The sequence below is a fragment of the Lontra canadensis genome, unplaced genomic scaffold, assembly GCF_010015895.1.
Source record: "Lontra canadensis isolate GAN:19392208 unplaced genomic scaffold, GSC_riverotter_1.0 scaffold108, whole genome shotgun sequence".
Taxonomy (NCBI): Eukaryota; Metazoa; Chordata; class Mammalia; order Carnivora; family Mustelidae; genus Lontra; species Lontra canadensis.
The window spans coordinates 5,554,662-5,843,019 of NW_022631102.1; the positions used below are offsets into that span (position 1 = coordinate 5,554,662).

Sequence of the window (288,358 nt, forward strand, 5' to 3'; positions counted from 1 at the left end):
AAGATGGAATCTTATCTACTCTGACCATTTATTATTTTATTTTATGATGATTACTGTTATAGTTATTAATAATTAGTAATGCAATTATTATTTTAGGTATCAACAATTTATTACATATTCTTTCTGTTAGTTTTAGCAACTTCTACTGTCACACAGCAGAAGAAATAATGACCTATTTTGTAACAACTACACTCAGACCAAGATTAAAAAGGTACTTCTTGTTCATAATCTTGAATCACTGTCTTTATATCTGTGCTTTATGAGGGTGGCTAATGTCTTTGTAGAGTAATGGCAAAAGACAAAGCTCATGAGAGGACATTAAAATGAAAATATAAAACACACACAGAGACTGCATTAGGTATGAAATAAACATTCATAGTTAGTTGTCGTAACAATACTACAAGGTCAATGCCATTATTATACCTATTTTATTGATGATAACACAGAGGTGTAAAGATAGATGGCTTGGAAGTTCAAAAAGAAATAAGGGCAAAAAACAGAAGCCTGCTTTATCTGTCAGCTTTCCTGAAACTGAGTTAAACTTGGCATCATAAACTTGGAAAACCTCCCTGCCCTAGCCCATGAGGTTACATAATGGGACTAAAACAATTTCCAACTGGGTTAACACATTCTTCCACAAACCAGTAAAATAATACTTGGCTTCTCTGACAAAGTCTTAGCCTTTCAGCCCGACGGCCGACCCTCCGATTTACACTGGCTCGTGGCCACGGGGGCTCACCTTTCTCTGACCTGATGACCTGCCAAAGAGCCATCCCACTCACTAAAGGAAATTCTGGAGCCCAGGTTTTACTATTGAACTGATTTGAATTGTCAGGGCTGACTTATCCCTGATGATGGGATAAATGGATGATGATAAAGTAAAAATCCTCTTTCCTTATCTTCCTGCTCCACTCTCTCTACCCCCATGATCCCTGCCCCTCCCCCTCAGCTCTGCTTAATTAGTCTGGAAGCACATCCTCTCCGTGTCTCCTTTTCTTCCTTCAGCTGGCCTTCAAATTGTTTGTCTTTCCTTCAAAACCTTCTCTTTCTAACTCTTGCCTCCTAACCTGTCCTGTTCAATATAGCAGCCACTATTTAAATTAATTTAAATTAATTTAAATTAATTTAAATGAAGTAGATTTCAATACTTAGTTCCTCAGTCACACTGGCCACATTTCAAGTGCTCAATGGCCACATGTGTCTCATGGCTACCATATTGGATGGTGAAAATACAGAACATCTCATCATTTCATCACTACAGAGAGTTCTATGGTGCTGTCCTAAGCCCTACTTATATGTTTCCAACTTCTAAAGAGTGGGAGCCTTCCAAACGGTATTTAGAGCGATCTTTGGCATTTACAATCGAAAGTTCAGTTTGCTTAACATGGCAGTGGACACTTTTCTATTGGCTTCCAAATTACCTTGCTAGTCTCATTTGGGTTAAAATTATAGACTTTGGAGGGGGCTGCTTTGGGCACAGGGTGGAAGGAGTGGGGGTTCCCTATGAGCTGTTGTTGCTCATTGTTTTGGTGTCCCCTGCCAGCTGGAACCCTTCACATGTCCTCAGCTGTGTGCCTGATTCCAAAGTTATTTTGAAACCTGGTTAAACTGCATCACCTTCGTGCAGAGGCAAGGGAACAAATTTTGTGTGATACACTCTTGATTTTGCTTTTCCTCTCGAATCTTCCATCCCTCTCCCTCAGCCACTCACCTCCTTTTCCCAGTCTCTCCTTAACATTTCTTTTTCTCAGATGAACCCCTTTGTACACATACACCTGTGTATTCCCTTTCTGATGGGGCCACGTTGTGTCTTCATGAAATTATGCCCACTTATAGATGCCAGACAGTTGTTTCACCTCCTATTAACATCATCTATTCTTTTATGCCTGCATTCATCCATCCATCCATCCATCCATCCATCCATCCATCCATCCATTTGGTAAGTATTTATGGGCATCTAGTATGTGCCAGACCTGGTGACACCAACTAGCAACATCTGTGCGGTTTTCTGTGTTTCTGCATTCACCAAATTTATCCTCCAGGGAAGAGAGTGATAGCTGCTGAATACTTCAAAAAAAAAAAAAACTAGTATAGCTAGTCAAGTGTGGTGAGTGCTAAGAATAAGTACAAGGAGTTAAACATGGAACAGGAGAAGCTAACCAGGGCACTGAGGAAGTTTTACCACGGGGACTGCTTGTGAGTCAGGCAAGCATCTGGAAACGGTGGGTGGGGAGGCACATCACACTTCAGATGAGGAAGCAACACCTGTGTCAGGAAGGAGCATACAATTTTCCAAGCATTTCCAGGGGACCAGAGAGTCTCCAGGACAGAGCTCTGTAAGGCAGAGAGCAAGCAGGGAGGCTGGAGGGATGTGCCGCAGCGAGGATATTGGACACAAACTAGGATGGTCCTAACATTTCTCATTTGAACAAGGGCACCTGAGGTAGTAAAAGTGGGTGTTGTTAATGTCTATGCTGGGACAACAGGCATAACCTGAGACTATACTGGGCAAACTGGGATAACTGGCCACTGAACTTTATCCTGAGAACAACAGGAAGAGGTAGAAAGGGAAGTCTACACATTCAGCATGTGACGGGTAGGGGTGGAGGAGAAGAAACACATCCAGGAGACCTGTGCTGACGCCATCCGGAGCATCAACCATGCTGATGGATAACCAAGAAGAAGGAGTTCGGGATGGATATTTGAGACATCACTGACCCTTGCACCTCCAACTCTATGTCCTTGGCTTTCTGTACCTCCTTCACTTGAGCCATTCCCAGCCTGTGTCTCCAACATAAGATTTGCTCTCTGACTAGTTCACATAGCACTGACTGCCTTCCACATACATAGTTAAGATTAGCAAGATATCTTATTTATTATTTTTTAAAAGATTTTATTTATTTATTTATTTGAGAGAGAGAGAGAAAAAAAAACAAGCAGGGGGAGGGACAGAGGGAGAGAGAGAAGCAGACTCCCTGCTGAGTGGGGAGCCCATCACGGGGCCTCGATCCCAGAACCCTGAGAACATGAGCTGAACTGAAGTCAGACACTCAACCAACTGAGCCACCCAGGTGCCCCAAGATTAACATGATAGTCTAAAAATGCAACCCATACCTGAGACATTTAATAGACTGAACATCTGTTAAATTTTTTTCAAAATAGAAAACAATCAATAATAAATTGATGGAAGCATAGCTGCTTTTTCTGCTGGACAGAGGATTAGGTAGCGTTAGAGTGGGCAGAATTAGCATGCTAGGGATAGCATCTTGAATTAAAGAGTACTTAGGAGCCCATGCCGCGGTACCTTGTAATTTAGAGTTCTTTATATTTCAGTATCGGGTTTGGTCCTGGCTTCTAGTTTTCTTTTATTCCGAGTTAGTCATCAGGTTTACTGTCTTTGCTGGCATTGTTTATAATGGCTGCAGCTCTCCACTCCCAAGCAGATTCAGACAGTGTGCTATATTTGGGTTTTAAATCAATCACAGGCTGAGAAACTGCACATTATTCCAAGCAATTTATTTAATATTTTATCAAGAAAATGTAATTAGGACTTTCTGAAAACAAGGTTCTAGACAATCACGGGAAACAGCCACAGCTAATTTACAAGATTGGTTGTGGGTACAGGTCGTCGGGTAGCTGGGCCAAGACCTTCCACTTTTATCAGGATGCCGTTCTCGGCGCCACAGGCAGGTGAATGTGATCTCCGACAGGTGCAGAGGAGAAATGAGAGGTAACATGCCCACGGAAAGGGGTGCTTTACCTGTCCCCCTTTAATTAAATTCAAGTTATAAAGCAATCTTATTTTGAGACTTGCTAGTGTATTTTGCTGAGTGGTGGCCTGATGGGCATTCAGTGAGATAAATGAAGGCGTATGGCTCCTTTCCAAGCACACACAGCCCCAAGGTTGAGGCGTGAGGGCACCAAGTCAAAGGGACAGCAAGAGAACCGGGGAGCCAGGGATTCATTCTCACCTGCCGCCCCCAGGTAAACCTCGGGCGAGAGTGCCCTGGGAGCTTCATCGTCCGGTCGGCAGGTGAAGTGCACATTGTTGTGCACTGATCAGAAGGTGCCTACCTGGGGGTGTGCGCCTAGTGTGGGTACGGAGAGCACTACGTGTTGGCGGACACCCACTCCCACTCTGTTCTCAGCACGCACCTACCCTCACTCTTTTCCTGCCCTCCCTGCAGGTAGGGGACCCCGTGACCCGTTCCAGCTAGTGGAAGGAGAGCGGGATCCTGGGGCCACCTCCAGGCCTGGCCCCTTGAAACCTTCCTTCTCTGCAGCAGGGGTTAGCAACCTGCGGCTCCAGGGCCAACCCCAACCCACCGCCTGGTGGGTCGGACACCAAGAGTGGCCTCTAAGTTTTCTCGTGGGTGAAGACAAATTTTTAAAAAGGATATTTTGTCGTATAGGAAAATTATATGAAATGCGAAGTTTAGCATCCATAAACAAAGTTTTATTGGAACACAGCCATGCTGATCCCTTTAGGATTGTCTACAGCTGTTTTCCCACTGCAATGACAGAGTTGAGTGGTTGTGCCAGAGGGAAGTCCCTTCCTCCATAAAACTATATATATACACACACACACACACACACATACATATACATATATACATATAATTACATATAATTATAATACTATATATGAATGTATATTATACGTTAAGATAGTATTTATTGTAAGATATATATTATTTAAAATTACTACAAAATCATAAATTATAAATTTGAATAATAAATGATACATACTAATAATACTTTATAAGTTAGTTATATTGTTATTTACATATACTATATATGTATTAAAGATTTTATTTATTTAAGGAAGAGAAAGAGAGCATGAAGGGGAGGGGAAATGGACAGAGGGAGGAGGAGAGGGAAAATCTTAAGCTTAAAATCCACACCCAACTGGGAGCCCCACATGGGGCTCCATCTTTTGTGAGAGAGCAGAAATCAGAAGTCAAGAGTCAGTTGCTTAACTGACTGAGCCACCCAGGTACCCCTGTGTATTTCTACATAGAGCATACTATATAATAGATAAATACATAACTGTGTATTTTATATCTGAAATATACATTATTCACATATATTATATAAACATGTTTTATATAAAGTTTATTATACTTTGTTACATTTAATTTATTGTATTTAATATTATATTTTATTATTATAATAAATTTATAATTATATTTTATTATATTATAGTTTATATATTGTATATATTAATATCTTACATATAACTATATATCTATATAAAATGCATTATATATTTTATTATATTAAACATTTAATGTATAAGAATATAGAAGTATATTTCATATATATTTTTATTCTTTTTTTTTTCAAATTTTTATTTAAATTCCAGTTAGTTAAAATATAGTGTAATATTGGTTTCAGGAGTAGTAATTTAGTGATTCATCGCTTACATACGACACCCAGGGCTCATCATAATGATACTCATCCACACATTTATACTTCATGTATGTTTATATTCTTGATATTTTATATATTTTTATAACACAATGTATTACATATGCAATAACATATAATACATATGTAAAATAGATCTATAAATATATTATATATATGTGTGTGTGTCTGTGTGTGTGTGTGTGTACATGATATTTTCATGGGGGAAGGGGCCCATGAAGACAAAAGTGCCTAGGGCCCACAGAAGTCCTAATACAGTCCTGTGCGTGTGCAACATAATTTTAAGTGATTACAGTATGGTTATCACATACTTTATTCAACCAATTCCTAATTGTTGGACACTTGGGTTACTTCACAGTTGGGGATGAAGTAAAAATAATAAGCTGAACATACTTTGCTCTGAGTTTCTGGATATCACCATGCTGATTTTTCTAGAGTTCCTCATGTAAGTACACCTTGTCTTCTACAGGTGTGTGCTCCCCCGGCCCCTGAAAGTATGACACGGTGCCTGCTGCGTGTAAGGAGAGGCTGGGCCTGGTTGTAGAGTCCTTACACACATACAAACAAGTGAAGAGTCAGACTTCCAATGGTGGGACTTTGGATGAATATTCTCTTGTTTACCTTTTCTTTTATTTTCACAAGTCATCAACACTAGCAATGTATGATGATTAGGAAGAACATAGACGTCCGCTTTGTTCCTTTGTTAAGATGCAGTTGTGATTGTGAGACCTCCCTGCTCCCGCCCTTCCCCGAGTTCTTTTTCCTGTAGCTGTGTCTCATCATGCATGCTATACAGATGCTTGGCATCACGGGTTATGCTTAAGTCTTTAACAATTTTGAGTCGATTTTTTTTTTTTAGTGGCATAGGATAGTAGTCCAGCTTCATTTTTCTGTGTATAAATATACTTCAAAATTGCTAAGAAAGTAGAACGTAAGTGTTCCACCATACCAAAGAAATAATAATTATGTGACGTTACAGGTAGGGGTGTTAGCTAAAGCTGTGGTGGTGATCGGTTGCAATGTGTAGATGTATCAAGACAATGCTCTGTACACCTTAAACTTAAACAATGTTACCTGCCAACCGTGTCTCAATAGGAAAAAAGGACACCTGGCAGACCGGTGGCAGTCCTACTCCATCCCAGTCTCTGGAGTCCAGGCCCAGGAGTCTGCATTTAGAAGTCCTTGGCTGTTCTTGTACAGAGAAGATTGGAGAACTGCTGGCCTTTGGGACAAAGCCTGCAGAGAGCATTTGACTTAAAGTACTTAAAACACTGGCCCTGTGCACTTCTACAGCCCACGTCCTGTGTTCCCCTAACAATGGTCTTCCTCCAATCACTCCTCCCCAATCCCTTTTCTCCCTGTCATCTCCAGCAAACAACCAAGGAGGAGAGAACAGAGACTTTCTGCGTACCATTCATACATCCCCTGGTGGTAACTTACTTAACTAAGTTTGGTTCAATGATCAGAACCAAGAAATTGACAGTGGTACAATAGTAGGTAAACTACAGAGCTTATTCCTTTTTTTTTTTTTTAAACAAATTTTTGCATGCACTCATTTTTTTATTCTTGGTGTTTTGTTCTTTGAGATTTTGTCCCCCCTACAGATCTGTGTACCTGCCTTCACAATCAGGGTAGAGAACTACTCCATCATCCTGAAGAAACTCCTTTGTTCTATTATCATTATTAATTCACTTTAAGATATTCTTTTAGCTCAATAAATATTTGTTTAGTGGATTAATAAGATAATGAATTGAAATAGAGAGAATGCCTAATTTCCTGGATCATTGAAAGAGTTGATTTAATGACCTCATAGCCTGAATGAGAAGTATGTAAAGATAGAGCCCGTTTTTTAAGATGATATTGACCCAGTAGTGGAAGTCAGGTGTTCCGTCAGGACAATCACTCCCTCATACAACATACATAGCTCCTCAATGTCAGTTCGGAGTCAAATCAATTTAATTAACTAACAAGGGTAGTTGTTATGGCAACAATGTTACTAATCTACTTCAGCAAATACTCGGTGTAATTGACCTGTTGCTAGGCAACAGCCAATAGGTTGGACAAGAGATGATGACATATTTCATCTGGTACAGATGTTGGTATCTGGTCACAAATTAGGCCTCTGGTCAAGGAGAAGTTTCTCAGAGAACACCCGTGGGATATCCATAGGGTATTTGTAAAGGTCTACCATCGAAGTGACACTCATAAACACATATACTTTTATAGGCTGAAGGTCTAGCAAAATAGGTATTATGAAACTTAGGACAAGTATCTGTATATCTAATATGTTTCATTCAAAATGATTAGAATTTTTTTAAATTTTATAGGACTGCTTAATATCTCCAGAAAAATATTCCCTTTATTCCCTGTGTGAAACTGAAACAGACACTTAGAGAGAGATACACCTCGCATATGGGGAATACATCGGTATAGGCAGAATTGTTGATTGTTGAGCATAATGCAAATACAACTATTTCACTCAGCAATTCCACACCCTTGGAAAGCCCCCCACCTCTGCCTGGGGGATCTCATCCAAGATGGCCCATACTTTCATAGTTTAAAACCTTATGTGCTTTACATTGGGGTAGCTTGTTAATTATCTCCCAGATTGCTAAGTAAGAGAGACATTAGCTTTCATCCTCTGCCTCCTTCAAGCAGGACGTGTATGTGGTGTATTCAAATGAGCTCCAAAGGAAATACAAGAGTAAGGGAAATTTTTGTAAACAACACATTGCCCTTTTACCAATCTATATCCCTCAAAGCTGTTGAAGTGGTACTTCTCGTCAGTCAGATTGACCCCTGATAGGGACGCCGGGGGTTTGACTCTAAGGTAAAGCTGTGTTTTATAGCATGAAGCCCTGTGGCACTGTAGGGGACACACAGGGCTCAGATTCTGAAGGTCAGGCCATGCCTGCATCTGAGGCCCTTAGATGTCTGGCCATGGGTGAGTGAGTCACATCTTCATCCAGACTCTGGTGGGATCTAAGAAGCCCTTTCCTACCCTTGGGAATTAACAGCATGTTTCCCATGAGACCTCTTGTGGCCCTGGTCATGGGGACTTTGTGGAAGATTTTGAGAGCAATTCCACTTCGCTCATTTCTGTCTCCTTTATCAGGGGTCAATCTGACCGACGAGAAGTCCCTCAAGGAAGGAGGCCCGGGGAGGCCTGCCTTACTTCTTGAGAACACTGGTGAGCTGCATGATAGTCCTGTCCCTGTGAATGCCAAGCAGTTACTGAAATGAAAGGTTTCATGACGGTGGCTCTCGTAGACGTCTGTCTGGAGGATCAGATTTTCCTCTGATTCAGTAAGGGAGACGTTGAGATGGTATTGTGATTAAGTAAGCTCCTGGAGTTGCCCAGGAGCACGTGGAGGAAGAGGAATGAAGAGAATAAAAAGAGGAAGGGAGGGAGGGAAGGAGAAGGAGGAGAACAGAAGAGAGAGAAGAAGAAACTTTGTTATTCGTAAAGACCATAAGTCAGACATAGTTGAGACATGTATCGAGGTGTCATCTTCTGACAATGTACACTCAGGCTATGTGTCCAGCATTTGATCATTTGAAGATTTTATATTTATATATATATGTAGTTTCTTTGCAGCAATTCAATGCCATCAACTAAAAATTATTGCATAAGGGGAAGCTAATTTGGGAGGAGCAATTTTCTCAGAACTGATTGCAGAAGCAGCCATACAATTATCTCCACAGAACGCTTAGAACAGTGCTGGTAAGGGCCGTGCTGTCTGATTTACCTCCCCCTCCCTCTGCATTGTGGCTTCCTTTCCTGTACCCAGTGACTCCTGGAATGAGGCAGACTGAAGCTTTGCCTCCTGAAAATGTCCACGACTGGGGAATGCCCGAGGGCTGGAGACTGAGTTCTTTCTTTTTGTCCTTCATATTCTCCTTGGTCTTTACAGACGAGTTTCTGAAGCGGGCCCCTGGACAACGGAGACCCGGTATCACAGAGCTTGCTTTTGTGTAGAAGGAAGGAGCCTTTGGCCAAACTCTCTGACTTCTCTGACTCCGGTGATTTGATGTTTCTGGTGGGAAATATTTGCAAGCATGCTTTGTAAAATGCTCTACAAATAGACCGTAGTAGAAGTCACAGTAGAAATAACTAGAAACGTATTCCCACATGTTTTTCTTTGACTTGAACTTCAGAAATCAGGAGAGTGTGTGCTTCTATGCGCCAAGCGCTCGAGTTTAGGCAAGACGGAATAAGAGCTAAGAGTGTGTGCTCTGGATGCAGCTGCCAAGGTATGAATGCCTACCTGGCCAGTTCCTGGCTGGGAGAACATGGATGGCCAAGGTACTTAATCTCCCTCAACTTCAGTGCAGACGCTTCTGTAAATTGAGGACCTAAAAGGTGCTTCCTTAGAGGTCAACATCAGGATTCAGCGCCGCAATCTGAAGGAGGCGCCTGGACGTAGTTTCCCTCCCAGAACTGTTGTCCATTATTATTGCTAATATCATTATTTCTCCCCACAATAATTCCACAAGGCTGGCGTCCTCCCCATTTTCCCAGATGGGGAGAATAAGGCTGTGGGAAGTGAGGCAGCTTGCCTAGTGTCGACCCCTGATAAGGACGGGCGGGGGCTCGAACCCGGCTGCTTCCAAAGCCACCCTCCATCTACGCGGCTTAATGAGGGTTTCAGCTTCACGCTTCTCTCCCCTTGATTAGGTGTTAAATATTTACCATCTTGCCTTTCTTCCTCTCTACCCTCTTTAAAAACGGTTTAATTAAAATCATTCGTTGAGCTCATGATAAAAATATGCAAATGTGATGATTTTTGTGAAATGAATCTTTTGTTTCCCTTTCATTCCCGCAGGACCGTGGATGAGAGAGGATAGATAGCCGGCGCCTCCGATGAATTTGCACAAGCATTTGATAATACGTCGTGTAACCGATTTCAAGGTCTGGTGGCCACAGGACCCAGCAATTCATGTATGTGAAGCACGGCCAGACTCACAGGCAGAGATGGGGTGTAGGGAGGATGTTTCCTCAGTACTCCTGGGAAAACCAAATGAAATCAGTCTGAACAGGCGAACTGAGAGGAAACCCTGTTCTACTTTCCCACTTCTGTCCGGCTGTCCTCCCTTCACCACCACATGGAGTCCAGCCCTGTGTTCGCAAGAAAGAGGGGCGTGCGGGCTGCTATTGATGTCACATATGTATTTTTGGATTCCTTTACAGTGTGAAATCTTTAAGGACAAGGGCTATGACATCCAGTGTGCTGACGCCTTGCTCAGGGCCTGGTGCTGTTACGTAAATAGTAAATATGCACTGGGAAAAACAAAAACAAAACAAAGCAACGAATGAGTGAACAGAAGAATGAACAACCTATAGCCATCATGTACTGGTCAATGACTAAGTTAACCGAAACTATTCATACAACTGTTGAATTTCCACCGTTGTTTTTCTCTACATGCTGCGTTGGACCAGGCAGAAGGGGAGTGACACATAACCCGCATGTTTCAGATGCCTTCTCCAAGTCTGTGATATCTCTAGGGGAGTTTCCCTCATCTCAGACAAAGGCTTGGGGGTGGGAGGCTCAGCTCTGTGAGTGACGTTCTCCCTGCGGTCTCCTTTCATCCAACTTACCCCAGTTTCCCTGAACCTCGTCAAAGTTTTATTTCCTGACCTAGTCGCGCAGCAGATGACCCAAAGCCATATCCCACGCCACTGTCTACCATATAGTAAATGTCTAGACTCAGAATTTTGACCATTGTCCTTGATACAGAAACAAGCACTATTTTTTGTTGTTGTTGTTGTTAATTCATGAAATCCCTTTTTACCTAGAAAAAAAATACATACATTCAAGACCATTGCTTTTCTTTAGAGGCAAAATGTCTACTTGGAACCTCAAGGAAGAGTCTTCTGTTCTTCCTGCTCTCTTTCCTCTCTGTGAATGTCCAGTGGTGGACAGCTCACGGCAGTGGGATTCACAGGCATGAACACCACACTGCTTTGATAATTCAAAATAGTGCTGTTCTTACCCCAGTTCTGTTAGGACAAATGTTGAAGAGTAGCCTTATGCTTTTGTCTTCCACCCGTTCCCCCCTTTCACACCCAGATCCCACAACATAGCGTCTCAAGGGTATCCCAAAAGAATCATTCCTATGATGGATAATTTTATGTATCAAGTTGGCTGGGGCACAGTGCCCAGATATTTGGTCAAACATTATTTTGGATGATTCTGTGAGAATGTTTTTAGGTGAGATTAACATTTACACGGGTAGACTTTGAGTAAAACAGATAGCTTTCCATCATGTACATGGGGCAGGTCTTAAGAGGAAAAGACATTGAAATCCCCCTAAAAGAAGAAATGGGGGGGGGAATCTCTAGTCTTCAAAGTCAAGACTACAGCAACAGCTCTTCCTTCTGTCTCCAACCTACTGACCTATCCTGCAAAATTTAGATTTGCCATCCCCCGTAATCTCATGAGCCAATTCCTTAAAATCTGTCTTTATGTATGTGTATATGTGTGTGTATGTGTATATATATGTATAAATATGTGTACACATACATACACATGTGTAATACATACACATACTTATATCTTATTTATGTATATGTATATATGTACATGTATATATGTATATATCCATATTTGTATATCTATATATACAGACAAACATCTAATAAAATGTTAACTCCTGATACCCCCTTTTTCCCAATGAGGAGATCCAAATAAAAAGTTTCAGTAAACTTGAAATATAAAATTTTCAGAATTAAGATGCAATAGTCAAATATGTACTTACGTTTATTTCATTAATTGATTTACACGTGTCTAGCTAAAATACCTGAAAAACACAGTACTTACATTAATATTGTGAATTAAATAAATCTTAAAAATAAATAAATTAAATAGACTACTTGAAGCTTACCAATTACTTTATCAATTTACATTTTTTGGGTTTTAATTTGTTTGTTTTGAATTTTATAAAGTCAAGAATTTTTTAAAAGGTATCACATCAGTAGTACTTACCTTAGCAGTTCAGCTCAAGAATTATCTCCTTGAGAATTCTTAAAGAAAATGAGTATTTTGAAAATCTTAAGAATTCCTCTCTACTCCCTCTGATTTTAAGACACAACAACTTTTTGGATAATGGAAGCAATCATTTAAGAAACTTGAGAATTCCTGATTTCTACTTATGCTATGAAAATGATTTTCAAAAGGAGAAACTTCCATATCCTGCATAATTGTACTTAAAAACACCTCTTCTGTTTCAGAAAATTCACAGTGACTTTGAAAGTTAACTGACCACACTCTGAAGAAGCAAGAAGTAAAGAAAGAACAAAGAAAGAACCCATTAGGATAATCAAGTGAGGTAAAACATGGGCAAAGTACCTAAAAATTGGCTGAAACTAAGTTTTTTTGTTTTTTGTTTTTGTTCTGCACTAAATAATTGAGAGATTTTTCCAGATACCCCAAAATCCATATGTAGAGCAATTCCTTCCTCTCTGAAAGTCACTTTTGGAAAAAAAAAATACATAATTTTCCACTCAGTCTATAGGAAAGACCAGAGAATTTTCTGCCCAGATGTGGGTGGATTGCAGGGAGAGGGGCTCCCCTGGGGACTACTTCAGAACATTGTTCCCTTCTCCTCCCACAGATAGTCTGGATCCAATGAATCCAGTGTAATAGAAACGCAGGAACAAGTCATTCTAGACTCTTTAGACATGACACACTCTCTGTGGAGCAGCAGTGCCCAGTAGATACATGGGAGATACATACGCAGTTAGTGGTTGTCTGGTAGCACTTTAGAAAAGTAAAAGGAACAGGTGACATTAGCTTTAATCATGTATTGAACACAAAATAATTACCATTTTGACTTGCAATCAAAATAAAAAGCATTCGTGAAATATTTTACATTCACTATTTCTTAATAAGCCTCAGAAATCTGGTGTGGATTTTATGGGCGCAGTACATCTCAGTTTGGACCCAGCACATTTCAATGGCCGGCAGGTGGTTGTGGCTAGTGGCTGCCATATTGGAGAGTAAAGCACTAGATCTGAGGCTCTCTCTCCATATATCCATATATCTACATAAATACATATCTACATAAACCTAGATACAAGTATAGATTTTTGGGGGGGTCTACCACAGAGGAATCAGAATTCTAAAACTTGCCTGTGATGGAGGACATATCATTAAGGGGTGATTTGGGGCTGTTGAACATTTCGTTACTTATTTCCACGTACTGTAGTGTCATTTCAGAAGTAGCTTCTTCCTCAACTGGGATCCTACTTGTGGCGTTTTCTCCGCCAGTGACCTAGAGCAAGCTCACCTCAGTCTCTCCATCTCTGCATTCCAGATCATTCCTTTTCTGCAACTGCCCCAGGCTCAGGGTCCAAGGTTTGCCAAGAGCTCAGTTTTGGGAGACTGTCTTGCTACCATTTCTTTCAAATCTTCAAGCGTTTGATTAAAGAGAAAAAAAAATTGCTCAATAGACTTCAAGTTTTACTTATTAGACATTAGACAGGAGGAAATATTACTCCACTGGCTACTGATGATCTTAAACAATAATTAGTAGCAATAGCAAAACCAACCTTTATCGAGAGCCTGCTCTGCACTTTCACATTTTCAATATACTTTTAAATATGTGATGCTTTTATTTAATCCACAAAACAACACCACTGAGAGTGAAAATACCTGTTTTACAAGTAATGAACCGGGACCCCAGCGAAGTCCTTTGTTTGAGAACACAGAGCTGAAAGAGATAAACAAGGAACTAGACTTTAAGTGTTTCTCTTCTGGTTCAGGTGGGAATGTCTGTTTCCAAGACTCATGATTTGACACTGTTGTAAGAAATTCTTCCAAGTAGCATTCCTGAACTTTTAGGTTGTGGAACATGTTTGTGACCCTGAAGTGGAAATCTACATGTTTGAGTTCTGGCCCTCCTTTTACCACTTACTCTGTGGCTTTGGGAAAAATCAGATATTTGACTTTTATTTCTTGCTCTGAAAAATGGAATAATAAAGCCTACCTCATGTGGGGATTCATGCAGCTCAAGCATCAAAGTATACCAGAGCATTAATTAACACCATGAAAAATAGAAGTAGCTTAATTGTTAATTAATAGAGGGGTAACTTAAATAAAGGAGAAATATGTTGCATGTTATGGCCGAGACATTAGACACCAAATAGCCATTAAAAACCAAGTTTTCAAAATATTAAATGTCTAAACTCTGGATGCAAAGCTGAGTCAAATTCTTTTAAAAGTATGAAAAAAACAATACCTACCATATGATCTTAATTTGGTAATTCACAGAGGTATACATAAACACTTAGGAAAAAAAGGAAAAAAAATCCTTCCAGGAATCACACTTATTGTGGTTATTTTGGGGGGCATAAGTTACAAGGGTGTGTGTGTGTGTGTGTTTTTTTATTGAGTGCGCTTCTCTCAGTTCTAAAATTTCTATAATGATCAGATATTAATTTCTCTTTCTTAATAAGAAAAAAAATGTATTTTTAAGTGACACCTCTAGTTCCCAGGAAAAGTTCACTTTTAATGAAGACCATTTGATTCATCAAATAAAGTTTTCTACCTCCTACACTTAATGAACTATTTTAAGTCTCCTCTTCCCTTAGACACCTACTGTTTCTATTAATTCTAATACACGATCAGCTCTCATTATAACATCCCTGAGGGACTGTAGGAACAAGTGCATTTTCCGACAGGCATAAAGTGAGGTCATGGGGAAAATAAGGAAAATTGGTGACTTTCTAGTTCCCTGGTGACCCAAGTGTTTTTTTCCTAAGTAGGTAAGTTCCTGTGTATACGTCATAACAGTCCCAGATGAAGAAGTTGATCTTTTACGTAATAAAGATTTCCTGCTTTATTAGAAATGCCAATGCTTTGCAAAGAGGTGGTGGGATCCGGGTGCGGGGTGGGGGAGGTATTTACATGCCTAACAAAACCTAAAGTATCTCCAAAGGAGTGTGAATTGCAAATGTGCTTGTACAGAAAGGAACTGGAGGTTGCAGAAGGAATCCTGGAGGAGGTGGGTTTGGCTTTTTGCTGCTCCTGCCACTGTTCAACTTTGAGCTAGCTGCTGAGTATCCTGCAGGCCCCCGTCTTCGAAAAGGTGCTGGGATTTCTCCTCTCAAAGTGCACAGGTGAAAAGGAACATCTGCTAGCCCAAGATGCATTAGCGAGGGTGCTACATAGATTAGAAACTTTGCTCCTCAAATGCTGGTTCCTGACTATGAAGACTGTTGGGCAGCCCCGCCCCAAATTCTCCAATAAAAGCTAATATGACATTTCTCAAATTTGAACAAAGCATGAAGGTTTCTGGGTGCCTGTAGGGAGGCAGGAGTAGAGCAGAAAAAGATCATTAAGTCAGGAAAAATGACAGAGTGAAGCAAGAGTCTGGAGTTTGAGATTCACCGTGACTTGATTTTTTCTTTTTGGGTGTGACCTTTATTTGCATGTATGTGCTTGTGTGCTCCTGTTTGAGTGAATGATTGAGCTGAAAATCTATTCCTGATGCCTGCCATGCTTCTCTCAGAGTAGTCTATGGAGAAGGAGACAGGAGGTAGAGGATGAGCAGGGGATGTCAGCTCAGAACGAGGGGGTTCGATGTCCGTCTACTCCATGCCTGAGCTGGGGCACCTCTGTCAAGATCTTTCCATTCTCCAGACTTCAGGTGCTTTCCTGGAGAGAAGGGAAGAGACAGTCTTTCTCACAAAGGTATGACAGATAAACAGAGAGTGGGTACACTGCACAAACGCAGTGGTCATGGTTCTTATACTCCGGTTAGTAGACTTTTTGTTGACCTGATACAGCCAGATAACGTTACCTAATCATTCTCTGAATGCAGACTAGAGTTTTAAACAGCTCTCTTCTCTATGCTTTTTTTTATTTATGGTCACGGGTAGAATTCTTCTGGTGATAAAATATAAAACTGTGGAATGGATCAGCCTTAAAATCTTATCTGAGAGTCCCAGGGGCCTGTCTCTTGGGTCCTCCTTAACTCTCCTTGCCAGATACAGGGTAGACAGAACAGCAAGTTCAGATGTGACTTTCCCCTCAACTTTTTTTCTTAGGCTCTTGGTCCCCCACTGCGGTTGCCCAGAGGAAGATTTACAAGAGAATGGAGAAATTCTTCTCGTGTCTTAAGAAAGTTTTTTGTTGTTGTTGTGGGGGGGGGGCACTTTGTAGGCCAACATGAAATCCAAAAAAGGGGGGAAAAAAGATCCTTTTATGAAAGCTATCCATCAAATGTCAAGGATAATAATCAATTTTCTGTCACAATGAACTGATAAAAGCTTTCAGTAATAATGTCGTGGGGGGGTGGATTTGTGTTGGAACTCGAAACGCATAGCCCTGATATCAAACAAATTCATAAAAGCTCAGTGCCGCTGTAGCCCTCGGAGGCATGACAAAATACAATTTCTCATCCACAGGATATGGAATAATTCCTCTTTTTTATTTTTATATGGAGAGAAGCAAAAGGAAATCTGAATTTTTAAAAAAAATATTACACAATCCTGCTTTTGCAGGTGAACATTAGCGATCATTTTGGCCGCTGATATCAGAAACCGTTCTGGTGATTTCTCTCACATCATGCAAATGGCTGCATAATGCCTGCTCCTCTTGGAATGTAAAATCAAATCAGCATTCTAATGCTACAAGCCGGTGATGAGCTTGGGAATAAATATGCAGGAGCGCATAAAAAAAATCAAGGCAATCAAGAGGAGCCAGCGTCCTCGCTTGGACTATAAATCTTTGTCTATTTCAATCGTAGGGCTGGCCGAATCAGTGTAAAATTCCAGCGGGGATGTCATCAATTTCTGTTAACCTCTCTATTCCTCTTTGTGTTGGCTCTGGGGTGATGGATTGGTTTTGTCACTTCTGTTCCGTTCACAGTATGTTAACATGGAAGGGTGCAGGCAGGTTATGAGGAAAGGTTATTGCTGTCCCAGGCTTGACCCTCACTTAACTCTCTTCTGTAGGATCTCCAGTACCTTTCTGTCTGGGAAACATCGTGTCTCCTTTTGGTTGCGGGATGCTCAGCTCAAAGACCACAGGTTGGCTGGTCCAGTGTTGAATCTCAGGTCACCCTTTTGAAGTGACAATAGGCCTATTGATGCAGCTTCTGGAGGGAGAGCTGGCAGTGTGTTAAGACAGGGGAAGCAAAGATGAGGAAGGAGCCTGGGCCCCAAGAGAAACTCAGACTCCAAGTCACTATGGCCCAGTGCAAAGCTGTGTCTCTTTGGGTGTCACTTTTCCAAACTGTGACTGGCTTTTTCCAGCCATAGCTCTGTAGTTCTTTCTAACAATTCTAATGGAGTATTATTGGCTCGCACAGACTATGTGAGCATGGACCAGTAAGCCTAGTAGTTAACTTCTCATTCTCATGGCACACATAGGCTGTTACTTCAGGATGGCAGGATTGGTTGCATTTAATGTCTTTGCTGCTTTATTAACAACGTATCCTACAATGGCACTAGCCAATAGGGTAGCTGCTAGCTGCAAGCAGCGATTTAAATTTCAAATTTATTAAAATGAAATAAAATTTAAAAATCAGTTCTTTGGTTTTCTAGCCACATTTAAAAAATTTTTATTTACATTCAATTTAGTTGGCATATATGGTATAATTCATTTCAGAGGAAGAATTTAGTGATTCATCAATTGCTAACAACATCCAGTTCTCATCCCAACAAGTAGCCCTCCTTAATGCCCATCCCCCAATTGCACCATCCCCCCCCCTCAGCAACCCTCATTTTGTTTCCTAGAGTTGAGTCCTTTATGCTAGCCACATTTTAAGTTCTTATTATAGTCACCTGTGACTCATGGCTACTATACTGGACAACACAGACGTTGAACATTTCCATCATTATAGAAAATTCTATAGGACAGAGTTGGCTTAGATTGCATTTATCTAAATGGATCTGTGCCTTTTAAACTATTCTCCAAGGGAAGGCAGATACTTATTTCAATAAGGTTGCCATTGTTGGAACATGGGAGCTTAGTTATACAGCTATTAATCAAAGGTGAGGTATGCTCATAAGGTAATGGCTTGCTTGGAAATTGACTCTAAAGGAATTCCAAAGACATTTCAAGCTTGTTTTGAGTGATGGCAAAGTTACTGAAATAAGTATGATAGAAAGAGCCTATGGGTATTTGCTTCAGATGTATCTGAATTCCAGACAGGAATCTGACACTTCCTAGTGTCGGAACCTTGGAAATTTTATGTTACCTCCCCAAAGCTCAGTGTTCTTATGGATAGTATCATGTATACTTTATAAGCTTTTTTTGAAGTTTAAATGAGGTAATATTGCAAAGAAGGTTTAGGAATTGTGTATCAAGCAGAGTAGGAGCTTAAAACATACTTGCTCACATGACCTTAAAAATACTACACAGCTGATCTTTGAACAGGATGGAGGAACAGCATATAGTAAGGAAAGGAGCAATGCCAACTTTTCTTCACTGGAACATGCAGTGAAGTACTAACTATCCACCTTGGGGTAACGGTGGTCATTTGCTTAATTTTGGGTGGGCTGGACAGGCAGTTCATCCCCTGGTTCACATTTACACCCCATCTCCTGACAGCCCAGCCCTTCCTGGACTTCCTGCACCCTCTGCGGCAAGGCTGTTCTACACAAAATATGAGATCAGCCATCACTTAGCAGGACACACATTGGCTGCTCTCCATAAGAGTCAGGGACCAGGAAGCCATCAGTGGAGGGACACTCTGGAAGCCTGGAATCTCATAGGGCACAACCATCAGGTTGCCTGCGTCTCCAACTCCTGATATCCTTCACTTCCGATCAGAACTGGGGCACCAGGTGCAAAGTGTATGCTTTTGAGCAATGCCTTCTTTGATTATGGAGTGCCCTTTGGGTGTCCCAAGTCCCAAGACTTTGGTATGTCCTGGAGAAATTAGCAACTCTAGTTGAACAATCGTAGTTCCTAGGGAAGCGGAATGGTGTGCTATAAAGCCACCCAAACAAGAACACCTACAGGGAAGTCCTTTTGCTCCTGACCACACCCCTGACCTTGAGCAAGTTAATCAGCCTCTAGCGATTCTGGTGTCCTCATCTATAACAGGCGGATCTTGGTACCAACTTCAAGAGCTTGTCGCTAAGATTTTCATCCAAAAAATCATGTAAAGTGTGTGATGCAGTACATAATGGGGCTTGACCAATAGCTCCTCTTAATATTTCATGGTACCTGATGCTTTCATAATGCATTAGAGTGCACCCTGATCTTCCAGATGCAAAATTTCACTTGACCCTGCCTACCAGAGTTAGAAGTGGTACCAAGATTCCAACACCCATTTTATTGATGGGAAAACCACATTTTAGGGAGACCAAGTGACCAGCCCTGATAACCACAAAACCAGGAGGCTGCACCGTTTGGTTGTTTCAGGTCGACAACATTTAGGAAAAAAAAGTCATATAAATAAATAAATAAATAAATAAATAAATAAATAAATAAATTTAGACCAAATAAATTTGTCCTCAAAAGGAATGTTTGACATATACAGTGAAATAAGATATTAATGTTTCTCTGGGGCCAAATTAATAAGAAAATAATCTGGTCAGAACTCCACTTGGAGCTATGGGTGTACATGTGAGTGGATAACTGTACTTAGGAATTTAGACTAAGTTGATCTTGAGGTGGTGGTAGTGAGGGTGTGGGAAAAATCAAGCAATGGGACAAAGAGAAGTGAGAGACATATTGATCTGAGTGTCTGCTGAATTGTAAATTCCACAAACACAGGCAAGGACTTGTTCTGTTTGCTATCTCAAAAATAGCGTAGAATGCCTGGTATTCCATAAGATTTTGTGACTAGGGTGTAGACGAATAAATGAGAAAATGAGTGGAGAAATGAATGAATGAAGCCAGAAGGGTAATCACATCCTGACTAGTTCAGTGGTTCTCTACAGAATCACTTGTAGAGCCTTTTAAAAGATCCGATGTCTGGACACCATCCAGATTAATAAACCACAATCTCTGAACACAGGGCTAGAGCAAAACTATTTTGAGCAGTGCTCCAGGTGAGTCTAATGTTGAGCAAGGTGTGAGAACCACTGATCTAGTCTTATCCACCAATCATCCAGATGGGAAAATTGAGGACCCACTAGTAGAAAGGACTTGTCCAAAATTTTACATAAATCAATGGTGCTTCTGAAGCTAGGGGCTTCTGGCTTGATTGTGTGTGTGTGTGCGTGCGTGTGTGTGTGTAAATGTGTACCATAATTTTTCATGCCGTTGTTTCTTTATAAATGCATGCGAACCTTCTGTTCTCTGAAAGTCTTTCTCCACTGGTCTTCTTTCTATATATCTCTTCCCCTTGTGAGTTTTCTTCTTTTTTTTTTTAAAGGGTTTTTCCCTTTTAGAATCTTCTAGTGATCTCTTTCATCTACAGGCTGGGTGACCTTCTACTCCTGGATTCCTAAAAAGTCTTCCTGGCTTCCCCAAATCCCTGGGTTACATGTATTATTCCTCTGTATCCCTACACTTACAGCCTCAGTTGTATGGTGTGCTCATCAAGGGCAGAAAGGATATCTTTTTTAGCTACTTGTCTCTAGGGCTTGACACATGGGCTCAATTAATAGATAATGAATAAATGTGGCCCAGTTGCTTTACATACATAAAAGTGATTTGTATATACGTATACATTTCTGTATGAGTGTATATCATTTGTGTAGGACTTATCTAAAAATTTATCATTTTGAATGTACATATGATTAAATGTAAATGAGATAATTTAATTTAATTTGACAGAATTTATTGAGCACCTATTATATTTGTAAATACAGGAGATTAATAATGAGTAGGACACAGGGTGTGACCTCACTAGAGCTCACAGGCTCGAGGGTCAGGCTTACTCACTAATTAGAACACAGTTCATTCTTCAGAGTGTGTTAACAGTGGTGTCAGACCAACAGGCAAAGTGCTGTGGGAGCAAAAATGAGCTAAAAGCACGTGGTGAATGAGGCAAGAATCCAGCGGTTCTTAAACTTCCTTTGGAGGGCCTCCTTGAAAAACTGATGAAAAGTGCTATGAATACGTCCCAGAAAACATGTGCATGGCACATGATTTTGCAGACTCAATGAGGATTATCCATGGACACTCGACCACCACTGATGCAACTTATCAGATACTTGGCCCTCAACATGGGTCAATGCCATGAAACCCTTGATGTTTATGTGCCATCTACCCCATATGAGTTAAGAACCTGATACTAAATACATTTCTAGGGCTCCTCCCTCTGTCTTACAAGGTTGAGAAGACCAAGAAGGAGTTTCATTTACTGTGGAGCCCAAGATGTATGTATCCCAGTGAGTTTGCTCTTGATTTGGCTGTGTCTTGGCACATGATCTGGAGAAGAAAAACTTGGAATATCAATGGCCAGATCAGAGTTGCTGCTACACTGACCAGTGAAAGCAACACATTCCCATTTTTTGTGGTATGTAGTATCACTTCTCGAGGTGAATTCTGCATGTAAATGGATTCCCCAGTAAGCTGAAACAGAGAGTCCTCATCTCCTTGGTTGAAGCAACTCTTGGGATATTTCTATTTAATAATTTTATCCCTGATATTATTGAATACAGTAGTTTTTAAACTTTGGAATCTCACTTTACAATCTTAAAAATAATTAAGGACTTGAATAGCTTTGCTCATGTGGGTTATAGCTATCAGTATTTACCATATTAGAAATTAAAACAAATGCTTAGGATAACTATTTATTAATTCATTTTCAAATAACAATAACAAAGCCATTATTTGATAAAGGAAATGAGGAGTTTGTAATGAAAAAAATGAGGTTTCTCCCAAAAAATCACCAAGAAGAGTGACATTGTTTTATATTTTTGTAAATCTTCTAGATGCCTGGCTTAATAGAAGACAACTGGATTTTCATGTCTGCTTCTACATTCAATGTCTTGTGATAGGTTTTTTTGATTAAAGTACATGAAGAAAATCTATCTTCACATAGTTGTGTCATGGGAAAAGAGAAGAGTATTTTAATAGTTTTTCAGATAATTTGAGATATTTTTCTTTGATATTAGTCCAAAACTCAACAAGTGGTGGTTTCTTAAAGAGTTAGCCAATTATATCAATGAGCTTTTCATGCCCTGTTATATTAAAATCTATTGGTCTGTCTTGAACTTCAAATGTAGTCAGTGATAGATTTCATAAATGACTTTGAAACATCAAATATCTGTCATTTGGAAAATACTGGATCACTGAATTATGCACATCTTCCAGATACTGAACATTCATTTATGTATCACCCAAAAAAATCTTCATTAATATTACCACTGAGCTCATCAGAAAATTCTTTTATATTGGAAAAGGATCAGGTTCATGAAGGCACCTACAAGTTGTCCAAAGTTCTAATTTAATTTGATTAGAGAGAGATAGTGGGGGGAGGAGCAGAGGGAGGGGAAGAGAATCTGGAGTAGATTCCCCACTGAGCTTGGAGCATGGAGCCCAACATAGGACTTCATCTCAAGACCCTAAGAACATGACCTGAGCTGAAATTAAGAGTCAGATGAAGCATGAGAGACTGTGGACTCTGAGAAACAAACTGAGGGTTTTTGGAAGGGAGGGAGGTGGGGAGATGGGTGAGCTTGGTGGTGGATATTAAGGAAAGCATGTATTGCATAGAGCACTGGGTGTGGTGCATAAACAATGAATCTTGGAACACTGAAAAAAAAAAGAGTCAGACCCTTAACGAAGTGAACCCCCCAGGTACCCACAAAGCTCTATTTTTTTTATTTAAATTTTTTTTTAAATTTTCAGCATAACAGTATTCATTGTTTTTGCACCACACCCAGTGATCCATGTAATCCATGCCCTCTCCAATACCCACCACCTGGTTCCCCCAATCTCCCACTCCCCGCCCCTTCAAAACCCTCAGATTGTTTTTCAGAGTCCATAGTCTCTCATGGTTCACCTCCCCTTCCAATTTCTCCCAACTCCCTTCTCCTCTCTAACTCCCCTTGTCTTCCATGCTATTTGTTATGCTCCACAAATAGTGAAACCATATGATAATTGACTCTCTCTGCTTGACTTACTTCACTCAGCATAACCTCTTCCAGTCCTGCCTATGTTGCTACAAAAGTTGGGTATTCATCCTTTCTGATGGAGGCATAATACTCCATAGTGTATATGGATCACATCTTCCTTATCCATTCATCTGTTGAAGGGCATCTTGGTTCTTTCCGCAGTTTGGCAACCATGGCCATTGCTGCTATAAACATTGGGGTACAGATGGCCCTTCTTTTAACTACATCTGTATCTTTGGGGTAAATACTCAGTAGTGTAATGGCAGGGTCATAGGAAAGCTCTATTTTTAATTTCTTGAGGAATCTCCACACTGTTCTCCAAAGTGGCTGCACCAACTTGCATTCCCACCAACAGTGTAAGTGGGATCCCCTTTGTCCACATCCCCTCCAACACATGTTGTTTCCTGTCTTACTAATTTTGGCCATTCTAACTGGTGTAAGGTGGTATCTCCATGTGGTTTTAATTTGAATCTCCCTGATGGCTAGTGATGATGAACATTTTTTCATGTGTCTGATAGCCATTTGTATGTCTTCATTGGAGAAGTGTCTGCTCATATCTTCTGCCCATTTTTTGATATGATTGTCTGTTTTGTGTGTGTTGAGTTTGAGGAGTTCTTTATAGATCCTGGATATCAACCTTTTGTCTGTACTGTAGCATCAAGAACCGTAAGATACCTGGGAATAAACCTAACCAAAGAGGTAAAGGATCTGTACTCGAGGAACTACAGAACACTCAGGAAAGAAATTGAAGAAGACACAAAAAGATACAAGACCATTCCATGCTCTAGATCAGAAGAATAAACATTGTTACAATGTCTATACTGCCTAGAGCAATCTATACTTTTAATGCCATTCCGATCAAAATTCCACCGGTATTTTTCAAAGAGCTGGAGCAAATAATCCAAAAATTTGTATGGAATCAGAAGAGACCCCGAATCACTAAGGAAATGTTGAAAAACAAAAATAAAACTGGGGGCATCACGTTACCGGATTTCAAGCTTTACTACAAAGCTGTGATCACCAAGACGGCATGGTACTGGCATAAAAACAGACACATAGACCAGTGGAACAGAGTAGAGAGCCCAGATATGGACCCTCAACTCTATGGTCAAATAATCTTTGACAAAACAGGAAAAAATATACAGTGGAAAAAGGACAGTCTCTTCAATAAATGGTGCTGGGAAAACTGGACAGCTATATGTAGAAGAATGAAACTTGACCATTCTCTTACACCGTACACAAAGATAAACTCAAAATGGATAAAAGACCTCAATGTGAGACAGGAATCCATCAGAATCCTAGAGGAGAATATAGGCAGTAACCTCTTCGATATCAGCCACAGCAACTTCTTTCAAGATATGTCTCCAAAGGCAAAGGAAACAAAAGCGAAAATGAACTTTTGGGACTTCATCAAAATCAAAAGCTTCTGCACAGCAAAGGAAATAGTCAACAAAACAAAGAGGTAACCCACAGAATGGGAGAAGATATTTGCAAATGACAGTACACACAAAGTTCTAATTTTAAATTGAAAGCTCTAATTTTATTATTGGCAACAAATTTGTTGAAGTAAAACTTCAAGCTCATTTTGTTCATTTCCAAAAAGGTATGTCCATCAGACCCCAAGATCTGAATAATGATGGTTTGTAAGTTGTTGGTTCAAGTAAAAATGGTATTCCATGAGGAAAACACTGGTTTAGCTCACAGGTCAGTCACACAAGTGCCTTTCCTTGAGATAGCCATCATATTTCAGTATGTAGCAGAAGTGATTTCTGCATACTTGTGTCATCAATCAGAATATTATTTAAGGCTTTGTGCTAGATAGAATCATGGCCCCTCAGAATGTCCACATTCTAATCCCCATAAGCTGTGAGTGTTTTCATGAGCTTTCTGTGACAAAAGGGATTTGGCAGATGTGATTAAGGATCTTGAGATGGGGAGATTATCCTGGATATTTTGGGTAGACCCCATCTAAACACATCAGTCCTCTAAGTGGAGAGCTTCTCCTGGCTGTAGGCAGAGAGGGAGACATGGCCATGAAAGAGAGACAGAGAGAGAGAGAGAGAGAGAGAGAGAGAGAGTGCAGCTGACTTTGAACGTGGAGGAAGGAGGCTATGGGCGAAGGAATGCTGGCAGCCTCTAAAGTTGGGGAAAACCAGGAATCAGACTCTTCCATGCAGCTGCCAGGCAAGGAAACATCCTTGCTGAAACCTTGATTAAAATCACATGGAGGGACCCATGTTAGATTTCTGATCTACACAACTATAAGATAAATAAATTTGTGTGGCTTTGAAGCCAGGGTGGCAATTTGTATAGAAGCAGTAGAAAAGTAATAAATTCCTGTACTTCCAGGTCAGGAATAATGAATAACTGTTACGGTTTCTTGAAGGATATTCTTAAATAAACCTGGAAGCAAAATAATGACTACCAATGCTGTTTAGTGCCACTGTCTTGACAAAGGCTGAGGTACCAGGACTGTTACCCACTGTTGTTTTGCATCATCAATGCAAATGTAAATATAGAAAAAAACAAAAGAGCCACAAAGAACATCTTGGTATTATTTCAAACAGTCCTGACCGACATCACAGACCCACTGAAAGGGTTTCAAGGACCACCCCCCACCCCTGCTGGATCTGAAGACCAGATGTTAGAATCACTGATTTCAGTTTACAATCATTTTTCAAAGCATCCTGCAAATTTTTATCTGCCCGCCACCGTGTTCAATTTATAAAAATTCCAAGAATTAAATTAAACAGTTGTGGGTTTCAATGAGCTAAGGAGAGATGAAAGTTTGGAGTTCTTAAATCTCACTTTGAGATTTTCTTTTCCCCCATAATATTCAGATAAGGGCAACTATATTGCTGGGGAATTCTCAATGCAACTTTGGATTTTAACGCACCAATAACCTTCTGCACACAGGCATTTTTGTTGATTTAATTTTGGTTTCTCTACACCTATTATATTCCAACATTTATCAATTTAAGTAAAATAGCAACATAAATACATGTATCCTTCCATTTCCATAATATGTCCATCCATTTCAGTCAAGTCAATCACTTGCTTTCTTTTTCAGAGAACACATAGATGAAAGTCTCCCATGTGGGCAAATTTGTCTGGGGAATAAATTCCAGCCATCCAGACTGGAACACTTGGAGCTAAAAATGCACACTGTGGGCTTTCAGAACCCAAAGGTGTGCATTTAAATGTTTTAAAGTGCTCTCATTAAAAGACATGTTCTTTTTGATTGATTGGTTTTCAAAAAAAAAAAAAAAAGCTGTCAGTGAATGAATTGAGTGATAGTTGAAAGTTAAAAGCTGTAGACCTCAATGGACTGAGGAAACCAAACTCTCCCTGTGATGAGACCCAGGAGGGCATGCCGTGTCCAACCAACCCAACTCCATAACATGGAACTAGACAGAACAGACAGACCCTATAGTTCTGATTTCCAAAGCAAAGACCATATGATTTCGTTGAAGAAGAGATTTTAAAAAAAGGCATTTAGTTTGAGATTTACACTTGGGAGAATTATGACCTTGGTTCATATACCAAATCGCTCTGAATCCTGGCTCACCTCCATGCATGCAACATGGAGCAATTTTATTAACCACTCTGTGTCTTCTAAAGAGGGTAGATCATGGAGACTGGTGGGCCGCTCGTTGCCTACCGACTCTTAGGAAGGTATGGATATAGCAGTATCAAGACAGAGGCAGAGAAAAGGCTGAATTTTTCTTCATAAAGGCAGGTGGGCCAATTGGGATTCTCAAGGAGAAGGTACCAGCAGAAAGAGACAGGAAATATCAAAGCTGACTAATGAGGGAAGGGTAGGGATATGAATCCTTTTGACGATGTAGCGGAGAAGAGGGGATTTTGTCAAGTGGACATGTTTGATGGGATTTTTGAAGTGTATTGTTGGGTATGAAAGCTCTCGCAAAATCTGCAGTTCTCATTATACCTTTGGTGCAAATGGATTCGTTCTGGGGAACAGGAATGGCTATTTTAGTCCTGCTTCAAAATCGGCATGCACAACAACCAGGAGCAGCTGAAATCTGAGGGACGCGCAGAAGGCCGCCACAGGCAACTGGTATGAATACACTTGTTGAGTCAGGACTGTGGTGTATGAGTTCTGATTTGGAGCCAATGAAGTGCATTTGAGCACAAGGAGATAACTTGAATTCCCAGATCCAGGGGCAAGGGGTGGGGCTAGATGTAGCTCGATTCTGTGCCTGGCTGCTGGCAGAGTCAGGGACAGGCCTGACCCAGGAACTCAGTGTTCCAATGTACTTGAGTCCCTGACCCTACCAATGGGGGAAAGCGGGAGAGAAAGTGTTTTCCTTCTCCTGGTGTAGAAATAGAATCACAAAAACAATGATTTCATTTCTTAAGTGCTTATTATCTATCAGGCCAACTCCAGACACATTAGAATCCCTTTCTCTGATGGCAATTATGCTTTATAGATGAGGAAAATACAAATGGGAAATTAAGTTATTTGCTTAAGATCTCAAGACTCGTACTTGTTCCTAGTAAAAGTTTCTCCTGCCATTCTCTGACATGTGATGATGTTGCTAAATCCTCCCACTTGGGAGAACCAGAATACATCATTGGTGGTGGAAGGTTGACCAGATGATCCCACCTGTGTGGAAACCCCCTGCATCTCCCTCAGCACCTTCATAGGATAGTGCAAGAGCCCCTAGTGTAGAATCCGGGTTTGGGTTCAAGTCCTGATTTTTATAGACACTGGGCTGATTCTAAGTGGATGAGACTTTCTTGATGTTCACCAAACCCCTTTTTTTCTTTTTTCCAGATAACTCTACCACATTCCTTAGTCTCACTTGTGGTCAGGGATGACCATATAATTGAATTTTAGCCAATGGAATGGGAGTCAAAATGAAGAGTGCCACTTCCAGGACTGGCCCTTTCAAACCTCCCACACAATGTTCTTGCTCCGGAGTAACCTCGGAATCCTAGCTTATCTTTTATCTTAATAAAACTTGGAGTATCTCTTTGGATATTATATACTACGGCTGCTCTTGATAATAGCTATTATTCCCTACCTACTTACCATAAGCTGGACATTGTGCTGAGTGCTGGACATGCACTATCTCTTTTAAATTCCACCAGAACACTATGGGGGTGGATAATAACATGAACCTTGTTTTACAAATGGAGAAAGCCAACCTCACACAGTTACAGTGAATTTCTTGGCTCACACAGCTTCTTCCATCATATAGGTGGTAGAAGTTGTACTAGGAGCCGAGTCATTCTCATTAAAGTCCATCCTCTGGTACTCTGGGATGCTGTCTTGCCTTCCACGAGAGAACCTCCTTTCTATATCCTTTCTTCCGGGTAGATCTGAGGAAATGTTTTACTTTCCTCAGGAGGAGATATTAATTGAATTGACAATAAGCATTTATATATCTTTCAAATTAACAGTGTCTATCTCACGTCAAGCTCGGTTCTGACCATCTGAGGAACATGTGGGGAATCAAGTATGGTGCCCACCCTCACAACACATGTAGAGTGGCATCTCTCTTCTCGGCCACTGAGAAAGTGGGTGTTGAAGTGTTTTCCATAGGGCATGGGCTATGGCTGTAGTAGGATGAAGATGTTCCTTGTCTGTGGTCTAAACTGTTCTGGGCTACCAACAACTGAAGCCACATTGAATACCTTAAGCAAAAGGAAAGGAATAGGGGCTCCTGGGTGGCTCAGTGGGTTAAAGCCTCTGCTTTCGGCTCAGGTCATAATCCCAGGGTGCTGGGATAGAGCCCCGCCTCAGGCTCTCTGCTCAGCAGGGAGCCTGCTTCCTCCTCTCTCTCTGCCTGCCTCTCTGCCTACTTGTGATCTCTGTCGAATAAATAAATAAATCTTTAAAAGAAAGGAAAAAAGGAAAAGGATATTTCATGGGAGGCTGGAGGATGGGACCTCTAGGTGCCAGGGGCTCCTGAGAAAGAACCCCAGCTATTGGGTGCTTATATCACTTTCCTTGCCCTAGGACCTCCTGTTCCTGCCCCCACAGCAGGAAGGACCTGAAGCCCCAGCTTGAAGCCCCAGCCTGAAGCCCTAGCTCTCAGGGAGACTAGTGAGAAGGGGTTTGGGCTGGTAGACAGGAAGGGAAAGAGCATGAATAAATTAGTTGGCGAAATTCAGGGTTGGTTCTGGGAACAACAGAATTTTCCAGTTCAGTTCTTCTGTAGGATATTACAAAGGCCCACAGATCTGTATTGACATCCCAGTATGGCTGTCCCAAGTGGTGAAACATAGGTAAACTCAGGGACATTTAGGCTGGGCTTCCATTTCAGTGTAGGGTTAATGGCCGGTTTTTAAAGTGCTCAGCTGAGTATTTGATGTGCACAGGAATTGTCCAAGCCACAGTGGACCTTGATTTTGGGTGGCCGCCCCTCACCCCCTGTGGACAGCAAGCACTGAAACAGGGCTGAGAGTTGCCAGCACTAGAGGAGGCATGGAGCTGTGTGCACCAAGCCCACCCCTCTGTCTTCACTCCATGTCCTTCCCTTAGGGCCCTTGAGGTTTTCCCTTGCACATGACTGGAGAACCCACTTTCCCTGGCCTGACCCTTGCCAGTTTTTAAAGGTGAATTCTTACCTCTCCCCATGTGTCTTCCCCATTTCTAACTGCCTCTGGTTAACATGACCACCAGCCACCGTCTCTGGGACAGGGTCTTCACACCAGTCCCCCCAGGGTCACAGGGAAAGGAAATGAGGTAATGCCCTGTGGGTGAGACCCTTGACCCAGCTTGGCCACTGATCACAGGGCCTCTCTGGTTCATGCCGTGTCCCTCCACTTCTAGAACAATGCGTAGCACACCCTAAATGCTGCATGCTGTATAAGTAAGTGGAAGAAAGTGCATGGGTTGGAGTCTCCTCAAGAAGAGTGGAAACAAAAGAAAAGTTCAGGAGCCGGCTCTCAGTACAGTCCTCAGGTTGACAACTTGGTAACAGAGTGAAAACAAATTAAGCCAAAGAAATCCCTCCCCTGAGATGCTTCATTACTTTCCCCATCTAGGTGTGGATGCCATTAAGGCAAATTATTGCCTCTCAAATATTTTTAGCTCGATGCCCATTTCCGTCTGCATTTGCCTTAGAGGTACATGTTTTCAACTAAGTAATAGGACATACAAATTAAATGCAATTTCAAATTTAAACCTGTACAAGTGTCACTTACCAAGTCCCCCCTGATAGTCCCAGGGGGCTGCCCATAGCATTGTTGGAAAGTATATTACTGTACTTGGTTCCCATTATTTAGTCCAAGAGATTCTTATTAAAATAAAAGCCAGCAATAAGGTTAATATTTTATATACTGAACAGCCACAGTGGATGTTTGGGCCCTAACAAATAGATTTCTTTCTCCTATCTTTCTTCTCATTTGTGTTATTTTTTAATTTTATTGTGAACACACTGACAGATAAATAGAAACACCCACCTAGGACATTTCAAGATTAAAAGGTAGCATATACTATAAGCATTTTAAAAATTGAAAATGGTTTTAGAGAAAGGATGCCATATTCAGGAGTTCAGAATTCTGGCTGGGTGCTGGACCCCAAGAACTGGGTACCACAGCCTTAACCTTGACCTAGGCACCAGGCTGGAGCGCAAGGTGAGCAAAAAGGGGTCTCATCTGTTGATGCCGTTACTTGAGACTATCTTCTCTTGTCTTGCTTTACTCCCAATCCTGGCCAGCTGAGAGCCTGGCATGACCCTCAGTCTCTGGTTCTGGTCCTCAGAGACTTTGGGTTTACCTTCCATTTTACTTGGCACTACCAAGATGGGCCTGACTTGGTTGCTCTAGACCATGAATCCCTTCCTGGGGGTGGGGGGGGACTGTGCTGGCTCGCATCTACTTGCCCAGCGATAGTGTGGTAGGTGCAGTGTGGGTACCAAAGAAATGGGGCATTCTTGGAATCAATGTGGATTTAAGAACTCTGTTGCAGACCTGGATCCTGACTTTGCCATCAGCTGGTCCTTCTCCCTCTCTTTCTCCCCCATCACCCAGGAGCTCAGCCCACAGCCCCTGAGTGCTCTCGTGCCATTGTCTGTGCCTACCATTGGACACCTACTTTATTCCTCTGCTAACTGCAAAGTGCACCTTATTTTTAATTTTTTTTTTTTTTGGTCAAACAAACATTGCAAGAGGACTTTGGCCCTCTAAAAAGTAGGTATTCGAATGAATCACCAACATAATATGTTGCTGTAGATGAATCACTGAACATCTTCAGTCTATTTTCTCATCTGGAAAATGAAGGGACTGGATTAAGGAACAGAACTTGTGTCTTTCATGCCCTTGATTCTCTACTTCTGATTCTACAAGGGTCCAGGGCTCCATACCACTAAAGCAAACAAGATTAAAATAGGAGTCCATGTGGACTACCTATCTGACCTCTGTGGTTCTACATGGATGGAGACCTTTATGATCAGAAAAGGACTTCCTGGAAGAGGACCTGTTTTCCAGCTAGAGCAGATACACCAGCTTGGAAAGCAAAGCACCCACTGATTGAATCACTGAGAAAGTAAAAAAAAAAAATGTTTACAGGGAGATCAGAAAGCCTCTGGGTTCTAGGTTTACTAGGCAATGTAGCAAGAACATGACAGTTTAAAAAGATGGCGGGTGGGCAGGGGTGAGGGGAGGGGGGGAGCAAAGAACCCATTCATCCATTCTCTTGTTCCAAGTGCTTGCCGAGAACCTGCTCTGTGTTGTAGATGCTTGTGTTATCAAGCTCCATCCAGGACATTTAGAAAACATTTAAAAAGCTATTGGTATGTGTACGTGTGTGGGGAGGGTGGGTGGGGCTGTGATCCTTAAACTTTTTCTCTCTGTGTGTACAACTTTTTACACCCTTTCAAAGATGGTGGACACATAACGAGGCATTCTGCTCTTATTTTATGCAACGAACAAAAGCACTTTTCAGTTTTCACAATTATCATCCCACTCTACCAGAATTTAATTATTCTTTGGCTCTGCAATTGTTTGTATAGATTTTCCTTATTCCCTGTGTTTTATTAAAAATAATGGTTCCATGAAGATCACTATGAACTTAGATTATATTTATATTTAGATTATTTCCTTTGAATAGATCTCTCAAAATATTAAAATATTGGAACCATTTTTTCCATTTAACTATCAGTTGTACACAATATTGATTAATTCATCTCCATAGATGATACAATCAACCATCTTGAGGTTTCTCAGCAATTTTCCACCTTCCATAATTTCTTGTTCTGTACAGTGTAATTTTGCTTTGTTGAGGGTTTGTTGCCACGCATGCTGCTGTCACGACTTTTCCAGAAGTCTGGTGGAAGTTTCTGATTTAGATGGATTCAGTACTCACTTCCAGTAATTTTATTTAAGCTTCCTCTTTCCTGAATATATATTTCTGGCTTATTTTTGCCTCACTGGGTTTCATCATTGACTTTTTCAAAGGCACACTCCAATTCTATCTTCCCTAGAGTTTTTCACATTTGAGAACATTCTGCATTTTTAGTGCTGTGCATATGGCTATGGCTACTAGTAACTAATATAAATTGTTGCTGGATTCTAATTAACACATAATGTTAAGACGAGATAATAGAGAGGATGGCAATCAGGCATGACATCATGACGAAGTTCTCAGACGTGGGAGGCAAGGACACTTGACTCTGAACCCTGGAAGTGCCACTCAGCGAGCTCAGTGAATCCGGGCAAGCGATCTAGTATCTCTGAGCCTTGAAGTCCTCTTCTGGAAAATGGGGCTGATCATGGAACCTAGTTGGTAAGGAGGCCCTAGTGATTAGATAAGACAGTGTCCATGCAGCATTTAGCATGTGGCACATACCAGATAGATAGTAATAATGGTAATAACTCTTAACATTTCCAGATACATTTTCCTTAAACAGTTATTTAGTATCAGTAGTTTGTTGGTATTACTGCTGTCATCCATCTCAAACAGCATTCTTTGATCGTGTTCTATGTGCCAGTCAGTAGACTGGGTGCTGGGGAGTCCACGAAAAATACAATAGGGTCTCTGCCTCCTGCCCCAGGGGCTCATTATTCAGAGAAGATACACTATTGCTAAATTTGTACATTTGAGAATAGGAGGTATGGGAGTCATAGTAATACTAGCTTTTTTGTTTCTGAAGCTTTGGACAATGTGCTCTTTTCTTCTACTGACGGAAAAAGGAGAAATAATAGTTCCGTGTTCCCTGGCAAGGACATGGATCATGTCCGTCTCAGCATTATGGCACTGAGGTCAAATGGGAACTTGGAAGCAGACAAGGACTTCCCTCAATGGTCTCACACAATACCATAACACCAATTTAAAAAATAAATACTTCCTGAAGAATATTTGAGCCCTGATTCTGGCACAAACTCATGAATAAAGCTTTGGGGGACACTTGGAAGCAAAGCAGAAACCAGCTTGAGAAGCTTACACATCAACATTACTTTCTGGAGTAAGGGTACAGAGGGCTTACATTGCATTTCTGGGTTTCAAAACCCTAAGTTAGAGCCCCATTACAAGGGAAGTCATAAGAAAGTGACTTAAAGAAATCACAGCACTTAGAAGGTGTAAGTGACCTTCCCAATACTTAAAATCAGATCTTCAGTCCCTAGATGAATTGAGAGTCTGCTGGACAGGTGGGGTCGTGTTGTCATATGTGTTCCTTCTTTCTATCTGAAAGTACTAAGGATTAGTGGGTGAGCACCCAAAAATTTACCATCTGGCTGAGCTCTCAACTTCAAGAGAACAAGTTCCTAACCTCCAGGAGGAGGGCCAACATAGGGGGTTTGTGGCAGGACCAGGCTGGTGTTGAAGATTCACATAATTTCAAAGAAATTCTGTAGCTACCCTTATTAGCTTGCTACATGCAGCTGGTTAGGGGTCTTGGCAGTATTAGTGGGGTCTTCCAGCCCCAAATACAAAGCACAATCCATGTCCCAAGTCAGTTCATTAGTTTGATGTTCATTAGTCCGTTCAAGTCCTATAAGAGACTCTCTTTCCCACTTAGGCTTCGAGAAATGGCACACATTGACTTCTTCATCTTGTTGACAGTCTTGGAAGCCTGAGCGAATGAAGCCAGTAGAGACGAAAATCACTACCTTACTTCTCTACGTTGCAAATAAACCAGATACTCTGTATGGCGTTAGCAATGTGCCTGAAACGGTTAAGTATGACAAGTTTTTGCTAGATACAAAGGGGCCATTTGCAGATCTAGCTGGAATGTAATTGGCTGGCGTACATAGTCAAAACATGGGTGTGCTTCCATGACGTGCTGTCAATGGCTCATTTATCCAATGGGGCATATCAGAATCAAAGCATCATTCATTCTTGGAATGGCTTTCTCCCTAGCTGGTCCTCCCCCATTCACTCACTTGCTAGTTTCTGTCAGTTCCACACACTAAAACCTATTCTGCCTCCATCTGCTTTTCTCTGTCTTGCTAATGGTATGGTAGAACCAGCCATCCCTATGGTCATGAGGTCAACAGTGGTGATACTGGTCTTGTACATTGAGTTTTCTCCCCCGGGAATCTCCCCCTCTAATCTGTGATCCCTATATAGAACTCTTAAAACCTCTCAGTAGCGTCCCTTTAGTGAGATGCAAGTCCTTCTATGACCGGGCCACCTTCTGCCAGTCCAGCCTCAACTTGCTCCACTCCTCTCTCTGCTGCTCTCCTTCTGCTCCAGCCAGCCAGCCAGACTTCTTTCAATCCCTAGAGTTGAGTGTGTTCCTACTCACCTCAGGGTTTGGCCCATGGTCCTCTCTCTGCCCCAGATGCCTGACAAACCTGCTCTTCTACCTGCGTCTTCTACAAGTTAACTCTTACTCATGCTGAGATCTCAGCTGGACCATTATTTCTTCAAATCTTCCTTGAAAGTCAAACTAGATGAAGTCTCAGGAGACTTTCTTAGCAAACCCTATTTTTCCTTCCAGCTCTCATCACAGTGCATGCTTGTGAATTTGTGTGATTATTTTTTTTAAAGATTTTATTTATTTGTCAGAGAGAGAGAGGGAGAGAGAGCGAGCACAGGCAGACAGAATGGCAGGCAGAGGCAGAGGGAGAAGCAGGCTCCCTGCAGAGCAAGGAGCCCGATGTGGGACTCGATCCCAGGACACTGGGATCATGACCTGAGCCGAAGGCAGCTGCTTAACCAACTGAGCCACCCAGGCGTCCCGAATTCGTATGATTATTTAACGAATGTCTCTTTCTTCCACTGGGCAATGAACTTCCTGATGGCTAGGATGGCGTCTGCTTTGTTCACAGTGCTGTCCCCACCTCAGAATCTGGAAGACAGTGGTTCAGTGAGGATGGATTGAGGAAAAGGAAGAATAATTGGACTAATATGATACTTAAACATTTTGCTTTTAAATCCCACAGCCTAACTATCATAAAACAAGCTAACATTCCATGACTCTGCCATGGGTGCAATACCTGGGGCCAAACTAAAAAGACCAAGCGTGATCAGCTCACTCCGAGGACTGACAGGCCAGGAGGAGAGACAAAGCAGACAAATGTGCCCTCCGAGGGAGGATAGTCACTCTTTCCAATAACCATGGTCTCCACTAAAGCTAGTATTATGCTGTTCTGTAATGATCTCTTTCCATGTTTGTCTTCCCCATGAGGCTGATGATTCCTCAGTGGCCAGAACTATCCGGTATTAATATTTGTGGTGCCAACAATTTGTGGAGGGAGGACCTGCTATGCAATGAGTAGTCAATAAATATTTTACACACATGAATATAAATGAATGAATGAGGACCAAGTAATACTGAGCATTAGTTGGGGCATTCTTTTTCATTCTGCATATAGTTTTAATTTGGAGAGAAGCTACAAATTGCAAAGTTGTATAGGACATTTTCAGCTGTGAGCTTGTAAACTCTCACCTGCAATCAACGGAGTCCTGTAGATGGAATCCATCTTTCCTCCCCCAGTCAGAATGCAGATGGCCTAATATTAGCATATTAAAAATACACATTCCCATGGGCCATATTATATATATAAAATGGTAACTCTTATCTTCTAATTCAGAGCCACTCTCTTTGCTTCCAGATTTCCCCTTTAGGTGCTGTCCTTGAAACTGAGGCACAATCAAGATGCTTGATAAAGCCAAATTCTTCACTGATCTAAACAAAAGGCAGTTTGAAGACGTCTGGTTGGCACCAGGTAGGGGAGGGATCCTAGGAGAGATATGCCACATCCTTCCCTCCACTTTGTCTTTCTTTTCCCTTCCCTCCAACTTTCTTGACTAGGGGAACGGAGAGGTCTGTGCTGGTGAAGGGGAAGTTCTTTCTTAGAGATTTCTCTTTCTTTCTTTCTTTCTTTCTTTCTTTCTTTCTTTCTTTCTTTCTTTCTCTCTTTCTCTCTTTCTCTCTTTCTCTCTTTCTTTATTTTCTTTCTTTTCCCAAGGACTGGGGTCAGGAAGAATCCACCCCAAGGGTAGTTGGAGGGAAGAAAAATAACAAGGCACACGAGTGTCTGGGGACCACAACATTGCTCACATCCTTTATAATCATCAGTGCATGGCTTGGCTGTCTTGGTAATTTACATAATACCATCCTGACACCTTCACTTCAGTTATCCATCACAACCGCTCTGAGTCTTCCTTCTTGGCACACGCCTGCTGGCTCTCTCTCTCCCATTTGGTCTCTCTCTCTCCCTCTCCTTCTCTCTCCTATCTCCCTTGTTTTTCTTCTTCCCTTCCTCCTCTTGCCTTTTGCATGTTTATGTCTCTGTTTCTTCCTCTCTCCATTGGTGCTTATGTGGATTGGGCCAGGCAAAAGGAAGAAGGAGAAAAAAAAAAGATGGGTTTCGAATCACTTCTTGTTCAACTCACAGACATTTGGTAAATGATGAAGCACTGAGTCGATGAAGATGGGAAAAATGCAGAAGAGAGCTCCTTTTTGTGTGTGTGTAATAAATAGTATCACTGGGGTGGGGGGAAGGGAGTTATTTTAATGAATTTATACATGAACACTCTGGGGGAAATGAGGTCTTCAGTTTACACATTGTTTTGAACATAAATCAGTTTATACTTTGCATTGAACATAAATTTGAAAATAGAGAAAAATTGGACACTGAGTATTCAATTCATCTTTCCGCATAATTCAAAGAGCCCATAAATAAATAAATCTGAGAGTCACATGCACCTAGGAATATGATCAAGGCTCTGGGATGATAATTTTTTGATGTTTCAGTCGGTTCTATTGATATGGTTAGGCCACAAGAAAATGGAAAAATAATCAGAGCGATCGATAGTTTTTTCTCCTCATACTACATTTTAGGGAAAAATAAATGGTTGGAAAATTATATAAAAATATCCAGAGAACCTGTTGCATAGATACATATTTTGGTCTTATTAATATACAATGAAAGTTGTTATGAACTGTTTGACAAAGACTGAAGAATGCCAAGGTCACTGGGATGAAATGTTATAAAGTGGCAGTTTATACATATCTGAATTTTATTTTTTTAAATTTTTTTAAGATTTTATTTATTTATTTGACAGAGAGAGACCACAAGTAGGCAGAGAGGCAGACAGAAAGAGAGGGGGGAAAGCAGGCTCCCTGCCGAGCAGAGAGCCCAATGCGGGGCTCGATCCCAGGACCCTGGGACCATGACCTGAGCAGAAGGCAGAGGCTTTAACCCACTGAGCCACCCAGGCGCCCCTATATATCTGAATTTTAAACAAGAAAATGATTGCATTGAATTAGCTCTAAAGGTTTTTCATAAACTTTATTCTTTCCTTCTTTCCTTTTTTAATGCCTGTTTCACCCCACCACTCTCCCTTATGTTTTTTCCCTCTTTTATTTTATTCTAGAATAGACAGTACAGATAAACAGTACAGGCTTTCAACAATTGTTTCTTGAAAGGCAAGACCTGATGTTTTAGCCCTTTCTGTAAAGCCTTTTAAAAAGAAATACTGATGCTTAGACCCCCCATGGAGACAAATGGAATTGGAGTTTCCAAATGCAGAGCAGCCACTTATATGTCCTAATAACAAGCTTTCTGTATGTCTCCACTCTCCTCCATTTCAATTTTCCCCATGCCCTTCTGGAATTTTCCAGAAACTTCTCTGTTGATGGTGTGGTGCTAGTAAAGCAGTCTCTGATAGTTTTAGTTTTTTCAGTGCAAAAGATAAATCATTAATAGGGCCCTATCCTCATTTGTAGGCACTTGTGGCAACCTGTACCAGGCATCGTGCTAAGAATTTCACTTACATTATCTTGCATGTCTTCACAATTCTACCTGTTAGGAACTACTATTTCCTCCATAAGGGGTGGAGGAGATAGTAAGTTGCCCAAGTTCACTCAACCAGGAAGATGCAGATTAAGCATTGTAAGCAAGATAATAGACAAGGCACCTTGTAGGTATCAACAAATGATGTCTGTTTGATATAATAATTACTATTTTGGTCCCTGGGATCTTGCTATGAGACACTGTAGATAACAAAAGAAAACTGGGAGGTAGAAAGCACCAGGGAGTAAGTTTACCTGTGGTCAGTGGATGGATCAGCTCAGAAGCTTCCTGAGGTCATGCTAAATTTATTTCCTTTGTGTATCATCAGCCTGGAACCGAGTTTGATAACTTTACTGGAACTCAGCTGACACTTGCTACAGTGAATTCCATCCTGTGGGATGAGCCAGGCTGTGCTGGGTTTCCTGCAGGGACATCACACGATGCTCAGCCCATCAGCTCTGTGGACCTACCAGTCAGCTCTTGCATTTCTCCGTGTATAAATATCCTTGTTTCTTCCTCTTGCTTTTTTAAAAAATAATGACGGAAAAAGACCCACCCACGTCTGTTTCTCACTAGCCAACTTGACCACTTCTGATGAGAGGCAAACCAGAGATTGTGGCAAAAACTGTAGCCTTCTTGGTGTATTAAACTCAGATGCTAATGCCTCTGTCTCCATCATTGGACAGGACCCCTCTACAAGCACAGACTATGTTTCCATCCACTTAGCATCGGCCCTACTGAGCAGACTGTCTTCAAGAAGGCTGTCTTCAGGTTGCAGAATGATACTGGCCAAGGGAAGCAATCAACGGAGACCATCTGGTATTCCTAACCATGTAGCCCAGGATCTAGCAGAGCTTGACTCATAAGGGAAATACAATTATTACTTATGCAACCCATGGATAAATGAGCAGAGGCATGGAATGTGTTAATATTTCCAAGTGTGACCTCACTGGCAGAATTCCCACTGGTTAGGTCTCTCAAGAGCTCCTTCTGGAGCAAACTGTATGGGTCTCCAAAGAAGGTTAGTATCTAAATTCTCAATCCCTACCCTGCTTCACATTTCTGCTTATACCACCCAGATGACAGAGATCCCAAACAAAACACAGAGTTTGTAATGCAAGAAGGGAAAATTATGAACCAGAAAGGCTAGAAGAACCACAGCTTAGCTGAAGGGAAGTTTTTACCAAGCGTCTTGTGTATCAACACAATAGAATATTCCCATGCCTCATCATTTCCTCTAGAAGCTTCCATTTCCCCGACATCAGTTCATGTCCTCTTGCTATAAGCTCTCAGAGCATCCCATTTCTATATTGCATGTCATTGTCTGCTTGAGATGACTTTGTGTACATGTGTCCGTTTATTTTCACTTATTCACTCAGTAAGTACGTCTTGAGGGCCAACTAGATTTCAGGGTTTTGTGCCAGATATCCTGCTAGCTATGATGGGAGAGTCTGGTTATTCATTGTCTGTTGCTCTGAGCAGAATGCAGAGTCCATAAGATCAGGGATCATAACTATTCCTCAGTCACCACCTGGCATTCCTACCAGCACCTGCTACTTGGCAGGTCCTCAATAAACACTTTGCTGAAGGAACATAGGAGTGAGTGATCCAGGCTGGATGCAGAAATGATTCAGAAATGGCCTCTGCCTTGCCCTAAAGGAGCTCACACTCTAGGAAGTAACACTTCTACCTAAACCACAGCATGTAGAACTGCAGCAACTTACCAAGTGTCACTGTACAGATATGCCATCAATATGTAACTGCTGGTGTAGGCAAACACTTCCCCTCTGTGCTAATGAGCCCCTGGGAGTCAGGGATCATGTCAAATTCATCTCTGAATTCCCTACAGCACCTTCCACAGGGCCCTGCCCCAGTAGGCACCTTATAAGTGCTGGTGAATTTGACATTTGAATGGAGTCTTCCAGTCCACTCCAAGTCAGAACCCCCAGGGCTAAATGTAACAATGTAACAATGTTGACCAAAGATAGCAACAAGATAATAGAGTAAGAGTGGAGTTGCCATGTACTGGTTCTTACTCTGTACCAGGCACAAGCTAAACACTGTTCAGACGTGACATTTTATCCTGACAGTGTGCTGAGCGGCTACATTCTCGTGTATAGGATCTGACACTTGCCTGGGTTAAGGCATGTCTGCCCTGGTTACACAGCTGGGCAGTGGCAGACTCAGGATCCTGAACCCTGATGGATTATTTTCAGAGCGTGTGATCTGAACCCGGAAAAAAACGTTGATCCTCCCCACAAATGCCGACAGCCACTTACACGGGGGTGGGGTGATCCACTGTCATCCAGTTGCCTTTTCAGGCAGGACCAATCCACGTCCCCATACTTACAAGAGTTTCAACATTGTCCCATATCTTCTTCTCTATATGATATCTGGGTAGTGCTTTTTAAATGCCTTTATTTGCACAATTGTTTAGCATTTGCTATAAAACTCTCAGCTCCCTGCTGGAATGTTCATGATCTAATTGTACACTGAATATGTTATTTTTTTTTCATTCCTAATAAAACTACAAAGCTGGGCAGAATCCACCTGGAATTTACATGCAGCAAAGGATTCTCATCAAACAGGTAATATTGTGCTTCTGTCGGTGATAGTAGTACTGGATTCTATTAGCACTTAATTAAACAACATTGATAGAAATGCCCCCCACTTGGCAATATACACACAAAAAGAGGGAAAGAAAGAAAGAAAGAAGGAAAGGAAGGAAGGAAGGAAGGAAAGAAGGAAGGAAGGAAGAAGGAATATCAAAATTACGGGAGCACTTGTGACAGGTGCCTTCTGTTTCCATAAGGTTGTGTTTGGACATCGTTTTTCAAACATACAATCTGCAAATCCAGAAAAATTGGAGGCCCTTAACTCTCCCAGTGGCTTTTGTTGTTGTTGTTCTTATATCTGAAGTTATGAAGTTACTTGATTAAGATTGGAGTTTATGCTATAAATTGAATTAAGGCACAAATATATACAGTTCATTTTGTCTTTTAGCGCTGCCTCATTCTTACTTTCTCCTGTGATAAAGAAAACCATTAGCTCCTGTCAGAACCGCAAGGAAGGAGATCATTTTTATTGAAATAAGAAGGAAATGATAGTGTCAGGCACTGAGTCCGAGTGATAAAATATTACATCTAATAAACATGCTACATATGGGATTCGACAAGGGGTCCTTGAGTTACGGGACAACAGAAGCTTCAGAAAAACAATAACATTAATATTGAAAAATAATGGCTAGCACTTCCATCTTGGAGAAACGTGCATTTTAATGAACAGGAGGGAAATTCAGGGATCTCTGAGAAAGCATCTTAATGGTACCTAGCATACGGGAAGATTGTCGTAGGTGAACCAATGGGATGCCAAGCACGGATGTCCGAGATAATTGTGAATCCGGGGGGAGGGGAACAACAGCAACACACAGGAGACTTTACTGAGAGGCAGGCGGCGTTTAAAACACTGCAGAGTAGCAAATGGAGGCATAGACAGGGGAGTGCAGGTTAGGATGGGGAAGAGGATTCGAAGAAACAGATTCGTTGTGGCTGTCTGATGCACACGTGGTAAAATGTCTGGGTCTGCTCTCAGCGGCACAGGGCTGTGCCTAATGAATGATGTCTGTTTTAGGAATGGCCTGAAGACGGAGGGTGAAGGTTCACTGCCACCATCAGGGGCCCAAATCAGTTCCCATCTCTCCCAGGGCAACATTCAGCAATGTCTGGAGGCATGGGGCATTGAGGGTGTGGTGGTGGGGGACTACTGGCCTCAAGGGGCCAGGGCTGCTCTTGAACATCCTCGTAGGGTCCAACATCAATGAAGAGTTATCTGGCCCCAAATATCAATAGTGCAATGGTTAACAAAAATTGACTTTTTCCATTTCCCAACCAAAAGAGTCCCACCGACTTATAACCAACCCCCACCCAGGGTGCTTGTGAGCAAACTTTCCCTAGACAGTCTCTTTTTCTGCACACCCAGTTTCCGGGATAGGATGGCATGGTCCACCTGAGACCATTTTTGTTTCCTCCCAGGATCTAGCTCTCCACTTTGCTCACCAAGGATTTTATAACAAAAAGAAATCCAGGATTGTTATTCCAAATGTCAAACACTGCAGCAATCAATGAACAATGGTTAACAGTGTCCACTCGTTGGGTACCTCTGTGGGTCAGCCTCAGAGGTCAACACTTCGCCTTTGGATTATCTTCAATTAAGCAGATAGACCTGCAATCAAGGTGTCCTCCTCCCCAAACCATAGCGCAGACATTCACAGGAAGGTATAGAGCTGGTAAAGCACACAGCAGGGATTCGATATAATTCTGTCTGACCTCAAAGCTTGATCTGTTTTGAGCTAACTCAGAGGTTCTCAGCCTTGGTAGTAATAGCACATGGACTTCTGTAATATTTTGCTGGGGGTGGTGATGCTGTTTTATGCATTCTAAGATGTTCCCTGACCCCTACCCACCAGATGCCGGTAATGCCCCAGCCCCATCATGACAACTAAAAAATATCTCCAATCAAAAATGTCTTTTGGAATTGCCAAGTATCCCCTGGAGGTTCCAATTACCTCCGGTGTGTTTTAGGATTTCCTCATTGAAACACCACTAGACACTCCAGGGACAGTAAATGGTTAACGAGTCACTATAACATTAGTCAGCATTAAAAAGAAAAAAAAAATTCTTTGCAGCCGTCCTCATTCCCTGCGATTGAAAATGCATCTGCTTTATCTGTAACGTGCATGGACTTGAGGTGTTTTGCCATTGATTGCTTGTTTCCCAGAAAACATTGGGAAAATCCCACATGTGTCAGAGTCAGGCCTTTGTCCAGACTTGGCCTGAGTGATAATTTCTTGTCTGTCTTCTGGGCATGACTGCCTGATGTGTTTGAATACAGAAACCACAGCAAAACTGCAGCATTTACGTAGCAGCTGCTACGGGACCAGCTCTGGGCTTCCCTTGATTTGTCAGTGATCCCAGCGTGTGGATATCCACATCCACGTTTTGCTGGAGTGAAGTCTGGCCAGAAGTTAAGGAGCTGGCTCCCGCTCATGCACCCTGCAGAAGGGGAAGAGGGCTTAGACTCGGAAGCCCAGGGTTGCTTTGTCAACGCTGTTTTACCTCTGATCTCTGATACCCATGATGCATGCCTGTAGATACTGCCTGATTCTCTCTGATTAAAGAACAAAATGGGTTGAAAGTAAGTGATGGATGAATGAAGATTTTATCCTTTTTTCTCCACTTTTAGACATCTTTGAAGATTTCTGTAAGGAAACATGTTGAAAATTATCCTTTCCACATCCTTATAGAAAATAAAAATCCTGTATCTCATGCTTGATTTGAATCTAAGTGCCTGGGTATTGTTTTCCACTTGCCTGGTAGGTATTTATTTTAAATCCCAACTGATAAGTTTTCTTTCTTTCTTTATTCCTTCCTCTCTCCCTCCTTCTCTCTCTTTCTTCTTTCCTTCTTTTCTCCCTTCCTTCGTTCCTTCCCTCCTTTCTCTCTCTCTCTCTCCCTTTCTTCTTCCTTCCTTCCATTTTTCTTTCTTTCCTTCCTTCCTTCCTACCTTCCCTCCCTCCCTCCTTCCTTTCTTTCTTCCCTCCTTCTCTCTCCTTCTTCCTTCCTTCCTTCCTTCCTTCCTTCCTTCCTTCCTTCCTTCCTTCCTTTATTTTCTCTTTCTTTCTTTCCTCCCTCATTCCCTCCTTCTCCCTCCCTCCCTCTCTCTCACACTCTCTTCTTTCTCTCTTTCTTTCTTTTTTTCTTTCTTCCCTCCTCCTTCCCTCCTTCTTCCTTCCTTCCTTCCTCTCTCTCTTTCTCTTTCCCTCCTTCCCTTCCTTTCCTTTTTCATTTTTCTCTTCTGGAGAAATTTCAGTCTTGGAGGAAAGCTTGATGTAGATGACTCAATGAGCCATGAAATTCTTGAAGATGAAAGTCATCTCTAACCTTGGCCTTTATGGCCTGTTGTTTGTCTCCCCTGATCCAGGAGCAGCTGCTTGGCACCTGCTGCCCAAGATTCTGTCTTCCTCACTATTGATGGCTGAGCTGTCCACTGCACTGGTCTGTGGACTACAGACAAGATTTCAAAGGAGATTCGCAGACATGTTACCTCACATTCTGCTCATTATTTAAACTCTGAGAAAAAGAGACACGTGGTATGGAGGAGTAGGGGAGAGGCAGACATTGGCCCCTGAATATTTCACATATGTGTCTCTGTCCAGTGGCATGAAAAGAGGTAAGGGAATGAGAATTGTGACCTCCTTGAGTAACCAGACCCAGGAAATTGCCCATTTGTCCCCAAATGAAAGCAGGAGCATGGGCTGGGAATATTACATGCAAGTTCTGCTGTTAATCACATAAACATAATCTTCATCACCACAAGGGGCTAAAAATAGACATTTTGAGTATAAACAGCATTTTTCTAACCTGACAGCTATTTGGAAGATTAAAAATCATTGTTTGTTTTAACCCGACTTGAGAAGACAGCGCCCCTTCTTTCTCTGTTTCCACGCCACAGACCTTGCCCTGCCCTTGTAAATGAAGACTTACCACCTTTATGATGCCTTGATCCACAATCCTATTGAGAAGAAGTGTAGAAGTGTAGAAGAAGTGTAGCACTTAAACACTTCGTCCTGTCAGGTTCTCTGTCTGACTCCAGATGTGATCTTGTCTTCAGTGAATCTGAGGTTCTCTAGGGTAGGACATTATCTTGGTCCATTAGGGCTGCTACAACAGAAGGCCACAGACTGGGTGGCTTGGAAGTGATAAGAATGGATTTCTCACAGTTCTGGAGGGAGGCTGGGCCATCAGGGATCAAGGGATCAGCTTGGTTGGGTTCTGTGAGGCCCTCTTCCAGGTTACAGGCTACTTACTTTTCTCTATCCTCACATGGTGCAAAGAGGGCCAGGAAGCTCTCTGGGGTCTCTTGCATAAGGGCACTAGTCCCATTCATGAGATCTCTACCCTCATGACCTGATCACTTCCCAAAGGGTCCACCAACCATCATACTGGGGATTAGGCTGTCAGCATATGAAAATTTTGGGGTGGGACACAGACATTATTTTATTGCCGATGTGTTCTGGGGGAGCTCTCCAAATTATATTCTATAGGAACCACTGAACAGACAAGCTCAGTAGGTGTAGGTCTATACTGGGTGAGGTCTTTGTTTTTGACAACCTTATTGAAGTCTAATGTATATACAAACTGTCCATTTTTTAAAGTGTACAACGTGATAAATTTGGGCACACTCCATGAAGCCATCACCACAATCAACATAACTGCACCATAATTCCCCAAAACGGTCTCTCCCTCTCATCCCCCTGGGGCTCCACCTGCAGTTGAGAACACATGTACTTTCCATCACCAGACCAGTTTACTCTTCTGTATTTGTCTTCCACTCACCATATTTATTTCAAGATTCCTCCATGGTGTTAAGTAATTCATCTACGGGATCAGTAGTTCATCTCTTTGCATTTCTGAGTAGGAATACATTTCCATGGACATGCTATTTATCTGCTCACTGACTGATGGACATTGGAGTTGTTTCCAGGTTTTAACCATGATAAACAAAGTTGCTAAAGACACTGTTCAAGTCTCCATCTACATATGCTTTTCCTTCTCTTGAGTAAATAGGAATCTGAGTCCTATGATAGGGATGTATCTCACCTTTAAAGAGATTGCCCAACTATTTTCCAAAACATTTGCACCATTGCATAGTGCACTGGCAGTGTCTGGGAGGTCCAGTTGCTCCACATTTTCTTCAACACTTAGTATCATCCGTCTTGTACATTTCAGCTGCCTTGGAGTGTAGAAGATTTTCTCTGGCTGTTTTTAAGATTTCTTTTTTTTTTTTTTTATAACTGATTTTAAGCAATGTGTTTATGATGGACCTTGGTGTGGTTTTTGTCATATTCCTTGTGCTTGGGGTTTGTTGAGCCTTTTGGATCTGTGAATTTATAGTTTTATCAAATTTTGAAATTATTTGACCAATGTCTTTTCAAATATTTTTCTGAACCCTAATAGTAAGCAACCTCTGAGAACCTCCAACTGTCACCATCTCCCGATATTCACCTTCTTGCCACGGTCTCTCCCCATGCTCTGCCAGGGACAGCTACAATATGGCAGACACAATGTTACATCATTTCCAAGATTAACTGATAAAGTACCGTGTGAATTCTGTTTTACTCCCCCTTTCTCTGATCTGGGAGAAGTGAGGACACCCAAGTATCCCAAAGGGGAGGCCTGTGTGGAGAGGAACTGAGGCTGCCAACAACTGCATGAGTGAGCTTTCAGCAAATCCTGCCTCAGTGGAGGCTTCAGATGCCTTGGGCTCAAACGCAACCTCATGAGAGACCCTGGGCCTGAAACTTCATTAAGATGTGCCTGGATTCTTGACCCTTGGAAACTCCATGAGATAATGAATGTTATTTTAAGCTGAGTTTCAGAGTTACTGCTTATGCAACTATAACGTACTAATCCTGTGCCTCTCCCTTTCTTCCCACTCCCTGCACACGTGTCGGGCTGATGAAACCATCCTGCAGCTCATTGCTGTTTGCTGCATTACCTTCCTCATCCCCTATCTTGTTTCTCTGTGTTTTATTTTGGAAACTATCAATTACTTTGATTACAAATTCAGGAATATTTCCTTCTGCAATATCTAATCGTTGGCTAATCCCATTCACTGAATTTGCTAGTTTAGACAGTGTGGTTTCCATATCATCTTTGTAAAACTTAAAGCATTTAATGGAGGTATGATTGACATAGGAAAACCTATACCTAACTATGTAATCTAGACAAGTCTGGAGATAAGTAAGCATCTGTGAAGCCAGCACCACTGCCATAAACCTATCCATCACCTCCAAGAACCTCCTCTCGTCCTATTACTTATTTATTATTGTTTGTGATAAGGACACCTACCATAAGATCTACCCTCTTGGCATAGTTCTAGGTGTGCAATATGGTAGGTATTGTTATCTGTAGGGTAGGCACGTGCTGTCCTGGAGATCTAGGACATGCTCATCTGATAACAGAAATGTGTGCCATGAGTCAAAGGGCACAAAGATACTGGCTTTCATCTCCCAAATCCTGATTTGGTCTTTTATATTTCTATGTCTCTACTTAATTTTTTGAAGGTAAGAAATATATTGTTTTTAATACCCTTTTCTACCAATTTTGTTATGTATGTATAATGTATGTATACATAATTTCCAGGTCAATTTTGATTAATTTTTCTCCTCATTATCACTTATATTTTTCTTCTTCTTCTTCTTCTTCTTCTTTTTTTTTTTTTTTGCATGCCTGGTAATTTTTTATTGTGAATTTAGCCGTATTAGGCATTGAAAATTTTTGTATCTGAATAACTCTTTTTGGACTTTAATCTAGGATCTGGTTATGTGACTTGAAAAAAAGTATGGGTCTTTGCACCTTCTTAAAATGTTATTGGGGGGGGCACCTGGGTGGCTCAGTGGGTTAAGCCTCTGCCTTCGGCTCAGGTCATGATCTCAGGGTCCTTGGTTCGAGCCCCACATCGGGCTCCCTGCTTAGCAGGGGAGCCTGCTTCTCCATCTCTCTCTCTCTGCCTGACTCTCTGCCTACTTGTGATCTCTCTCTCTCTCTATTTCTGTCAAATAAATAAATAAATAAATCTTAGAAAAAATGTTATTAGGTGGGCAGAGCTGTATTCAGTCCAGAGCTAACTGCCCCACTGAAGTAAAACTGTACTGAATATTCTTTTTTTTTTTTTTTAAGATTTTACTTATTTATTTGACAGAGAGATAGAGAGCACAGTAGGCAGAGGAGCAGGCAGAGGAAGAGGGAGAAGCAGACTCCTAGTTGAGCAAGGAGCCTGATGTGGGACTTGATCCCAGGACCCTGGGAACATGACCTGAGCCCAAGGCAGAAGCTTAATAACTGAGCCACCCAGGCACCCCTGCTCTGAATATTCTGACACTCTGAATTATGAGTTTTCCACTCTGGCTGGTGGGAAGAAAAGCTGTATCTGGTAACCTCCAAGGACTGTTCCCTCCAATCCTTTCCAGTGGCCATTTCTCCAGCTTGGGTACAATGATCAGCTCTCTTCTCAAGACTAGTGGGACAACCTTCTCCGAATTTTTCTCTCTGCAGTTTTCTCCTTCCTATTTCCATGCCTTGCAAACTCTGGCAGTCGTGGCTCCCTGGGCACTCAGCTTCATTGCTACAACTGAGAGAGACTCCAGCCTCTGCCTCCATGTCCTCATTTTCTGAAAGTCTAAGTGGTGATCTGAGGAAATTGTGGGGTTCACTTCACTTACTGACCCTATTTCAGGGATGCCTGCTTTTTTGCCCCATGTCAATGTGCTTAAAACTTGTCTCATGTATTTTAACTGCTTTTTTCTTCGTTTTTCCCCAGTTTTTTCAGGTAAGTGTAGAAATATGATCCCTGTTACTCCTTGTTGAAAATGGTAGTGTTTCCATGTGCTTTTTGAAAGATCTCCAACTGCTGTATGTAGCAGGGTCTAGGATAGTCAAGTTGGAGGCTGCACATCCTTTTGGAGACCACTGAAATTTCTCCACAGGGATGCAAGCGTTTTCATTAGACTTGGAAAGTCAGAAAGGGGAAGGGGATGGAAATGTGGAAATATAAGGAAGTTAGAACTCCTTCTGTGATCGAAGGTAAACAGTGAGTGAAGAATAAAGAGTGAGTCTCAGTTTTCTGACCTGCTTGGCCTGCTTGGCCTGGTGAGTCATTTCCAGCTTATGTGCTGTTCTCAAGGAACTCTTCTGACTCCTTCTTGGGACAAGCCAGTTTCCCTGATCTGCTTTCTGATTATACCATAGCACATGGTAGGAAAATGTTTAAGAGAAATGCATTGGAGTGTGGAAAAGACATAATAAAGTCCTAAAAGGAATATGAAAATAAGTGAATATTATCTAAAGTGGGAAAAAATGCACTTCAACAATAGAGCTAATCAGTGCAGTCCCCTCTAAGAATTGAACAAGAATCTTTCTGTTTCTAGATAACCACTTCATCTCGACCATTGTTGGGAATTTTTTTTTATTACATAATTCATGTTCGTCTGCTATTATTTCTTCCAGAGACTTAATCTTGTTTAAATTAAAAAATCACACACCTTATTAATTAAAACACCAGTTGAGAGCAATTGATAATACATGTAAGGGAAAGCAAACATCTTTTCTGTAAATATTTCTCCTCTTGATTCTTTAGGTGCTTATTATTTAAGCTTTGGGAAACCACTTTATGCTCTAATCCAAACTGTAATTAATAATCACCACTTCCATGTGCACAACAGTTCATAGTATAGGAAGCACCACTCTTACCCGTTATTTAATTTCATCTTGTTAACCATCTTATGAAGTGGGAAGGGCAGGGATTAATCATCCCCACATTACCGAGGAGGAAACCAAGGCTGCAAGCAATGAGATGCTCTTCTCAGTGTCACACAACTGGCAACTGTCGGCATCTGACTCCAAATTCGGTGGTTGTGCCATTCCATCATGCCCCAGCTGAAGAGTAAGGAAATTTCTTTCCTTCTTTCTTTCTTTCTTTCTTTTTTTTTTTTTTTTTTTTCTGAGTGGGATCTAGCTCTTGACATGATTCTAAGCTGCTGAAACAGGCGAGTAGAATCACTAACAACAGGAGAGTTTAGGGAAGGAAAACACTGCTTCTTTCAGAGTCTGTGAATGACAGTTTGATGGCTCTATCAGTACAACTTCAAAACCAAAGAGAGGAGAGTCAAACCATCGTGTCTTACCAGTTATTTGGTGTCATGCAAGGCAAATAAGAAAGAATACATCTCAGTCGTTCTTGAAGTGAATTAATTCTTTTGGTAGAGAAGTCAGTCAATCTAGGTTTGAGTCTATAAAACAAGAGGCTTTTACTAAAAATCGCAGGGCAATGTCTTTCTCTTGCTTTTAACGTGTGTCATTGATGGCCTCTCTGCAGCAGGTTCCCAGACAGTCTCTGCAATCAGCCCGCCTGGATGGATATTTTGGGTTCAGACTGAGGCCCAGAGCAAGCTCTAGTTCTGCTCACAAGGCTCTTCCTTTCATGCCACAGAGATGTCTCCCTCTTCTGGACCACCTGACACCAAGTCCTCAAGATAGTGAGGAACTAAAGTCCATTTGAGTTTCCCCCCAAGCAGGTGCTCATGGCGTTGTCATCCCTTTGTTCTTTATCAGGGGTGCTGGAGGGCCCAGGGTCCAGACTGGGATGAACTTGGAGTCAAATCTTGAAATCAGTAGTTGTCAGCCAGATGACCTTGGCATGTTATTTAACCTCTCCAGGCCTCCGTCACTTTATCATTAAATGAGACGTTGTGTGGAGAACTCAAATCCCAGGGCCTCTTGTGATGTTGTCTTAGCACAGTGTTACATTCAGCAAATTTCAGCAACTAAAAGTAGATGGAAGTTCTTCACATCTTGTTTATCCTCTTAAGAAAAAGTCAAAGCAGGATCAATTCATAACCAATACACAACAGATACCTAAAAATTACACTTTTCCCATCAATATCACATTTTCAATTCCCAACCATTAAATCTCAACATTTTCACTCTTCTGGTTGCAATTCTAAACATCACCCACACATCACACCTGTTCCTCTTCTCCACCCATTCTCTTGGTTCTTTGTCACATGATAATTTCTGGCATTTTCCGTACATTCTCTTCTCTTTTTTTTTTTTTTTAAGATTTTATTTATTTATTTGACAGACAGAGATCACAGCAGGCAGAGAGGCAGGCAGAGAGAGAGGAAGGGAAGCAGGCTCCCTGCTGAGCAGCGAGCCTGATGCGGGGCTCGATCCCAGGTCCCTGGGATCATGACCTGAACCGAAGGCAGACGCTTTAACCCACTGAGCCACCCAGGCACCCCTGTACATTCTCTTCTTGTCTAATCCCCAAATTTTATATAACAGAGAAGAGCCCTTGATGTCACCTCACAGATGGGGATATTCTCCTTTATAAGTCAGGGGAGTGGGTAAGATCATTGTTAATCATTCATCAACCATTATTTTAAAAAATATACTAATTTTTGGGTGTACCCGATGTGATAAACACTTTGCCTAGCCCACAGGTAGAACTCAATATTGTACATGTCATTGTTTGAACAGCCTCAGATAGACTTGCCATGACTGTCCTCAGCATGTATATTCCCCATCTCCCCACATAGACAATAGGTCCCTGGGAATCTAGAACCATATTGAGAAGCTTCTTAAATTCTTAGAACAAGAACCTTTCTCTGATGAGTGTAGGTAGTCCAGAGATGGGATAGTCATTCAAAATAATACAGTATTCTTACTGAATTTCAAAAAAAAATAATTGGGTTGACTCTCAGGATTATATAAAGAAGAAACATTCACATTCAGCTGATCTACTTTCAAAGGTGTTAGAGGCTAATAAAAGGGATCCATGTAAAAACAACAACAACAACAACAAACAAACAAAAAAACCCCCCTTGCAGCATAGTTCTTAATAGACTATAGGTATGAATTCTACCAGACTGGTGTGGCCATACTCAGCTGCCATGAGTACTGGCTGCTAATGGCTCCCACTGTCATGCTTCTCCAGGAAATGATCATGGCCATGCTAATGAATAGATGATATAGGCATAAAAACCTAGTCCCTGACTTCACAGTGGGACAACTCATGCCCCAGAATTCCCCAAGGAATCGGCCCGAGGCTGGACTTCAGCTGAAACCACATCTTCCTAATAAAGAACTACCTTTTGAACCCCTTCCTTTAAAGGTTTTATCTGAGAGCTGTCCTTCAACAGATTATCTGCAAAAGAATCCCCCATCAGGCTTTGAAGTTCAGAAACCTGACACAGTATTATAATACAATACTCGATGCATGGTGGGCAGGGTGGAGAGAGGACTACTGCTTAAGACACCTGGGAAAACTTCACAGAGCAAGGCTACTTGCATTTTATTCTGAAGGACACATTGGAGTAAGGATGGTAGGCAAGGGCTGACACACGTTAAGTACCTACGAAGACCACACACGTCAATTTACATCCTTCTTTTCTCAATGTAAGCAAGTAAACTATAGCAACAAAGCCATCAGAATGCGAAGGAGCATGGCATTGTCAGAGAATGCTGAAAAGTTTCATTGCCTGGAGTTCAAGGAGCCTGGTGGGGACTTGAAGGAGAGTTGGGTCCCTAAGGAATCTATGCACAGTGCTTTTTCCTGTGTACATGGAGAGCCAGAAGAGGTATTAAATCAGGAGGATGATATTGGATATTGTTTGAAAGGATGCTTCTGGCAGCAGTGGGAGGATGGATTGGACTGTCATTGAAATAGTCAAGACAGAAGAAGCTTAAGAGATAGAGATGATCACTTATCAGAATCGAGGTTTTGGAGTCAGGGATATATTCAAGGGGTTTTGAAAAGAATAACTCCTCAACATGAAGTGACCAATAGAGAGGGAGCAAGGGGCCACTATAATAGTGAATGACAATATTCTGGCAGGTGGCATTGATAAAATATGAAACCTGAATGAGGAATATTCCATTAACTCTTTTGGTAAAAAGATAATTCTAATGAATGGTGCCACCCAAGTAAGACATATATTATCCTCTTCTTTGTAACCTCTGTGTAACTTAAGACATCACTGTTGTATTTAAAAGAATGCATTATTGGGCGCTCCAGCAGAAGGTCAACATTCATTAGCAACCCTACAATAATAGCCAACAAGTGTGAAGAGAGAGCCTGCGATGGAGGAAAACAATTTCAGTTAGAAAATAGACTCTCATTTTCTAGCATCACAAGGTTATTACAGCAACCAGAAAATGAAAACACTTTTATTTTTCAAAATTTATGAAAAAGCGCTCACCACCACCACCGCCGCCGACAGTCCAGCCGGGAAAGCACCTTCAGCTAATGTCACCTTCTCTTCTCTGAACTTAGACAAACCGCTAGCAAGCAACAAAGAGGATGGGGGTTTGGGGTGGATGCTGACGTTATCTTTGCAAAATGCAAATAAACAAATAAGCCGTCAGAGAAGACTGATTTTTTGAGATGGAAGTTGAATTAGACATACATTCATGCCATTGCTGTGCGTGAATGTGTGCGTCTGTGCTCCTTGAGCTGGGTGTGTTTGTGGTGTGAACTGTGTGTGTGTGTGTGTGTGTGTGTGTGTGTGTATCTGCCACGGCTGAGATTAAGCCTCATATTCAGATACATTGTACTTTGTTTTGAGCAGTTATTATCCTCTCAAGCACTTTTGTTTCCTTTGCCCTTGTAAGAACCCTGTTGGATAGGTATTTAGAAAGCCATTTTAAAGATGGGAAAAGTGAGCCTCAGAAATATTAAGTGATCCCTGAACTAACAATAGAGCAAACAGGAGTGGGGCTGGGTCAGGGTGGGAGACAGGCTTGGGAAAATCCAATGCCTTGTGAAGGCTCACATGCCTAGCAAGTGACACAGCCAGTGACCAAACTCTTCCTTCTCATATGCTGCATGATCTCATCTCCCACACTCAGGGACTGAGAGATACTGTCAGATGCTACAACATCCCCAACTTGTCTGTACTTTGGGATTACCTGGGGAGTTTCCCAAAACATTGATGCCTATATGCCACCCCCAGACATGGTGAATTAATTGGTCTGTGGTACAGCTGTCATTTTGGAAATTTTCCAAGCTTCCCTACATGATGCTCAGGGGAAGATAAGCTGAGGGACCACTCATCTAGTGGTAAAGAGTAAATCTCTGCAGCCATACAGACCTGTATTCAGATTCTAGGCTCTAGCGTACTAGAATCTTTGGGCCATCCTCATGTGAACCTTAGACAAGATGCTTGACTGCTCCATACCTCAGTTTCCCCACAGTACCTACTCTATAAAATTGTTGTGGAGATTAAATGAGTTAATAGATGCAAAGCACTTAGAATGGGTTCCTGGTTTCGATGTCTGGGTATCCAGGAGGAACAACCTGCCAAGAAAGACCTCTATTCAGAGGAATGCATCAAGGTCACCACCAGAACTTGAGGCTGGGAAGAATTCAATGGAATCTGAAGCCAACAGAACTGGAAGGGGCTTTAGACAGCATGTTTCCTCCCGACCCCGCCATGACAAAGAGGTCCAGAGAGGGCAAGTGATTTACTCAACACCACACAGCACTATTGGGAGTAGGACTTAGGATTCTTGGCTTGTTTTCTGGAGTAATCCTACTTTAAAGGCAGCTTCTTCTGGAGGGCTACAAGGTGAGGCTCAGGAGGGTGGTGGCTGTTGATTCAAAGGGGAAGGTCGCAGGCTTGGAACACTCCCTTTTGACCTGCCGTGACCCCAGTTCATACACTCTGGAGGGACAAAGCTGAATTGACCAGCCAGGTTGGCACTTGTCACTTCTTCTCCACTTGTCTCTTTGACATGCCCTGGCTGGTGGAAAGAAATTCGCTTTAAAGAGTCTCTGAATTGGAATCATCCCAAAAGGGTTTGATTTGCCTTTCAGCATTTTAAAGGGAGACATTTTCACTTGTGTACAAAGCAATCAGCTCAGCCCCTCTGTCTAGGAGGAGTCTGCTGGCTTTGTGCAGTCACAAACTCTAATCACAGTGACGGTACTTGACTCATTCTTTCTACGTTTGCATTTTCAAAGGTCGCTTAACTGGAACACATCTTTTCAAACAAAATCCTTGAGAAAATGTTGGCTTCTGTGTGGGTATGAGGTAGTGGGAGAAAGGTGCTTTTTAGAATGAAGCAGACACAGGTTGCAGATTGACATGCAGCACAAAGACGACTCTGGGCCTCTGCCCCTCAGTTTTCTTATCTTTAAAATGGGGATTATGCCTGCCTCATTATGAAGCTGTGCGATCAAATCTGGTAGTGTGTATATTTGATAATCTGTACAAAGATCCATGCCCGTCAGACAATTAGGAAATATGTTCTTCTCTGGCCTGAGAGTTCATGTGGAGGGAGGGAAATCAATTCATCAGAGCGCATCAGGAAGAATGTCCATAGCTCAGTTTTGTGGAAAGCAGCAGGCAGGCTGAGAAAGCTCTGTCAGGCTCATCCCTGCCCTCAAGGGGCTTAGGCTTGATTTAGAGTCAGGAAGGTAACAGAATAGGAGCTCACTGATAAGGTCGATCTGGTAGATTATTCAAGTGAGCCAGGGTGTTGGAGACGGCCACATATATTGTAAAGCAACTTACGATCTAGTAATTTTTAAGATGTTTCAAGCCTTTGGGCAACTTTTCTTTTTCTTTTTCTTTTTAATAAAGAAAAAATGGCCTATGAAAACAAAACCAAAAACACTTGAATTAGTTACCAAGGTTTTGGGCTTAGATTTCATTTAAAATCTTCATTGCCTGACTCTCTTTACAAGTGGGAAGATAGGGAAATCCTGAGATCATGATCCACTGGCTTTTTTTTTTTTTAATTTTTAAAAAATAGGGCACCTGGATGGCACAGTCAGTTAAGTGTCTACCTTTTGCTCAGGTCATGATCCCAGGATCCTGGGATGAAGCCCCGCACTGGGCTTTTTGCTCAGTAGGGCGTCTACTTTTCCCTCTCTTTCTGTCCATTTTCCCCACTCGCGCTCCATCTCTCTCAAATAAATAAAAATCTTAAAAAAAATAAAATAAATGAGATTAAAAAAATTTGAGAGAGAGAATGAGTGAATGGGGAGAGGCCAGGGGGAGAAAATCTTAAGAAAATTCCACACAGAGCAGCGGAACGCAGAGCCTGGTGTGGGGGTTGATCTCCTGACCCTGAGATCACAACCTGAGCCCAAACCAAGAGTCAGACACTTAACCAAATGGGAGCCACCCAGGCATCCTCCACTGGCTTTTAATCTCAGATATGCCATTTGAATAGGGCATTCTGTCTTTATTTTTCCGCAGTCCTCACCACTCCTTTCTGTCTTGCCAGCTCTGGTGGCCCTTCTACTCATATGTGCACTGCCATTCTACCAGCAGAGTTAAGGAGAAAGTGGAATATAACATGCACTAGCAGAGTATTTCAGAAAAAGTAGGAGAGAACATATGGCATAAAATGTAAGACCATTCTTACATGAATGATATACACACTGACAAAGATGTATGTGTTGCAAGTTTATTATGAAATAAAATATTGCAAGAACTACAACAAATATAAGGGAAAAATGTATAAAGAAAAGCGCAACTGGAAAATGATGGGAAAGTCCAACCCAGTGTAATTTATTGATTGACACTAGCCCCCAGACCCTGTGACTCTCACATGTATCTTGATAGAGAAACATAAGCATGGACTGGATGTCTGCCTTGCCGTGCTTTAGCTGCATGCTGTAAATCTTTCTGAGATTCACTTTTCTTTTGCTACATGAGGATGCCACATTCGCTGCCCTCCTCCTAGGATGTGGGGGAGGACTAAGTGAATCCCATGCAAAGAAGCGCTTGTGTGAGAGGCCCACGGCAATGACCAAAGCATGTCCACGGAATAGAAAGAGCAAGAGAGGAACTGTGAGGGCAATTGGGAGGGCTGGGGTACCTGGGAGACACCACTAAGGAAGCGGAACAACACTGGACCCACGCAGAGCAAGAGGGATGGGGAAAGGCAGGAAAAGGTCCAATGTCCATGGCATAGCACACAGTTTTGGACATGCGGTAGTGGCACGTTGGATGTTGAACCTGATCTTGCCAGGTTGAGGGTCCATGTTAAGCAGAGATGGAGAAGAAGTGTAAGGGGATGCCCAGAAGCCCAGCAGCCCAGCAGCCTGGCTGTGGAGTCCCTCAGCTTCTCACCCCTGTGCTAATGGAGTCCAATCCACCACGATTTGTTGATCTCTGTGTGCTAGGCATTGGGCTCGGTCCTGGCAGCAGACAGATGTCAAGACTTGGACTTTGAATTTATGCTGTCAGAAGTTAGACAACTTCTCTGTCACTTAGAAACTGTGTTACTCTGGGCACATCACTTAACCTGCCTCTACTAAAGGTTCCTCTTCAGAGAAAGTGGAGATTGTCACAGGAGGGCCTGATTGCATAGTATGGAGGGAGGATTGTTGGGCATCAGTGAGGGCATTTCAAAAAAGTGCTGGAAGCAGAGAGATAGCTTAATACATGTGAGCAACAGCTTTACTTAAGGGCTGGATTCCCACTCCAAATAGCTCTGCATGGGTCAGGGACATCGAGTGGCACATGTGCAGAGACTGGAGAGTCAATCTGGCAGGGTTGGCTCAGCCCAAGTGACTCAGGTCTAGACAGAGATAGTGGTCTGGAAGCAGAGCTGTTGATGGGGAAAGGTGAGAGAGGACAGACAGCAGGGATGGATGAAGGCAGCCGGGCATGCCTGGGAATCTCAGGGCGGCAAGTAGACTGGAGAAGGGGCAGGGAATAATGCTTAAGTTACTGAGAAGGCAAAATAAGAAGGAACTTGAATGTCACATTGAAGAGTTCTTATTTTTTCCTGTGGGTACTCCTATGGGGACCTTTGTGTGACTTAAAAATAGAGGGATGACACAGTTAGGCTTAAGGCAAAGATTTTAAGCATCCTCACTGGGGGGTTCAGCAAACAGGAGGGGGCAAAGCAGGCAGCTTGAAGTCGGATTTCCCTTGAGAGGCACCTGGCCTGTCCCCTCATCCCCACTCTGGGTTGTTTAGATGTTATTTAGGATTTTTTATGCATTTCACACTGAACATATTGCAAAATAGCTCCTTTCAGTGTTGCTTGAGTTTTGTAAAGAGGTAGTAGGTATTGTTTCAAGTGGAGATGGATTCAGGCATTTTGAACCATCTACCACGTTTCCACCATATTCTGTGGAAGGTGTCCTTTCAGTAACACGGTCCATGTGGATTAAGTGGTTTGGACTGGGTGTTTTTCAGAGGTGCTTTCAGGATGGGGTAATGGTCTTTCTGACAGGCAGGTATAAAGTGGCCTTGTGGAGTGCCCCTCCAGTACAAGGGACCCCAGAAACCAGGAGCATGGTGGGAAGTAGGTAAGCATTCATTGAATGAATGAATGAATGAATGATTCCATCCCTCCCCGAAAGTGATGTCTAGTATGTGGGGGAGAAAATTAAAGTCAAAACAAACCTATGCTGGGTAGTATTTTCTACCCCCGCTTTAGGAATCTTTATTGAAAACTCATTTGGGTGCAAAAATTTTATGAGTGCTCACAGATTCAGACATGCTTAATGAAATTCTAGATAAAATTTTTATTTTAAAATGTAAATATCTTAAAAATGTACAAATAAGTGTTACTGTATTTTTTATTTAAAATATTTATTTATTTAAGTAATCTCTCTACCCAATGTGGGGCTGGGACTTACCACCCCAAGAATAAGAGTCGTATGTTCTTCTGACTGAACCGGTCAGGCACCCCAAGTTACTGTCTTCTTTTTGTCATCAAGAAAGTGAAGACAAGGACAGTCTTCTCTGAAGGCCCCCTTGTCCAACATACATCTTCTCACCCTGATCACCCGTTTAAACCTGTTTCTCTGTGTTTTCTCAAGTGTAGCTCTGACTCTTTGTGGCCACCCATTTATAACCATATCTCCAGGTGCTTTTAGGGGATTAGATTATTTTCCTCATTGGAAATGAGAAAGACGAAGCTGAGAGAAGTTATGTTCCATGTGAAAGTTCACTAAGAGTCAAGGTTTGAAGCTCCGTTGGTGCTGTTTTTTTGGCATGCAGCATGCCTTCCCAATGGAGCACTCTTGGTGTGTTTCCCACATGCACTGTGTTCAGCTTTGAATGGACAGAAGAATAAATCCTGCCAATTTGGGAAGGGATGCTCTTAGGGTGAAGAGCTATAGGGTGACAGAGAAAATGAATGGACACACCAGCACCTCCAATATGGTGGCTGCCAGCCACATGGGAATCAATAAACTTAAGCTTAAATTGGTTAAAATTAAACAAAAACTGGAAATTCAGTTTTCTTATTGCACCAGCCACATTTCAAGTCCTCAATAACCACATGTGGTCGTGGCCAGATTGGACAGGGCAGGTAGAGAACATTTCCATCATCCCAAATGGTTCCATTGGACACTGTTGCAGGAAGACCATGAAACACTGAACCTTGCTAATACTATGCAGGAAAGGAGTATTTTCATCACTTTCCTTCTTAAGATTTTTTTTTTTTAATTTGGCAGAGAGAGATCACAAGTAGGCAAAGAAATACGCAGAGAGAGAGAGGGGAAACAGGCTTCCCGCCGAACAGAGACTCTGATGCGGGGCTTGATCCCAGGACCCCGAGACACAACCCGAGCCAAAGGCAGAGGCCCAACCCACTGAGCCACCCAGGCGCCCCTCATCACTTTCCTTCTTATATGCTGACCATGACATCCCAGAAGTCTCCTCCCCTTTCTTCCCAAACATGCTAAATTTCAGTTCTGCCATAAAGCTCTTGCATATTCCAGTGGTTCTATGCAGCACACCTATTGCATGAACTCTACAGACAAATTTGGGATTCACCTACGTTCAAGATCCAACCAGTGCAGGCTGTGGCTTTCGTCGCCTATAAAGGGACTTTAATGCAAGTAAACTTTGGTCTTGTGACCTCCACTTGGGATAGGGGTATTGACAAACAGGCTTGCTGTGGGACCGCCATTGGGGATACTGTCAGCACCACATGCAGTGTTCTCTTCATGAGGGCGTCCTGGAGGAAGTTACCTTAGGTTTGAGCTCTCCTGGGTGACTTGTCTTCTGTTCATCTTCTCTGGATACTACAGGTCTTATAACCATGTTTCCTTCTTTGCTTTCCCTTCTGAGAAGCTCAGAGCTAAATCTCCAAGTGCACCTTAACAATTGTAAAGGGCCACCTGGTGTACCTTGTTATGAACCGATTCCCCTCTACCTATTTTACTAATCTCTCAGCCTTCTCTCACTGTGATTTTGTTTTTTAATTTTTTTTAAAAAGATTTTGTTTATTTATTTGAGAGAGAGAGAGTGAGAGCATAGAAGCAGGGGGATTAGCAGGAAGAGGGATAGGGAGAAGCAGGCTCTCCGCTGAGCTGGGAGTCTGGTGTGGGACTCGATCCCAGGACCCTAAGATCATGACCTGAGCCAAAGGCAGACACTTAACCCACCGAGCCACCTAGGTGCCCCTCACTGTGATTTTATTTCACTCTTTGCCTTGTCTTCATTCTGGTATATTTTGAGTTTTGTCGTTTTGTTGCTTTGTTTATTTCAAATGCCTCCCTCAATACCTCTGGCCAACACACAGAAATGTGATGAACCACCACGTGTGAACGGCTCAGACAGTGGCAGCCCTGGGGAGTAGCCATGGAAGGCTGGGGCTGGGGCCGGCTCAGCCTGTCTCGGAGGGGTCACACCAAATGCAGGCCACTCCTTCAGAATCATGTTGTCTTGGCCCCTGAGGTTGGCCCTGACATGTGACCCAACTGCATCAGGAAAGGGAGGGCTCGGTGGCCTGTCTGGGCATATTCCGCCCTTTGGGCTCTGAGCTGGGATGGCCCCACCTGTCCCTACTCCTGATGGTAATCGGGAACATCAAATGTGAGTCACTTGAGCCTTTGGCCTCTCTCCTTGCTGGGAGAGGCTTTCCCAGAACTCTTGTGTCCCACCACCCTGACCCCTCCTTCCAGTGAGTGACAGCCCTAATTATGGGTCAGAGCTGGGTGTCACCCCTCTCTCTGACCTTCCCTATTTCGGGAGCTGATTTACTCCTGCGTCAATTCTTCACTTTCCTGAGGGAGGAGGCTTTTTACAAGACCTTGGTCAGCAGCACTGGGCGAGCTGGAGGGTGTGTCCTGCCTGCGAGCTGAGCCCGGCATCTCCCGGCTTCTGGAAAACAGCAAGTCCCAGCCTGATGGAGACAGCGCACTGCCACCTACATGTGCCTCTATCATGACTTGTATTAGAGTTTGATTTAATTTTTACCTGATGTTTCACCTATTACAATGAGACATAAAAAGGGAATTTGCAGCTGCCTGCTTATCAGAAAAGATCAACTGTTTCTGTAATTAATATGGAAGATAACAATTTAAAATAATGAAACACCCATAATATGCTTAGGGGAAGCAGCTTGTTGCTATAATTAGAATGAGAATCAAATTGTTCTGGTGGCAAACACATCATTTATTGAACTGAAGCTACTCTATGAATGGAAGTAAATAGCACAGCAGGAAAAAAAATGAGTAAGAGACACATTTCATGAAACACTGGGTCTGAGAAAGATTTCAGAAGCATCCAGGGGCAGAGAGGCGCAGGACTGGACGTTCCTGGGGCACCCAAGCTGCTGTGTGGCCCTTGCTCATGCCCTTTGAGGTCCTTGAGCATTCTCTGAAGTGCAGCTCTGATTTCGTCAGCCCCCTTCCTAAGCCTCCCCCGACGCAAAGTTAAACAGAAAGAGATTTCTATCTCAGTGCACGCACGCACACGGCCCTACGCACACATGTGTTCTGGGATACTTGCAAACATTTCTAGAAAGATGCACAGGAAGGACGGGGTGCTGGCAAGTTGGGCCCCACTTTTCACTCTCCTGTCCTAAAGGAAATTCCGTCCAGGTACATGATTTTTATAATGATTGCAAGAGTTGTTTCCCAAGGCTCTCCACTATGCAACGGCTCAAGTTCAAGCTCCTCTGGGTGTTTGACCAGCATAGTTCACCAGTCCCCAGTCCAGCTCCGACACTGGCTCTCTGAGCTTCAGCTTCTCGGGCAGGACTTGGATGCTTGGCTGCCCTACATGTTCAGAGCCTGATACCTTCGTTCCCGCTGCTCTCTTGGCTTGCAACCTTCTCTCCTTCCCTTTCTTGTCTGGAAGGCTGCTATGGATCTGCAAAGGCCTGGTGCGAACCCCACCTCCTCCTGGCAGCTTTCTGATTCCAGCTCCCTACCCTGGGGACACCGTTTGGGCTCTCCCCTCTGAAATTCCTTGACATTTCCCACAAACGTCTATCGATGCCTTAGAGTGCATTATATTTTTACTTGCATTCATGTCTTCTCTCAGTATGCACGCGCGCGTGTGTGTTTATATGCCTGGCACATAGTAGGTATAAATGTTTACTAGAATGGTGTTAGATTAATTTGGGTGAGCAAGGACACATTCTGGGTTCATTAGACATGTTAAGATATTTTTAAAGTTCTGTGGTTTGAGTAAAATTTGAGACGCGTTTTGCCAAATATGTTTCTCCCTATTTTGTAAAGCCCATATGTCTATTAAGGGGGGAAAAGCCATATGGTTCTGATTTCTTTACTCACAGATCAGCATTTCAGTTTTTGGGATATCTGATGTTCAAGATGCCGCCTGCCCTGTGTGAAGTGGTCCCTAGTTTTGAATATGTTTTTCTCTGAACTGAGGAGATGGACATTTCTACAGACAGAGACTTAACTCTTGGCAGGACAGAGGGGAATTGTCAGGGGCTTGGAACTCTGAGGCTCGGAAGGCAGCTTCTCAAACAGAAAACACCTCTTGCCTTTTCCAGAGAGAATGGTCACCTTAAAGCAGAATTCCTTGGGCTAAGGGGAGCCAAAGCAGGTGACAATTCACGAGAGGTCAGGTAGATTTATTCTTGGTGTGACCAGAGGGAATTCACGTGCATTGAGGGGATGTTAGTGTACTGAACTCCTGAATGGATAAACATGTAAATGAATGAAGGCAGTCTATGGAGAGGCGAGGTCATCAACGCCAGTTCTAACATTAGAAACCCTGGATTCAATCATTAGCGCCTTTGACTTTGTGTCTTTTTAAATTTAATTTAATTTAAATTTTTTTCAGTGTTCCAATTCATTGTTTATGCACCACACCCAGTGCTCCATGCAATATGTGCCCTCCTTAATATCCACTACCCGGTTCACCCAACCCCCTTTGTGTCTTAATACCCGAGAGTCTTGTGTGGTCTCTCACCCCTCCGAATAGGGTCCCCTTATCGAACTGGGGCTTTGTAACTTCTAAAGCTCACGTTCCCGTGAGGAGTTAATGAAGACCCTCTGAGCAGAGTTTGCCAGACTTTCAGTCAGCCCTCTACCACCTCTGCAGTCTTGGCCATATTGGTGTTCTTCACATGCTATCACTTTACACTTTTTTTAACACTGATGTTTCTTTATTGGGTAAAGTTACGTTAACGAAAATACTTACAAAGGAAACATTCTATCACTGTCGTCTAAGCAGAAATGAAGTCTGTTTGTCACCACAGCAAATTCTCTAGACCTTCATTGTAACCCTCATCACCACGAGCTTTCTTACCCTGACTCACGGGTTAATTGCAGCATCTCCATGGGGCAGGCATGGCCTTGACTAGGATTCCCATCATAAAAGTGGAGAAATCCTGGCTTCAAGGAGGTGATGTGCTATTCCCCCAGGCTTCAGGGATCATCAAAGGCTGAACCAGTTCTAGAAGATTCCGGGGCCTTAATTCCTGTGGGTCATGGCTACTTGTTTTTATGCCACTGAAGAGGCAACACGTAAGGTGCAAGCACGAGTCAGTGGAAAATAATGAGGTGAAACTTTGCCGAGAAGGTGTAAAATCCTCCAAAGATCTCCTCCCTTTGTTTCTCTGTCTGAGTGGAGGTCTGAACACAACCCAGAGGGCCTATCGGTGACAACGTGTGGCCGCCTTTTGAACTTGGGTAATTTAATAAATCTGTTACTAAAATAGAATGCATCAGGTCCTAGGATGGTTGCTGGATAAACAGAACTAATCCATTTCTATCTCTTTTTGTGAGTTCACGGTCTGGTTGGGTTGGAGAGACTAACTCATGAGGAGATGCACCATCAGGAAAACAAAACAAAAAACAAAAAACCAGCAGTAGCAAACAACCAACCACACAGAAGACAATGAAGCTGATAGAACCTTGTGACCAAAATGGAGGTGTGTGCAGTTGGAGCTCAGGGAAGAGAGAAGGTGCCAATCATTAATATCCAAAAACTTGACCACGATGCAGTTTCAACACGGGTTAAGTGCCCAAGTTCCATTTGCCTTTTGTCTTCAAAAGCAGCCCTTGTAAGGGCACCTGGGTGGCTCAGTCCATTAAGCATCGAACTCTTGATTTCAACTCAGGTCATGATCTCCAGGTCGTGGGATCGAGACCGGCATCGGGCTCTGTGCTCCATGGCGAGTCTGCTTGGGATTCTCTTCCTCTGCCCCTCACCCCTTTCTCTGTTTCTGTCTCTGTCTCTCTCAAAAATAAAACAAAAAACAAAAAACAAAAAAAAATAATCCTTATAAAGAATCATTTTGTTTTCTGTTAGTAATAGGCGGGTCATTGCCCAATCAAATTCTCTTTCAGTGAGTTTCAGAAGCTCTCAGAGCTCCTGTGCTAACATCTATCTCAAAGGGCAGCTTTGGCCCCAGATCACGCAGGCCACAGGTCCGTGGAGGCCCATCGTGCTTTTTAAGCAGGCATTGGAAAAGTCTCAACAATCAGAGCTACTGTGAAACAGAATCTCAAACTTGGCAATGAGAAGCAGAAGAATTCATTTTTAGATCTTAAAAATAAAAATGTCCATCATCAAGTCAACACATTTCCCCGTTTTGGCATCTCCAACCATCTTTAAAAGAAAAGAGAGAGAGAGGGAGAAATATTCAGCTTACCTTTGCGATCTAAAAAAGAGCTTTAAAAAATTTACATTACTAAACCCTCACATGATTTATTTCAGGAGACAAGGTTACGACTTCTGCATGCACGGCCATGATAGGGCTAAAGACTGGACAAGAACAGGGGGTATGGCTGATCTGAAGCCAGCACAGCTGGTTTGTATTTGTGCCGGCCCTCCTGAAGGAGCTGGGACCCTCGAGGAGGAAACCCCGAACACTTGACTGATGACCCGGAAAGGGTGCTGATGCACTGACTATCTCTATGAGCAGAAGTGGCTCTTTAAAATACTGCTTCAGTGTTGTCTCAGTTGGTTAAGTGTCTGACTCTTGATTTCAATTCAGGTCGTGAACTCATGGTCTTGGGATCCTGGCCTGATTGGGGCCAAACCCTCAGCATGGAGTCTGCTTGAGATTTTCTCCCTCCCTCGCCCTCTGCACGCCCCCCCATTGTGAGCATTCTCTCTCTCTCTTTTAAATAAATAAATAAATCTTAAAAAAAAAAAAAAGCTTCAAGCTTCTTATAAGTACAAATACTTGGTCTGGAATTCAAATTTCCATAAGCCTTATGTTTTCGTTCTTGGTTTGGTTTGGTTTCCCACACGCTGGTGAGTGTCTGCCGTTTTGTACAGAGCTATGTGTCATGAGTCCTATACCCCGGTGGTGTGCGGAGCCGCAGATGCTCTGTGCCTAGTTTCCTCATCCGTAAAGCTGGGTTGGAGGTGGCACTTCTTTTGCTGATCTGTAAGAGGATTCATGGCAGGAAACGTGCCTAAGATGAAGACTGGCACGTTTTAGGTATTCACAAAATATTGCCTATTATTATCTGGTAATAATGATGATGACCATCTATTTCTGCTAATCCTCCCCCCAAATTGTGTAAAACAGGTTTGATCAGATCCATTTTGCAGATGAGAATAACTGAGGGTAAAAAGTTAGGCAATCTTTTTTACAGCACTGCCAGAGATGTAGAATTGAGACGCGATCTGTAAGGATCTCAAAACGTAGTTTGACCACCATCTCATGCTCCTTAATGTGTGAATGACTCTTGGTTTCTTGGGCTGTTTGCAAGAGTCCAGCACTGTGGTTGAAGACTGTGAAACTCAGTCACTCCACCTGTTATTTTGATCACTCAAAGCCCAAATTTCAGGGTTTTTAGTGCTTGCCACTTACTGTACTTAGTATCACTGGCTATTTACAATTTGTCCAAACTCTTAAAGCAATGGATCCAGAAATCCTCTTCTCTCTCTCTCTAAAAAAAAAAAAAAAAGATTGTATTTGTTCATTTGACAAAAAGAGAGAGCAGAAGTAGGAGAAAGAGAGGGAGAAGGAGAAGCAGGCTCTCCACTGAGCAGGGAGCCCAGTGTGGGCTCCATCACAGGACCCTAGGATCATGACCTGAGCCGAAGGCAGATGTTAACTGACTCAGCCACCCAGGGGCCCAATAGAAATTCTCTTCTGTTTCTTTGGGGAGGATCTAGGATTCTGGAAAAAGGTTGGCAACATGTGGAGGAGAAAGAATTTTCATAATTTTGAATGCATCTCTTGGACAGTGAGAAATATCATCCATGCTACTGTCCTAGAATCTGATTACGTTGTAGAATGATGTAGGGAGTTTATTTCCCATTTTCCCAATCTTTGGGGCTAGCTATTGTTGATATTCCCTAGACATTATGAACTCTTCAGGGACAAAGATAAATTTATCTCTATTAAAATAATAAACAAATTTAGGCAAACTGATTTCAAAAAACTCCTGAAAATAAAACATAATGAAATGCATTTGGAAAACTAAAAAAAGAAATTGCAAGTAGAACTTCAGAAACTTGCAGAGTTCTCCTAAAGCAAATGGATAAAAACAGAGGAGTTATATGTAGTGAAAAATTCTGAAGTATAGATTCCTAAGTGCTAGGGCTGAGGGGTGCCGGTGTCTGAAATATTCATTCTCTTGCTCAGTTGGCACAGGTTCAACAGGAAGCTTGTAAATACGGCTCTTTATGTTCTTAAGCTAATTCTATTTGATAATTGGTAGATTCCTCCCATCTGAGGTATAATGAATTACTTCATAATTTAAGGAAAATTCTCAGCCATCGTGTCTGTATATGATGTCTATTCCCCTGGAGTCACAGTTGGATGGACTTTGGAATTTCTGGGTTTATTTCACATGAAACACTGTTTTCTGTTCAAATATCCACCTCTTTACAGTATGTTCTGGGGAAATTTCTCAAATTAAACTTCCAACTTTTGTTATTTAATCTTTATCCACCCTTGGTCTGCTTTATAACATTTCTGTTGTGTATTTTATTTCAATTATCAGAGATCTTATGTACAAAATCTCTTAATGATTTTTTTTCAAAACCGATTGAACTTAATGATTAAATTAGTTTTAGGACAGGATAAATAGAAGTTTAGAACCCTTTTCTGATGACTCCATCACGTCTGTTTCTGGGAGATACCATGGGCTGAGATTTGCATTTCTTTTACGATACATGCCAAAGGAGGATTTCTACTTTCCAGACATCATATTGCCCTTTGGATGTACCACTGACAGTCTGTTTGTCAGTGTAATGCAGAAAATCTGTCTTTTTCCTCTAGCTCCTTTTCAGACTTTCTCCTGTCTTTGGTGTCTACAATCTCACTGGGATGTAACTGGGTGTGAATTTTGGAGGTATAGTTTATACACTTTATATAGAATAGGATGATCTGAACAAATCATAAATATTCAGTGTGATGACCTTTGACTTTTTGTAACTATCCTTTTGTATCTCTCCTCCTCCCCACCACCCTGCCCCTCCACACACACACACATAATCACAGTGGACCACATTTCCTTTGCCCCAGAGACTTTACTCCTGCTTCAATATGCTTTCTGATTTTTAACACCATAGATTAATTTTGCCTGTTCATGGGCTTCATAGAAATGGAATTATACAGTACAAATGGTCTGTGTCCAATTTCTTTCACTCAATGTGACATTTCTGAGCTTCATTCCTGTTGTTGCATTAATCAGTAATGTGCTCTTTTGTTCAGTGGAGTGGAGTTCCAGTGTACTATTATTATATAACCATTTGTTAATATATTCAATTGTTGATAGGTGTTTGAACCATTTACAATTTTGTATATTATGAATGAGCTTGCTATGAACATTCTTGTATCAGAGTTTATATAAACATATATTTTATTTTGGTTTTGGATAAATTATTAGGAGTGGATATTATTGGTCATAGGGTAGGTATTTATTTAAGTTCCTAAGGAACTGGCAAAGGTAATTTTGGCTATTCTAGACCCTTTAGGTTTCTATGTAAATATTTATTTTAATCTTTCACTTTATAAAAAAGAAATAGCCTGCTAAGATTCCCACTGGAATTATATAGAGTCTATAAATCAGTTTCGGGACAACTACCATCTTAGCAATATTGAATCTCTTAATTCATAGAGTATAAATCCTCATTAATTCAATCTTCTTTAATTTTTCTCAACATTTTTTTTCAGTTTTCAATGTAGAGATGGTACACATCTTTTGTTAAACATATTCCCTATTTGATATTTTTGTAATAGTATAAATGGTAATACATTTTCAATTTCATTTTTCAATTAGTTTTGGTAGATTATAGAAATACAATTGAGTTTGCATATTAACCTTATATTTCTAGTAATATTTGTGTAAATGTCATAAGATTTTCCATGTACACAATCATGTTGTCTGTGAATAATGATGGTTTTATGTATTCCTTCCTAATATTTAAACCTTTCCAGTATTTTCTTGCCTTACTGTGCTACTGATGAGAGCAGACATATCCTAGCCTTGCTTTTGATCTTAGGAGAACAATGTTTAATATTCTGCCATGGAACAGCATAGCAGCTGTAGATTTTTCCTTAGTGTCCTTTTTTAGATTGAAGAACTTATTTTTTTACTCTTAGTTTTCTAAGAATTTTTACCATAAATGAAGGTTGAATTGTATCAAACATTTCTTCTGCATATATTGAAATAACCTTATTAGTTTTCTTCTCAGTTTTTATGTGGTGAATTATATTAATTGCTTCTCAAATGTAAATAGGAAAATATTAACCCAAACTAGGCTAAATCTTACAGTTACAACATGTTATTTTTTATATATCCCTAGGTTCAATTGGCTAATACTGTGTTAGAGAGTTTTGCATCTATGCTCATGAGAATGCAGGCTTATAATTTACGTTTCAGAAGTTGTATGGTCAAGTGTGGTATCAGAGTTATTCTGATCTCATAAATAAGATGGGAAGTCTTCCTCTCTTCCATATATTCTCTAAGAGGGTGAGGTATTTTTTTCTCAACTTTTTTCTCACATTTTTGGAATTCACCAATGAAACTGTCGTGGCTTGAAGTGTGTGTTTTTTGTTTTTGTTTTTGTTTGTTTGTTTGTTTATGCAGGTGTGTTAGGCAGAATAACATCCATCCCAGAACTGTGAGAAAATGACTTTGCTATTTAAACCATCTGGCCTGGTATTTTGTCATGGCAGCTCAAGTTAACTTATACAGCACTTTCTTCTTTTGTGTGTATTTTTAGTTTGTTTGTAATGTCTTCAACCCATTAAAATACAAAATGCACTGATTTTATAATCTCCACATTCTAGGTATTCTATTATCCAAATACCTAGGTGGTTAAACTAACTATTTCCGTTTGTTTTCTTCCACTCATGGTAAAGTGTTACGTTCCATGTTTTATAGTTGTGGACTGTGAATTCTTCCACGGGATTCACTGTAAGCCTTGCTTGGTTCGGGACGTGGGCGATTCTTCCAAAGAGGTTCCCACCTTGCTTCAGAGTATCTATTCCATAGTGTCATGCTTACACCCCTTTAAAACTGCCTTTTCCGTTATCTCTGATCCTCCTTTGAAATAGACAGAACTTTATTGTTGGCTCATTGTAGCTACAGGTGAATCTATTACTAATTATTCTTTGAGGAAACTAACTTCTTCTGGCATCTGAGTCTCCATTGCTCTAATTATAAAGGCTCAGTGTTTTCCTCCTAGTTCTACATGATTGTTCAGCAGGTGTATCTAATGTATAAAAATGGAATTTCATTGGTAGCTTAGAGTCAGCTTTTCTTACTGTTTGGACTTTTTTCTTTTCTTTTTTTTTTTTTTTTCATTGTTTTTTACATTATCGGCAGTTTATCTGTGCATTTAAGGAATGTTTGTTATATTGTATCCTTCATTTTTACATGCTTCTGTAATGGGCAGAGTTTTATTTTTTTAAATTTTTAAAGATTTTATTTGTTTATTTGACAGAGAGAAAGCACAAGCAGGGGAGCAGAGAAGCAGGAAGCCAGATGAGGGCCTTGATCCCAGGACCCCAAGATCATGACCTGAGTCGAAGGCAGATGCTTAACCAGCTGAGCCACCTATGCATCGGGAGGAGTTTTAGGTTACATATAGTCTAGTATATTTCCAGAGATGGGAGTCAAAACTCATTTTACAGAGCACCTGTATGGCTCAGTCATAGAGCATGTGATTCTTGATTTTAGGGCTGTGAGTTCAGGCTCTATGTTGGGTAGAGAGATTATTTAAAAATAAGATTTTTTTTTTAAAAAAAAACCTCATTTACAGTGTCACTATAACCTGATATCAAACACTGACATGGATAGTGATGTAATAGAAAACTATAGGTTAATATCGTTAATGACTATAAAAGGAAAAGTCCTAAAGAAAATTTAATAAAGAGATTCTAGCAATATATGAAAAGATACATCATAACCAGACAGGGTTTATTTGAAGAATGCATCATTCTTTGATGAAGATTTGTTGAAGAATTAATTAAAATTGAAAATCTGTTCACATAATCAGTATGTTAATAGCTAAGATATACAAGTCATCTTATCTCAATGGACAATGAAAATAATTTAACAACATATAGACTTAAATAAAAAGAAAAAAATGTTAATGTACTAGATATAATAGAAAACTTTCTCAAGTACCATTACCAGAAATCTCCATCGTATCAAACTTAATGATAAAACTATCAAACAAGGGACACATGGGTGGCTCAGTGGGTTAAAGCCTCTGCCTTCAGCTCAGGTCATGATCCCAGGGTCCTGGGATCGAGCCCCGCATCGGGCTCTCTGCTCAGTGGGGAGCCTGCTTCTCCCTCTCTCTCTGCCTGCCTCTCTGCCTACTTGTGATCTCTGTCAAATAAATAAATAAAAAATCTTAAAAAAAGGCCTATCAAACAATAACATTCTTTTTACCATCCTATAGTAAATATTAAATACCTACTAGTTATGGAGATATAACACAGGACATAACAAAGTCCTATACTTTAAGTTAAATGACAAAAATAAATGTTCATTACATTTATTTAAAAAGTAATAATACTGCTATAATTTGTGAGTGACAGTCTTAAAAAATCACTTGGCTAACTATGGGTGGGAGTGAAGGAGTTCATCAAGGCGATCAGAACCAGTTTAATATTGAAATATTACATTTTCCTGTAAAACCTCATTATCTGTTAGGAAAGATAACTGAAATATTTCCCAGTTTCCATAATATCTATAATGTGTCTAGTACCAAACTTAAGAAAGAAACAGTTGAAACTTTTTGAAGAAATTTATAACATTTTAAGAAGGAACATGAAAGGTTCTGACAAATTAAGAAAACAATATAGTTATGAGTGGGAAGAATCAATATCAACTATGTCCAAAATTAATCAATCATTTTTGATGCAATCCATTCAAATCCAAACAGGTTGGTTTTCCCCAAGGACCTTAACAAATAATCCTAGATTTCTTATGATAAATGTGTAAGATTTGCCAGAACGGTTTTCAAAAAAGGGAAATGTTTTTTTTTTTCCCAGAATGATTTTAGAAAAAAAAAATTTACAAAATAAAATATATTATAAACCTAACAAAGAGTAAAGAAACAGACTAGTATAGATAAGAGAATTTAGCATATCTTACAGGTATCATTTTAAATAATTGAGAGAAAGACAGTATTTCATCTATGGCATTGGGTCAACTGGTAATGTTTTGAAAGATATCATTGGTTCCTATCAGGCTTGTTACAAGCATATCTTTGAGAAGAATTTTTCTCATATTCTCATTTATGCTACAAGGAAATTTAGGTGAATGTGTTCTTGACCTTCATGTTGACATGTCTTTTTAACAAGACACAAAATCAAAAGCTATTAAAGGAAGATTGATCCACCTGAATATGTCAACATTTAAAAATGCTCATTAAAAAGTGTTAAAAGGCAAGTGATATTCTGGAGAATATACCTACATACTGCATACAGGTGTAACAAAATAAAAGGAAGTTATACTTAAATATATGTAGAACCCAGGCAAATAAATAATGCAACAACACAATGAAGAAGAGGAAGGTTATGAGCTGCCAACGAAGAGTAAATACAAAAGGTCAATGAACATGTGAAAATAGGTACTCCATATAAAATTAACAGAAAGCCAATTCAAGTTAAGATAACAATGGCACACCCCTTTTCAACCATCAGACTGGAAAAAACAAAGTTAAGAGGCTCTAACTTTAATGGCAGTATGGGGAAACATCTCCCTTTGAAAAACTGCTGGTAAGGTGTTAGACTGGAATCAGTGTTGAGCTACCTCATTGCCAATAAGAAGGAGCAGGTTTTATCTAACCAAAGTATATCCACATAATAGAATCATATGCATTGGATAAAGTTGGTGAGATTGCACCATGTGCAGATTGGGAAAGAGCTTTTACACATAATGGGAAAAGAACATCTTAGGTCACCATGTCACCTGATACTATTTATCTGAGGTTGTCATACGTGTGCCCTCTCTCACATGTACGAATGGATGCATTTGCATAGATGCCATATTACAAGTAAGCAAATGCATGAAAAATACCCAGGAAGATAAATGACAATTATAACAGTGGTTAACTTGGGGGCAGAGGGAGTTTGTTTACAGAGGACTTCAGAAGAAGAAACTAATCCCCTTATACCAAGTTGTATTATTTATTTATTCCAATAATTTTTCTTGCTCAGGCATCATTATCATGTCTGACTCATTCTCATAAGTAATATCTCTTATAAAAGCAGTTTTTACCTGTGCTTGTATAAATAAAATTCTCTAGAAATTTCTATGGAGCTTGGAAAGAACATTTCTCCACCAAAATTTTATAAATGCTCTCTTGAAGAGATATTATAAAGCAATTGAGAATAACTGTGGCAATTGCTCAAGAAATGATCATCATCCTAAGGATGAAGATAATGGTGATGGAGATGATGGTGATTATCATGATAGTGATGATAGTGATGGTGATGATGGTGATGATGATGGTGATGATGATGATTATGATGGTGATGATGGTGATGGTGATGGTGATGATGATGATGGTGATGGTGATGGTGATGATAGTGATGGTGATGGGATGATAATGATGGTGATGGGATGATAATGATGGTGATGATGGTGATGGTGGTGGTGATGATGGTGATGGTGGTGATGGTGACGGTGATGATGGTGATGGTGATGATGGTGATGGTGGTGGTGATGATGGTGATGGTGGTGATGGTGACGGTGATGATGGTGATGGTGCTGATGGTGATGGTGGTGATGGTGATGATGGTGATGATGATGGTGATGGTGATGATGGTGATGGTGATGATGACAGCAATTTCCAGAAGCTTGTTTGTTTTGGTTGAGTCAGGTCCTAATTATATCTATGTCCCATATCTGGTGACCTACCTTCTTTCACTTCCTTCCTTCCTTCCTTCCTCCCTTCCTCCCTTCCAGTTTTCTTAGTATCCATTATGCATCAGGCACAGAGCTTAATCTCAGTAACATGTGGATGAATAATACTTGCTTTCTGTCTTCAATCCCTCCCTCACACAATGTTGTACAGGTTTAGAAAACCAGGAAAAGTGGACCCTAGAAAATGGAAGTGATAGCCCCACAGAAATCCTCAGTAGGTATTTTCTTATATCTCAAGGACCAACTCTGTCATCAAGGAAGGGTGGAAAATGTAAGTTTTACATTTTCCAACTTCTCTGATAAGGGAAGATCAGCCAAAGGAATATGGGAATGTGTACTGAGTGAGACAACACTTTACAAGCCATGGACATGACAATTGTAATCACAATATTATTATTATTATTATTTTGTAAATGATAAAGAAGCCTACCTGGGACTTCTGCGGTAGGACTGACCAGCACATGGCAGTGTAAACATAGCAGTAATAATGATTGAGATCTTCATCATTATCATCAACACCATCTCCATGACCAACCTGCAGTGCCTGGAATAGTGGTTGGAACAGTCATATGGTGGGTGCAGAGTATGTGTTGAATGGATGAAGCAAGTCACCTGGATATCTTCATCATTATAGCTGCTAATTATTTGTTGCCTACTTTATGTCAGACTATGGCAGGTGACTTCACCCACACTATTTAACTTTAGTTTTTAATAGTGGATTTAGAACTATTTGTATAACTAGGTAAAGATCAAATAGGTACTAAGTTTGAGAACCAAAACTCAAATCCAGTTGCCTGAGATTTTCCTTTCCAACAGTGTTGATTCCATCCTTGTGGATATCATGTGTCTAAGAATTATTAATGTTCTGATGGCTGCATTTACCTTTGGTTAGTGTGGCTCCTAAGAAACCTATTTCTTTAAAAGAATTACCAAAAAAAGATGGAACTCTTTGAAGGCAGCAATCAACACAATTTTAGTAAATATAATATTTATAGAACTTTGCAATTAATTTACAATTTTTTTATATCAAAATTCACCCTGATGATCTTATTCTTTAGGGACAACAATTGTCTCCTCCGTGATGTTTTCCTACACTAAAGGCAATTATTGTTGCTTCTAGCTGTAATAAAAAAATAACCGAAACAGATAGAAGTGTCTTTGTTGAAATTGAGCTGAAACTCCCACTGTGGAAATAATCAGAAAATTAAAAGCTCTGCAATCTTGCAAATAACATTGCAACTTAATATTATTGGAACATAACATTATTATCTCTTTTTATAGGGAAAACAAACATAAATATATTTTCAAATGACACCGTGATATTAGTTTTATTTTATTGGATGGGGGGGCACAAAGAACAATAAGTTTTTAGGACTGAGCAAATGAAACAATGGGGATTTATGAAAAATGATCAACAGCAAAGGATATGCGGCAAGTCTCAATCTCACGCAGAACATTCCAGATACAATGGTGCACTACACCAGCTGTCTTGTGTGATTTTCTGGGGTGGCTTCCTATGCTATTCCTCACAGTGGCAACCAGGCACAAGGTCTGCAGTCAGTTAGGTCCTCACTCAATGTGGGTTTTTAACGGATATTGGAATAGATCAAAGTCAAATCCTTCCCTTTTCCTCCTTTCTTCCTTCTTCCCTCCCTCCCCTTCTCTTTTTTCCTTCTTTCTTTTCCTTCCCTTTTTCCCTCCCATCTTCCTCCCTCCCTCTCTCCCTCCCCCTCCCATTCCCTCTGGGTACTACTTTGGGTACAACAAAAATACTTTCCTTGGACAATGAAGTGGAAAGAGCATAGGCTTTGGACATGAGTTTGAATCCTAGATTTGCAATTCAGTTGCTCTAAGATGTCATTCAGTTAAATTATTTTCTCCTTGGCCTCTTCATCTGTAAAATGTAAACAAATCCAGGGTTAGGTGAATATGAAATAATAGTGCCTGGCCCAGGGGCTTAGTTTAGAAAACAGGTTATATATAGCCTATCCTAAGTGATCTGAGTTCTCTGTCCTTTATAGTTGTGGGTCTAAACTCAGGCACCAATCAAGTAGCACTTGCTTCCCTTTTATCATAATCCTTTGTGCATATTTCTCTCTGTCTAGAAACCTATAATCAAATATTCTTAGGTTCCTTGGCTGAATTTTTCCTAATGTCATCCATTCTGGATATAATGTCAAATATAATTTGACCAATTTATAACAAGGTCAAGACAAGGGCCAGCCCATCATCAATGACTTTGTTTCTGGGCTTCCTTGCCTCTGAAATAGACAAAAGGGATTTAGAAAGTGTAGGCTGTTCCTCCTTTTTGGAACCTAGCATGGCCTGAGGACCAGGCAATGACACAGCCCTGGGGCTTTCTTTTAGTTTTCTTTCCTGACTTGGTCTCTGTCCAGAGTTGAAACGGATAGGCTAGAAATGGAAGTTATACAAAGTACTGGCAGCTTCCTTTTGGGATTGCTTTGTTTAAAGAGCCTTTTTATGATCAATAAGTGCTGTGATATATATATTTATATGAGGGGTTTGAATATGATTTAGATCTGAACTTCCTGCAGAGTGAAAAAGAGTTGCTTCTCTTTTATCCAAAGTGCTTCATATTTAAATCATAAGTTAAAGACATGCTCAGCTTTGACTCTCTCAATCAAGGCATCTTTCTTAAATTTAATTCAATCCAGTGCATTCCAAATAAATTTTCACTTATTGATCACCTAATGTATATATGACACCATGCACGGTTCTGGGTATATAGAAACAAATAGGACTGTTCACCTGTATCTTCCAAATGTGCCCCAAACTTGTCCATTTCTCTCCACCCTCCTTACTGTTTCCTACTCAGACCCCCATCATCTCCTGGACTATGAATACAGTCATTTAGATGGCTTTCCTTAGTGAAGTGATCCTGTCTATATTTTATCCAACAAATTAAATAACATTTTTTTCTTTACTTGAAGTATAGTAGACCAAAACTATATATAGTAGAATAATATTCCATTGCACATATGTATCACATCTTCCTTATTTATTAGCCAAATAATTTTGTTTCAAATGTACAGCATAGTGGTTCAATATCTCTGTACTTTATGCTATGCTCACCATAGTATAACTACCATTTGCCTCCATGTTACACTATTACGATATCATTGGCCATATTCCCTATGCAGTACCTTTCATCCCCAGGACTTATTCATTTCATAACTGGAAGTCTCTACCCTTCATTCCCCTTCACCTATCTTGCTCATTCTGTTATTTCTCTGCCCTCTGGCAAACATGAGTTAGTTCTCTGTACTTAGGGTTTGTTTCTGCTTTTTTTTCTCTTTTAAACTATTTTTTTTTATTATGTTATCTTAGTCACCACACAATACATCCTTAGTTTTTGATGTAGTGTGCTTTTTTTAAAAGATTCTACATGTAAGAGAAATCATATGGCATTTGTCTTTCTCTGACTCACTATTTCACTTAGCATACTGCTCTGTAGCTCCATCCATGTCATTGCAAAGGGCAAGATCTCTTTCTCTTGGTGACTATGAATAATATTCCATTGCACATATGTATCACATCTTCCTTATTTATTAGCCAAATAATTTTGTTCCAATATAGTTCAGATCACAACATTCCCCTGCTTTAAGACTACCAGTGGCATCTAGAATAACAGCGGACACTGTATGGTCTTCATTCTCTTTGTTCTTCCCCACCATCAACTCTCTGAACCCTGCTTTGTCCCCTTAAATCAGGCCTCCCCTTGCCCACGAGTCTTCAGCCCACAGCTTCCTGCTCATCCTTGAGGCATCTGGTGCCTCAGGGCCCTACCCCTAGATGTTTTCTCTGCTAGATTGGTTCTCAAACTCATCTTATGGTACTTGACTCCTTTCTCTCATGTCATGAACACGGTCTTCTCAGAAAGGTGTTCCTTGTTTATCAGATGTACAGTAGCTTTCTTCAGTGATCACTCTCTGATACTGTTTGTGTTTACTTGTTTGTTTATTATTTATCTCCCTACCACTCCCCCCATATAAAACCCATAGAGATGGTGCTATGTCTGACTTCTTATGGTTCTTTCCTTGTACCTAGACAGCTCAATAGATATTTGTGAATGGAATAAATAAACACCTTCCAGATGTTCATAGGCTAATGAAGGAGGCAGATTGAAACCCAAAATGTTACAATCTGAGTGATACAAGGTAGGTCAAGCCTTCAAGGAAGGAGTCCACAATCACAGGACCACTGGGGAAGGCCGTGGACGGACGGACAGGTATGTCTTCACAAGATGACATTGCCTTGGTAAAACGTTCTGTCCTGCTGTCCTCGGAAATCTAATTTATAGGTATAGCAGATTCACTCTTCCAGAAACAAACTTGCTTGCGGGAAGGACCTGTAAACTTGGATGGAAATATATTAACTCTCAGTGAAACATACTGCTGCTAACGAGTGCATTAGATAACACAGTGCTCCAACCAGAACATTTTCACTCTCCATGTGGGCTGCTTGGGAGATAACTTATCTGCAGAAAGTTATTTGGTGAGCTTGAATCAGAGCATAAGGTTAGTAGTCAGTCTACAGTTTTAATAGAATCACCAAGTCAAAAGCTGGAGAAATCCCCAGTGGTTCAGTGTGTGGAGAGCAAACAGGTCAACATAAATGGCTCAGGGCCAAATCATGTGCGAAGTAGAAGTTGGGAGACCCTCTTTCTGGAGGGTCTGGAGCCTGCTGCAGTAGATGGTTGAAATGTGAATGCCAATGGAGCCAAGTTATGCCAGGTGGACCTCTGGCCTCCTCCTTGATATAGGTATGCGGGCACAGTTTCTTTGGAATTCATCAAATACCTGACTTCACAATGACATCCTCTCTACTGATGCTCACTGGGAAGTGTAATGTTCTTTGCAACTGAACTTTATCCTGCTTAGACAGAAAACAACAAAATTTTAAATGTAAAGCTCTGACTCTGCAACTTCTATAACCCACCTGGAAGAAAAGGAAAATGTCTTTCATGCCGTAGTTCTCCCATGATGCAAGGGCTGGAGCAGCTATGGTCTCTCAGAGACAGTTTGCTGAGTATCAAAGGCCCAGGGACATGACCAGAGAAAGGCAGATATTATCCCTTATTAAGCAATAGTCCTGGGGCTCTGATGCCATCCTGACTGAAAGAAAGTGATGAATTCTTCTCTACGAATACTGCTTCCTTGACGCAGTCTTTCTTGTTTTAGGCCAGGACCCTTTTGTTTTGGTCAACTCTGTCTTTACATCTGCAGAATCGAAGCTTGCATTCAAACCTCTCTCCTACCCCCAGTCTGACTCCATCTTCTCTTTCTTTTGTTTCCTCCATGTCAGTTCTAGAGCACCTGAGGTCCAGTCACTGCCAGCATGTTTCTTCCATTTAACTTCCATTTTGTCATTGGCCGTGATATGTCCTCCATCTAGTTGGGGGGTCTTTTCCTTAGTTCCTTGTCTCTTTAGTCTTGCTTATAAATACAAAGTCCCAACAAAAATCCCAAATCCTTCAAGCCCTTAAGCAGTTAGTAACTTCTTTTTTAGGACTCTTAAAGGCCTTGGTATCTCCAATTTCACACGTGATTTTCTTCTCCAATGGAGTCACGTAATAATAATTATCACATAATGAGTTCACTCTGTGTATGTGTGTATGTGTGTGTGTGTCTGTCGTCTCCCTGAGAGATGGAGTATACAAATGGTCAGTCATCAAACTATGTATGTCAAGAGAACTCTGCCCACGTCCTGTAGCCCAAACAGCCAAACCACAGCCTCTACAGCAACTGGTCCTGACCCTGGTCAGAACAATTGGCTAGAACTTGGTCAATGACTGTGAATTTTCCTACTTCTGCCCTCTACTTCCAAATCAGGACTAACCAGAGAAAGCCAAGTATGGTTTCCAAACAAGTCACATAAGATACCTGCTGCAAGTCAGCCACTTCCAGCATCCCCAGGCCAACAGCTTCCCTGCAGGGCATACCTGATGCTTTTGCTTAGAACATTTATCACACTTGTCCTTCCCTTTCCTGTCCTTAAGTCTCTGCCAAACATAAGTAAGTGATGGTAGCTGCTTCCCTTATAGCAGCTCTAAATTAACAGCCTTGTTGTTCTCAGTTGAGTGGTCTGTACTTATTTCCACATTCCCAAGACCCTAAACAACATATACTGCCATTCTTACTTTGCTTGGGGGGAAATTGAGGCTAAGAATAGTTATGTGCTTTGACCAAGTTCTCACAGTCAGATCAACAAAGCCAACATCTGAATTTACATCTCTCAAACCTACTACTGACTTCACTCTGCAGTGAGAATTCTTCAAGCTCCCACTGAACACTTTCAGAAGGCAAGGCCTGTGCCTTATGCCTCTCTGTCTCTCCTGTGCCCTGTCCAGGGACTGGCATACAGTATGTACTCATCAAGTAGTTGAGGGCTTGGGTTAATTCTAACATTCCTAGGAAATGAGTTTATACATTTCTAATAGTTTTGGTGCTTCTGGAAGCAGACAATGTAAGTAAGTTCTGGTGAGCATTTCTGTTCTCAGAATAAATGTGAACCATTATTTATTGCAAAAAATACCAAGACTCATTTTTTAATATACTGCTTAACATAATAATTCCTGGAAACGTTTCCCCTGTGGTGAAATAATGAAAAGTAAGTGAAAGGAGCTGCAAATGTCGCTTTTGAGCGAAAGATTAAAGTACTCCTCTCCTTAGGTTTGCCTCACATATTCGAGTAATAGAATTTGTTGGTTGGCCTCACATTATAAATTACAAACCCAACCATTGTGGCATTCCTGAGTGGGTGCCCTGGGCTGTGTGGCTTCGGTGTGTGTAGGCCACACGATCGGAGCAGGGCTCTCCTGGGAGAAACCCATTCCAAAGCAACCATTTTGCCGAGATCTGAGGTCCCTCACTCACTAATGAAGCTATTTATAAACTAGCCTTCTGAGCCTTTTCTTCTCTTGGCTTATTCTCATTGATGGACATTTGGTAGCTCTGGGAGAATTAAAAACTAGGAGCCTAGCACAGAGAAAACTTAAATCATGAAAAACATGCACACTGGTGGAAGTTTTTTCATCTATTTGCAAAGGTTGCTTAGACAATGATACTTCTATGGGATGTCTTAAAGGGGTGGGTTTTCTGACAGCAGCCCATGACTAGATATTGGAGCAATGCGGGTTCATTGATGGACTTGCTGTTTCAAGCAGGACAGCTCACATCACTTTCTGGAAGCCTCAGTTTTCTAACCTGTGAAATACATAAAAGAAATGTCTGCCCTATTTTGAGGATCAAATGTGATAATAACAAATGTGAAAGTACTTCGTGAATTCAGAAAGGCCAGACAGGTGCCGCCATTATCTCAAAGCAAGTTATCCTCACAAGTTCTCAGATGACAACCAGTTACCTACCTTCAGCTGAATAACCTAGCCAAAGGAAGTATTTGTGTTAGAGTGGTAAACTTGCCATCAGTTGTATAAAATGTAGATTCCTCAATATGCATCAGGAATCAGGGAATTGTATTTGTCAAGCCTTAAAAGATCAAAAGGTCATTGAGTTCACCCTCACTCTTTTGAATCCTAGAGAGGAATCAAAGCCCAGTGTCAAAGGTCGCTTCCAGGGGAAGATTAAATGGGAGAGCCTTGAGGGGATGGGTATGTATAAGAAGAGTCTGAGCCTTAATGAGCATGCTATTGTGTTTCTTCTGGGGCAGAATATCAGAGTTCAGTAGACTACCACTTTTGCAACCAGGAAGACAAGATGGCAGCTGGAAGCCACTGCGAAAGGGGTAAGCAAAGTGAAAAAGAGGATGCCAGCATTCTATCTGTGATACCAGCCTTTTGTAGCTGAAATATAGTCTTTTCAGCAGATAACTGGCCAACCATTTGTTTCATTATTTTTGTACACCTTACTGCATATACTATTGGTATCTTTGCGTTCACCTCATATCTTTAGCATGACATGATTGGGAGGTAGGGAGGGAAAAAAAATGAAACACGATGGGACTGGGGAGTGAGACAAACCATAAAAGACTCTTGATCTTAGCAAACAAACTGAGGGTTGCTGGGAGTGGTGGGGTGGGAGGGATGGGGTGGCTGGGTGATGGACCTGGGGGAAGGTATGTGCTATGGTGAGTGCTGTGAATTGTGTAAGACTGATGATTCACACATCTGTATCCTTGAAGCAAATAATACATTATATGTTAAAAAATAAATAAAAAATAAACCCTTTTGTGGGGGAGAAAAAGAAGAAAAAGAAAATGCTGGCACTAAAGGGGCTGAGGCAAGATGGTATGTCTGGTCAAGCTAAGAGTCCTTCTAATGAAGCTGTGTTCTCCCCTGAAAGGCTGCTCTTAAGGTGTGTATGAAAAACCATGGCCCAGGAGTGTGACTTCTTGATCCAGCTGCCCTGCTGCAGTGTGGAATTTTCTTCCAGTAGTTTTTTCTTGGTTAAACCACAGAGTCCTGTGCTTTGTTTGAGCAAGTGTTGGAGGGCAGGGTTGGGTCCATCGCTCTCAGTTAACTTTGGAGGGGTCTTTTCTGAGGGACCTGGCGCACATAATAACCTGTCCTTTGACTGACTGACGGGCTCTCTGATAAGGGCCACCTGATACATCTTAATGGATGCATGCTTCCTCTTGGGGGCAAGCACATTCCTCAGATGTCTGGCTCCAACCTGACAGCCTTTTGAACTTCCTATATTCTGAAAGCCCATTACTTGACTTAATAATTTGGGGGAGATTTGAAGGCTATTCTCACCATGGTTATTCAGACATGTCTAAAGTGGAAGACGTGGTTTGTAAAAAAGGGTTTTTAAAAATTATCTCTACAGATGATCAACATGCTCAGGTCTCTCCTTGACCCTGTGACCCAGCTTCCCACAACATTCTTGCCTCAAAAGAAGGGTTCTAACTAGCTGTCTCCTGTTTGTCATATCTTGATAACTTATCAAATATCTCTCCCAAAGCTTTCATATTTGTCTCACAAAACTGTGGCCTTCATGGGCCTTAAGAACTGATTGCCAGTCCCACCGAAACACTCCTGCCCTTATCTTGAACTTTCTGCTCTATTTGAAACTGATAACCACCCTCTTGGAACTCTCTCATGAACTTCTATTCTCATCTACTACTCTCTTTTTCTTTTTGTTTCTTTTCTCTCATGGGGTGAATTCTCCAGAAGCAGAGGCTAGCATGAAACCAGGGAACAAGATATTTACTAGAGATCAACACGTGTGAGGGGAAGGAGTACAAAAAAGGTGAACTTTGATGGGGATACATCAATGCCTCAGGTAACTCCTGTGTCTCTGGGGGGAATATTGCCTGTCAGAGTGTCCCACATCAAGGAGAATTGGGCAGGTCCTTATTTCCACCTGGCTTAGTCACAAGGTGCCATGTCCCTGGCAAGGACTTGACTTCAGGCAGGACAGTTCTCTGCAGTAGGGGTGAACCAAAGAAGCTGACAACTTGATCCTATTTATAGACCACAGCCCCTGCAGCTGGGTTGTAGGTCTGGGCTTTGAGGGGAGATGCAGCATTGGGACTACCATATTTTCCTTCACCAGGTGGTCGTATACACTCCTGAAGCAACAAGACCTTCCCCCAGAAGAAAAAAATTCATGTGTGCCCACTGATAAACACATTCCTCACAATGTGAAAGATTCATAAATGTTCCAAAACCCACCCAAGGGTCCCTATAGTGGATTAACCTAATTACAATCAACCTGCCTTTGACTTCGAGTGTTTAGATTCACATCCCACTGTATTCCAGTGAAAATTAAAAAGCAAAATGCTTCTGGGTCCTTTGTCCCACATGATTCCCTTAATCCTAACCACCCCCCTCTGTCTGGGTGCTGGGGATCCCACCCCCATACTAGGAAGTAGAGGTTCTAAAAGGATAAGTGATTTGCCCGAGATCACATTGGTATCATGAGGCTGAGGTGGGATTTACCTCAGCAGCTCATGTCTTTTCCACATTATCTCCCTTCTTCAAAGAGGCTCTCAACTGTCAAGGAGCTTGTAAATCAAAAGGGGTGTGGGAGGTGAGAAAAGCACACACGAAAAACACAGTGCAAGGACAAAGAGATAACTATTATAATATAGGCAGAAACAAAATTCATTTGAGAAGGAACATGCCATTAGGTGCCTTAAACATGTGATCATTTTCCTCATCAGAGTACATGTGAGAATGGTCGGCAGAGATAATTAAATGTTCTCTTGGCTTATACGCTGCTGGAGAAGGCACTTCTAGACTTTAGCTGGTTATTCTAGAAGATATTTATTAGGCATTAATTCAGACCCTATGACATCATAATTATCTTTATATAAGAATATATCCTGCCTTTTCATATACATATCCTCTGGGAACTTACAGATTTGAGAGGGGGCTATGATGAATGTAGCTTACTAGAGCACTGTAGAGAAGTAGGTGGTTGTTGTCACATAGAGGGGACCTGATGTTTTGTTGTTTCTCATTACCCCATGTGCAGGCTCATTTAAAATGGATTTAATAATGGGACGCCTGGGTGGCTCAGTGGGTTAAAGCCTCTGCCTTCGGCTCAGGCCATGATTCCAGGGTCCTGGGATCGAGCTCCACATCGGGCTCCCTGCTCAGCAGGGAGCCTGCTTCCTCCTCTCTCTCTGCCTGCCTCTCTGCCTACTTGTGATCGCTGTCTGTCAAATAAATAAATAATAAAATCTTTTAAAAAAATAAAATGGATTTGATAAATATATAACATGAAGGTAGGCACATGTGGTTGTTACACACTATATCATGTACATAAAGTTACATCTTCTTAATGACAGTCAACATTTCCTTTATTAACTTCCTGATCTACCAAATAAAGTCCCTGCTATGTGGCGGGGGACTGCAGTGCTAGTCCTACAAGAGGTATCCAGTACGTAGTTTAACTGAATTAGTAAGTGATTTGGTATACAAACGAGTGAGCAGACTCTTTATTGCCAAATCCTTGGACTTCCTCTAAGACCTCATCCCACTGGGTCTCTCTTCAACACTTGTAATTGTTGAAAAGCATGCAGATCCTTCTCGCTGCCTTTTCTTTCTTCCCAAACATGATACTCACAACCTAACAGACTATTGGGAATCCCTCTTTCTATGCCTGTCAAGCCCTCGAAACCTAACATGTGCAAAACCAAGCTTGGTATCAGGGATACCATGGTGACTAAGAGCATGACTTTGAAACTCCCACTGCCTGGGTTGGAATCCTAGCCACTTACTAGCTGTGAGGCCTTGGGCAAATTTATTTAACCCTTCCATTATTGTAAGTATGACAATTACAAACATGTGAATTATGTGGAGAAGGCTCCCGGCACGTAACAGGGCTCAGGACAGGTTAGCTCTCATCAACAGGATTGACTCTCAGATTTTCATCATAAGGCAGAGGCTCCTTAGACTCCCATCTGTATCTCATCGGTACTTGTCCGTACCTATTGTCCCTAGTTGCACTATAATCGGCACCTGGATTCCCTGCCTATTTTCATCCCTACATTCAAAGTCCCCTCAAAAACACCTCTCAAACCCACCCTCCTCTCCTTCCCCACCACCAGTGCCCTGGGTTAGGGCTTCCTCATCTATAGCCTTGACTACTGAAGTGTGCACCCACATACCTTCCTGGCAGCCAGACTAGCCTTCTTCCAGAACATGCCACTACATTCAAGACACAGACTCAGTCATGTTAACTCCTCCTTGCTCAAAAACCTTTCAGTGGCTCCCATCACGCTCAGATTCGATTTTGAACCCCTTCCCATCATGGCATCCGATGTCCTCTGTCACTTGGCACTCCAATTCCCAGACTCTTCTCTCCTCATTTCCCTTATACTGGCGCTCTTACCTCTAACTTATCTGCAGCTTTGAGTTTTCCAAATGTGGCTACCTCCCCTTTTCCTTTACACCACTGCCTGTGCATTCTCTCCTGCCTCTTTGGAGCACCCTGTGGCAACCCCACTTAACTCCCATACACACTCTTTTTCTGGAAGTTGTCCCTGACTCCACAAAAGTACACTGGTGATTCTCTATGCACACAAAGGAAGAAGGAACACAGACATGTGGGACTTGTGTGTGATCTAGGTAGAACAAGGAAGATGCATGTATAAATGGGGGCTTTCCAGAACAATTGTGTAGCTCACCTGGTCTTATTCTTCCTGGGGCTGGGAGTTTGTCTTTTTCCCTAGGGCATTGATGCAGACTCCTACAGCCCCTCTGCCAGGAAAGAGCCTCTTGATTCTCCTCTTTCTCCAGTTGCATCAATAAATTCCAAGATTGTATAAAATGCTAGAGATCACTGGTGCTTTTGGACCAACTGAGAGTAAAGCCTGTGTTTTCCTATTCCTTCCTGAGAGAACAAATAGGGTGGGGTGAAAGCCCCACACTAGGACCCAGCATCTCAGACATCTCCTGGGCCATCCTTCTGTGGCCCAGAATTCCTCTTCATCTCTCCCCATCTCTCTCAGAACTTTACACATACATCTAAATAAAGACATGGAAGAAACTGACCCTTATCCTGCGGAATGTAGGCAGATGTTGGAACCTGAGAGCTGAGCTCTGGTTCTTTATTGTAAAGGATGAGGGCCAGTGCCAAGGCAGACATGATGGTTAGCCTGCTTGGGTTCCCCTTCTTAGCTCTGAGGTCCTCAGAACCCAACCTCTCTGCGTTTCAATTTTTCTATTTTTATAGTAGGGAGACCAGTAGTGCCAATCTTCTATTATTTAGCAAGCGTTAAGTGAGTTAGCACACAGAGTGTTTATGAGAAATCCTGGCACAGAGTAACCATGAGCTTAGAGTTGGCTATTGGTTGAGGTTTTCGTTATCCAGGTGAAGAGAGAAAATCCACGCAAAGAGAGGCATTAGAAAACCAATCAGTTGGGAATTTGGGGGCTGGACTTGTTGGAAATCTGGTCCTGTCTTTTAAAGGGCACCCTCATGTTCACTTCTGAAACATGAATGATATAGTTGACAGAGGTGTGGAGGTTTAGAAATGATCATCATGCAAGAAAGGTGATACAGAACTCCTGCCTGGTCTATGTGAACCCTCGTCTCCTTGAGTTGCTGTTGTAAAGCTTGGGTGGCAACAATGAGCATTTTCTGTCAGAGGAGCTAGGAGATAAGCACTGAGTCACTGATCCAACTTGTGAAAGAGCAGCCAAGTCAGGGAGGAAACGACAAAACCCTGGCAAAGTCTCACATGGGGATGAATGGTAACGGGGAGCAGAGAGCCTTGGACAAACTCACACAGGGAGGAGAGACGGAAGTTTTTGTGGTGGGACTTCACAAAAGCAGGAGCCAGGGATTCAGGGAGCTGACCGAGGCTGCTTGCTGGGTGATACAAAGGGACCCTTCCGGAAGGTTCCCTGGGAGGCGCAGAGATTCGGCTGCCGTGGCAGACTCAGGCAGTACCAGCAGGAGCCACTGCCTGACACCTCTTCTGTTCCAGAAGGCGCTCCAAGCCAAGAGAGAATTAGGAGGATTCAAAGTACAAAAAGTAAAAAAAGCTGGGTTTTTTTAGACAATCGTTCTCAAAAACAGTGAGTAAAATTTATGTCACTTTAAATAAGGGATGTGTCAGCAGAAAAAATAAAGAGGAAGAGGAAAGCTCCCCGTGCCTTTTCTCATAGGACACAAGACCATGGGCCAGCGTGCCAGCCACAGCCACACCCAACACTCGCTTGGCCTGGAGCTGGGCTTCCTGCATTTTTTCTCTGATTCACTCCCACTGCCTGAAGTAGATGATTCTCCTCCTCAGAAGGTCTTGAGTTTCTGACTGCCCTGTCAGTCATTTCCCTCTATTAACGCAAATGCGGATGGCTCCACCAAAGTTCGTTGAGCGTCTATTTAAGTATCATACATGACACTCAAGAGAGAAGTGCAAAATTCTGTACAAAGGCTAACAGTTGATTTTTATTCTGGAAGAAAGCCTCATTTCTGGAATGGAAAAAGATTCCCAAAGAGCATTGGAGTATAAAAAACAATACCGCATAAAGTTTGCCCAGTCCCTCTTTGTAAAGAGTGTTTACATTCATTACTGCATTTAACAAGCCAACTCTACAAATGGGAAATGTGGTGTTAGTTAACCCTATTGCTAAGGGAGAGGGATAAGATTTAGAGAAGTGATGCGACTCATCCAGGATCACGCAAAATTTCAATGATAGACAAATTCATTGCCTGTGGTCACAGATGATGAAGGTCATCTTCAGAGCTGTTTGGCTGCACCGTCACTGTCTTCTTTGCAAGTCCCTGCCTCCATGGCCATCTCAGGAGGGGGCCCCTGGTACCATGGTTTTACCCTGTAGTCTGCTTTCTGGCCAGTGCTGTATGAACCAGGTGTGCACACCTGAGTGGATCTCTGCAGGTGTGTAGGGTCATAGTCAAGGATGAGAAGGGGCAGAAAGAGAACACTGACACTTCTGCTGCAGTTACGCTTACATTTTGAAATTACATCTTTGAACAAAGTTCAAAGCAACTCAGGATCTCTATTCTTCCTCCAAACAAGATGAAGAGTTTAAAATCTTTTAACTCACTGTGAATCCTACTCATTCCCCAAATCCCAGTTATTATCTAGTATTTCAGTTCTAACCCATTTTTATGCCCAAATGATTAACAGTAATAATATTATATATAATTATTATTATTATATTATTATTCATTTATAATTATAAATTATTATCATACAAAAGCAATTCTGATTTATCATTTCCAATAGGTGTTATCAAAGTGTTTGATAATCATTATTTCTTTCTTCCTATTTCTTGTGACTTAATTTTCTTACTAAGGTATCTCCTATAGTGACTCTTTTTTTTTTTAAGATTTTTATTTATTTATTTGACAGACAGACATCACAAGTAGGCAGAGAGGCAGGCAGCGAGAGAGGAGGAAGCAGGCTCCCCGCTGAACAGAGAGCCTGAGTCAGGGCTCGATCCCAGGACCTCGGGATCATGACCTGAGCTGAAGGCAGAGGCTTTAGCCCACTGAGTCACCCAGGTGCCCTCCTATAGTTACTCTTTCAATGAAGATCATGGCTAGAATTCTCTGAGTCTTAAAACATCTGAAAATCTATTTTCTGAATCTGATAAAAATAGTGCCAACTATGAGTAATAGAGTGTCCCTCAATACAGTGGCTTGGTCTAAACAGGGCTGAATTAATTTTCTCATTCAACAATAAATTCAGGATCAGGCAGACCATGGCTTGTGGGTTAGCTCCTATAACATACTCAGGGACCTAGCCTCCAGCTATGTTTCTGTTTCATTGGCATAAAAGTCACTTCAGAGTCACAAGATGGTGGTGGACCTCTGGGCTTCTCTTAAAGTCCAGGTAGAGTCAACGGAAAATATAAGAGGAAAATATGATGTACCTATTGACTCCAACCCTTCTAAATAAATTGTGGAAATAAATCATGGCTCATGTTCATTTCTAGATATACTCCAGAAATTGCTTTTCCACAGTTCTCTTTTCTTTCCACCTAGGTCTTCAAATAGAGGAGTTGATATCTTTGAATATATTAAATATTTTTATTATAAGTACCTTTTAGACTTTATAACTTTACATGGTTCCATAGGGCTAAATTCTTCCTTTTTATTTTTATTTTTATTTTTTTTTTAGTTTGTAGGCTGTTATTTGTGGTTTGTATATTTTGTAATTCTTGTATTCTAGGTCATTTCCAAGGGTATTATCTTCAGTGGACATTCTTTTCCCTGCATAGCCTGAGGTGTGGAGTTGTGTCTTTTGGGAAATTTGGGTTTGTCTATGATTGGACCTGCAGAGTTCACTGGCTATGAATCAATTTGGGGGACCCTGAGTTTGGTTTCTGTATTCCTTGGGTTGTTCTATTTGAATTCTGTACTCACTGGTGTGTATCTTTGGGGTTCTCATCTCTCATAAGTTGCTGTTTTCACCATGGCTTGGAATAGGCAGCAAGCTTTTGGCCAATGGGTTGAGATAGTCTACTGTCACTTTACAGAAGTGGCAATTCTTTGCTGTATATTGACTGTCTTCTGCTACTTTGGGGTTTGTATCTTATATTTTTGTATCTAGAGGTGCTGTGGTGTCCAGTAAGCTAGCTTGTATAGCTGAGTTCTGCTCCAGATTCTCCAGTTTAGACCATAATCTCAAGATTCTGGGTTTCTTCTTCATTTCTGTCCCCTGCATCATTTCCTTCTGTCTTTGGAGCTCAGAAAAACACTTGTCAAATAATGTATATGTGTCATCTAATATTTCAATGTATTTGGAGCATAGAGGATGGTATTGATGTGCTTTATAAACCATCTGCTTTGAAATCAGAGCCTACCGTCTACAGGCAAAGAGTGCTAAGTTGGGGGGATTGAGAAACACTGCTTAGGGCTGGTCGCTTAGATGGAAACATGTTGGAATGCCAGTCTGTTAAACATCCGACTCTTAATCTCAGCTCAGGTCTTGCTCTCAGGGTCGTGAGTACAAGCCCCATGTTGGGTTCCATACTGGGGTTAGAGACTAAGTAAATAAGAAACTTGTAGCTTGGGGGCTTCCCAGCTGTCCTGTGTGTCATGCACGTGCCTGAACGTTGAACTGAAGAGAAAGAGATGGATGGTCATATTCGTTTAGTGGAGCCAAGTCAGGAAGGGGAGCCTGCTGGGCTTCCAGCAATATCCCCACTTCTGTTTCCAGTCTCCCATACGGCCAGTCTATACTTTTTGTCCTTGATTCTCTAAGTGTCCATTATCCTGTATGTGTGTGTGTGTGTGTGTATGTGCATGTGTGCAGAAACTTGTAGAGGTAGTTTTCTCCTCCTTGTATTTGGTGAGAATGCAACCTAGGCATTCTCACCAAAATGTGGAATTCAAGTTCAGACCCACCAAAAGCCTGATTCAGATTTTGTGATTGCCGCTGAGAGTAAATTGGTTGGCTTGACCAATGATAGAGGCTAACCTGGTTCCTTTCAAAAAAACACATTGGAAATAAGAACATTTCAATAAGGCATAAAGCAAAGACCTCCCAGATACATTCTCTGTGCCATCACAGAGGGCCTGGTTGAATAGGTTTGGAAATGGACAGTGCTTCATTGTCCCTTAGTTGTTGTCTAGGCCTAAACTACTGAGTTAACCTTTCAAATTCTCAGATTTGTATTCTGTGAACAAATAGTTGGACTGTTTTGAAGGTTAAAAACATCAATGTGGTTGACTAGGATCAGACAGACTTTACATAAATGTCCTCTCATCTTGTCCTCATCCTATTATAAGCAGGTGCCTGGGTCGCTTAGATGGAAACATGTTGGAATGCCAGTCTATTAAACAAGGAAGAACCAGTGTTGCAGTGGTAGGAAACTCTCTTCGAGGACGGATCTGGTGTCAAATTTGGGCAGGTGGCCAAGGGGGCATGTGTGTACTTGGAGGAATGTCCATGTCCAATCTTCAGCTGTTCTTGGAAGAGCTCGTCATGGCTTGATTTTTAGAAGCTGAAGCCTGCTCTGTCTGATTAGTATCAGGAGTAGTAAATTGATACTGCATGTTTTTCTCCTTTGAGTTCCAAGGCCTTATGAGGGAGTCAGGCAAGTTCATACAAAGAAGTTCATTAGGTTTCTGTTGAGCGTGCTTCTGCATTTCCCTGGATCATCCTGTGACTTCACTAGTTGGTGTCCAGAGTCCACAAGCCAAGGACAGACATCATCATATAGATGTGATTTATGCATGGGCAGAATGAATGAGCCCTTGTCCTGGTCCTCCAGGGAAGCACTTGGCAATTTATACATATTCTGCCTATTTTTCCAAATATTCATTTTCAAAAGTCCCACTTTTTTCAGAGAAGGACTGAGAATAACTCTACATTAGGAGCAGGGAGAGAGGAGCTGAATTTACCTGCCGCGTGCTTGCCCCAGATGAGACTGGAATCATCTCTCTTCAGATAATGAAATGTGGGGCCACATCACTTCTGAAATACAGGAGCTATGCCTCCGTGTTCAAGAAGGGTCTGTGTCCCTGTGTGTTCAGCATCACGGTGAAGAGTTTGCATCTTCCCCAATAAGATCTGATTTAACTGTGTGTATGTGCAGGGTGTGTGTATGTGTGTGTGTGTGTGCGTGCACATATCATTGAAGAGAGGGTGAATAAAGCCTCCCTTGGAAGTACGGGCCCAGACTGTGTGTTCCCTGGCTTATTCCCCCAGTTTCCTACCCAGGTCATCTCCCTCTCCCCACGCTCACCCCATCCACTCCACACAGGGGCCAGTGCCATCTTTCTACAGGGTGCCTGTCACCATGCCTTACTTTCACTTGCTTTTCAGCTCTCAGTACAAGTACAGACTTTCAGTCCTAGAGTAGGGCCCCACACAACCAGTGCTGTCTACTCTCCTTCCTTCTGTGCTTACAGGGAAACATGTTCATAGGACAAACACAGTTTGGTTGGGTGGTGATCCTAGGAAACACCTGCAGGAGGATGGGGATGTGAGTCAGAGAACTGGGTGTCAACAAGTAGCTTACCACCGAGGCTGCAGCAGGGTCATAATCCAGCCAGGTTACCCCGCATGGGGTGAGGGAGCTGAACCATGGATTCGCCCCGGCCCAGTAAGGGCTGGCTGCATTCGATCTCTTCTGGCCTGGTGTCCACACGGGCAAGATGGGCTCTGATTGTTAGGGCGATCTTTCAGCAAAGATGTGGAAGTGCTGACAATTGGAGCAGGGTTGATGTGCACTAAAATGCTAAGGATTTTATCCTTATCACTTATCCATATTACTCGTCCTCATCTGCAGAAAGGGTGTAGTATGGACACGTGTGTAATGCGTGGTTAATGAAAACATTGTATTCTTCACCATGTCTCTTTTACCCAAGTCCATCCCTAATGTTGCTGAAACAGTTGAGCTCACCATGTACACCTGAGCTGATTCATTCATCCATTTATTCGATACAAAGTTGTAAGTTGCTTAGCTTTACCACATACACTGTGGAGATTCCTGGGGATGCCATCTTAAATATGGCACATGATTTTAGTCCTCAGTTGAGCCTAAAATTTCCTGATGGGCAGCTGAGCAGTATTACAGAGACTAGAAAACAGGGTATACTGTTACATTGTGCCAAGTCCCATGATGGGGTGTGGGGGCGGAGAACAGAGTGATACAGGAACATCTAAGACAGAGATGGAACCTAACTTCAGGAGCCAGTGAAGGCTTTCTAGTAGAAATTATATTTGAGCCTTGATTTAATGAGAGATGGGAAGGACCTTCTGATATAGACAATGTCACTTGACAAAGGACCCTCTGTCCTTCTTGTGACAAACAGTAAATAAGACTTCACACAGACACGCACACGCATACGCAATCTTTCTTAAGATGGGTGACTTGAGCAGGTGGTACTTTTGTCTGTGCTGCATCTGAATGCCACGTGTCTCCCCCTCTGGGACTTGAGCATCCATGAACTTTGAACAGCACTGCCTTGTTCCTCACATTGTGCCGGTGATATTGTTCAAGACATCTGTCTTTAAGAGAATTCTTGGGGTGCCTGGGTGGCTCAGTGGGTTAAGCATCTGCCTTTGACTCGTCATGATTTCAGGGTCCTGGGATCGAGTCCTGCATTGGGCTCTCTGCTAAGCAGGGAGCCTGCTTCCCGCCCCCCTCTCTGCCTACTTGTGATCTCTCTCTCTCTGTCAAATAAATAAATAAAATCTTAAAAAAAAAAAAAAAGGAGACTTCTTGAGAAAAGCATGGCTGCTCACGTTACTTGGAGCCAGAGAATATCTCCCTAGAAGGTTCTACATTATGGGGTCAAGAGTAAACTCTCCTTAGAGAAGAAAAGTTGTGTAGAGTTTTCCTTGTTCTTTCTTTCCTAATGTTTCTGAGAGCTGTGCCCTCCTCTCCCCGTCTCTGCACAGGGTATCACTGTTTGCAATTAGAAATCCCCATACCCCAAGACTTAATACAACTAATGCTTATTTTTAAGAATATTCTGATCCTTATCCCTCTACATACCTGTCACCTTTCATGTACCCGTTAAAGGATTCTACGAATTCCATCCAAAATATTACTTCCTAGTCTCCGTGTGTGTGTGTGTGTGTGTGTGTGTGTGCGCGCGCGCGCGCATGCTAATGGTAGAGTGGCAAGGACATGAACTTCCAAATCAAAGATTTAAGGTTTTGTTATACTGGGACTCATCAAGACAAGGCATTGCCTTTCTGAGCCCCAGTCTCCACATCTGTTAAAGGAAAGGACACTCTTTCTCCCAGAGGAGGTGTGGGGACTTTAGAAGTAATGAGGCACCAGTACTGGCGTTTGGAAATCACTCAAATATTATTGAATGCAAAGTCAAATGTTGTGAGGGAGCAAACAGCTAATTTAGAAATTTTAAAACTGAAAATACTTTTCAGTTTTATTGGGATACACTTCATATTTAAAAATTGCATGTATTTAATATAAACATTTTGAAGAGTTTGGACACATGCATACACCCATGATGTCATCACCACAATCAAGGTAATAAACATATCCATCACTTCCCAAAGATTTATTTTCCTTCCTCCCTTCCTTCCTTGCTTTTCTTCTTCCTCTCTCCCTCTGTCCCTCTGCCCTCCTTCCTTCTTTCCTTCCTTCCTTCCTTCCTTCCTTCCTTCCTTCCTTCCTTCCTTCCTCTTTCTTTCTCTTTCTCTCTCTCTCTTTTCTTCCTTCCTTTCCTCCTCTCTCTCTCTTTTTCTTTCTCTCCTTTCTTTCCTTCTTCCTTCTTTCCTTCCTGGTTGTAAAAACACTTAATGTGAGATCTATCCCCCTAACAAGTCTTTAAGTGCACAGCACTGTGTCCCTAACTACAGGCACTGTGCTGTACAACAGATCTCTGGAACTCGCTTGTCTGGTACAACTGTGACTTTCTGTGCGTTCAACAACAAGCTCCACTTCCCCTCCTTTCCCGTCTTCTGGCAACCCCCAGAAACAGGGAATCAACACTTTTTCATGATAGAATGTTTATTTAAAGTGAAATTTAAAAGGAGCACAAGAAGGTTGACTCGAGATGATGAGACACTTGGATTCCTATGGGAACAGATGATAAATTCAGTCATCCTGGGACTCAGCTCCCTGGGACAGAATCTCAGCTTCTCCAGGGAATATTTGGGCTGGAGAAGACACTTGCCTCTTCTGGGTTCTACCAGCTCCTGAGAGACTGAGATTATGCGTGCATCAGACTCACAACTAATGAAAACATTTCAGGCCTTGACACCAAAAATTGTGAGTGCTGAACTTTGGTCATCCATATGGAATGAACCTAAAAGCAGATTGGTGGGTGAACTGTTCAATCCTTGTGTTTTTGCAATTCCTAAATCAAATGTGCAAATGCAAAGATGGGTCAACTTCATAAATTTAATAAAGAACCCCCAAATTTATGTTGTATGTTTTACTATGCTCACTTTATTCTAACACGAAAACCCACCTAAGGTGCTTGCTCTCTGGAAAGACCGCCCAGCTCCCTTCAAGAGTAAACCTCTGCTTTGTCTCTGTTGACAAGCCCGATCCTCCAGAAGACGCTGAGATCCTTGAGAACCAAAACCTTGGAGGGCTCATTTGGTGCCTGGAATAACACCTGGTGTGGACCGGAGGGCCAGTGGACAAGAAATGGAATAATACTGAACCTCTGGATCTATAGTTGAACTTTTCAGGTGTTTCTGATCTTTCCCAGGGAGAAGAAAGACATCACATGCGATATGTCTCCACCTCTTCCATTGGATGGAGTCTATTGTCCTTGTGCCTCCCTCTGTGCCAGATAATTATTGCAACAGGCCAAGAGCAAGACAGCTCAGAAGAAGCCTCAGCTCTCTGGGTCCAGGGAAGGCTGCTGTGTGCTCTGTGGCATGACTTGAGGGCTGGAAATCACTCCTGAAGCTTACATTGGTTTGAATCCCATGCTTTGCAGTGGAAATATTTCTGTTGGAGCAGTAACACACTGTGCAGCGTGGGTCAGGGCACTTAGGAACTCTGGCCAGTAGAACAAAGGGTGGAGAGATCAGGGGATGTCAAATTTTTGTCTTTAATTTTATTATTACTATCATTATTATTATTATTGGTGGGGAATAGGTAGGCTTGTTTAAAAGACAGCAACCATGAGAGTCTAGCCCTGGGACCACAAAAGGGCAGGACTCTGCTCCTTGAAACACAGGACGTGCAGGTGGGGGCATGTCTTGGGCACTGTTGCTCAATGGCCCAACCCCCGACTTGGTTGCACTGCCACCATACTTACCCTTGGGATCCCTGAGGGCCTCCATGAAACCCTGATGGTTCAGAGCAGGACAGTTTGAGAGAACCAAAACTAAACAATGGATTAAGTTACTTCTAAGTCTCCTTCCAAGTCTAATATTTCATAAGCCTCTGGATTAAATCAAAGGCTGGTACTCCTCTATTAGAGAGAGCTCCTCTGGGAGAAGTTCCTGGCTGTCCGGCCAGTGAATGTTGGAGGCAAACATGACACGTGGGAGGCAGAGCCTGTTAACCCCACCACTGCTCAGCCGGTGGAGAGCTGTAAGGACATCAAAGGCCAGTGCGCTAGGTTGTGAGCACAACTAAGGTGGAGAGCTGAAAACCCCCTTACACCTAGAATTGCTGGCATGTAGTCCGTACCTATTAATGGGCATTGAATGTATGAATAAAGGATGCATTTTTTACCTCAGCCTTAACATTGGCTTTGTCTCTGAGCCTTGATTTTCTTACCTGTGGAATGGGGATGATAATGTCTTCTTTGTGGCATTGCTTAGGAGAATTTAATGTTATGTCATCTCTAAAATTCCCGGCTCATAGTAGGCTACCAATAAACAGAGCAATTATCATCTGTTAAGCAGGAGTAGATATTCTGGCACACTGTTTGGTTCTCATTGAGTAAGTCATGGGGTCTGAGAGGGCAGGGAGAGCAGCCCAAGGCCCAGCCCACTCTAAGCAGACAAAGGAAACTCTGAATGAAGGAGAGCAGGGAGTTGGGGAAGGGAGGGAGGTGTCTGGCAGTCGAGATGAGTAGCCTTGACCAGGTCTCCCTGCCCACAACCACAACTTTACGACACTCAGTGCGTGGTTTGGGATGTTCCATGTGCATTTTCCAATAAATCCTCACAGTGATTCTAAAAGTATTTATTAACCCCAGCCTTTCAGATGAGATCTGTCCTCAGAGAACACTGCTGTGTATGTAGGGAAGGGGGCACACCGTCCTCACTGTTTCCTTTGATTTGGGGCATTTGTCTTGGTGCCAGTGCTGCATTTCAGGTGGATTTCCCCTGCCACCTTGAGTTGCTGGAACAAGCGAGATTAGCTGTATCCTTCTTCACGTGGAATGGGGTGCCGGGAGATGCTGGTATCTCCATCAGTGGCACCCTCTCCCCACTGGGACCCCTCAGCCATCTCTGTTATATGGCAGGTGCCCACTTGTTTCTGCTCGAGGAGTCTATTGTGATGAGAACATGAATTTTTGCATGGACATGCGTCCACGTCATTTGAAGTAATAACACTCCACGGAAACAGGTGATGGCACTCTCCTCCGGTGTGTACCCTCCAAAGATGAGAGAGTTGATGTCACGATGCTCAGAAACCATGCAACATAGTCCCACGGCCATGGCCGGTTCATGGCAAACAAGGGTTGTTCGTGTCATTATTATTGTTTTTCCTCATATTCAAGCAGCCCTTTAAAGAAAGGAACACAGTCCCATCCTGTTACTCACCTAATCCACAAAGAATGTCACAGAGTGGAGACCAGATCCTCTGTGTGAGTCTTTGAGGAAGGATGGGAAGTCACCTGCCCAGAGTGAAGAATCTGGCACAAAGGTGAAACCAGAATTTGGACCCAGTAAGAAAGAATAGTGTCTGCCTGCTGACCTAAGTCCTTATATCTGAAAGTCCCACTTCTCACTGGACCAAAATCTTGAGGGACACATCCATTCTCTTTGAGATGCTCCTTTCGCTTGATGAATGAGGTCTAAGGAACAAGATATAGGAGAAAAGACTGTGATTTCATTTATGTACACGATGTAGAAAGAGGCATATTTAAATTATATGATTAACACAACAGTTTTCTTTAAGACACACAAAAAAGGCCCTGGATTTAAGGGGCCCCATGCATCCTGAGGTTATTTTGTTTCCTACAAAAACCAAGGTCACAGCATTCAGGGGACGTTTATATTGATCATTTTTAGCCTTAAAATAAAGAAATCTGTATTGTGGGAGGTAGTTTTCATTGGGTAAGCCAAGACAGAATGTGGGGGAATCTGACTAATGATGTTTATTTCCCTCATGTTCCAAGCATTAAATATCAGTAGAGTTCCTTAGATCCAAACATTAGTTACCATTTTATTGTGCATATATTATGTGCCAGGTTCTACTCACAGCACATTTTTCTACATTGTTTCTAGTAAATTCAATACCTAGGAAGAGGAAAGGTGTGATATGCGCTACCATTTAATTTTTGTTTTATTGATTTTTCTATGAAAATATTTGTGATATCCTTTGTTTTCTTCTACAGGTTGGTTTGGGGCCCCAGGAAGATTGAAGCCACTGAGTACAGTTTCCCAAGTCCCACGCCTTCCGACCTGAGGACATGGGGTGGGAAAGAACAAGCACACCTACCAGTGACTCCCTCTAAGAGCTACAAAGCAGACAGAGGTACCTGGATGAAATCAAGCCCATCAATTTCCCAGCCATGAGGCTTTGTGAAAGTTCCCTGACTTCTGCACACATCAGCTTCCTCATCCCTCAAATAGCTTCCTGCTATACTGTGATATACATGCTCTGGAAAAACTTTGCCTTCTGCAAAATCACACACCTTAAATACCAGGGCTTATGGCAGGAATAGCATGAAGAGCTAACAACTCAAAAGGTATGTAAGTTTGCAACCAGACCCCTAAAAATATACGAGTATCAGTGTTTATGTCCTTTACAAAAGGTGTGCTAAATTCTAATAGGTGAAAACATGCCATCAAAAAGCCCGTAACTCTTTACCTATAATAGAAGGTAGACGTTTCTGGAGGAAGAGGGAGTTGAGAATAAGGTTGAGGGCAAAATGTATCCAGACTGGGGGACCACAAAACAAGCACTTTCAAGAAAGGGCAGGTAGAGAATCTGAGCCAAGACAAAGAAGAGTGGGGAGAACAGATCTTGAGGATGCAGGCCTGTTTCCTTTGCCAGCTTGCTGTGATCCACTTAGTGGTGTGAAATTTAATATACAGGAGGGAAAAAAATCTAATATGAACCAGACCCCCGTTCTGCATTATAGATGCTTTTCCCTATTTACTTATAGGATGGGAGCAAGTTCCTGCTGCAGGAATGTGCTTGACAGCAGAGCAGACTGCCATATAGTCCCACAAGGTTGTTTTGTGCTGATAGGTAGGCAATGGGAAGGGTTTCACAGTGCCTGACACTTAGTAGGGCCTTCACGCTCTGGCATCGTCAGCTCTGGGACACATGGCTGTGGTTTTGCAAGAATGAGTCCTCTGACTTCTAGCTCAGTCATTTTCCCTGGTGCAGGGCTCCTCCTCCATTTTTTTTTTTTTTTTTACTATTAATCTGTGCAGTGGGGGCAGAGAAAGTAGCATCCGCCAACCTCAGGGAAGCTTGTGCAAGCTGATACTCTTGCTGAGGGTCGTCCTATCTGGAGAGAATGAACTGAGGGAGGGAGCCTGCCAGGAAATGCAAACACAAACTTTCAAATGTAAATCTCCTTCAAATAGCATCTTTTGGAAAAGTAAATTTAGGTCCTGTTGATTGATTCTGTGGTATTTGGCAAGGTTGTAAATAGAACCTCTGTTAGACATGACCAGGGGGTGAAAGCAACATAAATAAGATAGTAACCTAATTAAAGAATATCTTTTCTATCTTGATGTACCTTGTGAGGTCTGGTACGTAAGTGCAAAAAAACCACCAAAATAGTTGTCTGCGAGCGTGAAGGATTGAACTCTGGGGCCCAGGCTCCAGGGGAGGCTTTAGCAGGGAAAGCTGCAGCCCTCAGAGGTGATGGAGAGCACTGGAGGCCTCTGACATCCTATCATGGGATGATCAGGTCAACACAGGGCCTCCTTCAGCCTCAAGAAAGTAAACTCAGGCGCACCTATGTTATGTCCACCCATTGCACTTGTTTTAGAGCTTCTAGAACTTGCTGAAGGCTCACTGCACAGTGGAAGAGAGGTACAGGATGTCAGTGTACTTTGCGTGAATAAGGAACCCGGACAGAGGAATCTGCTCACATCGGAAGGCCACGTTGCCAGAAGTGAGGGTGCTGTCCCTCGAGGCCTTTACCAGAAAGGGGGTGACCACTCTGCTGGGTCCTGTTTCCCACTAACACTCACATCTGTGGTATGTTCTCAAACCGTGGAAGTACCTTCATGGGAAGAGCAGACAAAAGAAAAACCGGTGTGCACAGTGTCCGTGCTACCCACAGATGGTCTTCAGGACAGTCCCGTAAGCTGGGTGTCCATTAGTTCACTAGGGCTGCCCCTGGTAAAGCACTACAGATGGGGCAGCTTAAAGGACAGGAATTCCATTTCCTCACGGTCCTAGAGGCTGGAGGTCGGACATCAAGGTGTCAGCAGGGTTGGTTTCTCCCGAGGCCTCTCTCCTTGGCTTGTAGACGGCAGCCTCCTTCCTGTGTGCTCACAGGGCTGTCCCTTTGTGTGTGCCTGTGTCCTAATCTCTTCTTAGAAGCACACCTGCTATACTGCATTAACATTTTTTTTAACAGTTCAACAATATCTTTATTTTTTACTTTTTTTTAAATTTAATTTTTTTTCAGTGTTCTAAGATTCATTGTTTATGCACCCCAGCCAGTGCTCCATGCAATCCGTGTCCTCCTTAATGCCCACCACCAGGCTCACCCAACCTCCCACCCCCCATCCCCTCCAAAACCCTCAGTTTGTTTCTCAGAATCCACAGTCTCTCATGCTTCATCTCCCCCTCTGATTTCCCCCAACTCCCTTCTCCTCTCCATCTCCCTGATGTCCTCCGTGTTATTCCTTATGCTTTGCAAGTAAGTGAAACCATATTTCACTCATTATCATTTTTAACACTTTTTAAAAATGTTATATTTACTTATTTGAGAGAGAGAGAGAGAGCACAAGCAGCGGGAGAGGCAGAGGGAGAAGAAGACTTCCTGCTGAGCAGTGAACTGGATGTAGGGCTCAATCCCAGGACCCTGGGATCATGACCTGAGCCCAAGGCAGACGCTTAACTGACTGCACCACCCAGGCTCCCCTGTCCGTACTGAATCAGAGTCTGCTCTAATGGCCTCATTTTCATCCAGTAACCTCTTGAAAGGTCCTGTCTCCAGGACCTTATATTCTGAGGTTCTGGGGTTTAGGACTTTAACTTATAAATGTTTGAGGAGGATACAATTCCGTTCACATGAGGTGTCATCACTTCCATTCTGACTATGAGGAAACATGCACGAAGGCTCAGAGACTGGCCTCGAGGAGCACAGTGAGCCAGTGCAGAGCCTCAGTGCACACCTAGATCTGGCCAAAGCCCGAACTCCCGGCGGCAATCCCCAAACTGTTGCCCTGAGTAAGGCAGCATCACAGAGGCCACCCAGACTGGTGCCCTGGAGGGGAAGCTGAGATGGGCCCCACAGAAGACCTAAGGGCAGGAAGGAGAGGCTCCCTAGAGCTGGGAGCCAGCAGGGGCTGCGTGAAGTAGGAACAGGACACAGGACATGCATAACCCAGGCATGTCTGTGTACTCCTCTTACCTTTTCAGACCAGCTGGTGCACGGTGCAAGCGTGTGTCAGATTTCCTTCAACGTCCTGAGAGGAGACAGACGTAAATGAACTCTGCACCTCATGTATGCCCATGAGAGAAAGCTGCTTCCTCGCAAAGACAAGGGATAGTGTGAACAGAGAGTGAGAAGCGAGCCCATTTCCTTCTCCACATCAGAGATCCTACACTAATACCAACAATGGGAGGCCGGCCCACGGCTAATTGTTCTGGGAGAAGAAACAGTGATCATCACACGTGTGTGCAGGCACACCAGAGACATAATAAACACAGTCTAAAACATCCCCTGCTCTGGTACGGGGCTGATTTGCAATTGTGAATCCATTAGGAGCGTGCATGAATACTAAGGGAGGGACAAAGCTGAGCTGTGAATTTGCCAAGGAAACTGATGTGCTTTTCTGCAACAGAAGAAACACGGACCCTGTGGAAAATTATTTTCTTCCTTTGTAATGAGGTCTGTCTCTCACTTCAAATAATTTTTAATAATCTCCTGGTCAATGGTATATTTTTAAGTGTGAATAATATAACTCTTATGTTTACGTTAAACATGAGTCATTAGACAAAAAAGTGCTTCAGGAACGCCTGGGCGGCTCAGCCTGTTAAGCTTCAGACTCTTGATTTCCGCTCAGATCATGATCTCAGGGGCCTGGGATTGAGCCCTGTGTCAGGCTCCATGCTTCCTGAGGAGTCTGCTTGTCTCTCTCCCTCTGCCTCTGCTCCTCTTCCAGCCATCCTCTCTCTCTCCCTTTCTCTCTGAAATGAATAAATAAAACCTTTTAAAACAATGCTTCATTACTTTAAATGCCCCCCCCCACCAAATAAGGCTACAAACTAATGAATTCATGCACACAGGGCAGTTCAATAGAACTACTGTCCTTGGAGAGATGGGGACACATTGTTTAGCCCTACAAGTAGGGGCTGGCGAACTACAGCCTGTGGGCCAAGCCCAGCCTGCTGCTTGTATAAATAAAGTTTTATTGGAATACAGCGCTAGTCATTGTTACAGATTGTCTATAGCAGCTTTCAAATTGCAACAGTAGAACTGAATCTACCCACCACAGATACCGTATAGCCTTGGAGGTATAAAATATTTGCTAACTTTCCCTGAACGGAGAAAGCTAGCTAACCCCTGTCCTAGAGCCTCAGGTCGGGAAGACTCCTTCCCCACTACAGACAGCTCTTTCTACAGAAACGTGAGAGAAGACTCTCTTGAATCTGGTTCTGGTTCAGGATGGCTTAGTCCAGTGAGAAATAATATTAGTGACTGCCAAGGCTTATTCCAGATATATTTTACTCAGTTGTCAAGAGTGGTTTCTAACTTAGAAAAACCAGTGGACCCCCATAAAAAGAAGCAATTAGCATATAATGAGCTTACCCATGATGTTGGGAATGGATGCCTGCCCTAACTCCATTTAATCCCAGACTCACTCCTCACTCTGGTCTACTTGGCTGTCCCTCCTGGAGGGCTCACCAGTCCACCTTCTGCCCTGTCAGCTGGCTTCTGCCTGGGTGTGGCTATCAGGGACTCAAGCAAGAGAGCTAGAGGCAGGTACAGGGAAGAAACCAGGTTATTTCTCCTCCTTTCACTCTCCATCTCTCTGCTGTGGTTATGTGTCTGCCAGCATTCTTATTTACTATCAAAAAGGTTGAAGATTTTCAAACACTTTACCTAAGAAATAACATAGCCAAGAATAAAATTGTGTTATGGTGATTTCCATTCTTTGCTCCATTCTTTGCTTCTCGTGGTTTTCTTCCAGAGAATGTGTGACCTCAGGATGCATCCCATCCCTCACTGAGAGCTACCTAACCAAGGCAAGGTGGAAAGGGTCCTTTAGTTAAATTACCATGGGGTGAGGGGAGAGAGCACACTAGTGCAGCATACAGGTTGGGGCAAGAAGGGAGATAAATGTACTCAAGAGAAACTTTTGGAACAAAGCCAGGATGATAAATTCATCCTAAGTGTGAGGATTATTAGATATGCTACTCTTCCTATTGCTTTCCTGCCAGGATTACCTTAAATGAATGTGTAGTGTTGGGGAAAAAGTGGTTTTGCCCCAATGGGGCATCAGGCAATGTCTGGAGACATTTCTGGCTGTCATACTTAGGTGGGACAAGGCTATTGGTATCTTGGATGGAGGCCAAGGTTGCCACTAAACCATCGCTAATGCACAGGGCAACCCCAGAACAAAGGACTTCACACATTTGGGTCCCCAAAGTCAATAGCACTGAGACTGAGGAGCCTTCAAAATAAGTATGTTTACCTGCAAAAATACAGACATTGCAGCACAGTGAGATGAATTCAGTGAGGCTCCCTTGAAGATCCTAGGGAAATATATCCCCCACGGAAGATGTATTTCCTCCCCAGTTGACATTGCCTACCAGACCCTCCTCCTCATACACATGTAAATTATTTTAATCCACGCTTTTTCAGTAACTTCATGTGGTTAACCGCATTTCACTGCAATTTCAATACCAGTTTACCTAGGAAAATGTATTCCAGATACATCAAAAGAAGGTGAATAAGAAATATCATGTGTATCCTTTTTTATATTTAAAGGCAGATTGCAATGTATTAGAAATAGGTATAATACTTTAGACTTTTCTTTTTTGGTCAAATCATGTTTGATTTGGTTAATCTCAGTTGAACAGGAGTTTAACACTAAGTCTTTTAAGTGAGATCATTCCTATATTAATGAGATCCAGACTGATTCAAGTAAAAAAAAAATGATTAAAAAACCAAAATGTCTCTTTGCTGTTATTCAAATGAATGGAAGGAAAGAGGTGGTATTTTTGAAGCTCGCTTGCTCTCTCCTTTTTTTTTTTTTTTTCCCAGCCTAATTGACTTGGATCTGGTTCATCTTGAGTAGGTTATGTTTTCTTATTATAACAGCCTTTCCCCAGCAAAATCATTCCCCTCACTAATGAGCTCCATCCTCCTATGATAGGGAGAGAGTTTTAAAAACACCCACTGTTCTCTCCCGTTCATTTGAATAGCACCAAAGGGACAGCTTTTCCCATCATTTCTATCAGAGAGATGGGGCTGGATCTCATTAATAAAGAGATGATTTTACTCCAAAGAGCCCTCGGCATTGAGCCCTAACCTAGATTAGAACTTTGTCAAACACGGAGCCTCTGCCATTGAAACTACCCCCTGAAATGTGCCCCCACCAAGTGTCCCAGTGGCTATGATTTCACTGAGGGAGGGAGCGGTCAGCAAGGGGCCGTCTGTGGCCTGAATTCCCAAGCCTGCTGATCTTCTACTCTGAGGTACTCTGCAGGAATGTTTTCACCTTTTAACAGCCACGTACTTCATTCCCAGTGGTCATGCCAGACTTGACCTTTGCAATGCAAGCGTCGCACCAATCATGCGGGTCAGGATGAGTCACAGGATCAGGGACTCCAGCGAAAGGTTTTGTCCAGCTCTGCCCCGATACCCTCTCTTGCTCCCTGGACACAATACCTTGCATTCAGGTTCCCTCATCTCAATTTCTATTTCTTCATATTCTGACTCACTTCCAGACTCCTTCTCTGACCAGCTGACCCCTGCCCCTGCTTATTTTCCCTCCAGGAATGAGCTTCAGCTTACATACATGACCCAGGACACCATGGCCTTAGAGAGCTTTCCTGCTGTGGATTAGACTTCTGGACCGCCAAAGCACTTCCCCACCAACTCATCCACCCACATCCTTCTGATGCTCTGATACCCAAGGGAGGAAGTAGAGTCTAGTGGATGGGCAGGGGGACTCTGGAGCTCCCCACTTAGAATCCAAGTCTTACCAATTCTGACCTTGGGTAAGTGCCTTATGTTGGGAGAAAGTCTTTATGAGTTTCTTGTGCTTCTGCCTATTATACGGGTGACGTACTGACTGTTCTTTGTTCTGCACTAACAGTCGTGGAAGATAGAGATGGTATCCCCCCGAGGAAAACCTGGTAGGCTTACTGCCCATTATAAGAGATTCAGGTTTCCTAGCCTGGAGGTCCTTTCATGTACAACTCACTACATGGGCAGGGTAACTTGGCACACTGTGTGTCACTGTGTGGGAACTGAGACTGAGAACAGGTGTAAGAAATGCTGATACTCTGGGGCGCCTGGGTGACTCAGTAGGTTAAGCCTCTGCCTTCGGCTCAGGTCATGATCTCAGGGTCCTGGAATCAAGCCCCGCATCGGGCTTTCCACTCAGCAGGGAGCCTGCTTCCCCCTCTCTCTCTGCCTGCCTCTCTGTCTGCTTGTGACCTCTGTCAAATAAATAAATAAAATCTTAAAAAAAAAAGATTAAATATATTAATCAATGTTAATGCTGAGAAACATTTCCTAGTTAGCATTCAATTAATCTAGCTAACTTTCATTATGCTGATTTTGCCTACTACCTCAGTCTCATTGTAGCACAGGGGATGATTTGAGAGTTTGAAATACCAGTGTGATCAAAGGGACCACCCATCCCAGAAAAAACAATCTAGCTCTGTTGTCAACTGCAATGGTCATCAGAGACAGGAAAAAATCACAGTTGGATGGCCAGTTGGGAAGGGATGGATGATTTTTTCCTCTCTTGTTTGAGTTACCATCTGTAACTGCAGTGGACAATGTCTTATTTTATCGTAGTCCTTTGTCATGTGTAGGTAGTTAATAAATCCTTATTGAATAAGGTTGAACACATGAATAAAGGAATTTATTTTAAAGGAATTTATTATTTTAGTGACATTTTAGGCTGATAGCAGCATTGACGGGAAGTAATAGGGATTTCCCACATATACTTTGCCTCCACACATGCACAGTCTCCCCCATTATGAACATCCTTCACCAGGGGTGGCACATTTGTTACAATTGATGAACACATCATAATCACCCAAACCCCACAGTTTACACTAGGGTTCATTCTTGACGTATGGGTTTGGACAAATGTATGAAGACATGTATCGATCGTTATTATATCACACAGAGTAGTTTCACTGCCCTAAAAATTCTCTGCCTATTTGTCCTTCCCTTCCACTTCTAACCTCTGGTAACCATTGATCTTTTACTGTCTCCAGAGTTTCAGCTTTTTCTGGGCTGTCATTTTCTCGGAATCATACAGTATGTTGCCTTTTCAGATCAGCTTCTCGCACTTAGTAATGGTAATTTAAATTTGTCCACGTTTTTTTCACGGCTTGATAGATCATCTCTCTTTAGTGCTGAATACTATTCCATTGTCTTCATATACTCCAGGATATCTTGGTTGCTCCCCGAGTTTTGGCAATGATGGGTAAGCTGATATAAGCATCTCTGTGCAAGTCTTTGTGTGAACATAAGTTTTCCAATTTCTTTGGGTAAATACCAAGAAATGCAATTGCTGGATCATATGGAAGAGCATGTTTAGTTTTGATAGAAAGTGCCAAATTGTCTTCCAAAGTGACTACATCCGGTTGTATTCCCACCAGCCATGAGAATGCCAGGTGCTCCACATTCTCACCAGCGACTGGAGTTGTCAGAGTTCAGATTCGGACCATTCTAACAGGTATGTAGTGGTATCTTGTCGTATTATTTTAATTTCCCTAACATATATGGCATGGAACATCTTTGCATTATCCATTTGCTATCGTCGTCGTCTTCTTCTTCTCCTCCTTCTCCTTTTTTAAAGATTTTATTTATCTATTTGCCAGAAAGAGAGAGAACACAAGTGGGGGTGGTGGGGGTGGGGGGTGGGTTTGGCAAGCAGAGGAAGAAACAGGCTCCCTGCTGAGCAAGGAGACTGATGTGGGACTCGATTTCAGGATCCCGGGATCATGACCTGTCCTGAAGGCAGATGCTTAACTGACTGAACCACCCAGGCATCCCTATTGCCATCTTTTTTGATGAGGCATCTGTTAAGGCCTATTTCTTAACTGGATGGTTTGTGTTTTTTATGTTGATTTTTAAGTAACAGTCCTTGAGGAGATATGTCTTATTTTGCAAATACATTCTCAGTCTATAGCTCAGCTCATTCTCATTCTCTTGACATGGTCTTTTGCAGGAGAAGTTTTTATGTTTTAATGAATTCCAGATTAAAAGTCATTTCTTTCATGGATTGTGCCTTTGGTATTGTTATCTAGAAGTCACCACACAACCCAGGTCATCTAGGTTTCCTCCTGTGTTATCTTCTAAGAGCTTTACAGTTATTCTCTTTTTCTAAGTCGGCTCTCCATCCAGTGTAGGGCTTGAACTCACAACCCTGAGATCAAGAGTTGCGTGCTTTACTGACGGAGCCAGCCAGGCCCCACTGAGAGTTTTATAGTGTTGTGTTTTACCTGTAGGTCTGTGATCCCTTTTATGTTAGTTTTTGTGAAGGATGTAAGATCTGTGTCTATATCCAGCTTGGTAGCATGTGGATATCAAGCTGTTCTGGCAACATTTTTCAAAAAGATTATCTTTGCTGCATTATACTGCCTTTGCTCCTTTGTCCAAGATCTATTGACTGTGTTTCCATAGGTCTGTTTCTGGGCTCCCATCTGTCCATCAAGAGTAGGACGGATGAATCAATTGTGGTATATCCATGCAACGGCGTACTCTCAGCAATCAAAGGAAGTAAGCAGCAGAGACCCACCACACAACAGCATGAGAACATATACTGTATGATTCTTTTCCTGTGAAAGTCTATGAAGCACAAACTAATCTATAGTGACAGAAAGCTCTGATTGCTTAGGCGAAGGGTATTGGGAAGGAGGAATTACAAAGATTCCTGAGTAAATGCTTAAGATGACAGATGTATTTATTATCTTATTGGGGTAATGCGTTTATAGTACATATGTGTATCAAAGTGTATAAAAAGATACACTTTAAATATGTGCGGTTTATCATGTATCAACTGATCCTCTATAAAATACAAAAATTTGATATCCTCAGTATTTCATAATAGATAAATGTTTTTTTAATATGGGTATGCTGAACAGAAATATAGATATAGATAATTATATTATAGATATGAATATATTCCTTTGGCTTTAGGTACAGAGGTAAACATAAACACAGAAATGGTATAGATAGTTATGTAGATACAGAGTTACATATATAGATCTGTAAGTATATACATGCATTTATTCATATGAAAGCCAGCAGAGGCTGACTGAGGAGGCACTAAAGCCACGTCACTAAAATCTGGAATAAGACAGGAATGCCTACTGCTACCACTATTGTGAAACATTGTACTGAAGTAAGAATGGGGGGTACAAAAAATTGGAAGGGAAGAAAATACTTTCCTGACAACTGTCAGAATAAAAAATTAAATACTGGAAAATCAAAGAAAATTAAATGGAGAAATTGGTCACAAATAAATTCTATAAAAAATCAGTTATATAATAGGCATTAAACATAATAAACATACATCAATATATACAAACAATGAATAATCGGAAAGAATAATAAAGGAAGACTCTCATCCATAACAGCACTAAAAAAGATAAAATGCCTAAAAAAACCTTTAATAAGAGACATACAAACTTTTATGAAGAAAACATTCAAATACTATTTAGGCACACAGAGAGGTACTGAACAAATAGAAAAAAAGTGCCTTGATTTGGAAAGGAAAACTTAATAAATTAAAGATGTGAATTTTCCCTTATTTTATTTATACGTCTAACAGGATTCCAAATTAAAATACTAAAATTATTTTGTCTGTTTTGTTTTTGGAACTAGACAAAGTGGATTCTAAGCTGCATGAGGAAAAAGTTGAGAAAAACGTTTTTTAAAAAAGAAAGCATGTATGATGATGGGCCCCACCAGGCATAAAACGGTAATCTGAAGAAAATTAAAATGTATGACATTAATATATCAGTGGATATACTGACTAAAGGAAAAGATTTGAAAGGCCAAAAATGGCACAGATATATTCAGAAATTGAGCAGATAATGAAGTTGGAATCTTAAATGAATAAGGAAAATAATAATATCCTGGAACTTCTGAGTATTGATCTGGGAAAGAAAATAAAAAACAAAAAACAAAAACAAAAACAAAAAAACCCTGTACCTCACTCCATATACCAGAAGAAAATCCAAATGTATCAAAGATTTAAAAACATAAAAACAAAAAGACAAATAAGTGGATTTTCTTGTAATCTTGGTATCTGGAAAATCTTCCCACCTGTGACTTAAAATTCACAAACCAAGCACACACACAAAATTAATGAATGCAACCATATTGAAAATAAAACAAAATATTTGTCCATGCCCCCCCAAAACATCAGAGGAAAATCAGAAGGTAAGTAACAAAACTGGAAAAAACATTTACAATTCATATCTGCAATTCATATTGCAGATAAAGCACTAATATCCCAGAACCAAAATTTTGTAAGTTAGAGTAATGATGTACTTAAAACAACATCGATAAAGCGACGTGACAAAAAAAATGAACAGAAAATTTTCAGCAAAGGAAATCCAGTGGCTCATAAACACATGAGAAATCCTCAAGTTACTCATAATTAGAGAAACAAAGATGTGAGCAATGCTATGATAATTTCTTTCTTTTTTTTTTTTTTTACCAATCAGATTGGCAAATATTCTGCATTTTAGGCTAATATATTTTCATACTTAGCTAACAGGAAGGTAAACAGGTATAAACCTTCAGAGAGAATTAGCAACGTCTAGCAAGTCTAACTGTGCATATGCTCTCTGACTCATCAATCCATAAATTTTTGGCATAAGTATATCCCAAATATTGCATGGGACATACTTATGCTAATTACACATTACATATAATACATATAAGATTCAAATTCAAATGGATGTTCTGTATTTTATTTAGCAATACCATAATCATTTCTTTCTATTTTTCAAATTTCTGTTCAAAACCCACTCCTTATCTTGGGGCTATTAGTCCAATACTAATAAGGAGTAGCTTGGTATCTGCTATCACTAAGTCTGAAAAAAACTCATAAAGTCTTTCCCCTTATGCAAGGTGAGACCATTAGGTTAGATGATATCTAAGGCTCCTTCTAGCTCTGCTTATTAGAATTAATTCATTGAACTGGTACCTATGACCATTTTCTTTCCACTACACCATTTTGCCTCTTCCACAGAGATAAGATTTTCCCGTTTTTTTCTTTTCTTTTAATGCAAATTCATAATTTGGGGTCACTGGGGCCATGGATTCCAGCAGTGGACAACTTAAACCATTTTTTTGCATTGTATTTCTTTGACAAAACTGATAGACAATCCAAATCATAACTGCACAAGCCAGATGTATGTTTTATTTGGGTCTGCTCATTTGAGACAAAAAGTTTAGACAAATATCTAAACTGAGACATTTCACCATCATTAGGGAACAGGTGAGACAAATAGAGATCTTGAGAAGAGAAATGAGAAGAACCAGGTGAAACCTGTATTGAAAGAAAGTGATGATAACAAGAATCTTGACGATATGAAAAAAATATTTTCATATACCTTATCTCACTATAACATGACTATTTTAACTTTCCTGTAGGCGATGGAAGATGGTACAGTTATTATTTCTCCAGTGGGAATTTCCCAATGAGGCAGTGTAACACTGTAAGTCATAGCATTTTATGCGGTGAAACTAAGATTCACCGTACTTTTATACTCAAAGCTCATTTCCACCTTAGCAAATTGAACAGATCTTCTGAGACTGATGTTGGAACACAGAAACTAGCCTGAGAGATGTTTTCTGCATCAACAGAGAGAAGAATCCTGCAACCATTCAAGTGGGTACAGACTGCTTCTAGAAGTGGGGTGTGCTGAACCACTGGGGGATTTTAGTCCAAAAATTGTGATTCAGAAGGGACCCATGAAAGGAGTAGAAGGATGGACCAAATAATGTGCTCTACCATTTCTAACTCTGACCGGTGTATCTAAGATCAAAAGTTCTGCCCATCCAGCCTCCCCCTGCCAAATTCAGACAGAAAAGGAGAATGAAGGAATGAATCCTTGTCTTACTAATTCTTCCCGGGCTGCTTACTCTCTTCATATCTGCCAGCCTCTGTAGGTGAATCTTCTATTAAAGTCTGTGACCACACTTTACATAACTATTGTTTTAAATATCTATTACCTTGACCATAAGATGCCAGACTTTAGAGGCCCGGTGTCACACATGGTGATTCTCTAGCACTCCACATGGAGTATGTTCTGAGTTTAGCCAAACTCAACATTTTCTTTCTTTCTTTCTTTTTTTTTTAAGGGTTGTGTTTATTTATTTGACAGATATCACAAGCAGGCAGAGAGGCAGGCAGAGAGAGGGGGAAGCAGGCTCCCTGCTGAGCAGAGAGCCCGATGCAGGGCTCGATCCCAGGACCCTGAGATCATGACCTGAGCCGAAGACAGAGGCTTAACCCACTGAGCCACCCAGGTGCCCCCAAACTCAACTTCTTAACTGACAATGTACAAAGAACTCTGCATCTTTTTAACATTCTCTTACTTACATTACCAAAGGTGCCTCTCAAATGTCTCTCATCACTTTCTCTTTCACTTCTTAGGGCACATTCTCTACCTTGGAAAACCATGTTTGCATTTGTTTCCTCCTAAATTTCCCCAATGCCTCCTACCAGTTACAATCAGGAAGTGACAGAATATGGACTTCCCTTCTCCCTCGGGACAGTGCTTCCAACTTAGAGTCAGTAAGCAATTGGTATTATTCATTTGCTGGAGGTAAATTACAGATCATGTTTCTGAGATATTGATAAAAATGGTGATTAGCAATTGCTTGCTTAGTAGAGAAGAAAAAGTTCTGACCCAGGTCTAATGGGAGTTGACAGGGTTGTTTTATTAATGTGTCTAAATGATTCCTGATTTAGCTGACAGCCATCTTAGTTTTCAAGATGGCCCCTAACAGGAATGGACAACCAGTCATAAAGACCTTTCAAATAACATGCCAGATACTTCACATGTAAATCTGTCCTTGTTCAGAAACATTTTTCAAACTACAGCACTGATTTGAGCAGACCTACTTAGAATAATCTGAAAAAGAAAGAGAACAAAGCAATTGTCTCCATCATTACTTTGTACTCCCATTTTTTTCCATGATGATTTTTACACCCTTGGCCTCATTGTTACCTTTGCCGTATTGCTCATACATGTATACAAGACAGAACAAAATGGACTGCGTGAAGCACATAATTCAGGCATGATATACTTTAAAGAAGGTTTTGCATCAGCAGTTTGAAACCTAAATTCTACAGCTGAGTGTACCACAGGGCATTTTTCTTATTTATCAAAAATGCATATAGTGCTTATTATGTAGTTGGCACTATTGTAAAGTCTTTATAAATATTACCTGTCTTCCTCACACAGCCATGAGGTGGGTGCATGTAATTTTCTCATCTGTAGATTCAGAGACTGATCACTCAGAGAGGTTAAGTAAACTGCCCAAGGTCACACAACCAGAAAACAGTTGCCCTGGATTCATTTCTAAGGCGTCTGGCTCTGGAGCCTGTATTTCTTACCATCTCATTATTTTGCACCTCATGTTTTCACAAATGCTTTCCAACTGTGTACCTATCCTTGAGAGATAAGCATTACTGTTAGTTCCAGTTTGTAGTTGTGCAAAATAAAGGTTCTTGGAATGGGGCCTTTCAGGTTGGTCCTTAACTAGTGAAATTATTGCCTCTGAGATATAAATGATACCAGGAGTCATTCAAATTAATGCCATCTTTTGTATTTCCATACAGTAAGTAGCTTTTATTTTTGTCATTTGTCTGATTATAGTGAATATATGAATTTATGTCGAAATTAAATACACAGAAAAATAAAAAGTTAATTCACTTGAAAACCCACAAACCGGGGGTATGGCCTGAATGTTTTGAATATATTTTCAGACATATTTTTTTATCTCTCTGTTCATATAAATGAAATCATACTATATTTTAAAATGCCACTTTTTAAAAGAGTTTATTTATTTATTTGAGAGAAAGAAACAACCAGAGAGGGAACACAAGCAAGGGGAGGGGGAGAGGGAGAAGCAGGCTTCCCACTGAGCGGGGAACCCAATGTGGGGTCCCATTCCAGGACCCTGGGATCATGACCTGAGCGGAAGGCAGACACTTAACAACTGAGCCACCGAGATGTCAATTTAAACGCCATTTTATAACCAGATTTGTCTTTCAAAATTAATCATGAAATCTACAATGTCAGTGTAAATGTATCCATCCTCTCAGCGACGGCAAATTAGTCCTTTGAATAGATATACCATAGTTTATTTAACTAAAATCTTCCAATAAATATTTGTATAATCATCTTATTTCAAGTGTGAGAAAGCGAACTCTCTGTGTTTGATTTTTTTAAAGACTGTGAATTCACCTTGCCTGCATAGATACCCCTTTGATGAAATCCCCAAGGTGAAGAGCTCTCGTATCTGTCCTCAAGAGTGAGGGAAAGGGATGAGTCTCTCACCACTTCTTCTGGGGAAAGAACGTGATTGAGTCATATCCAGGGACCAGGTGGCCCTTCTCTAGCCCAGCAGTGGGTCCTGAAGTGGTGCAAAGAAAGGTATTTGAATGGGAAGGAAGGGCAGAAGCAAGATGCGATCAATGATCACTCTGACTCCTAGTGACAACCCTAGTGGAGCCCCATTTTCACATCACAGTACATGTCCCCAGTCTGACCCAATTCCTGCTACTTGTCACTGGATAGAGTTATGAGGATTTCCTTGCTTTCACAAAGGCTGCATTTGAAACCAGTCCCAAAGCTGGGAGGCAAGTGTACTACATACCTGTCAGCTAACAAGAGATGTCAGAATGAATTCCCTCGTAGGACACATGATCATTATTGCTGTTCACATGGAGAAACACCATACCCAGCAACTTAAATAAAATACTGGGTAGTTATTATGCTAGACCAAATCTTTTTATTAAAGGATCATGGAAACACCTTCTTCTAATGAAATCAGGGCACCTATAGACCTCTAATATACAGAAAGAGAATCAGGTGATGAAATTAGGGCAGACAGATTTTTTTTTTTCCCAGTCAAGAATAAAAAGAGGGATTTGCCATTTTGAATGTATTTAAAATTTTTATTCTATATCTATATATCTCTTCCATTTTTTCTCCTAATCTACAGATACCTACTTAAATTTTGTATTATAGGTGTATATGGTGGGGGGGTAGTGGGGAGAGGACACCTTGCTTAAAGCATACATGAACAAGACAGCATTGGCTATAAAGTTATCAGAATGATCAGGTTAGGTATTGAAATGCTGCTGTGGGTAACTCTTTTCTGACCAAGTATAAGTTTTGAATTGAGCACTTTTTTTTAATACCAATTTCCCATCAGAAAAATGGCTTAGCTAAAAAGGGCTTCTGTGGGTTGTCATGCAAGAATGAATGAATAAAATGGGAAAATTGATAAGAAGTTACCTAAAATGGATTTGTTAAACAGTGACTTGAAATGGAACTCAGAAGCTCTGCATGCTGTTAGGAGAGTCTTGAGGGAACAGAGAGGCTGTGGCGGAAAAGAGATGCTTAGAAGTTCGCTCCACTGTCAGCCCCTGGAAATGGACTCTGTCATCAAGTGACTTTAGTGGCCAAGGGCTGGAGAGTTGTCAGAGAATCCAGTTTCTCATTACATGGCAATAAGAAAGGACCTGTGTGTGGCACCTGGGTGGCTCAGTCAGTTAAGCACTGACTCTTGGTTTTGGCTCAGGTCTTTATCTCAGGGTCATGAGAAGGAGCCCTGTGTGGGGCTCCATGCTCAACGCAGTCTGCTCGAGATCTTGCTCCCTCTCCCTCCACCCTTCCAGCTCATGCTCTTTCTCTCCCTCTCTCTCTCCAATAAATAAATAAATCTTTAAAAAAATTAAAATAAAAAGAGGGCCTGTGAACTTGTTTGACATCCTCTGGTTCCATTTCTAAAAGAATATTGGTGATGGGGTAAAAATGCCTTGGCACTTCTAAGGTGGAGGTTCAGAACATAACAGAGTAATCTCATTCTGCATATAAGTCTTCTGTCCCCTTAGGATTCACTTTGGAGAAGCAGAGCATAAGCATGGCTTTCATAAAGCTGTTCGTGTCCTTTCCTCTCCATAAAGTAAGCAGAAAAAAATATGTAAATATAAGTACAAATGTAAACACATATTTACATACACATATACTTACATACATGGATATATACACATGCACACACACATACACACATGTATGTGTATATACACACATATTGGCTCTACATACATGGAGAGACGGATGCATGGAGATGGATGGATGGATAGACGGACACACATATGTCTACCCCTCTTTGGTAGCTCTCTCTCCCTGGTGAACTGAGATGACTCATGGTAACAAAGCAACCCAAGATAACCTGAGAGGTAAGATGCATTTCTTAATTTTTCAAACCACTATTCTTTTTTTAACCACTCTTTTTGGAGATATGATTGACATACTATTTAATTTTATGCAGCTTGATGAGTTTGGAGAGAAGTGTATACCCGTGATACACTGCCTCAATCAAAGCTGTAAATGTATCCATCACCTCGAGAAGTTTCCTCCCATCCCCTTCTTTTTAAAAATTAATTTACTTTCTACTGTTATTATTTCTCTACTCTGTGGTAAGGACATTTAATATAACATTTACCCCCCCCCACCCCCCAGCAAATATCTAAGTACGTAAGACAGCATTGTTCACTATAAACCTTATGTATGCTATATGTTAGATTCAGAACACATTGATTTTGTGGACCTGAAACATTATACTTTTGACTGATACCTCCACATCTGTCCCTTCCCTGAGCTCTGGTAGCCATTCCTCTACTTGCTGGTTCTATGAGTCAGACTGTTCTAGATTTCTCATAGAAGTAGGATTATGCAGTATTTGTCTTTCTGTGCCTGGCTTGTTTCACTTGGCATAATGTCCTCTAGGTACCTGTTGTCCCAAATGGTAGGGTTTCCTTATTTTTAAGACTGAATAATATTCCACTGTATGTGTATACCAGGTTTACTTTATCCATTCATCTGTTGGTGACATATACACTATTTCTATATTGTAAATGTTGTGAATAAAAACATTTATTTTTTTTGAAAAACTGGAATAACAAGCATGTTTCCTTGGCTTCATGAATGAAAAATATGAATGATTATTGTTTTAAAACCTGGTAAATTTCTTTGTGATCTATTATATGGTTTATTGTTTGGAACTCTTACTTAAAAACTCTCTTCTTTCCTTACATCATCAAAAGAATGGAGATGATGAGTGTACAGATTTTGTTTCTGAAATCTGTTTAAACATTTCTTTTTTGCTTTTTTCCCCTAAAGAACAAAAGAATAAGAGAAAAAAAGAACATTAAAAATATAAAGTCAAGGGATGCCTGGGGGACTCAGTCAGTTAAGCATCTGATTGTTGATTTCTGCTCAAGTCATGATCTCAGGTTGTGGGATTGAGCCCCATGTCAGGCTCTGTGCTTAGTATGGGGTCTGCTTGAGATTCTCTCCCTCTGTCCCTCCCTCCCTCACTTGCACACACATTCTCACTCTCTCTCTCTCTCAAAAGAAAAAAAAAGTAATAAAGTCAAAGGATGAAAAGAATTAGAAAGTCAATCACAGCAAATGAGATGTGCTAAAAGAGTCAGGATGGCTGACAAATGAAAAATTGGTTGCTGTTGTGATAAAGCAAAGGGAGGCAGAACCTTACTTTCTGCAAGGAGATGACTATAAGAAGCAAGCATGCTCTTTCTACAAGAGGTAAAAAAGAAATGTGAGGAACTACTGTGCTCTGAATACAGAGCGTGTAGTGCTCTGAAAGTTGGAGTGACATTATAACTGAGTGAATAGTAGTGAGGTGCCTAGATCTTCTTCTCCACTACATAACCAGACCATTCTATCCAGCCAGTACTCAGAGAAGTCAAGTTTATTCTTTGGAAAGGTGGAACTAGAGGAGTCTGGGATTATAGAATTCCAGACACAGGGATCTTAATCCCTGTGATAGCTATGATGAAAAGAAGGGGGAAGGTAGTAAGTGCTAGACTCCCCACAAAACTATGATACCCTTTATGATGCTTTCCCTCTCAGTTCCCAGACCACTGAAAGTCTGCTTCTCTACCCTAGGTAGGAGATTTGAATAGGTAGGAGATCTTTGGAAAACTGATCATCTGGAGAGAATAAAGCTGTAGTTAATGGCATTTGAATTTCTCCAATCCCTCCACAGTGAAAGCCCAGAGTTGATACATGCTACTTATACATTTAAAGATTTCAATGAATTTTTCAGTGTCCCATTCTTAAATATAAATGAACTATCAAGGGTCTCCATACATTTTAAGAAATTCTATAACGCTAAAGAGAGAGAAAAAAACTTAAAGTAAAAGAGAGATGGAAAAAAACAGAGCAAACATAGTGAGCAGAAGAAAACGCAGCAAACATATACATTATGAATAAAAATATAACTAATTTTCCAAGAGAAACTATCATCTCTCTAAAGATATTCAGAGATAGAGAGTTCTTAAATTTAAAAAAAATTAAAAAAATAATTCAATAGGAGGGTTAGAAAATAAAGTTCAAGATTCTTCCAAAAGTCTATAGCAGGTGCACTTAAGATTCAAAGACACAAATAGGTTGAAAGTAAAAGGGTAGAAAAGGTAAGCAATGAAAACAGTAATGAGGAGATTTGTAATGATTGTGGATGTAAACAAAATAGACTGTAAGATTTAAGTTACCAGAGCCAAAGGAGGACATTCTGCAATGAAAACAATGTCAACCATCAGGAATACATAACAGCTATAAACATATATTCACTTAATAATAGAGCTTCACAATACATGAAACAACACTGCCACAATTTGAAGGGAGAAATAGAGAATGTGATAATAAATTAGAGACTTCCATACTCCACTTTCTGTAGAGTAACAAAATGAGCAGGAGATCAGCAGGGGACAGAAGACTTGAACTACTGTGTAAACTGACTAGAACTAACAGTCATCTACAGAACATGCCAAGCAAAAGCAGAGTACACACTCTTCTCAAGCATACATAGAGCATTTTCCAGGATAGACTCTATCGTAGGCCATTAAATAAACCTCAATAAATGTATATAAATTGAGATAATACAAAGCATATTCTCTGACGAAAATGGAATGAAATTAGAAATCATTAACAAAAGGGAATTTGAGAAATTCATATATGTATAGAAATTAACCACCAAACTGTTCAAAGGAGAAATCAAAAGGTTAATTAGAAAATACTTTGAAATTAATAAATACAAAAACATAAAATACAAAACTTGTGGGATGCAACTAAAGCAGTATTTAGAGGAAAATTTATAGTGATAAATGGCTATATTAAAAAAAGGAAGACATTGTATCAATAACCAAACTTCCACCTTGAGAGACTATTTGAAAGGGAGCAAATTGCATGCAAAATATACTGAAGGAAGGGAAATAAAGATTAGAGCAGAAATCAATGAAACAGAGACTAAAAATTACACCTAATCTTTGAAAAGATCAATGAAATTGACAATCCTTCAAGTAGTAGGACCAAGAATAAAAGCGAGAAGACTCAGATTACTGAGTTTAGGAATAAAACTGGTACATTACTACAAACCTTACAGAAATAAAAAAGAATTATAATGAAATATAGTGAATAATTGCATGTCAAAAAATTAGATAATCTACATGAAATAGACAAATATCTGAAAGATACAAACTACCAAGAATATTCAAGTCATAAAGGGACACACATTGTATGAATCCATTTATATAAAATATCCCGAATGGGTAAATCTACAGAAACAGAAAGTAGAATAGTTGTTAGGGGCTGGGGGCAGGGAAAATGGCAAGTGACACAATAGGTATACATTTTTTTTTTTTTAAGTGATGAAAATGGTCTGAAATTAGAATGTGATTATAATGGTAGCACAACTTTGAACATAATAAAAACCACTGACTATATTTGTTAAAAAGGTGAATTTTATAATATGTGCATCATTTCTTAACAAGACTGTCTTTAAAAAATTCTTCAGAGAGGAGGACAAACAGACAAAGATATGGATAATCAGAGAAAAAGAAAAAGAAAATTAGAATCTATCCAGGAAGTCAAATATGCAAATAATAACACATCTCAAAAAAAAAAAAAAAAAGAGAGAGAGAGAGAGAGAGAGAGAACAAGGATAAAAGGGAGGTGAAAATAATCAAATAAATAAGGTAGTAGCATTTCTTGGAATGGAAGGGCATCAGCTTTCATTATACAGTCCCTATAGACATGATGTATGAGAAAAGACCCACACAAAGCAAAAAGTTTCAAAATTCCAGAAATTTAAAAACTAATATTCTGGAAGGACACGATGATAAAAACTTAAATTACATACAACGATTTGAAAATCAGATGTCATTAAGATTTTCAATGAAAGTACTCGTTCTAAAAGAGAATAAAGTAGTAATTTCAAAACACTGAGTGAAAATAATTAACAAACTTAGAACTCTATACCCATATAAACTATCAAATAGATGACTGTAGAATAAATTAAGGCATCTTTCAGAGGAAGCTTTTTTGAGAACTTCATTAAAATGATGAAATAAAGAAAGATGAATATGTTGAATCTGGGAAGTTAGATCCAGTGCAGGATAGAGGTAAAGGGATTTTCCAGAATGATAGTGATTGAGGTCCCAGGTCGGAAAGCTCTGAAGCTCTTACCTATTGACCACCTTGAACTCTCATCTCATGAAGGCCATTTTCCATCAAGTTCATTTGCAACTTGAAAGGCTATGTTTGCAGATGCACTTACTGAATTGGTTACTGGGTTGAGATCCCAATTTTGGCTGAAGGATCTATAACGATCGTAGAAGTGAATTGCATCATTCCTCTGGAACGTGGCACTTGCAGTCAAATGCTCTACCCCTGAGCTATACCCTCAAGGAACGTGGCACTTGGAAAGCAACTCACTAACTGTCCCAGTCTTCAGTGTTGAAGAATACCCACCCTCCTCCAGTGACATTAACAGAAGACATCTGGAGATAGTAATGAGATCCTTACCAGGTATAAGAAGAGATATACTTGAATGGAGGCCTGATGCATCTGTGGCACACAGCTGGCCATTATAGTGATTGACAACCTCTGATCTAATCAAATTCCCTCATTTTGCAGAGGAAAAAACCGAGACTGATGGAGGTTAAGTCATTGGTTCAGTCATTTAATTTTTTTTAAAGATTTAATTTTTAGTTTAGAGTGTGAGCGCACACATGTGTATGCAGAGGAGTGGGAGAAGAGGCAAAAGCAGAGAGAGACAATCATGAGCAGACTCCCCACTGAGTGTGGAGGCTGACTCAGGGCTCCATCCCATGATCCTGAGATCATGACCTGAGCTGAAAACCAGAATTGGATGCTGAGTGGACTGAGCCACCCAGCGACCCCAAGAGCATTACATATATGATATATAATAACATGTAATAATTGTATATATGTTTATGTATGTGTGTATGTGTGTGTCTTTATGTACATGTCTTTCTTTCTCTCTCTCTCTTTCTCTTTTTTTTTTTTTTTTTTTTGAAACAAGGTTAGTGCACAGGCCTGGAAGGAGGGACAGTGGAAGATGACCCAAATGCAAACATCAAGAAAAGACTCCATGAGAGAGGAGCAATTGTACCAAGGACAACATCCATAGAAATCAGTATTTTAGGGACTTCTTAGGTCATCTGGGTGCTAGAGGTGACAGCAGGTGCTGTGGCCTTAGCTGGGGCCACAGTGAATCTGGAGGGCCTAGGTTTCCCTGTGGGCAGACCAACAGCACACTGGGGGGCAGTCAGGGATTCCTGGATTGTCCTGTTTCAGGAGCAGGAGAGGAGGAAGCAGTCTGGCTCTGTGGGCTGAATGAGCACCTCTGGGTTTTCTTGAGCATCCCATAGAGGATTGCTCCAAATGGGAGGAAGAGATTGGATCACCTTCCAGGGTACAGAGTGGGTTTGATTTCTCACCCTCTGAGACCTGATCAGGAAGTGTAGTGGGCTGAATGACAGCTCCCCAAATATATGCCTGTCTTAATCCCAAGAACCTGTGAATGTGACCTTATTTCAAAACAGTGTCTTTGCAGAGGTGATGAAATTAAGGATTTTGAGATGAGGAGATGATCCTGGATTATCTAGATGGTCCTGGAATCCTAACGAGCGTCCTTAGGGCCAGAGATATTTGAGACGGAGAAGGAAGCGATATGACCAGGGAGGCAGAGATGGGAGTGATGCAGCCGCAGGTGCTGCAGTCACCAGAAGCTGGGTGACGTGAAGACCGGATTCTGCACTAGGACCTCCAGGGGGAGTGCAGCCGGCCAACACCTGGTTTCTGACTTCCAGCCTTCGGAACTGTGAGAATTACATTGCTGTTGTTTCAAGCAACTCATTTGTGAGTTACTGCAACAGCCTCAGGGAACTGATGAGGGGAGTGGCTTTGTTGGTGGTGATGGTGTTATATTTCTGCGAACCTGGACTCAGCCAATGTTATAAAAATAACCAGCCCCGGCACGTCTTTACCCTGTTGTATTTCACACTTCAGTTGTGCTTTCAGGGTGGAAGTCCGTGTTAATCAATCCCTACAATGTGTTTAGGGCACATCATTGCCCCCATCATTCATTCATTCATTCATTCATTCACTCACTCACTCATTCATTCATTCATTCATTCTCTTTCATCCTCATACTCCATTCTCATTCTTCTCCATTTATTGTTATGAATTCAATGAGTGATTGCAACATGGATATCATTAGTTTTCATGCATGCACTTTAATTTACATAAATGCTGTGTTTTAAACCATATTCTATTTTTTTACTCTTTTACCAATGTTTCTAGACATGCCTTCCTGGCACATCTGATGTGCTGACTTTAACTGCTGCATGGTACTCCATGGTTTAAGTTCCCCATTGACTGTCTATTATACCAGAGACAGACACCAGACTGCTTCCAACTCTTTACTACCACAAATACTGCTGCAGTGGACATCTTTGTGCCTTTCTATTTAAGGGCCTCAAGAATTTATTTGTGCTCTAATATGCTGACTAGCATTTGTTAAGCATTTACTATGTGCCAGGCACTGAGTAAAGTGCTGTATACCTCTTTTAAGCACATATTTTCCATTTCCACTTGACCAGTGTATAATTAAGAATTCAAGAAGTTCAAAGTCACAGTCAAAACTCCATCAGCAGGAAATACAGCTGGGGCTGAAACAAGTCTGTCTGACCCATAAGACAAGAATTGAGCTTTGGAATTTAAAATACAACACTTGGGGCACCTGGGTGACTCAGTTGGTTGAGAATCTGACTCTTGATCTCAGCTCAGTTCTTGATCTCAGGGTTGTGAGTTCAAGCCCTCTGTGGGGAGTGGAACCTACTTAAAAGAAAAAAAAAAAGATGGCATTGGGAGGGAGATAAACCATAAGTGACTCTTAATCTCACAAAACAAACTGAGGGTTGCTGGGGGGAGGGGGGTTGGGGGGGTGGGGTTATTATGGACATTGGGGAGGGTATGTGCTATGGTTAGTGCGGTGAAATGTGTAAACCTGGCGATTCACAGACCTGTACCCCTGGGGAAAAAAAATATATGTTTATAAAAAATAAAATTAAAAAAAAAAGATTCTTTAACCTGGAATCATGGAAACTCAGTACCTAGTGGGTCTGCTTATTAATGAATTGATCATGATAGTTTCCTACATTTGTGTGTGATATATGGCTTCCAGAGAGCATATGTATTATCTCATTAAATATTCCCGTTTAAATAAAGGGAACGGAGACAGGGGATTAAATGATATGCCAAGAGACATGATGCTGGCAGTGGGTTTAAAACATACGACTGAGTCTTCCATCTTCTAATTCCATATTCCTTTTTCATAGGATAAAGGCAGAAAGTGCAGTCACTTTTGGAGAGGATGTTAATGTTGGATGTTGAAGACTGAATATGTGTGTCTGTGAGTGACACGAGCCAACATGACGCTCGCTGGTCCATTCATTGAGAGGCTCTGTGTCCATGAACGGCCAGAGCCCCATGCCTCAGCCTCTCTGGCAGAGGAGCATGAGCTGCTCCCTGGGAAGCATCCCCCCATGTGTCTTCTTGTGCTGATTTACAAACTGAGTGAGGCTTCATTACTATGCCCGTCTCTCATGTGGAAATTGGGATAAGTAGGCTGAAGGCTCAAGCAATGGCTGCACTAAACAAATTAGTTGTATAAACAAATTTCTGGGGAAATATTCCAAGTACTTAAGAGCACACACTGTTTTCAAGCATCTTCAAGCACTTCCCAAGCACCCTTTGCCATACAAACACATGATGGACTAATTACAAACCATTCTTATCTATTCATTAAACCTCATCCTCTGAGGGCCGCTACTTAACTGTATGCGAGACTCCTTCTGGTTAGTGCTTGTCCTTGAAGGAAATAAAACTAGATTTTTTTAAAACATGGTTTCTAGATCCAGTCTCTCACCATTCAGTCAGAAGGTCCTCCAGATAATTTGTCTGAATTAGTGAGGTTTTGTGGTCACCGTGCCTTAATGTCTTACTCACACTGCCCAGAACTTACGAATCGAAGAAATGTGAATCCCATGATGGCATTTTCCCAAATCGTACAACACTTAAGGATTACGTGGAAGGACTGATATTGTAGCCTTGACTGAGGTTTTATTTGAAAGTGAGCACGACAGGGAACAAGCAGGAGATGGCCAAATACTTAGAAAGGAAAATGCTGAGGTGGAATTTGACTTTTAGGCAGTTTTAAGATTCTCTCCACTTCCTCTCTGGCCCATTAATCAAGGCTACCCCACCCATGGCTTATGTCCAGCCAACAACTACAGCGAGAGTCAAAACTTGTGGCTATCCAAGGCACTCATGGGACTCTTCCTGTCCATTCCCTGCCCATGGAGTCTGGCCAGTATGACCTCAGCCTATCGCTGTGGTCCCCATCTTGTGACTTGGGACCTGAACCTCGGCCCCAAACATGTCTCCTCCACATTTCCTATTGTGTCTACTGCCTTTCCCTCTGCCTTTCTCTCCTTGGCAGGGAGGGGGAGGGCATCAGCTGTTCAGGGTTACCACAAAGCTCCCCGAGTCCTCAGGCTTCACTATGACAGCAGGCTCCCTCGCCAGGGGGACACACTTTGCTTTTGCCTCCTTTGTTAATATCCAGCGGGGCACAGTTAGTCTCTTTTCTGCAAGAGAGTTTCCTGAGCTGTGGGTTTATTTCCTAGGGCTGTTTTAACAAAGTGTCACAACCTTGGTGGTGTAAAACATCAGAAATGTATTTTCTCCCACTTTTGGAGGCTAGAAGTCTGAAATGACAGTGTTGGTAGGGCCACGTTCCCTCTGAAGGCTCTAAGGAAAGAGCTTGCTTTACCTCTTAGTGGTTGTTGACAATCCTTGATCTTCCTTGGCTCTACTCTTAGGCTCCATGTTCACATCAGAGTATCTCTTTGTGTATCATCTCCTCTTCTTATAAGGACAGGTTAAATATAGGGGCCACCCTACTCCAGTATGACCTCATCTTAATCACTTGCAAAAGCACTATTTCCAAATAAGGTCACATGGTAAGGTTCCAGATGTGCATGAGTTTTGAGGAGGCACTTTTCTACCCAGTACAGGCAGATATCAAAATCTAGATCAGATCAGTTTACTATTCTGGGATGATGGTATATATGTGTGTGTGTGTGTGTGTGTGTGTGTGTGTGTGTGTATATATATATATATATATATATATAGGATGACAGAAGATAAAAGTTTTTATTTAAGTATTTATCCATCTATCCATCCAACAAATATTCGCTAAGCAGCAATTTGTGCTAAATAACAGTAAAATCAGCAAAACCTAGACATTTTTGTCAAAGTACTTACAGTTCAGAACAAGTGTTAAGCAATGCAAAGAAGTAAAGGTAATTTAGGAGAACATGACCAAAAAGCCAGGTATGAGGGAGGGGTCTCTCGGAAGGAGGAAACCACATTCCCCCCCCCCCCCAAAATATTATACAAAATTTTTGTGAAAGAAATATTTTGAACAGAATCTTGAGATAGGGACACCTGGGTGGCTCAGTTGGTTAGGCCGCTGCCTTTGGCTCAGGTCATGATCCCAGTATCCTGGGATCCAGTCCCACATCGGGATCCCTGCTCAGTGGGAGCCTGCTTCTCTCTCTGCCTCTGCCTGCCTCTCTGCCTACTTGTGATCTCTCTCTCTCTCTCTCTGACAAATAAATAAATAAATAAAATCTTTTTTTAAAAAAAGAATCCTGAGATATATCAACATGTGAAAAAGGTCTTAGGGGAAAGAGAGGTAGATACAGAGATCCATGCAGACTTGGATCAAAAATCACACTTTTATCTGAACAAAGCTTATTTCTTAGGAAAATCCTATGTGGAGTTGGACAGTTACATTTCCTCACTCATCAGTATTTTCGGGAGAGCAGCTACACCCACCTTTGCTCAAATTGTCAGCCCATAGATTATAAAGGGCAGGGTGCCTGCTGTCGTAAATTTCCTGGGAAGATGGATCCATCAGGATGTTTCCACATGTATAATAAACTGTGGAGGACAAAGTTCAAGGCTGAGAATAACTTAGGCTACCCGTGACTTCTTTCCCTACAATCAATTATTAAGTTGATTACACCACGTCTTGAGAATACATTGCCAAATGACAGGATCTCTCAGAGAAATATGCAATCTTGATTTTCTATAAAATGACATGAAAATCCAGCACATAGGAATCTTACCCATTAGAAACAAGCAGGGCAGCATGGGTGTGTAGTAATTAGAAACAGCAGTCTTTAGACAAGGCTCGATGATGTTCAGATACCCCAAATAGCACTTGCTGAAATATGCAGACACACACACACACACACACACACACACACACACACACAGACATCTGCACATGCGCACACACATGGGAAACCTTTGGATCCATGCCAGACCTGGTGGAACTACCCATCCCTTTCCAAGCAGAAAGCTCAGGCAGGGAGTAAAAGACCTAGCTGCTGGAAAGGCCTTGGATGGATTATCTATGTGCTTGCAGCTCAAGTTCTACTCCCCAGTCTTCTAAACAAATAAATAATTGAAGCTTATTCCCACGTTTTGGGCTTTCTCACGTGCTTCTCGGGCCCCCATCAAAGCTGAGCTCTTTGTCAAAGCCAGCCACACTGAGCAGAGTCTCAGTGAGACTACTGATTAATTGCTTTTGCATTTTGGAAGTGCATCCAAGGATGTTGTAAAATAGTGTTTGTTTTTGCCGTTGCCAAACCTTGTTTAGGAGGGCTCTGGAGGATGACGATGATGTACTCAAGATGGTGAGAGAGGCACGGGTAATCAGCCCAGGTGTGCTTGCCAACTCGAGTCCCCAGGAAGCTTCTAAAGACAGGTATGGGGAGGGGCTGGAGGAGGTGGGAAGGGACTGGGCCTCACGCTGCTAGTAACCAGCCTCAGCTCCTCCATGCCTCTCGCTTTGGCATCATGGATGACTCAGCATAAAGAGAGACACCCAATTAGAGTTCTGAGAAGTCTTCAATTTGCTGGCAACTGGGAGATAGAAATAGGAAACCAAGGAGGGGAGAGGCTTGCCCTCCTTAACATTGTGGGTGCCAAAGACCTTACTGAAATTTGGTAATAGATGATGGGGAGCACAGAATCATTTTGTTCCGGCAAATTCTGTCAACATCAGCGGGCCTCACACTGCGATCTGCCTTTCTGCCTCTCTCTCTATCAACTCCACATGTTGCCCTGGTGGCCGTCTTTGTACTTAATAGAACTTGTCAAAACATATCTATCAGTTGCACAGAGAGCAGGCTTGGGTGGTCAGGGAATGCTGGCCGGGTGCAGGCTGCCATTTCTGGTGGCCGTAGGGACCCCCTGCCTGGTTCTCCCCAGTTACGGGTACATACTGTTGAGTCATTGGGTTTTTAAATAATTCTCACACCAACAGCTGCACTAACAGCACATTTGTGTTTATTTGAATTCCCCAATCTCCACTCTCTGTGGATTTTTGGTGGTTCTCAAAACCGTGAGAGAAATAAGACATGTTTCCATTTGTTTGGAGGAGCATTTAATACCTTCGATGTATATGTTTATAGAAACATACAGACATACAAGTATATAAAGATATGGGAGTGTACATGATTTTATGTATTTGTATATGTGTATATTAAACAGCCTGGCTATGGTATATATATATATGTGTGTGTGTACACACACCATTATAGTCACTTTATTTACAAAATGACATAGACAAAATATTTACACATACATACACACATTCATATATAAATGTTCACATACATGCTTATGGGGCCAGGCTGATTGTGTGTGTATGTGTGTGTGAACCCATGCCTGCGTGTGTGTATATATACACACACACATATACACACATCAGTACTTGCATATATACAGAAATTTCTCTCTCTCTCTCTCACACACACACACACACACACACACACACGCAGTCTGATGTTACATACACAAATAGGCTTTTCGGTCTCTGGAATAACAACACAGCATGTCCCTCCAAGAAATTTTTCAGTGTGGTTCCCAGTGACATCTCCTTGCCAGGCATCTGACTTTCCCTGAGCCATGTCCAATGCCACTGGAATGTTCTGTGGCTGGCCTCCAGCTGGGACACACCAACTCACTACCTGGCCTGGAAGCCAGGGAGAGGAGATTCTGGTCATGGACCAGCTCATAATATCCTTGGACAAATAGGAACCCAACAATGTTTATGCAGTTCCTTCCCTTTGTGACACTGAGAATTCCAGGGGGACGCCTAGACGGGATGGCAGAATTTGATCCCACTCATTTTATCTGCAATATGCAGGCAACACAGGTGTAAGGTCATACAGCTTGATGTACTGGAATAAGCATGCATGTGGAGCCTACCAGGCCTGGGTTCTGCACCTACTGGCTGCAAAATCTTGAATAAATCAAGTCCTTACTGAGGAAACGAGGCTAATAACATTTCATTATTCAGGGAAATGATGTTTGCCACAACTTGTGTACCAGAGCCCCAAGTCTCACTGGCTTCAGAACACCAATTTTATTTCTTGCTCATGTCACCATGCAATGAGGGTGAGCAGAGCAAGAAGTGAAGAGGAGACATTCTGCTCCATGGAGCGATCAAGTGACTTGGGTTCTCCCCTGGTGGCTCTGGCTTTCTGGAGATCCTCAGAGTCCTCACCATCTGGGCAGCTGGTGTGCAAAGTGAGGGGGCACAGGGGACCACAACACTGGTTAAAGCACAAGTCTGGGAGTGTACATGTCACCTTCAGCCATATTAATGGCCAAAGGCTAGAAATTAATCTCATGGCCCACCCTAATTGCAGGAGAATCTGGGAACTGTAGTTTAGCAAGCTGTCTAGGAAACAAATGAAAGGGGTTGGTCAGGGGCACCTGGCTGCCTCAGTTAATTAACCATCTGCCTTCAGCTCAGGTCATGATCTCAGGGTCCTGCAATCAAGCCCAGCATCAGGTTCCTTGCTCAAGAGTCTACTTCTCCCTCTCCCACTACCCCTCCCCTGCTCATGCTCTCTCTCTCCCTTTCTTCTTTTCTCTCAAATAAATAAATAAAATCTTTAAAAAAAAAAGAAAGAAAGTATTGGTCAGTATCTCTTTGGGTTGAGAGGATCAAATAAAGTCATGTGCGTACGGCCTTCATATTCAGCTGGGCTCATTACACATACTCAGGTCATTTTATATGCTTTTATTATTATTATTGCTGCAATTATTATTATTATTTTTATTTTTATTAGCCAACCAGAAAAAAATGCTTTGTGACATTCTTTTAATAATAGCACTTTAAGGTGATATTACTACTATAATTAGGGAATGCTGTTTGCTTCCTCGTGATGGGATTAGCCCTTGTAAGAGTCACGGAGAGCTTGCTTTCTCTCTTTGCTCTCTGCCATGTGAGGCTTCAAGGACAAGTCTTCCATCATGCTATTAGGAACCAGGCCCCCACCACAATCGACTTTGCTGGCATCTTCATCTTCCAGCCTCCAGAACTGTGAGAAATAATGTTTCTGTTGCTTAGAAGCCACCTGACCCATGATATTTTTGTGGTAGCAGCCCAAACAGACTAAGATAGTCCTTGGGCCTCAGTTTTCTCATTTCTGCAATGGGGAAGCTTGACTTCATTGCCTTTATGGCTGTGTCTCCAGAAGTGAATTCCAATGGCCCCCTGGAAGCAGGTCCTGAGGCTGACTCAGATACTCTGCATAAAAAGCTCAGAGCATGGGGCCCAGAAATCTGCATTTTAAAATAGAACTCAAAGTGATTTGCATTCTGGTTTTTTCTAAATTCTCTTTTGGAGAGATATTGTAGGATATGAGTCCTGCACAGTACTTGTCTTACAAGGGGATTACTTATGCAAAAGTGGCTAGCTCTCTAACTCGCACTGTAATATGAATTTTATTGGTTTTCTGTTTTAAAAAAGCCTTTAATATATGGCTTCTGTTTGTTTTAATGGACTCAGCCCTAGGGTCAGTTCCTGTGGGAAGACTTCCATATTATGCCCCTGCACCCCACTGGCTTGGCCTCAATGACCTGTTCTTGCTTTCCCACAGGATATTATTAAGGTACAAACCTTGATTAGTAAATATTTGTTGAATGAGCCAATTAACTAAACTGATTTTAGGCTATTTCAAGATGATCTTGTTAAAAGAGAGTTCTTTTCAGCTTTTGCTCTAGAAACTGATAGCACTACCTCATAAGAAACATTGGCTGTGCCATTCACCCTTCTTTCTTCTAATCTTGTCACTGATTTCTTATGTCCACATAATAGTGGTTCTCACCTTGCTAGGAAGTAAAGGGAACAATGGTGACAAAAATGACTTTGTCCCTGCCTTCCATGAGCAATGTCTGCTGAGGAAGACAGAGGCATATACCAGTCACAGGAAATGTGTCAACAAGCGGTCAGACCTGAGAAGAGGGAATGCAGGCTGCAACCCCATCTGGGGAGTCATGGGGGGTGACCTGGATGGAATGCTATCTAATTCTAAGCTGAGATCTGAACTAGATCCATGGGTGGAGACAAAGGTGGCTGGGGCTATTTAAAATCTAGTGTAAAGCTACCAGCTCATCTCACAGACATTGCTGCCTGTGTTATCCTCTAGGATTTTGATGGTTTCCTGTCTCCAGAGTCAAGGGAAACCAGAACAGAAATGAACTATTGGAACTTCATCAAGACAAAAAGCTTCTGCACAGTGAAGGAAACAACCAATAAACTAAAAGACAACTGACAGAATGGGAGAAGATATTTGCAAATGACATGCCTGATAAAGGGCTAGGATCCAAAATCTATAAAGAACATATCAAAATCAACAACCAAAAAATAAGTAATCCAATTAAGAAATGGGCAGAAGACATGAACAGACATTTCAAATTCAGACATTTTCAAAAGACATACAGATGGCCCACAGACATATGGAAAGATGCTCAACATCACCCATTATCATGGATATACAAATCACAGCCACAATGAGGTAACACCTCACACCTGTCAGAATGGCTAAAATTAACAACACAGGAAAAAACAGATGTCGGCCAGGATACAGAGACAGGAGAACCCTCTTGCACTGTTGGTGGGAATGCAAACTGGCGCAGCCACTCTGGAAAACAGTATGGGGATTCCTCAAAAACTTAAAAATAGAACTAACCTACGGCCAGCAATTGCACAACCACATACTCACCCAAAGAATACAAAAATACTGATTTGAAGGGGCACATGCACCCTGATGTTTATAGCAGCAATGTCCACAATACCCAAATTATGGAAAGAGCCTAAATGCCCATTGACTGATGAATGGATAAAGAACATATATATATATATATATATATATATATACACACACACACACACAATGGGATATTACTCAGCTATCAAAAATAATGAAATCTTGCCATTTGCATAATGTAGATGGAGATAGATTGTATTATGTTAAGTGAAATAAGTTAGAGAAAGACAAATATCGTATGATTTCACTCATATGTGGAATTTAAGAAACAAAACAGATGAACATTGGGAAAGAAAAAAAGAAGAGAGAGAGGGAGGAAAACCATAAGAGACTTAACTATAGCGAACAAACTGAGAGTTGTTAGAGGGAGGTGAGTGAGGGGTGCGCTAAATGCAGGAGGACACTTGTTGGGTTGGACACTGGGTATTGTATGCAAGTGATGAATCACTAAATTCAACTCCTGAAACCAATATTACCCTATATGTTAACTAACTAGAATTAAAAAAACAAAAACAAAAACAAAAACAAAACTGAGAACAAATGAAAATAAAGTGTAAAGCCACCTGCACTTTGAATTGGGAAATGTTTATACTTTGTCCTTGACTTGTTCTCAGCTCTTTTTCATGATGCAGGTTTTCTCTCCTGGCCTGAACTCTTATGTACCCAAGGGTGTCTGCTTCCTCTTTTGCGCTCTCCCCAACCTCCAGCCCAGCTGACCTAAGCCAAGCTTGAGCATCTCACTGCTGTGACTTTGTGAATTTATGACAGCCATGCATTTGCAGATCCACATTTTTGGGGTATGATCTTGCTCCCTGCCTCTCCCACACAGCTTTTCTCTTCCTCTCTCTTCTGCTTGCAGAGCAAACTGTGCTTCCATCTGTGTGAATGCTCACCAGTTCAGGGTCATAGACTCAAACACCTCCCTGGGCCAGAAAGCTCACAAATCTGTGGCATCAATCTGGAAAGGACCATGACAGCAGGAATGGGGAGGCCTGTGAGAATCTAGACACCACGTGCCCTGTTAAAAGAATTCACCTTCACCGTTTTCTTTTTTCAAGAACAGAGCCAGCCAAACAATACCTGTGCTTGGTGGATCTAGCCCAATAGCCTCCCATTTGTGACCTCTGTCTGTGAGGTCCTGGGGGCAGAGCAGGTATGCTATTTATTCTCCATCCCTGGGGCTTGGTACAGAGGAGAAGTTCAGAAATTGTTTGTGGTTGAATCCAAGTGAGATTTCCCAGCTGGACTTTGGGGAACACTGGCTGTGCATGTTTTGGCCCACCTGAATGATTATTGGCTCAGTCAGATAAAGCTACATTGGTAAATTGAAGAGTAAGGGATACAAGGTTCTGAAATTATAGAAAACTTGTCTCAGATCATTCATCTATTAAGAGACCAAGGTAGGATTCAGATATAGCAATGCCTGACCCCCAACACCATGATGACTGTGCAATATTAATGAAAATAAAAATTGCATATCCTAACAACTAGACCTAAGAATTGTTTTCTCTTCAGTTGGCAAAATATTTATCAAAGGTCATTCTGATCATGTCATTAAAACCCTTATTGTTCTAAATACAAAGACCAAGGTTTTGAATGTGGTCCTATAGGACCCTGCAGAATGCAGACCACACAACCTTCTTACTTTTTGATCCAACCATGCAGGTCTTACAAGTTTTCTTCATTCACTTTGAAAATTCACTCTGAATTTTCACTTTATTTTAAAATTTAAATTCAATTAGCCAACTTATAGTACATCACTAATTTCAGATGTAGTGTTCAATAATTTTTGCCTCTGCTACATATCCTACCCCCCAGCCCATTATACTTAAGTCCAACTTATCCCCTAGCTTCTAGCTTTAGAGTCCCCTCCCTTTAGAGTCCCCTCCCCAAGAAACCCCCAGGCCAGCTGCAATCCCTCTCTCCATACCCCCACCATATTCCACATTGATCCCTTAAAGTTATGATTACACAATTGCACGATATACAATGTGGAGTACTGTTTGGCAATGTCTGTCTTGTCCTGTTATAGCTCTGGTACCCAAGGCAATGTTTGCCTCAGAACCAGGGACCAATAAATAATTGTTGAGCAGATGAATGGAAGTTACCTGTTATTGGAGATGCATACATGTTGGCCAGCTGGCCATTCTTCATTGCAGCTGACTGTCATGTACAGAAGGTGGAGTGGGTAGGGTTAGTGTAGCTGATCCTAAAGTTCTCTTCCGGGCTGAGTCCATGCTGTCTCTAGACAGAGGTCCATAGGACATGTATGGGGCTTGTGCTGTTTGCACTGCAGTCTAAGACCTGTACAAAGTAGGTCAGGTACCATAATATAACTCGACAAGTCACTCATGAGAGACCCGGCTGTCCCAAACAATTCAAGTCAGAGAGCCAGGGTACGGCTGAATAAGCAGAGGATGAGGGCATTTATTAAGGTGATAGAGCATAATGAACCCAGGGCAACAGCAGAATGTCTGACTTGCTATTAGATCAGATATCAAACATTGCAGCAGTGTCCCTTCTTCACCATGGAAGTGGCACTAGCCGGTGACACGTTAGGTCAATCAAGGTGTAGAGTCACAGCTCTGGTGAAAAGAAGCACTAAACTCCCCTTTGAAACACTAAAATCCTTTTCAAGTCTAATTTAGTGCTCAGATTTCTATTGGACCCTCCTGATCACCTTGTACACAATTTAATGACAAGGTGACTTCGGGATATCACCTCTTCCCCGTTCCATTTTACTGTCTCTGGAGTACTTCAACCCTTACTAATTTTGGGGTGAGCACCTTCAAAATCTGTTGAGAGTCAACAGGGATTAAATCTGGACTAATTTTAGTAAAATAGACAAATTTCAGTTTCACTAAAGAGGTTTTAGCAAGCGACTGACAAAAAGGACCTTGAAATTATGGGTTTGCTCAAAAGTAAATTGATTATGATGGTTCCCCTGATCCCAAACTTCTGTCGGATCATTAGTGGTGAGAAAATGTTCAATGTTCACACTTCTAGCATGGTGTTGAGTATCTTACTTAAGCTGGTGCCAACCTGTCTTTGTAATTCACCTTCCTGTGTCAACCTTCCTTTCCAAGTACACAGTGTTCCAGGTCCCCAAAGCCTCTGCCACAGTCCTTCTGTGAGAAAACCTCCCAGAGTATTCTTATCACACTACCCGGCTGAAAGCATAAACATGCACTGTAGTATTTATCACATCAGTAACTACTCACGTCTCTGCAGGTCTGGGCCCTTCATGAGACTGTGTCAGGGTCAAGTGCAGGAACTCATTTTATTTCTCTCATCAAATTCTCAGTGCCTGGTATAGTTTTGGCACACAGACAATAGTGCATGCATATTGGTTGAGCTCATCAAAAGTTCATTGAATGAATGAGCAGATGAATGAATGTGGGACTGGGAGGCAACAGGTTGATCATGCAAAAATGTGCACCTGTTTCCAACTGTGAGGTCACGCCACTGAATGGTTTACAGGAGGGGGATACAGATTTGGTTTGGAGACGGCGATCTGGCCACGGAGAGTGAGGGTGGGAGAGACCCCTTGCAAAGCTCTAGGAGTCCTAGAGAAGGACTGGGAGTCCACCAGGTACACAATGGTGGCCAGGTGCGGTGACAGCAGGGAAGGAAGGAAGTCGATAAATGACGAACAGAAGTAAAATGTAATATAAGCAAGACTTGGTAAATATTTGGATGGGGGGGGGGAACTTCCAGAGCTCTGTTGCAAATGAGTAGATGAAAATGCCATTTAAGGAGATGGGAAATTGTTTTAAATTGCATAACAACTCCTTCCCGATCTATTTTTGACATGTGCATTAAATGCCATAATTATATTAATAAATTGTTAGTTGGCTCTAGTTGTGGGTTAGTTTTTTTGTGTGTGATAAATGATGTATAAATTCTACTCTTTCAGAAGACTTACATGTATTTCTGTTGCTTGAGAGCTTCTATTTAATAGGTTGATTTTGCTTATCATCACCTGAAGTTCTTTTGGTTTGGATTAGTTGAGGTTTGTTTTTGTTCTGAGACCTTGTGTATCTGACAACATATTTATTTTGCTCTGCACACAAAATAAAGTTGACTGCATAAAATTCTTTGCGCACAATATTTTTTTTTCGACATGAGAATTTCTTGGTGATTTGTGTTTAGGTAAAGTCTAAGCTGTTTCAAGCACACTAATCGATAATATAATTAAAAGATCTAAAATTCAGGGGTGCCTGGGTGGCTCAGTGGGTTAAGCTTCTACCTTTGTCTCGGGTCATGATCTCAGGGTCCTGGGATCGAGCCCCACATTGGGCTTCCTGCTCATTGGGGACCCTGCTTCCCTCTCTCTCTGTCTCTGCCTGCCTCTCTGCCTACTTGTGATCTTTGTCTGTCAAATAAATAAATAAAATCTTAAAAAAAAAGATCTAGAATTCAAATCGATAAATAAGTATGTAAATATAGCTATACATTGATATACATCTCCGGTCCTGTCGAAAAGAGTTTAACCTTCCTTTATGGAGGGGGGAGTCTGTAAAATCAGTAATGTCGGTCCTACCCACCCTGTGATGTAAGAATATTACATCGAATTGCAGTCTATCGGATCTAGCAAGATGTTCAGTGAAAGTGAGAAATCAATTTGAGCAGATACATGTTTATGATATCTTTAAATGTGAAATATCTCCTCCTTATCAGACATTTCTTTATAATGTGTCATGTTTTCATTACATGAAAACATACATAAACATTTCATTATCAAACACTTCATCACTTAAGAAATGGGGAAAGATTAATTTATAGTTAATCAATGCATGCATTTTAAACTACTTATGTATGTATCAAAACCAAAGCAATGCAAAACAAAACAAAATGAAACAAAAACTCTTTCTGTTCTCAAGTTCCAATGCATTCCATAGCCATGCCTTTTTCAATCCCAGTCAGAACACATTTATAGTCCCCAGGATTATTCTTAAACATTTTTTATCCCCATCGTTTCTTAGAGAGAGAGTTGGAGGAGAGGAAGAGGCAGAGAGAGAATCTCAAGCAGATTCCCTGTTAAATGTGAAGCCCAATGTGGGGCTCGATCCCATGACCCTGAGGTCATGACCTGAGCTGAAATCAAGAGCTGGATGCCCAACCAACTGAACCACCCATGTGCCCTCCCCAGGATTATTCCTGATACTGGGGACAAAGGGCAGACATGGTTCAGGTCCTATCCTTCAAGGGCCTCACATAGACGTGTGAAGATGGATTGAAGGACGACATCCTCAAAAGAGGGAGGTACCTGCAGAGCAGGAGTTGTTTATGCTCCTGTGAGCAGTTGAAAGGAGGGACTGAGAGAGACTTCTAGGAAGAAGTGTTTTCTGAACTGAAGTGTCATGGGGCCGTGGGATTTTCAGATGCACTCGTAAAACCATAAGCAGTTCCTCATTCCTGTAGCATAACATTCGAGGTGTGGGGTAAGGATCCGAGGCAAGCTTCTATCAGATGTGCCCATGAGCCACACGAAGTACTTTAGAATTTACTCTCAGAACTGCCAGGAGACAAGCAGTTGTTTGAGGCAGGGCACAGGAAAAAATCAATCATTCGGAGCAGCCCAGCAGGGAAAATCCAAGGTGGTCCGTGGAATAGGACTCCCTGCTTCCCCCATCCTTTTTGGCATAGAATCCCACTATCGAATACATGGTCACATCAGGATGACATTCTTGGAGTCCACGTTGTCTTTAACAAAGGGATGGTCATCCCATGCATGGGGGACTCAGAAGGGGTGAGATGTGTCTCCTGCTTCGGCTGGCTCTGGGCCCCAGGTTGATGCCAGGATGGAGATACCCCTGTTCTGAACACCCCTGTGCAGGTGTGTGCTGTGGTCTGTCCTTTCCTGGCTCCACGCTTCTCTTTTCACAGAGACAATGGGATTCCTAGCAAATTGCCCAGGAAATGGGGAAATTGCATCTCTTTTCAGGCTATGGCCCTGAGCACTCAGACCTTAACAATGGCTTGGCAGAGAGCAACAGGCTGTTGAACACCCATTGTCTCTCTGAATTTTGTGTGTATTTTTTCTTTTCTGTGAAGAGAAAGGGGACCATTCTTCCCAGAATCCAGCCCATTTTTCTCCTCCACACAGTTACTCAGCAACCTTGAAGTTTGCAGCAGTTACAAAACCAGCTCTGCCTCCTCACTCTGCCCTTGTGGGGCCAAGGCTCACGTTCTCAGGGAGAATAGGTTAAAAATTCCTCCAGCAATCAATTCTTCCTGCTAAAAGTCATGACAATTGTCATTTGCCGAGTGCCTTTTTGTATGCCAAATACGGAGTTAGCTTGTTTTCCTTTTAAACTAAAAATGTTAAACTTTTCATTTTGAAAGAATTTAGATTTACGAAAGAGTTGCAAAAAGAGTACAAAATTCTCATATATGACTCACCCAGCATCCACAGGACCACGATCGAAGACCACAAATCGACATCCACATATTACTATTAATGGAGGTACATTCCAATCCTGGAGTAGTAATGGAGACTTCATTCTAAGCCTGTCCATCTCCCTATGTCTCTGGATCACAGACTGCATTTGGTTGCCATGTCTCTGCCTTCCTTAACCTGGAGCTTTCCTCAGTCTTTCCCTAGTTTTCATGAACTTGACCCTTGGATGAGTACTGGTCAGTTATTTTGTAGAATTCTCCTCCGTTAGGGTTTGTGTGATGTCCCCTCAAGATTAAATTAAAGTAGCGCATGTTTTGCAGAAACCTTGCAGGAGTGATGTGGTGCTCTTCTCAGTATCAAATGTCCCTGAGGTCCAACAGCTTCATTGCTGGTGATGCTCACTTGATCACAGCGGTGAAATGGGGTCTTTTAGTCATCTAGAAAGGTACTATTTTCCATTTATAATCAGTGAAGTTCTTGTGGCGCCACATTTTGAAACATGCAAATATGCTGTTTACATCATTCTCTCACTCACTAATTTTAGCATCCATTGAGGATTCTTGATCAAAACAATTTTTACTGCAGAATCTGCCAAAAGGTGATTTTTAAAAACTCTTCCACTGTTGGGGCACCTGGGTGGCTCAGTTGGTTAAATGTCTGCCTTTGGCTTCAGTCGGGGTCTCAGGATCCTGTGATGGAGGCCCTCGATGGTCTCCCTGAGCAATGGAGATCCTGCTTCTCCCTCTACCTATTTCCACTGCTTGCTGTTTCCACTGCTTGTGCTCGTTCACTCTCTCTCAAATAAATAACTGAAATCTTTTAAAAAAATTAAATAAATAAAATAAAATGTTTTACACTATTGTTTATACTTACTAAGTTGGAATTTCTATATAAGGAAGAGCTTTCCCTTCTCCTCCATTTATTTATATATGAGAATATTTACATCAGTGTCGATTCACGGGTTCTGATTTTGTCCTGTGGTTGGAATCCATCGTTATCATCATATATTTCATTGTTAAGATTGTCTCATATTTGGCCATGGGGACAAAGCTCCAGTTGACTCCCATGTCTATTCAAAGTCCACAAGGTGATCTGGGCTCATCTTTACTTCCCTGGTACCAGGCCTGGAATCAACCATTTCTCATGCTGATACCTGGAGAATGGTAACTAGAAACCAAAATCTGGGTTCTGGGAGTACTCATTGTCACTGGTATCACCAACTCTATGTCCTTTCCGTGGACAATATGAAGCTAGCTTTTGTAGACATTGCCTTATTTCATCTTTTCAGCAAAGTCTGGGAAACTAATCATTGTGGTCACCTTACAGACAATGAAGGTAAGAACAGTTGGCATGAATTAGTTGAGGTCTCATAGCTATGACATGAAGGAATTAGGGATCTAACTCAACTGCCTTGGCTTGAAAATGCAGTGCTCTTCTGTCTGTATGGTGCTGCTTCCTGGAGCATGAGGGCTGAGCCTGGCCTCCACAGCTGACAGCATGAGTCCACACTCCTTCATGTTTCTCACTGGACTTTTCTCCAGTAGACCCAGCAGGGGTGTTGGAGCTGTCTCTCCCTACAGTATAGTCCTTATCCCACTGAAGACAGTATAGTCTACTTTTATAATCTCACCTTGGACCTGTGCTTGTGTTGAGAACCCACTCCTACCTCTACCCCTGCACCCCACACACAGACTACAGTGAAGGGAAATATCAAAACAAATCACGTTCTTGAATGAAGTGGCCATTTGTAATTAATTCAGGAGGTCCTGAGGACTATAGGCCAGGATTGCAATTAGGGGACAGGGCAACTGAAGGTTGATTCTGTACCTCTGGTGGTATGCAACACAGCTGGTGTGTGACACAGCTGGTACCTGTGGCATGCATCTAGTGAGTGTACAACAGCTGTTAAGTGTGCAATGCAGGTGGTGAGTGTGCAATATAGCTGATGACTGTGTGACACCACTGGTGAGTGTGCAACACAGCTGGTGAGTATGTGGCACAGCTGGTACCTGTGGGATGCATCTAGTGAGTGTGTAACAGCTGGTGAGTGTGCAATAAGCTGATGAGTGTGCAATATAGCTGATGACTGTGTGACACAGCTGGTGAGTGTGCAATATAGCTAGAGAGTGTTTCAGAGTCTGGAAAGACATGGCTCAAGGAGGAGAAGCTGAGCACCTGTGGACATGGGGAGGGATGCAGGGAGACACTGGAGCATGAGGAGTGGCAGACAAGGAAGGTCAGAATCTGTTGTGAGTCAGGTGGACAGAGTCAGTCTGTCATCTCCTACTCCACCTCCCAAGAGGTTACATTTGTGGATTCTGGCACTGCTATGCTTCCCTAGACTCAAAGGAAACATTTTCCTTCTCTGATCTCTCCTCAACAGTAGAAAGCCTGTTCCTCTGTCATCAGCAGAGATTCCTTCTGCTCCTAATTGCTTAGTTGTTTAATTGAGCCTAATTGCTTACTTGGATTAATCTTTTTTCCCCCTGAGGGGCATCAGCAGAGGACAAGCCTTCTCCCCAGTGGTAGAGGATCTACCACAGGTCCATCTGAAAGGGGTCTCATCCTTCTGGTCCCTTCTATGAGGACCCTCGGGAGGGAAGTAAGAATCTCTAAGGATTAGCAAGACTCAAGAAAAGATTAGGTCATGGGCCTTTGTTGGGAGGGGGAGGGTAGTGGGGTCAATCCTAAGTGTTTCACTCTATGATGATAGCTAAGATCTAGGTTCAATGCACATACCCTCAATCTTTCCAGAGCACTCCAAGAGGGGATATCATACCCCAACCCAGACAGGAGGAAACGGAGAGCAGATAATGGGGAGAGTAGCCCAATGGGTAGAAAGGACTCTGCCACAGCTGACATGGCTCCCAACCTTCACTCCTCTCCCTCCCCTAAAAGGTAGCCTCTCATGATTTCCCTGAGACCCAGCCCCAATCTCTCTGCAGGACTGCAGTCAAGTTTCATCTAAGTTGGTAACATTTCAGAAAATCTAGCTCAGCCCATGGACAACTTTGACCAACATTCCAACAACTGAGACTGTATTTAATTTGGAGGCCAGCCTCCCGTTGCTGTGGAAATAGACCCCTGTCTCCTCCAGTCTGTGCACTGGTCCCTAGATACATCTTGAAATACCGAATGATGAAAACCCATGAAGCATGGACCATCTCTTTTTGTCTGGATTAGATCCCTAGAGCCACATTCAAAGGGGGTTTCTGTAGAGTTGGACCAGGTCACTTTTCGTGACGTTCCTCCCTAGCTCTAAAACGTGAGGGAAAGCACAAAGCCGTGACATAGTGACTATGGCACAGGGCTTTGGGTCACATACAGCCAGGTTTGCAAACAGTAATTTCATTTTATTCCTGATCTTATCATTTTCCACTTTGAGGGGAGACTACGGCCTCCCATGGGCTCTCTCCACTTGCACTCCACCCCTGTGCGCCATTGCCCCTGTCCTTGTTACACACACGTGCACACACACCCACCCCACATTGGGCTTGGGATGTTTTTCTCATTTGGATTGGACAAAAACGACATGAAAATCCATCATTTGAACTACTTTCCTCATGTATGGGGATCAGGAGAGAGAGTTATTTTTATGAAGTCAGAGGAGACAACCAGACATGGGCTTCCGGGAGCCTGCTCCTGGGTCCTCTGCCAGTGTGCTGTGCTCATTCGGGTCTGCTGGTCCCCAGCTCTGCATGAGAAAGAAGCCACTGTGGCCCTCCTCCCTCTTCCTGAGGGGCTGAGCGGGTTGCTGAGTGTGAGAGGACCCGTGTGGATTTTTGCACAAACGTGCCGGAGGCCCGCTGGTGGGGTGTTCACGGTTACCTGCCCTGGACTGTTTTTAAGATGTTTTGATGTTGAAGCCCCATAAAAGTGTTACTTTTCTGACCGTGAATTTCACATTGTAGCACATTAAAATTTTAAAGAGAAAAAAACAATTGGCTTTTAACTTTTCCCCTTGACAACTCCTGTAGCCATTACTGTAATTTGCCGGGAGCCACACTTAACACCAGCAAAGCACAGCGCTTGTTTGCAGCCTGGGGTCAGGCAGCGTAGCAGGACTGGTGAGGGACTGTGAGGGCAGGGGGCAAACCCTGAGGGTCTGGAGGGAGTTCCTGAAGCTTCCTGGGCTCCTGTAGGCCTAAATCAGCTCCAGGACCTCAGGATGTCTGGAGCTGGGTGCCAATACCCCAGTGTTTCTATTTAGAAAGAGACATTTTGCCGTCACCTGAACATTTTGTGCTGTGTTTCAACTGAGTAATACAGATGTGTTAACCTACATAGTGATTCATGTGCCCCAAAAAAACAACCAAACAAAAAAATATATTTTATTCAAAGAAGGCCTCTGAGGATTCAGAAAAATTAAAGATGTAGTGTCCAAACTTAACTGTAATTTAGACTAAAATATTAAAACTATGTGTTGGGACCATTTTAAAGAACTTTCCAGATTTTTTTTTTTTTTGTACCTTTGACTGCTTTCCCCTGTTTCTCCCACCACCTCTTACAGCCTGCCTGCCTCTAGTGACAACCAACCTATTCTCTGCATCTGTGAGTTTGGTTTCTGTTTTTAGAGTCTACATGTAAGTGACATCATTTAGTATCTGTCTTTCTCTGACTCATCTCAGTTAGCATAATGCACGAAGTCATCCCTGTTCTTGCAAATGGTGGCACTTCCTTCTTTGTTAATGGCTGAGTAATATTCCCGTGTGTGTGTGTGTGTGTGTGTGTGTGTGCACACGCGCATGTCTCACAATTTCTTTTTCTTTTTCCATTGATTCCTCCTTGGCACATGGATTCTTTCCACTTCTTGGCTGGCATAAACCATGCTGCAGTGAAGGTGGGGGTGCAGAAATCTTATTGAGATATTGACTGATAGTGATTTCATTTCCTTTGGATTAATATCCAGAAGTGGGATTTCTGGAACGTGAAAGCTTTATAGTCCCCGTTTACACCACAAACCAGGCAGATGCCATTCTGACATTCACTAAATGAGGAGTAAACAGAGATTTATACACTCAAAGCAATGGGACCCAAAGTCACATGGCTCTGAAGAAGTAAAACCTCTTCCTATATAAAACCTATGTCTCCTGAGCTTAAGTCCAGCGCGACTTTCTTGAACCCACATTGGGATGGCAACATACTAAGAGATCAACATTTTATTGATGCTTTAGTTTTGAGTAGACTCTAGCTTTTCGATAGACACGTTTGTTACTATGTTTTCCTATTATTGCCCAAAACGACTTAGCACACAGGCCACAGTTAGTGTGTAATGACTTAAACAGCCCATCCATGGGCCTCAGAGGACCTGAACCAAGGCCCGTGGAAGCTGATTATTTAAACAGCAGCCTTTAGCCATGTAAATCAGGATGGGGAATATGTCACCATCATTTTGGGTGAGTTTAACATCCAATAAATCAGCTTAAGTTCCTTGTTTATCTCCCGTTGTCCCATTCTCCTGAGTTTTCAAAGATAATGGTTACAATTTTTGCTTGCAAATGAACAGTGCTTCAATCATTCCAAGTGCTACTTCAACCTGACTTTGAAAAATTTGGAATCTCCAGAGCCAATGAAAGCAAAAACATATATGCCCAAAGGGTGTTATTGTGATGGTTTGACCTTGAGACAGTTACTAAGCTCTAAGTTGAGTTTATGTTTCTTACTTGGATCTTGAGAGAGGGACCTGAAATTTGGGATGTGGGGTTATGAATACTAAAACTTAGGGGGTTCTTGAGGCCCAATGTGCTGCAACACTGGGAATAAATCAAGGAGTAACATTATGCTGAGATGACCTTCACCACGTGGGGACAGTGGTGTGGCAGAAACTGTGAAGTTTCAGGAACCACAGCACACAGTAAAGGACAAGCATCTTCAGTTTCCTTCCACCAAATTATATACATTAACCTTCTCAAGTATGAAACTCCGTGTTTAGCTCTAGTTGTAAAAAAAAAAAAAAAAAAAAGAAAGAAATATCACATGGAGATGCCAATCATTTAAGCATTTGATTTGAATTAACCTATTTTACAACACAAATGTTAATTAAACTCATACATACATATATTTTTGCCACCTTAATACCAATTTTCATTTTTTTGTACTTTTTTTACATTCATTCCAGAAATATTAAGTGTGTATTATAACACAAGGACTTGGCCTAGACATTTGGTTCTAAACAATGTGTGTACTGATTCCAAGTAGGTATTTTTGCTATCTATCTTCATCATTCAGTATAATTTGTAAGAATTTGACCGTATTTTGGCAGTGTCTGTAATATTACATTGTTAATGTGGCCTGATATTCACTGTGATCTGTCTACATTCAATTCTGTCAGATATTTTGAGAGTTTTTCCCTAAACTACATGCTTCCATGGTCATACTCATATACGCCTAGTCATACACCCACGGTCATACACTCATGGTTGCACACACATACCACTGTCATACACCTACGGTCATACACCCACAGTCATACACCCATGCTCATACACCCATGCACCTAAACACTCACGATCATACTCATTGAATTTAAGCATTCATCCTGAACATTTCTGAAGATGTGGGACCTTTACTCATTGTGAAGGTAGAACGTTTGCCCATGGAGTCTCTTTAAGACCTCCATTAATTCCACAAACATCCCTGATGAGCATTGGAGTGGGAGCGGCTGGGAGATGGGAAGGGAAGGAGGGCCCATCGTGGACTTCAGGGCAGTCCTAGCCTGAGGTGGGACAGGCAGCAATCAAGCAGTGGCACAAGTCCCTATACCTGTCCAGTTCTGAGGCTCTGGGAGAGGCAATCCAGAGAAAGCAGCTTCAGCACTGGATGCTGGATCTTGCTCCCCTGAATTAATTCTGGGGAGAATGAAATGGGGGAGCTGGGAAATGGGGTGATGTCACAGCACGGTCCATCTCTGATGGCCATTGTCACACCCTCCGCCGGTAGATGTGTGTGACACGTGGTGCGGCTGCTGGCTTTTTTAAAGCTTTCATCTATTATTCTCCAACAAAAGTGCTTCAGAGCACAATTTCACTAGATACTTTATTGGTTGAGTTAACACAACAAATACCATAAATCCAGTAATTACTAATTGTCTCCTCCATTATCAAGGAAGAAATGAATCATAAACCTTTTATTACTTTACCAGTGGACTACAGGAAGGATTAATCTCCCACAGAGGCATTTGTCATCTTTACCTGGTGCCGGCTCCCGCCCCCGCTCGTCCTACCTTCCTGGGCTTCCTGCTTAATGCTCTGCAGTGGCCTCTGTTAGGATCAGGATGTCTTGAACTTATCAGCAAGCTTTGGCAATGGGTGATAAATGTCTGCTGGCTCCGGTGACTTAGCAATTACTCTCTCTCCTGCATCGGGAAGAGGATAAAGCAGAGACCTGGGTAGCACAGAGCCCTTCCGCACGTGCACCTTGCCTCCCCATGAGCTGGGAGCGTGGGTACTGCTCTGAGCACCCGGGCAGAGAGCTAGCCTTCATAAATAGCTCCGTGTGGCTGGCAGACTGTGCTTGAAAACGATGGCTCTTGCCTTGCAAGCGACGGCTCTGACCTGAGTATTGATTTTTTCATATGTGATGTGTTGGGTTTATTATCTCCTACAGGTTCACTTAAACTAAACAGCCAAATACCAAAAGCCTGTGTGAGGGCCCAGTGGTGTCTCTCTGATAGCAGTATGGCAAGTTAAGTGTCATCAGTTCTTCCAATAGGAGGCTCCTGGGGGCCTGGGGAACATTCACTCACACTGTTGTCCTGCCCTGGCCTTTGGTTACTGCCCCCGGATGCCTCTGATGTCTACGACGTAATGGCTCACTTTATGTTTGGTGAATGATTACTATTTGTACAGGTTAATTGAGCACATATCTTTGAACACCACCTCTATGCCTGGCTCTTGTCTTGATCCCTGGGTCACATTCATAAACAGAACCCACAGAGGCTTCTGTTTCTTCCTGCTAATATGCTAATGGGGGGTGGGGGACAGACAACGAACAAGAGACATAACAATGAAATAAATCATGTAGTACCTTAGAAGGTGATAAGAGTTGTAATAAAGAAAAAATAGAGCAGCGTTGGGGGTCTGGGAGTGCTGGAGGGGGTGAACGGGGGTTACACGTGCAAGCCAGCAGGTCCAGGGAGCCTCATTAAGGAGAACTTTGCTAACCACGGCTCAGGCACATGCTAGGCACTCCCAACAGCATTATTAAACCTATATTTTTATCCACATTGTACAGAAGTAGAGACTGAGACTCAGAAAAATTAAATAATGTGCTTGATAGAACTAGCCAGTGATAACACAAGTAATGAGACCTGGGCTCTTAACTGCTGTTTTAAGTTGCTATCAAATCAACTTAATACATAGTCGACTTGTTGTAAGTCATAGGTACTCTGGAGTTGAACAGGTATAAAGAAGGATTCACTTGACCTCAGAGAGGTTAAAATCTCAGTAATTATTTAAAAAAGAAAAAAAAAATTGACCTGAACACCCATCACTGTTTTGGGACAGGGATTGATTGAGGGAGAAGTAAAAGGCAATTAGAACAGCTACCAGAAGGGACCTGGTGTTAATTACTAGTTCAAGTCTGCTCTGCCCTGGTAGAAAATTTGGGGAGTAGGGCCCAGGGTCTACCATAGCTACTGTTTTATCCCAGGCCCCCATCCCTGTCCTGAAAGTCCCATGTATTTGTTAAACAAACTTAACACTGAAAATGCTCCTGGAAATCCATGATACACATCAGGGTACGGAAAGCTCTCTGAATCCCAGCCACAAACACTTCGACTTAACTTTATTTAATTCAACATTCCCAAAACTTGTTTGAGAGAACTCTCTTTTTTTTTTTTTTTCATGAATTCATAGCAAAATGAATATTCTACAAGGTTAGTTTTAGGGAAATACTGCTCTAGAGAATTAGGAGTTTCCATACCTAGACTTTTGAAAAGGAACACATTCAAGTTCCCATTGGCACTATTGTGTCTTAAATTTACATAAATGCATCATTGGCATAAGCAGGCTATGAGCATCATGGATACATTTGGACCCAGAAGCCTGAGGTTAAATCTTGACTTTATCATTTCCACTGCTGGGACCTTGGGCTCATCACTGAGCTTTTTCTGAGATCCAGATTTCTCACCTATATAATTTCGAATACTATAATGGATAAGATGCTTCTGAGAAAGGATTTTGCCCAGAGAAGCACTCAATAAATAAGATTTGCATGCAAATTTATGATAGCCCTCTGCTTAGAAAATCATCAGTGATATTCAAGAGTATAACTTTTTGATATTCTGCATGAAGGGCATGGGAAGAAAAGTGTTGGTAATGCCTAAAGGAGTAACTTCCTAGTCCCAACAAGAAGGAAAATGTTGAGGGTGTAGAAGTCTGTGTCCCTGCAGATTGTCCCCCTATCAATTCATTATTCAGGATAACATCTCAGCTTCCCAAAAGAAGAGCCAATGTCCCCCTTGGGAGATGGGAAGAGAGAAGAAAACCTGATAAAATATGGCAGGCAGTAGAATATGGATCCATTTACAAATATGATAAATCCTAGCTCTACACTCGGGTTTCATAGTTTAAATCAGAATAGACATAAAAGCAAATACACAAATATGTATTCCTAAGTCTTTAGCTCCAGTGGTGAATTTAATTTTCCTTTTACATTACAGAGGAGATCATGTTTTTCCAAGCATTCTTTTCTGAAGGGAGAATGCCCCTAATCACGGAAAAATAATTAAATTATTTCTGACACCATCACTATATAGGTTGTATAATGTCTTCGTCCACCTGTGCTGCTATAATAAAAAACAATAGACATTTATTTCTCATAGTTCTGGAGGCTGGAAGTGTGAGCTCAAGGTGTTGGCCATTCCGGTGTCCGCTGAGAGCCTGCTTCTTGGTTCACGGACTAGTGTCTTCTGCTGTGTCCTCACATGGCGGGAAGGACAAGGCAGCCCTTTTAAAGGGCGCAGTTCCTCTCTGTGCAAGCTCTGACCTCAGGATCCAGTCACCTCTCCAAGGCCCCACCTTCTAAAACCATTACACTAGGGATTAGGACACAACATGGATATTTTGGGAAGACACAAACAATCAGTTCACAGCCGGCAATAAAATTTCGTACTGATCAAGATGAGATGTGTAAATGATCTTCAAATTCCTTCCAATTCTGTGCTTTTTAGAACACAGTACTAGAACATGCATCTAGAGAGGAAAAGATGGTTTGACCACAGCATTCTTTACCATATGTTCCCTGGGCAGGGGATTCAAAGGGACAGGTTGGAAACATTCAAAAGATGGAAAAGTCTATGTGTCCCCAGCTCATCCTCAGGCAACCTTCTATACAATTTTCTTCCCCCCACGGGGGCTCACATATCTTCTCTGTGAAGCCAGCCCAGCTCAGCATAGTGAGCTAGCCACTTGCTCCTCAATTCACACGTTTTTCCTTTGTCTTCCTTTCCCACAGAGGCTTGCGCTGTTCTGTGCTCAGCCATCTCCACCCTGGGACTCTGAGAGATCTGTCCCTGTTCCTCTTTGCATCCCTCCTCCTTGGAATGGTGCTCGCCCTAATGTGAGATCCAATAACTACCAGTTCTCGGCTTCGAGCAAATGACTTAAACTCTTTGTGCCTTGGCTTCCTTGATGGCAAAAGTCGAAATGATCCTAGGAGCTTCCACGGGTTGGGGCAGAAATCAAATGCAATGGTGCATAAAATGTTAGAGGAGCCGCTTGGTGTAGCTCCGTGAAAAGGAAGGTCCATTCTTGCTGTTAACGGAGCCTCAAAAACTCTTCCACATCCAGATATGGCTACAGTGAATTTGTGGTCTAGGGATTTGAGTTTTAAAAAATGCATCCTCCTTGAGTGTTCAGAAGCAAATGAGGGAAGATCCACGTCACCAGGAGGTATCTACATGTCTGGTGGGGGCCGAGGGCTTGACAGAAAACGCCCTATGGCAGGGCAGTGGTTCATGAACAAAACAGTGATAAAGGCCTATCGACTGTCACAGCTGCACCCCCCCCCCAAAAAAAAGTTAATTAAAGGTTTTTTTTTTTTTTTTTTTTTTTTTGCCTTAGAATCAAAGAAGCCATGGATGAGGAAATCTGCAGAAATTATCTAAGGCCGCTTCAACCTTAGCATTTATTATTCAACACCTCACTCATTGCCCTGATTATAAATATTTAATCACTCAACAACTGTAAGTGGTTGAGTCTTCCAGGAGGACCTGTGAGCATTAAGGGGAAAGGGGGGCGGGTGGGTAGGAGGAACAGGGGAAGTGAGACAGGGATATGAAGATGCAGACCCACCAGGTTGTGTGTAGGTGATGTGGAGCCAATGAGGGGGTGTGAAGGGCACTGCGGGACAGGGCCTTTAACGAAGATTACCGAGTAAGCGCACACTCTTCATCTCACATGTGCGCCCCGGAGTTCCAGGCCACCTCCATCCTGCCCTGCTTTATAACCACTGCCAAGGGTGCCCTTGGAAAACAAGCAGAACATGTTCTTAATGAAAGCAGGACCTCCCGTTGCACCAGGTGCCATCCTTGTCCACGTCTTTTGTCTGCCTTTCTCTCTCTGCCACACACACACACACACACAGAAAGCCAGGATGCTTGGCAAGCTTGGGGTCTATCAATAATGCATGTGCAGCATTGTATCCACCCCAGGCCAGGAAAAGGAAAGGGGAGATGGAGCTTGTGTTACTTCCGGGCCTCGCCAAGGTCATGGCTGCCATCGGCAGGTGGAAGGAAGACTCCTAGAGCGCAAATGGACAGGAGTTTGCCCAGATAGCTAGGTGTCACATGCTCAGAGACAAACAATACTCAGCTAAGTGGTATGGGTTGAATTGTGTCCCCTAAAAATCCATACATTGACGTGTTAACCCCTAGCACCTCAGAATGTGATCTTATTTGGAAATAAGTCACCACGGATGTAATCAGTTAAGTCAGGATGAGTCTTACTGGAGTAGAACAAGAAGGTCTTCATCCAGTGTGACTGGTGTCCTTATAAGAGGGAGACATTTGGACACAGAGAAGCATGCAGGGAGAACACGACAAAAGGATGACAGAAGAGGCCGGGCAACATTTCTACAAACTAAGGAATGGCTGAGGTCACCAGCAAACCACCAGAACCTAGGAGAGAACCTGGGGATTCTCTGTCACAGCCCTCAGCAGGAATCAACCTCGGGGAGGACAGCTTGACTTCTGAGTTCTGGCCTCCAGAGCTGTAAGACAATGCGTTTCTGTTTATGCCATTCTATCTGTGGTGCTTCATTAAGGCAGCACTAGCAGACTGATACACCAAGATGAGCATTTTGTTTTTTGTTTTAAGATTTTATTTATTTATTTGAGAGAGAGAGAGTGAGTGAGAGGGAAAGAGCACAAGCAGGGGGCAGGGCAGGCAGAGGGAGAAGCAGGCTTCCCACTGAGCAAGAAGCCTGATACAAGGCTTAATCCCAGGACCCTGGGATCATGACCCAAGCCAAAGGCAGATGCTTAACCCACTGAGCCATCCAGGTGCCCCAAGACAAGAGTTTTTAAGGGGAGGTACTCCCTAGACTCTTGGGAGCACCACTCTGCAAAAAGGTTCACTTCCAGACACCTGCCTCTGATTCTTTTACCTCCCTGGTCCCAGACTTCAAGACTTTCTGAGACTAACAAAAATGTTATGTCTGAACCACACAGTGGGATGCTATATTAGTCATAGCTCTCCAGAAAAAGAGAACCAATACAGACAGAGCCAGTATACACACACACACACACACACACACACACACACACACACACATTATATTATATTATATATAATGATAAAAATAATAAAATAGTTATAATCATCTATCATATAATTAATATTACATTGTGTATTATATATTTGTAGGTATATGTGTATAGGTGGAATCAGCTCACGTGATTATGGAGGTGGGAAAGTCCTAAGATCTGTGGGGTGAGATCAGGCTAGAGACCCAGGAAAATAGATGGTCTAGTTCTTGTCTGAGCCTATAGACCTAAGAACTGGGAGAGAATGTTGTAACTTCTGGCCATAGGTCAAAAGGTCTGAGACACAGGAAGAACTAATGTCTCAGCTTGAGTCCAAAGGTAAGAAAAAGCCAATGTGCCAGTGCAAAGGCAGGAGGGATTCTCTTTTATTGGGGGGAGGGTCAACCATTGTGTTCTATCCAGGCCTTCAACTGATTGGACAAGGCCCACCCACAGCAGAGAGGGACATTTGCTTTAGTCAGTCTACTAATTTAAATGTTAATCTCATCCACAAACATCGTCACCCGCAGAAACACCCAGAATAAGATTTGACCACATAACTGGGTACCCTCTGGCTCAAATGGATGCATAAAATGAATCCCCACAAATATTTTCAACTATGGTGGACTCGAACATTGTTATACGCAGGTGCTATAAAGCTAAATGTAGTCAATAGATGAATGGATATGCAAAATGTGGTATATCCCTACAATGGAATGTTCCTCAGTCTTGGAGATTCTGACACATTACAACATGGATAAGCCTTGAGGATATCGTACTAAGTGACAGAAGCCAGTCACGCAAAAACAAATAAACAAACAAAATATATGCTGAGTGAAATAAGTCAAGCAGAGAGAGTCAATTATCATATGGTTTCACTTATTTGTGGAGCATAACAAATAGCATGGAGGACATGGGGAGTTAGGAGAAGGGAGTTGGGGGAAATTGGAAGGGGAGATGAACCATGAGAGACTATGGACTCTGAAAAACAATCTGAGGGGTTTAAAGAGGTGGGGGGGGTGGGAGGTTGGGGGAACCAGGTGGTGGGTATTAGAGAGGGCACGGATTGCATGGAGCACTGGGTGTGGTGCAAAAACAAGGAATACTGTTACACTGAAAATTTAAAAAAATAAATAAATAAAAATAAAAATAAAATTAAATTAAATTAAAAAAAGGAAAAAAAAACAAAAAAACCTAAAAAACAAACAAAACAAAACAAAAAAAACCCCATTCTATGATTTGATTTACATGAGGTACTCAGAAGAGTCAAATTCACAGAGAAGGAAAGTAGACTGGTGCTTACCAGGAGTCATGAGGAAGGGGAATGGGAAGTCAGGGTGTAACAGGGACAGAGTTTCAATACAGAGTGATGAGGAGGTGTGGGGTAGATGGTGGTGATGGTGATGGAGCAGTGTGAATGTATTTGTATCACTGAATTGTGTGCTTAAAAATGGCTAAGGTAGCAAATTAAAATTTCATGTTATATGTATTTGCAGCAGTTAAAAAACAAAGCCAAACCAAGTAAGAGAAAGGCTTTTGAGTATCTCGTAGAACAGTTGAGAAGTCTACAGATCCAGATCCCTTGTTAAGTTTCCAGAAGTGGCCTGTTGGGAAAGGTCACTGCAGCTTTGACGGTATGTTTCGTCGTGGCCAGCAACCTCCCCTTTTGGGACTTGCTTGTCTAGCCTCCACGAGGCCTGCTTTACCAGAAGAAGCCTCGTCGTGGCCAGCAGACTTGCAGGCAAAATGCAATGGGTGTAACACTCCTTCCTGAATGTCTCTCAATTCCCATCTCAGTATCTGCGCTAGTTAGGCTTTCCCAGAGAAACAGAACCAATAGCTTTCCATTGCTTGTACAACAGTATATTTATTATGAGAAATTTGCTTATGCAGTTATAGTAGCTAAGATGTCCTGTGGTCTTCTGTCTCTCAGCCAGAGACCCAGGAAAGCTGATGGTATAATTCAGTGTGAGTCCAAGGCTTGAGAGTCAGGAGCACCAAGGGCAAAAAAAACCCAAATGATTAGGCGGGAAAAGACAGAATTCTTTCTTCCTCCATATTTGTGGTCTATTCAGGGCCTCCACATGTTAGGTAATGCCCAGCTGCACTGGGGAGGGCAATATGCTTAACGGAGTCCACTGATCCAAATTTTAATTTCATATGGAAATGCACAGACATAATGTTTAGAAATAATGTTTAGACAAATACCTGAGCATCCTGTCATCCACCTGAGCTGATAGATAAAAGGAACCATCGCAGCGTCCCATGGGTATGTCTGGAAGAACCCATGGCAAGTGTGGGACCTGGAAGTGAATATTCTGGGCTCTTCTGGAGGCAAGAGGGTAACAGAAGGCCAGAAATTCCTGTCCCAATATGAAGAGTGCCTAAAAGCCCTTGAGTACCATCCCCGCCACACCCCACACCGTGGTCTTTAACAGGGAGCCACCACGAGGCCCAGTCTACAGAAATCCAACAATGTCTGAGAGCAATTGCTTTCACCGTTGTTGCCATAACATTATGATCACTTTTATTACTAGTGTAATATAGTCTATTCTAGTAGATCTTAATAGTTGTTAATGAAATATTCATGCATTTTATTTATTTTTTCATATATTTCACTACAAAAACAAGGGATGTGCTGATTCTCCTCACGTGCAATTGTTAGTATAATGATTGACCTCCCGGGACGGCAACCTCTAGTCTATGGTTAAATATGGTTTCAGGACACCTGCACAGAGGCCGCGAAAGTTCTGCCACGGCGGTGTCCTGGAGAATATCATAGAGGCAGAATTGAGAGCAACTGCCATCTTCTGAGTATAAATGACGTGTTAACATCGGACAGGAACCATGTGTACTGGGCTGCGGTGTCCTTGAACGCCCAAGCTCGTACTTCTCTTCCAAGTTAGGGTCTTCCTTATCAGTGCCTTCTGATGGCCAATTGCATTCTGTGATCACCTTGACCGGACCTTCCATTATTCCTCAATTCTCACTCCCCAAAGCTCTTCTCTTTCTCCCTTGCCCTCCACCAGTCTCTCCTGTGACCCCAGCGCTAATGTCCCACATTGTTTCAGGGTCACAGTGTACAGCTCAGCCATTTCTATATTCTCCAAAGCTTGTTATCATGTGTGAAGCTACAGATGCTGCGTTATCAGGTAATTAGCTCGGACCGTCACTCCTTCCTGTCTCCTGCCACTGTAGGCGAGTTGGTAAATGCTCCAGCTTTCCCCCCATGTGATCACAGAGCATCAGATGCCTCGATTCGCTGAAGTTAGCATGGAAAAATCTCCCCTGCTGGGCTCCGGGCATTCACGGCAAGGGAACAGGGCAAGGTTTTGCTTCTTTGTGATAAATGAGCCTGATGTTTCCTCCTGGAGCCTCAGCCCCACCCACCAAGTTGGTTCTCTCACTGAGCAGCAGGGGGTCCTAGGAAACACCCTGAGGCAGCCCCCTCCTATGGCTGCTCTCAGGAAGCTGTATTAGCACTTGACACCTAAATATATAGAGGCTGTTCGCAGCCCTGTACCTCTGGAAGCCGCGTTCAAAAGCCGGACGCCTACGGAGGATTCCTGTTTCCTTCCTTATGTATATGCTAAGAAAAAAAAAAATCCCCTTGAAATCCTGTGGGTTAGCACCTTATTTATGTTTAAAAGAAAACACTTTCATAGGACTGACTTTGTGCCAGGAATTGTATTAAGTACTTTACACCTATCAACGTGTTTTATAGTCACACCGACAACCCTAGGAGATATAAATTATTACTGTCAGCCTTTCACAGACGAGGATGCTGAGGAGTGGGGAGTTTACATCAACTGGCCCGAGGCTACATAGCAAGTCGGATTTGGAGCTGGAGTCTGAAGGTACCCGTTCATCCCAGGGTCCGGGCATTCACGGGTGCCCTGAGCGATTCAGGCCAAGTGTCCTAGAGGCAGAAAGGAGGGTCCCAGTGGGAATTTTTAGATGGCAAGGGATAGGGGGCGGACATGTAAGTAGCATTGGAACGGGGCCGCAAGGAAAGAGTTACTGGAGAAGAGGAATAAGAGGAGAGAGAGGTGCTCACTTGCACACAGACAGCTGTCAGGAGTGGGGTTCCAGACACAGGGACCAGATGTGACATCATGGACGGAGTCGGGGGGCTGGCAAGAAGGGGCCATCTGCAAGGACAGGACAGGGTCCCGTCCTGAAAGGGCCTACTTCAGGGCACTAGAAACTGATCTAAAGGTCTTAACTAACACCAATCAATTCATCAGTCAATCACAAAAAACAAAACCAATCCCTGCCCCCCCAAAAACACAAAAAATACCAGCTGTATAAAGTGTTAATTTTATAATTCCTTTAACATTAAAATGACAGATTTGGGGGTATTCTAATTTCCCTTCCTATTTAGGACTCCAGTTAAGACATCCTGGAATGTTCACCTTCTCCATCCCCAGAAGAGAAATACATACCTTTAAAAGTAATAGCAACTGGGGCAACTTGGTGGCTCAGTCATTAAGCAGTTGCTTTCAGCTCAGGTCACAATCCTGGGGTCCTGGGATCGAGCCCTACATTGGGGTCCCTGCTCCGTGGGAAGCCTTTTTCTCCCTCTGCTGCTCCCCCTACTTGTGCTCTCTCTCTCTCTCACTATCAAATAAATAAATAAAATCTTTAAAAAAAAGCAGTTACTACAAAGTTTGTTTAAAAAAATTAATGGAAACTTGCACAACAATTCCCTGAGGCTTACTGGAAATGCCTACACCTGAAAAGGGCATGGAGACTGTATCCATCCTAGTTGCACTAAGACCCCAAGAAGAGAGGCAATTGGAATTACTTCCCTCCTGCATTGATTGAACAGAACATCTTTTGAAGATGGAACTCACCTGTGACCATACCTTGGAGACAGGGTTCCTTTTACCCTCTTGGAACTCCCTTTTAGGAGATTAGAAGGTCAGCCTGTCTTCACTCAAATCAAGACTCCTTGAAGGAAGCCAGTGTGTTTTGGAGGGTTTCCCTAAAATCATAGTGAGACTTGCCTCATGTGTTTACTGCTGAGTATGTCAAATGTATCGAACACATTTATGGGGAAAACCCCAAGCTCAACAGAGTCTAACTTTCCTTCGTGTTTCTATCCATGAGGCACCTCATTATGATTTAGAGCGTTATGTTTTCTCCATGCACATACATAGAAGACCCCCAAAGGAGCATTCATAATATGATTTCCTAGGTCCAGAAAACAAAACCATCACAAGAATAAAAAAGGCTACTAGAATGATTCATTATCGAAGTAGAACCCTCAGAGCTTGACGATGTCCAGTCGCTGTCCTTGTTGATCAGACTTGTCCTGACTCACCAGCTGAGAAATCCTGGAACAATCCATCAGTTTGAAACAGAAAAGATTCACATCACTTGCAAGTCTTGCAGAAGATGCAGCATTTCCTAAAGTTTCTGAAACTGGAGGAGAACTCCTCAAACCCTTTGTAGAATCTGAGCCCGGTGACTACTGTATTCCACTCTACTCTTCCCCAAAGCTGTCTGCTCTGCTACATTTCTTTATACCTGCTAGCCCTGGTAAAATGTGCATTTCATGACAACAGATACTTTTTGTCTTTCTTGTCCAAGTGCATTCCAAGCACCTAGCAGCATGCCTTGGAAGGGAGTAGATGTTCAATCAATGTTTATTCAATAAAGTAGTGTTTTCCTTTCCCATCTAGAGTTTTACGCAGGGTGAGAGCTCAGTATGTTTGCTGTGGGGCTTCTTGCTATCCACCCTTCACCCCAGCTTGCAGAAAAATGACCGAGACACAACAGGCACTCAGCAGATAGCTGGTGAATGGACAAACACAGGCACATGCTTCCAATGAGCAAGGTTTGAATACAAAAGTATTAAAAGAAGCCCTTAGCAAAACAGACAGAAATCTTAAAGACATTTTTTTTTTTTGCAAAAACCCTCTTTATACACTTCTTACAGAAGGTTGAGTACAATGTGAAGCTTATGCCTCATGCTATCAATCAATGTTACGTAAAAAAAGTAGCAAAACAAATAAGCTTTTCTTCACCCTTTGTTCACTTATGGGTGTGCACAAGTTTACAATTGTGAACTATTTATACCATATATATATACATATATATATATATATAAATGTAATAAGTTCATGTTCATAATGATACATTCATCTTTCAAGATAAATTGCCAATTGAATCTATTTTGCTCCATTATTAAGGATAAGCATTTCATTCTTCTTTTTCAGACAGATTATTTAAAACCGCTTACTTCCAGTTCCCATTCATCCTGGGACAACCTTGAACTTCCTTTACAACTAATTTTATATCCTGTGTTTGTTGCCTATATTATACCAAAGCTAATTGCAATATTATTTTATTAAAACTGTTCACAACCAAAATTAGCTGGAGACTATTTCATCTTGTGGCTCTTTCTTTATTAACTTATCCTGTATTTAAAAACATTTGTTTTCTGGGGCACCTGGGTGGCTCAGTGGGTTAAGCCTCTGCCTTCGGCTCAGGTCATGATCTCAGGGTCCTGGGATGGAGCCCCACATCGGGCTCACTGCTCAGCAGGGAACCTGCTTCCCCGCCCCCACCTGCCTCTCTGCCTACTTGTGATCTCTGTCTGTCAAATAAATAAAATCTTTAAAAAAATATATTTAACCCTAAATCACATTGCAATGAGCCTTCTATGCTCAAAGATTTTTTTATGCTCATTGTTTTGAGCCTTCTATGCTCATTGTCCCCGCCCCCAACAATCATCTGAGATTTTCTTGAGAGTCAAAGAATAAATGTATTTAAACACTCTCAGTGCTTTTGTCAAACTCTTTTCCAGGAGGGTGACACCTGTTGGCTGTTGCTATTGTACAAAAGTATTCGATTCATTGAATCCTGTTGTTTTACCTATTAATTTCACAGGCTTAAATAGGAGCTCATTGTTTCCATTTTCCCCTCGTTGCTGATGAATGAATTTGCTCTTTCCTCCACCACTGGGTGGTTACCAGTTGTATTTAATCTTTTTTTTTTTTTTTTAAGATTTTATTTATTTGACAGACAGAGATCACAAGTAGGTGGAGAGGTAGGCGGGGGGGTGGGGATGGGAAGCAGGCTCCCTGCCAAGCAGAGAGCCCGATGCGGGGCTCGATCCCAGGACCCTGGGATCATGACCTGAGCCGAAGGCAGATGCTAAACCCACTGAGCCACCCAGGCGCCCCAGTTGTCTTTAACCTTGTCAGTGAGGTTCTGCTTACATAATCTTCTGCATTTGAGGTAATCCATGTTCAAATCCTGACTTTCTTACTTAGTATCAGCTTGACACCCAAAGTCCTTCCGGCTCTCTGCTTTTTCGTTTCTCATCTGTTAAACCAGGGAACCCACTTTACATAGAAAATCTGGTTCGTGCCTTGGTGCCTTGGACTCAGCCCACTTGCCCACAGAATGAGAGTCCAAACTCGGTGTGGGTTTAGATGTTGTTCAGGGATGGTCCTCGCCTACATCTCAGAGGAAGCCCTGGAAACCTCCCTTCACATTATGCTCCTTTGACGAACTGCTCTCAGTTCTCAGAAGAGGATGGGGTAACTTTTCCCTCCCTCAGAGCCCCCACAGGCTGCTGCCCCTCACTTGGAACTGTCCTGCTGTGCTCTCCTTTCTTTCCCTCGATAACTTTTCTTCATTCTTAAAAATTCCACGGAGGCTTTCCCTCCCCTGGGATGCCTCCTCTGTGTCTTCTTTTGTCAGTTGTATGGCTCTCCTCTCCCTTCCCATAGGCCATGCTGCAAAACCCTACAAAACCCTATTGTTACTATATTCTGGAGACATGTATGGGTCCTCTCATTTGCCACAGTAGCAGAGCTCTTGGAGGCTGAGGGGATGTCTCAGGCTCTTAGTCCCAAGTCTTGGAAGACAGTACTCAATACATTTGTAGTAAATAAATAGATTAGTTGGGTCTCTTGTGAGCCTATTCAGAGAAGATTATAAGATAGAACAAGAAATCCAGCTTTTGAATCTGTGATAAGCAGGAGATTACAATACTATGGAGCAGTTTTTGTCACTTGAAGGACCAAAACCATCTACCACCCATGGGTCCACTTTCCTCCCCAGATGAGGAGCTTTTGTGAGCCGGGTCTCCTGGTGCCCCATTTTAACCTGGGGAAGCTCCAAGTTGCCAAGAGTAGGCAGGCACAGAAGCCTGGGACACAGGTCCTGCCAACAGAACTAATTATACAGCAACATTCTTTGGCAGCCCCACAAAGAACATCAAGACCGTCAAAGGTGTGGACAGAGAGGCACTGCCTACGTGCCCGCCGGGGGGGCGGGTGTGTGTACCCTCAGGACGCCAGGAGGCAGGAAACTGGCAGAATGCGCCTTTGCCTTATTTTACTCATTAGACTCATAAACTGTGCTCATGCACAAATCATCTCTCAGGCACGTCTCATCAGCCAGAGCCTGAGCCCAGAATCCGGGCTGAAAGGGGAAGTGTAGGAGCCTCCGCAGAGCGGTTCCTTCAGGGCAAATTCCTTGTGTCAGCTTGAACTTGGACTTTGCCCCATGAAAACCCGAGCTCCTTTCTGAGGAAGAAAGTCATTTTGGACACAGCATCCAAGCCCCCAGGGCTCGAAACCTGGAGGCCAGCCTGCAGGAGGGACTGGTGGAGAGGAGGCTTGGAGACTGACATGCCAGCGAGATAGCAGATGATGGGAAGGAAGCCTCCCAGGCTACCCCGTGTTCCGCCAAATTCCTGCCACTCGGGGAGGTGGGAAAACCCAGAACTCAAATACCATCTCCAGCGTTCCACATCAAATGGAGGGATGGAGCGGCAGAGAGCCACATCAGCCCACCTTTGGCCAATCTATTGAATCATGAGAAAAAAATGCTTGCCAAGATAATAATGATAGCAACACTACTACTACTACACATTCCATGCATGAGTTTTGCTTGACTCCTGATTCATATGAACAACCTATACAAATGTCCATGTTTGGATGAGGGACATGGCTGAACATGGGTTAGCTTTTGCATGCATTGGCCCTTCCAGGATCTTCAGGAATTCTTGCTCATTTGTTATATTTGATTTGTATCTGTCTGTTTCATATGCTCTGTCTTTACTGGGGCTCCTGGGTGGCACGGTCGGTTAAGCGTCTCACTCTTGGTTTTGGCTTAGCTCATGATCTCGGGGTCGTGACATGGAACCCCAGGTTGGGCTCTGTGCTCTGCACAGAGTCTGCTTGGGATTCTCTCCCCAACTCCCCTCGCCCCTCCCACTTGTGCTCTCTCTCTCTTTGCCCCCCTCACTCACTCTCAGCTAAATAAATAAATAAATCTCTTTAAAAAATATGCTCTGTCCTTACCTGTCAGAAATATTTCAGGTGACCTGGCATGATATCCGAGGTCTGCTTCAGAATACTCCAAAATGAGAAACAAATGAGGTTAAGGGGAAAGAAACAAGGATGCAAAATTGTCCATGAATATTGAAGCCGGACAAGAGGCATGTGGATGCTTTTGTGTATGTTTGGACATTTTCATGATGAACAGAGATGTTAGCATCATAATCTCAGAGACATGGGAATTGGGTGGTTTTCATTTCCTTCTTCATGCCTCTTAGGAATTTTCCAATTTGATACAGAAAATATGCATTACTTTGGTTGCATTAAAAATGCACTTTCTTGTTCCACATTCTGCATTTTCTAGCTAGCCCATACTAGACGCTGAACTTTCTTTCATCAATTTTGTATGAAAAGCTCTCTAAATGCCTGCCTGCTGTTCTCGAAAGATGTCATGAAGAACATGAGCTAAACTTTTCTTTGACTGCTCTGGATTGCAAAAATGCCCAATGCCCTGCTTTGCCTCAGGCCATGCCCTCTGCAACTTGAGGGCATCTCTTCTTGTCATGAAGTAACATCCACTTCTCTTCCCCTTGACCTGGACTGGCCTGTGCCTTGACATCAAGACACAGCAGAAGTGATTACTTGCCAGTTCTGAGCTTAGACTTTAAGAGGCTTCGTGGGCTATCTTGCTCTCTCTGACGCCCTCCATTGCCAGGAGAACGAGTTCAGCTTAGCCTACTCAAGAGTGAGAAACCACATAAAGTACAGAGACAGTCTTCACTGAGGCCACCACAGCCAGAGTGCGACCTACCCACCAGATGACGACAGATGTATGCTTCAACCCAAGTGAGGGAATCCAGCCCAGTGCAATGCCCAGACCTCCCCAGACCTGCAGATTCCTGAAAAACTTTCACTGCTTATTATTACATGCCAATGGGAGTTGGTGGTTATTTGTTACATAGAATTGTTATGGTAATAGATAACTGATACAGTGTGTCTAAGTTACGTCTTGTGAAGATAAATCATGCCACTGAAATGCAAGGCAGCCTTTGAGCCGTGGGGACTGTTTGCCTCCGCCCTGAATGATCCCAGTGTCCAGTGTTTGGCTCTTCCTGCTCATTTTAAGAAATATTTGGCAAGGTTTTACTACCAATAAGCACTGTGCAAGGCAGTGCCGAGAAGGCTCAGATTCACGTTTCTATCTTCAGGGACCCACATTTACCCGGAGTGGTTGACTCATTTTGTCCCTTTCCCCAGGGCCGACCGTGGGTAAACTCTTGTGCTGTGGGTGGGGATGCACTGGGGACCTCATACAGGTGCTCACGTCTGGGAGAAACACAAGCCCAGGTGAAGACGGTTGGACGCTATTCTGAGGACATTTTTTTCATGGGCAGAGAAATCCCTTACTACATTAAATCCATTAATGTTGCTGAAGATCCGCCTTCTTTCCAACAAATCCCTAGAGTTCCAGGCAGGAATTATCTCATGCAATTAAGGAGATATAATCAAACAAGATATTTACTACAGATTTTTTTTTTTTTGTACACCCAGACATAATGAATTAAAAATTCTGAACAATAGGAAAACCAGAGCAGCTATCTATAAATCTATTCTGGAGAAATAAAAGTACAAGCTATACAATTTAATCCTAAGTACTTCTTTTTTTTTTATTAATGAAATGAGGCACACAAAGACATTCATGTACATTAAATTCCTTATAATTAAAATACTGGCATATATTTAAAAAACAATATTCAGAAGAAATGGTTATATCTGTGATACCTATTCACGATGACTATGTTCTCATTCTTGGCTTACACTAGACCTGATTTAAGTACAAATTGCTGTTTTTGAAAGTATGTGCAGGTGAATTTTTCTAAATTGAATTCAGTTTGGTTGAGCAAACATGATTAGTGCCTGCGATATGCCAGGGAATGCCAAGCTGAAGAAAATACTTTACAACCACCAAAAATTCCTATGGATAATGCCCTTCTAATGGAATAAGTGTTATACTAATAATAACAGTAACCCTCCAAATCAATGTGAACCCAGGGAGGGAGACTGTCCAGCTGGGAAATATAGTTATTTTGGGGGGCAAAAAGGGAGTACTAAGAAGAAAGGATGTAGGGGGAGTTCTTTTGGGTCCAGTCTAAGAGATGAGTAGGAGATACCTAAGTGAAGAAGAGAGGTGAGGTTGACCTTGATAGGGAAGTTTTATATCCATTTCACAAAGGAACACACCAAGGTTGGTGGGAGTTGGAATAAGTTTGCAAGTTTATAGCCCAAGGGGAAGAACTTGGAATTTGAATATAGCACTGCCTGATCCTGAAGTCCATGACCTTCTACTACAGGCCCGCTAGTTTGTCCAAGAAGTGTTCCTTCTTTGTTGGAGGGGTGAGAGGTTTGGGGTTCTTAAGAACCTACCATGTGTGCACATGAAAAAGCAACTTTCTAGGTCTACAAAATGTGGACTAGACAATGGAACAGCTGACTACTTTGATCTAAAGTCACACCTGGCTCTCAGACACCCCCGATGCACTCAGAACAGGTGGGTTTGCAAGAGGAACTACTCCACCGGTGAATGTTATTCCATCCACTTGAATCTGGCTAAAGCCAGGTCTCATGGATGGAGCTATTTGCCCATCTTGAGACTGCTTTTGGCTTTGGATAATTCCAACAAAATTATGTTTGAAATTATGTCTGACAATTACTGCTTATGAGGGGGCCCTGCTCATCCCACTCCTTCCCAAACTCAAACATCATCTTCCCCCAGTGGTTGCTCACTTACCAAGCAGCAACTGAACTGGGTTTTATTATTATTATTATTTTTAATTTCTTCAAACATGCCCATCTCTCTGCTGCATGTCACTACACTAGCCTGCATACACTCTACTGTGGATGCCTGGCTGCTTCTTACCACATAGGTGTCCTCTCCTAAATAAAGCCTTTGCTGACCATTCAGCCTAACCTGTCCTTGAGTATATCAATCTCTATCACTAGTCCACATGCTTTATGGCCTCTTAGCTATGACCTTCCTGACATTGGTAGGCTTATTTATGGGCATGTTTGTTAATTTTCTGTTACTGAACATACATAGTATAGGCTGTGACTTACTTTTACTGTTTCTTTAAGGCCTAGAACAGTCTCTGGCACATAGAACATCTTTTCTAAACACTGATCCAATGGATGAACCCTAGCATAATGGTTAGCACCTGGAGCTGGTTGGGGAACATTTTTTCTGACTCTTTTCCTAAATGGCAAACCCCTTGGGGGTAGGGACTGTTTCCTATTCCCACCAATACACTATCAGAACAGAGTCTATGATCATAATGACATAAGTTGTATCTCTCCCTTCAAAACACGATGCTTCTTGGTGCTGGAGATTAATTTGTTATTTGTCAATACAGTAACATTTCTTATTCCAATTATTTTCTCCACAAACTGCTCTTTTATGGGTCTATACCCTTTCTTTGGACCAGCTGGTAAGTCGTGATGGTGGTGCTTCCTGTTTTGCAAAACATTTTACATGGCCCCAGTCCCACCCAATTCATGTCCTTCTCTGCTTTAGCAGGGTGCATGCCAATTATTCCAATGCACAGGTGAGAACACCAGGGGTCATGGAGCTCAGCGCCCTAATTTGAAAAAACAAGGTGTGCCCGAAGCGAAATCAGCCAGAAGCAGACCCAGAATGGTGTCTGTAGGTCTTCTTGTTAATGTTGGCCTCTTACAGCTTTAGCCCCATTGGGCACAGGCCTCAACAGGAAGGGAAGACATCGTTGCCCTCAAGGAGCTTAGAGTCATCATTCCGATCCAATGTGTTGGTAGCTGAGTGGTGACTGCACATGGCGCAGAAAAGGAATCCAGTCAATATTTACCACATGGCTGAGAGGAAGACAGCCCAAGGCTGACTTGTCCACGATTCCTTGATTCTCTAGCATGATAATCTAAGGGGATAATAGCAGTTTAAAGGCCAGTAATTAAAAGGTTTTAGTAAAGAACCAAAAAGTAACACGGTGCTTTTAGATACTTGGAAGGAGGCGATTGCACGAGGTCAAAACAGGCTGCGTTCATTCAACGGCTTGGGTGCACATGTGTCGTTGAGCTTTAAAAATGTTGCGTTTGCTGTTCCGGGAATTTCTGCTCCATCCCGTTGCAATCAGCCAGGCTACTTAACTTGGCTGCGGTGAGGAGACACGCAAGAAGACACTGTCACCTTCTTTACATACCGCGTGGTTTTAGCAGATCACTCCAGAGCTCCTGCCCCTCTTTGCTCCTTAGGGAGATAAACATGTCTCATTAACTCGCATCATTTAATATTTAAGCTATAGCAGCTCACAGAAACGGCAGTGACAGGCAGAGAGCACGAATACGCATGCTGTGGGGTACGGTACGCATGAAGCTAAGAGGTCGTTCTGGGAAACAAGCGCAAAGCACCCTTCCGATTTGAAAGGCAGGAGGAGCCAGGCCGTTTTCTACTCACCTCATCAACGAGTGAGTAGATACGCAATACATCTTAGGTATTTTAAACCTGAACGAATTATTGTGACAGCTTGCCAAAAAACAAGAACAAACAAACAAGGAAACTCCAAAGCATAGGATAAAACGAGTGGTGGGATGCACTGTTAGAAGAACTTACTCGGAATCAATGTTCACTTCATATTCTTTTTATATTTTAGAGAACTCAGTGAAAATGTGTGTTTCTGCCCTGGGACAAGATGCACTTCTATTTGGAAACTTTATCAAATAAGCCTTTGCCAACCCAGGTGGCTCACAAGATCCGTGCCAGGAGGAGCTCTCCGGGCTCCCTTGGGTGACCTCATTCATCATCTGGTGGAAATACCAAACACACACTCCATCGGATTTTTATTCACAAGTTGCAAGACATCATATAAAAACCCTTTTAACATATATTATTGAAAATCTCTATTATAGTCCTCCAACTTAGTGAATTTGATTAAATCTCCATGACAGAAAATAAGGTATTGTAACATATGCACTCGTGTTGCAAAGGTCCCATTATAGTGTAGGCACGCTAGCCTTATTATGTTAAAAATGAATGATCCTGGGAAAATAATTTAGTGAGAGATGAACTAAAAGAACTAAAAGCATTTAGTCCTGAACAAATTACCAAGTGAAATTGCTTTGCTATGAAACTTTGGGCTCATTGTCAGAGATGTTTAGTCTGCTCAAAATGTTTGATCCAGGAGGATGCCTTTGCTCGGGGAGAAATTCAATTTCTACAGTGCGGGCTGGACAGCGTCCACGAGGCTACCACAGGCTGGCTTTGCAAGGGGCTAGATCTCAGAGAACAGAGTCCAGGCACACCTCTGTGAAGCTGGGATGTCGAGTTTCATGGATGCGGCTGCCCATTTGCCCTTGTGAGCAGGCGGGAAGATGCCCATTACAGAACGCTGCCCCACATGAGCACCCTCAGCCCTCACAGTGGCTGTCCTTGCTGCTGGGTATTTACTGCAGCCTATGGGTGCCATGCCCAGCACAGGCCATGAGAAAGCTGGACTCCAGGACCAGCCACGTGCACAGATAGAGTGGCAGGATGATGAATGATTTCTCCAGCGTGAGCACACTCTTAAAAGTCACTTATGCCGAGGAAGTGTTAGTACTTATTGGCAGAGAAATGGAAAGACTCACCGGATTCCCCAGAAAGCCCCAGAAACCTGAGAGATCGTCAAGGACCTACATCTAAGCCAGACTGTTTAGGTTTTTTATTTATTTATTTATTTTTAATTTCATTTTATTTTTTAAAGTTTTATTTTTTTAATTTTAATTTATTTTTTAAATTTCTTTTCAGTGTTCCAGAATTCATTGTTTATGCATCACACCCAGTGCTCCATGCGATACGTGCCCTCCACAATAACCCCCAGTAGGCTCACCTGACCTCCCATCCCCCACCCCCAAACCGTTTAGGTTTTTAGGTGGGAAATTGAAGCCGGGACAGGTGAAGGGCCTGGAACCCTGTACTGGAATGCAGGTTCCTGACCTGACGGTCCAGACTCAGACTCTGCAGTGAAATCTTGGCTTTGATCAAGGCTTTACACTCAAGACTCCACATTGCTTCTCTGAGAGTTTTCCCTCCCAGGAGGCAGCCAGACCAAGAACTGTCAGCTCCAGCTTCCACATGGGAAAATGGAGGCTGGCCCAGGTCTACAGGTAGCAGAGCAGGGTGTGGACTTAAATCTTTTGACCCCATCGGTCTGGGTGAACCCATATAAATTCACTACATATAAACATTCATAGCTACATGAGTCAAGCTGATTCATACAGATTTCTGAGTACCTGTGATTCCCTTCCTACTTAACTCCTTAAGCAGGTGATGCTACCTCCACATGTGGTACAGGGGCCACGTTTTATAGTGATCTGGGGTATGAGATGACCTTGAAAAGGTCCATGGAGGACCAGAGGGCCTTGAGAAGCAGAAAGGCCCACTGGCGATGCTATTCTGCAGCCTCGGACGTATCCTGGGTCATTCTGGGGGAGTGATGGGGCTGGATCCAGACTGTGGCTGAAGAGGACAAGCGATAGAATTAATTGATCATCATATACCTTGGGGGAACTCTAGTAAGGTTTAACCCAGTAAAAAGGAGAGTGTCAGAAGCCATCCGTTTCACTGTGATTCATGAGAAGTTTGAGAAACTGCAGAATTCAGATCCCTTTGCCACTGGAAGTCGCGATGGGGCCACTCACACTTCAACCTCCAAACATCCTTCAGCGTGTGGCTCAGAAGCACCTCTTGGAGGCTTTTCTGAATGCCCGCAAGCCTGGGGTTGGTGCTGTCACTTCTTGGAGCAGCCACAGCCCCGAGAGCTTCCCCTTGTCACACCACACGTGCCCACCTTGCCACGCTGTCTTATCCATCCTTCCGAGCGACCCCGAGCGCTCGGAGGCATGTCCCAGGTCTTCTATCTGGCTCTCTCTCCAGTGCCTGGACCCAGCGCCTGGCACACAGGGCTGAGACCGAGGCCTCCGCACGTGTTTGTTGAGTGGAGGAAGAAAAAGCAGGCTGTGTTACCATTTTTGTCTCAGTAAATATTGACAGAGTCACTTTCCCTACTTGCAGTCTGGTGTCACTGTGTCTGCTGTTGCTGTATAAATGTGTGTTAGGCTGGCAAAGGTTCACTTGCTGCTATTGTGTATAATGTGTGTGTGTGTGTGTGTGTGTGTGTGTTTCCCTCTTTAGCAGTATAAAAAGCAAGCGTCTCCATAAATCTCCATACTGATCATATGCATAAAAGAAACAAACCACAACTCAGCTCCTGTCCAAATTCCAAAGGGAGTGTGTGGAAGGAATTGGAGTGATGAGCCAGGCCAGCCCCTCCTTTTACAGATGAAGGAGCAAAAGCGTCAGCGCGGGGTCTTGCTGGAGTTCCTATGGCTAATTAGAAGCGGAGCTTTTCCTATAACCCTGGTGTCCTCATCCTACTCTATTACTCACCCTCTAGGAGCTCTCAACTTAATTGATTTAATTTGTCACTGAGATGTCATACTTAGGATGGGACCAAAAACTGAAACTGGCTATGTCCACAGCAAGGAAGAATAATTAGCAAATTTACATGTTGTGCTGATTTTTCTCCTTCTAATCTCGGGGCCAATTATTGCTTTAAGTAAAGCCATAGAGTGGAAAAGGAGAGACAGAGATGTGAAAACTTTTCCTGAATCTAGCAAGTTAGAACTAGTGCCTTTCCTCGGAGCCCTTCTGGGCTTTCTAGGCTGAAGGAAAAGCTCAGAGTCCACTACTTTCTTTCCCTCCCCACTCCTGACACTGTGGTTATTGTGTATATAATAAGGCATATAGTGTATCTTTTGTAAGTTTATTACATTATTAATCATTAAGTCATCTTTCCCTCACTAGAATATTAATGCCTTCTGGTAGGTTGAATCGTATCGTCCCAAAAAGACATAAACTATTTCTGACCTCTGGCACTTCTGAATGTGACCTTTTTATAAATAAGGTCTTGAAGATAAATTAAGACTCTCAAGGTCAAACCATCCTGGATTTAGAGTGGGCCTTCAACCTGATGGCAGGAGTCCTTACAAGAGACAAGAGAGGGAGTTCAGAGGCACAGAGGCACAGAGGGGCAGCCCATGGGGTTGAGGTAGAGACCAAGGGATGCCAAGGGTTGTTGGTAGCCATAGGAAGCTAGAAGGGGGTTGGTGCCAGGGGGCTTGGTTCCTTCTGAGGGCCGTGATGGAGAACCTGCCTCATGTCCTTCTTTTTGCTTCTGGAAGACCCCAGTGTTCCTTGGTTTGTAGATGACACTGTCCCTGTGTCTTCACATTGTCATTTCTCTCTGTACATCTATCTATGTGTCCAAGTGGGCCCTTTTTAGAGGGACACAGTCATATTGGATGAGGTCCTACCCTACTAACCTCATTTTAATTTTATCATCTGTACGAGTTATTATTTTCAAATGAGGTCTCATCCATGGAATTAGGGGTCAGGACTTTAACACCTTTTGAGGAGGACACAATTTAACCTATAGTGGTAGTCATGGAACAGATTCTCCACGTAGAGTCTTCTGAAGGGACCCACCTGCTGACACTTAATTCCTGAATTCCATCCTCCAGATCATGAGAGAATGCACTAATGCTGTTTCAAACTACTCAGTTTGTTTCCATTTGTTACAGAAGCCCTAGGAAACGAAGAGACTTTAATATAACTGTGACTTGTTGTTCTCTGCTTTCTTCCTCTTCTCCTTTTGCTGTATAATCACTGTTTCTACATGCCAACATTCAATCTACAGGTTGATTTTATTTCATTTTAAGGCAAGTGATGTAGAAATTTATACTCTATTTTATTATATAATAGTTACTCATGGTTATTGTGGAGGCAAAACTTCTTGGCAAAATGATCGCTTTAAAGTAGATATGGAAGTAGAAATATAATTGCTGCTCTCTGTTAAGGCTATACTGATGTGGCTCCGTGTTTCACTGATGCTGCTGCTCTCCTCCAGCAGCTTTGTGGTCCTCTTGACATTCTCCTCTTGGTTGCAAGATGGCTGCAGAACAGCAACCATCAGATCCTCACACACTGTGTTTAAAGTCAGGAAAGAAAGTTGACACAGTCATGGAGTTTGTCCTCATGTACTTTTTTTCTGATCAGAAAAGAAATATCTTTCCTAAACTTTCAGGGGATCTCCACATACATCTCATTGGTGAGAATTCAGTTTCATGGCCACCTCTAAGTGCAAGACTTGGGAAAGAGGACACCTAACTTTCTAGATCTCTGTCCTGGAGGACAGACGAGGGAGAAGGGAGTAAGAGGTCAACTAACAATGCCTGCCATAATGTTCAAGGCTATAGGTACTTTGACCTGCATCAAGTGTCTGATTGCTTTGGTACAGATCAGTGATCCTCAAAATGTAATATATCAGGATCACCCAGAAAATTTGTTCAAATACAGATTCCTGTGTCCCAACCCCATGGAGTCTGATGGGCTATCCAGGGATGTCAAAGCTTCTGGTCCATGGTGCTTATCTGGTCCATGGAATCCTTACTGGTTCTGCTGACATGATTATTTCTCAAAGATTGGAAAAAAAAAATGAAGACTGGTCAAGAGAGCTACTGTTTTAATACTACTATTTCCCCTACCACTAAAAAGAAAAACAAAATAAAATAAAAATTTAAAAAAAAAGAGGGATAGAGAAAGGGGGGTTTCCAGTTGTCTCTTAGTGAGCAACTACTGACCCGTTGTTAAAGAGACACTGGCCTAGGATTCTGGAGAACACATGCTAGTGCCCATTCTAGGATGGGATGGTTTTATGGCCTTGACTCAGTTACTATTTCTGTGTGGGTCTAGTTCTTCAATGGTGAAGTGGGAGTGTTAAACTGTATTTCTCTTTTTAAAAGATTTATTTATTTATTTGAGAGAGACAGAGAGAGTGTGTGCGAGTGTAGGGGGAAGGAGCAGAGGGAGAGGGACAGGGAGAATCCCAAGCTGACTCTCCACAAAATATGGAGCCCGATACGGGGCTCAATCCCACAGCCCCTAGATTATGACCTGTGCTATAATCACGAGAGGGATGCTCAACTTACTGAGCCCACCAGTTGCCCCCTAAACTGTATTTCTTATTACTTCCTTTTCCTCTCTTATTTTTATGATTCATTGTTTTGTTTTGTTAGCAAAACTCACTCTTTCCCTTAATAGATACTTTTGAGCATCTACCCGGGATCAAGTCTTATGCTTGGGAGTAGACAGTTTCCCTGTATTTGCCCTGTGAATAAGATTTTTAATTCTTTATTTTGCAGATATAGGAATCAAGGTTAAATGATCAGTTTATGTGTGTTCAGTGGAGTAAAAATTATTGAATAGAACCACGAGGACAACGAACACTCCTTTTGCCTTGAAAGCCAATTAGATCACCCTTCAACTTGATGTACCTTGAAGGACCTGAATGGAAAGACTCAGTGTTCCTGAACTCAGATGCAAGAAAAGACATGCTTCCCTTGCTCAGAGGATATGTTTGTTGCCTTTTGCAAATCAAAGTATGAATTGTTTAAAGCATTTGGCTTTTCAGTTTTAATATCTTAAAAAAAAAAAGATGAGAGAGGAAGAGAGAAAAGGGATCACAGGCCCATTTAGTTTGGTAGCTGTCCACTGATTGTTTCCCAAGCAGACGGTTGGAATTATAGCACTTAGCACGTCAGTCAGGTCTGATTTCGGCTCCAACCAGAATGAACAAGCTCTCTCCACTGGACTTTTGGCTCCTTCTCACAGCTCCAGGTGGGAAGATGTCCTGTGTTAAGAGAGAAGAAAGCTGGCTTGCTGTGGACCCCAGTGCCTCTCGCCGATTCTCTGCACACCAGAAGAATTGAATAATTAAGGATGGGGGCACCACTGTCATGAGCAGTTTCGAATACATTCTGCCTTAGAAAGCAGAGGTCTCTTAATGACATCAGATCAGTATGCCAGAGGCTCTTTCCAAACCTGAGGTTCTGGTCAGCAGGAGAGGGGCCCAGACCGTGAGACCATGAATGCCACACTCACCAGCTCTGTAGGGCAATCGTTGGCTGGTGTTGAGGTTGGAAAAGAGGTGTCCTGGAAATCCCAAGGTCCTGTTGGTCCAAGACCGATCCTTTCGTCTTTCATTGTGCTTTTGCATGCTTGCACTTGACCAGGGATTAATGAGATTGTGCGCATGATCCAAGTGAGAAAGGCAGAGGGAGAGGCACAGCCTGCGGACACCACTGACATCTCCGTTCTCTCAGGTCCAGCTCTGAGGATACAGAACAACCAATTTCTCAGGTATTTGCTAAGCCCTAAGTGGGGCAGCTACTGCAAATCCACCAGCCTTCCTCCAGCAGCCTCAGCTCTTCCTGCGGTGGAGAATTTGGTTTCTCGTGTCAGGCGCATGGTTTTGATATGTCTTAGAAATTTTAAACAGAAAAACCATATGAACATTTCTTAATTTTAAATCTGATTTTTTTGGGAATGGTTGACATGGACTAATGAAAACACCTTTAAAAAATTTACTTTTCTGTTCCTTTTGTTAGTTGATCTGTTGCATAATGTCCTGAGTTGCCAAGACTATGACTTCGTCTATGGAGATAATAAAACAAGTTAGAAGAGTATGTGAGGTTTCTGAACCATTAACTTAATTGTTTTTACACTTACCACTACCCGTACTATTGCTTTTAATGTCTTTATTATCACTACGACTAGTAGTGTTCACAACTTCAATGACTAGTATTACTGCCACGTTTCTACTATAACTACCACTATAACTACTGTAAGTTATTAGTTAACTACTTTTAGTTAATTACTACAACTAATGCTACTGAATAACTGCTACCACTATAAATACTATATAAGTCATTAGTTAACTACTTTTGGTTAACTAGTATGACTGCACTACTAACTAATACTATAACTACTATAATTAGTTCAGTTAACTACTAGTTAGTAGTTAGTTTAGTTAACTATGACTAGTACTACTACTAAAACTATAACTACTACCAGAAAAGCCACTACTACAATTATTGTCAGTTATTAGTTAACTACTTTTAGTTAACTACTATGAGCAGTACTACTAACTACTACTACTACTATAGCTCTGTGATAAATGGTTGATATCCATGGCCTCACTGATCCTTTGTACTAATTCATTCCAGATAAGTTTTAGATCATTTAAATAACAAGCTAATTACTTGTCAAAAAGGGTTTCAATCCAGTTGCATTTGATACCAAAAGCTTCATTTTTAACAGTGTTGCTATATTGCCTCTGGCCTCAGTGGTGAGGAACAAAAATGGTAAAGAATAACAGGGTGTAGGTGGGTCCTACAACATTCCATTAACTCAGGAGACATTACAAGCATTTATTTATTCATGTATTAACAGGTGTAAGAATATTCCTGAAGCAGAATACCATGCCAGGCTCTGGGCTTGGCCACAAAATTGAGGAGACACCACCTGGAAACTGGAGGTGCTTGGAAGCAACCAGAGGCGAGAACAGGTGTTGCCCTAAAGGACATTTGAGGTAGATGTGGGGAAATGAAGAACATAGCTGAGCTAATCTGGTCCCAGGCGATCTTTTGGGGGAGCAGCCCAGGAGCTGGATGGAGAAGCAAGAAGAGAAGGAGCTAGCAAGGTGGGTAAGAAGGCACAGAATCCCAGCGACTGTAACTATATGAGTGAAGATGCAGGGAAACCAAAGCAAGAGGGACATTGGAAGCTCTCCTATAGCTTCTAAAGGTTTAGTGCCTAGGGAGCCCCAAATTGTGGGTTCTTGCAAACAGTGTGCATGTGGTCTTTAAGCCGGGGTGCTGAGCCGCTGGAATGCAGTGGCCTGCTTGTGCACAAGCGCTCCTCTTGGCTCCCATTTCCTTCTGAATTCAGTGGCGCATACAGCAAACTTGCCATGGCACCCGATCAGCGTTTAGCATCTTCCACTTTGATCTCTGATAAGTCTCCTTGGTTTAATCACTCAGAATCACCCATTGCTCCCGGAATATGTATCTTGCATGTGTTGTTTCTGCAGAAATGGTATCCAGCACGAGACACACTGACGCTCATCCACTCACCCTGAAACCAGCCTCCAGTATGTGCCGGGAGCCCGGGATGGGATGGGGCAGGGCAGACCAGCTCAGGGGAAGCCTCAAATGGCTTTCACCTATATTCTTCACACTTACTTTCGCACTATGTGGAGCAGGGATGATGTTTCACTGCTCCACATGATACTGCTGTTGGTTGCCCACCCCTCCCTTGCTCACTTTGAAATAAGCAAGCCCCCTGACCATCTTGACCACTTTCCTACTTAGGTATTTGTTGCTGGTGACCATGTTTGCTGCTCTCCCAACATCTTTGGAATTATGTTTCTTTGGATCTCAGAGATTTCATGTGTACTGGAGCAGTGAGGGTGAACTTTCTCTGGGGAGGGCTGTTTGGTTTTGTACTTTAGAAGTAGCTGGATTTACCTTCTACAGTGAAAGATATCATTTCAACCTCCATGTAAGTTATTTCAACTCAAAGGTTTGGATCACTGGAAGCCGTTCTTGTTGCTACCTGGATCAGGGAATGGCTAATGCAATGGAAAGGAGATCAGGGTGTGTTGGCAGAAGGGCTGGCCAGCAAGCAGGTCTGGACTGGAAGCAGTATTTGAAAGAATGTTCAGCGTTGCTGGTTCTCATGCCCTTGGTCTCTTTATTTCATTCCTCAGTCCTCGGTGTCCTACAATGTTCCATGGAGTCTCCAGCGAACTTCTCCTGCCATATTCAATTTTTGATGGTTTCTTCCAGTTCCTTCCTCCCTGGAATGGTGGAAAGGAAGAACAGAGGAAGAATTTAACAAAAGTAAAAGAACAGGTCTGTGATGAGGAGAAGATTCAGCGTGTTGTTCCCTTCCCACCTCAAATTCTGTCTTTTTTTTGGAGGGGGGGGCGGATTCTTGTGCCCTACTTCCTATTGTAATGTGTTCTCAGACATAGTGCTAGGTCCAGTTAAGAAGATAACTTACCAATTCTCACAACAACAATAATAAAAACAACAATGTGTATACAGTGTTTTAAAAAAGCTTGTGAGAGTTGTCACATATTTTATTCATAATTCAGTGAGCATGCAATGAGTGGTCATTCTGTTGGTTATAAGCATCATCTATAGTTAGAGATACAACAAGCAAATAAATAAAACTGTAAAACAGAATAAAACAGATGTATCACAGGGCATCCCCCCCAATCTAACCAAAGAGGGAAGCAAACACAAGAGGGCCGGCTGGAGATGCCTCACCACTGCCCTGGCTAATGTAAACCCATCACTGATTGACAGGAATGTCCCTCTGGACTGTCAGTCCCTTGGCGGGGGCGGCGAGGTCCCCGGAGCTGGGATACATTTCTGCTTGATCATTTTTCAGCCCCTTGGCTGAATATCCAATGCCTTGTTCTGTCCCTCTTCCATGAATCTTTCTTCATCAGATTTTCCCAATGTTACCATCTTTGGGTGCTCCTCCTTGCCCGTGGGACATTCCTCAATCTCCAAAATGCAGTGAGCCCTCAGCAGTTAGCTCTGGGTCCTCTTCTATTTTCTCTTCCCTGTTTTGCTCTCTCTCTCTCTCTCTCTCTCTCTCTGTGTGTGTGTGTGTGTGTGCATGTGTGTGTGTGTGTGTGTGTGTGTGCATGTGTGTGTGTGTTTGTGGCTATAAATAGCATATAAAGGCCAGCAGCTCCCAAGTATATATCGTTTGACAGCCCTCGATGAGCTCTAGACTTCCAACCTCTCCACTTGGGTAGATGATAGGAACTTCAAAGATGCAATGTTCAAAATGAATCCCCCTTCATTCCAAACCTATTCTTCTTCCTAGTCTTCCCTGGTTGGGTAACTGCCTTCCCCTTTTTCCCTGCACCTCCCCTGTCCCGTGTTAATGCCAGAAGCTAGGAGTCTCTGGACTGCTTCCTCTCTCAACAACCTACTCCAGTCCAATTCTGTAGTAGCTCCCAATGGCTCCAGTACCACACTGACATGTCCAGTACCCTACCTCCCCACAGTGGTAAAGCCACAACATTGGCTGGTGGTCCAAATCACCATCCTCTCTTGCTATGCTCACAGCAATGGCCTACTAACTGGTCTTCCTGCTTTTATGATCAGACTCTGATCAGCCCATCCTCCTCTGAGAGCTAAGAGAAATTTTGAGTCTGTAAATCGTTAGGAAAACAAAAAACAAAAAACACTCCAATGACTTCCCACTGAATGAAATCCTAAGTCCTCATCACAGGACACAAGAGCTAGGGGATACAGAAATTGGTCTCTGTCTATGTACTTCTCCAACTTCATGCCATGCCACTCACCTCTCACCTGTTTATTCCCTAAAAATAACCAACTCAGGTGTTTCTGGCCTTGTTGACCTTTCCCATGCTGTGTCTCTGCCTAGAAGGCTCCACCTCTCATCCTGCTGGTGTCCCCATGAAGGGTTCCTCCTCTGGGAGGCCTTCTTGGTCAGGCAGCCACCCCTTCCCTGTCACTGTGTTTGCTCTGTTTCATTTCCCCTACCGTATTCCCCACACTTAAATATGACTGTCCAGCCTATAGACTGGTGGTTTCCTGAGGGTAGCAGTATGTGCTATGGCTATTGTTTGTCACAGGGTAACTTGTGCAACATTGTGGCTGGAGCATAGTAGCCCCTAAATAAGTATGTGTTGACTGAGTAAGTAAATCCTTAAATTCTGTTTAAGGATGTGTTTACGAGTAGTCTAAAATAATTGTAGTATCTAGTGTGGGGGATTGTATATTTCTTCAAGTTAAGTAAAACATACATTTGTTCAAATCAGGCTCATTTCTTACAGAAATACCTTTTTGAAAGAAGAAATTCTGATTTTCATCCTCCATTTAAATGCCAAGAGTGTTGAGCAAACCTACTTAGCCACCCGATATTAATCACTCTTATGAATTACTTACTTTTAATTAAGTGCTTGGTTATTAAACAATAAAATCTATTCAGTGCATGGAGAATTTGTTACTCTCTGCTCTGAGTTCTCGGAGTCTGGCCAGGTAGGAAGGCTTTGTATCACAGAGGTCTCTAAGTCCCGTGCTAGGGATCTTTTCTGTTCATCAGCCTTTCTCCGCTCCTGTTGTGCACACCATCCCCCTCCCTGAGGGCTGCCTGTGCGTGGTGAGCAGATCAGCGCTATTGGGAAGTCCTGAAGAACTGAAATCTGTTTACCCTTGTATTTCCTAAACATTGTCTTGGGACATGACACTTTCCTCTTGGGTGTCTAACTTCTTGCTCTGGGAGGCCCAGCACCATGGGTACGGTGAATCCAGATTCTACGCCGGGTACAATGAGTCAGAATGCTGGTTTTGAACAAGATCCCTGCATGATTCAGAAGCCCCTTAAAGTCTGAAAAGCACCACTTCAACAAAAGCGACATCATGCTCTCCTACATGATCTTCCCAAGGACACTTCGTAATTGGCATTAAAACCCCTATTTTAGAGATGAGAGAGACCCAAGGTCCAGACAGAGTGCACTACTTGCTCCATTCCTCATGTCTATAATGAGCATCAGATGTAAGATAAGAAGACCCCACATTTCTGTCTCCCAGTCCTTCCATTATGATGTGATGCAAGAATATCAGATCAGAATGAACCACTGGGAAAGTATTGATTTTTCAGTTTCCAGAATGAAAATTTCATCACAAAGCAGAACAAGGAATAACCAACCATCCATATTCAAAGGGTTGGGGAAGGAGAAAATGCGACAAAGGAAGTGGACATGGGAATTCTATCACATCTTCTGAAAAAAAAAAAAAAAAAAAAAAAAAAGACTCCATTTGAGATTTCTATCCCCCTGACCCCATCCGCGCTCTGAAGTCAGTTTGCTCTGTGGTCGAAGCACTCAAGTTGCCCCAGAGAAGGCTGACTCCTGCTCCAAGAGGCGTCTAACACTGAGATTATCAAACTGTGTAATCTTTGCCAATCTGACATGTGACAAATGGTGTCTCACTCTTGGTTAATTTGAATTTCCTGATTGTTAAAGAAGTGGAACATCCTTTCAAAAATGTGCAGGCCATTTGAATTTCCCCTGCTGCTCTTGACATTATTTTCCTTTCCATGGTTTGACTTTTCAGCATTATTTTTTATACTGTTTTCTGTGTTGCAAACGTTTCCTAGTGTCAGTTGTATCTCATACTCTGTTCCTAATTTTTTTTTTTTGGCATGAAATTTCTTTTTAGGATTTTTCACACAGCGAAATTTCAATTTTTTTTTTGAGATTCTTGTTTTTACTTTGTTGTACATTTTGTTTAAGAAAGTCTTCTTAATTATAAAGTCACAAAACATTCTCCCGTTAGACTTCCAGGTGTATTTTTAAATGATTGGGTATTTATTCCTTCTTGAATTTACTTTTCTCTCTGGTAGGAAGCAGAGTACTAATTACATTGCACATTTTTTTTTTCTTTATAATGAGTAACCGTTTCTCCCAAGCCATACATTAAATTGTTACTCGTTTCCCCTGCTGTATTAATTAAGGGTTAAATGTTAACTATTGTAATAATCCTTGTTTCTCTTTGACTTACAAAATCCAGTTTTTACTCACAATTCGATGTAGGTCGGTTTGCTCACCCCGAAGCACTCCCCCATGCAAAGTCACAGAGATCTGGTTCTTTCCATTTTGAACTTCCGCCATCTACGAATCCTTCCCTTCCAGTCCTGCAGGGTAAAGAAAACATGAATAATCACTTGGCATATTCTAGGGACCAGACCTGGAAAGGCCACATGTCACTTTCATCTATATTCCATTAACTCCTGCTTGGACACAAGGGATAAAGGAGAATGTTGACTTCCTGTGTGCCTAGGAGAAAAGTGAAATGATTTGACGATTATCTGGCAGTGTTCCTGCCACATCCACCAACTGGTCATCCTTCTTCTACCACACGCTAAGTTCTGTAGAGGCAGTCACATGCTTCTGCTCTCATTGTTATGATTCAATGATGTGTTTAGCATTTATCAGATAATACTCTGTCATTTTAATTTCCATCTTGATACCTCATAGAGAAAATTCATCCATACTTACAATTTATTTTTATTTTAGTTTTTGAATTTATATTTTCTATTTTGCACATTTACTCATCCATATGAAATTTTAAGTCAATATCCTAAAAAGTGCAACCAGGCTTTTGACCTGATTGCATGAAAGTATCCATTTATAGATTAAATGGGAGATAACTAATAATTCAATTATTAAAAAGCTATTGCTTTTTAATATTGAATCTTCTATATTCAACATCATGATTTTGGTGGTGGTTACTCAGTTTTGTGCATCTTCTTAAAACTTAACAGTTCACATTCTTAAATAGTGAATTTTAATAAAGCTGACCAAAGAATTGAACACTCAGCTCATTTATTTTTATTTTTGTTTAAGATTTTATTTATAAGCCTTCTCTATATGCAGTGTGGGGTTTGAACTTAGAAACCTGAGATCAAGAGTCACACATTCCACTGACTGAGCCAGCCAGGTGCCCCTCAGCTCATTCATTTTCAACCTTCCTTGCTTTCTAATAAATACTTTACAGTGTACATTTCCTTCTGAGTACCAGTTTAGCTGAATCCCTCAAGACTTTTCTTTTCTTTTCTTTTCTTCTTCTTTTTTTTTTTAAGATTTTATTTATTTACTTGATGGACAGAGATCACAAGTAGGCAGAGAGGCAGGCAGAGAGAGAGGAAGGGAAGCAGGCTTCCTGCTGAGCAGAGAGCCCGATATGGGGCTCGATCCCAGGACCCTGGGATCATGACCCGAGCTGAAGGCAGAGACTTTAACCCACTGAGTCACCCCAGTGCCCCCCTCAAGACTTTTCTTAAAGAATGCAAACATACCAATGAACTTCTGATGTCCCCATCACCCAGATTCAGCAGTTTTCAAGATTTTACCATATTTACTTTGTCGAGTCCTCTGTGTTTGTCTGAAGTGAAATCATTTAAAACGAACCTTAGACATATCCTTTCACTTCTATGTAATTCAATACATATTTCTTAAAAACAGGAATCATTTTTTACATAAGCAAGAGGCCACCGTGGTGTGTCACTGTATGTATAGTTGCTTTAAATAAAGAATCAAATCTTAGTCCCTCTTTTTAACAGGGGAGTGCAACCTGCTTTGGTTTTTTGTACACAATATGTATTCAAACTTACAGAAGCCACAGGATCTTACTTCTTATTATCCGCTATTACTTTTTTTTCAAGTCTTGTGTTAGAAAGGCATTTTTTTATGGCTGCTCTTGTATCTCAATACCCACATTTAACTTTTCCTGCTGAAAAAGCCTTAATTTATCATTGCTCTCTCCTTGTCCTTGAAGAAGACTCTAGTCTGCTTTTACTTTCACTCTCTCCTCTGTTTCTGTGCTATTGTTTCCTGAAATTTAGCCTCAGCTTATTATTAAATCTGCAACGCTCCCATTGAACAATAATTATCAGTCCTGGTTCTGTGACACCACAGCAGCAGAAGCTGTCTTAGACGACCTATATTTGACTGAGTAGCTGGATTAACCAGAGTTCTCCAGGTGCTTTGTCCAATATATGCAGACTGGCGACCCGCGTAGTTGAGTAAGGCCACTGCGCGGTAGGTCTCTGCTCTCCTGTTCCCACCAGGTCATTAAATGCAGGCGAGACACATAGAAAGGAATGAAACCTCCTGTAAAATATTAGGAAGAGCCTACATTCAGATTTATTGTCAAATTAATTTTTCCCTCTAATGAAAAGAAATTCAAGTAAAGAAAAAAATACTGGCAGTGAAAAGTAGGTGTGATCTGGGTGAGAAACAACATGCAGAAATAAGTTCAGCCGAGGCACACACAGGATAAAGACCTTAACCCAGAAAGCTGACAGATGAATCCTTTTTAGGTAAAATGTTTAAGTGAAAATAAGTTTATTTCAAATAAAAGTAAACCATGGGGCGCTGGTGGCTCAGTCAGTTGTACATCGGAGTCTTGGTTCTGGCTTAGATCATGATCTCAGGGTCATGAGATTGAGCCCCATGTCAGGCTCTGCCCTCAGCGGGGAGTCTGCTTGAGGCTTTTTCTCTCTGTTCCTCCCCCGCCTCAGATAAATAAATAAATCTTTAAAAGCAATTTAAAAAAAGAAAAAGAAAGTAAAACCTTGTGGTATTGACACATTATTATTATTCCTTTTTTTTTTTTTGCCTATCGATCTTAAATCTGTAGCTACGAAAGCTTCTGCTTTTTATTATCTTTCTGTTCCTGCCAATAATTGTAATTTATCATATATTATATTTATTATATTATATTATATTATTATAATTTATCACCTATTTCTTTGTCCTCTGTTATTTCTTTTTGTATCTTGTCTTTTGCTATTGCACTTTCTGTATCTTGCTTCTAGATAATACTCCTTAAGATTTTCTGTATATGAAAGTTCTTTTGGAAACCTCCCTTTTTCCTGACCTCCCCCACCTCCAGAGTTTATAATCAGCTGTCCCTCACCACCCTGTGCAGCAGCTCTCTCTGCCCACGGGTCCTGTCCCGTGCTTTAATAAAATCACCATTTTACACCTCCCCCCAAATTCTGTTTATTTATGTATTTTTTTTGTGAGATTCTGGGGGTGGTGTGTTCTCTAAGACCTCACATGTGAGCTAAATGTCTGTAGACCACCTTCGTTTCCACTACCACATGACCAAGTGTGGACTCATTCTGAGTGTGCATTCTGCTTGAGAAACTCACATTTGTTCAAATCATCCCACATCCCCAGAACCTACAGATCCTTTCCCACTACCTTGTAAAGAACTGAAATCCCTAAACTTCTCATAGATGGACAAAATACACTGTAATCTCAGAGGAGTCTTAGTATAAAAGAAGACATTGTGCATATGCAAGTGTGTACATACTTGCCTCAAAATTTACAGGATATAAAATAATAGGATGTATTCCATTGTCACACTCCTACCTTATATTGGATAATATGAAAAAAAATAGTGTCCTATTTTCTTTAGCAAATTATTTTAGAAGTGGGGTAAAAGTCAACTGTGGGGACTCATCAGAGCACTGCATGAGGGTGATTGTTTTTTTTTTTTTTCCAACTCAAAATTCACGGACACAGGTACACAAACTCAATAAAGCAAGCTAAACATGTTTTTTAATCCTAATTATTTAGTAAATGTGGGAAATGATTTCCAAGCGGAAAGGTAAATCCTTTAAAACTACATGAAAGTAGTGCTCACATTGGCAGCTCATATACTAAAAAACTGGGACAATACAGAGAAGATTAACATGGCCCCTGAGCAAGGGTGACATGCAAATTTGTGAAGCGTTCCATTAAAAAAAAATAAATAAATAAAATAAAATAAATAAAACTACATGAAAGTAAACGTCAAAAATAAGAGAGCAGTAAGGATAAGAAATGAAAAGATACAATTCAGAACTTTTTTCTTTTTTTAAGCAAGTGAAAATTAGGAGGATTCAAGGGGTGTTAAAACATTTATGTTATTGTAAAACTCATCTGCTGTTTTAGGGCCTGTTTCATAGCTATTGGTGTGTTATAGCTAAGTCTTGAAATCAGAGCCCACTGAAAGCATATCTGAAAAAGAAGGAAGGAAGGAGGAAAGTAGGAAAGAAGGAGGGAAGGAAGGAAGGAATGATGGGCTTTAGAACATTAAATAAATAAAGAAGAAATAAAATCATCCCATCAGTCGTTGCAGAGAGGACTTTGACTTACATCTTCCCACTGGGTTATTTTAAAGAGAGGCACAAAGCTAGCTCACGGAAAGGAGTTCATTTCTTTTTAAAATTTTTCTTCTTAACCTTTCGCATTATGACTCTATTGTCTTAATTTTACTGCACATTGTACCCTCAAACCATCGCCCATGTGCCATCTTGCCCCTGTGGAAGGAGAATAAAGGTCCCCATATGTGTCCACCTCCTAATCCGTGAAGCTGGTGAGTAAGCATGCTACCTCATACGGCAAAAGGGACTGCGCGCATGTGGCTAAATTAAGAATCTCAGATGGGGAGGCTATCCTTCATTACCTGTGGACAGCAGTCTTTATAAGAGAGGTGGTATGACACTGGAAGCAGGTCAGAGGTCAGAGTGATGCCATCTCCAGAAGGGGACCTTGCATCAAGGAATGTGGGTAGCCTCTAGAAGTTGGCCTTAGTAGTACCTTAGTAGTAGGACCTCAGTAGTACCTTAGTAGTACCTTAATAGTACCTTAGAGCCTGCAGAAGAAATGTGGTCCTGTGACACCATGATTTCAGGACTTCAACCTCCAGAACTCTTAGAAAATAAATTTGCATTGTTTTAAGCCCCCACGTTTGTAGGAATTTGTTACAGCAGCCACAGAGCACTTGAATACGTGCTCCCTCCAGATTTCCTCCCTGCCTTTTCTCTCCACTGTCTCGAAATTTATCCATGAAGTCTATAAGGCCCTGAGACTCAGAAGGAGTATCTCTCTGGCTTTCCAAGTTTTCTTGTTGGGCAAACCAGAGTGTTCATTTTTCAGACAAGGCCAGTCTGTGTAAATAACAGTTAATTGTCTGAGTCAGGCTCCAACCCAAGAGCCTCCCAGAGCAGAATGAACGTAGCCTCCAGTGTCCACCTGCCATCCCATTTCCCAGGAGGGCCATATGGACATTTTCCTAACACAGACCTTGTGGTCTGTACTTCTCCCTAGCACTTTTCAATGGCCTTCAACTGTGCTTCTCATCAATGGCTTCTGGATTCCCTCCCCAGCCTTGCCCCTTACTTGTCTGCCCTGGACATCCCTCACACCCCCACCCTCTATGTTCCAAATGCAGGTCCCCATGCATCCAGGCATACTCCTTCCTTTTGTTCTTGATGAGGCCAATTCCCTCCACCTGGGGACTCTTCCTCCTCTCCCCTAATCCCTTCTCATCCTTACCTTTTTCCAGGAACCCTCCCTGACATCCACTGAAATAACATCAAGATTGCCTCCTCTTTCCTCCTCAGGGTCCCACTCCCAATACCAGACACTCATTCCCAGCACTGATCCCATTTTTTAAAACTACCTGTTCAATGATCTGTCCTTCCTAATAGCCTGTTCCTTCCTAGGACAGTAGTTTTCAAAGTGGGGTCCTCCTGCCAGCAGCATCAGAATCACCAGGTGACTTCCTGGAATAGTTAGCAATCAGGTGATACCCTTGACCCGGACTGAAATACTTTGGGGTGGGGACTAACAGTCTTTGTTTTGACAAGCCCTCCAGGTGATTCTGACAGATGCTAACTTTGACAACCACTGTCTTAGAGGAGGAGTACCAGTTGTGCCTTATTCATCTGGGAATATCAAACACATGGTTAGTGTTTAGTAAGTACTTACGGAATTAATGCAGTGACTTTAGATCAGAGGGTAGGTTGAGTGACATCAGAATTGTGCATATGATATCTAGTTAACCCCCACAAAAATCTTCAGCAGAAAATATTATTTTAGTGTTACATATGGGGAAAATAATGCTCAGGCAGACTTGCCTGAAGTTTTTGACATTGTATTACAAGCAAAAATTAACAAAAAATGTTCTTATAAATGCGGGGCATGAAACTGGGTCTGGCTGATTCTGTAGCAGTTTTCCCATCTCCACACCACGAAACCCTCAGATACTTTCATTTGATGGCTGTCAACCTTTGTGCCCATTTGAATCACCTGGGGGAACTTCAGGCAAACAAAATAAACACGCAAAGTCGGGACTCAATGCCTGAGCTTCTCAGCAAACTGGTCTGGGGTGGGGTATTAGCATCAGTGTTCTTGAAAGTCAGATTGCATTGCAGAACCAGGGTTGAGGACTACTGCTTGGTTGGATCCGCCCTGCCCTAGCCTAGCCACGGGACAGAGCGAGGATGACCTTCTCCACAACTGGGCACCAGTTATGCCCACGGTGAATGCTGACCATCACCCAGCTTCCTCTCCTGACCTGTGGCCTCTCATTTCAGCTCAACCTGGGCATTGTTCCATTTCCTTGGTGTCAGCAATTCATGCCGTCCTGATTGACAAGTGATCTCGACATCCTTTCATGGCAACACTTAGGAATTCCCTGGGGTAAGGCTGTGATGTGTGTCCTAACTGCATAGACCATGACTGCGGGTAAGAGCCCCTCCCCTCCCTCAGTCCCCAGGCTCTGTCTTCTTCTCTTGATCAGCCTTCTGCTGGGGAAAGGGAAGTGGGCAGATATAAACTCTGAAGTGCTTGAAAATATTGCATACTATTCTTGCCACCGGCACAGTGCTGAGTGCACACTAATTGCTCACAGACAGGGGGCGTCGTCAGGTTCGGAACATGAACCTCAGTGTGTGACAGAGCCTAGCCTTTGAGGCAAGTGTCTTGGTCAAAGTTGAATACTCACATTCCATTAACGTCTCTTACAAATTACTTGTCTAATTAAGTGCCTGCTTATTAAAGATCCAATCTGTCACTGCATGGGTGTTGCCCGACTGCATTCCCGTTTCTTCTTTGCTTTGTCCAGATGTTGTTTACTAAAATGCATTTCTTCAAAAGTCTGCTTTGCTGTCCCGTCCCTGAAGCCAGTGAGACGTGAGCAGCTCAGCCAGCTGAGGGACACTCAGGACATAATTGCCGTTGGGTGGCTGGAGTGGAATGGCTTGTTTGCTTTCCTAGGCTGGACAAGACGATCGTTATTCATCTAAAACCGTAGAAGGAGTTCTCTCTCTATCAATTGATCTGTCTGTTCTCTGTTTGGACAAAAGGCAAATGAAAAACTGCTAGTCTTTGAGATAAGTAGTTCCTCATACCCCGGCACAAGCCAAGGGTGTGCAACGATCATTACTAGCAACGAAAAGGGTGGGTTCTCGCTATCACCCTGTTGGGACGGGGCACAGGTAGTTCAGTCTGGAGGCTTATTATGTGCAAGAAGGTTTTTTGTTTGTTTGTTTGTTTGTTTGTTTTTGTTTTTTTCTAATGTGCAAGAAGTTTAAAAGACAGGAGTAATGAAAATAACTGCCATTGTGTACTCCATTTTCTTGCAATCTTTTAAAAGGGGTCTGGTTAAGTTCACAGAAGGGATTACCATCAAGCGTTTTCATGCATCCCTCCTTCTTATTCTGATCCAGAAGGGGCTTCTCTCCTTAAACATAGCTCCACACAAGGACTCCATCTTCCGTCTCCATCCAAGTGGCTCTTTTACTTCCTTCCCATCTCTCCCAGATCTGTCAGCCCTTCAAATGTAGACATACCCCTCTTTACTTTCAACTGGAAAGAAGCTTCCTGAAGGGAGGAGGACACTGGAGGGCTAGTTACTGGATTCTGTGTGTGGCTATAATGGGGGGTAGGAGTGATATCTGTGGCTTGTCTCCAATTAATAATATCTATCCTATAAAATACACCATTTATTTAACATTTACTGTATTCATTTTAGCGAACATGCTCTCTTTTATGTTGAATGTTCCCAGAAAATCTGACCAGGTCTCACTGGGCTCACACTGCAATGTAGGAAACTATACTGTTATGCAGGTTAATTGATTTGCCCAAAGTCACATGGCCGGGCCTTCATGTCAGCAAAAGCAGGTGTGTTTAGCTGCTCCACAAGCCTTTCAAAGGAGCACCACCTGCCCCAAAAAGTGTTCAGTAAAAAGGGGACATGGAAACAGTGTCAGGCTCAGTTGCTCAGCTAGAGAGTGATGACATCTCCAGGCTTGTTACCAGTGAATAGTTTTACCCACATTTTGCAGACATTGAATGCTTTCTGGAATGTGGGAAGTGTCCTTGCTTCTGTGCTGAGATTTGATGCTGGTAAGAAGATGCGGAGACCCCAGGTGGACAGCTTGGGCTCTCTCCTGCCCCAGCAGCTCTGTTAGTCCATCCCCTCACCCTTCTGAGGGTCAGGCTCCACCATGATAAACACCACACAGTTACGTGTTACCGTAAGAATGCCCCAGTCACAGTTCGTGATTTCCACTGTGGGGCAAGGTGGTAGTGAAATGTCCCAAGAAATCAGAGTCACAACCATAATCCCAAAACTGTGCTCCAATAGCAGAACCAAGGCCAATGACCAACCCATGGTCCTTCTTGGGCAATTCTAAGTTTCTTCCATTCTTCTTCCTCCAACAATCTGCTCTTTCTGAACTGGCCAACAACTTGTCCAAGGCCAATGGGCAAGTTGCAGCAGAGGTGGACCTGAATCTAGTCTGTCTAATCTTAACCTCCTACACTGCGCTGTGGGGCTAAATATTCAGCCTCACTCTCCAGTGTGATGGCCACCACATCAGCACACATAGTGAAGCTTCCATAGAGGGACCAGAGGGGCAGAGGGCTCTGCTGGAGACACAAAACCTATGCATAGACAACCTACCAGCTCAGCAAATCCAGCCACACTGGATCCAGAAAAAGATTCAGGATGGACTCTCATTAGACCCCCTGGTCATGGGCATACCTCTGGCTCCATGTTGAATTTCTCTAGAATTCTGAGGTTTCTCAATTGGTGGTAAGTCCCAAGCAAATGTACAGACCCCAGTGAAAATGCAAGAGTGATCCTATAGCCGAAAAGCACACCATGTGGCTTAGGAGGGAGAAGGGACCCATTTGTAGAGTTTCCTTGGCCCATGACAGTTTCAAGTTCAAGTACAAATGCATCTTTCCAATGAGATTCAAGGTCTGGTCAAGAAAGCAGAATCCATGCCAGGCATCTCAGAAGGATAACGTTTAATACGGCAATTAATAACTCATGTGATGGAGAGTGGAGAAGGCCTCCTAGACAGGGAGGTGCCCACAGTAGGGGCTGCCCAGAGAAGGGCACCCACTAGAGCCAGAGCCAGCAGGAGGCACCACAGGTGCTGGAGATGTTCAAAGACAGGTTGGGGAGATGCGCTTTCCCTTCTCCCAATTTCTCACCCTATGATCTTCTAACAGTACTTCCCAGCAGGTCCATTGGCAGGGAAACCAGAGAGCAGATAAGGCAGGAAAACATACCTGGATGGCCTGGGAAGAGAGAATGTGGCCTCTCTTCTGTTCATCCTCTCCTGACCCAGGAGAGAGGAATGGGGACGGGTAGTCAGGTTGTGTATATTAGCCACTTACCTCCTTTGATATTCAATTAAACAGATTGTTGAAACTAGAGCCAGGATGCCTTTTATTTCTACTTAAGTGGAGAGAATGCAGATGAAAACAGGAGCCACTTTCTGCAGGGTTACCCCGAGAGAGGCACCGTGCTGAACACACTTTACTGATCCCTCATTAATCAGCTCAACAACCCTAGGAAGGCAGCTTTATTACCTCCATTTTACTAATGAACAAATAAAAAGAAGCCGGGGAAGGACAGTCAGCTTGCCCCGGGTCACACAGCTTCCTTGCAGAAGCCTGGGTGAGGGTTGGAGCCCACCTCTAAGCCACAGGCCTGTGTTCTCTCTGCATCCACCAAAAGGCCAGAAAGAAGCACCCAGGAGGGACCTAGACCCCGTGAGGAGTTGTTTGCTTGCTCTCTACTCACCTGTTTGAGCATTAAATGAGCCAACACAGGAAAGAAAAAGAAAAAAAGAAAAAGAAAAGAACAAACCAGCCTGTGAATTTCGATTTAGGATAAACGGTAATTTCAGCGCAAGGTACAGATGAGAGCTGCCCCTTGTTGGGACATGAGGTCTGGAGCCCTGAAGCCACAGAATTCCTGTGTCCTATTCATGTGTTGTCCGATGTTACAGTCAGGACTTGAATCTCCTGCGCTTCCCTATCGCCTGTGGAGAGTTGTGTGTCCCCTTCTCTTTCCTGGGTACCTGGATCCCCTCGTGGGGCAACCCTGAACCCCTTGCCTAGTGTGGAGCAGGCCCCGTGTCGGGATGACGTGTTGCAATGTCAAAGGCGTAATTGCTGAAACCAAAAGAGAACAAGAAGATGATAATTCACGAGGCAGCCACATCACTCAGGCTTCTTTCTTAGAGCCTCTGACTAGATTCTCCTGCAACAGGGTGGGAGCAAATTTCCCCCCACCCCTCAAATTATCCTCAGCAGGGGAACGTGGTGGGAGGAGGGCAGGGGAGGGCAGCCTGGGACCAAAGCTCATGGCCTCGGCTCTGCCCCTGACGCTGCCAGGAGGAGGCTGGGGAGAAGGCTCAGTCATCTTTTGTTCCTACTTTATTTTCAAAATAAATTCTCGCAGCCAGCAGGACTCTGAAGAGTTTGACTGAGTGACTCTTTGAGAGGCAGGCGGTGGCAGATGGGTAAGTGTGAAAATGTGATCTATCTGGGATCTCACACTATGCAACACACACAGAACACCGCTGGAATCGCAGCTTTCAAGTGGAGAGCTCTCAATTTATGGCCAAATAATTGTGACTGGCATTTGGCTTTTGGAGCCAAAAGGATAGGAGGTCCAAGAGGTGTGGGGTTGGCCCTCTTTTGCAGGATCCTCCGACCCCAAATCACCTCATTTATGTTATCCTGAAGAACATAGGCAGCAATAAATTTTATCCTATTTATTATAAGTTATTACACACACAACAGTATTTGAATTAAAATAGCTGGACGAAGGTAGTAGTTGGATGAAGATGTAGTGGCATCTACAACTGATGCCCGGCTCAGCCCTCCCGTTACAAACAAAACCAGATGGGGAAACAAATACACAAACATGAAAGCAACTTGATTTGAAGATACACAGCTGATCGGAAGGTTTTTAATACAGCAGGTATTTGCACAGTAGTGATAACTACAGACTACGTGCTGTGCCAGGCATTATTCTGACCCTGAAGGAAATAGGTAGAAGGAGACGTGTTTTCTCTTCAAAGGAATCTGAGCTAACAGAGACAGCCCTGGGGGATGACCCTGGGTTTTCCTCAATGCCCAGAGATGAGCACAAGGGTCTGAGCCAGCCAAGAGCCCTTGGCCTTTCCCCAGAGAACTGACATAGCCCCTAGCTCCAGGGAAGCCTTATTCATATGTGTGAATGGAAGGACCCAACCCCATTCTGAGAAGGCAATGTTTGTGCTGGATCTTGATGGGCTGATTGAAGTTTGCCAAGTAGGAAAAGAGAAAAACACGTCAAAGGTGGGAAACAGAATTGCCAAGGTCTGAAGGCGGGGAATGAGGAGATCAGCCGCAATGAAGACCGTAACAGAATACCACACGTTAGCTGCGTTATGAATAGCAGATTCTTAATTATCATGGTTCTGGAGGCTGGAAATCCAACATTGGGGTGCATGGCAGGGGTGGTCGGGTGCTGGCCAGGTCTTCTTCTGAGGTGCAGACGAGTGCTCTCTCCCTGTGCGGGCAGAAATCCCATTCAGGAAGGCTCTGCAAGCCCTAACCAATTCCCAAAGGTTCCACTTCCAAATGCCATTGACGGGGAGGTAGTTCCAACATAAGAATTATGGAGGGAGCTGCGCCTGGGTGGCTTAGTCCTTTAAGCCTCAGACTCTGGATTTCTGTTCAGGTCATGCTCTCCAGGTCATGGGATCGAGCCCCGAGTCAGGCTCTGCGCTCAGCCAGGAATGTGCTTGAGATTCTCTCTCTCCCTCTCGCCCTGCTCTGCCCCCTGCCCCTGCCCCTGCTCTCTCTTTCTCTGTCTCTGTGTCATATAAATAAATCCTCAGTACATATAATACACGGAGAGTAAGAGAGCTCAGTACCAGAAGATAGGTTCACAGAGAAGGAACCTCTGTAGTGGCCAGGTAATCCCCAATATCCTGCATTTTCAATACACTTTGTCTTTGAAGCTCATATTCACATAATATGGGTCTTCACCTTAACTAAAATCTAAATGTCAGTGATTCAAGCGTGTGCCTTGAGTCCCCATACAACCAAGGATCAGATCCCACAGAGAAGTGAAAACCTCAGGGAGCAAGCATCAGTCTTCAGCTTTTCTGGATTCTTCATTGTTTTACACCCGAAAGTAACAATGCTTTTTGAAATTTTTCTCTGAATTACTTTTACGTTTATATTTCAATATTTTATTTTATGTTATTAAGATTTTATTTATTTACTTGACGGAGAGAGAGTAGCAGAGGGAGAGGGAGGAGCAAACTCCCCTCTGAGCAGGGAGCCCGGTGTGGGACTCGATCCCAGGACCCTGGGATCATGGCCTGAGCCCAAAGCAGAGGCTTAACTGACTGAGCCACCCAGGTGTCCCTATATTTCAGTATTTTAGACAGGCTAATCCCACATCCCAGAATCTTGCATTAGGACATGAGAAATCCTCAATTTCTATATGGCAAAACTACTTCCAGTATTTCAATAGAATCTTCTTTATGACACTCTGCATACCCCAGTAATTGTTTACTCAATTTAAAAACTCAGTTTGGCAAGGTTTTCTGTTGGTTTGTTTGCTTTTATTTAGTTAAGACTTAAATTTTTCCTGGACCTTGCCGCAAGGCTGTTGGTGAGTATCCCTTTTCCCATTGGACACCTGAGTAAAAAAGGTCAATCAAAAATCTGTCCAAGCTGTTGACAGAAAGCAGCTAAGAGAAGAACAAACTTGAGGCCCGTCTTTCCCTTTGTCCTGATGTTCCTCCAGTGTCTGAACCTGGAAGGAAAATAAGATGACTTGGTTCGATGAATGAATAAGGAGAAAGTCTACTAATCGTTCTCCAGTATACGTCCGAAAGGTTTAATGGGGCCATTTCTTCACCTGTGTACTTGGCCTCTAAAACCAGGAGGAGAAATAGATTCAACTGTCATCTTAGCTTCCTCGTCCATTCCAGCCTGCCTTCAGAAGATGACCCAAGACCCTGGTGGGCTTCACAAACGAGCCGCCCCCCATGGTGATTTGTAGAACCATCACTGCCCTCCTCCCAGCAGCTCCCATCATGTCTGCAGGGTTAACTCTGGTCGGAACGCACAAAAGCAGATGACCACAGAAATCGAACTCTCCCAGACTCTGGCTGATGCCAGTTCCTGCAGCATGAGTCATTCAGGAAAAATTAATAATGGAAATGGCTAATTTATAACTGGGCATATCCAAGAAAAGGGTGCGTGCATGTGGAAGGAATGCATAATAGTGATTTTTCTCATTAACAATAGCACCGGCTTGAGTGATTAATCTGCCACACAAACGAGCTGCTCCAAAGTATCAGAAAAGTCACCAGGCTGCACACTGGGGCAGAGGCTGGGGAGGTTGACTGCGCTTGGCTGCCAGCTGGGGATGTCCTCTGATGTGTCTCTGTCCACCTCTCCCTGCCATGGGAGGCACCCAGGTGGCTATCCTGATGTCAGCTGGTTGGGAGCCGGGCCCTGGGCAAGGGTCTCCCTCACCTTTAGCACCCCTCTGTCCTCTCCTCTCTCCCTGTCTTTCTCTTTCTTTTCTATTTTTCTGTCCCCCCACTCTGTCCTTTCCCTCCTCCATCTTTTGCTCTGTGTCCTTTCTCTGCTTTTCCAACCTCTGGAATAGTCTCTCACTCTGTCATGTGTCCGTCTTCACTGTCCTTTAGTGTTTCCATCTTCCTTCTTTTGTTTCCCTCTCCCTTCCTTTCTCCCTCTGGCAGTAGTCACTGTTGGTACCCTTGGAATAAAACTGAGCCTCAGAATCCTAGAAGTACAAGGACCCGTGGTACTGAGCTTTTCAAACCCTAATGTGCTCATGAATCACCCTGAATTGCTGTTAAAATGCAGAATCTGCTCCTCTCAGTCTGGGCTGGGACCCAGGATTCTGAAGTTTTCCAAAACTCCCAAGTGATGCTGATGCTGAGGGTCCTGAGTCCCATGCTGGGAGTACCAGGGACTTAGAGCATCTCTATGTCGGGTGTCTCACTGAACAGAGCAGGAGACCAGGCTCCCCTGGGGATAGGCTTGAGCAGAGAGCCCCATATGCAGGGAGCTGCTGGCAGGCGAGGAGTCACTTGCTCTCAGAGCTTGCTAACTTTACCTAAGTCCACAAGACAGCAAATCCTCCTTCCTTCTTCAAAGCTGGCTTCTCCCTGATGTGTTTCCTCATCCTATCTGCCACTTAGGCTGGAGAGAACACTCTTTTCCAACTTGAGACAAGGAGCAGACATCTTAGACTCGGTTCTGGGTGAAACTAGCTCTGCTACATACCATCCTTTTGAAACTGGACAAGTCATCCAACCTCTTTGGGCCTCGGTCTTTATATTTGGAAAATGGTATTTACCTCTCAAGGCCATGGTAGCAATCTGTACGTGATGTGCTGGCGCTCTGTAGAACCATGTTTTTCTCCACCCTTTCCTTCTCAAAGCTGTAGGTTTTAGATCAGCAGATCCCATTTCTCACAGACGCACCTGTCCTTCTCAGGGAAAGGCTTATTGAAGAATATGGTACCTGACCCTTCCCCTTATGAGAGAAGTGCATGATCCTTACGCTTTCATATTCAGCCTTCCACGAACCATCCAAAATTGAGGAGCATGAGGCGCAGACAGCCCAGCTGACCTTCCCAAACTCTTCCCACACATTTGTGCGTCTTCAGGCTGGGATTTAAGTCCTTGGCTCCCCAACTGGGACTCTTCCCCTATGGCCCATGGGCTTCCAGCTCCAAATTAGCTTTGAGCCATGGTTCCTTCTTGTCACCTTCTCTAAGGATCCCAACAAAATTCCATATTTTCCCGGCAAAAACCAGTCCACATCCTGGCCTACATATTCTAGTCCAGCCAAACCAAACTATGGAATTAAAAGTCCAAAGATAATTTCACGAGGACGTATAAAACACCTGGTACTCTGATGTGCTTTCCATAAGTGAAAATTACCAATCCTCCGGCAAGATTCTATTGGTCTTTGTTATTAATTTTGCCATTATTACAAATAGCTTTCACTTGTACCGTTTTGCCCAGCCTCTCCCTCTTTCTCCCCCCACCCCCCATATGCCTGTTTAACTTCATTTCTCCAGATGAAATGACTTGCTCCTTTTAGTCACACTCCTACACTGCCAGATGACATTAGCCAGTTAAGGAAACTGCTAGGCTGTCAGCAGTTTTTAGGGTTTCAAGGGGGAAGGGGGGTGGGTATTTTATTTTTATGTCCAACCTTATAAGTCATATAGGGACTTCGAGTTTGGAGGTCTTCCGTTCTTCCCAATGCAGCTGAGCATCTGAGTGTGACATTTCTCCATTGCCTGGGCAGATTTTTCTTGACCTGTCTAAAAACCAGAGTGAGGTTGAGAGGTGCAGCAAGTGTCTGTGGGCAGGGCCGGTGAAGGGGCAGAGCTTTATCCTGGGCCCAGATGGGCGGCATCCTGTGTGGGGCATGAGATAGGAAAGTCATTCTTCCCTTCCAGCTTCACTGTCCCCAACTGGAAGGTGGAAGATGACCCTTCATGTGTCCAGGGTGGCTGTGAGGGTTATTTGACTGTGTGTATGTCATGTGCCTAGCACGGTGTCTGGCAGAGAGAGATGCTTAATTCTTGCGTGGGTCCTTCCCTGGCCCTGCACCCCCATCCACCGCTCAGGCCACCACTCCTTGTCTTGTGGCCTCTTTTTTCCTATCAGTGTGGTGTATTCGCTGAGCTTAGCAAGGCCAGGCTCGGACATATGACCCTGGTCTATGACTCACTCCAACAAAGTTCATGCTCATGCCCAAATCATTTTTGTTTTTCTTTTTTTTTTCTTTGTTGTTTCATTTTTATGATAGCCGCCATTAAGCTGAATATGTTTACATTCTGATTTCAGAAGGCAGGAAAGGTAAGATGTTCACTTATATTTAGTTACAGGCCATGGAGTATGATTAAAACAGATGGTTTTAGAAAATATGTTGTAGGTGTTTTTTCCTTCCATTTATTTATTTATTTATTTATTTATTTATTTATTAAAGAGAAATCAACAATAGGATTTTGCTGGCCTTCTTTTGCTTGGCTTCTTCTTTTTACTTGGATTTCTTTTTCTTTCCTTTTCTCTTTTCTTAATTCCTTTCTGCCTCTTCTTTCTTATTTTCCAAAAGGCTCTGGATCCCTTCCAATTATTATTATAAGCTGAATGCATTGGCTTTGAGCCAAGATGCCAATAGTTAAGCACGGCGCCAAAATGGATGGTTTCTCTCCTGCTTCCTTCACATAATACCCTCCCCCCCGTTGTAGCTTGTGGGAGGGGGTGGGCAAGTGCTTCTGCTCTCCAGTTTCTGCAAATGTACTATGATAGTTGGGAGAATAGGGCCATGGGGATATAAAAGGCAAAATGATTGGAAAAGGTGAACATGAAAGATGTTTAGGGTCTTCTCCTAGTTAGGAGTTATTTTGGGAATCCAGTGAATCATCTTCATTGAGGTCTGACAGAGGTGGAAGGAAGACCTGCCATGCACAGTGGTCTCAATGTGCAACATGCCACTTGAAGACAAACCAATTTCAGGGAAAGGGAGACTGACATGTCAAGAGACAGCTCTCATGTCAAAGAAAGGGATCTTCAGAATGAAAATCCTGAAAAAGGATGTATGCATTTTCTAAGAATATGGTCACAAATGATCACAGATTTAGTGGCTCAAAACCACACACATTTAGGGTCTTACAGTTCTGGAGGTCAGAAGTCTTGCTATGAAGGTGTTGTCAGGGAATTCTTTCTGGGAATTCTGAGAAAGAACATCCCTTATCCTTCCTAGCACCTGGAGGTGGTGCATACTCCTTGGTGTGGCCCCTTCCAGCAATGTCATTACTCTGACCTGCCTGCTTCCATGGTAACATTCCCAACCCCTCTGCTCCCATGGTCATATCACTTGCTTCCTCTGAACCTCCTGCTTTCCTGCTGAGAACCCTCCTCACTATATCCAGCTCACTTGGATAATCCACAATTATCTTCCCAGTTCAAGATTATTAATTTAATCACATCTGTGAAGTGCCTTTCACCATGGAAGGTACCATCTCCACAGGTTTCCAGGATAGGACATGACTATCTTTGAGGAGGGGGTGTTCTACTGTCCACTAGAGAAGCCTTGCTGATTCTCACTTGCTGGCCCCATGGTTATTCATGCAAAGCCCAGAAATGTAGGGTTCCACTTTGGCTATGGTCCTGAAGAAGCTACAACATCTCTCTAATTTAGCCAAATGGCAACCTGGTGTACATTCAGGGTTTGGTTCTTTAACACCACACTCTGTCTCTGACACCTGAATTTCTGCCTATAGAAATTCAGGCACAGGCATGTCAGGACTTGAGGGCACTGACCTCAAACCCATCTGCATTTGGAGACAGTCAGCTGCACCAATCATGGTTATAGCTTGCCTTGGCTTCTTCTAGACATCATTGCTCTATCATTCACTTTGCCTCCATTCTGCCTCTCTGATCCCTCCTCTCCTTCCCAGTGGATGCTAGCACAGAGATTGGAGAACAAGTAGATACATCCCAATATTCAGAATGACCTTACGCCAAGAAATAAAAGTGCCTAAGGACTAATTATTAAGTACATCAGGGTATCCTGAGATTTACTCTTCCCCATAATATTGCTACCAGGATAAAAGAGCAGAATAATGAAAAGAACCCACCAACTCCACTATTCCCTTATTCTTTCTTCCCTTGTTGTTGTGTTAATTTTCACAGAGGTGTGGTCCTTAAACCATTTCTTTCAATAGAAGATTTGACAAAATCTTAAAATGCAATTGTATGAAAATCATAAAGAACATCATATATGCAAGGAAGTCATATTCAATGCCATTCAAAACACATGACACACAGAATCTCAATCATCCCAGATTTTTAAGCAATTCCTTTTTAATTTATTAGCAATTCAGAAAGAGTAAAATCAAGGAAGAAGAAGAAAAAGAAGGAGGAGGAGGAGGAAGTGGTGTAGGAGGAGGAGGAAGAGAGGAAGGAAAAGAAGAGAAAGAAGAAGGAGGAGGGAGAGGTGGGGGAGGAAGAAGAAGAAGAGGAGGCAGTGGAGGAGGAGGGGGAAGAGGAGGAAGAAAAGGAGAAGAGGAGAAGGAAGAAGGAGAAGAAGAAGAAGAAGAAGAAGAAGAAGAAGAAGAAGAAGAAGAAGAAGAAGAAGAAGAAGAAGAGGAGGAAGGAGAAGAAGAAGGGGAATAGGAGGGAGAAGGAGAAGGAGGGGAGGGGAAGGGAAGGAGGAGAAGGAGAAGAAGAAGAAGAGAAAAAGAGGTGGAGGAAGAGGGGGAGGAAGGAGGAAGAGTAGAAGGGAGAGGAGAAGAAGAAGGAGAAGAAGAAGAAGAAGAAGAAGAAGAAGAAGGAGAAGGAGAAGGAGAAGGAGAAGGAGAAGGAGAAGGAGAAGGAGAGGAAGGGGACGGGGACGGGGAAGGGGAAGGGGTAGGGGAAGGGGAAGGGGAAGGAGAAGAAGAAGGGGCATTAAGTCTTGCAGGAGATAGGAGGGAGTAGGCTTCCGATGCTAGGAAATAGGGTTACACCTAGAAATGTGTCTGTTTCATATATAAACTCATTATGCCTTTGCAATAACCTTTGCTCGATGCAGATATTAAAACTTCATAGTTTGAACATGTTTTTGTACAACTGAATAAACAAAGAATATTATTTATAAGACTCCCCAGAGGAAAGGCTTAATATCTCTTCATTATTCAAGATGTGTGACTTAAATTATTTTTTCAGGTCTCCAAATGAACAAGATTGCTGGTCTTTCTGACATTCATGGATGTTAGAATATGGCACTGAAGCTAAAGCTAGAGCTGACTCACAGAAAGAGAATGATATTGTTGCTTTTGTGGGGAGGGAAATTTGGGGATCATTATGTGGCATTTTTAGATTCCCCATTTTGTTCACTGTGTCTTAAAGTGAGCAGAAGAGTTTTGGGGCTCCCTTTAATGACAACAAAGGAGAAGGAAATTGAGGTGCTCTGCCAGCCCTGCAGCCAGGCTTGGGAGGAAGAAGGCCCAGAGTTTGGATAGGGAGAGGGTACAGAAAGGGCAGGGAAGTAAGAACAAAATGGTGGTGGTGCTCGGCAGCAGCTGGGAATTGGCAGGCAGTGAGAAGGTGCTTGGTAAGTACCTGCTGTCTTCCATTTGTCCTTCCTATGTCTCTTCCTTCTTCTCTGACTGTTTTCTTTGTGTCTTGGCTTGTCCTTCATGGACTGCATATGATTTGTGGCCTGGAACTCTTGTTCGTCTCCCGTTCCCTCCCACATGGAGAATGCCTTTTAGACTCCAGAGAGCTAAAGAATGAATGAATGACAAGAATTCTTGGTAGACACTTACTTACTATATTTTAGAGTATCTGGCCTGAAATAGATGATCAATATGAGATACCAATATACAGCCCTTATCCATACAAAGTTTACTTCCCTGCATAGTTTTGAGGGTATGTAGCTAAGCAAGTTGATGAAATGGGGTTTATGAGAAATACAAAATGGCACCTGGGACGTTTTCAGATGATGCACTGAACTGACCATCTGGGTGTTAATTAAACTCAATTCCTCAGCTGACCACCAGGATTAAAGCTTCATAATTTGTCAATTGCTCATGATTGATCTGAAACTATTTGATTTAATCAATTATAAAGGCATGTTCTTTATCCCACATGACATATAATCTGCCCTTCAGATATTTTCAATCCATAAATGGAGAGATGTTTTCCAACTTATTTTTGTTTTAAAAGAAGACCTGGGAGGATACATTTCAGGATTGTGTTGGACTTGAATCTGTCCTTCCAGCCACCCAGAGCTTCTGTTGTCTTTTGTGCACACACATAATCTCTTTTATAAATCCCTGATCTTACATCTGTTAACCGAGGCAGGGGTCCTCACTCCCATGTTTGACACCATCTTTTCTTCTAAGGTCTTTATTGTGGTTTTCTCATCTGGCATAAGTCCATATTTCTTCAACTTTTGGTCTTTCTCTAAAACTGCCCTCTATTGACAAAGGAGGAAAATTGGCAAGGAACTCAAAACATATTCAAGACATCCACATTCGAAATTCCACTTGGTGTCATCACTTCCTTTCTTTGCACCTGGCTTTGCCCTCTGCATCAATGAGGGGGTCAGAGTAGACCTGCCCAGGGTCCTTTTCTGCTCTACTACCACCATCTTTCTACAGTGGAAAGCTCCTTCGAAAGAGCTTGCTTCTTTCAGGGGTTTTCTATCTCAACGTTTCAACAACTGAATCTTTTCTGTCAGTTTTTTGGGGAAAAAAATAAGTCATATATCTTGACCATCAGAAAAAAAGTATTTCAAAAACATCTCTGATTATTTCTCTGCCCTCTTGTTGGGATGGCAACTATTGGGAATGAAAATAGAAGATGGTAATCCCATCAGAGGATCTGAAATTACTTGTTCCCTTTTTATAACTCTGAGCAGATTGTGTGACCTTTATAGTTTGCTTTTTCTCCTCTCAAAATGTAGAAACAGTGCTTGCCCTGGCCTCTTGCAGAGTAATTTTTGGATGATCCCAAAGAAGGATGTGTGCCAAGAGAGTCCACAGCCCAGGGTCACTTAAGCGACAGTAGCTGTCTCCAGTCTGCATCTCTATGATCTGTGCATTATTTGGCTCCAAGTAGGATCATTGGAAGTCACACATTTGGTCATACCCTTTCCTGGACCTCACCCCCACAGCCTTCAGGATGGCAGCTGCTCCTCTTCCATCTCCAGCTTCATCTCTTACATCTTCCCAATTCAACAAGGACCCTGTTCCCCAGCCACAGAACCATCTTGTGTTCTGGACAATGCCATGGTCTGTATACTTCTAAGGCTTTCATATGTTTTATCTCTGCCTGTTGTCTCCTTTCCCACTCTTCCCATCTGGTTAAATACTTCTTTTACCTTTAGTGACTTCATTTGTAAGAAGACCTGGTCCCCATCTTTTTGTGTAAACAGCAAGAAGACACTACAAATACAGTTGAATTTTCCTGTTCCTCCTCACTGATCTCACTTCTTTATCTCCCCAGAAGTAAACACTCTCCACAATAAGGTGATTATCCGTCCCTTGAGTAGTTTTTATAAATGTCTAAACATGCATGTTGCCATAAAATATATCGTGTTAAGCATTGTTTAAAAAATTTATATAGATGTTGTCATAGTACATGCCTATTTTTGCAACTGTTTTTCATTGAATACAAGGGCAGAATCTCTACAAGAGACTGAAAGGTCAAAATGTCTGAAAACCAAATTTTTTTCTCCATAATGTGTTTGGTGGAAAAAAATCTACCTTTACCGGAACCCATTAGGTGGCAAAACATGATTAGAATTGATGTGTAGCTATTCAATATTCATATATTTTTTCTGTAGAAGTATTAGTATGTTTGGTTTCATACTGCTTGCTCCAATTCTGCTGAAGATGTTATTAGAATTGAGATATATGCCTCTCTGAATTTAAAAAAAATGCCAAAACACATCTGGCCTCAAAAAAGTTTTGGAAAACGAATTTGGACTGGGATGTTTTTGACATCAGTCAATTCATGAAGCTCTAGTGCATTAGCTTAACAGCTTCACCAACACGGTAATATGACACTGTATGATATGGTTCAATTTACTTATTCAGTCTCTGGTTCATGGACATTTAGGGTATTTCCAATTTTTGACAATTTTGAGCAGTACTGCAATATAACTCTTGTACATGAATCCTTGTGCAATGAATAGAAATGGTCTAAAAATAGAAGTGCTGATGCATAGAACATATGCTTTTCTAGTTTTATTAGCTATTACCAATTGTTCTCCAAAATGGTTCTTCCAATAGAGGCATGAGCAGGTAGGACACAACACAGAAAGCTCTTGTGTTCTTCATCCTTCCAAATATTTGGGATCTGTGGTTTAGGAAATGGCCAACATTTCTATATTCTTCATACATACTCAAAATGAGCACTTACTCCCTAAATCTGCAGGCACAAGTGTCTATATTTTCCGTTATATCACACTCAGTAATTATGTTGTTTAAATATTCTAGATCTTTATTATTTTGTCCTTGAGACATCAGTTGTGAGAGAGGCATATTAATTTCTCCTGCTGTGATGTTAGATTCTTCAGCTTTTTATTGCAATTCTGTCATTTTTGTTATATAATTTGAGGATATATAATTGGATATATGTAACTTCTGAATTGTAATACCTTCCTGATACATCCTGATACATTCTTGTTCCCTAGAATGTGTTTGGACTTCAATTTATTTTCTTGATATTAAAATAGCTACACCATCTTTTTTTTGGTTAGTTTTGCCTGATATATATTTTCTCAACCTTTTACTTCCAAGTTTAATAAGACATTATGTTTCTCTCTCTCTCATCCAATCTTACAACTTACCTTTGTATCTGGAAAGGTAAACATTTACATTTATTATGATGACTGATGTATTTGGATTCATTTATAATTTCTTATTTTATGTATTCCATTTTTTCATTTTTTCTTTCTTTTTATTGGATTGATGAAATATTTTCTATTTCCTTTTACTCCCTATGAGCTATAACTTAACCATTCTATTGCCATTTTTTAAGATTTTAAGATTTTATTTATTTGACAGAGAGAGATACAGCAAGAGAGGGAACACAGTGGAGAATGGGAGAGGGATAGGGAGAGGGAGAAGCAGGCTTTCCACTAAGCAGGGAGCCCAATGTGGGGCTTGATCCCAAGACTCTGGGATCATGAGCTGAGCTGAAAGCAGATGCTTAATGACTAAGCCACCCAGGGGCCCTATTGCCATGTTTATACAATATTTTATTTTTGATCAAACACTCAAAAAAAAAAAAAACCACACAGTATCTTTTCTCACTTCTAGATTAAGAGAAAGATCCTCCTTTTAAATATTATTATTTAACATTTTAATGCCCCATTATTTCTGGATTGTGTGTGTGTGTCTGTACATGTGTGTCTTTCTGACATGCCTCTGCTAATTATTCTTCCAGCAAGGTACTGTTTCTAGTATATTCTTAAGTGTCTGAAAAGGTATTTATATCACCTTTACACTTGCATGACAGTTTCGCTGGCTATAGAATTCTTGACAGACTCTTCCTATTTCCAATTTAAAGATATGATTAACCTGTTCTCTGCTCTGACTCAATTCACTGCTACTATTGCTGGTTACCCAGGTCATACAACATCTGTCCTCTGGCTGACAAATTCGTCTGATTTGAGTCTGCCATTTGACTTATCCCTTGAGTTTTTAATCTCACAATTCTGATTTTTTACTTTTATAATTTATATTTGGATCCTTGTTACATTTTCTGTTCTTTTTATGAGTATCTATCTATTTCTTTTGGTTTTTGAATCTTTATTTTTCTCAGTTAACTATTTTTGAAGATTTATTAGATTTTTTTTTTACTGAATTTCCTTAATATGCTGTCTGTCCTGTGACAAAGATGCCACTTCCCAATAATACCAAAATAATTCTTCATTTGTTTGATCTCACATCACACATCTACAATACTCTCAGACCCACACATTCCTATGCCATTGCCAACAACATAGTAAGCAAGTTAAGATTTTACTTAAGGTTATATTTAACCTTTTACCTTCCCCACTTTATTTTAGACCTTTGTATGTATTGTATCTATATACTTGAAATAATATTACCGTTTCTGTGCTCAATGTTTGTTCATATTTTAAATAATTTACATGGGTAAAAACACTATATTAGACACCCAAATATTTGCCATTTCTGCCATTCTAACCACAATCATTTGTTGTCACTATAAACAATTTCCTTTAGCAATCACTTATAAGAAAAATTTACCAATGACACGTTCTCTTAGTTTTCCTTTATCTGGGAATGTTTCTATTTTGTCTTTATTCCTTGCGGATGTTTTTATTAGATATAAAATTTTGGGCAGATAGTTCTTCTCTTTCAACAGCTTAAAAATGTTGTACTGTTTTCTGGTTCCAACAGAATTCTGGAGTGTGACATAATGAAATATATAGACCTCGTACCTTTGAAACTAGAGGCTAAATGTTGCTCTATGATTTCTGATGGAAAATTCAGTCATTTTGATTTTTTTTATATGTAATTGTTTCCCCTTCTAATTGCTCTAGACATATTTTTTTTCTTTTTGGTAATTTATCTTCAGTTTTCAGCATTTTATTTTATTTTTTATTTTTGTTGTTTGTTTGCTTTTCTCCTGTTAATCTTTTTAAGTTTTTATTTAAATTGCAGTTACTTAACATATGGTGTAATGTTAGTTTCAGCTGTTCAATAGAATGATTCAACACTTCCATACAACATCCAGTGCTCGTGAGGACAGGTACACTCCTTAATCCCCATCCCTTATTTTCTTTATCCACCTAGACCGGGTTTTCCCCTGGTAACCAACACTATTGTTCTCCATAGTTAAGAGTCTGTTTTATTGGTTTGCCTCTCTTTTTTCTTTTGTTCATTTGTTTTGTTTCTTAAACTCCACATATGAGTGAGATCATATAGTATTTGTCTTTGACTGACTTATTCTGCTTAGAATAATACTTTTTAGCTCCATCCACATTGTTGCAAATGGAAAGATTTCATTCTTTTTGATGGTTGAGTAATACACACACACACACAAACACACACACACATAAATGTATATTTATATACCACAACTTCTTTATCCGTCCATCAGTTGATGGACACTTGGGCTGTTTTCATATTTTGGCTATTATAGATAATGCTGTTATAAAACATTGGGGTGCATGTATCCCTTTGAATTAGTGTTTTTTATTCTTTGGTAAATACCTAGTAGTACAGGGTGCCTTGGTGTCTCAGTGGGTTAAGCCTCTACCTTTGGATCAGGTCATGATCTCAGGATCCTGGGATTGAGCCCTGCATACGGCTCTCTGCTCAGCAGGGAGCCTGCTTCCCACTCTCTCTCTCTGCCTGCCTCTCTGCCTACTTGTGATCTCTGTCTGTCCAATAAACAAACAAACAAAAAAAATCTTAAAAAAAAAAACCTAGTAGTACAAATGTGGGAAATTGGGTAGTACTATTTTTAGCTTTTTGAGGAAACTCCATATTGTTTTGCACCATCTTGCATTCCTACCAACAGTGCAAGAGGTTTCCCCTTTCCCCACATCCTTGCCAACACCTGTTATTTCTTAGGTTGTTGATTTTAGCCATTCTGACAGGTGTGAGGTGATATCTCATTGTAGTTCTGATTTGTATTTCCCTGTTGATCAGTGATGCTGACCATCCTTTCAGGTGTCTTTTGATCCTCTTTATGTCTTCTTTGGAAAAAAAAATATTCATGTCTTCTGCCCGTTTTTTAACTAGATTATTCATTTTTGGGTATTGAATTTATGTTCAGTTTTTAGCATTGTAAACCATATTTCTATGAATGATTTTCTTTCATCTTGTCTTGTTTTAGTTTTGCTGGACTTCCTGAATCTAGAAATGTAGGTCTCAAAACTAAGGGTGATTTTATAGCCAATGTTTCTTTTTATTTCCACACCTATTTCTCTTCTTCTACGCTTCCAGTGACATGAAATCAGAGCCTTAAAACTTTTCCATGGGTCTCTGTGCCTCTGGTCATTTTTAAAAAATATTTATTTATTCATTTAAGAGAGAAAGAGAGAGAGAGCGAAAGAGAGAGCACATGAGCAGGGGGAGGGGCAGAGAGAGAGAATCCATTAGCAGAATCCCCACTGAGCTCAAGGCCCAGTGTAAGGCTTGATTTCATGACCCTGAGATCATGACCTGAGCTGAAATCAAGAATCTGGTGCTTAATGAGCTGAGCCCCCCAGGTGCCCCTCTTCTAATTTTTAAATTCTTCTCTCTGTTCTTCAGACTGTGTAATTTCTACCCATCTTCAAATACACCAATTGTTTCCTATTCTTTCTCATTCTGCTACTGAGACCACTCAATGAATTCTTTTATTTTCTATATTGAATTTGTCAGTTCTAAAATGTCCATTCTTTCTTTTTTATTGTTTCTATTTTTCTGTTCATCTATCTTTACACTTATCGTTTCAGTTGTTTAAGAGTGTTCATCTTTGCTTCAAGAATGTCATTATAATAGCTGCTTTATGGTTAGATGTTTTTGACTTTTTGTTTGCTTGTTTGTGTTGCTTTTGTATATCAAACAGTTTTGGAGGGTCTCATGGGCACTTGGAATATTATTTCACAAGACTCTGGATTCTGCTAAAGTCCCCTGAACGAGGTTGATTTTTTTGTTTCAACAGACAATCACGTGATTCTCCTGAACCTGCAAGTTCTATCCCACCTTCTGTGTTTGGTGTTGCTTGTGTCAGTTAAGCATTCAAAGTCTTTGCTCTGTTGTTTGGATCTGCTTGCTCATGAACCACCCAGGGCTTAGTATGGGGTTTAGTCTATGGTTTATTTCACAGTCCGGTTCCTAGAGCCTTCTCTATGCTTCTTTGGCTCTGCCTCACCCAAGTGCTTCCCAGGAGTGAATCCTGGGTTTGGGCGAGTTCGTACATAGAAAACAGGTGTCCCCTTCTCAGATCTCAGAGTTTTCTCCACCCAGAAACAGTGCCCTTCCAGGCGGCACTCTTCCCAGCCCCTCTGGCCAGAAAGAGAGGTTTCTTTCTAATTGTTAGCCTTGCCAGGTTGTTGGCTAATTCCATGTGGCTGAAATTTAGTTCACAGGGGTGAGAAAAGGAACAAAGGGTTTTCTCCAAACTAAAGGGACCTGTATTCTTAGCACCCCCTTGGCAGAGAGCAGGGTCTCATCTTAGGGTTTTAGATACCTAGGATGGGATGCTGCTTTGGTGGCTGTGCAGTTCTGCTTCTAAGGTTGTCCTCAGAACATGACTGGGAGAGAAGAATATATTTTTGAGAAGAGGAGTGGAAATTTCTTCCATACTCTCTGACATGTGGGAGTTTACTATCTCTGTCCTCTGGCTAGAAATAAAGGGTTTCCACAAGAGTAGATTTGTTTGCTTGTTTGTTTCACTTTGTTCTGTTGTGTTTTCCCATGCCCACTGCACATCTGGTGATGAGATCCATCTTTGAATCTGAACAGGGAGATGAAAGAGGGGGGGCATATTTGCAAATATCATTCTTGTCATGGAAAAATTATTCACACGTTTACTTTAGCTTATAACCCCCTGTTACTCTTCAGTTTCTAGAATCTTCAGGTAGTTTTATTTGTATTCTGTTCAAAAATTTTAATTGCTATCAGACTATAGTTGACTTATTCCATGTTAGTCTGGAAATGGGAAAAAGATTAATTTATATGACATGTTTAGCAATTGCTTTGAAAAGTTTTGATCTAATTTTGCTTTTAACTATATAAAATATTGCTGTGGCTCCAAAGGAAAAATGACAGAACAGAGTTGTTTGGGTCAAACTGTGTCCCCTTCAAATCCAAATGTTTGAGCCTTTAACCCCAGTGCCTCAGAGTGTGACTGTATCTGGAGGCAGAGATTTCAAAGAGGTGACTAAATTAACATGAGGTCGTGAGCTTGGTCCCTAATCCAGTTTGCCTGGCACCCTTGGGAAGAAATTTGGACCCAGAGAGACCATGAGGGGTGTGTTTATGCTGAGAGAAGGTCATGGAGAGACAGGAGGAAGGTGCCCTCTGCAGGGAGAGAAGCCTCAAGAAACCAAATCTACTCACATCTTGATCTTGGACTTCCAGCCTGAGACAGTACACTTCTGTTCTACCCTGTGCTACTTTGTTTTGGTCACCCTAGCAAGCTGGTATTAAAAACAAAACAAACAAAACAAAACAAAACAAAACCCTCATTCTTAGCTTCCTTTCCTGCCCATTCCCCATCTGCTCAGTGTTTCTACTACTTGCCTTCCTACCTGCCATGATTTTCTGTCAAGATTTGTCTCTTCTTTATTTGCAACAACATTTCAAATTTGTTATTTCTTTCTTTCTTTTTTTATGAGGTCAAGGACACAAGTTTTTATTTTATTTTATTTTATTTATTTTTATTTTTTGTTCTCTTATATTCTCAGATAGCCAACATATAGTATATCACTGGTTTTTGATGTAGTGTTCAGTAATAAATTAGTTGTGTATGTAACACCCAGTGCTCATCACAACCCGTGCCCTCCTTAATACCCATCACCTGACTTCCTCATCCCCCCAGCCCCTCCCTACTGTAATCCTCAGTTTGTTTCTGGAGTCCAGAGTCTTTCACGATTTGTCTTCCTCTCTGGTTTCTTTCCAAAGATACAGATGTACTGAAAAGAAGGGGCATCTGCACCCTAATGTTTATTGCCAATGTCTACAATAGCCAAGTTGTGGAAGGAGCTGAGATGCCCTTCAACAGATGAACGGATAAAGAAGATGTGGTACATATATGCAATGGAATATTATGTAGCCATCAGAAAGGATGAATACCTACCATTTGCATCGACATGGATGGGACTGGAGGGGGTTATGCTAAGTGAAATAAGTCAAATTTGGTAACATTATGCCTAATTTTATCCATGAAGACACTATTAGGACAGGAGAGCAGGAGAGCTGGCCTTTGACACAAGGCTACACAGCCCAAATGCTTCCTGTCACATTGCACTGCTAAGTAAAACTTGCATGGAAATCTGGAGAAGAGGGTAAATGAACAGCATAAGTTTGCCCTCATTCTCATGCAACTGCAGCTCAAAAGCTTAAGAGTAATAAAAATATGTCATTTTAATTCAGCAATCCTTTATTCCCCCCCCCAAACTGTGGTTCATGCAGCAAAGGTGGTACAAATCCCTTCCTGAAAAATTTTGACAAACTTGAAGCACCACTGAGAAACGTGAAGTGCTCTCAGTGGGACCTTGTTATTCTGAACATTAATACAAAGCCAATCCGTACAATACAATACAACTTGATTTTGTATGGCACCCCATTCAAGTAGGAACCCCAATGGAAGCATACACATCCTGTTTTTAATCAGATTTGAGTGATTTAATTTCAAACACACAACCACTTTTGCCTAATGCAACCTGCATTTGAAGAAAGGTTCCTTCGTGACAACAGAGTGAGAGAATGACAGGGGTTTTATTCTGACTCTGACTCAAAAGACCATATTTTGCCTCTGATGAGGGTACATAAATACCACCTAGGGGAGGGTGAGTGATGGATGGCATGCGATTTTCCATTTTGCTCCTCTATGAAGTACTTATGTGCTAAAATTATAGTATTGAATAACAACAACAAAAAATACCAAAAATGCCTTAGTTTTTTTGTTTTGTTTTGTTTTGTTTTTTCTTTTTCCTTTGGTGGGGGGGAAAGTTCTGTTTATCCTCCCATGACAGAAAGGCAGCTTGGTAAAGTGAAGTTAACAGGGAATTGAGATTTCTTGGCTTTTTCCTTAGGGTCTCCCAACTAAGTGACCAACATTGTGTCCAGGACAGCTTCTCTTCCCTTGTGTTCGGTTTCCAAACCCTAGAGGAGGAAAGGTCCATGCTTTGGCTTATGCACTCCCTGTCACTGCTGTTTATTAACACAGATCCCTGCTGAGCTTCTACTTAGGCTTGGTCTCTGAGTGCTTAGGAGAACCCAGTTAGGAGAACCCACTGATCCATTACACTTAGGCTACAGATACTCAAAGCAAAACTTCTGTTTGAGCAGACATTTTGAGCTAAAGATCATGTTTGGGAATCGGGAGAGGAGGGATAGGATTAACACATAGGGCTGATAGCAGAAGTAGAGCTTCCTTATCGTGACAGTTTGGCTTTCTTTATAGGTGACCAAAAAGACTAAATGAACAGTAGTGAGGCAGCCTCTTAACAGGCAGATGTGCCTATTAATCTGGAGCATGAATCACACAGATAAGAAGTAGCAAGGCCAGCATTTGACCTTAGGTGGTCTTGTTCTGGTATAAGCCTGCTTAGCCACAATGCTATTTTACCTTACAATTTAAGGTAGAACGTTTCTGCCTCCAGTTCTGCTTCCTTAGACTCGCTTAGCATTACTGATTTCCTTCCATAACCGTGTACCTTAAGGCTGGAGAAGCAGCAGATTCTCTTCTGAAAAACCCTCTCCCTCGCACACCCCTGCCAGTGCAGCCATGGCAAGGATCCTCAGAGGTGGGTAATGTGCATGCATATGGTCTGCCCTTTTGTCTACATCATTCAGACAACAGGAACAACTGGTTGTATTTATCCTAGGGAAATCTATGACTTCTTTTTAACTGTTACTTGGTCTTCTTCCCTAGAATCCTAATTCTCTCCATGACTATGGAGCAGGACAGCAGGTGACCTGTCTGATGACCGTGTTTCCTTAAGTGAAGCTGAGTATCAGTTGCCTTCATTAACAGATAAAGGGTAGATGGAGACTCTGCAGAGCCTTTTAGCCCCGCTGATTTTGATCTCTTCTCCCCAGTTCCAGGCTGTGCCTGCTGACTCAAGCCCTAGCCTAGATCCTGACCCTTGGATGAAACAACCTTGTATGGCTCCATGGCCATGCTTGTTGGCTCTTGTTTTCACAGGCTTTGGTCCTTAGCACTTTACACATGGCTGTTGGCTCAATCCCAAATCTCATTCCAGCTTATTTGCTTTCTGGCTGCTTTTAGCAAAATACCAACATCCCAGCTGGGCCCAGCAACTTAGAATCCAACCCAAGCCACTGGCCCACTCTACCTCTGATCCCTACAGATGGGGTATTATCCTTAGATAATACCTCCCAACTGTCATCCTAATAATCTTCCAAGAATTAATCCTAAATATTTGACAAGAGGAAATTTAAAAACACTGACCTAATAGACTCCCTTTTGGGTATTGTGTGCTTTTTTCCCAACACCAACAACCAATATTTCAATTTTCCAACACCAACTGGGGGTCCAATAATTCGATTCAATTCTGACACTGACTATCTAAAGTTAGTGCAGATCCCACAGAGTAAGGGCTCAGTCCCATGAGACTGCCCTTATTTTAAATGCCAGCTCCTCATTTTAGAATCCAGCTGCAAGTGCAATCCCCAGACCACCCACACTTCTATCCAGCTAACTACAAATGTGTGGGTTCCCACAACCCCTGACTCGGGTTCCATAATCTGCTAGAACAACTTAGAGAACTCAAGAAAGCGTTCATGATTACTGGTTTCTTTTAATGGATACAACATAAAAATAGATGCATCAGACAGGGTTTTGGGGGAGGGGTGCAGTATGTAGTATAGAGTTTTCATGCCCTTTTAGTGTGGTCCATCTTCCCAACCCATCCTTGTCTTCACCAACTCAGAAGCTCCCCTAACCCTATCCTTTAGAAGTTTTTAGAGAAGTGTCAGTGTATAGATGTGATTAATTAAACTATTAGCCATTGTGACCTGACTTGATCTTCAGCTCCTGTCTCTTCTAGGGGAAGTCAAGGGTCTCAATCCTCAGATCCTGGCTTGACCTCAATGGCAACAAGCCCCCATACTGAAGCTATGTAGTCTTCCTCAGCTCCTGAGTCATCTCAGTAAAATATAAAAGACACTCATCACTCAGGTGGGTTTTAGCAGCATTATGTCAGGAATCGGGACAAAGACCAATTAAATAAAAATTGTTAAACCACAGAAACCTAATAAAAATTTAAACTTATTATGAATTAAAGCTAGCCAACATTCCAAAGAGGAACCTACATCATTGGTCAGAGGAGAAATGCTTCTCCAATCTGCAGGACCCTGGGGCAGCAAGAACCGATGAGGGGTTCAGTGGAGGATCAAGAACAGTTGCATTGAACACAGAGATACTGGCAGTCCCCAAGAGTTCCTGAGGACCTATTATATACCAGGTGCTATTCAAAGCTGTGAGATTACACCTGGGAGCAAGATAAAGCACCTGTCCTCCAGCAGTGATGGTCTAGTTGCAGGAGACATGAAATTCTCATGCTGTGTCTTCAGGTTGCCCTTAGAGAATCCTTCTAGCTGCAGGGTGAGTTACCTCAGAAGGAAAATGTGGGTGAGAGGAACAGGTGCCACAGAGAAGTGCCAAGAATTGAAAAAGAAAGTACAGAATCCATTAAGTGGACCTAATGGGAAGAAATAGGGTGAGTGACCTCACTATGGGACTTGGAAGTCCAAGACCTGTATCTCAGTTCCCTCTACCAGAGAACCCAAGCCACAGGAAGCCCGCATGAACTTGGACCCCTCTGAAAATCACTGGCACCCTTTAAGTTCACTACCGAGGAAAGAGGGACACCAATTCTACCATCTGTCCAGATCTCGTACCCTCTCCCTATTGTCACATCACTGAAAGCACATTGCCTGACCTGTGGATTGTTCCTTCAACAAATCAAGCACATTCTTGACTCAGGACATTTGCACCAGATGTTCCCTTCCAAAACTCTTTCTTCTAATATTGAAGTAGTTCACTCCCACGTTGCATTTAGATCTTGACTCAAGCATAGCTCAGAGTGGTGGCATTCTCTGCCTACTGTGTATCAGATATACTTTCCTCCCCCACACAATGTATTTCTAAGCTCTCACTGTGGGCTTCCTTTTCCTATTACAACTTGATTAATATCTGTTTGCACCATCTCCCTATTTCTAAGACAACTTTATCTGAAAAGTTCTTCGATTATTTATGACAAGTACCTAACACAATGTACTTACCTAACTAGTTGATAAATGACAGTTGTTTGAATACATACTGATAGTTGTGTTCTATGCAGTGTGACTCTTGAACTCTGGTCAAAGATGACTGGACCAAAGAAAGAACAATGGCTTCTTACAGCCAATTCACAGGGTGGCTGGTGGACTGAGAGCTTTGTCCCACTGGAGGTATGTACCTATCACATCTTTTGTCTTTTGGATTGAAATGAGAGGTACTGAGGCAGAGGCCACTGGGACAGGAAGTATTTGTACAAAGGCAATTGATAGGTCCCATTAGAGTATAGCTGTACAGTTTTCTTCTGCTGAGGACATAAAAAAAGTACTCAAGAGTTCCAGTTCATGGAAAGCACTGGGTCATGAGTCCCAGAGGTACTGTGGTTTCTGCTCTTTCCAGCTATTTTCTGAACCCATCCGAGCTTGTACAAGTGGCTGAGAACCCAGTTTTCCTTTTGTAGTGTGTCTCTCTGCACTAACCCCTCCATGCTTTGAGTAAATTGAAAAGGTCCTTGTTTCTTGGAAACAAAGAAATCCTAACAACATTTTCATACTTTATGTGGATTTTCAGGCCTGGTACTGCCAAGATATGTTTGGGTTACAGAGAGAAGAAAAGGAGAGTCAATGAATAAAGGGAGAAAGTCTAAATTAGAGGGAAGGAAGTTAATGAACACCTCTTGAAGATATACTATTAATTGAGTGTGTAAATGGTCACATTTGACTTTCACATACACACAATTAGGATGGTTTGGGATATAAAAAACAAAAAACCTCTTTGAACTGGTTTAAAGTATAAGGGAATTTTTCCCATGTACGGGGAGTCCAGGTCTAGTGTAGGTATAGGCATGATCAGGGACTGAGCTTCCATTGTCCCCCATTCTTTTGTCCCCATTTGGTGTGACAGCTTCATGCTCAGAGTAGCTTCCCCTATTGTAAAGGATTCTAGACATCTGAGGCAGCATGCTTTCAGAGACAGAGAGAGAAGTCTACTCCCCCATGTCACAGCCAACCAATACCTACCCCAAAGTCTGGGTTTTTGAATTACTTGTTCTACAGGGGAACAAGATGACCATTAGTGACTATAATGGCTCAAGTACTCTTGAATGTGGGGGTCTTCTCTACCCCTTCAAGTCACAGAAGTTGGATAGGGTAGAATTGGATACTTGAATCAAAGACAGATTGTTTTTGGAGAAAGGAAGTGAGGAAGGGTGTATTGTCATCATTCCACTGTTGAGGAAACTGAACATAATTAAGTATCATTTTCATACAACAGGAACTGACCACTCAACTAACTGACCCCAGGCCAGTCTATTTTAAACCCTGTAGGTATTGCTTAAGGGATAAAGGAGAGAGGGGGCAAGAGAGGAGAGAGGAATAAAAAAAGGAAAAATAGGAAACAGAGAACAAGCAAGAAATAAGGAAATCACAAGCTTCCTTCCCCAGCAGGCCTAGCTATGCACCCGGGCCAGCTTAAGAATCAACTGTCACCATGTGGTTTTCCAGTTCATTACTCCTTGGCATCAGAAAGTTCTCATTTGTGAGAAGAAAACAATAACTTTAAAAGTCTCATAAAGATTCTTAGACATCAACATAGGCTTCCCCAAACATAATTTCATTACATTTGGAGAAAAGGGAATCTGCTTTTTTCAGAGACAATCTTCACTTCCAGATATATTAATTTACAAATGAACAGAAAGCAAGTGTCCTGTGGTTGGCTGAACTCCAGATATTAGAGGAAGAAAATAGCTAGAATCATTCAACTAAAGTCAAACATAACAGAGATTTCCATGCCTGACTTTTAAAGAAGCTTCTAGATTTATGATTTCATTCTGAAGTTGGATCTCTTGGTACCTGAGGCTAGTAATATTTTAAGAGGGAGGAAGTTTTCCATCAGTCCTATGGGACAGCCTGGCCTATTTCTTTCTGCTGCAATACCAACAATATTTGGGTGTCCTGGGTGGTATTGAGTGTGAACTGGGGGCTGACAGTGGGGAAACTCTGTGGGCCACAGCACCAAGGCCAAGGGTGGTGTTCAATAGCGTGAGCATGTAGGCCTGATAAGACAGGCGAGTTGGGTTCACAAGGCTCTAGACATCAGGTCTTACTGAATACTCGAAGTCAAGCCTGCAGGTGATTTGGTTGTTTGTGGAAGAGTCCCACATCTGACTAGTGTTGTGGGAACCTGTATTTCCCAGAAGAATATCTGGAAGGAGCTAGGTAGGTGTTGAGAGCCCTTGATAATTATGAAAAGATTCTGGGAAGATTAAGGACACCACTGTCCAGAAGGAATATTTCATATCTAATGCTCAAACTCCTATTATACTACTACATTCATTAGTTGGCAGCCACATTTTCTTCCAAACACATCTGAATTTGAATCTTAAACATATACTTTATTGGCTTAATCATGTTCTTCAGTTCCCTTAGCTGCAGAATGGAGATCACATACCCAGCTCATATGATTTCTGGGGGTTAGGTTGTTGTCAGGGGTAAAAGAATGGAGTAAGCAACATGCTTAAAGGCTGAATTATACATGGAAATAATAATAATTAATAAGTAAAAAAACCCTCTATTAATTAATGTAATTATTAATAACACCAATACCTACATATTAGTTTGCTTGTGATGTCATGGCAAAATACGATAGAAGTGAACAGCTTAAGTAACAGAAAGTTGTCTCTTACAGTTCGAAAAGATGGAAACCCAAGCTCATGTTGTCAGCTCACTCCGTTTCTGGTTAAGGGCCTCTTCCTAGCTTGCAGATGGCTGCCTTCTTGCTGCATTCTCTCATGGCAGATACAGGGGGTTTGGGGGGTGGGGAGGAGAGAGAGAGAATGAGAGAGGGAGAGAAAGATCTCTTCTGTCTATTTTTTAAGGGCACTAAATTTTATCAGACCCAGTCTCAGGAACTATTTCCCTTTCTACTAGTACCATCACAATGAAGGTTAGGACTTCAACATATGAATTTTGAGAGCATACAAGCATTCAGTCTGTGACTTTGCATGAGCGTGTGCATGTGTACACACACACACACACACACACAGACACACACATCCCTACAATTTTCCTTGACTGAGACTATCAGGTTTTCCAAGGCTTCCAAAGGTCCTTAGTATGGCATCATAAGAGGAAGGATTAATCACATCTAAAAGGGTACACTTGAGCTTATGTTCTCCAGAGTTCCCTCCAGGGATTTGTCAAAGTTTGTGTGATCCACACTGTTTGTGTAAATCTGATCCAAAGTTTGTGTAAACCCACACTGAGTATTCTATAAGCATCACTGCCCAGAAGAAACTTTGGACTGAGAAATGACAGAAGCTCCTTCCCCTGGTAATCCATGCAACTTGTCCTGGGATTGCCGTGAAAAGCTTTCATGGTTAAATTGCCTCATTTTATTGGCCAGAGAGTCGTGGAGGTCATTTGTTGTGGAGACCACCCCTTCCAGGACCATTGCCATCTTCTTTCCTTTTCTATTATTTAAATTACTAAGTTATTTTCTCCAAGGAAGTGGAGAACCATTTCCAATTCATTTTTAGTTACCTGACACTTATACCCACAATTCCAACTTGGGTGTCTCTGGGAAACATTACTAATATTTAATAAATATCTTTTCTACAAAATCCTAAAGAAGCTGCAACATCATTTAACACCAAGCGCCACAAACTGCTGCCAATCAACACTCGCAAATCAGTGTAAACCCAGTTTCCTATATATGCTGAAGTACCACCTAGTGGGCTTAGATGATGGGAGCATTCACATCTTTGACATGGTGGAATCTCAGAAATGTCAAAAATATTTAGGGTACCTGGGTGGCTCTGTCAGTAAAATGGTCTGAAACTTTCATCTCAGGTCTTGATCTCCGGGTCATAAGTTCAAACCCCAGGTTGGGCTCCCTTAAGAAAAAAATCACTGGGAAACCTGGATGGCTCAGTAAATCAAGAGTCTGACTCTTGACTTTGCCTTAGGTCATGATCTCAGAGTCCTGGATTGATTTGAGCCCTCTGTTGGGCTCTGTGCTGAGTGGAGCTTGCTTAAGATTCTCCCTCTCCCGGGGCACCTGGGTGGTTCAGTGGGTTAAGCCTCTGCCTTCAGTTCAGGTCATGATCTCAGGGTTCTGGGATTGAGCCCCACATTGGGTTCTCTGCTCAGTGGAGAGCCTGCTTCCCACTCTTTCTCTGCCTGCTTCTCTGCCTACTTGTGATCTCTCTCTCTGTCAAATAAATAAATAAAATCTTTAAAAAAAAAAGATTCTCTCTCTCCCTCTTCTTCTACCATTCCCCCTGCTTTCTCTCTCTCTCAAATAAATATATAAACATTTAGATAAAAAGAGAAATTTCAGAAATATTTAGATCAATGAAAAGATTACAGATGTTAGAATTTGATAATTACTTGAATCCTGATGTGTCACATATAACTCTACAGCTTTGAGTAAGTCAAGACAATCCTTTATGACTTCATTGTCTCATATGATGGTAATAAAAATATTATCTAACTACAGATATGGTCTCAGGTGATACTGTCTGCCAAGCCTTTGGTACAAGATGAAATAAGTATAAATGTTAGCTCTTTTCTACCATAAGCTACTCTCATATCCTGTGTTGGCTATGTTTGCACCCCTGATAAATAATTAAATAAACATTCCTAGAGTTAAAGAACCATAACACATAAAACTTTCTGTTAGTATCAATACTTTGAAGAAAGGTCCAATTCTGGAACATCACAGTATCTTGTATTGGACTTATACTAATGGCAATAACAATTACAACTCTGAAAGAGCATTTTAGAATATTCTGAAGTGTTGGAGAGCATTCTAAACTAGACAGATATGATTCTTGAAATGAGAGATAAATGAACTTAATTGTACACATAATCAGCTTTTTCTGTGTTAGATGTTGGTGAAGAAAACTCAGACATAAAAAAATAGTGTTACTGGGCAAAAGAGAAAGATTGCGTGGAGCACTGGGTGTGGTGAATAAACAATGAAGCTGGAATACAGATAAGAAATAAAATAAAACAAAATGGAAAAAAAAAAAAAAAGAGAAAGAGGTGTGAACTTAAGATTGGAAATTGATGGGAATTTGAATGGAATGGAATGACTCACATTTGGAAAGCCCTGAATTCTATATACCAGATATTTTCTAAATCTTTCACTGTTCCTAAAATTCATATTAAAGAGAAAGGCACTCAGAAATCACCATGAAGCCCAGCAAAAACCAACAGCTGAGAGCTAAAGAACTGTGAAGTTTTAAGCAGTTACTCAGTACTGGGAAGACATAATTTGGAAGTGATGTCTTATCAAATTACAGGAGTTTAGTAAGAACTATGAGTTTTTTACTGAAAACACAGATGTACTGTGCTTAAGAACAAAGACTAAATCCAGGGACCAAAGAAACAAAACAAAACAAAGTAAACTGGCACTAGAAAGGCATAAATTCAATCTAAGAAGACCTACTGTAATTTTGTTACCTTCCAGGGAAAAAAACAAAACAAAACAACAACAAAAATCTCAACATTATTATGGGGAAGATAACAAAATCCAGAGTGTCTATATGAATCCACAATATCATGTATGCAATAAATATTCCCTAACATACCTAGAAGCAAGAAAATATAGTTAATAATAAAGAGAAAACATAGACAAGAGAAGCAGACGGGCAGATGACTCAGGTATGAGATTCATAGAAGGGACATTAATACAGATATTATAATTTTCTCAAAGAAATCACAAAAAAGAAAAGTACAAAGAATCAGTAAATAGTTGAGAATTCTGAGGAAAGACATAAAAGATATAAGAAATAACCTAATGGGAATTTTAGAATAGAGAAATAGAGTATATGAAATAATAATGCAATAATGAACCTAAATATAGTTTGAATACATCAGGGAAAGAACCGGTCAGTGGATCAGTATAATGTGGATTCCAATTGTAAAAGAAAATACTGAAACAATTTTAACAGAGTTTCAGGAACATGTGGAATGGTATGAAATTGACTACTATGGATGTAATCAAAGTTCCAGAAAGAGAGGAGAAAGAAAGAGGTGGAAAAATAAATGAAGAGATAATAACCAGAAATGTTCAAATTTGGAGGAAAAAAATCATTCATAGGTCCAGGAGGCTCAGGAAATCACAAGGAGATAACATAGTCAAAATACAAACAATGGATAAAGAGAAAATCCTGAATTATCCACAGAAAAATATATTCTAATTACAGGGGAAGAAATATAATAATGATGACTAACTTTTAATTAGACATGATGGAGGTCAGGAGGCAGTGAAATTGCATCTTTAAAGTGCTGAAAAAAGATCTGTTGATTCAGAGTTCCATATCCAATAAAAATATCCCCAAAAGTAAAAGTATAATTAGGGTATTTCATATTTAAAAAAAAATCTGAGTAAATTCATCACCAGCAAACTCACAGAATAGAGATTATGAAACAAATTTCCTCAGGCAGAAGACAATAATATCAGGTTAAAATTCTGATTTACAAAAAGTAAGGAGGAGCGCCAAAAGTAGTTTACATAGGGCAAAATAAAGCTGAACATTTTAAATCAATTTTAATAACTTCAATAAATAATTGAATGTGTAAAGCAAAAAAAATACAAATATTGTGACATTTACAACATAAGCAGAAGTAAAATATATGACAATAGCAGCATAAAAACGTGAAAAATATTGCATTATATGTTTCTTACCTTATATTTAGAATGATATAATACTTGTAAATAGACTGGGAGAAGTTATTGCAACAACATTATGGTAATAAAACAACATTAAAATGATTAGAAAATAGAGAGATAAATCCAGTGGATGCTAACTAAGAAAAATGGAATCAAAACAATATTCAGTTAATTAAAAAGGCAGGTGTGAGGAAGAGAAATAAAACAGATGGGACAAATGGAAAATAAATGGAAATATATTTAAATGTAACCATGCTGATAATTACACTAAATACAAACGGATCAAACATGACAAATAAAAAGTAAATATTCTTGTAATGGATGAAAAAGCAAAAACCAACCTTATATTTACAAAGAAACCCTTGTAAATATAAGACAGTAATCTGTTAAAAAGAAATAGATACAAATGAAAATGAAAGGGAAATATTAAAATATGTGAAATACAGCTTAAGCAGTGCTCAGAGGAAAACTTATAGTCAATTTCTTATCCTAGAAATAAAATTGATCATCTAAGCTTCCATCTTAGGAAAGTAGAAAAAGAAGAGAACCTCAGCCAAAGTAAGAAGAAGTAAAAACTAAAAGCTGATAAACACATATTAATACCAACATTAGAAATAAAAAGTAAGACATATTATAGATTCTTCGGTTCCACGAACATCAAGAGAATAATAAGGAAATAAATACAATAACTTTCTTGCAATAAATTTGACATTTGGAAGAGACGGGCAGCATTTTTAAAGACAAAAACTATGAAAGCTTAAAAAAGGAGGAATAGAAAACTCGACTGTGTCTACATGTATTAAATAAATTGAGTTAAGGAGGGTATGTGATCTGATGAGCACTAGGTATTATGCAAATAATGAATCATTGAAAACTGCATCAAAAACTGATGACATGCTATATGTAGGCTAATTAAATTTATATGAAAATAAAATAATAAAATAAATAAATAAATTAATATTTCAAAATTTCCCACAAAGAAAATGTTGGATTCAGATTGTTGTGCTAATTAATCTTAACAAATGTTAAGTTCACAATTAACAACTGTATACATGCAGTCTTAGAAAAAAGAGGAGAAGTGGGGCATCTAGGTGGCTCAGTGGGTTAAGTATCTGAATTCAGCACAGGTCATGATCACAGGTTCCTGCATGAGCACTGCATCATGTTCCCTTGTCAGTGGGGAGCCTGTTTCTCCCTCTCCCTTTGTTGCTCCCCACCCCCTCTCTGTCTGTCAAATAAATAAAATCTTAAAAAAAGAAAATAGAGAAGAAGCAAACATTTTCAATTAATTTTATTATGTCAAAATATCTCTGATAAATAAATCAGACAAAACTATTACCAAAAAGGAGTCAGTAACTCAGAAACATAGGTGTAGAAATTCATAACAATTCTTTTTTGAAAATCAAATCCAGCAATATATAAGAAAGGACAATACAACATGAGCAAGAGGGATTTATTTTCAGAATGCAAGGTTAGTTTAATATTTGAAAACCAATTAATGAAATTTACCACATGCAGGAGAAAGTATTTAAGTAAACTTAGCAGCCACTCATGATTAATTTTTTTAAAAAAAATCTCACAACAAGTTAGAAAGAAAGAAAAGAAACTTCCTTAATCTATAAAGGGCATTTATGAAAATACTCCTATACGAAGTAAGTAACTAAGGTAATTCTTACTTAATGAATTATTCGTTATTTTGCAACTAAGGTTAGAAATACAATAAGGATGTTCACTTTTGGCACTTCTTTTAACATCATACTATTGGTCCTTGCAAACACTGGGCCTGAAAAATAAATACGGGGCATTAAGTCGGGCACACAAGAAGTTAAATTGTCTTTATTCATAGATGACTTGATTGTTCACATCAATAATCCTAAAAAAAATTGAAAAACAAATCAAAACCAAAAATACTTGTATTAATGAGTGAATTTAGCAAGGTCACCAGATACGAGACCAAAATAAAACTTGTGAATTTCTATATACTAGAAAGAAACAATTAGAAAATGATATTAACATGGAGGACTTTGGGAGATGGAGAGTCGAAGTGAGTTGGGGGAAATTGGAAGGGGAGACAAACCATGAGAGATTGTGGACTCTGAGAAACTGAGGGTTTTGGAGGGGAGGAGAGTGGGGGCTTGGGTGAGTGTGGTGGTGAGTATTAAGGAGGGCACGTATTGCATGGAGTGCTGGGTGTGGTGCTTAAACAATGAATTTTGGAACACTGAAAAAAAATTAAATAAAAAAAAGAAAATGAAGTTTGAAACTCTATTTTTAATAGCATTAAAAGTCACAAAATAAAAAAAAATTGTCTGATAACAAGCAAGACATTTACTCTGAAAACTGATGAACATTACTGAGACAGAGACTTAAATGGAGAGATGTACTACACTCATAGAATGAGAAGACCCACTGATATGTCGATTCTCTTCAGATTGGCTGATGGATGTAACACACCCTGAATTAAAATTATGGATCATTTTATTACAAAAAATTGACAAACTGATAAAACTTATATGGAAATGTAAACAATCTTTTAAAAAATTTATTTTTAAAAATTTCTTTTCAGTGTTCCAGAATTCATTGTTTATGCACCACACCCCATGCTCCATGCAAAACAATCTTTAAAGAAAATAATGGAGTTAGAAGACTCACACTCTAATTATGAATCTTTCTAAGCCACAGTATTCTAATTATTGTGTTATTAGAGTAAGAACAGAAAAATATGAGAGCTCAGTAAGAAATCCAGAAATAGATCCACAAATGTATAGTCAATTGATTTTTGGCCAAGTTATTGCACAATCTAGTGGGGAAAAAGAAAGTCTTCTCAAGAAATGATTCTAGAACAATCAGACAGTTACATGAGATGATTAAGGGAGCTTACCTCACACCACACACAAAAATTATTTTGAGATGAATGCAAGCTAAAAGTCTAAATATTCTAGAAGAAAACAAAAGAATAACGTTGTGATCTTCTTCCTTTGAATACAAAAAGGACTAAACATGGGGGGGGCGGGAGTCACCAAATTTGACTCTATCTTAATGAATTCCTTCTAGTCAGCAAAAGAGACCAGAAAGAAAATAAAAAGAGAAGCCACAAAGTGGGAATAAAGCATTGTAATACCTATATCTGATAAAGGACTTACATCCAGAATATATAAAGAACCTCTGCACATCAAAGTAAAAAGATCACAATCCAGCGAAACTGGGCAAGAGGCAAATATCCATTTCACAAACAAGAGGAACATTAGGACAAGAGGACATTAAAAGGTGCTCAAAATATTTGTCATCTGAGAAACAGATATTCAAACCACAATAAAATCCTCCGTACACACAGAGTAACTGAAATTAGATCCCTCACAACTCCAGACAGCAATGAGGATGTGTAGAAATTGGATCACATACATTTTGGGAGGAATGTAAAAAGTTAAAACCATTTTGGGGGGCACCTGGGTGGCTCAGTTGGTTAAGCAACTGCCTTTCGCTCAGGTCATAATCCCAGGGTCCTGGAATTGAGCCCCGTATCGGGCTCCCAGCTCCATGGGGAGTTTGCTTCTCCCTCTGACCTTTTCCCATCTCAAGCTCTCTCTCACTCTCTCTCTGTCAAATAAATAAGAATCTTTAAAAAAACAGACAAACAAAAAAACATTTTGGGAAACAGTTGAACAGTTTCTTTGCTAAGCTTTCACCTATTCTATGATCTAGCCACTATTCCTAGAGATTTATGCAAGAGAAATGATAACATAAGTCCACAAAAATATATGTATCAACATTTTCAAAGAAACTTTATTGATTATAGGCAAAAAATAGAAACAATCCGAATGTTTACCATCGTGGCGTAGGTAAATAGACTTTGGTATACTCATAGAAAACTATGATAAAAAAACAATAAAAGACTAATCAAAAAAAAAAAAAAGACCACTGTGGGTAAATATCAGAAACATTATATTCAGTGAAAGAAACCAGATGTGGAAAAGTAAACAATGCATCATTTCCTTCATAGAAAAAAAAAATCACCTGGAGTTCAAATTCAAATTTAAGGATTGGCAAAAATACACTTGGGAATAGAAATTAGAGTAGTTTTTAACTGTGAGAATACATGGGAGCTGATGGCCAATGATCATGAAGAAATGCTCTGGGGGTTATCTTCTTTGGTGCATTATTATTTTTTTTTTTTTCTGGGGAACACATGACCAAAGAGTGAGTAGCCTAAAACATAGATGAAATTCTGTAATTTTTGCAGGGCTTAGTGGGGTGGATCTTGGACTCTGTAAGATGTACTGGGGTGACCAGATGTCTGGACTGTTGTCTTACAACATGGCAATTACAGAAGCCGACTTCTTGAGGGCTGTGTCTGAACCAATCACAGCCTTATTTCTGCCACATTCTATTGGTCAAATGAAGTGATGGTCAGATCCCGAGGGAGAGAAACAGATTCCATCTCTTGATGTGGAGAGAGGCAGGTACGTATAAGGAGAGGAAGGCCTGCTGGTAGATCTTTGGAGAACGTTTCACAGAGTTTAAACGTTGTTCTATGGCTGTACATAATCATCTCAGTTTATCCAACTCAACTTTTAATATTTGTACATCCTATTGCACCCAAATTAAAGCAGATGCACCATGGAGTTGGCAGGGATGATTTAGTTTTAGAATATGAAAAAAAATTAGGACAAAGCTTCTGTGAATGTGTATCAAAGTTCACCTGTTTCCTGAAGATTTATTCAGTTAAATTCTTTTTTCCAGGATTGGTTAAAAGGACAAAAGATAGTCTGAACGCCAAAGAGAAAATTAAAATTGTTCATTTGTTTTCAAGAGTTAAAATGTATTTGTTTTCAAAGAGGTAAAATGTATTGCTTAGTTACTTGAACAAACTCATCAAAACTTGTTGTGATTTGAATGTGCTGGGAGAGAGAGGTGTTCCAAGGTTTGTCCTGTTTTCCTCCCTTGACTTTCAGGATATGGAAGAAGCAACAAAGTCTAGTTTGGGGAAACAGAAGCAACAAAGATAAATGGTTTGCACCGAACTCTGCCACTCACTGATTGTTTAAGCTTGGATAAGTGGATTAAATTTTCTGTGACTCGGTTTCCCCAACGGTAAAAGAAAGAGCTCATAAAGTTGCCATCAGAATTAGAGGGGGTCAGGGTGTAGAGATTAGCATGGTGAGAGTCAGTATGCGAGGCAGTAGGAGTATGATGAGAGGTAAAATACTAAAAAAAAAAAAAGGAAAGAAAAGAGAAGAAAAGAAAAGAAAAATAGAAGTCTTGTAACAAAGGAGCTACAGATCTTCTCAACCACACTTGTGGAGCCCTCCCTCCATTGAGGGCACCACAGTCACACACACACACACAACTGCTCTGTCTCTGAGGCGCCCAGTGAACCACAGTAGATTTTAAATATCTGTATTCTTGTCTTCATAGGATGATGTGTGGAAATGAAGATCACCCCAAGAAAGACCTTTATAATTATGAGGGCTATGAAAGAAGGGCTTCCCCAGGAAGAAGTGAATCTCTAATCACCGCAGGTATTGATCGAGAGAAGGTATGGTAACGTTTCAAATTTTGTTCCTTAATGTTGCCAGAAGAAAGTGTGCTTGAAATTTGGTTCACCCTCTAACTATGCTTGTACCTTTGCATAGGTCAGCCTAGTGAACCTCAGTTTCATCACCTGTAGAATGTCGACAATGATCACATCGAAGCACTGCCTTCAGAATTAGCGGTGATACACATCAGGTATCTCGTCCTTCGGGGAGGCTCGATGTGCTCATCATCATGATGCTTACTGTTGTGAAACCCTATCGTGTGTCAAGCCCTGTGCAGGAATTTGCAGCCTGCTGGGCATGCACACGTGACAAGGTGTAATTACATACAGTGTGGCAAAAGTTGTGTGAAATGTGGAAGCAAGTGCAGCAAGAAAAAAACAGCCTGGGTAATTATGAAGTCAAACAAACAAACAAAAAAACAAAGCTCAGTGTATTCGATTATTAAATTTGGAAGATTAGATGGGACGCCTGGGTGGTTCAGTCGGTTGGGTGTGACTCTTGATTTCAGCTCAGGTCACAACCTCAGGATCATGAGATCAGGGCTCCATGCTCCCCATGGAGTCTGCTTGAGATTCTCTCTCCCCCTCTACCCTCTGCTCCTGCCTTTGGTTGCACAGTCACACGTGCTCAATCTCTAAAGTAAATAAATAAAATCTTTAAAAAAGATCATCACGACACTTGAAAATCACTCTGAGATGTTTATATTTGGCTTGTAAATACAGCCTTGGGTTATTTAATCTGGTGGTGGTTGTAACAGGAAGAGAGCGGACTTTGAAGCCAAAACAATGACAGTTCGAGTACTGGCCATCGTTTTGTCTTTGTGACCTCAGATCATCAATAGACATATTCTGTGCTTCAGAGTCCTGATGCATTCAGTGGGAGTCATACAACCTCTCAGCATGTGGGTGGGAGCGTGACGGGGGCTAATACACAGAAGGCCATTCCGCACAGAGGCAGAAATAACAGAATCAGTGTCTGGTCCCCCCTTTTATGAGATGGCTTGCAACCTACAGCAGTTAGGGTGCCTTTAGTTCAAGTAACAGAGTAACTAAGAGCGCCTTGAACCATCAGAATGTAGTCTTTATCTCACAGAATCAGTCCAAAGCTAGGTGAATACAACTGATAGACTCAGGGGCTCAATGCCATCAGCAAAAGCCAGGCTTTTCCTATGGTTCTGCTCAGCCATCCTCTCCTGGTTGGGGGCATCCCTCATCTGCCCTACACGATGACTAGGGCACCTCCCAAACATCATGGCCTTGCACAGAGATATCCAGGAGGAAAGGGATTTCCTCCTATGTGTTCAGTACGTCTTCTGGTAATGCAGAGGCTTCCCAGTATTTTGGATTCAGGACCCCAAAAAGCGTTTATATGATGTATATATGTATATATGTATATATGTATCTGTGTTTTTATGTGAGATATATATATTTGTGTATATATATATATTTATATACACATATATTATTAGTTTCATTTCTATTGCAGTAATTATATATGTGTATATATATAAATACATACAAATACATAAATATACATATATATTTACTGCAATAGAAATAAAACTGATAAATTAAAAGCATTTATTTATTTTAAAAAATAATAAAAGCAAACCCACTATATGTTAATGGAAATGACATTTTAATGGTAAGCAACCATAGTTTCTAAACCAAAAACTACGGGTTTTATAATTGTTTTTAAATAGTGAAAAGTGGTTTCTTCTTTCTTTCTTTCTCTTTCTTTCTCCTTCTTTCCTTCCTCCCTCCCTCTCTCTCTCTCTTTCTTTCTTTCTTTCTTTTTCTTTCTTTCCACTTCTTTCCTTCCTCCATTTCTCCCACCCTTCTTCCCCCCACTTCCTCCTTTCCTCGCTCCTTCCCTCTCTCTCTCTTTTCTTTCTATTTCTGTCTTTCATTCTTTCTTTCAAATGTCTTTAATATCTGGTTCAATAAAACACAGCTACATTCGCATACCAGCTTCCGCCTGCAGGCTCTTGGGATTGCTGTATTGGTTCAAGTATAAAAATAAAGATAAAAATCTGGCCTGACACAGATATGGAGATGAGAAAAGGAGAAACATTTTAGTGGTCTTTCCAGAAAATTCTAGATATTTTTCTTTCCTACTACACCAAAACTCAACAACTGGTATTCTTAAAAATTGCAGTGTGGATTCTGAAACCATACTGATGAACTTTTCATATTTTGTTTCATCTCTCACACTCTGACTGGATAATTTACCTACGCATAATCCTATAATGTCGTGAATTGGTTGTTTGGAAAATACTGCTTTACTGAGTTATACAGAACTTCCAAATGTTGACACATTTCATTATACAGTATTTAAAAACAAGTCATTGCTCATTTCATCTTTAAAAAAAAAAAAGTCTTCAGTCATCAGGAAGCTGTCAAGCTCATGGTGGAAGGTACATACTTGCAAAAATTCAATTTTTTTTTTCTTAAAGGTTCAAATTTTGTCATTGGCAACAGATACTTTCAATTGTTGAGCGCTAACATGGAGGACACATTGTGGTCATTTTTACAGAAATATCCGCCAAGTACTCAAGTTTAACGGCTGTAGTCTGTCAGTTATTCTTTCAGGTAAAAACAAGAAGCCGTGGAAAAAGCTGGTTTGATTTGTGACTCAATTGTGCATGTGCTTTCCGGAGTACACGAGTGTGGCAGACGGGCCCTACGCACCTGCCCAGTTTGTTAAGCAGAATATTAACGAGATTAAACTTGAGGGTCGAAATTTGATACAATTGATTTTTATGGCTTCATCAAAGATGAAACAAAACAAATTTTTTTCTTTTAGCTATGAGCGTGTGGCTTTGAATGTGCTAAGCACAGGACAGGTGGGAGCCGCCTCCCCGATTCATGCTTCAGCACCGGCAGTTTTCCCTCCCTCTCTTCTGCACCCTCAGTGCCCATTTCAACACTGCTACAAAGAACACTAATATCTTGGTATCACGAAACGACGGTGCCAGTTTTGAATCCTGTAAGTGTCCCACTTAGAGAGCCGCTGTGTTACTTAATAGGTAAGAAACACCAGCTTTATGTAAGCACACCTCCTAATAGAAGCAGTAAAATTGTATAGCAAAGGGTTGGTTGAATAAATCTTATTGGAACATCCTCTGTCTGGTCTTCTGTAACATAAGGCTGCCTATTTAAAAAAATATAACAATTTATATCTTCTTTTATTAAAATGTTAACAAAATTTTATTGTGGAAATTTTGACATATTAAAAAGCCAGGATAAAAAAAAAATTAAATGATGATTCCCCAGCTAGAGATAAACCCTGTTAATATTTTAGCAAGCATCATTTCTTTCTTCCTATACGTTGATAGTATTTTGCAATCTGCCTTTCTCTCTCTCTTCCTTGCTTCCCTCCTTCCTCCCTTCCCTCCTTCCTTCCTTCCTTCCTTTTTCTCTTTCTTTCTTTCTTACTTAACATTGTCTCATGAACATTTTTTTTCATATCGTTAAATATTTATGGACGACATCACTCTAAATTATTCATTTCCCCTTCTGACAGGACATCACATTCTGCCTGCAATGCGGTGGTGCCGGGTTGCCTGGTGAGACAGTTTTGAGAACTGGTGGCCTGGCATTTTAGGAATTCTTCCTCATAATGATTGCTTTCACAGATGAAAGTGCCATCCTGAGTCCTTGTGGCCTTTTGGCAATTGCTGGTTATTCATGGACATCTCATGTTCCGGGGGGCATGTCCCTGTCTTCAATTTTTTTTTTTTTTTTAAAGTCCTCACAATCCCTTAGGTTCTGTTACCCTTGCCTGGCTGGGCAAGGCATCCTCCGAGTCTTTCTAACACCACTTTCTCCTTCTTGATGTCTTTCTCGTGTTGGTACAAATCATCCCCCTTTAAATGGTATTTTCTCCTCCTTACCTTTAAATCCTGAATTTCCATGATGCCCTTTTGTTCCTATTGCAAACCTAAACACTGAGGTCGACAGGAAGGGTCCTCCACCTGTCTCCAACCTTGATTTTCCTTCTCCTCTTTACCTAGACCCCCACTTCCCTCCAGTCCCCTGGGGACTACAGCACACACTGGGCCAGCTTGTGTTTTTCTAAAATTTCCACAACATTTTCAGTTCTCCATGTTCTTCCAGAAAATTTGTATTGTTCCCCAGAAAAGGTAGAAAAAAATATTTTCCTTTCCTTGAAAGTGGGTGGGGCTTTTGTGGTTACCTTGACTGTGGCTGGAATGACTACCGCATTGGTTCCAAGGCTGAGTTAGAAAAGTAGGGACAATTTCCTCCTGGCTGTCTCTTGGGATATGTATCTTTGGAGCACTGGGTCAACATCTAAGAAGACTAGCTGTGCTGAAGCCTTCTTGCTGGGAGACCACATGGAGATAGAGAGAGGATTGGGTTCCTCAAAAGCCTCATCTATTGCTGGCATCCACTTTTGGAATCTCCCAGGCCCGTTGTGCAAGTGAGCAAACCTAAGGATTCCAGTTCTCAGTGTGGAACTGACCTGCTGTTCCTGAGTAAAGCAGACACACACTGGTCCTACTGAGCCCTGCCCTCACCACAAATTTTGTGAGCAAAATAAATGCTACCTTTGCTTAAACCCCTAAATTTTGGATTTTTTTGGCATGGATTTTAATGTAGCAATGGATAACCAGAGCATACATCCTGCCCCTTCTTGCCATCCTCCTATAGCAGATAAGAACTCCCTTCTGGGCAGTCATCCAACCCCCAGCCCATCTTAAATACTCAGGCCATGTTCTCACATAAAACCATCCATACATTCTCTTTCCCGGTTCTAATAGCCCTGTGTTCCTCAAACAGTTATGTACTTGATCTGTCTTCTGCCCATGCTCTTATATTTTTTATTCTTTTAAAGAAATATTATTTGATTCCTATGAAGTAATATATTTAATATATGCATGTTAAGAAGCATAATAAAAATGAGCAATCCCAAGACAGAATATTACCAGTGCCATAATGTCTACCTCACCATTGCTCTGTGAACACCCCTCCCAGAGAATTTTGGATCTACCATACTCCGTTCAAAAATTATCTGTATTTATTCCTAAATGATGCATTTTTTTCATTATTTTGAATTTCATGTAAACAGAATCTTTCTTTCCATAATAGTCTATAGCTATCATTCTTCAATCTACCTTATGCCTTAAGATATTGCTATGCTATAGAAATTTGCTCATGGCATGGAAGAATTAACATTGTCAAAATGTCCATACCACCCCAAGCAATCTACAGGTTGTTTTATCAAGATACCAGCAGCAGGGGCACCTGAGTGGCTCAGTTAGTTCAGCAACCGACTCTTGATTTCAGCTCAGCTCACGATCTCAGGGTCCTGAGGTAGAGCCTCTCATTGTGTTCCATGCTCAGCGGGGAGTCTGCTGGAGAGTCTCTCTCTCCCTCTGCCCCTCCCTCTGCTTGTGCTTGCTCTCTCTTCTTCTTTCTCTAAAAAAAATGTTTTTCTTAAATACCAACAGCATTATTCACAGAGCGAGAACAAATAATCTTCAAATTTGTATGGAACAAAGACCCCAAATACCCAAAGAAATCTTGAAAAAGAAGAACAAAGCTAGAAGTATCACAATCCCAGATCTGAAGATAAGCTGCAAAGTTGTAGTAATCTAAACAATATGGTACAGCACAAAATAAACAAATATTTGTCTATTTTGGAACAGGGTAAAGAACCCATAAATAAACCTACTCATATATGGTCGATTAATTTAAGGCAAAAGAGGCAAGAATACATAATGGAGAAAAGACAGTCTCTTCAAAAAGTGGTGCTGGGAAAACTGGGCAGCTTTGTGCAAAAGAATGAAACTGGACCCTTTTCTTATGCCATACACAAAAATAAACTCAAAATGAAATAAAGAACTGAATGTGAGACCTGAAACCATAAAAATCCCCCCTGCAAAAAAGTAGATGGTAATCTCTGGGACCTGGACCTTAGCAACATATTTATGGATCTGTCTCCTCGTGCATGAGAAACAAAAGTAAAAATAAGTTATTGGGTGTACAGCAGCATAAAAAGGTTTTGGACAGTGAAGGAAACCACCAATAAAACAAAAAGTCAACCTAGTGAATGGGAGAAGATATTTGCAGATGACATATCTGATAAGCAGTTACTATCCAAAATATATAAAGAACTTACAGAACTCAACACAAACAAAAACCAAATAATTCAATTAAAAAATGGGCAGAAGACCTAAATAGACTTTTTTATGAAGAAGACAAAAGAGGACTAACAGACACATGGAAAGATGCTCAACATCACTCATCAGCAAGAAAATGCAAATCAAAATCACAATAAGATATTACTTCACACCAATCCATAATGGCTGGTATCAAAAAGACAAGAAATAACAAATGTTGGTGAGGATGTAGAAAAAAGGAACGCTTGTGCACTGGTGGTGGGAATGTACAATGATACAACCACTGGGGAAAACAGTATGGCAGTCCTTTAAAAAATTAAAAATAGAATTACTGCATAACCCAGTAATTTCACTACTGGGTATTTATCCAAAGAAAATGAAAATAGTAAGTAAAAATGATATAGGCCTCCCTATGTTTATCACAGCATTATTCACAATAGCCAAGTTTTGGAAGTAATCCTAAGTAATCTAAATGTCTATTGGTAGATAAGTGGATAAACAAGAGATGGTATGTATATGTTATATATGTGTGTGTGTGTATAATATATACCTATACACATATTGGTATATATATATATTATATATACATATATGTATATACATAAAATGATGTTATATATATCATGCTGATGTTATATATGGTGTGTGTGTGTATAAAATATAATCTCTATATACCTATAATCTATATTATACACACACACACCATATAATGGAGTATTATGGAATACTGAGTATAATAGAATATTATAATGGAGTATAATATTATAATGGAATATTACTCAGCCATAAAGAAGATGAGATCTTGCCATTTGCAACAACATGGATGGACCTGAAGGAGATTATGCTAAGTGAAAATAATCAGACTGAGAAAGACAAATATACGATTTCATTTATATGTCAAGTCTAAACAACAAAACAAACAAAACAACAACAAATAGAAACAGACTCATAATTACAGAGAACAAACTGGTGATTGCCAGAGTTGGGAAGGGGAGGGTAGATAGTGAAACAGGTGAACCTTTAGTTCTAAAATAAACAAGTCACAGAGATGAAAAGCACAGCATAGGGAATATAGTCAATAATACTGTAAAAAGATTGTATGGTGACAGATGGTGACTATATTTATTGTGGTGAGCATAGCATAATGCATATGATTGTCGAATCACTATGCTGTACACTTGAAACTAATATAATATTGTATATGAACTGTGCTTCAATAAAAAAGAGATGTATCTATGTGTGTAGCAGTGATTCTTTTCCCTAGTGCTTAATAATCCATTGGATGAATATACCTCAGTGTATTTATTTATTGATGGGCACTTGAATTGGGTCGGGTCCATGGTTTTTGCTACTGTGGAGAGTGTTGAATAAACATTCTTACACATGTCCTAGGTCACAGGTTCAAGAGTATCTATGCCTGAGAATACAATGTAGCATACTTGGAAATGGAAATGTTCAATCTTAGGAGATCGTGCCAGATTTCTTACCAAAGTGGTTGTGCCAATTCCACTCCCAGTAGAAAGATAGGAATATAATCACCAAAAATTGGTATCATGAGTATCTTACTTTTTGTCTCTCTAGTAGTTGTAAATGGTCTAATTTATATTAAACTGCTTATAATTTAGACTGAACATCTAAAGATACAGATATAAAATGAATTATTTTCTAGGTTGGATGTGGAGGAGAATGGCGTACCTGGAGAGGGCATGGAAAATCTGTGATTTCCCCATACCTTGCCCTGTGGATCTCTTCCACTTCTTATTGATTCATATCCTTTAATAAACTGGTAAACATAAAAAATAAATAATTGCATATTAATATAATGTATGTTAATTATATATAGCTCGACATATTGTATATAGCATCCATTTAATTATACATGGATATGTTATATACATTACTAATTATATGGAGATACTTATTTATCTATGTGTTTTCTATTTTCATTTATTTTTTTATGTTTCTTTAGTGTTTTCTTTCTTTCAATGGGACCGTTCAATGCTTGTATCCACATTTTTGCTGAATTTTCATATTTTCTTATTAACTTGGATTCAGGTGTCATACATTTTGGATGTGGGTCTTCTGTTTGCTTTGTGCGATTTGACACTCCCAGTTGGCGGCTTCTCTTTTCACTACCTGTCTGGTGCCTTTGGATGAACAGAAATGTTGGGTTTTAATGTAACTGCATCCTTTATGTCACTGTGTCTTTCTTAGTGGAGACTGGAGGGAGGCTTATGTAAGAGAACCCTTCCCTGCTTGAACCTTATAAAATCATTTTAGCATTTTAATGTGATCACTTACATTTTGGTCTTCAGCACGTGAGGAGTGCTTCTAAGGGAGGCATGCATTATAAAGTAGGCATGCATTTTCATTTTTCCCCATATGAATAACCAAATAATCAACACCATTCATGCATTGATAATTTCCCCCCAGTTACCCAAAGTGCATTCCCTGTTAAATTTCAAGTTTTAAAATAAGGATCCTTGTCTGGGCTCTTTCTTCTGTTACACTGAACAATTTGCAATATTATATGGTCTTTGTTACTATACATATGCTATAGAACTAGAAGTCTGGTAGGGCAAGCTACCCCACCTGACTACTTTCTCAGAGTACCCTAGATACTTTTAGGCTTTTGTACGTCCATATAGATTTTAGCATCAGCTTGCCAAATTCTAGAACAATCTTTTGGGGATTAGATTGGATTGCATTGACTCTATAGATTACCTTGAGAAGATTTAACATTTTAAATACAGAGCCTTTAAATTGCTAAAAATGATATAGCTATCCATTTATTTGGGTCTTTAAAAAGGTTTCAATAAAGTTTTATTTTAATACAGGTGCACATCTTTTACAGAATTATTTATATGTATCATATGCTTTTATCGCTATTGAAAATAAATAGTACCTTTACTTTTTCTGCTTGAATATAGAAATGCAATTTAAAAATATATTGATTTCATACATAGCCTTTTCTCTGAACTCTTATTTTTAACAATCCATAGATACTTTAGAGTTTGCTATATTGACGATCATGAGCCATAAAATAATGTTTTTCCTTTCTTTTCTTTCTATATGTTAATCTTTTCCCTTATTCTGTTGGCTGGGATTTATACAGCAATGTGGAATAGAAACAGAGGAAGTGACATTCTTGTCTTGTTCATAATTTGAAAGACACTCTTTCTAACAATTCAGCATGAAGAATATTTGTCATACATTTAGGGTAGCTATGTCTTATCACATTAAAGGAATCCCCTTCTATTCCTTGTTTCCAAATAGCTTTTTAAAAAATCATACATGGGCTTTATTATTTACGTTTCATGCCTGTACCATACAACCTTTTGCAAATGACTTTTTTCACGGAGGTTAATGCCTTTGAGATACACGGATGTTGTTGTAGGTCCCAAGATTTCAGTCCTTTTTACTGTTGAGGAGCATTCTACTATATGGACACATTTACTAGTCTGCTTATACACTCACGCACTGAAGGGCACTGGTGTACTTTCGAGTTTGGGTACTTACGATGAACGGGTCTGCTAAAAACATTCACACATAGGTTTCTGTGTGCATGTTTTCATTTCTTTGTAAGATTAATACTTGGGAGTGAGGTTGCTAGGTCATGTGGTAAGTATATATAAAACTTCATCAGAAATTGCCAAAGTGTTTTCCAAAATGAGCATGAACTTTTGTATCCACCAGCACATGGGAGACTCCCAGTTGCTGTTCATCCTCCCCAGTGCTTGGTCTTGTTTTAATAGTAAAAAGTGTGCGGTAGTGTCCCACGTGCTTTTAATTTCCATTTCTCTATTGATCAATGATGTCAAGCACAGAGTCTTGTGTTTATCTGTCATTGGAATAGCCTGTTTTGTGACTGTTCAAGTCTTGTGCCCGTTTTTAAACTGGATTATGTTCTTACTGTTGAGTTTTGAGAAATCTTTCATATTGCAAATACAAGTTTTTTATTTTTGTTTATCTCATTTCCAAGTATCTCTCCCAGTCTTTTGTCTATTTTTTCATTATCTCAACACTTACTTTGATAAAGCCTAATTTATCATTTTTTCCTTTTATAGATCATGATTTTATTACCTAATCCTGTAAGAATTAATCCCATGATTTCTTCTGATAGTTTAAATAGTTTACATTTAGATCTTTGATCCAGTTAGACTTAATTTTTTTTAAAGATTTTATTTATTTATTTGACACAGAGAGAGAGAGTTCACAAGTGAGCAGAGAGAGAGGGGAAGCAGGCTTCCTGCTGAGCAGAGAGCCTGATGCCCGGCTCGATCCCAGGACCCTGAAATCATGACCTGAGCCGAAGGCAGAGGCTCAACCCACCGAGCCACCCAGGCGCCCCAGGTTAGAGTTAATTTTTGTGAAAGGGTGAGAATGAGGTCAAACTACTTTTTTCTTTTTGCATCTGGATGTCCAGTATTTCCACAATTATTTATTGACCAGACTATCCTTTCTCCATTGAATGGCCTTTGCAATCTTAATAATACATGGAGGAACATTTTGTAGATCCCACTGGATTTTTCTGTAAAGAAAATTTTAATCTCTTCCTTTTGAAGCTGTATTTCTATTATTACCTCCTCTTGTTTCTTTGCACTCGCTAGTCTTCCTAGCTGAAACAGAGTGGTGGACAGACTTCCTTGCCTCATTCCCCACCTGTGGGGAAGGAATTCAGTCTTTTCTAACATTAAGTACGAAGTTAGCTACAGGCTTTTTTGGTCAATTCTCTTTTCCAGATTAAGGAAGAGCCTTTCTATTCCTAGTTTGCCGAGCATTTTTAAAAAAAATTATGAATAGATGTTGAATTTTGTCAAATTCTGTTTTCTGTATCAATTAATATGTTCATGTAGTTTTTCTTCTTTTCTGTATTAAAATGGGGGATGCAATCAGGGTGTATTCTAATGTGTACATATTTCTGGATTTGATTTGCTAAAATTTTGTGGAGGATTTTTGCTTCTATATTTATGAACAACATTGTTCTATGGTTTCCTTTGCCTGCTTTTGGGAGCAGGGTAATACGGGACTCATAAAATTAGTTGGGAAGTGTTTCTTCTCTTCTACTTTCTGAAATAGATTGTAGAGAATATTTAATTTCTTCTTTAAATGTTGGGCAGAATTTGCCATTGATATAATTTTGGTCTGGATTTTTTTCCCCAGGAGGTTTCTATGAAATCAAATACTTTCATAGAAGAAAAACTCGAGCGCCTGGGTGGCTTAGTCAGTTAAGCCAGAGGACTCGTGATTTTGCCTCGGGTCATGATCTCTGGTGTTGAGATCCTGCCCAGCCTCAGCCTCTGCACTCAGCAGGGAGCCTGCTTGTCCCTCTCCCTCCCCGCACTTGCAACAGTGCTCTCTCTGTGTCAAATAAATAAATAAATAAATAAAATCACTTTTAGAAGATTGTATTCATTGATATTAGACAGACAGAGAGCATGAGCTGAGGGGGGGAGGACATTCATTTGCCATATATATTTTAAAGATATTAAGCCGAAAATATTAACCTACTTGCCAAAACTTTTACTCTTTTTGTTGCTCTTCCTTTATTCTCGATGTTCCAAGTTTTTCCCTAGGATCATTTTCCTTCCATTTGAAGAACTTTCTTTGGCATTTCTTTTTTTTTTTAAGACAGTCAGCTTTTGACCCATTCATTTAGTTTCCTTTCCTCTGAGAATGTCTTTATTTTATCTTCATTCCTGAAAGATACTTTCCCTGACTATGGATTCCTGGATTGGCAGCTCTTCTCTTCCAGCAAAATGAAAATGAAAATGTTGCCCACTTCCTACTGGCCTCCGTGACTTCACGGGAGAAACTTCCCATCATTCACACGATTGTTCTTTTTGAGGTAATGTGCCATGTGTCTCTGGCTGCCTTCAGAATTTTTCCTTTGTCTTACATTTTCAACTGTTCAGTTATGATGTGTCTGAGAACGATTTCTTCAATCAGTCTCACTGGAGTCCATTTAGAAATGTGGAGCAGATGTAGGCAAGGAGAACCTTGGGACCTCAATGCAGATCCCATTCCTGTTGAAAAGGGGGCGTAGGAGAAGGAAGGAGGATTGGATATGAAGAGAGTTAGACTATTTTTTTTTAAATTTAAATTCAATTAGCCAACATATAGTACAACAGTTTTCAGATGTAGTGTTCAGTAATTTATCAGTTGCATATATACCCGGTGCCCATCACATCACATGCCCTCCTTAATGGTTGGACTATTCTCAGAAAGATTTTACCAAACCAGTGGTTGTTTTGAGCCAAGCCACCAATTGGTGGAGTCCTACCCCTTGTAGGAGTGGTGCTGCATTAGTCCCTCCAGTGTGCTTGGTCATGGGCTGGGGACAGCCTCTGAAAAGCATAACGTTGGCACAAATATGGTAGTGGATCTGGAGGAACAGCTTCTGGGACCATCCACTGACTGTGCAGCAGAAGATCTGAGCAGCACATTGTCATAGCTGCCAAATCACATTTGCTACTAGTGGGGACCGGGGGCAAGCAGGGGTGCTGGTTAGACACAGTCACTACTGATGAGAGGGTGCAGAGGTCATGTTGGAGTTGGTGAGAAGAACTGAAATTTGGGCTATATTTTTAACACAGCACCAACAGAATTTTCTTGCATATTTTTAAATTTTACTTTTTTAATTTTTTACTATGTTCAGCTAGCCACCATAGTGTACATCGTTAGTTATTTATGTAGTGTTCAATGATTCATTAGTTACGTATAACACCCTGTGCACATCACAACAGAATTTTCTGAAAGATAAGGGTTAAAAGACAGAAATAACTCAGGCTTTCAGCTTAGACATCTCGGAAAGAGTCCTAGGATGAGAAACTGAGGGTTCTCTCCAAATGAGAGAGGGAAATAAGAAAGACGGAAATGGAGAGAACTTGTATATGGGATTCAGCATTTGTTTGTAAAGAGTTAAGATTTAAAGAGTGAGAGAAACAGAAGCTCTCTGAAGAACACACGCAGGTTTTTAAGAAATGACAGAGGGAAATTTAAGGTTAACATGAATGTGAAAGAAGAAGACCCAGGGGAGTGAGGAGACTGGCAATTAACTGGGAGACCTTTATCATAGACAAAGCTGATGTTTTCCATTGTCTGGGTCAACATAGCAACCTTATATGTGTGTGTGATGTGACAGTTAATTGGCAGCTGAAATCAAACCTAACATTGGCGTCTTTCATGAAAATGAAGCCTTAACAGCTCAGAGTTTCCAGAGTTGAAAGCGTCCTTAGAGATTCTTTCTCCATAGCCTAGGTAAATGGAAGAGGGAATTGAGGTCAGGCAGCAGAAGAACATAATCCAAAATCACAAAGCCTTTTAATCTTAAGAATAGCAATAAGCTCAGCTCTTCCTGTATCTTGTCTCATCGCTTCCCCTCACTTGTGAATCCGGGGGAGGCCCCCAGATCTCCGTCCAATGTACATCTCATCGTACACGGCACAGGAACGTCTCGGGGGAGAAGTGAGTCCATTATGATCCTAGTTCTTGAGATTCCATACGTACACAGTAGTCCACCAAAATGAGTGCAGGCCTAAAGGATTCACAGGGTAACAAAGAAGAAACGGGTTTTTATCCAATAGTCTAACCCGATGGACCCCTCCCTAACCTCCTGCCCCAGCCCTGAGTCATGCGAGCATCAGAACCTGCTCAAACTTACTGCCTCGTTCAATTCCTGCTCAGCTGTGTCTGCCTCACATCTCCGTAGGGCCTTCCTTCCTGACTTTTTATCCACAAAAATAATCTATTTCTTTCTATAGACTCAAAAACCTGTATTTCTCTTAGAACTCATCAGTTTCCACCTTGTATTAGAATTGGTTGGTGTAATTTTCGTGTCCTCACCATCTGTTAGCTTCCCTTCTATAACAAACAACCCCAAAGTCTCAGCAATGTAGAGCAGTATTCATTTCTCACTTAGAGTCTCTGTAGGATGCAGGTTGACTCTGCTCTAGGATGCAGCTCTGTGAGGTAAAGCTCTGTTCCAAGAGTTTCCTCATTCTGGATCCCAGGCAGTTGGAGCAATATTTTCCTGGGAGTCACCATCATCATGTCAGAATGCAGAAGAGAAATGGGAAAAATTTGGAATGCATTTGAAAGTTTTGGCTTGGCAATGGTATATTTTATGTCTCCCATATCCTACTGACCAAGTCCAAAGTCAATGAGGTAAGGACAACCCAGTTTCCACAGGAAGAAGAAGCAAGCAATACGGCAATGAACAGCGATGTATGCTGAAATCTTTAAGAGCAATTACATTATCTCTATGCCTTATTTTCTTGGTCTTGAGTTCCTGGGAGGCAGAATCTTGGAACAATTCCCCTCTGACCTTTCTAAGGTCTAGCCATGTGGCTAATATACAGTACCTACTCAGTAAGTGTTTGAGTAATGAATAAACACTTCTCACAGCAAAACCACAGATGGTTTATTGTTATATGAGAAACATTCAAACTCTCTGGAGTTTTTAGTCCTCATTCATCTCCAGCAAATTCTTGCTTTCTGAAGAAACAGAATGGTCCTGATTTCCAAATTTTCCCAAATTGGTATACTTCCTTTCCTATGACCTTTGAGTATGCACGTGCCAGTTTGCATGAAGGAAGCAATGTGACCAGCATGGAAAGAATGGGTGACAAGCACCCGATAGCCCTGGGTTTGAATTCTTGTCCTCTAAATGACACGCTCAGTGGCTACAGCAGGTCACTTTACCCCTAGAAACCTCATTACTCAACTGGAAAGTGGGAGCAAGAGCTCCTAACGGGCTGACAAGTGAAGAAAATGCATGTGATGTACTTTGTTCCACGGACAGTGGTTTTTCCAAAATTATCAAACACGTGATAATTTGTATGTTACCTCCTACTATTGAATGCATCTTCTTGTGGCAAATTAAGTCCAGAAGGCTGTGTCTCAAGTCCTTTGTCTGTTCTTGTCTTGCTTCTTCCATGACATGCATAGTTTTGGTAGAAGGTCCTTAGCCCCTGTCTGCCTAGGTCCTGGCTGGTCTGTTTCACCAACTGTCGTCCCGCTCAGGGACTTACAACTAATTATCTTCTTTGGGAAACCATATAGCACAGGTGATTCTGACAGCACAGTCCACTGGGTGGGGGATCTCAGTCAGGACTCAGTCTCTCCATGTGTAACTTGGTGATGTTGGGCAAAATGACCTCATAATTATGTTCACGAGAAGATTAAATTAGTAAAACGATGACCATGATGGCAACTAGCCATTCTGGAACAACAAAGTATGAACCTCACTGCTGTGATTTGCTTTATCAGTTTGGCCAGAAAGTTTTATTTTAGTGTCATGACCCAGGGGAAAAAAAAACATTTGCTTGCTCTGCCTCCCTAAGCTAGATAGTGGGATCAAATAGCCATTGGGATTCTTTTCTTCTTCTCCGATTGCTTTGTGAATGGACAGATCAGTTTTCATTCTGAGAAGACAGTTCTGTGTCCACCAGGAGCCAGCTGCTATAGACACTTCTCAGGCGGGAGATTGGGTGGACAATCGTGTTGCTCCACTCCAGGTTGTGAGAAAGGCTCAGGTTTGACCAGAGGCGTCTGTGTCTCTGGAGCTGCATTTTCTCATCCTCTCTCTACTGCTAACAGCAATGGGTCCTTCTTCCCACTTCTGATCACTGAGGGAAAATTCTTCCTTGTGGCAGTGACTGACAAATCATCCCATTCCAGGAGCTGGTGAACAATGACCTGATGAAAGCTTCAAAGGGGAAAAATGCCAGACAACGAGGTCTGATCTCCACACACTAGAGCCCGAGATCCACTGGTATCACATGTGGGTTTATGCACTGGAGGTACCTCCACTCAGGCACCCATGCTCCTGGGTATGATTGAAGCATGACACTTACCTTCTCACTCCAGAACAGACTTTGTGATCTGATAGAATGTCTCAGAATCATCTACAAAGCTTTATCAAAATACATACTCCTGGCCTGAATCTCAAAGATCATAATGTACGAGGTCACCCAGATACAAAATGAAAGAATTTCCAAAGTAACTTACCACATACAGTTTCACAAGGCAGGTGGTATGCAGCATACTATGGTAATCCAAGCAGATGTCCATGATCTCACCCATGGGGCTGAGGGCAACTTCCCCAGGCTTTATCCCCAACTCTTCCAGGAACCAGCCGTTACTGATGGCATGCCCATACCAGCATGCCTGGCTCTTTAATTTTTTTTTTCCTTCTTGCTGCCAAGAAAATCTTTTAGGCCTTTATCCATGGTTGGTCCTCCAAGGCACTAACCCACTGGCCTTCTACATCCTACTACTCCCTGAGATACTTCCATGGACAATAGCCACACAATTCCAGATGGATAGGTGTAATTTCTAATGATTTTTCAAACCACATGGACTTACCTCTATGTAGAAATTCTTGTGTTTTTTCCAGAGGAACATCCCAGAAAATACAAGGTCTTGGTTTGACAAAAAAAAAAAAAAAAAAAAAAAAAAAAATGGGTGAGATTGAGCAGCGGGAGGAGGAGAAGAAAGAAGGGCCACATTGATGGAGGAGGAAGCAGGTGGGGCTTGGGGTGCTGGAGATCCTGAGTGTTCAAGACGCTATGTTACAGATTTATAGAGCTGATGCCACATCTGCAAGAAAGCCTTCCTTGATACCTAGCCGGAAATTACTCTTCCCTCTTCTGAATGCTGACAGCATTTCATTAACCCTCTCCTACAAGACCTTCTATTTTATGGCATAGTTACCTCTGCTCACAGAATGCTCCTATCAGTAGATCATGGACAATCTAAAGAAGAACGATCAGGCTACCATGTGGTTAAACACAGGCATAGATTTAAAATCATAATGCCAGTGTTTTAAGTTCTGATAGGTAGTGCCTCTGTGGTTTTGGGAAAGTCCCATAAACTGATTTTCTTTAAGTTGGACAGACCAACAATATTAAATTCCATGACTAATGATTAAAATGGAGTATTGTGGTCATGGAAGAAAAGCACCTAACCACATGGTAAACATTCAGAATTTAGCACTTAGTATTTTTTTTTTTTTGAGATTCTATTCATTTATCTGAGAGAGAGAGAGCAAGAGAGAGAGCAGAAGCAAGGGGAGCAGCAGGCAGAGGGAGAAGCAGGGTCCCCACTGAGCAGGGAGCCTGACGTGAGGCTCAACCCCAGGACCCTGAGACCATGACCTGAGGCGAAGGCAAGTGCTTAACCAACTGAGCCACCCAGGCACCCTAGGTCTTAGTATTTTTAATAAGAAGATGAATTGGCACTGGAACCCATGCCCGAGTCATTTAGGGTTAGTAGGTGGGGAAGCTAGGTGGCTACCTACAGCACTGTCCCGTGCTCCCCAGACCAAAGGGCCTGAGAGTGAAGGGCCCTTCCTTCCTACACCTGAACCTCGTGATATAGGGCACATTGCCTGGGAATCCCTGCTAGGTATGGCTTCCCTGGGTTTGGAGCCAAATAAAGATCCCTGAGGGAAACTGTGCAGGCAGTAGGCTTAGGAGGGTGACAAGACCTGAGAACAGAGGACGGGGCGGAGAAGGGAGCCCTTATGGACAAGAGCCTGTCTTCAGATCTTGCTGAAGTGAAGTTGTCCACACTGGACTGTGTTCTCCCAGGGCTGGAGTTGGAGGGAGGGAAGGAGTGGTAACCACAGGGTTTGGTCCTAAAAGCCAACCTCGGGGCTAAGAAGACAGGGCAAATTGAACGTCAAATTCTGTCTTATTTCACTGCTGTGGGTTTGTGTTTCAGAAAAAAGCAGTGCTGGTTAAGTGCAGGCTAATTCATATGAAAGTGGGACAATCTCTATCCAAATGCCTCCCTGCAATTGGGGCTCACATCCCAGGGATCCATGAATGGGCTTCTGAAGGTCATTGAAAGCCATTTTAAAAAAGTTTCTGAATTTGTGAGGCTTAGCACATATTCTCTTGTATCAGACTGTCGCAGAACTAGCAACCAACAATGAATGAGCGAATGAATGAATGAATGAATGAATACAAATGTACTTCAAGGCCATTGAGTAAGTGCCACAGGCTTCAGTGTCCACCGCAGATTAGCCATGGGGTCCCAGCTGAGCAACAGGTTGGGGAAGGAAAGTTGGGCTCATGCACTGATTTCTCAAACAAAGTTTCGCAAAGCAATGCCCCTGTGAAACTAGGAGTTGGGGTACTGGGGAAGGGGCAGGAAAGAATACACTAAGGTCCCTTCTCTCATGGAGCCCATATTTTGGTCACGGAAACAAACAAACCAAAAAAACTCATAACCAGATTCCTAAATTAACCTCAGGTGGTGGTTCTGACAGGGGCATTTGGCTGATCTCTCAGCCTCATCTAAGCCTCCAATTCCCCATCTTTAAAATGGGGTGATCATGCTTCCCTGCCACTCGAGACCGTTGCAGGACACAGGGGGAGGGAGAGCAAAGGTGAGGGGAGCTTCACAGGTGAAGGCGCTTCCACTCACTGAGCACCTGCCATCCACAGGGCCAGGCAGGACCCCTCCACGCAGGCTCATGCATGCACCCTCTGGGCAACAACGCCAACAGAGTAGCCTGATCTTTACCTTTACAGAGGAAGAAACCGCAGCTCAGAGACCCTATGCACCTCGCCCATGGTCACACGGTTTGTGAGTGACGGAATGTAGAGTCAGGCTGAGGCCTGTGGGAACTCCAGAGTGTGTCGTTTTTCCACTAGGTTATCTTTAACCTTCTGAAGATGGAGTTAGAGCATGTCACATGAGGAGAGCAAAAGGTAAGCATGGGAGGACTTGAGTTCATGTGTTTACTCACCCCCATCAGTCTTGAAATCTAGAACATTAACTGTTCAGAACTTGGGGGTGATAATGTGGGTCCCTCGGTTTGTGACATGGCTTCCCAACCCCCACACCCCTGGTGTTTGTGCCCTTGTGAAGTCATTTTCCCTTGGGGGGTTGGGGGGTAGGGGGGCTAAACCTAGAACTCCCATCTAATGAGAGGATACAGAGAGGAGAGGTGGGATCTCTTCTAAGATTCAGTCACAAAAGATTCTAACTGCCATCCTCCTGGTATTTCTCTCTCTGGTCTGTCATATATGAGTATTTTGGTGGAGCAGGCTACCTGGGAAGGAATGGACCAATGGCCAGCAAGTAGCTGAGGTCCTCAGTCCAGCGTTTTGAGAACTGAATCCTGCCAGCACCACATGGGTCACCTTGGAAGAGGATCCAGTCCCAGTCAAAGATGATGGTGGTCTCCACTGGGGACTATCTTGTGGCCAGGTGAGAGACCATGGATGACTACAGCCTCCTGACACCCGAGCAGAGGACCACCCAGATAAGCCATATAGATTCTTGACCTACCTGGACTAGATGATAAGTGCATGCGTTTTTATTTGCTGAGTTTGGGGCTCCTTTGTTATATACAGCAATCCACACCTCATGCAGGTAATAGGCACGTATCCCATATATCATGTGCACCACCAGGGGGGCTGGGAGGGCATCCCATAATTAAACTCATCAATATTTCTACTGCCAAATCTATGCTTGTTTTCATTCTGCGGGCGACATGAAGATCATAAACAATATCATGTTTGTTCTGTTCAGTGTTTGCTGCCACATTAGTTTATGCCAAATTTATGGACAAACATCTGGCTTTCAGAGTTTTCTGGTTTGGGGGATTTCAGATAAACAGTCGTGGCCTTCTTACACATCCCCGGGGACATTGCCAGGATCAAATGACAAGGTGCACTGGGACAGACTTTAAAAAGCCCTCTGGTAGCTGGTTCCTGCTGTGACTGACAGAGAACTCTCAGCTTCCAAGTAAACACATGGTCCCCAAGCTCAGACGCTTGCCCTCCACCAGCCAGAAGGAACCGAGAACGTGGTGACCCTCACAGGCTATTCCGGGCCCATGACACTGCTTGCCAAGCTGCTGCTGAAAGAAATGTCTATTCAGTAAACATTTGCTCAGCCCTTGTCATGGAACATCATTTTGACCTAAAAGAAGACATGAATGATTCACCAAAACCAGGACTCAGGCCAGCACGTGTGAGCCTCTCCCCATTCCAGGGCCTGACTTCCAAGAACAAAATTCAATCCTGCCAGGATGTCATCAGAAACCAAATTGGGAACTTCCCGAAGACCATATTGTGTGCAGGAAGGTGGGGGCCATATGCCGGGCTTCTTTGCCCCTGGGGGGCCCATGGTCACCTCCACCAACCTGTCTAGCCTCCAAATAATGAAGTCTTTGTGAGGAGGCATGAGCCAGCTCTCTTCAAACCTAGGCTGAGTCGAAGTCAAAGTGTCACTGGGTGTCATTTCTAGTGGTACCTGGACTTCGCAGTTCTTGAAAAGGTTGGGACCACACACTGACTGCGTCTTTATCGCCATACAAGCAATCTTTAGACTTTGAGAAATCATACTATTGTCAAGGGTTTTATTGGAAGCATCTAACTTCCAATTTTGTAATGCTTTTACTCTTTGGGAGATGAAAAACAAAACAAAACAAAACAAAAGGGTGAACTCTCTTGATTTTTTACTTTTCCTAAACTTTAGGCTGAGTTTTTTCTTTTTTTTAATGCAAATTAGATCTTGTTGTCGTCAATGTATCAGTGATTCCAAGATGTTTGAAAATCCTTTCCCCACCCTTGTGCATCAACATAGGAGAAGACTCTACATTTCCCCAAAGTCACCCCCAAAATTCACACACACATACTTACACACCCACCAAAAGCTGATTTGGAATTTAAACCCTGAGTAGTGTTTAAGAATTCTGAGGGCTGGTTTTGGCAGTGGCTTAATTGTAATACTGTAGCATCGCTGCAGGCAATTTTCTTTGATTTAATTAGATGAACTGTGGTATTTTTTTTTCTTTTTGCAAAAAGGCTTTATTATGTAGAAATGAAATATGTATAAATTTAATTTTTAATCTTGTCACTACAGTGTGGGAAGAAGCAAGCTGATTCTTTTAATTTACCCTCTTTGTTTAAGAAAAAAATTAAATTAATCTTATCACAAGTGTTTATGAGTAATTGATTTGATTTTTGCTCTCCAGTCAGAAGTGGGGAGAGTTAAGACTGCCTGATTCATTGGCAATTTAAGATCCATATGACCATTTTCTGGTTTGTAAATACTGATAGTCAACCGTGTACCTTCTTCTCAGAAGATGGCGGACACATTTGGGTGAGATGTAGAACAGCCCCTCATTATCCTTCAGACGAGTGACTCTGTGGCAACGGAGCATAATGGCATGAGTGCCAGTCCTTCTGGAACACTTAGAACGTACTGCCTGGCCCCGGTGAGGGAGATAAACCTTAAACTTCACTGTCCATACACCTAATCATTGGACCTTCCCTGCCCACCGCTCAGAGCTGAGTCTGGCATCATTTGGGATTCTAGACATGAAGACATTTTATTTCCTGAAGGGGTGGTACTATGGTTCTCAGACTTTGGTGAACATTGCAATTTCCTGAAGAATTTCTGCAGAATCTTGGGCTCCAGCCCCAATAATTCTATTCAGTGGGTCTGAGTGGGGTCCAGAAATTGACACAGAGCCCAGGTGTTTTTCCCACGGGTGGTTGGACAACCATGGCCAACAAGAAGGATTGCTCACACTTGTCTATGGGTATAACCTGTACTCTTACCCTGAAGTTTTCAGTAGACCATCTATTACTTCTTTGTGCATTCTATTACCCCTATTATGCCTTCCTTACTTATTTTGTTGTATATTGAATCATTCTATATCATGGTATCATTTTATTATCATTTATATGATTATACTACAACAAATGATGATATTAAACAAATATTTATGACATAAAATGCATATCTATAACATAGAATACATATTTAAGACAAAATACATATATGTAACATAAAATACATCTAATCATAGTATACAAATTCTATCAGAGAATATAGCAGATACAGAGCAAGAAAAAAATCACATTGTTTCATTTTTGTATGAATTCTAAGTTTTTGTTTGATAAAATAATTTTTAAGCTTTTTGGGAAAAAAGTAATTATCCATTTAGACCTCTTTTCTCGACATTGGCAAGATAAACATTTGAGGTTGGATCATTTTTTTTTGGTCATGGGGGCTATTCGGGACCCTGCAGGATACTCATTCAGCTGCATTTCGGACCTCTGTCCGCCAAATGCCAATGTTATCGCCCCCCATCACACATGCACCAAGCTGCGGCAACAAAAAAGTGTCTCTAGAAATTGCTGAAGGTAACCAAGGGAGCAAAGTCTTCCCTGGCTGAGAACTGCTGAGGCACTCCAAGGCCCCAGATGCCCCCAGGCCCTCCAGAGCCAAGCCACACTAGCAACATAATTGCTCAGCCTGCAGCCCTGTTAGGGTTTAGTTCCCTGGTATACAGTGGTTAGTGATGTCAAAAACAGACTTCTAAAATGAGTTTCCCTCCATATCAACAGGCATCCTTTATGATGGGGGGGGATAACAGATGTTACATGTGGGACACACACCCCAAAGGCCAAACCCAGGACCTCCATTCGATCTTTACTGAGACAGAGGGAGGAGACCAGAGAGCAGTTTCAGAGAAGGGAACTGGGAGGCCATGGATTCATGAATGGTGCTGAGCCTTTTTGGCCACTCCATCATTCATGGTTTCTTTGGGCAAATAGCAGCAGCCTCTGATGGCTCCAGGGAGGTGGGAGCTGCTCCTTCTCCCACATAGGCTGGTCACCTGGAGTTGTGTCAGCATGAAAGCAGGTCTCAGTCTCACCCTAAACCTACCAAAAGTTTCTGAGCATGAAGGCAAGAAGGATATGCTGACTGGTTATGGAGAGGTCAGTGATGAAGTTCACAAAAGGCACAGTACGTCCTGGAAACATCAGTGGACTCCAGGCTGATGAGTGGCAAGTTCCTCTGTGATGTGGGTGCAAGACCCAAAGTCTGTCAACATATTAGAAATCTGAAGTCACAGGCTGCCGGCGTGAGCCTGCTGCTGAGGTCACAGACCTTGTTTGCTCCTGTGCACCAGTGTCCAGATAATCTTTCCAGCAGCCACATTTCTTGAATACCTTCCCTTTCAACAATGAAAAGTGATCTGTGACTTCCTTATGCTTCCTAGTAAATACAGCAAAGCACATTTAGGTATTAATTCTTGCATACCAACTGCTTCTGGAGGGAAGAATGAGGTAAGCTTACTCTCAAATACATCACTGTTTGCGTCTAGGTATTTTTGGTAAATGACAGACAATCTGATTTCAGAGGTCCGGAGGGAATGAAGACCATCAGCAGTGCCTGTTTCCAGAAATGGGGTTATTTTAAACCCTTTCACATGTGTGTCAAAGGAGGCTCGAGGATCTCAGATGATGTGTCCCGTGTGACAACGCTTGAGAAATGGCAAACTAGATGCTAGGCACCCCTGCCTCATCCTATCGCTGACTCCCAACAGCCTTCCATGTCTCTGCACTAATAAAATCATTAGGACAGTCACATACATATAGAGGGCTATGAATTAGTGCCTTCCCTTCTCCTCCTCCAACGGGCTCTCATGTGGGTGTCCACATTTAATCATTACACTTCTAATCTTTTCCTGTATGTAACATTTATCTTTTCAAGTCATGGTTGGGTGGCCACACACATGATATTTCCCGCTTAATGTACTTTCATTTCCCACTCTCTGGAAAAATGGTATAATGGGATTTTGCTGTATTTGACTAAATAGTGGGTTTATTAAAGTGCATCATGTTTCCCCAACAGTCTGATCAGTTGTAGGGACTGGATGAGTCTATTTATCGAAACTGAAAACATGCATTATTTACCTACTAGTCGGGAAGGTGGGTTCTCACACATCAGAAGCAAGAGTGGGTGGCTCTGAGGTGAAGAACCGTTCATGGTTGGATGTAACTACATGATCATTATACTTCTTTTCTTCATTTGGATGCTTGGTAGAAGTCACTTTATTTGAGTCTTTTTTTTTTTCTTTTTTAACTTTCTCTTCTTGTAATTAAATTAAGTTAATTTTTTTTTTTTTGGATTTGCATTCAGAGTTCCAAGTGCCAACCAGAACATCTTTAATTGACACATATTATGAGCATATCTGCATTTCTAGTTAACCAAGTTCATTTATAGAAATCTGGTTAAAGAATAGTCTCTCACCCTGGAACCCAAGACACTATGTCAAAGAGAGGACAACAGGGACTGCATAATCCATGTTGTTTGTTTGTTTGTTTGTTTTTGGTTTGGATTTTTTTTCCCCCTGCTGAGATGATGAGCAGGAACTGACCATGGTCAGTGTCTCTTTGTCACCAGGCTTGTTACCATTCAGCAGGCAGACAGGGGTCGGAGGAGGAGAGTCTCCCCCTTACTCAAAGAGGGTCCAGTGGAAACCCAAGAGAGGCGGCCATGGAGAGTAGAGGGACAGAGTGCAGTGGCACAGGGATGCGGGAATCAGTTCACTCATCTCCATTTCCTCATCTGAAAAAAAAAAAAAAAGGCTTTAATTGGACATCCAGACCAGTCTAGCCAAGAGGAATGATGTCAGTAGAAGCACAAACCACAGGCTCATGGACTTTTCCTCTTAGGAGGCTTAGCTTTGGTCAGACCCTGTAAACTTGACCCAGTGTTCTGCATTTGTAAAATGGAAATTAGAATTCTTCCCTCACTAGGTTGGTATGAAAATTAAAGGATTTTTCCACTTAAATTTTAACTCCAAGGCTGTTCTTGGGGTATAGTCCAGGAAGACTCTTCCAAGATTATTCTGCAGTGTAAATGAGTTTTAACTGAATTACAGTAAATTACCACCAACTTTGCAATTCCTCCACACGATGGCTGTGAGGGCTCACCATTGTTCAGAAGGCGAGTCCACACAATTTGGTGTCCGTGGAATTGTGGTAGCTCAGAAATGCGATTTCCTCCTACCTTCATACAGTATTGATTTGGAAGATTGGGGGAAGACATGGATCTTCATGTTAAGAGAGATTTGTAGATGGAAATGATCTGCAGGCCATCTTCATGAAGCATGCTTCCAAAATAAAATACTCACACATCTTGCATGGAATCCAAAGGCTTCCTTGATCTCATGGCACCCTTCATCCTGATTTCCTTCCACATCCTTTGTAGACTCATGTTTCCTTCCTCACTTAGCTTTGCTTTCATTCCCAGGATATGCTCATGCCTTCTACACTCATTGCTTTTGTACGAGCATGAAAATCATCCCTCCCCACACCTGTCCTTAGAACTCTTATCAGATCCAACCACATCTTGGAAGCTTCCACACCATAAAGGCACCCTACATTCAGGTTTCTCTTTTACCATGAACATTTTTTTCTGTCATGATGTGTGTTACACCACATTGTAATCACTTGAAAGAGTAAAAAGTCTTCTTCTTCTTCTTCTTTTTTTTTTTTTTTAAGTCAAACTGGCTTCAGCACTTATTAGATTGAACAAAACAGTCTTGTTTACATTGTACCTCAGGGACTTTGTGGATGAAAGTGGCTGTAGAGGGTTATCCTGGGAATCTAGCTGTCACTTATAATACTGTTTCCCTGGAGAAAAAGAAAAATGTGTTCTGAGTCCCACCTCACCATACAAGGTAAGATAAAAGCACATCTCCCCATTTCCCTGGCCAAAGTAAGGGAGAGGCACCCCCATCCCTGCCCTCACATCACTAGTGGCAGAGAGAAATGGCACTTGGGTCCCCACAGCCATGCAGGGGACAGCAGCAGGGTAGAGGGGGGCAGAGACAGAGAGAGAGACAAAACAATAAAGTAGTAACCATGGAAAGATTAGATCTTCCAGGTCCATTTGGTATTTCTTCTCCTGAGTTGGAAGATGAACTTCTTTCTACTAATGATTCAGCCAGTTTTCCAAATGAGTGAGCTAAAAGCAAAAGTGACCCAATAAGGGGTGGGAAAGGGAATAAGAGGGGAAAGGGAAAGCCTCCTTGGGTATTCCCCATGTCTAGGTCAGCAGGCTTTCGGTTTATATGCAATATTATATTTAAGTCTTGAAATGCCCTAGGAAGTAGACATTTTACCCCCATTTTGTGGAAGAAGAAATTGAGTTTCTGTGAGAGATAAAGGAACCCACCCCAATGCCACCCATGTATCAAAGGGCTTCAACTGGAAATTCCATCCTTCCCTTCTAGAGTTCGTACCCACCACTCTGCCTTAGGCAGTGAATACTCAAGTGAATTCAAGTATTAGTTTCTAACAGTGGAATCATAGGACGTATTTAAGATTGGGCATGAAAATTAATGATTAAATAGGAATGATGTCTGTGCTTTATGTTCTTGTAGTTTGGGAAATGGAATGATGTTGTGATAGAATGAAGAAACAGGTTATTAAACAGTATGTTGTTTATAAAACACACATGCACACTTAACAATGTGTGTATCGAAAGCTTAATGGCATTACACTATGACCACGCTAGTAAAATCTTGGTAGTGTGATTGTGGGTGATTTTCACCTTCTCTCGGGCACTTTTATATTGTGTTACAACAAATACGTATTCATTTGTGGAAAAGAAAAACAACCATGGTTATTTAGAAATAGTTGGCATCAACAACAATAAGAACAACAAAGTAATTCTTACGGCCTGAAATGAAATCCTCACCAACGTAACCAGCACCACAACCATGAGCACCAGCTAGTCGTGCAGAACAACAGTCACCTATACCACCAGTGCCACCAGCAAGGACAACACCCATGACAGGACCACCAGCAGCCCTATTGCCACCACCTTCATATCCACGCCCACAACCACCCCCATGTCCAGCCCCATGTCTATCCCCATGACCAGCAACTATGCCTTGACTGCCTTACCATCCAACAGGCACTATGCTGGCCCTACCACCATAGGCTGGAACACCACCAATGCCTTCCAGCGGTTCTGATGAGGTTGGGGAAGTAGTTAACTTGCATTGAAAGACAACCTCTTTCATCCTGGTATTTGAGGGATCAGGATGGTTCTTGGCATTAGTAGGTGCTCAGTAAATGTTTGATGAGGAAAAAAATGAATAAAACACCATGTGTTAACCATAAGTGTCACTGAATTTCAAACTATGACTTCAACACCACAGGCTGTGCAGATAGATGGAGTTAATTTGTAATGATATGGAGACACCATTTTCTTTTCATTAAAGTCTGCATCTGGTGCCTTTGTAGCCTGTATTAAATGCCATTTGTCATGCTAGGTCTTAGAAGGGCCCCTGGACTCTGGTCCTATTAAACATGCTCTGCCTCCCACATGCCCATTTGCTATCATGACACGCAATCAGAGCTAGATGAGTCTTCCAAATGAAATCTGCTCCAAACATCTCGTTTTATGTTTGGGGAAACTGAGGCCAGGAAAGTAAACGTGACTTATGCATGCTCACGCAGTCTCACCCTATTCCTGTCTGTCCTTAGGGTTTTCCTCTTCTTGTTACTGGGGAACAATAGATCAGAATTTCCACAGAGAAAGGAAGACAAAAACTAATAGTCCCCTCTTTCTGTGTGAGGTGCAGGAATCGACATTTTACCCATATGGTCTCATTTATCCCCACAACAACTCAGAAGAGTGGTGTTATCTTCTCCACAGCACAGATGAACAAAGTGTGGCACAAAGTGGGTAAATCCTGCATCCCTGTGACACAGCTGCTAAGAAGTTAAACTCAGGTATCTCTGGCTCCCCAACCCGTTCTCTCCCCATTTCACTGTTGCTAGTTTTCATCAAGTTATCCTTCTAAATGACAGAGTTGTGACGACAATCTTACTTAAAGATCCCAGTGGTTCCCATTAGCTATACAAGAGGATCTGAACTTCAGGGAGGCATCCGAAACCCCCAGAGCCAGTCCCAGCAGATCCCGCTCAGCTCTGCTCTCTCCACACCACCCTCACATGTCACTGCTGTGCCGGCAGGTCTGCCACTCAGGGCTCCCCAGACCCTTAGGTTTGTGCACACACTGATCTCCCTTCTTGCGACAATGCTGCCCTCCTTCTCCACCCAAGAGCATCCTTATCATCTTTCCCTTCACTATCAAATCAGAGATGGACTTCTGTTCCAGAGGCCCCTTTCCTCCCCAGCATAATCAGTGTAACACTATCTTCTTTGCTGAGAATGGTTGGTTTGTATATACACAGCTAGACTTCCCTAACTGAATCCTGAGGATTGTTTTGTTTTTGAAAATTATTTATTCATTTATTTGACAGAGAGATAAGTCACAAGTAGGCAGAGATAGAGAGGAAGAAGCAGGATCCCTGCTGAGCAGAGAGCCCAACGTGGGCCTCGATCCCAGGACCCTAAGACCATGACATGAGCCGAAGGCAGAGGCTTAACCCACTGAGCCACCCAGGCACCCGAGTCCTGAGGATTGTTTAGTGCGTGTGCCTCTCCATGGCGTGGGAGCTCCTAGTAGACAGGGACCGTGTGATACTCATGCATAGAACCCATGAAGCCCATGACAGATGACCTTGTTAGCACACAGTCACTGTTCACTGTTTGGTCAAGTGCATCTCTCCAACTTCCTTTAGTTTCCTTTAGAATTCAGGTCTGGTGATCACGTACAGTTAGTCCAACTGCTTTTCTTAGAGCCTTTATGGAGTAGGTAACACCGACTTATTATTCCCACTTAGCAGATGAATAAAGAGAGGCACGGAGGGAGCTTGCCTTGTTCAAGGTCAACAAAAATAGAGAAAGCACTGTGGACCCTGACTCCAATTTCATATGTCAATTTCAGTCCTCTTTCCAGAAATGTTCAGCTGCTGGAAGAAGGGTCCCCCTTTTTTGAGAGATGACAAATTATATTCACTGTTGTCCTAAAGTGGTTTTCGTTTCTGATTACTTAATTTGCCCAGAGTTTGCTTTAAATGGTTTTCCACGGCAGACTGTAGATGCTTGCGGTTGACTTTTTGACATTATAACACTTTAGTACAAAGGAAGCTACAGAAAGCAACAATGAAAACATTTACTAAGTATGTTTATAATCAAATATATCCCTCGGTAATTTAATTTGGAGGAAGCGGAGAGCCCAGCATTACAAACAGAGGGCTCGTTAATAATTCATAAGTCCTGAAACAGGGAGAGCTGGAACCGAGACTCAGACTTAGGCCACGGTTTGCTGCTCTGCTCAGAATCCACCTCTGCCCAGTGAGGACTGGGTTAATCAAGTAGCGGGAGTTATCCCATGGCTTTGTGGTGGCGGTTTTTAACCACTGCTCCCAGGAGACTCAGGTTTTAAGAGGTCAGACTCTGGGATGAGGCTGGGGATGGGTAGGGTGAGGGATACTAAATGGGTCTAGTCATCACCCCACCCCTGAACCACCAGGTCTGAGAGATGCACGTTGCAACAAGGGGCTTCGTGTGCATAGCCGTCCAGCGGGCATCCCTCAGTCAAGGCCTTGCCTTATCCATGGCCTTTGTGATTGAATATCTGGGAAGCTGTTGATGAGCCCAGAAGAAGTGGACATAAGCGAAGCCAGCTCCATTCTGTTCCCCCCTACAATGGCCCAGCTTCAGCCCAGAAGCACGCACAGAGACGCAGTGTGCAAATATTCTCCTACACGCCTCTTGTTAGCGTCTCAGCCCCATCGTGAGGGTCTAGTGATGCTTCTGCTGCTGGTGGCCACCTTGCGGGGAGTGAAAGCCCAGAGTGGCCATGGCTTGATTAAGTCCCAGCCCCAATTCGGGGTGGACATGAGAGGAGAGGCCCGGGTTCCCCTCCTGTGAGCGGCTCCACGTCCACAGGAAAAAGAAGAGGTATGTGTTCTCTCACAATTGCACACTTTCCGGATTATTTCATGCTCTAAAGGATGGGACAAGGAAACTTGGTCAGTTTCTTCAGCACTTAGTCATTTAAGGGATTACAAAGAGTTTAGGAGACAGTGAACAGAAGATAAGAGCAGGTCGTTTATGAAGGAAATACAAATGTCTTTGCATGGGAAATGTCTTAAGTGTGGGAAAATATGCAAACCTTATGGGTGGTAAGAGAAATGTAAATGGCAACTATAGTGAGATATTTTTATCTATCGATTGGCAGAGGTCAAGGAGTCTTGTGAAACACTGTGGGGGCAGACCAGGAACTGAGCTCAAGGCATGGGCACTGCTGGGAGCCCAGAGGACGGCCATTGGACCAGAGGTGACGTTCATAGCACTCTGCCATAGCGATTTTATGGCAACAGTGCGTAAAGATGAGTCTGTAGAGACAGCTGTGGCAACGCTCAGTGTGGAATCAAACTACCATCAACAGCCTAAATATTCGTTAAAGACTTTTTGTTACACACATATGCGCACACAGTAGAACAGTGGACAGTTTTTTAAAAGAATGAAGAGACAAGTATTTCATTCTTCCTGTATTGTCTCTGTGTATATATGTAAACATATCTTCTGAACACATACTTCGTCCCTTCATATGTAAATACATACATGCGTACATGCATGCATACATATTTGCACAAACACACAGAGCACACTGATATGGAACTCTCCACGGAAGGCTCTGTCTGTTGAAAAGTGGATTAAAAATTCGTTCAAGGGTATATGTGCATGGGATATCCCCACCTGTGTAAAAATAATTCAAAAATCATATATGTGGGTGAGCATTGCACACACCCTCCTGCCTGGTTTCCACCAGGCTGCAGGGAATGCAGAACTCACAAGCAGGGCTGTGTCAAGGAGGGAGAGGCACACCCCTGCAGTATTAACTGTCAAATACAATTACCTACTTAGACATGAGTATTTTAAAATATGTGGAAGCTTGGATCGAAATCCCCATGAAAAGAAATTTGGAGAAAATACAATTATATTATTTTATGTATTTTAAGGTAATTCATATCCCCCCAAAGTCAGTATTTTCTTTCTGGGTGGACTTTTATGTTCTTTATTATTATTTTTTTCTTTAGATGTCCTGATTTTTCATGCTGCCTGCATCTCAGTCAGGATTCTCAGGATTCTCTCCTGCAGGTCCTCCGTGAAGCTCAGTGTCCAGAATTAAGCGCAAAATGCCAAGTGTGCCAAGGTTATCGCAGACTAGAACACAGCTGTCCCCTCCCTTTCCAGAGACACTACCACTGTTAACATAGCCAAAGAGCACAAAGTGCTTTGAGTCGTCTGATTCCCGTGTGAATAAAGTCCGACTGTAAACTAAGACACTAAATAATTTTCCTAACCGGCACCTAAGTCTTATCTATCATCTTGTCTCATACAGTTGGTCCCTAGGATCCAAGACTGGGACCTTACTTGACTCAGATATGCTTTCAATTCCCTCACTTTAAATCATTTTCCTCTCACATTCCGTGTCCCCTCTCTTGGTCCCCTTCAATCACAGCCCCTCACTATGCCTTCCCTACTTACAAAGCAGATGTTTCCTGGCTGAGCCTTGACTGTAATACATACATGTATTTTTTTTAACACTGTGTCACCAGTGGTACCATCAGAGCTCCTTTTTCAAAAAGATGCTGATTGGTCGAAAATGGCTTCCAGTAACTCAGTCTTTGTTTTGTAAAAACATTATTGCAACATTGTATAACACTTTAGAAATGTTTCAAATTTAGGCTGGCTGGTAATTTAGCAGACTAGGGGGCTAGCATATGGAGTCTGCTATGCTCAAGAGGCTGTGGTTTTGGTGCTGACACCACCAGGCGAACCAAGATTAGCAACCCCACAGACCTTCTCACATCTGAGATGCCCAGGTCACCAGGTGTGTGGTTACCTACTTGGACCAGGGGTGAAGTCTTGTGGGCAATGGGAGAAACAAAATTTAGATATCCTAAGGCAATAGGTTCCTAATAAGCTTGGTATATATTTTTCTTTTTCTCTTCCTTTTCTTTTCTTTCCTTTGCTTTTTCTTTTCTTTTTTTCTTTTCTTCACCTTTCTTTTATCTCCCTTCCCTCCTTCCTTCCTCCCTTCCTTCCTTCCTTCTTTCCATCCTTCCTACCCTTCACCTCCTTTCCCTTCCCTTCCCTTAGCATCTACATTGTGCCAGGGACAGAGCTGTTTAAGACACATAAGTCCTAAGTCCTTCCCTCAAAGTGTTCATAATTTAGTCAAGAAATAGGAACGATAATACAAATTACAGGTCAGCTGAAGAATTGCAAGGCATAAGGAGGCACCTGGGAAGAGAGATTGAGAAGTTGATAGTTGTTTGGAGTTTAGAATCTTCTCCTAAATATATGTGGTAATTAAATTAACATTTATTAAGCATCATAGGACATAGAAGAGGAGAAGAGCACTTCCGGCAGAGAGAACCATGTGCAGAATCACTTGGAACAACATTGAAAAGGCCACAGGTTAGAAATCATGAGAGTCTTTCACTCCAGTTCGTGTGTGAACTAGCTGTGTAGTCAGGGGACATGCATTTACCTGTGAGCCCCAGGCTCTGAACCTTCTGAGGGGATGTCCACTTGCTCCAACCTGAGCCGCCTGTCGAAGGCAGAGTCCTGTAGACAACCATCCCCCTCACTCCCCACTGTGGTCTTGAGCACCAACAGTGGTGGAGAGTTATGACAATGACAGATTTGGAGTTCAAAGGCAGTAGGGCCCACCTGCCTGTGGCTTTGCTCGTTGTCAGTCCTGAATGCCTATTCCATGGCTATACCCTGCAAAGAGACTCAGTTTCCTCATTTGTCAGAGGCGGGTGAGAACATATAACTGCCTCATGGGGATGGTGTCAGGGTCAGTTGTGGGAAATGGATGCAAGTCCAGAATGTGCTTTGTGGGTGGCAGTGACCCCATCAGCTCCACTCTCATAACAACACTAATAATGTGATGCTCACACTGGGGTGCTTGATTTCAGATCTGGACAGATCTGAGGGTCAGGGGTGGTTCTTTGTCTTCAACCCAAGACTTCTCCCAGGCCACAGAGAGTCGATGGAACTGTTCATCTCCACGGCAGCTATCCATGGGACTGAGGGTTGCTCTCTGACAGCTGCATTCTCTGTCCTTTCTTTCCAGTCTGCTTCTGGGCCTTGGAGGGCAGAATTTGATGCACTGAGAAGGATGTGATTTTTTTCCCCAAAGGCCTCATTGAGGTTAAGTGCTGTCTCATCTCATGCATTTCCTTGAGGATTCCTTTTCCATAAAGCAAGAGGTCAGAAAGGAAGAAAAGGAGATCTCTGAGCCCTGCCTTCCATTTCCAGCCGATGCATTCCAGAATTCTCTAAATTGTTCTCTGAAGTTCTCCACAGTTTTGACAGAGTCCCATGGAAGGGAATCTGGGGCCATGCAGACAAATGGTGAGGGAGCCCATTTGTCTGCAGGAGCCCACATCCAGAAGCATGCCTAGAGGAAGAGGCATGCTCCTTTGTAATTCTCAAGGAGAAAAATCATGGCATCGTGCCTCCTTTATTGGCCAACAATCTGAGTGAGGCTGAAGATGGCATCAAGAGAAGGAAGGAGTGGCTAGGAAGGTGGTTGGAGTTCAGCCCAGCATCTCTGAATGAGGAGATCTGGATGTGTCTGGCACTCAGCTGTCTCCCTGATCACATGAGACCTCCTTCCTCTTCAAGGGGCATTTGAGATGACCAACCTTTACCTTGCCATGATATCCAGACTGAAATAAAGGACAAAAACAAAAGGAGAAAGACAGGCAGGATGTTTTACTTTCCACCGTGATGTATGCTTGGCACTTCACTTTTGCAACAAAAACAATGACAGAAATCCAAGAGCAGTGGGGAGCTCCCACCTGCTGGAGAGAAAATCTGTTGATGGTGGGTGGGGGAGGATGTTGCCAAATCAGTGATCTTAAGGGCTTGTCCCTTCCAAGTGTTCCACCTGTCCCACGCACTTCATAGTAGATGGACCCATGGGCATTTTCCAAGGGAGTTTATATAGGAAATGACAGCATCCATGCATGAAAGCATGATCACTGTGGCCCTGCAAGGAGGACAGTGCCAGGGATGGGCTCCTGGGGCTCAGAGCTGGGACAGGAGACACCACTCACCCAAGGGGGCATGATAGGGTGGGTACAGGAACAGGCTCCATGAAGGCAAGAGAACCACAATCTTACCTTGAAGGGGGGATGTCTACTCATCCACTTTGTAATGCTCCCCCAAGCTTCTGATAGCTCTTCTCCATCTGCTAAATCCACCAGAGTAAATGCTTCATAAGAAAAGGACACAGACCCATCTTCTGTTGTTTCCTCATACCTCATAAGAATTCAGTAAATGTATGTTGAATAAATGAGTGCAGGAATAAAGTGCCAAGAAGGAGGAGTGGGCAGAGGGAGCGGGATCAGGCTCAGACTGGGATGGGGAACCAGAACAGAGCAGGGAAGGGCTGTGGCCGCAGTGGGTGCCAGACTCCCTGACTCCCTTTGATCTGGGACAAGCTCAGCGTGGTCGGCCCACTGACACCCTGTGGAACCCATGACAGGCAGGCCAGGCTGGTGACAGCCCTGTTATTCCGCAGGAGCCTGTTGTCATCAGCAGGGAGGCCGACAGGTCTGGAGGGAAGTGAGCCTTCATTAAGGGAACGGTGCGGCTGGGGCCTCGTGTTTACTGGAAGTTGAGCAAAGTGACACCATTAGAACAGAGTGGAAATTAGAGCGAGAAGGGCCGGTTCGGAGTTGGAGGGGAGAACAGCCCCACAGCGGCTCAAGCCAATAATGCCTCTATTTGGATGCCATTAGTGGGTTTGGCAGGCAAGCTCACCATCTACTTCAGAGGACCACGGCACAGATTAAGGGAGGCTGATGCTAATTTGCACATATGGAAATGCTTTTTCTCGCCGTGGATGGCTCTGTTGTGGACAGATGGAATTAGCAAGAACTTCGAAGTCGTGAAGGCAAACACATCAAAAAAAAAAAAAAAAAAAAGCCAGCCTCTCTTTTCTTTCCCACTTTTTCTTTCTGTTGGCCTCTCTCCCTCTTCCTTCCTGCTTCCTTTCTACCATTTCTCTGTCCTCTCTTTTCCTTTTCCCTTTCTCTTGTGAGAACCTTCTGATTACACAAGAGTGAATAAAATTGCCCAAGAGTGGCTCCTGGCATTAATAATGCATTGATCACATTTCAGTCACAAACACTTCTCGAACAGGGAGCTGCCCCACATCAGATTTAAGTGGGGTTTGGGGAGCCAGAAAGCACAGGCAAGTGAAGGCTGGCCTTCAGAGAGCTGGGGCCTCCCTCCCGGCATTGCCCTGAGGATGCTGAGCTGGGGTGTTCCAGTGTCCCCCTTCCTGAGTCCCCAGCCTCTTCCATCCCAGTCCACTTTCCTGTCAGCTCTGGTGGGTTCCTGTCCCCCAACTGTCTCATGCTCATCTGAGAAAGGGCTCTTCTGAGGCACACAGTTTGCTTCAGGGCTGAAGCGATCAGTCCCCGGGGATTACCTTTTATTATCATTTTTCTTTCTTTCCTGTACTCTGTGCCTTTGACTGGGAAGGTCTGTAATATTTTATTTATTTGGCAGACTAGCCAGGTTTAGTGTCCCTTCAGAACTTGACACATGAAGGGGTCTATCTAGCTGAGACACCTACCTGGGTAATTATCCCTCTTCAGGGATTATCAAACTTTTTTCCATAAAGGGCCAGATTGTAAATATGTTTGACTTGCCAGGCCACAGGCCTCCCTGGCATGTAGGAGAGCAGCCATAGAGAAGATAAAAATGAATGGGTTCCAATAAAACATTATTTACACAGACAGTGCATGGGCCAAGTTGACCCAAAGGCCACAGTTTGCCAACCCCTGGTCCAGGGAATCTTTAATGGTAGAAGTCACACAGTTCTGTCTGCTTACAATCTGCTTTCTAACTCATCCAAGGTCTGGATGAATACAAGTTTTGAACATGAAAGGGCTATTCCAATGCTGCTCTGTCTCCATTGACCTCAGAATGCTTCACCACTGGGCCCCACACGGCCCAAGGACCCAGCGAGAAAGCCAAGGTTGTTTTTGGTACCCCCCCCACCTCTGACTGTGGGACCCCTGTCTCAGTGCCTGCGCCCCAAATCCACCATCCTGATGTTTTCCTCCTCTCCCTGCATGAACATTAGAAGTGAACATGTTCCCTTTGCTCTTCTTTGAGCTCAGTTCTGCAAGACAGGGACAAGGCCGACCCTGACTGTTGTGCACAGGATCTTCCTTCAACAAATCCTGACCAAGTGGCTCACTGATGGCTGGAACAGTGCTTCAAAAACAGGAAAATCCAAAGGACTCATATCACTTCTGTTGATGTTTTATCTGTGTGTGTGCTTTTTCCTTCAGAACACACAGGGTCAACTCTGTTGCTCACCTCACGATCCACAGTGGTTGACCCTGTTCCTGCATGTAATTCCCCGTGAGGCCCTCCCAGGATCATAGCTATCAGGTAGAGGATATTTCCCCGGGTCTGCAGTATTCCAAGAAGACAGTATCACTAGAAGAGCATGCTGATAGCCATATTAAAGTTCATCTAGCATTATCCTAGCCATTGGATCATTAGATTATAGTCCATGTGGGCAAGGGCTAACTTGTTTGTATAATGCACTGATATTTTTATGTATGCATATTCAAATCATATTCATATGTGGAGTTACTTTTATTTAGAGAGAGAAAGGATATACAGATATGTAGGCACAAAATTTTTTAAAAAATGGATAAATGAATGTATGAAAAATGGATGGATAGATGGATGGATGGATGGATACTATGAAATGGCAAGCCTTAGAAATTAGCTAATTATCCAAATAATCTAAGCTCACTATTTTCCTGTTTTTTTTTTTTTTTAAATAATCCACATTCCCTTTGGTTAAATGAATCTAATATGAATTTCATACCCTCTTATGTTCTAATGTAAGGAAAAATTAATTTATAAAAACTGAAGTGCTTTGAGGATTGCAATGTTTAATATAGGCATACGGTAGAGGTGTGTGTGTGTGTGTGTGTGTGTGTGTGTGTGTGTTACCTTATCATTTAATTGTTATTTGCAGATGTCCAACAAATTTAATGTGGTCACCAAAAATAAACCATTACTATAATGATTAGTATAACTTGGAATTCAGATAAATTAAAAAGTATCCTTTTTGTTGTTATTGTTACTCTATATCTGTTCTCACAGAAGTTCTGGAAGGCTTGTCTTCTCTGTCAGGCTACTGTTCACCTTTTATGTCTTGTAGATGTTATAACACTGGTTCAAACTGTACACTTGTAAAACACCAAAAAAAAAATCCCCTGGTGAATTTTGAATATGAGACTGAATTTTAAATTACCAAGTGCTCTGCACACTTGTCTTTACACCAACTTTAGATCCATTGGCCTTTCCAGGCATTGGATACAATTCTCTGTGGCGTTTTCCCCAAACTGGCAAGAATCAGTCTCAGATAAGTCCAAGTTGTTTGCATGGCCTAACTTCTATTTAATTGGAAAATTAGACTCAGGAAAGTTTTTCCTCCTCATTACTCAGGAATGTCTTGTATTAGTGGGAAAGAGGTGTTCCATACAATTTGAAAAATGGTGCAGAAACTGAGCTTCAAATGAGCACATACACTCTAGGACATGAACACATTAAAAACAAGGAAAGAATAATAAATGCTACAAACGAAGAAGGGAGTTGCTGGAACCAACTGTGGATTGTAGAAAATGCAAACAGGAGAAGAAACAAAGGCGAGGTTGCCACTAACTGGCTGTGTAATTTGGGACAAATCTCAGAAAGTCATCCTCAGATGATTGGGGGGTTGGGAGGGGAGGGGATGGGAGAAAGGGGGGTGAAAGGGAGGCAGGAGGGGAATGGAGAGGATTCGGGAGATGGGAAGGAAGAAATGAGGGGGCAAGGGAAGGAAGAACAGGGGGAGGGAAGGGAGAGAGGGAAGGGGAAGGGGGGAGGAGATGGGAGACAGAGGGAACAGGATGGTAAAGGATAAAGGGAGGGAGAGAGGCAAGGGAGAGGAAGAGGCAGAGGGAGGAAGGGAGAGGGGAACGAAGGGAGAGGGAGGAGGGAAGGTGGGTGGGAAGTGAGAGCCAGAGCAATTCAGGCAATCCATCTGCCTCAAAGCCCTGTATCCTCTTCCAGGTCCTATTGTGGACTCCATAATCACATCCTAATATCCTACCAGCCATGGTAAACTATGGAATGTCCCATTTTTCCCACCCCCTTCCAGACCTCTGTTCTACTGACCTGTGGTTACAGTCACAGTCACACTCAATACCCACCTCTCTTTTGTCCCCTCTACCCACTGAAACACGCAGGCAGAAGACAGCTTTAATTTACATACTTTCTTTTAAATTAAAAAAAATGGTATTGTTGACACACGATGTTTCAGGTGCATAGCATGAGGATTCAACAACTTTGTACATTATGCTACACTTACCACAAGGGTAACTCCTTCAGTCACCATGCAACATTACTACAATACCATTGACTATTCCCTATGCTGTGCCTTTAATTCCCAAGACTTACTCATTCCATAACCTGGAGCCCCTATACTCGCCAGGCATTTTGCCCATACCCCATCCACCTTCCCTCTGTCAACCATCACTTTGCTCTCTGTGTTTTTAGGTCTGATTCTGCACTTGTTTATTCATTTTTTTTTTCAGATTCCGCATATAAGTGACATCATATGGTCTTTGTCCTTGTCTGACTTATTTCACTTAGTATAATACCCTCCAAATCCAACCATGTTTTCCAAATGGCAAATATCTCATCCTTTTTTATTTTTATTTATTTTTAAAATTATTTATTTATTTATTTATTTATCTATTCATTAATTCATTCATGAGAGACAGAGAGAGAAGCAGAGGGAGAGGGAGAAGCAGGTTCCCTGCTGAGCAGGGAGCCAGATCTGGGGCTCAATCCCAGGACTCTGGGGTCACGACACAAACCAAAGGCAGACACTTAACCAATTTGAGCCACCTAGTGCCCCTCCCCATCATCCTCCTTTGTGGACAAGTAATATTCCATCTCATATATACACCACTTCTTCTTTATACATTCGTTTATTGATGGGCACTTGGCTTGCTTCCATATCTTGGCCATTGTAAGTAATTCTGCAATAAACATAGGAGTGTATATATCTTTTCAAGTTATAATGCATGTAATTTTTTGAATAACCCAATAATGGAATTACTGGGTCATAGAACATTACTAATTTACATTCTGCAGATAACTGAACCATAATCTATCCAGGACTAAGGAAATCACATTCTATGACTTAGGCTGACACTTTGTGCCTAAACTTGTTTTCTGGCTACATACTATATATTTTTTGAATGGTGTAAGGTTCTTGCATGTCAAAACCAGGAAAAGGATGACAAAATACACAAGGTCTCTTAATTATTTACTAACTAATGTTGTATTTTCATGATTTTTTTGGATTACAAAAGAACTATTTGACCATTATAAAAAAAAAAAAAAGTCTTGGGCTCCAGAATAATAAACAGGTAAAAATACAAATCACTCATAATCTCACAATTATGAAAAAGAATACTATTTGTCCTTTAGAAGTCTTTATGAGTGCTTGTGTTTGTTTATAATATAGAGATTGCACTGAATATAACTTTTATATTTGCTACAACTTTGTGTTGTAGACATTTTTGCAAGTGTTCAAATTATTTTAAAACCCACCTCTATGACCCATCGCACATTATGGTGATATAAGAATTTGCCACTGAGGTATCATTGTGATTTAGGCTCTTCTTTTGTTGTTGCTGGTGATTTTATTTTATTTTTTTAAACTTTAAAAAAAAGATTTTCTTTATTTATTTGAGAGAGAGAGAGAGCACAGTGGAGGGAGAAGCAGACTCCCTTCTGAGCAAGGAGCCCTATGTGGGGCTCCATCCCAAGACCCCGAGATCATAACCTGAGCTGAAAGCAGATGGTTAACTGACTGAGCCACCCAGGCACTCTGATGCTGGTGATTTTATTTAAAAAAACAAAAAAAACCAAAAAAACTCCAATGCTTATCTTTTTGCAAAATCTGGTCTGGAATATTTTTCTCCATCCAACCTTATCTTTGCCACAACCTGTTTGAGAGTTTCCTCTTTGGTGAAGTGCTTTTCAATCTTTCAAAATATAACCAATGACTTTTTTTACATTGTGCCTCTCATACCTACATAAATGTCCCTTAGTTCGTGTGTGTGTGTGTGTGTGTGTGTGTGTGTGTGTTTGTGTTTCTTGTGCTGCACTGTCTACCCAGCTAACCAGTTCTCTCTGGGTGAACATGGATCTGCTCTCCCTGTCCACCCACTTTTCCTGTCTGCCCTCAGAGCTCACCTGCAAGGTGACGATACTAGTGCTCGCCTCTTAGACTTGAGGGGAGAATAATAGATGTAAATAGAGGTAGTGAGGTAATACGTGTAAGATGCCAAGAACAAACGCTGGTGTACAGAAAGTCCGCCATCACTCCTTAGTCTCACTGATGTGTTAAGTTGGCTGAAAATACATCGTTTGCCACGATGATGTGAACCCTTGAAGAAAAAGCACACTCACACACACACACGCACGTGTGTATACAGCCTCATTACCTAGCGTGGTGTCTGGTCCTTAGAGCTGGGGTATCATTCTTTGAATCAAATAGCTAGAGTTTAATTTTGTTAACATTAACATCATAAGGCCTTTTACTCAATGCATATGCTAATAAAATTGTTATTTATAATGAGATTTTGCATCTACTATAAAGCATTTATTTATAGATCTCACATTCACGTATATTTTAGGATTTTATAAATCAAACCTTATTTTATCTAGAAGACTCTCATATCACTACAAAAAAGACTTTAGAGACATTCTAATAATTGCCGTATGTTCAGGGAGAGAGGCTCTTTTCATCATACAAAAATGAAGTTAGTTAATTGAATGGTTATGATGGCTACAGAAGGGGTTTATAAAAGTCACAATTAAGAGGAGCCCACTGTAAGAAAAGGCAAAATGTATTTTCTTAGCCTCCCATAAGCTGCATTTTCAATGCACAGATTTAAGAAAAGTCCCTTTCCAAATCCTCTTTTGTCCCACATGAAAGGGATGATGACTTTTACACAACCGACTCGGGCTTTCAAAAAAATGAAATAAAAGGAATGTTTCCTCTAAGTAGAACATCATGGGGCTCGTCACTGTGGCTTCATGCCATTCCCCGTGCAGCTGTTTTTATTTATTCCCCCACTTCCAATAAAACCGATACTTTATTTCAAGGGGCAATCCATAATTAACTTTTCAACTGGTGGCAGTGGTTTCTTTCCGTGCCACCAACAGTGTTGAACTCAGCCTTACAAAAATAAAAGTAACAATAAAAGGTCCGGTGGATACACTTTCACTGGGCCCCAAGAGGTCTGCTCCCTGAAGAGTATCCCAAGGATGGAGACATTCTGGGACGTGGCTTGGTTGAAGGGTCTTGTAACAAAGGTGGCATCTTCAAGCTCAAGATTTCCCTCCTTTTTCCAAGGTAGATGCCTGGAGGATACCAGATGGCAGACAGAGAGGGAGGGAGACAGAGACAGAGAGACAGAGAGAGGCATGTGCCCCTGTATCTGTCTGTCTATTTACCCATCTTCTTGGCGGGGTACCATGAAGCCGGACTGTAGTTTTCTCCTCCACAGGAATCACAAAGAACAATTCAAGAAACAACGGAAAGAGAGAAATCACATTTTTATCGAGGATCTCCTGAGTGCTGGGGGACAGAGCAAGTGAGGTTGAGTCAGTAAGATGCAGAAAGCAAATGTGAGAGAAAGAGCCGGTCTGATCTCCAGGTGGCCATCTGTGCACTCTCTTCTTGGACACACAGAGCCCATGCAGAGACGTCCTGGCCCCTTGGTGGTGACACTGGGTGAACGTGTTTTTGCCCACACTGTGTATGTCACCTGTTGTCCAGATACTGAGCATGCCTGAGTCCTCCCATGCCCATACCCAGCCTCTGGGGCCTGGGAAGGCGGGCAATTTGCAGTCATGATCCAGAAGAAATGGGTGCCCTAGAAGAATTTTGGGTTCAGGAGCTCCCCAAGGGGAACCCAAGTCCTTTGGCAGGCAAGGCCCCTGGAGAAGACATGATCAGGAAGCTGTGTGCAGCATCTGGGCCATGGGAAACTCTCCCCTGGAGGGTAGATAGGTGACTAGGCACAGACCACACCAGGCGTCAGGCCAGCCTGAGCTCTAGCCCTTTCATTGTCCCTTCCTGCCTGTAACAAGCAACACCCTTGACCCTCCCATGCCCCCTCTGTACCTGAGACAGGTACAGGGGGAGAAATGAGGTCATGTTCACAGGCACTGAGGGGCCTGACATAGGGGGCTTTTTCAAGCAGCCCACGAGTTTTCTCCATACTTTAATTTACGAATAAAGTGAGTCTTCAGCTCAGGAGAGAAATAGAAATCCCAGTTTTCTCTCCTCCTCACGCTCGGAACTGAGCCCCTTGCCTGCAACTACTTCCTGCCTTTCCTGGCCTTCTATCACCTCTGCTTGCTCTGGTCCAACTTACCTAAAATACGTATCTGAGAAATACGGACCCAGGGTTCAACCACGTGCCGGCTGTGCAATTTTGGCCAAGCAATTACATCCCTCTGTGCCTCAGGCTTGCTATCTATAAATTGTGGGTATTGATGGTGTCTACTATATTTTTTTCTATTGTAGTAATATTTTCTTCCCTGTTACTTGTGTAAATTCCTTAGCAAGAGGCACATGTCATGTCCACATTCACCACGTATTGATACCCTCAGTGTACGATGTTGTGTGTACCCCCATGAAATGGGACATAAAATGGCAGAACAGCCATGTGAGTGGCATCTGTGTGGGTGCTGGTGCATGCGGGGGTCACTGGCATGACCCAGGCAGTGCTGTGGATCTGCTGAGTGGGGGATCCATTTTCCACCGTAGCTTGAAGCAAGACATGCTCCTACCCTTCAAGGGGGCTTACTCTGCCCTTTCAGTCACCCTGTCACCTCAAGTTGCTCTCCCGGGGCAGAGAGAATGGTGCCATAGCAGCCTCATGGGCGCTGAGTTCATCTCAGCACCTTTGTTCTCAATACAACAAGCAGAGCTGGCCATTTGCAGAGGGCAAGGGAGGAGAGCAAGTCTGCCTGTAGAAATGTCCTTAATTAATGACTGCTTTTTAGCCAAGTGTCAAGCAGAGAATGTGGCTTTGTGCAAATGAAGGCACTGAAGCAAAAGTGCCTTTTTTAGTACAGCTCCAAGGTAAGGGGACAGGACAGACCAGAAGACAATGGAGAAGCCATCGTGGCCCAGCACAGACACAAATCCACATCAGCACATTAGTTTAAGAGAGAAAATGGAAAGTGACATTGAACTCGTTATGTATCAGTGCATTCAGAAGTCACACAAAACTCTCATGAAGAATGAGAGCATGTAATTCTCGAAACTTTCTTTTGTTGTCTTTGCAGAGTGCCAGGGTAGAAAGCCCCTCCTGATGGTGTGAGCACAGCTCACTGGGCCAGGCAGCTTCAACCTGACTCTTATCAGGAGGTTTTCACCTGAAAACAATAGGAAGCCCACCTTGGACAGACTGGGTGATACATTACATCCCAGGGAGCAGAACGGCAGAGAGGCTCCAGGTAGATCCTCTCCGTCAAGGCACCGAGGATGCAAGTTCCTTCTGTTTTCTTCTTATCTTCCTTATCATATCTAGAATGTCCCCAGTCAGCCTCCCTCCAAGTTCAATACGGCTGCTTCAAAGCCAGCATCACACACAGACCCAACAGTGAGGGTGGGCTAGTGTCCTAGATCTTCTGTAACAAAAGACCACTTATGGGGTCTATGGTCTCATAGTTTTGGAGGTTGGGAGTTACGACCACTCTGAAACCTGTGACAAAGAATCCCTCCTTGACTCTTCTCCTGTCCGGGGTTTGCCAGCAAGCCTGGGCATCTTTAGCTTGTAGTGATATTGCTTCCGCCTGACCCCCAACACCACAAGGCTATCTTGTTCCTCTGTGTCTCTGTCTCTTCACGTGCTGCTCTCTTCTCTGTGTCTCTTCTCGTCTCTTATAAGAACAGCAGAAATATTGGATTAGACGTTCAACGTGCTCCAGAATGACCTCATCTGAACGTAATTAATTACATCTGCAAAATAACACTATTTCCAAATAAGGCAATATTTTGAGATACTGGGAGTTAAGACTTCAACATATTTTTTGGAGGACACAATTCAACCCACAGCAAGGGGTAGCTCCTCTCTGTGTCTCTCTTAAGAAGAGGGGAAATATTTCTCAGAAATAACAAGTTCTGCTCTCACAGTTTATTGGCCAACATTGGGTCCCATGCCCCTGCCTCACAATCACCAGCCAGAAGAATGCCATTTCCATGATTGATTACCACTGACTTTCCTCCCCAGCTTTACTGAGGTGTAACTGACAAATAAAATTGTATATATTTAAAGTGCACACTATGGTGATCTGATACACATATACATTGTAAAATGATTACCACAATCGAGTTAACTAAGTACCCATCACTTTTTATAGTTACTCTACATATGTGTGTGAGAAGGCTTAAGATCTGCTCTCTTGGAATATTTCAAATACATGATACAGCATCATTACCACTAATCACCATGCTGCATATTAGACCCCAGAATGCATTCATCTCACAAATGAAAGTTTACAAGATGAACAACATCTGCCCACTCCCCCCCCACCCCCAGCCCTTGGGAACCACCAGTCTACTGTATGTTTCTATGAGTTCATTTTTTAATTTCTCTCTGGTTTTTTTTTTTAACTCCACCTATAAGTGAGATCATGTAATATTTGTCTTTTTTTGTCTGGATTATTTCACTTAGTTTATGCCCAGTAGGCTCTCCTTTTTTGATGCCTGAGCTATATTCCAGCACACACACACACATGCACATCCCTTCTAAAGGGTAGACCGGTGGTTTCCAAGAGAGCTATGAACATGCTATGAACATGAACAAAGGTGATTTTTTAACTCAATGTGTCATAGGGTCAGTGCCCTCATCTTTTGTAGTCCTGTGAGTTCAGGTTATCTGTGAAAGCACAAGTTACTTTCCTTTCTTCCCCTTGAACAAGAACACATTCTCCAGCAAGAAGTCCAAGCTTCTCAGGGCCCTTCACATCCTGTGATCTGGACAATCAAGAACTCTAATGACCACTGATTTTCAGTCTTCAGGGAGAAACACAGTGTTTTTCCTCCCAGCACAAAGCCAAAGCTTGACTCAAATCCACCTCCTCGTGACAAGTTCTGGATGGTTCCTCCTTCCTCAGTGCTCCATCTTTCCGTCCTTCCATGGCTTGGGCAGAACCCTTTGATATATTTCTCAGACTAGCCCATTCAACTCGCCCCCAGGGCTCAATTCCTGTATCACTTCCTTTAGAAGTGTAAGAATGTCAGACAATTTCTTGGACTTTCTCAGACAGAGGGATTCCTCCTCTATTCTTGGCTTTTCCTGATCACTCCTTCACAGACAATAGCTCTCAGCATCGATGCTCGCACTGCAGCATCTGCACTGACACAGGTCAGACTGGCATTCCTTTGTGCGATGCATGACTATTTATCTCATCGTCGCTTGCACACAGGCCAGCAGCAGGAACAGAGGATCTCAGGAAGCAGGACCAGAGGCTCCAGGAAACAGGTCATTATCAGGCACTGTGCTGTATGCACAAAGAGAGTCCTGAGAAACATGCGCGAGACAAAGAGCAAGCCAAGAGGAGTGGTGAGCTGCACGTGCTGGAGAAGCAGCCTGGAGTTCATGCACACTGCCTTACATAACCCTTACAAGAGTCTTGGGTGATATCTGTCCCATTGGTAAGTTAAGAAGCAGAAGCCCAGGGAAGATAAAGCCATTCTCCAAGGTCAGAGAGCTGGTATGTGGCAGAACTGGGGGTCTGACACCGCCCTCCCACTCTTACTCCAAGGTAGCAATAGGCATGCCCATGACATGGCGGGGTGGATGCTTTTCCTCGCCTACATTATTGGAATTTTGCTCCATGTTTGCAGGTCTGCCGAACACAGCTGGGGACAAGGCTAGGTATTAAATAGCAAGCACACAGCAAAACTTGGATTTCTGGACTGCCAACATGGACTGGCTAGAAATCCACCAGGGTATGGAAATTAGATACACACACAGAAGTCTCCTGCAATGTGTCCACTGAGTTTGTCCAAGCAGCTGCTTTCTGGAATCAACCCCAGTACTGTGCATTAGCTATCATCGTGGGCGAGACGGCTCCTCCCTAGAACTTCCCCAAGAGTAGAGGGTCAGAGAGGGGACTGGTGTGTGCAAACCCCATTTCACTGTTTCCTAATTCCCATCCTCAAAAATATCGTAGCCTTCTTTTGCACACCACACCCCACCCCGCAGTGAATATGGCTATGACCCAGACCCCTTCTCCTCTCGGGGTCAGATTTTGGTAATTCAGCTGGTTAACCAGCTGTGGGCGTAGCGTGGCCTAAACAGCATTGCCCAACTATAAAGTGGCAGCGTCCCAGAGGAAAAATACCAGGGGGTATTGAGGATGCGTACAGGGCAGGCTGCGGTGGCTTTGGGTCTCCGCTATGAGGCTGGGCAGTTTAATGAGCCCCTTAGATCAATTTCCTCATCTGTAATCAGGGATGATGCAAGTCATGGGATTGGTAGAATTACATGAGAAATGTCACATCCCTAAAGGCTAGGGCTCCTGACCCATATCAGCTTGGTGTGCGGACATGTGACCAGTGAACGGTCATTCTTACACATAACCGTGTATAAAACAGAGTTCCCAGCACATAATAGATATTTGATAATTCTTAGTTATTTTTATAACAAATAAGGTGAACATCTGATTATGATGAGTAGTAAAGGAGAAACAAGCAGCCTTTCAGGATCCCAAGAGGAGAGAGTGGGTAGATGAAGCTTTATGGGGTCCCAGGTGGGTCCTAAACACTCACTGAAAATCTATACCCACTGGCCCTTGGTTTGACAGTGCATGCCAGCCACTGCTGTCCCTGTAGCTGATGGTGACCCCAGCTTTCCAGCTTTAGCAACAAGACAGACCCACAGCTGTGTGCAAGCTGCGTGCGTAGGAAACGCGCAAAACTCTGAGTGTAACCTCAAGTACTTGGTCTGGCTGAACAGGCATTTTTGGGGTAATAGCGCAGCATGCAGGGGACACAGACCCCACACCCACCTTGGGCCTGGGATTGCTGCTTGACCGCTTACACGTCCTTGAGTTCAAGAAACGGTGGGCTAGTATGTTTCCACTTCATTTGCTGGGTTTGGCAGCGACAAAAACAAGCCTTTTCACTGTTTGTCTTCTAGTCACATGGAACTTACAAGAAAAGATAAATCAGTGCCCTGCTCCCTCCTGATTCTGCCCTTTGACCGAGGTTTGTTCACAGGTAGCATTACAATCGCTGATGTTGTCTTTTAAAAATGAAAGCACATATTGGGCTTAAGGGAGCTTGAAATCGGTGACTTTAAGGAAATGTAACCATGACTTTGGAGAGGCTTACCAAAGAGAAAAATATATTTGTGGGAGGGTGGGTCAGGTTAAAAGGATTCTGAGACTGTACATGCTACAAGACACCTCCATTCCCGTCTCTTGAGAACAGGGCATTTTTGTTGACTTTTTTGTCCCCCAGCTCTCCCACTGCTGGGGACACAGGTGAAGGTGGACAGGGTGCCTCACATACCCCTCTTCTTGTGTTCTTCTCCTCCTTGCCTTTACTTGTGGCCTCAGTGCACCTGCTGGGTGGGAAATGTCTTCTCAGGTGCTAAGGGAGTGGGGGAGGTCATTGTCCCTGTAAGACCCCCACAGTGTCCACACACAGAACAAGTTGCCCCCCATCCCTGAGGTTTTCCCTGTCTATGTCTGTTGTGCAACTTATAAAAGCTGCCTCCCACTGCCCTTCACAAGGTTGTCAGTCAGTGTGCTAGGAGCGCTGTAGCCGATACCACACACTGGGTGGCTTAGAGCCGCAGAAATTTATTCTTGCAGATCCAGAGGCCAGAAGTCTGAGATCCAGGGGTAGGCCAGGCCGGGAAGGAGACTCTGCTCAGGTTTCTCCCTAGCTGCTGGTGCTGCCGGCCATCTTCAGTGTTCCCTTGGCTTGTAGAAGCGTCACCCTGATTTCTGCCTTCGTCTTCATGTGACAGCCTCCCTGAGCAGGGATCTGTGTCCAAATTTATCCTTTTTATAAAGACACCTATCCTAGCTGATTGCCACCCAACCTAACGACATCATCATAATCTGATCTTCTGCAAAGACGGTCACATTCACAGGGACTGGGGGTCAGGACTTCAATCTCTTTGGGGAACACCGTGTTGAGAGAGCCAAGTAACCCCGGGTAAGATGCTCTGGGCACAGTGCTGGTCACGGGCACGGCTGAGGAAGTGTTGACTGAAGCAGTGAATGAACAATCCCAGGAGCCCGGGGCTGCCTCGTCCCCGCGTGCAGGCAGATCTAGTACCTGATGGGCAGAACAGCGCTTGGTATAAAGTTTGCTCTGAAAGCAACAAGAGCCTTTCACCGATACAGGGAGCCGCTCTTCAAAGCAGGAGGCTCCTTCCTCCTGTGCTCCTTTCCCAGCAGCCTTGCAGCATCTGCGCTCTGGGCGCCTGTTCAAAGGACGCCCTCCTGCCCCGGCCTCCACCTCACACGCTTCGTGCACGGGGCCGACAGCAGGGATCTCACCTCTGGCCTCAGCCTGGCTCCACCTGCCGACTCCGGACGTGGGAATTGTTAGCTTTTAATTAAAGTCCCCTTTGGCACTCTGGCTCCCGTGTGAAACATCAGTGGCAGGAGCGACATTTATTGGCTGAATGCCTTTATTTAAAGCAACGAGTTTTGGAGTACATTTTGCCCTATTAAGGCCAGGGTTCAAGGGGAGCCTCTGAGCAGAAATGAACTCCCTGTTGGAGACCAGACCCCCAATGCTGGCCCTGGGCCTCAGACAACAGCGCCGGAGAGCCTAACCCTGCACACAGGTGCCTGTTGAAAGGGAGCCCGACATTAAAGGCAGAGAAGGAGAAAGCCTCTTTACTCTCTCCCCAAGCATGAGGCTTCTAGCTGGGGGTCAAATCCGAGGTAAACAGACAGCGAGCGGGCGAGAGGGGGCTGGCTGCGCATTCCCGAGCCCCTCCTGACTCCGGCACCGACAGCCGGGGTCCTCGGAGCCCCGAGCTTCATAAATTCTTTATAGAAATAGTTCACAAAACTGTTCACCTTTCTAGCTCCTGGCAAAATGACAGTATGCTTACTCACAGAAAGGAAAGGAAGGGTGGGGGAAAAAAAAAAAAAACCTCCAAGAAACAAAAAACCACCTTCCACATTTGGAAATGGAAGGCTACTTTCTGGTCTATTCACTCAACAAACAGAAACAGGGTCCCATGCAGCCCTTGGACGTGAAGGGTTTGTCTCAAAGGGACTGACTGCCGGTCCCAGGGCAGCTTGGTAACCTTTCCGGGACTCAGCTTCTTAACTAGCAAATGGAACGAAGGGTTATCCATGTCTCACACACATGCCATCGGGATGACCGTAAGGAGTGCTGTTAAGTGTGTGGAGAAGCCTGTGAACGGGCTTGGAGATGCATTTATGGTTGTGAAGGGCCCTGCCCTGGATTCCTGAACATCACAGGGAAGATGTGTCTCTTATTCTCCCGGGAACCAGATACGGACTCAGCCTCCATTGTCCACCTACGACAGTGTCCCTCCCAGACCAGGCGTGGGGTGGGTGGGTTCTGTCCCTCTCTCTCCCTGACTCCTCCTCCTCTTCCCTCTTCTGTCTAGGTGTAGACGGTAGGTTGAATGCCTGTGAAATGGTGTGCCCTGTCCCCTTGGCCTGAAACATCTGACTTTCTGATTTCTCCATCTTTTGGGGGGTATTTCTCCACGAGTGGCCTTCAGTCCTGTGCTCGTGCGCACCTGCTGCTAACCCAGGAGGAGAAACCTGCAGAAATTGAAAGCAAATGTTCAGAAACAACTTGGCGTATGGCATGGAGCAGTGGATGTGGTGCATAAACAATGAATTCTGGAACACTGAAAAGAAATTAAAGAATAAATAAAAATTAAAAAAAAATAAAGTATGAGTGATGCACCAGTTTAAAAAACAATAGAAAAGGAAAGAAACAACTCAGCGCTGCTCAGAGATGCAGGGTGATTCAGAGGCTTTGGCTTACTGAACAGGGTAAATGCTGACAGGCCCTGGTGCACAAAATGTGAGGTTAGCGCAAGATAAATACCGGGGGGCCGGGGGAGGTTGTTCAAAAGGAAGAATTCCAAGATGGCGAGCACAGAAAGCCCAGCACTGGGCTTCTCCGAGCGTGGGCCCCAGTGGGGCTACGCTGGCTGTAGAAGTCAGGAGCAGAAGCTCACGGGGTGAGCGCTGTGTGTGGCCCACAGAGCAGAACTATGTTCTGGGGAAGGGCTGGTTCTGCTCCCCCAGAAAGTTCCAGGACACTTCTCTAGGATGCAGCTAAGGCCTCATCTTGCCCAGGCCTGCCTTCCTCCCTGCCTCAGTTATCAGAACCCTGCCCCTGGGTCACTTTCTTCCTTCCTCCATCAGAGCCCCTCTCACGAGGTGGGGTTGTAATTAGCTGTCCAGGAGCCTCCCTTCCTCTGCCATGTGACCCTGGGCAACTCAAGGTCAAGGGATTGCATCTTATTAATTCTTAGGACCATTTCCTTGACAAATGTTTGATGAACTCCTACTGTGTGCCCCATGCTTTGCCAGGCCAAGGGGAGGATGGTGGGCTCTGCTCCTAAGAAGTTCATGGTCTAGTTCAGGGACAGAGAAAGTGAAGCTCAAGGACATCCAAGGACAATGACATGTCTGGGGAAGCAGAGGAGATCCAGATCTGCCTGTGTGGCCCAGAGAATTTCTCGGAGAAAACCACTTTGTTTCGTGCCCACTGAAGGGTGAGGAAGGGAGGGAGTGAGGAAAAGAAGGAAGGGAAGGCCTGTTTGACTAGCTAGAATTGGCCCTCTCAGCCCCACCTCTCTAAACACAGCAGACTCAGTACACATTTTCCAACAAGCAAGCCCCCGTGAATTTCTCTGTTTGCATTCACTGCAGCAGTCCATGAAACCCTGGTCGTTTGTCTCCATTCTCCCTTGGAACACATTCCAGTAAAGCTTCCGTCCCCACCTTTCTGCTCAGAATTTTTGATTACCCCAAGGCAACTGATGATGCTGACTGTGCACGCCAGTACCAACCCATATCTCCTTCTGATGGGACCTCTTGCAGGATGACCCCATTGGTCCCTCCTGCTTTCTTGATGCCTTCTCTCTGCTGGGTCTTCCCCTCCCCCATCCATCTCATGTATTGATCCTGCTACACACCCAGATCTTTAGACATGGGGGTACCCCAAAACTCTGTTTCCAGACACTTCTCTTTTCTCCTAAGGTGAAATTCATCCCTTCATTCCTAAGGCAATACCACCTAGTCAAATAGATCTCCCCAGCACGGGCCTCTGCCCTCAACTGTCAACAGGCACAGGCAGCTTCCTCCTCAAGAGCTCTGCACAATGCTTCCAGGAGGCCCAGCTGTAGCTGCTTCCAATCTAAACTCCTGATTTGTTTTCACCTCCCCTAGTCTTCTTCATCTCAGGAACTTATAGTTCTTCCCACTTCTGGGCTAGCAGTCCTACAGGAAGCCTTGCTGCTTTTTCCTCTCTCTGTCAGAACATTCTGTTAGCTGTGCTTCCAAAATCATACCAACTATGATGACTTCTCAGCATGTTCCCAGCTTCCACTAGGTCTGGGTATAGGACATCCTCGCCACCCACCATTTACACTGTGACAGCCTGACTGGCGTGGTCACTGTCTATCTAGCTGCACTATCCAGTATGAGAGCCACTAGGTCCATGTGGCTCAGTGCACCTACATTCACCTTAGTTCAAGTATAGTTAGATGTCCAGTTTCTCCGTATCAACAACATCTCATTTATCAGTAACCCCCCAGTGAGCCAAGTGGGGCTAGTAGCAACTGTTTTGGACTATGCTGTCATACAGCATGCTCATTATTGCAGAAAGTTCTGTTACTTTAGTCTATTCTCACCATAGGAGCCAGAGAGAAGTGGTTGTAACATATTGGTATCATTTTAATCCTCCGCTTAAAACTGTTCAGTGGTTTTGCATCTTACTTAGAGTAAAAGACAGTTTATTCAGTGGCATGCTCTCGCTCATTAGCTTAACTCCATCTCCTGCCCTGGTATCCCTCTCCTGCTGACTAGTCCGCCACATCACACTGGCCTCCCTAATCTTACCTAAACATGCTTGTGCCACAGGGCCTTTGCACCTGCTAGCTACCCTGCCTAGAATATGCTTTCCCTTGAAGGTCACATGACTCACTGCCTCATTTCTTCTAGGTCTCTGCTCCCATGTCATCTTATCAGTGAAGCTTCTGCCTCATTCTGTTTTCTTCAGAGAACATACCACCATTTGGTATCATGCATATTTAATTTATTGTTTATTGTGTGAAATAGATTGCATGTCTTTTGTGAGAAAAAAAAAAAAAATTCTGCTTAACTGTTGTATCTCCAGAGCCCAGAATAATGCTTAGCACATAGTAGGTGTTTGAAAATATATTTTCTGAATTAATGAGGATATTAAATAAAGAAAGGCAGGCAGGTGAGAAAATGCATTTCAATGATCCACAAAGTTAGGATATGTGTGTGTTTATTATGTAAGCATGATAGACAAGATGCCCCCTCACTCTGAAATTGCATTATCACATGGATCTTGGGATCAAGACTACATGTTATGTTTAGAATCATGAAATGCAGTCCAGACTGTGTGACTTCAGATCTGGGTTTTGGTAGATATTGTAGAAGATAGGTATTTATCACAACATGACAATAAAATGGAGAGTTTGCACCTTTCCTTTTCTCAGATGTTTCCCCAAATCCGTATTTCAGTAGGAAAACCTGTTTAACTATCAGTGGGGGACGTGCTCTGAGCTGGAGCCCTGCCCCAGAGGATCTCACTTCATTAAGAGGCACAAGGAATGCTTGCTGTTGTAATGAACATGTCCTGAGCTATACAATGGCTCCATCGGGATGAACCTGTAACTCTCACTTGTGTCAAGTCCGGGGCAGAGATTCCCACTGGCAAGCAGCTCTACTCCAAGGTACAATTCATGTTCTTGACTTGTATCTTATGATTTCATCTTCTTGAAAACACGGTCTCCTAGATCACCATACACACTTGCGTTAGGCAAGAAAAAGGTAAAAGCAAGAGGAACAGTGTATGGAAGGTGTTCTTGGAGTGGGTCTGGAAGAGGTGCACCTCATTTCAGTTTGCATCCTATCCCCTAGAACTCAGTCATGGCCACAGATGTCTACAGGGGGTCTGGGAAATGTAGTCTGGCTGTGTTCACAGGAAGAAGAGGAAATGGTGTCAGCTTGTCACTGTCTCACAGGGAATTTGTGCTATATATCCTGTGAATATGCCAGGGGACTTAGCAATGGGCATAAGAGAGAAGAGATCCTTTCCAGTTGATAGATTTTGGAAAGGCCATAGGGCAGAGATGGATTCCAAGATTTTATAAGACAAGTCAACTGGGACATACATCAGTAAGCTTGTGGGTGTGCAGGCACCAGTGAAGTTTTCCTTTTTGGAAAGAGCCAAATCAAGAAGAAAGATATTCTATTTGGAAGATGGGTTGAAACAAAATTCCAGAATTCTTGGGATGCCGGGCTTGCTTGTCTATACTCAACACTGTCCAGGTCTGAGATCTACTTACTGGAGCCACCTGAGGCCCGTGAGACATGGAGTAGTCAGGGAGCAGGGTTCACACCCAGTGGAAGAGGAAACAGGCTGAGAGCAGTGAGAGCAGGGGGTGACTTACTCAGGGCCCTCCCATCAGTCAAGGGTAAGGGCAGACCTAAGCCCTGGATCCCTAAATCCAGAGCTTTCCAACGCTCCGCCTGCTTTGAAAGAGCCCGGAGCACCGGGAAGCCTTATCCTCAGTATCATTAAGGTTTTTAAGGCTCAAGCCAATCAGACCTCTGAAGTTTATTGCATTTCCATTTGTCCCATTCAGATAATAAAGCACGCAAAGTAAAACCAAATTAAAATTTGAAACATGGTTACATTATTAAAATATTTTGACTGCCTTCAGCTGTTCTCTTCAGCTTCTGATCTTATCTTGCTGGCATTTTAATTGCAGTGGGCACAGATTTAAAGCGACAGTACCTGCCCTAATGTATAGACCAGTATATCAAAGATAATACCACACGGTGGACCTCAGGGCCAGGATTCAGGGAATCTATAGAGGGTCTATACCCAGCTTTTCCTGACTTCTCGGCCAAGACAGAGCCTCCCAGGCATGATGTGAGGCAGTTGGGAATTCTAGCAGGAAAGGAAGGATGTATTTTCAAAGCTTATCATCATAGTAAGGATAATGGCTGTTCATATATTCCTAGAGTGCTCCCACATCCAAAATCTCATCTGTTCTTCAAAACAGCCCAGAGCCCAGGGAAAGACCTATCACATAGTAGGTGCACGGTGAGTGTTTGCAATGTTATGGATGAGTACTACACGGAAAGAAATATAATGTGCATGATAATCCTCATTGTAGATACAGGGACACTGCTGTTCAGTGTTTCAATTACTTGCTGAAGGACATGCATGGCTGGCCTGGCAAAAGAACCAGGTTCCCGAATCTGGGCCCTGTGCTCTTCCCTTCCTATCAATGCTTCTCCAAGTAGAGAGCCCTACACAGATGGTACCTGAGATGTTTTAGGACAGATCAATGGCATCAGGCAGCATCAAATCTCGTCATGAAAAGAATCTGTTGTTTTCAACTTTATTTCAGTTGGTTCAAGGAGAAAGCCTCAGATTGGGACCCACATACATGCATAGTATTAACATCTTTCGACTCAGACCTCTAGTGCCTCCCCCTTCATAGACTGACAGTAGGCCATAGACCAAGCCTTGGTAGGCAACAGCATCTCGATAGAATTTCATAGTGATGTTTTTTCTCCTTGTCTTTATTTTAGCTTCATCTCTAAATGATGACATGGGATTCTGCTACCCCCTTAAAATATGTAACATAGTGTGTGTGCAAAATAATCATCCAAATTCTAAAAAATCATTCTATTAGAGGGAACAGTAATGAAACAATAGTATAATTGATAGATTAGATATAACAAAAGTCATGGAAGTCATCTAGCCTGGGCATGGAAATTCGGAAATCACTGCTTTGTATTAAGATATCCCCTCAAACAAACCAGAAAAGACCCCAAAGTCTATGATATAAATAAAAGGTAGAGAGTCACGGAAAGGGCTACCTATGAGTCCTACCCAGTGCATGGGGATTGGAGCATGGTATCTGTAGATCCTGACCAGCCTAACTGGTCTCCATGTCCTTAGCACAAGGACATGCTGCTTCTTCCGCGGAGCCTTTGACATTTTCCCCAACCAGGGCTGGCCATTTTCTTTGTTAGATCTCCAGCACCATTTTTAGGGCAACTGAATCCCTTTGTCTCTTGTCAAGTTATCTCTGTGTGTTCTTAATTTTCTTTGATAGTCTTCTTGAGGGAAGTCCCATACCCTGATGCCTTACTTTTTTTTTTTTCCCCATGTGCATTGAAGTTAGTGCCATTACTACAAGTATAGAGAGTTCGCCTTCTAAGGTCTTTCGATAGATGGACAACTGGGATCTCAGGTGCTTATCACAGGGTTTGCTCTGTACTAAAGTCTGTCTTTGTAGGGAAGCAGATAGAAGGCATAAAAGACAATTACCTTGGGGAAGCGATTCAGTTCCTGGGATCACTAAGTGACATCTACCACTGGCCTCACCTGGGTTTCTTGTGTCCTTTTCTGTGATGGTCCTGGAAGTCCTCCTGACTTCCTGCTAAGGACCATTCAGCATTCTGATACAGACTGACCTTTAGGAAACATCCCTGCCCTAGCACTGCCTGGTGAACATGAGCAGGGCTGAGTATCATGGACCAAACTGTAATTCACCACAGAGGGAATGACATCCTGGGAAAAATGGAACTCATGTGCAAAGGCTTGGAGGCACAAGACAGTTTTGCTCACTGAAGGTGTGTTGGCGGGTGCAATGTCATAGAGCAAAAGGTGAGTGTGGGACAAGAAGTTAAGGAGTTAGATGTGGGGTGGAGGTGGATTGTATCTTTGTAGGTACCAGTAAATGAAGCTCTGGGGGTTTAATGATCAGTCCAAAACTTACCAGAAATTCCTGACGATGTTTCACTGATGGAAGGGCCTGCTCAGATCATGGGAAGTTTACTTAGGCAGCCATAAAGTACGAGGTGGTGGATTGGGGTGGGTGGGTGATGAGTCAGAAGGCTGGGAGAACCCATTTAGATTCCCAATCTGAAGCAGAAGGAGAGACAGGGTGGGGAGGCTGAGGGCAGAGAGAGGCACAAGGAGGCCTTTGTATGGAAGTTTACTTTAGACACGTCTCCATGTTGACCCACTAGAATATTCAGGAAGCATTTCTCCAGAACAGAGCATCGATTGAACAATTTGCTCTGAATAATTAAATTTGCTGTTTTAAGCCCATAGCAGTAGAGTTTATTTATAATTGGAGCCACAGTTTGCATGCACTTTAAATGCAAAGAGGAGCTTTAACCGTCAAGTTATTATATTACTCAAGAGTTTAATTAATAACACACTAATTGTAGAAGCCAACATCAAGAGTCACACCATATTGTTCCTATTACGTTTGGAAACTGTTTGAAGTGATTTGGTAATTAAAAAAATGAACTTCGGAATACAGCCTTATCTTCTTGTAGATATGGAGAGTCTTTTGTTTATGCGTTCTAGTACTTTTTAAGATCTTGGGTTTATGATGAAGAGCCTCTGAATAATGCCTTTAGAGTAGATATATGCATACTTATTAAAGCAAGCCAAATGCTTGAAGCCATTGGTTACAAAGACGACTATCAAAAGGTTAAATAAAATAGTAAAAAAAAAAAAAGAAAGAAAGAAAGAAATCTATGGGATTAGGACTGAAAAGGTTAAACTTTCCACACTGGCCATGCTTGGTCTATTTCACCCTCAAGCCCACTTTTCACATGTGAAAATCAAGGTCAGTGAAGTTAAAGAGTTTTCTTGAGAATGGCCAGGCCAGGGGAATGTATCTTTTGGCCTCAAAATACTCTTCTGCTTCTGAAATTCTGTGCCATGTCTACATCCACCTACTGAAAAGAATGCACTCTCTTTTATTCTTTCCCTCAACAAACACAAACTCAACTAAATGAGTGTTAAAGCCTATTAGCACCTCTCTTTGCCCCCAGAGAAGTAAACTTCTTGATGGGAGAGCTCAGACCTTTTTGGTTTCTTATGGTCATGAACTTGTTTTTCCTAATACAGTACTGGTTATAGTCAATAATTTAAATACTTGCCCTGCTGAACTGGGTTCACCCCCTCCCATTTTCCAGCATACATTCTGCATCTATAAAACTGAGATCTGCATACAATGTCTGGGCAGGCACATTAACCATAATGCAGCCAAACCCAAAAGGCACAGACTTCAACTGTGGACCAAACCTGAGAAAGCAATTTAACAAACACTTATTTACATACTACTGTGTGTCAAGCTCTGAATTAGAGGCTAGAATACAGAGTTGAATAGAGCATGCTATCCAGGATAAAAATAAATACATTGTATACAGAGACACACATAAACACCTTCATCAATTTATATAAACCCTTGTACATCTATTATATATCAACTTGGAAAGTAGAATTGTGCACAAAGTGCTGTGAATGTACATCAGAGCCAACTGGTAGGTATTTTCTGCTTTGGTAACTACCCAGTCTGCTAAAACCAGGCAACTCTGTTGGGATATCAAGAAAGCATGCGGGGGAAATACATAAATGAATGGTCATGGCTGTGTCCCAGGACAACTTTATTTATAGACACTGAAATTTGAATTTCACATAATTTTCACCAAATCTTATTCTTTAAAAAGAAAACAAACAAGAACCCTTTTTTCAACCATAAACCATTCCTGGCTCCTGGGCTGCCCACCCAGACAGTAAGCTGAATTTGGCCCTGGGGGCTCTCGTTCGCTGACCCTACTATAGTGAGAGGTGGTTTCCTCTTGATTATTAGGGGAGCAGCCACTAGGATGAGGCAGAAACTGTGGTTGGGCACCTGATGGGAGGGCTGGTTTAGAGAACGACAAGATGAGAGGCCCTCATGGAGGTTAGGACACATTTCACAGGGTTTTGAGTATGCTGCTAAATGATGATGGGTCTAGCCACTGAACACAGGAGCTGCTGGAGAACATTCTGCAAGTCAAGGCCTTGGGTCTGTTTGGTTTTACAAAGATCATTGCCCATTCTCTGAAGAAGGGCCTGGAAGGAAAGGTGCGAGCAGCAGAACCACCAGCGAGAGTGTTGTCACACTAGTCCAGGAGAAGGAACTCCCCAGAATGAGTTATTCATTTGACAGAAGGGTGTCAAACAGCAATGTTAACAAGTTACTAACACGTTTGAGCAGAGCTCCCAAGTCCAAAGCAAGGACTGCATCGAATAAACACTGATGGCCCTGGAGAGGTGCCCTGATCCTTCCTTCAGGACATCAAATCCAGAATTACGGAAGCAAAGGGATCGTGGAGAGAAAGTTAGATCCCAGGCACAGAGAGGGTGAGGGATTTGTCTGAAATCACACAGCCAGTTTTTGATCCGTGTGGATACAAACCCTTCCATTAACATGTCCCTGTACCTTCTGATGTTTACGTGCAGTTTCAGCCTCATGATATGTCAGGACATGAATAGACCAAGAAGCCAAGTACGCTGGCCCCTTCAGGGAAAAGCTCACTTGTGGGTTAGCTCATTGGAGTCCTCCAGCAAAAACTCATAACGGGGTTGGCGCGCACCAACGGGATCTTGAGTGAGAGAAGCCAGACACAGCAGAGAACGTGCTGTGCGAAGGACAAGGACAGGCACAGATAATGCAAACTGGGAGAAGTCAGATGGTGGCTAATCCTTGTGGGTGGGTGGGCAGGGAGTAAGGAGACTGGAGTGGGCTCTGGGCAGGGGTTGGTGATGCCAGGTTCCTGAGCGGGGTAAGAGCCAGGAGTGCATTTGGTTTGTGAAGATACAGTAAGCTTCACCCTTAGATGTGTTTCTCAGTACATGCGCCATTTACCTCAACAAAAGTAAAAAATGGGGCTGCCTGGGTGGCTCAGTGGGTTAAGCGTCTGAGCCTTCGGCTCAGGACATAATCCCAGAGTCCTGGGATTGAGCCCCATGGGGGGCTCCCTGTGGAGCCAGGGACTCTGCTTCTCCTTCTGTCTCCTCCCGTGGCTTGTGCTCGCTCTCAAACAAATAAATAAAATTTTTAAAAAAGTAAAAAAAAATGTAACCCTCTTTATCTCTTTCTTTATCCCCGTATCTGTATTAATATCTGTATGTATAGCTATATGTATATAGGTTTTTATAAAAATGAGTTACAGATACAAACTGTATCTATGTATCTGTACGTCTAGAGAGAACAAGCCATTTCCAGACTTTTTAATGTTTTGCTTTATCACAATAAAATCCATCTATACCCCGGAAATTATTCTCCCTGAAACACAGAATAATAATCTGTAAAACAAAAATAATTAAGATAATTTCTGTAGGGATTAAATAAAATCATATGAGTGTATGTATGTTATCTTTTTTCTTTTCTTTTCCCCTTTCTTCCTCCCTCCCTTCCTTTCCCTTCTTTTTTGTTCCTCCCTTCCTCCCTTCCTCCCTCCCTCCCTTCCTTCCTTCCTCTCTTTCCCTCTTCCTTTTTGTCCTGGCCCACAGTGGGAGCTCCGTAAAGGCCTGAGTCAGTTCTCTCTCTCCTGGTCATTCTTTATCCATGTGGCCTGGCTGAGGTGAAGGTGTTCACGACTGTGCACTATTCAAAAGCCCTGGACTGCAGGGTGCCCAGCCCAGGTCTTGAGCCTCAACTACCAGGTCTGCCCAGCCCCATATGGAGCTCTGCTGGGATCACTGACACTCTCCCAGCAGGGGACCCTGCCAGACCCTCATTCTCCCTCTGTATTTGCCAGAGGGACCAGTAACCCATTGACTAGGAGTATATCATTAGCAAGTCCCTGGTCTGAGCATTCTCAAATACTACACAAGTGCTACCTCTATTCCTAACAGCTTCCCTGCCTGGTAAACAGAGTTAATAATAAGTGCCTTTCTTACCTCCCAGAGCTACTGTAGAAATCCAGTGAGATCACGAATGTGAAAGCCTTTCATCTTCCCCAAAGTTGTACACGATCCTAAGGGTTAGCCTTCATCAGTCAATACTGTGATGTCTGTTCCTATATTTACTACCCCAATGAGACCTTCAGTTCTGCACGGTCAGGAGTGGGGCACCATTGTCACTGCACTTTTGGAACCCCAAACACAGCTGGCCCAGAGCTGTCCACAGAGAAGCTCCTGAGAGGATCGAACTCATTGCATTATCATACACCATCGATGCTTTATGAAGAAATGATGCATGATGTCAGCCACACTACCTTCCAGCCCTTATAAATTTTCAGCATGTTTTCCCTGAGTCATACAATACATGCCCTGGACGTCGAGATGTATACTAGTGACCATAAACAGTAATAAGCCGCGACATAACGATAACCATGGAAAATCGATGATAAAACAGGAAAACAATATCTTATTAGGGGCTTGAGTGAAATAGAAATCAGAGGCACATTTTCAAGATTAGGAATTAGATTAGAAAATTGACAACATGATAACTTTTAACAAAAATGAGATGCAAAAGTCCTGCAGAATATTAAAGACATGCCAATGAACCAACCTGCCCCAGTGCAGGACTTTGTGGGATTTCCAGGGCTGCATGAACCATTTCAGCCATGAAAAGAGTATCCGTAGGTTTGAGTCAGAAGTGTGCTTTTTTACATATTTTAAACCTAACCCGATGGTGTCCATTTCAAAACTGTAAATATAAAACAATGCCTTTTTCTCTAATTTACCAATTTCTAAGTCACAGATGTACAGTGGGTAAGTTCCTAACGACTTACAAATTCCTCTCATCTTATTTTTGTAGGCTCTGGCGCAAGACAGCCCTGTAGAGAAGGTACAGGAAGAAAGAGCAGGGAGGAGTCCAATCTCTTCTCTCTGTTGTTGTAATTTATGAGAATACGGGAAGTGATCTGTTTGATAAGCAATTCTACTCACTCTGGCTAGAAGTGGAGTTGATATCGTTCATTGATATGGGTCAGTACGGTTTATTTGTCCTGTGCTGGTGTTTGGTTATGCATTCAGGTTTTAAAATATACAGCTTCAAAATGCAGCACACACAATTTTGAAATCCATTTTCCACTGTGGGTCTCTGAATGGGATGCAACCCGATAAAGGTCTCATGGGTGAAATTTGAAATTTGTCCCATTTGATGTGAATCCAATAGGATTTATAATAGCAACAGCAAAGACGGTCAAAATTTCCTGATTTTAAATGGGAGCGTTTAAAAGACATCGACCTGATGTAGCCCCAAGGACTGAGGTCTTTTAGCCACAGAGCTGGCAGGGAGGAAGCTGGGATAATATTCTATAACGAGCCTTCCCGGGTTCGTCTGGGTTCAAGCCTGGGGACCGGAGGTAGGGATTCAAATAAAAACCCCCGAAAAATAGCAGAGAGGTATCACCCTATACCTGATCTTAGGCTAACTATGGAGCTTCAGTTCCCAGTTAACCCTGCCCACAGCTCCAGTTGCTGAGGGGGGCACTGAGATGTTGGGAGTTGGGTGGCTTTGCCAGGGTCCCACAGGGACCAGGAGTGATTCCAAAACGCAGGCTTCTTCCAGGCGTATCTGAGGAGTCACTTCCTGAGAACACGATGCCTACCAGCCATGAAATAGTGAGCTTCCACCTGACCAAAGTGGAAACCTGGGGTGGTGGTTGGGAGGAAGGGTGAAAGGTGGGTGCTGGGAATAATCACACCAGGACAGAAGAGGCAAGTCAGACCTGCCCCAGCCAAACTGCAGACCTATATATACATGCCAGCCCTGCTGCTGGGAACATGGGCCCCCTCACCCCATTTAGCAGAGGAATAGACCTTCATTCTAGAGAAATGGATGGGCTTGGAAGATACTTTGCCCAGAATTAGCAACGTCACCTCACGTGAACACAGTTCCTGGATGCTTTCTCAGAGTTTCTAATAGACACTAAATAGGGAGCAGGTTTTGGTATACGCACAGAAAATCCCTGTGGCCATATCTCTGATATACCCCTTTTTTGGGGAGCCCTCTCCTCCCTGAGTCTCAGCCATATGAACACAATGGGATTTGCCTGCTTATCACAGGGGTTGATCTAATGCTCCTGTCCCCCATCCATGCACACCTAAATCCCAAATGACTGGTCCAGGACTGTGATCTAACTTAGGCCAGTTAGGAACCTCACTCAGAATTCCACCCCTGGGGCTGTGAGCCTGGGGCAGTCCTGCTGGCCTGTCTATTGTTTCAGGAGAAGCTAGTGCAGCCAGCAAAGGAAAGCAGAGGAACGAAAGGCAGGAGGGCCAGTGCTTTGCATGAGACCCTGGACTCCAGCCCTCCCAGCTACTCCTGTTTTTTCATGTGACATGAGCCAGTACGTGTAACCCTCTTTGCTTAGGCTAATTCTCACTGTGTTCCCATCACTAACAACTGACATTGTTCTAAATAATCTCTGTCCATCAGCCTGCCCCTGGCTGACCCAGAGACATGAGTGATAAGAGGTAACAAGGTAGGGTGTGTGGTGCAGGGACAGAGCTGTAGGACCCAGTGGGGAGGAAAACCTCACTGTTCAAAGTGTGGCTCACAAGCCACCAGTATCAGCATTCCCTGAGAACTTACCAGAAATGCAGAGCCCCAGACCTACTATAGAATCTGCATTTTCACATTCATATAACATCAAAATGCGAGAAACACTTAACTTTATGACAATAAAATCACTTATAGATTCAGCAGAATAAGCCAGAGCAGACAGTGGAATGAAGAACAATAATCCAGCTTCTCTGTAGGTCTTGGTTAACTAGAGTGTGATGTGGATTCAGGATACAAGACCCCTTGAATTCCCTCTTGTCCACTCGACTCACTTTACAGATGGAAATACTGAGGCCCAGAGAAGGAGAGTGAAGCCCGTAAAGTGTCACAATCAGTGATACATCTGGGCTTCTCCCAATCTCACCATGAAGTTAGGTCAGTTTGCTATGCCCTCTGTTCTTTCTTACTGGAGACAAATTTCCACCCAGCCCTCACCCTTGTGTGTTCAGGGCTGATTACAGGAGCAAACATTCACACAGAGTTCAAGGCCGCTCCAAATCACGTCGTCCGCCCTGGAGGGAGGAAGTCTTCCCTACCCCAACAGGGCATGTTCATCTGTTTAGCTGTGCTTGGGCTACGGTGTCATCCCTAGTAACTCATCCTTCAAGAATCTCCAGTAGCTTTATAAATCTGGGAAGCAATAAAATCATCAACTTTTCTTAAGCTTAAATTAAGTTCAGATTCTTCTGTTCCATTTAAGTAACAGCAAAAGCGACACTCTCTGTTCCATTTCCCACATAGTTATGGGCCTCTCCCGCCACCGAGCACTTTCTCCTGACCCTCCGTCAGCAAGCCCATCACAGGGATTCATACTTGCACAGAAAGGTAGGGCTTTCAAAGTCCTTTTCCAGCTTCGGCCTCATTTTAGGCAATCAAACGATGAACGAGGGAAGTTTTTGCATTGATGAGCAGGTGCTAGTGGATACAGGAATAATATTAATGCTGATAATCATGTTAAATTAATAGTAGTGGTAATAATAAGCCTTGCGGGCCAGGTAGTCAAATGTTTGTGGAGCTAATGAACATTAAAGCTTTCATTATTGATGGCTTGATTCTCACATCTAGATCCTGGGAGACTTGCCTCAATCCAAAGTTAAAATGAATGAATGGAAGCAGAGTGCGCACTCAGGATGTCCCCTCCTAAGCCCTGAAGCCCATGACTATGTTATCCTCAACGGCAAAAGGGATTCTGCAGGTGTGACGAAGGATATGGACCTTGAGATGAAAGACAATCCTGGATTAGCCAGGTGGACCCGACCTTATCATGTGAATCCTGAAAAGTGGAGAACTTTTCCTGATGTTAATGGAGAGACGATGCAAACACGGAAGGAGGAGAGCAGTGTTTTGCTGCTGGCTTTGAAGATGAAGGCAGGGGTCATGAGCCAGGAGTGCAGATTCCTCTGGAAGCTGTAAATGCAGGGAAACGAATTCTACTCACAACAGCCCCCCCCCCACCCCCGCCGCCGCTGAAATTAGCCTTACTTCTTGATCTTTGCCCAATGGAATGTTGGGCTTCTAACCTATGGAATGGTAAGATAATACGCTTTTATTGTTTAAGCCACCAAGGTCAAGGTGATTTGTTACAGCAGCGATAGAAAGCAGATACAGCTACATTTATCATGCTCTCTGTGCCTCAGCTCAGGAAATAGAATGTGCGAGGTATGGCAGAGTTTGCAATCCTAAAAAGATTCCATTCTAGGAGCGGGGTGGGTGGAGAAGGATGGAGAAGGTCCTGTGTAAGATTCTGGTTTGCTGAAGAGCCCTGTGGAGTGCTCTCGAGCCAGGCTGCCTGGGTGCAAGCCCCAGCTGTGTGGCTAAGTAGTCACATGCCCTCAGTTCCCTAAATGAGAAGTAGGGGTAATACCGACACTGGTGCCCTGCTCCATGGGAGGATTGAGGAGTTAACATTGTGCCTTGTGTGTAGAAAGTGCTTCTACGTTTTGGAGTCTACTTACATGTATTTTAGAGACTGCAGTTCAACCTAAACATGGACTGAGGGAAGAGCAAGGAAAATGTTTGAAACTTTTTGGAATATGGAAAGAACATAATCCATAGGGTCTGATTCAAATTGTAGATCAGTGAATGAAGGGCATTTGACTTAACTTCTTTGACCTTCTGTTTCCTCTCTCGAAACAGAAGGGATTTGCCCAATGGAATTGTTGTAAGGTTGAAATGCAGTAACAGAGGTGGACCTGCCTGTTAGTCGATCTGAGGGCCCCACACCCCATGCACCAGAAATCTTAACTCTAGCTGTCTCTCCATCATGGTGTGTGTGTGTGTGTGTGTGTGTGTGTGTCTATCACTGATGCTCTAACTGCCAGGAATTGTGTGAACATTTCTTCAAGTGAAGACTCTTGTAGGCATGACACAGTTGTTGGATGGCCTTTTTGTGCATGCCTATTATTAGTGCCAGTTACGCCTTATAATAACCAAATGCCAGCAGCACATGGCAGCCCACGTGTTGAGTGGTGCCCTTGAACTTAGGCAGGCCTGGCTGTGGTTGCGAGTGTGGATCCTCCCATTTCGTGGGGATCCGATTGCTAGCCACCCTACAGAAAGAGTCCCCGGCAATCGGAGAGGACATTTATTTTCAGGAGCACTCTTTCGAGAATGAGTGGCTCTATATGGGGGGCACAGTTAGGCAAGGGGTTAGCTAAAGGGGGTTAAGATGCCTTTCTGGGGTTAACATCCCTAAATCGCACCTAGACAGTGGAGGGATGTGCTGTCCTCAAGAAGACAGAAGGACTTTGGTTGGGTGTACTGATAGTGTCATGGAGCCACTGATGTTTCTGGGTAAGGGGACCATGGTGGCAGATTTTCAGAGCTGCAGGGGTCTTCCCATCTGGGAACTGGGCTGTCGTCAGTGTTCACCTGGGCCATGCTGGACCCCACTGATGGAGGAAGGCCTGCTTACCGTGGATGCAAGCAAGGTGCCTCACCCTCTCTCTGCTCCCCACCCCATCACCTTCTCCTACCCCTCCCCTGACCACTTTTCAGCCCAGCCCTCCCACATGGCTGACCCTCAGCTGGCTAACGAGCCTTAGCATCCATGACCGAAGGAGACAATGAATGGAAGGTGGTGGAAGAAAACCCTGGTAGAGGGATGAGTTCAGTCAGCTGTAGATAATGGGAGGTGTGCATCATGGGGGCATCGAGGACCCTAGCAGAAGAGCAGGGGCCAGGGAGAGCTATCTCAGCTGTCGAGCTTGACAAGGAGCCAAAGGCTTAAGGCCTTTGGAAGCCACCTTCGGGTCACTGACTCTCATCTCGGTTTTCACATCTATAAAATGGGCACAATTATCACCACCTGGAAGCACAATTACGCATATAAAACACAACATGTGTAACCTCTCTAGTATGCTGGCTGCCATTGAAAGGTACTCCGTATCAGACCCCTGAACCTTGCCTGGGAGTGGGGTGGTGTGGTCAGGTGGGGACTGCTTGATCTGGAATCAGGGTAACTAGGTTAAATTTCCACCCTCCACTACCTCGTTGTGTGACACCGAGCACGCGTTTCATTCTTCCGAGCCTCTACTACCCAACATTCTTCATAGGCTGCTTGTTCTCCCTCTCAGCTGCCACTGGGCTGGTTACTAAGACCTCAATGCTCACCTACTCTGGGTTCCAGCAAGTCACTCGGAGGCCCCCTTCCAGGCCTGTTAGCCACTGAGGGCTGGTTTGGAAATGACAGCGTATCCGCCGACTGACGCTTCTATAATGCGTTCGTGCGTGGTCATGTGGTGGAGTTGCGTAACGTGACCACACAAGTGTGGTTTTGCACTGAGCGCTGATCT

At 42.2% G+C, this 288,358-nt stretch overlaps 1 non-coding gene across 1 annotated transcript; it reads left to right on the forward strand.

The window, feature by feature from the left end:
• The first annotated feature begins 180,714 nt into the window (after nt 1-180,714).
• Nucleotides 180,715-180,823, forward strand: LOC116856339. Its single transcript, XR_004380547.1, has one exon. It is a non-coding gene; the product is annotated as a U6 spliceosomal RNA (small nuclear RNA).
• Nucleotides 180,824-288,358: the final 107,535 nt, after the last annotated feature.